Source organism: Eretmochelys imbricata, chromosome 7, assembly GCF_965152235.1.
Source record: "Eretmochelys imbricata isolate rEreImb1 chromosome 7, rEreImb1.hap1, whole genome shotgun sequence".
Taxonomy (NCBI): domain Eukaryota; kingdom Metazoa; phylum Chordata; order Testudines; family Cheloniidae; genus Eretmochelys; species Eretmochelys imbricata.
The window spans coordinates 125,812,889-126,101,246 of record NC_135578.1 but is presented as its reverse complement, the minus strand read 5'-3'; the positions used below and the strand labels follow the sequence as shown (position 1 = coordinate 126,101,246).

Below are 288,358 nucleotides of genomic sequence, written 5' to 3'. Positions count from 1 at the left end.
GCATTTTCCTGACCACAAACAGCAGAAATCTCTTATGTCCAGGGAATATTGATATGTGGAAGTACGTCCTTTAAGTCGAGGGTGGCATGCCAGTCTCCAGGGAGGGGATAGTGGAGACCAGGGAGACCATGTGGAACTTCAACTTCTTGAAATATCTGTTGAGGTCTCGCAGGTCCAGGATGGGGCGTAGGCCCCCTTTGGCCCTTGGAATGAGAAAGTTCCCTCTTCACTTCACGGGAACTTCCTCCATGGCTCCCAGGCACAGAAGGGCTTGCACCTCCTGGGCAAGTAGTTGCTCACAAGACGGGACCCTCATGAGGGACGGGGAAAGGGGGTGGGAAGGTGGGATAGAACGGGAGGTTATAACCCACTGCCACCGTATTGGGGACCTAACGGTGGGTGGTTATGGTGGTCCAAGCAACAAACAGTGGGAAAATAAGGGACAAGACATATCCTGGTCATGATTGTAGACTGGGAGATTGCCCTCGATCATCCCTTCAAAATAACTGCGTGTTTTTAGGAGGGGCACCAGTCGCGCCCAAATGTGCTCCTGCTGCTGCCATCTGACCTCAGTGGCGTCGATAGCCCTTGTGTCTCTTGGTTCTACTCTGGTCTGGCTCGGGAAGCGGCGGGCTGCAGGGACACACTGACCGCTGTTTCCCGCAGCTCCCATTGGCCAGGAATGTCAAACCGCGGCCACTGGGAGCTGTGGGGGGCCGTGCCTGCGGACAATCAACATCAGCAACATGTCTTGCGGTCCGCAATCAGCTTACCCTGATGGGCCACATGCAGTCTGCGAGCCGCAGATTGCCCACCACTGCTCTAGAGTCTTTCAGGACATGTAACTTGCTGTCCATCTGTTCAGCAAACAGGGCTAAGCCCTCAAAGATAGACTGCTGGACTTCCGCCAAGAAGCCAGATGATTGCAGCCATGATGCCCATATCATTGAGACCACCGACGTCATGACTCTGGCTGTTGAATCCACCGCCTCTGAGGCGGCCTGGAGGGAGGCCCTCACAATCGCTCTGCCCTCTCCAGCACTGTATTGAATTCCTGCTTCATGTCCTGCGGGAGCGAGTCAGCATATTTTGCTGTGTATTGCCACAAATTAAAATGGTATCTGCTGAGCAAGGCTTGGTGATTAGCTATCTGCAGCTGTAGACTTGCTGTGAAATAAACTTTCCCGACGTACAGATTGAGCCACTTGGCGTCTTTATTCTTAGGGGTCGAGTTGAAGTGATCGTGTCTGTCGTGTTTGTTGGCAGCTGTGAACACTAGTGCCCCAGGAGAGGGGTGTGTATACAAGTACTTGAACCCCTTTGGAGGAAAGTAGTACTAACGCTCTGCCCTTTTGGACAAGGTGACAAGGATGACGGGGTCTGCCACAGGGCCTTTACAATTTTGACAATCCCACCGTGGACTGGCACAGCCACCTTTGCTGGTGGTGCTACGACCAGCACGTCAAATAGGGAGTCCGCTGGTTTGGACATCTCCTCTGCTTTTAGCCCCAGGTTTGCCACGACCCATGTAAGCAGCTCCTGGTGGGCTTTTACGTCATCCTGGGGCACCGTTTGCGATGGGTCTGCAACTGCCTCATCCTGAGGAGGAGGCCAGCCCCGAGGGAGGGACAGGCTGTGCGTCCTGTGTCTGAGGCACCACCTGCCCTGAAGGGTGTTGGTCCTGGGCCCCTTGACTCGACCTGATCTGCGAGCCTGTGGGGGAGCCGCTATTGCTGGAGGTCCTTCCAATGCCCCCGAGACTGAGTGAAGAGTCTGAGGTCCTCCAGCTTGTGGACAAGGCCACGGGTTATACCCTGCCAGGGCCCTGGCCATTGACCTTGTGGCCACGCACCTGTAGGCTGGCCTGCTGGCTGCACCGGTGTTGGTAGGTCCATGCAACTTTTCACTCTCTGAGCTTGAGGAGGAATACTTTTCTTCTGATAATCATGTTGGCGCCACCATAGGGTAGGCCTCCCTCCTGTATCCAGTGGCCTCTCGCTTGCCATTTGGGGAGGGGTACCAGGAGCCCGCCGAACCATGCTGTGCTTCCGGCAATGGTTGGTGATATGTAGCGGCCCGGTAACAGTCTGAGGAGTGATGCCACCTGTGGCGGGCACGGTGCACAGTCTCTGGTGATTGGGAGAGCAGGGACCGTCCATAACACCACGGCAACTGGTATCAGGGCTTGTGAAAGCGCCGAGGGGCCTCTGGTGACTGTCTCCGGGGCTCTGTGATACGCACCTGTGGCCTGGTACCACAGGTTCAGCAACTGTGTGTTGTGACCCCGGTGATCGGTACCCGAAGTTTGGCGATCAATGCCCATAACTCGTCTGGTCTCGGATCTGTGGTCTGGGATGCAGTTCTGGAGATTGTTGGCACAGTCCCGGGGACCTTCAGGATGACTTGTGAAGGGGTGCCATTGATGGCTTTCCCCTTGAAGCGGGTGGGAGGGCAGGGTTCCTGGGTCTCTCATCCCATGGAGTTGGCAGTACCACGAGAGAGAATCTCTCTTATTGCCTGCAAGGCTTCTGGGGTGGATGGCACTGTAAGGTACCACATGCCTGCAGCACCTTCAGGAGTGGGGGCCAGCTCATGGAGCAGGTTGGGCCCTGTTGGCGAGGTTGCCACCTGGCTGGGCTCTTTGTCCTGTCCTTGATCTTACAGGTGCCTGGGGAGCTCCCCCTTTCCGCGTGCTTCCTATGTCTTTTGGCTGGTACCGGCGATGCAGAGCGATGCCGAGATGAACTCGGTGCTGGTGCGCTTCTTGTCAATGCCGACGTATTCGGTAACCGAGTCTGAATATGCCAGCTCTGAGGCCAGTGCCAGCGCGGACTCCATGAGGAGCGCATGAGGTCTGAAGTCTCTCTCCCTCTTGGTCCAGGGCTTGAATCCCGTACAAACGTAGCACTTTTCGCGGATATGAGACTCACCCAGACACTTCAAACAGCTTAGGTGCTTATTGGCATGGGCTTCTTACAGCAAACGCATGGATTAAAGCCCGGGGAACATGGCATGCCCCCTCCCTGGGCTAAGTCCCTCAGGGGACTATTTGCTAAGACCTATGAAGAACTGAAAACTTACTACTAACAACTATTTACACAAAAGTTCAAAGAAACACTGCAGAGCAACCAGAGCTGGCGGTAAGTAGTAACTGGGGTGAGGTGGGGTGGGGGGGCCAGCAGCACCCGTCAGGGTTCCTTCCCCACTCTGAATTCTAGGGTACAGATGTGGGGACCTGCATGCAAGACCCCCTAAGCTTATTCTTACCAGCTTAGGTTAAAAACTTCCCCAAGATACAAACTTTGCCTTGTCCTTGAACAGTATGCTGCCACCACCACCAAGCATTTTAAATAAAGAACAAGGAAAGAGACCACTTGGAGACGTCTTCCCCCAAAATATCCCCCCCCAGCCCTACACACACTCTTTCCTGGGGAGGCTTGAGAATAATATCCTAACCAATTGGTTCCAAAATCATCAAAGACCCAAACCCCTGGATCTTGGAACAATGGAAAAATCAGTCAGGTTCTTAAAAGAAGGATTTTGTTTAGAAAAAAAAAAAAGAAAGGTAAAAATCATCTCTGTAAAATCAGGATGGAAAATACTTTACAGGGTATTCAGATTCAAAACACAGAGGATCCCCCTCTGGGCAAAACCTTGAAGTTACAGAAAACAGGAATAAAACTCCCTCTTAACACAGGGGAAATTCACATAAAACAAAAGATAAACTAATCCGCCTTGCCTGGCTTACCTACACTAGTTGCAATATTGGAGACTTGGATTAGGATGGGTTGGAGAAGATGGATTTCTGTCTGGCCTCTCTCAGTCCCAAGAGAGAACAACCACGTAAACAAAGAGCACAAAACAAAAGCCTTCCCTCCCACCCCAAGATTTGAAAGTATCTTGTCCCCTTATTGGTCCTTTGGGTCAAGTGCCAGCCAGATTAGCTGAGCTTCTTAACCCTTTACAGGTAACAGAATGTTGCCTCTGGCCAGGAGGGATTTTATAGCACTGTATACAGAAAGGTGGTTACCCTTCCCTTTATATTTATGACAGCCCCTTATACCGGCACATATGCATGCCACTCTAGAGGACACCAGAGCCGGTCCCCTACAGATACCACTGAGGAAAAGCTTCCGGCACCGGTGCATGTGGCGACCATGTACATCTAACATCGAATGGACATGAGCAATCACTCAAAGAACTTTCTGCTATGGCAATAAAAAGTCTTGATAATGTCCTGATTGGTTTGGTAGTTTACAGGTCGAACACCAGGGCATGCTGGACATCAAAGGAGCTAAGTCTCTTATCTTTGGCAGAAGTGTGGAGTTTGGGGGGGGAAAAAAAAAAAAAAAAAGACAGGTAAGTAGATACTTTGGTTGTGGAAGAGAGGATGCAGGATTCCCACTCAGGCCATGCAGTGGTAAGAAGGAACTGGAGAGGCATCAGCCCTCACTGTCTCTTATGCCCAGGAGTGAAAGTAAATTAGAGGATTTACCGGAGTCCTGAGCAGAGGGCGTGGCCTCAACCAGAAGAGGCGTGGCCTTAAATCCCCAGGCCCTTTAAATCTTGATTTAAAGGGCCAGGCCTCCAGCTGCGGTAGTGGCGTCTGGGAGCCCAGGGCCCTTTAAATCACCCCCGAGCTACCAGCTGCAGAGGCGGCTGGGAGCCCTGGGTCTCAGGGTTGATTTAAAGGGCCCAGGGCTCCAGCTGCCGCTACCACAGCGGAGCCCCGGGCCCTTTAAATCACTCAGGAGCCCTAGGGGCTCCTGGCTGCCACTGCTACCCCGGGGTTCTGACAGAGCTTTAAAGGGCCTGCAGCTCAGCTGTGGTAGCAGCTGCCGGAGCCCCAAGCCCTTTAAATCCCCACCTGAGCCCTGCTGCCCTAGCTCTGGGGTAGCGGTGGCCAGGCTCCATTGGGGATTTAAAGGGCCCCGGGGCTCCAGCAGCTGCTACCGCCCCGGCCCTTTAAATGCTCGCCAGAGCCCCACTGCCGCTACCCCAAAGCTCGGGCAGTGGGGCTCAGGCAGGGATTTAAAGGGCCCCGGAGCGCCAGCTGCCGCTACTGCTCCGGGGCCCTTTAAATCCCCGCCAGAGCCCCGCCGCCGCTACCCCAGGGCTTCGGCAGTAGGGCTCAGGCCGGGATTTAAAGGGCTCCGGGCAGGGGTTGCAGCGGCTGGAGCTCCAGGGCCCTTTAAATCCCCGCCGCAGCCCCGCCACCGCTACCCCAGGGCTTTAAATTGCCCTCTCGGAAAGCCGATCCTGGTACGGCGCACCGGCTCTTACTAGTACGCCATACTGGGGCATACCGGCTTACTTTCACCTCTGCTTATGCCCTCAGTCGGAAGCACAAGGAAATCCATTGCACATGTGCAGGCCAACAAACGCTGTTAGCATTTCCAGACTTGGGTGCATGGCTCACATGCGTACCCACGTGTGGAATACACATAGGGACCAGCATTCAAAGAACTGGTTGTTATGGGAATTAGGGAAGGAGCTATATAGCCATTTTTACTTCTAAATCTCTCCTCTGTTTAAGAAAAAGAAATCTAACACATATATGACAGACACTATTGTATACAATCTTGAGGTGGTGGCAGCAAGTAAGCAGCATTCACAGAAAACATCAGTATTTCTTGACTGAAATTGTGGTTTGTCAGAATGGAAAGGATGATACCTCAGGCATTTGCTTGAATAATTATTATTGTACTGAGGAAGGAAGCTGCAGTAAGGACCCAGACCGCTGTCTACAGTTCACTCCAACAGGAGTAGGTCTTGAACGAGAGGGAAAGGCAGCCCATAAACTCCAATGCAGCGCAGAAAGAAGGCATGAAGATAAGGGTATAAGAGATGCTGAGAGACATACCCTGACCAGTGTTATTACAAACAAGTCCTTTCTCTTGGATACTTACAAGGCTGGGAAACAGCCGTGATGTACTGTGGTGAGAAGAGGAGGTATCGTCCAGGGGAGCAGAAGGAGGGGCTCAGAGCAGTTCGACACAACATTGTGAGATGTTTGGGAGGATCAAGGATATCTGCAAGTTAAGGAAAAAAGTCTCATCAATCTCAGTGAACTTGCCTCCCTATTCCCACTACTAAAGTACACACCAATCCTGCAAGATACCCAGCAGTACACACCCTTCTCAAAATCCTCTGTGGCATTAGGCATGTACCAGACTTCACTTCCTCCAAGAGCACTCAATTGCCAGCTGCACTCACAGCAGGCCTTCTGTGGCACGCACAGACCACCATGCATCCTGCTACGCAAAATTTTCACTCCATACACGTTTTGTGATCGTACCGGCATCTATAGTTATATTTAAAGCATTTATCTTGCCACATGTCTTGTAAAGGTGACAAGATGCCTACCAGTGAGGAAGCAACAGCTGCCTAAATCTCAACAGAATGATATTACTCCAGACTTTCTTCTGTGCCCACCTCCTGCTGGACCACCGCACTGCCAGATGCAGAGCCCCAATATGCAGAGTTTAAACAGTGTGTGATCCATGTGTCTTATATTTAAATTACATACACACAGATTGCAAAATCAAATACTCAAAAGTTAGGAAATGCCAGAACTAAGTTTGCTTGTGCAACCTTAATGCATACATACAGAGGGCTGAATTACGATATAGTTTTCACTTACATGATTACATGCTGTTTTTTCTCATGGGCCCCTATCTCGTTCAGTGGACAGAACAGACTACGCTCACTTAATGACCAGCTCTTCAATAGTTTTCTCTTTGTTGTTCAGTGTGTGGTCATATGCCTTATTCACTGCACACTACTTGAACCCAAGACCGAATTATTAATTTCCTAATGGACTTTTCTGTAATGCTGATCATTATAGTATCTGAGTAGTTCACAAACACTCTGTGATGTGAAAGGGTATTATCCCCATTTTACAGGTGGGAAACGGAGACACAAAACAATTAAAGGTCAAAAGAGTCCACTAATTTTGGATGCCCAATTTGAGATGCCTAGAACCTAATTTTTCCAGAGTACTTAGCATTATATGGCTCTTTATATGTTCAAATCGTAGCTTCCATCAACTTCAGTTACAGCTGTGAATGCTCAGCACTTCTGTGGATCAGACCCCAGGAACTCAAGTCAGGCATCCAGAAAATGAGAATACAATTAGTGATCACTTGTGAAAAGTTTGGTTTAAGAGACTTCCCCACATCACACAGAAACTGTGGCAGAGGCGAGGCAGTATGGAAAGAAGGAGGGAGAATACAAATTCAAAAGGAACAGAGGAAGCCAAGAGCAGGGGGTAGGAGGAGGAAAGACATTTGAAGGGAAAAGAATAGTCAAAAGAACTTAAATCTATATCAAGGCAAACACAAGAGACTCAGGTATCTGGGCCAGGATCACAAAAAGTTCTGTCCATCAAAGATAAAAGCTCATCTGTGAAGGGGACAGATTTTTAGGGGCTAGTTGAAGGCTGCAGAATGGACATGATTTAAGAACCAACTCAAACCTCACCATTTTCCATACCAAGTGCAAAGCACATTTCTTCATCTTCCCTTCAATAACAGATATGGTACAGCAAGCCAATTTTTTTTAAACTTCATTTATTTTTCCCCTTGAGGAGAAAGAGGAAGGAAGGAGAAAACATGTCACATATGCTAGATACGTTGCTTAATACATTTCTGGAAGACATTAATATTAAAGTTCATGAGGGTGATATAAGAACCTGCATAGACTAGATTAATTGGACTAGTAGCTACAAACTAAACTATAAAGAAATTTTCCACTAAATATTGGAAACCCCAATTTAAAAGAAGGCATGGTGAGGCAGGGGAGGGGGGGAGGAGAGAGGAGAGAAGTCACCCTTGTATTATTATTTTTCCAGATAGAATATGTTACCCAGTGTTGAGAGATCATATCTATCCATGGTTCTTTTATGGCCCACATCACCAGAGTATGTGAGCATCTCAATCTTTCAACACATTTATCCTCTCAACACCCCTAAGGTAGGGAAGTACTATTATCCCCCATTTTACAGATAGGGAACAAAAGGACTAAAAGTGACTTCCCTAACATCACACATGGAGCCTGTGGTGGAACAAGGAAATGAACCCAGGTCTCCCAATTCCTAAGCTACCACCTTTACCACTAGACCATCTATACCACAGACAATGGGACAATGAAGCAGAGTCAGTGCTTCCCTGGGGATTTAACTTGGCTTTTCCTCACGTATTGAGAGCCTTAATCTTACCGTTGCAGTCTTTTTTTGTATTTAGTTTCCTTACAGTTTAAGTTTAAAAAATAAAAACAAAAGCATTTAAATGCATATATTTTTTAAGGTTTCAGAGTAACAGCCGTGTTAGTCTGTATTCGCAAAAAGAAAAGGAGTACTTGTGGCACCTTAGAGACTAACCCATTTATTTGAGCATAAGCTTTCGTGAGCTACACGTTTCCTCAGTATGCATCCGATGAAGTGAGCTGTAGCTCACGAAAGCTTATGCTCAAATAAATGGGTTAGTCTCTAAGGTGCCACAAGTACTCCTTTATATTTTTTAAAAGCACTTGCATTTCTTTCAATGCTGAAACAGGACATTACACTAAAAGCCTCCCACCCACAAAATAATCCTTTCCTTAAGAGATTCTGTGCTAAGACAAAGATGAGAAAATTCAGCCCCAAAAACATAGTTGTATAAATACAGCTATGATTCACATCAAGTGGGGGCTCAGAATAAAGCATGGTCTTGCCCACAGCTAGTGAATAAATTCACTCGGGCTTTATAATGGTTTACAAGGGCCAGATGTGAACAACATAGAATATAAAATGTATCCCAGGATGTCAGGAATCCATTCCAGCAAGAAGTTGGACCAGAGAAATCGGCATCCAAAGGCATCAGGGATCCCTATAAGAGGAACAAAAACCTACCTTTTCTTTCAGTAAGAGAATAAATATAGTACACACTTCTATAGTGCTTTTAATCCGAGTATCTCAAATATGAAATGCAATTCTTTTGCAAAGGAAGTGACTTGCCCAGGTCACCCAGCCAATCTGCAGCAGAGTTTGGAATAGACCCTCAGAGCCCTGCTCTAAACTATCCTGCAACCTGCATAGGACAGACTTTGTTGAAGGGGTAAACTATGTTATTGGCAGGCACAATGGCCACTCAAGCATAGACAGGAAGTTAGTCCAGCTAACTCAGCACAGACTACCAGATGCAATCTATCGCTCTGCACAAATCCTATCACCTGCAAGTGTCAGTCCATGTGCAGAGCGTTCAGAACGGTTAAGAGAATTCGTTTCTGTACCTTACACGTCCTGCTGTGATGTGAGAGAATTTCTGACAGAAGCAGCAGTGAAGCCAACAGCAGCTGCAATGAAGGCAGGAGACAGACTACATTTCTGCAGTCTCAACTGAAGACAGACACAGCTCATTTGCAGCAGCCAATCCCAGAGCTTCTGGTGGTACAAGCCACATCAGCTCCACCAGAGTGTACCAAGAGCTATCCCAGAAGCTGATGTAACCTCACTCTAAACTCTTCCCTCCCACCAGCATACACCTCTCCAACCCTGTCCCAGCAGCTGATGTAACTCTACTCCACGTTGCAGCACAAAATCCAGTTTTAAAACTGCAGTGTCAACAAGTGGTTTATGGGTGGCAAGCCCCAGCATAGGCCAGACAGTGCTACTCCCACACTTAGTGTGCAGCATGCTAGCTTCCCATCCTGCACCCTCCTCTTCTTTCCAGGCCTACTAGTGTTCTGATAATGGTTGCAGACTGGCTGCAGATGCCCTCCTCCCTGCTTTCAGGGACAGACTGGCCCTCAATTCTACCTTTACTCCAATCTCCTCCTCCCATTTCCCATAACATCACAGATCCCTTCACCATGGGGGAGAGAGACAGTTTGCTCTTTACTGACTTCCTCTCCCCCATCAGTTCACAGTCCAGTTGCTACGTTAAAGGGGAAGGCACTCTAGTTTTTTTGGTAATTAATAGTTTATACTTTCTATAGTTCCTTTCAACTTCACAGACTTTACAGAATGCAAGCTGACTTCTGTGCTTGATTCAGACACATGTTACACAGCCTCAGGGCTGCACCCACTTTGACTCTAGTCCTTTTTTGCTAGTGTAATTCCAAATTAATTCCAGTGTTGCAAACTATTAGGATTAGCATAGGTCTCACAATGTTTGGTGTTTTTATTAAAGCTTCAGCTACTGAGGTTGCATTACCCAAGAATTTTAACTTTCATATTCTTTTTTTTAAATGAAGTAAATTTCTAGCCCTCATGGCTGCAGTGAACAGCTTGAAAATTTGTGGACACTACAGACTCTGACACCAGAAAGCAAGCAGAGAGCAGAGAGCGTAGTAGGAAGAGGGCCTGAAACATAAGACCATGTATCAGAGGCCTCAGGCCCAGGCTAAAGTAGTCAAAACCTTGCTGATATAAAGCAAAGTTAAGTTGTGAGCAAGAGGCAGGCCCTGCTCACAGAATTTGGCAAGCATAGGGCTGATACTGCAAAAGCACATATTCCTAAGAGATGCAAGGCACAAAGCATTCACGCAAGCACATTCCAGAAAGGTGGTACCAGAACACCCTGATAAACACATTCCCCAAAGATAACAGGAATATGCTTAGCCATCTTAAAGGATAAGGTTCAAATGACAGCATGATGAATATAGATGTTTTGATTGAACCTACCAGTATAGAATCATAGAATCATAGAATATCAGGGTTGGAAGGGACCTCAGGAGGTCATCTAGTCCAACCCCCTGCTCAAAAGCAGGACCCATACCCAATTAAATCATCCCAGCCAGGGCTTTGTCAAGCCTGACCTTAAAAACTTCTAAGGAAGAAGATTCTACCACCTCCCTAGGCAACGCATTCCAGTGTTTCACCACCCTCCTAGTGAAAAAGTTTTTCCTAATATCCAACCTAAATCTCCACCACTGCAACTTGAGCATATTTCAATTCCTACCAACTCTCCTGTGATGAATCAGGGAATCTGTCTACATAAATTATAACTTCTGGTTGATATTATGATGTTATTATGAAATTGCTGTATCACTGAACGTTTCTATGTAACTATGGAATCCATGCTGGGCTGGCAGGGCCTGTAGCACACACCTGCTGAACTAGGCACAGTACGGAGTAGTTAGGATACCCACTATGATACTATGGTCATAGTACGGCCATTAAGGAGGTTGGCTGAAGCAAGGAGAACCCTCAACAAGGGTTTTATGGAAAATAGATCCTGTCAGACTAACGCAATCTTTTTTTGAGGAGATTACAAGTTTGGTAGATAAAGGCAATAGTGTTGACGTAACATACTTAAACTTCTGTAAGGCATTTGTCTTGGTACCACACAACATTTTGATTAAACTACAATGATACAAAATTAACATTGCATTGACTGGAATAAATACTGGCTAACTGATTAGGTCCGAAAATATAACTGAACAGGTAATCAGTATTAAGTAGGGGTGTTTCCAGTGGGGTCCTGCTGGGGATCAGTTGTTGGCCCTATGCTATTTAACATCTTCATTAATTACCTGGAAGAAAACAAATCATAGATATAGGTTGCAGATGACACAAAAATTGGGGGAGTGGTAAATTAGGAAGAGGACAGGTCACTGACACTGAACGATCTGGACAGATTGATAAACTGGGTGCAAACATAAACTGAGTTTTAATATGGCTAAATCTAAAAGTATAAATCCAGGAACAGAGAATGTATGCCATAATTACATCTTGGGAGTCTCTGTCCTGGGAAGCAGTGACAGAAAAGATGTTGGGGTCATGATGGATAATAAGCTGAACATAGCTCCCAGTGTGACACTGTGACCAAAAAGGGTAATGTGATTCTAGGATACATAAACATAATCTTGAGTTGTAGAGAGGTTATTTTATTTCAGTATTTGACACTGGCACAACCACTGCTGGAATACTATGTCCAGTTTTGGTGTCCACAATTCAAAAAGGATGTTGATATATTGGAGAGGATTCAAAGAAGAATTACGAGAATGACTAAAGGATTAGAAAACATGCCTTTTTGTGATAAATAATTTGACCACCTTGAATCTATTTTAGCGAAGAGAAAGTTAAGGAGTGATTTAGTTACAGTCTATAAGGTACCTACATAGGGAAAAAATATTTGATAATGGGCTCTTCAATCAAACAAAAAGGTTAATATGATCCAGTGGCTGGAAGCTGAAACTTGACAAATTAGCACTAGAAATAAGGTGTAATATTTTTTAACAGAGCAATTAACCATTGGAATAATTTACCAAGGGTTGTAGTGGATTCTCCATCACAGACAAGTTTTACATGACGATTGAACTTTTTTCTAAAAAAGATACACTCTAGGAATTATTTTGGAAGTTCTCTGGTCTGTGTTATACACAGAGCCCGACCAAATTCACGGCCATGAAAAACGCATCACAGACCGTGAAATCTGGTCTCCCCCCAATGAAATCTGGTCTTTTGTGTGCTTTTACTCTATACTATACAGATTTCATGGGCGAGACCAGCATTTCTCAAATGGGTTTTCACCCAAAAGGTAGTTGCAGGGGAGCTGCAAGGTTATTGTAGGGCGGTTGCAGTATTGCCACCTGTTTTCCCTGTAAGCTGTGCACTTGGGCGGCTACCAGGAGAGATTCAAGTGCTGCACAGTTGATTAGCAGAGCCACACACATCCAGCCAGCAGCGTGTGTTCAGGTGCCCCTCCCCCACACTGCTTTGCAGCCACATCACTCCTGAAGCTGCTCCCGGGACCCTCCTGCTGGCTGTGCAGAGCAGGGAAGGGGGGGAGGGTGCTGTCAGGGTGTCCCCCTCCCCCAGCTCCTGTATCTTATTTCCACAGAGCAGGGTAGAAGGGACTGGGCTCATCAGGATTCGCAGCAGCTCTGATATCTGAACAAGCCTTCCTGAGTGCCTTAAAGAGACAGTGCACGGTTTCTCAGACTTCCCCAGCAGCCAGCACACAATCTCTCTCTCTCTCTCTCTCTCTCACACACACACACACACAGTCTCTCCTCCTCCCCATGTATTCCACCTCCACAGAGCGAGAAGAGCTTTCAGAGAGTGCCTTAAAAAGACAGCAGACAGGTGTGTCTCAGAAACTTCCCCAGCAGCCAGCACACAATCTCTCTCTCTCTCTCTCACACACACAGTCTCTCCTCCTCCCCATGTATTCCACCTCCACAGAGCGAGGAGAGCTTTCAGAGAGTGCCTTAAAAAGACAGCAGACAGGTGTGTCTCAGAAACTTCCCCAACAGCCAGCACACGCGCGCGCACACACACACACACACAGAGTCTGTGTGTCACACACTTTCCAACACTGTTATTGTTACTTCTTGGTACTTTCTGCAATGCAAATATATTCTCTGTAACAATTTTATTCTTTCAAAGTGTGTTATTTTAGTTTTTTGACTGGTCTATGCATTTCATAGTTTTTATTTCTCGCTTACACTTAAACTTAATTCTTTGAGTAATGAGATCTAAAATGCCTAACTTGTCCTGGCTAGAGTAATTATCTGTTAGTAACTTTTTAAAAATATATCTAGGTATTTTTTGTTTCTACTGGTGGCCCTAACAAAATTTATTCTGCACATGGGTGGAAAAAATTAGAGGGAACATTGATTGCCACCCTTACTTCTTCACTGCCTTCAGAGCTGGGTGGCCAGACAGCGGTGGCTGTTGAAGTTCTGAAGGCAGTGCTGCGCCAGCAAAACCATACCAGGCCATCCTTACTTCTGCGCTGCTGCTGGCTGATGGCGGCTCTGCCTTCAGAACTGGGTTCCCGGCCAGCAGCCACTGCTCTCTGGCCTCCCAGTTCTGAAGGCAGTGCCGCCATCAGCAGCAGCGCAGAAGAAAGGGTAGAAGTACTGCAACTCCCCCTACAATATCCTTGCAATCCCAGCCTCCCCCCATCCCCCACAGATCATTTTTGGGTCAGCACCCCTACAATTACAATACCCTGAAATTTCAGATTTAAATATCTGAAATCATGAAATTTACGGTTTTTAAAATGCTATGATTGTGAACTTGACCAAAATGGACTGCGAATTTGGTAGGGTCCCAGTTATACAGGAGATCAGACATCATCACCATGGTCCCTTCTGGCCTCAGAATCTATGAATAAGTGGAAAATTTCCAAACTGGACAAAGATGGAGGCGACAAATCAGTGATTTAAGGAAGACTCATGGTGAAGGCTTTGGAGGCAGATACAGGAAGTTTTAGGCAGGAGAGAGGAAGATATAGGCATACTTTTGTAGTGTGGGACTGTGACAGGGGGCTAGCTAAGGAAATCTCAGCCAGGCCTCTGTCAGGCCAGCTCCAATCAAGAAAGGGGAATTGGAGCTGGCTGAGTAAGCCCAGGCCTGATTGGCAAACGGGGAACAGCTGCTGGCCTCATTATCCAGGGGCTATATAAAGGCTGGCAAGAAAGAAGCCAAGGAAGAAGGAAAGGGAAGAGCCAGAGAAGTAGAGTAGGGGGTCTCAAACTGGGGGTCGGGACCCCCCCAGGGGGTCATGAGGTTATTACATGGGGGGTTGCGAGCTGTCAGCCTCCACCCCAAACCCCGCCTTGCCTCCAGCATTTATAATGGTGTTCATTAAAAAGTGTTTTTAATTTATAAGGGTGGGTTGCACTCAGAGGCTTGCTATGTGAAAGGGGTCACCAGGACAAAAGTTTGAGAACTACTGAATTAGAGTGAATGGGGGCTCTTTTTTGCTGGCTGCAGGAGCTAGCAGTCCCTGAGGCTGTAATACTGAAGCTGTTTGTAGCTAGAAGGTGGTGGGAAAGTATACTGTAAATAAAGAACACAGATGATTTCACCAACGCAGAGATCTCTGGCTGGTTTGTGGGCACAGCAGGGGCAGAACCAAGGAGGGCCCAGTGCTGCCTTGTTACAGGGACCCAGTTTAGCTGATAGACTAAGGTTAAAGCAAGCTCATTTAGCTGGGAGAGGCTCCATTGTTCAGAAATCAAGCAACGAGGTGCAGCAGAAAGATCCTGGACACCCCCAGAGGACCCTGGCCCCCGCCCAAAGAATGTTATGAAGAGTGAGAAAACTGAGGGAGGGAACTGTGTAGTAGTGTTCATTATTTTTGTATAGATCTGTTTCTCATGCTATTAAGTAAAGAGCAATAACGTTTTAGAATCCTGGGCAAAGTCTGTGTGCATGTGCATCACATGCCCCTGGAGAGTTAGCCTGTGAACTCAAAGAGTTTCCACGTGACTCTTGAGTTCTGGGAGAGGGGATATCTATGCTAAAGAGGAGTCAGCACTGGTCCCAGGGGACAGGCATCTGGACGACGAAGTCTCAGCTACCAGTAGGTTGGTGCCAGACAGAAGATGTGCGCCCCAACGGTGTACCTACAGACCCCAAGCCAAAGGCAGTGCCTGGACTCTGCTCAGACTCTGAAGGTTTAAAACACACAATATTCAGTATTTGGATATCCTCACAGCAGTCTGGTCAGTATCTGATAGGGGGAGCTCTGGATCATGGGACTGCAATGCCTGCAACAATGAAAAAGGGAATACAGGTCACCATGTGAACACGGGAAAGACAGAGACATTAAATGCTACTGTCGATCACTTTTGCTATTTGTGACCTGTCGTGGTTCAATCATCATCAACCAGAATTTGTTTCTTTTATAAACAGAACCTACAATACAGCCCTTTGGAGCTACATTACATAGGTTTAACTCCATATCAGATTGCCAAGATGATGATTTTTATAAGGAGAATTTCTGTGACTGACTTTTGAAATTTGTTTCAGTGCAGTTTTCCTTTAAGTCTGTATGTTAACTTTGAAGAGGGGGAGGAGGCTATCCCTGCAGTCTGGGAAAATAAAACAGCAAGTCATTGGTTGAATGAGTAAATAAAGACAGAAATAAAGTTCTTTGCAAACCTTGTTAACACATTATATACAGTTTGATTATCTAAAGCAAAATAAACACCTAGAGACGTGCTCATATTCCGTAGAGGAGGTAGCTGGAAAAGTACAAATGCTAGAGATGAAAGTTTTCTAAGAGGAAAACCTATCAAAAACTGAGGTCCATACTCAAGTATCAAATTTGTTAATATTCCAAGAGAAGGATCAAATGGCATGGGTTTTATAGCTAGGATCAGTGTCTTACTCTGGCCACCCTCAAACATGAGCACCAATAACTTGTCTTCCAATTATAGCAGGTCATTTTATCATCAGTAATGGGAGGTGACAATTAGTAAGGTGCTAACAAGATTTTACTGATTCAGTCCCTTTTGCACACCCTCTTCACAGGCAATCTCCAATTGAGAGTGTATTGTTATAACAACTCCAGTCCATCCTATGCCCATGCCTTCAGAGGAAGGCAAACTCTACCCCACAAACACCTAGACTGCTGTGCAAGCCTTGTCTACGCTACATAGGTTGATGCAAGGCAGCTTACATTGACCTAGCCGTGTACATGTCTACAATCAAATTGGTCTCCCATTGCTGTAAGTGCCCTGTTATGCCGACATAGTAACACTAACTCCCCGTGTGGCATACAGCCATAGTCGATGTACTTAGGTTGATGCAGTGTGAGTGCAGACACTGCATTACTTATGTCGACCATATCTGTCCTGCAGCAGCTGTCCCTCAATGCCCCACACTGACTGCTCTGATCACCATTGTGAACTCCACTGCCAGGGGTCACAGAGACCAGAAGCCACGCCCTCCCCTTTAAAGCCCTTTGAATTTTTGAAATTCCTTTTCCTGATTGCCTGGCTTGGCAGCACACCTAGCAGCTCTCCATTGTTGTGTGCAACCACCCAGCTGACCATACTGGCTACATGCTCCTGCCTGGAGCAGACAGGAGATATAGGATCTCCCGGGCCTGCGAGGAGGAGAGGCTATGCAGGCACAGCTCCGAACCAGTTGTAAAAATGTAGATCTCTATGAGCAGATTGCTCAGGGATGCAGGACAAGGGTCGCGACAGGGACCAGCAGCAGTGCTGCGTGAAAGCCAGGGAGCTATGCCAGGCACACCAGATGGTCAGGAAAGCCAATGATCAATATGGTGCCGAGCTGCAGACCCGACACTGCTACAAGGCACTGTATGCCATACTCAGCAGAGACACCCCCAGCTCCCCAACAGCACTGCGGATACCTCCGAGTCACAGGTCTCTGCTGTGAGCAGAGAGGAAGAGGTGGTGAATGAGAAAGCAAAGGAGTATGGGCAACAGGTGACTGGAGTATTCAGCTGCACTGTGAGCCTGGACCTGTTTTTGCCTCTACCACAGTCCAGCCAATCCCGCCACTCAAGCTCGATGTAGGAGAAGGAACCTCGGGTACATGTGTAGATAAATTTTCAATTACAGGGATAGCAACACCAAAGTAGCAGGATACATCTTTTGTCTTTTCATTAATTTACTTGTACCATTACCTCTTCTAGCACAACCAACAAAGGTAGAATTGCTATCTGTTTTTCGCCCCTCTCTAGAGTTCCAAGAGGGTGGAAAGCATGTGGAACAGTTTGTTTATGTACACAGGGATGTCCCTTAACCTCATGAGAGGTCTCAATGAAACTTTCACAGAGATACTCTGCAATCACCTGCCAAAGGTTTGTAGGGAAGGCTGCCTTATTTCTTCCTCTGCAGTAGGACACTTTCCCATGCCACCCAGTGGTAACTTCAGCAAGCACCACTGCAGCATACAGACTAATGGCCTATAGGCCCAGGCAGCTTTGGGACAGCACCAGCAGCTGTGCTCTCTCTGCCTCTGTTCCCCTCAGGAGCAAGACGTCAGCTAAAGTCACCACTGCCTGTGGAAAAAAGTGCCAGTGCTCAGTGCCATTGCGCTATGCTACTACAATCATTCAACCAAGCAATTCCCTCTTCATTTCCCCAACCCCAGTCAGCCATACTCACCAGGGCTGGATGTTGGACCATACTGCAGTGGTCAGGACTTTCAGTGTTGCTGCGGATTATCACAGCAGCTGGTGTATTGTTAACTACATTTGTGTTACGTTGCATATGGAAATGATCAAGGGGGCACAACTCCCTAGAGAACAGCCACTAATTATAACCTATAAGTAATGTAGTAAGCCCTCCCCCTCCCAGTGTACTAGACAACCCGGACCCAACCTTCTCGGGCCCACTATACTGGGAAGTCTGGAACACTAACTGGAATAGGTGTAGTATGCCCATACGAGAGAAGGTGCAGGGCACGTGTACTACACAAGGGGCAGTGGGACAGATGGAGCATCGACACCTTCCACCTTGATGCCTGGCCATTTCAGGAAATGTGTCGCCATATGTCCTATGCTTTCCCTGGGCAGGAGGATCCCAAAAGAAAAGAAAAAAAAAAAGAAAAAAAAGGGGTGGAGTGTTAGGATATAGATATTCAGGCCTGCCTGTAAAGGTCTATACTCTAAGAGTGTAGGTATATGTTTACCATTTAGCTAGTAATAGAGGTATACAAGAAAGAATCTCTAAGGGCCTTCTCTCACTGTGACAGTCTGAGGCCCTGTTCTTAGGCCAATGCCTTTGGCTAAGAAGCAGAGGCAGCCATAAGCTGGGAAGCGTACGGTCACATCCTCACATTCCAAACTAGTCAATATGGGGCTGTTAGCAAGGGGATCCGATCTATCACCTACAGAGAAAGGGAAGAGCCTAGAAGATGTAAAAGGAAATTTAGGTTGATAATTTTCTGTCTGGTAAGAACTCACTTATCAATAGACACAGCTGGGAAACCCTTATGTCTTTATAGATGTAATTGTGAAATCCTCACTTCTGTATTGTTTTGTCATTATAGTTCCCACTTTCCTATTGTTTATTTGCACGGTCTCTGTCTGGTTCTGTGATTGTTTCTGTCTGCTGTAGAATTAATTTTGCTCGGTGTAAACTCATTAAGGTGGTGGGATATAATTGGTTAGCTAATCATGTTACAATATGTTAGGATTGGTTAGGTAAATTTCAGTAGAATGATTGGTTAAGGTATAGCTAAGAATATTACTATATAAATTAGGGGCAAACAGGAAGTAAGTTGGGATTCGAAAATAAGGAAAAAGGAACTTGGATTTAAGCTTGCTGGAAGTTCACCCCAATAAACATCGAACTGTTTGCACCTTCAGACTTTGGGTATTGTTGCTCTCTGTTTGTATGAGAAGGACCAGTGAAGTAGGAGAGTGAAGGAATAAACTCTCTAACACAGTGTAGACTCTTTACATAGCTATAGAAAGAAAAGGAGTACTTGTGGCACCTTAGAGACTAACCAATTTATTTGAGCATAAGCTTTCGTGAGCTACAGCTCACTTCATCGGATGCATACTGTGGAAAGTTTAGAAGATCTTATTATATACACACAAAGCATGAAAAAAATACCTCCTCCCACCCCACGCTCCTGCTGGTAATAGCTTATCTAAAGTGATCACTCTCCTTACAATGTGTATGATAATCAAGGTGGGCCATTTCCAACACAAATCCAGGGTTTTACAAGAACGTGGGGGGGGGGGTGTAGGAAAAAACAAGGGGAAATAGGCTACCTTGCATAATGACTAATTCAAGCTTAAGTTAATTGTATCCAATTTGCAAATGAATTCCAATTCAGCAGTTTCTCGCTGGCTATAGAAGGGATTTTTCCATCACTGTAGTAAATTCCCCACCTTGAGAGGTGATAGCTAGGTTGACGGAAGAATTCTTCCATCGACCTAGCAGTATTTACACTGGCATTGCAGGTCATCATAACTGTTTCAGGGATGTGAATTTCTAGATTTAAAAATTATCAGCAATGGAGAAGTGTAGCTTTTTGGGCATTACATGATTCCCAATTATCACCGACATTTTTCTGATTAAGTTCTTCTCCCAGCTGATCTGGCTCTTAATTGTTTTCAGCTTTGTAAAATTGGCCCTTTTAAGCACCAAATATATATACACCACTGAGCTGGATTTTGTTTGCACCTTGTAAAAGTGATCAAGTCATGATCACTTGCACCTAAATTACCATTAATTTTTAGTTCTGTGATAAGTTCTTCTTTGTCATGAAGAGATCTGACATAAAAAAAATTGGCCTGCGACACAGGGGAATTCTGCGTTAGGAAACTCATCGATAATATTTAGACATTCCAAGGGTACTTTAGTACTAGAAGCATGAGACCTCCAGCATATATCACTCAAACTGAAGTGCCCCCTTGGTCATGCAACTTTTGTTCCCTACTCATCATATAGACATGCATAAGGAGCCGACCCTCTTCCCTAGTGCGATTTAGAGGTCTGTAGCAGACACAAGTTTATACCCCATCTTGTGCTTTATCTGTGAGGACACTGATCCATAACTTGGAAGAAAACGATTTTGAATGTAATCAGCAACTTGCAAACAGGTAATGACATTTTGACAGAGTGCCACTCCCCCTCCCCTTTTGTCCACTCAATCCTTCCTAAATAGATTATAACCATTGATTTGTAACATTGAATGACTAAACCTGAAACAAGAAAAGGAGGACTTGTGGCACCTTAGAGACTAACAAATTTATTTGAGCATAAGCTTTCGTGAGCTACAGCTCACTTCATCGGATGCATGCTGTGGAAAATACAGTGGGGAGATTTATATACACAGAGAACATGAAACAATGGGTGTTACCATACACACACTAAGAAAAGGAGTACTTGTGGCACCTTAGAGACTAACCAATTTATTTGAGCATGAGCTTTCGTGAGCCACAGCTCACTTCATCAGATGCATACCGTGGAAACTGCAGCAGACTTTATATATACACAGAGAATATGAAACAATACCTCCTCCCACCCCACTGTCCTGCTGGTAATAGCTTATCTAAAGTAATCGTCAGGTTAGGCCATTTCCAGCACAAATCCAGGTTTTCTCACCCTCCACCCCCCCCCCACAAATTCACTCTCCTGCTGGTGATAGCCCATCCAAAGTGACAACTCTTTACACAATGTGCATGATAATGAAGTTAGGCCATTTCCTGCACAAATCCAGGTTCTCTCACTCCCTCACCCCCCTCCAAAAACCACCCCTATACACACACAAACTCACTCTCCTGCTGGTAATAGCTCATCCAAACTGACCACTCTCCAAGTTTAAATCCAAGTTAAACCAGAACATCGGGGGGGGAAAGGGTTAGGAAAAAACAAGAGGAAATAGGCTACCTTGCATAATGACTTAGCCACTCCCAGTCTCTATTTAAGCCTAAATTAATAGTATCCAATTTGCAAATGAATTCCAATTCAGCAGTTTCTCGCTGGAGTCTGGATTTGAAGTTTTTTTGTTTTAAGATAGCGACCTTCATGTCTGTGATTGCGTGACCAGAGAGATTGAAGTGTTCTCTGACTGGTTTATGAATGTTATAATTCTTGACATCTGATTTGTGTCCATTTATTCTTTTACGTAGAGACTGTCCAGTTTGACCAATGTACATGGCAGAGGGGCATTGCTGGCACATGATGGCATAAATCACATTGGTGGATGTGCAGGTGAACGAGCCTCTGATAGTGTGGCTGATGTTATTAGGCCCTCTGATGGTGTCCCCTGAATAGATATGTGGGCACAATTGGCAACGGGCTTTGTTGCAAGGATAAGTTCCTGGGTTAGTGGTTCTGTTGTGTGGTATGTGGTTGTTGGTGAGTATTTGCTTCAGGTTGCAGGGCTGTCTGTAGGCAAGGACTGGCCTGTCTCCCAAGATTTGTGAGAGTGTTGGGTCATCCTTTAGGATAGGTTGTAGATCCTTAATAATGCGTTGGAGGGGTTTTAGTTCGGGGCTGAAGGTGACGGCTAGTGGCGTTCTGTTATTTTCTTTGTTAGGCCTGTCCTGTAGTAGGTAACTTCTGGGAACTCTTCTGGCTTTATCAATCTGTTTCTTTACTTCCGCAGGTGGGTATTGTAGTTGTAAGAAAGCTTGACAGAGATCTTGTAGGTGTTTGTCTCTGTCTGAGGGGTTGGAGCAAATGCGGTTGTATCGCAGAGCTTGGCTGTAGACGATGGATCGTGTGGTGTGGTCAGGGTGAAAGCTGGAGGCATGCAGGTAGGAATAGCGGTCAGTAGGTTTCCGGTATAGGGTGGTGTTTATGTGACCATTGTTTATTAGCACTGTAGTGTCCAGGAAGTGGATCTCTTGTGTGGACTGGACCAGGCTGAGGTTGGTGGTGGGATGGAAATTGTTGAAATCATGGTGGAATTCCTCAAGGGCTTCTTTTCCATGGGTCCAGATGATGAAGATGTCATCAATATAGCGCAAGTAGAGTAGGGGCTTTAGGGGACGAGAGCTGAGGAAGCGTTGTTCTAAATCAGCCATAAAAATGTTGGCATATTGTGGGGCCATGCGGGTACCCATAGCAGTGCCGCTGATCTGAAGGTATACATTGTCCCCAAATGTGAAATAGTTATGGGTAAGGACAAAGTCACAAAGTTCAGCCACCAGGTTAGCCGTGACATTATCGGGGATAGTGTTCCTGACGGCTTGTAGTCCATCTTTGTGTGGAATGTTGGTGTAGAGGGCTTCTACATCCATAGTGATCTTCCTGATAACACCATCCTGGCCACTATGGATGTAGAAGCCCTCTACACCAACATTCCACACAAAGATGGACTACAAGCCGTCAGGAACACTATCCCCGATAATGTCACGGCTAACCTGGTGGCTGAACTTTGTGACTTTGTCCTTACCCATAACTATTTCACATTTGGGGACAATGTATACCTGAATTTATAATTCATTAAAGAAATGCTACTTGAAGGGTTTATTGAAATATAGTTGTCAGGAAGAGAAACATTAAGGAGTGTGAGACAATGGGTCCTCAAACTAATTAACTTAGAACTCCTACTGAGCTAGGAGATTGGTAAACGTTAGTATGCAAATAAGATATGTATGTATATTTGTCAGTTTCTGCTTTCTTTTGTCTCTTATGTTAAATTGGCTTTGGCTTAGCTGTATAAATAAGTTATCTTGAGCCTCAGAGAGGGGATCACATCTGGGTGCATTAGCAAAGCTTTTTGCCAATAAACAGAGTGGTCTGACAAATTATGTGAGTCCTGAATCTGACTTTGACAATGTGCATCAAGTATACAGTGAGGAGTGGAGAACAGGCAGTCACAGCACTGTCTTCTTGGTGCATCTCCTAGCATGCCTGTTCTCACCTCCGCACCCAGAGGGTCAGGACTTTGCCAAATGCTGGCTCACCTGGGGTGCAGGGAGAGGGGGATCAGACTCCAGAAGGAAGAGCCCCCTCTCTCCCCCCAAGATTCAGGCTCACACTGGGGGCAAAGAGATGGGCTCAGACCCTCATCCCAAATCCCAGCACACTCATGAAGTTAGGGTGAAGGGTTCAGTCCCTCCCCGCCCCCCTCCATCTTGACACATACACAAAGGAGGGAAGGATATTGGAATGAATTTGTGGTGCACCTGTCCCTTTTCTCCCCCAGTTCCCCTACAACTCACCCCCAAGTTCCCTGACCGAGTGCCCCCACCCTCTCCTCCACCTGACCCTCCCAAACCTTCTCCCATCCCCATTACCTCTCTCTCCTCACTCCAGTCCCCCTATTTCCTGCACTGCCACCTAATCCTCCTCCTCCAGCAGGTAAGTGAATGACTACTTTTTTTTCCCTTCAACAATACTTTGATTACATTCCCCATTCTCTCCCTCCCCCACAAAAAAAAAAAAAACAAAACAAGAGAGATTGTAGCAACAAGTCTTCAGACCTTTTTCTGATTTCTGCACTAGGATCAGTTTATCTCCCCTGAACCACTCAGCTAGGGTCAAAGGTTACTTCTTAACCCCTTGAGCTATCCAGTTGCAGTGAAGCTCTCCTTGCTATAAACTCCCTGGGCTCCTTTGTCTGCACATGCTCAGTGTAATTTCTTATTTTAAGTATGTTCTAGAGCTAAAGAACTAAACTTTTTGGCAAATATTCTGATCTACCAAAGGGACCAATGGTTGTCAAACATTAGTTGAGCGTAATCCTTGAACAACTGAGACTCCTGTTGCCAGGGTTAGAGCTCTGGTTTGATCCCCATGTCTGGGCAAAAAATGTTGGTAGACTGTAAACCTTAGGAAAAGCAGTTTGGAAGGGCCTGTATCTTGGAAACCCCTTTGTCACAGGTCCCCAGATTTGGACTATCCACCACCCTCACAAGTTACACCAAATTTCAAAGTGAGCCAAGTAACTACACAGATTTTAGAGCACTGAAATATAAATACTGGTCTAAAGCTACAGCAGGTCTGGTGGTCCACTATAACAGCGTTTTCAATATTGCTTCCTCACAGGGGTAGTGGGTGTGATGGAACGCTAAATTGTATTCTATTGTTCAGCCACTGGTGGCGCTGTGTGCAACACCTTATCTAAGTTAACTTCAGCCCTACCTGGGAGAGTATTAAAGGATCTTACAGCGAACACATCTGGTGTCTCCCATGTTGAGAAGGAAGCTTTGTGGCCAGTCCATATCAGGTACAGAAGCCTGGCCTATTAGTAGAAGCCCTGCAACTTACTATGTACAAAGAATACATAACAGTGGGTCCCATGCACTAGCTGGGGTAAGACTTTAGTGACTGAGATCCTTTGTGGCCCAACCAGAACCATCAGTTGATACACTCCTCAATGTGTGTACAAAATATGAAGTTGTTAGAATCTGTCAATCTTAAAACAAGCTGCTTTTTTTTCCCAGAAGCTGTATCTCAGGAATCCCTTGGTCAAATGACTCCAAATTCGGATCACTAACTCTATTTTGCACCCTCATTAGTCACACCAAATTTCAAGCTAATCCAGATAAAGGACAACTCTTCTAAAATGGCATGGTTAAGGCTGGGAAGTCCTTTCTATTTAACTACAGAGGAGCTGGTGCTCACCTATAAAATAGTGGTCTTGGTCATCAAAAACACCATTGCTGGGTCTCTTTTAAACCTATTATAGTGCAGCAGGAAACAGAACAAACATAAAAATTCATTTTAATTTCAAAGAATAAGGTATGGAAACTACGTTGGTCTTTTTTAAAAAACATATGCAACAGAAGAGAGTTACATTACATACGAAGAGAGATAAAAATATTATTTAACTCAAAATATTTCTTTGCAGATCAGTGCAATCAAAATAAAACTAGAGAAAGGACAGAAGCTGGACTACAGTATTGTAATTTATAGCCTGAGTTTTTCTGAGGGAAGGAGAGTTCGGGCTGGGACAAGTGTTTATGGCAACACATTTTAATCCTACATCGTAACCATTTCTTATCTAAAATAAGACTACACCCCTCATTTCATAACATATTTTTAAACTTGATCTCTTACTGGGATTTTCAAAAAAAATCTGTGATTCAAGTAATTTGTAAGTACATCCATTGGGTCATCTTTATTTACTATTACATTACTGCTTTCAAACAATGAGCAGGTTAGAGGCACACAATTTATTCTTGCAGAAGCTGTACTAATTTGAGCCTATTATTTCTTTTTGTGGAGATGGGTTATGCAACTGCAACAATCTTATCACTGAGCATTACACTAAAACCTTGGAACAACTGTTAAGTGTCACAGGAATGTCACCTGGTCTAAATGCTTGAACAGTTTATCTCCTATTCAGAGGACTAAGCCCCATTGCCAGAAGCAAATACAAAACATTAATGGGACGTACCAATAAGGTTCAGGTGCATCACCTCAACTTTCAGGACGTGTACTGGAAAAATCTTTCAGGATGCTGCTTCTGGGCCTTGTTTTTTAATTATTTTAAAGTCAGCTTCAGCCTATTACGTATCATAAGTTTGAAGTTCACCCCTCAAGCTGCTGGAAGAGAAAAGGGGCCCTCCTCTTCCACGCCCCGGGGTCCCACCCCCACAGCAGCAGGGGTTAGACTCACTAATGCTCTGCCCAAACTGACTGCTGAAAATGTAAGGATGGCTGTTATTTTACCCCAAAGCCCAGACTCCTTTTTTCACACCTTCCTCTACCAAGCATAACTCCAAAAAGTTTGCCTTTGCTACTCACAGCTTTCCAAGCAACAGCAAAGTAAAACTGCTACTTGGCTGCTGCCCACAGGCTGAATAGGAACAAGGAAACAGACTAGTCATGTTAATGTCTCTCTGCTAAAGATGCTTAAGAAAGTTCTGCTGAAGTCAACAGGTTAGCCACTCCTCTCCCCACTACAGGTATAGGAGCCTTCCCTAGTACAGGTCAGGGATCTGGAACAGTTTTCTCTATAAACCATTATCTTAGGATGACATACAACAGCCACAGGGCTGTGTACAAGAGTTGCCAACCGCTCTGCTTATGGGACCAGGCAGCACGTGGCAATTCAGTGTCCCTCAGCAGCCTGCACCATGGTAGTAAGAGAGTCCCTCCTCCTCTGTCTCTATTTCCCTCCTCCATCTGTCTGACAGAGGATCACACCTCCTTGTCCCAAGAAAAACAACCCAGGAGCAGGTTCAGCTAACTAATCCCAATCCAGGGCAGGCTCCTCTTCCCTTCCCAGCACAGGAGTCTTGCTGTCGCTGCAGCAGTGCTGGCTTGTCCCAGCCCAACCAGGGGGTCCGGGAGCAGCCAGGATAGGGCAGTCAGCCTAGCCGGACTGGGAAGCGGCAAATGAGATTGTGAGATTCACCGCTGGAGGGGACCTGGGGCACGAAGTCACCCCAATACACCCCGCAGCCGGCTGAGAGATCGTCTAGCACCCGCCGCACCCCCATATCCACAGGTCCTGGCATTCTCCACACACAGCCTGGATGCCCTCCAGCAGCCCCCACCCTCTAGTCATACCGCCCCCCCCGTGCCCCCCGTCGCCCCCACCCTCTAGTCATACCGCCCCCCCGGTGCCCCCCGCCACTTCCACCCTCTAGTCATAACCCCCCGGTGCCCCCCGTCACCTCCAACCTCTAGTCATACTGCCCCCCCGGTGCCCCCCCGCCACCTACACCCACTAGTCATACCGCCCCCCCGGTGCCCCCCCCGCCGCCTCCACCCTCTAGTCATACCGCCCCCCCGGTGCCCCCCCCCGCCGCCTCCACCCTCTAGTCATACCGCCCCCCCGGTGCCCCCCCCGCCGCCTCCACCCTCTAGTCATACCGCCCCCCGGTGCCCCCCCCCGCCGCCTCCACCCTCTAGTCATACCGCCCCCCGGTGCCCCCCCCCGCCGCCTCCACCCTCTAGTCATACCGCCCCCCCGGTGCCCCCCCCGCCGCCTCCACCCTCTAGTCATACCGCCCCCCCAGTACCCCCCGCCACCTCCACCCTCTAGTCATACCGCCCCCCCCGGTACCCCCCGCCACCTCCACCCTCTAGTCATACCGCCCCCCCAGTGCCCCCCGCCACCTCCACCCTCTAGTCATACCGCCTCCCCGGTGCCCCCCCCGCCGCCTCCACCCTCTAGTCATACCGCCCCCCCCGGTGCCCCCAGCTCCTGGCCAGCCTCCTCCACCGGCCCCGCCACTCCCCCCGCTACACCCAGCTCCCGGTGCACCTCACCCCGCCCCCCCGGCACCGGGCCTCCCTCCACTGGCCGCGCCCGCCGGACCGCGACAGTCCCCATTCGCAAAGCCACTTACGTACTTTCCGTTCGCCCGGAGGCCCGGTGGCAGGGAAGGCGGCACAGCACGCCTGAGGCGAACGAGCGAGCGAGGCAAGCTCCCCCTCTGGGGAAGGGCAACTTCCGGTCCGGTCCGCCCCCCCCCCCCGAGTCCGCCCCGCCCCCCTCACGCGCACAGAGCGCCGGAACCTCCGCCACCTCCCGCCTAGACCCCCCCCCAGACCCCCACCCCCTGCTGCCTGCCATCCCCTGACCGCCTGCCTCCCGGGCCCCTGCAGTCCTGGGCTGACTTGGTGGCACACGCCTGCCCTGGGGCTCAGGGCACCCCGGGGCCTGTGGCTCCTCGGTGCGTGGCCTTGGGTCTGAGCCGCCATCTGGGTAACTGCAGGCCCAAAGTCCAGGCCTCAGGCATGTGGGTGATGCCCAGGCAGATAACAGCTGCCCGTTTGCGTTGGGGGACCCCCACAGGCCCAGGAGGAGAGAAAGTTCCCGTGGTTGAAAGCTTTATTTCCTTGTCAAATACAAATTAGAAACAAAATGGTAAGGGACCAAGTTTACTCTGGAAACAGGTTGAGCCAGGAAACAGACAAGTTGCATAGGTGATCCATGTGTGAACTGGCAACTTCCTGAGCTGTAGGGTTAATAAAGCTGTTACAGAGACAAGGGGGGGTGTGGTAATAGCCGGACCCACTTCTGTTGGTGAGAGAGACAAACTTTTGAGCTTACACGGTGCTTTTTTTCAGATCAATATCCTGGGACCAATATGGCTACGATAGCACTGCATACCATAAAGTTTGTTATTGCACTTTCTCAGCGAGGTGGAACATGCCATGTCACTGAGACCCAGATAGGTGACACGTGCCATGCAATCAAATCCCAGAGGGATAGCATGCATTCTACAACTGAGATCCAGAAGGATAGCACCCACCCTGTAACCGAGATTGGGGCATGTGCTGTGTGACTGAAAACCAGATGATTGCCATGCACCGTGTGACTAAGACCCAGACTGGCAGCCCATGCCAGTCAACCAAAACCCAGATTGGGAGGGGCAATATAGGTGACGACAGTCTAGGGTACAGGGTGCGTGTGGTACTGGGAAGGAGATGGGGAGATGGAAGAACAAATGATTGGTAAATTATAGGATGGAATGGGTAGGAAGAAAGGAGGGTTGAACTCTTACTCACAGGAGATCTTAAGATGGGGGGAAAGAGGTGTACTGTTTGGTGAGGGAAGGGAAGGGAGCAGCAACTACTGAGGCCATGTCTACACTACAAAATTACGTCCAATTTATAGAAGTCGGTTTTATAGAAAGCGTTTTTATATAGTCGATTGTGTGTGTCCCCACACAAATGCTCTAAGTGCATGTAGTCAGTGGAGTGTGTCCACAGTACCGAGGCAACCGTTGACTTTCGGAGTGTTGCATTGTGGGTAGCTATCCCACAGTTCCCGCAGTCTCCGCTGGCCATTGGAATTCTGGGTAGAAATCCCAATGTCTGATGGGGCAAAAACATTGTCGCGGGTGGTTCTGGGTACATATCATCAGGCCCCCCCTTCCTTCCCTCCCTCCCTCCCTCCGTGAAAGCAACGGCAGACAATCGTTTCGCCCCTTTTTTCCTGGGTTGTCCATGCAGATCCCATATCACGGCAAGCATGGAGCCCATTCAGCTCACCGTCACCATATGTCTCCTGGGTGCTGGCAGACGTGGTACTGCATTGCTACACAACAGCAGCTCATTGCCTTTTGGCAGCAGACAGTGCAGTATGACTGGTAGCCATCGTCATCGTACTCCAGGGTGCTCTTTTAGCTGACCTCTCTGCTGGATACGTAGGCAGAGTAGGTGTCCAGTATGGTCCTGAAGCCTTTCCACCCACCACTGGCTCATCACTAGCTGTCAGGGGAGAGCTCATTCAGATTGCTTACAAATCATTACCTTGCTTACAAATCATATAATAATCCCTGTCTGTAGTGTTCAGCCACCAAACTTCCAACCCATCAGAAGTAGAGATGTTGGGTTTCACCTTAAGATTAAATGTGCTTGCTTGGAAAGGGCTGTGTGGTAACTTGCAACTGTTGGCAGTTACAACTGCTTAGAACTTCTCAGGGAAATGCAAAGCTCAGAAGCTGGCCTGGTTAGGCAGTCTGGCTTGCTGGAAATAACATGGTGTAGGCAGGAAACTGTAAAGCCTGTGTGACAGGGTTGGGCTGGATGGCTACAGGAGAGGAATAGAAGGCAGATATATTAGCCCCAGGTTAAGTAGGTCCCTTTTCCCTGGGTAAGGTAACAGGGAAGGTTCCAGAACAATCAAGAACCTTCTGTAGACAATTAAGACAGACAGGCTGATTAGAACACTTGCAGCCAATCAAGAAGCTGCTAGAATCAATTAAGGCAGGCTAATCAGGGCACCTGGGTTTAATAAGGAGCTCACTTCAGTTGTGGTGCGCATGTAAGGAGCTGGGAGCAAGAGGTGCTAGGAGTTGAGAGTGAGAACGCAGACTGTTGGAGGACAGAAGAGTACAAGCATTATCAGACACCAGGAGGAAGGTCCTATGGTGAGGATAAAGAAGGTGTTGGGAGGAAGTAGGGGAAGTAGCCCAGGGAGATGTAACTGTCGCCCAGCTGTTCCAGGAGGCACTCTAGACAGCTGCATTCCACAGGGCCCTGGGCTGGAACCCGGAGTAGAGGGCAGGCCTGGGTTCCCCCCAAACCTCCCAACTCCTGGTCAGACACAGGAGGAGTTGACCTGGACTATGGGTTCACAAAAATGGCCAAACTGAGGGCTGCCGTGAAGCTCCAAGGCGAGCAAATCCACCAATAAGCGCAAGACCCACCAAGGTAGAGGAGGAACTTTGTCACAACTGGTGTTAGCAGTAGCATCTGGTGTCCACAGCACGGCGGAAGAAGGGGGGGGGAGAAGGGAGAGGGTTTATTTTTTTTCACCACAATGGAGGAGGTAGTGCGGGCACTGGTACAAGCCATGGCTGCCCAGCAGGAGGCTACTCGTGTCCAGGCAGCCGCTCAACAGGAGGCAGTGCGGCTGTAGCAAGAGACTAATCGCCTGCTGATGGATCAGGCTGCTCAAGATCGGGCTATGTTGCGGGAACTGGTAAACCAGGTAAAGGCCCTTACAGAGCTGATCTGCGGCCATGATGGGACGCAGATAATATGGGCCAGCAATTGGCTGCAGAAAATGACGCGGGAGGATGATGTAGAGGCATACCTCCTGGCCTTTGAGAGGACAGCCCTGCGGGAGGCTTGGCCCCAAGAACAGTGGTCTGGCATCCTCGCTCCATTCCTGTGTGAGGAGGCCCAGAAGGCCTACTATGATTTGCCTGAAGAGGCTGTGGCAGGCTACCCCCAGCTGAAAGCAGAGAGCCTGGCCAGATCTGGGGTAACAACCACAGTGCGGACCCAGTGATATCATGAGTGGAGGTACCAGGAAAACAAAACCCCGTGGTCCCAATTATATGACCTCATCCATCTCGCTCGAAAGTGGTTACAAACTGAGTCCCAGAGTCCGGAGGAGATATTAGAAGTTATCTAGACACTAAACTATTTAAACTACTACATGCCACAAGAGGCCACAGCAATGGTTCCCTTAACCCACCCAGCAATATTGTTAATCTATCCAACTATACTCTTAGCCAGCAGAAGAATCTGTCCTATCTCGGGGCCTCTCCTTCTGCCCCTCCAACCCCAAAAACATGATACAGTTCTGTGGTGACCTGGAATCCTATTTTCGACATCTCCGACTCAAGGAATATTTCCAACACACCTCTGAACAACATACTAATCCACAGAGACCTTCCTACCAACACTACAAAAAGAAGGATTCTAGGTGGACTCCTCTTGAAGGCTGAAACAACAGACTGGACTTCTACATAGGTTTCAGAGTAACAGCCGTGTTAGTCTGTATTCGCAAAAAGAAAAGGAGTACTTGTGGCACCTTAGAGACTAAAATTGGTTAATCTCTAAGGTGCCACAAGTACTCCTTTTCTTTTGACTTCTACATAGAGTGCTTCCGCCAACGTGCACATGCTGAAATTGTGGAAAAGCAATATCACTTGCCCCATAACCTCAGCCGTGCAGAACACAATGCCATTCACAGCCTCAGAAACAACTCTGACATCATAATCAAAAAGGCTGACAAAGGAGGTGCTGTCGTCATCATGAATAGGTTGGAATATGAACAAGAGGCTGCTAGGCAGCTCTCCAACACCACTTTCTACAAGCCATTACCCTCTGATCCCACTGAGGGTTACCAAAAGAAACTACACCATTTGCTCAAGAAACTTCCTGAAAAAGCCCAAGAACAAATCTGCACAGACACACCCCTGGAACACCGACCTGGGGTATTCTATCTGCTACCCAAGATCCATAAACCTGGAAATCCTGGACGCCCCATCATCTCAGGCATTGGCATCCTGACAGCAGGATTGTCTGGCTATGTAGACGCCCTCCTCAGGCCCTACGCTACTAGCACTCCCAGCTATCTTTGAAACACCACTGACTTCCTGAGGAAACTACAATCCATCGGTGATCTTCCTGAAAACACTATCCTAGCCACTATGGATGTAGAGGCCCTCTACACCAACGTTCCACACAAAGATGGACTACAAGCCGTCAGGAACACTATCCCTGATAATGTCACGGCAAACCTGGTGGTTGAACTTTGTGACTTTGTCCTCACCCATAACTATTTCACATTTGGGGACAATGTATACCTTCAAATCAGCAGCACTGCTATGGGTACCCGCATGGCCCCACAGTATGCCAACATTTTTATGGCTGACTTAGAACAACGCTTCCTCAGCTCTCGTCCCCTAATGCCCCAACTCTACTTGCACTATACTGATGACATCTTCATCATCTGGACCCATGGAAAAGAAGCCCTTGAGGAATTCCATCATGATTTCAACAATTTCCATCCCACCATCAACCTCAGCCTGGACCAATCCACACAAGAGATCCACTTCCTGAACACTACGGTACTAATAAGTGATGGTCACATAAACACCACCCTATACCGGAAACCTACTGACTGTTATTCCTACCTACATGCCTCCAGCTTTCACCCAGACCACACCACACGATCCATCGTCTACAGCCAAGCTCTACAATACAACCACATTTGCTCCAACCCCTCAGACAGAGACAAACACCTACAAGATCTCTATCAAGCATTCTTACAACTACAATACCCACCTGCTGAAGTGAAGAAACAAATTGACAGAGCCAGAAGGGTACCCAGAAGTCACCTACTACTACAAGACAGGCCCAACAAAGAAAATAACAGAATGCCACTAGCCATCACCTTCAGCCCCCAACTAAAACCTCTCCAACGCATCATCAAGGACCTACAACCTATCCTGAAGGACGACCCATCACTCTCACAGATCTTGGGAGACAGGCCAGTCCTTGCCTACAGACAGCCCCCAACCTGAAGCAAATACTCACCAGCAACCACACACCACACAACAGAACCACTAACCCAGGAACCTAACCTTTGTTGTTATCCTTGCAACAAAGCCCATTGCTAACTGTGTCCACATATCTATTCAGGGGACACCATCACAGGGCCTAATCACATCAGCCACACTATCAGAGGCTCATTCACCTGCACATCTACCAATGTGCCATCATGTGCCAGCAATGCCCCTCTGCCATGTACATTGGTCAGACTGGACAGTCTCTACTTAAAAGAATAAATGGACACAAATCAGATGTCAAGAATTATAACATTCATAAACCAGTCGGAGAACACTTCGATCTCTCTGGTCACTCGATTACAGACCTAAAAGTCGCAATATTACAACAAAAAGACTTCAAAAACAGACTTCAACAAGAGACTGCTGAATTGGAATTAATTTGCAAACTGGATACAATTAACTTAGGCTCGAATAGAGACTGGGAGTGGATGGGTCATTACACAAAGTACACTATTTCCCCATGTTAACTCCCCCCCCCCCCCCGTTCCTCAGAAGTTCTTGTTAACTGCTGGAAATGGCCCACCTTGATTATTACTACAAAAGGTTTTCTTCTCCCCCGCCCCCACTCTCCTGCTGGTAATAGCTCATCTTAAGTGATCACTCTCCTTACAGTGTGTATGATAACACCCATTTTTTCATTTTGTGTGTGTATATAAATCTCCTCACTGTATTTTCCACTGAATGCATCCGATGAAGTGAGCTGTAGCTCACGAAAGCTTATGCTCAAATAAATTGGTTAGTCTCTAAGGTGCCACAAGTACTCCTTTTATTTTTTAGAAGTTCTTGTCATCGACCGGTACATGAGAGGACTACCGCCAGACCTTCGCGCCCGGGTAAGCCAGAACGAACCCTGCACCTATGACGAGGTTGTCGCGCTGGTAGAAAGGCGAAGGACGGCGAGGGAGCTGACCCGACCAGTTAAGGAAGAAGCACCCCGGGTTAAACTAGCAGCACAAGCCCTAGAGCTCGGATGACAGGGCCACCAGGAGAGCCCAGGTGGAAAAAGAGAGGGGCTGAAGGCCACCAGAAGCCACAAAGAGTCGGAGCACTGAGGGGGAAGAGGATTGTGATGTTAGACTATCCAAACCAAGAGACCAGGGAATGCCTAGGGCTCCATACAGACGTTACGCCTGCAGGGAGCGGGGACACATAGCTGCACAGTGTCCCAATGCCAAGGAGCCTATGCAGTGTAACCTGGGGAACTGGGCAGATCCATGCTCCCTAATCCACCTTGTGGGGGTCTCACTAACCCCACATATGTACACCAGACCAATGAAGCTAAATGGGGTACAGACCACAGCACTGGTTGATTCGGGGAGTGCTATCATGCTTGTCTCGGGGAAGCTCGTGAAGCGTAGTCAGCTGCTGTGGGCTAAGCATACGGGGATAACATGCATCCATGGGACAGTTGGTTGTTACCCCACCATCCCAGTAAAAATCAAGATTCAGGGGAACACTACTGAGGTAGCAGCAGGTGTAGTCTCTAAACTCTCATACCCGGTGCTCATAGGGAGGGACTTCCCAGGGTTTGGAGACTTACTCCCGGTAGGGTAATTGGAGAAAGGCGGAAGCCCTGAAAGTAGTGAGGCATCCACAGTAGACTGTCAACCCTCAACCGTCTCTGAAATATCCCCAGATTTGTTCTCCACTCCCAGACAGCATAGAAAGATGAAAAGGGAAAGAAGGGCAGCTAAGGGAACCTTTGGGAACCCGAATATTGGCCCAAAGACAGAGGGTTGCTCTCGTAGGTAGGCGGACCCGAGCAGCTGAAAAGGAGGATGGAGAAGCACCCGAATCTGACCCACACCCTAACGCGTCTGAACCAGTAGAGGCAACAGAGACTGGCCCCCTAGATCTCAGGCAGATTAGCCCCGGGAGAGGAAATTTTGGACGGGACCAGGCTGAAAACCCAAGGTACAACAACATTAGGAAGGAGGTGACCGAAATACATGGGGTCCCCGTGGAAGGGAAAACTCGGGGACCAGGACCCTACTTCATAATGAAGAAGAATCTCTTATACTTGGTTGCACCAGTACAGGGGCAGAAGGTACAGCAGATCCTAGTACCTCAAAAACACCAGAATGCTGTTAAGTCTGGCCCATAGTCATCTTTTTGGGGGGCATTTGGGGGTAGAGAAGACCCTGGCACGGGTCCTGCGACGATTCTTCTGGCCCAGAGTACATGAAGAAGCGCGGAGGTAGTGTGCGTCCTGCCCGGAGTGTCAGCTGCACAGTCCCCATCCCCACTTGAGGACACCTTTAGTACCGCTTCCCATCATAGAGGTCCCTGTCGAGCGAATAGCCATGGACCTAGTGGGACGCCTGGAGAAGACAGCCCGCGGCCACCAATATATACTTGTCGTTCTGGATTATGCTTCTTGCTATCCAGAAGCCGTCCCCCTGTGGAAGACGGCCTCTAAAATGATAGCTAAAGAGTTGGTGGGGATCTTTGCCCGAGTGGGGCAACCAAAGGAGATATTAACAGACCAAGGTACCCCATTTATGTCGAAGCTAATGAAGGACCTCTGTACGCTGCTCCATATACATACCCTGAGAACATCAGTCTATCATCCGCAGACCAATGGGCTGGTAGAAAGGTTTAACCGAACCCTCAAGGCAATGATAAGTAAAGTGGTAAGTCGGGACGGGAAGGATTGGGACACCCTACTACCCTACCTTATGTTTGCAATCCGGGAGGTACCTCAGGCCTCAACTGGGTTTTTCCCCTTTGAATTATTATACAGATGCCACCTCCGTGGCATACTAGATATTGCAAAAGAAATCTGGGAAGAGGAACCCAATGAGGGGAGAAATATAACTGACCATATGTTGCAGATGCGAGAACGGATAGCCCGGGTCACCCCTATTGTACGGGAACATTTGGAAAAGGCGCAGGAGGCCCAGCAAACCCATTACAATCGCCAGGCAAAAGTCCGACGGTTCCAACCAGGGGATCGGGTGATGGTGTTGGTACCCAAGGCAGAATGCAAGCTTTTGGCCCAATGGCAGGGGTCCTATGAGGTCGTTGAACCCGTGGGGGAAGTAACCTACAAGGTGTGGCAGCCAGGACGCCGGAAACAAGAACAAATTTATCACATTAACCTCTTAAAGCCTTGGCACCAATGAGAGGCATGTGTAGTGGCCCAAGAGACCCCGATCCAGGGAAAAAACATGCAGGAGCAGATCAGGTTATCCACTGATCTGACACCAAACCAGAAGAAGAAGGTAACTGAGATGATCAACAGGTACCAGGACGTGTTTTCAACCAAACCAGGTCAGACCACCGAAGCCTATCACCACATTATCACAGACCCTGGGGCAAAGGTAACTTTAAGGCCCTATCGGGTCCTAGCGGCAAAAAGGGAGGAGATCAAGGCAGAGGTAAAAAGGATGTTGGAGCTGGGAGTCATCAAAGAGTCCCACAGTCAGTGGTCAAGCCCAATTGTGTTGGTGCCCAAACCCAATGGCACCACTAGGTTTTGTAATGACTTTCGCCGGCTGAATGAGATATCCACATTTGATGCATACCCCATACACCGTATCGATGAGTTAGTTGACCACGTGGGCAATGCCCAATTTTTGACCACCCTTGATTTAACGAAGTGATACTGGCAGATTCCCCTTGCCAAAGATGCGAAAGAAAAGACGGCATTCTCTACCCCAGAGGGTCTGTTTCAATATACTGTTCTTCCTTTCGGACTGCATGGGGCACCTGCCATCTTCCAGCGTCTTATGGACAAGTTCCTACAGCCCCATACCAGTTATGCAGCGGCATACCTGGATGATGTGATTATTCACACCCCTGACTGGGAAACCCACTTAGGAAAGGTGGAAGCGGTTCTAGACACGCTAAGATGGGCTGGCCTCACAGCCAATCCAGCCAAGTGTGCTATAGGGCTAGCCAAGGCTAAATACTTTGGCTACCTTGTAGAAAGGGGCATGGTCAAGCCCCAACTAAACAAACTAAAGGCTATCCAAAATTGGCCCCGGCCGAATCGGAAAAAGCAAGTCCGGGCATTCCTGTGTGTGGTGGGGTACTACCGACGATTTATTCCCCATTTTGCTACCAGAGCGAGTCCCCTGACAGACATGATAAAAGCCCGGGGTCCAGACATGGTGAAGTGGACAGATGCCGCAGAGAAAGCATTCATGTATCTACGGACTGCCCTCTGCAGTAACTCCGTGCTTTTAGCCCCAGACTTCAACAAAGAATTCATTTTTACAAACAGATGCATCTGAAGTAGGATTGGGAGCTGTCCTATTGCAGATGGTCGGAGATGAAGAACACCCAATCCTCTACCTCAGCAGGAAACTCCTCCCGAGAGAGCAGAAGTATGCCGTGGTTGAAAGAGAGTGCCTAGCTGTGAAATGGGCCATGGAAACACTACGTTATTACCTTCTGGGACGACGGTTTACCCTTGTGACTGACCATACATCCCTCCAGTGGATGGAGCGAAATAAAGAGAAGAATGTAAGGGTGACCAGATGGTTCCTGTCCCTACAACCTTTCCAATTCACCATACAACACGGGGCTGGAAGCCACCATGGCAATGCAGATGGCTTGTCACGAGTACACTGCCTAACGTCCCAAGTTGCTCAACCCCATAGTGTTGAGCAGAGGGGAGGGATATGTGACAGGGTCTAGCCGGATGGCTACAGGAGAGAAATAGAAGGCAGATATATAAGCCCCAGGTTAAGTAGGTCCCTTTTCCCTGGGTAAGGTAACAGGGAAGGTTCCAGAACAATCAGGAACCTTCTGGAGACAAGACAGACAGGCTGATTAGAACACCTGCAGCCAATCAAGAAGCTGCTAGAATCAATTAAGACAGGCTAATCAGGGCACCTGGGTTTAAAAAGGAGCTTACTTCAGTTTGTGGTGTGTGTGTGTAAGGAGCTGGGAGCAAGAGGTGCTAGGAGCTGAGAGTGAGAACGCGGACTGTTGGAGGACTGAGGAGTACAAGCATTATCAGACACCAGGAGGAAGGTCCTATGGTGAGGATAAAGAAGGTGTTGGGAGGAGGCCATGGGGAAGTAGTCCAGGGAGTTGTAGCTGTTGCACAGCTGTTCCAGGAGGCACTCTAGACAGCTGCATTCCACAGGGCCCTGGGCTGGAACGCGGAGTAGAGGGCAGGCCCGGGTTCCCCCCAAACCTCCCAACTCCTGGTCAGATACAGGAGGAGTTGACCTGGACTGTGGATTCATGAAAACGGCGAAACTGTGGGCTGCCGTGAAGCTCCAAAGCGAGCAAATCTGCCAATAAGCACAAGACCCACCAAGGTAGAGGAGGAACTTTGTCACAACTGGAAAAAACCCTGGTCAGGAAGGAGAGAAATGTGGGTCTCCACTCAAGAGAGGTGACAGCTGAGAAGCCAGGAGCCTAAATTGCGTGTGCTTGCTGGACCACAGAGAGGGAATACAGGTGCAGGAGCCCTGAACCGTGACAGGAGGCTTTTCCAGAACCTCACCCCTCTAATGGTTAGAAACCTTCCAATTTCCAGACTGAATTTGTTCATGGCCAGTTTTTATCCGTTTGTTCTTGTGACAACATTGTCCTTTAGCTTAAATAGCTCCTCACCCTCCCGAGTATTTACCCCCTCACACACTATATTTATAGAAAGCAATCATATGCTCTCTTATCCTTCTTTTTGCTAGACTAAATAAGTCAAGCTCTTCCAGTTACTTCTCACAAGACAGGCCCTCTGTTCCCCTGATCATCCTAGTAGCTCTTCTCTCCACCTCTTCCAGTTTAAATTAATCTTTCTTGAATATGGGTGACCAGAATTGTACACAGTATTCCAAATGAGGTCTTACCAGTGCTCTATACAATGGCATAAGTACTTCTCTCTCTACTGGAAATGCCTTGCCTGATGCATCCTAGGATCACATTAGCTTTTTTCACAGCTGCATCACATTGGTGGTTCATAGTCGTCCTGTGATTAACCCAGACACCCATGTCCCTCCCTTCATTTCTCAAACTCTGCCCTTTTGAAATAAAAAATGGCTTTGATGATCCTTCCATTTAATTTAAACTGAATCAACTCATGATCACTCAATACGTTATTTCCTATGACCAGCTCTTCTATGATGTTCTCACTACTTACCAAAACCAAGTCTAAAAATGTGAATCATTTCTTCTTGGTTTGGTGACAATTTGATGAAGAAATTGGTGATGAATGCAGTATAGGAACCTAGCTACACTGAAGGAATCAGAGTTGTTGGCTTTTCCTTCCTATACAATCCTCCTATCAAGGAAGTACTACAATGATTGTCAGATTACCAAAATTTTGGCTAAAATATCACATGGGCCCAGAGCATCCTTCTTCCCCCAAGGTCAGACCCTGGCCCCCAGGGACCTCAGCAGTACATGTGAACCACCATTGAGATCAGGCATCAATCTTTCCCTTTGCATGGGCCCTTAGCAAAACCTTTCAGCATCTTCCTGCAGGGGAAGGGGAAGGGGATCCCAGCAAAACTTTTCAGCATCCTCCTGCATCAGTCAGAATCCCATTTTTCCTACCTGTGGTGAAGAGCCAAGCAAAAGAGTTTCAGCTGATGTTAAAAGGAACAGGCTACAGCAGGAATAGTGGATCAACTGGGTCTTGCTTCCCAAATTTGTTCCTTTTCCTAGACTGTAGTGGAGTTCTGACCCTGCAGTATCATGTGACATGGGGCAGAGCAGCCAGGCGCAGGACACTGTATTGTTCTGATCTGTTGACTGACTACTTTCATATCATATCACAAACAACTATAAAGCTATAAATCACTCCCACTCCCATTTGGACTTTGAGACTCATTTTCCTGGGGTTGTCATTATAGATTTGACTACATCAAAGTTCATTGCCTCTTCACCTTACCTACCCCAAGATTACAGGGAGGCAGGGCAATGAGGACTAGAGGGGAAACCTGAGATGAAAATAGTACAGTGGAAGATTAATCTGTGAGTGAGAGGTTTGCAATGAGAGATGGAGGGCATATGAGGGTTTGCCAAGGAAAATGTCTGTGCCTCTCGCAGAGTACACGGAGAGAGCAGCACATTGAAGGTAAGGGACCCCCTGAAGGCTGTGGAGCAGACTGTCAAACTCTGCCACCACATTCTTCCCCTTACCTCTTCTCCTAAGCACAGCACAGACCCACGCTCAAGCACAGTGCTACTGGAGTTCAATTTAACCTTGTATTTTTTAAGCATTTATGCAGTTATCCTCCAGTTCTTATTCATGATTCACGGGTGCACCACTATAGGCCACTGAAGGGCAGCTGATTGCATAGCAACTTCTGTGTACCACTGAAGGGCGACTGTCAAGCAAATTATACCAGAATGTCAGCTCTGCTATAGCTAAGATTGAGAAGTACATTGTTTAAAATGACAATTCTTCTAAGTAGATCCAGACACTCAGATTGTCCTGAAATTTGCTCTGCCTCATGGGTATGGGCAACAGGTAGCAGAGGCATGGGAAGGCTGTGCCTCCCCAAACAGCCTGGCCTGGCCCCACCCACACTCTGCCCCCAAACCCCCTCCTGCCTGCCTGCTTCCATCCATTTCCCAATTCCTTCCCAGTGTGGCCAAGAGAGGAGGCAGGCTGGGGCTGGTACATACAAGGCCTAGGGAGGGGGGAGAGCTGGGTGTCTGGGTGCTGGAGATAGGTGACCTGCTGAGCAGTTTTTGTTAAAGTCTGAGCTTTGGGGGCATGGACCAGACCTGGGTCTGTGTTGCAGCAGGCTAGTGTGTCTGGCTCAACAAGGCAGGGTTCTTGAGTGCCAAGCTGGCAGGGAAAATGGGCTCAGAGGTAATTCCAGCACATCAGGTGACAGTCTCAATGGAGTCTCTGTGACCGAACCCGTCAGACCAGGCTACAACTTTATTAGTCAAATTACATCCTAAGTTCCCATTAGGGACAGCCCACCATAGTCACTTGCACCCCATTGATACTTTGCCAATTCTTGGAGCTCCCGCCACACGGGGAGCCAATCGTCACAAATGGAGGCTCTCTGGGCACCGAACCTTGCCTGCCTAGCATCCCTCCCCCTTTCAGAGGATGAGGTGAAAAGGGACCTTGACCCCCAGTCAGCACTGCCATCAAGCACATTGGTGAGGCGGTCCCCCTGGCATAGTGCCCCAGCCCTGGTTCACATTTGTCCTGAGGGGGTTAGACCCTATGCTCCCATCTCCTAAGGAGATGCCCTCGGGATGCCCCTTGTGATACTTTTTTGGATCTGGAGCCTAAATCAGCGAGTTCCTGCACTGACCACCTGCCAAAAGTTGCAACAACTAAAGGATTCTCATATCGGTCCAAACTGTGCCCTCTGGAAAGGGAAGAATTCCAACCCACTGGTTTCCCAAAACCCAGTCCCTAGGTTTCACTGTAAGAAGGGTGAAAAAAACCTAACCAGCCTTTGCCAATCAGGTGGTGTAGGTAAAAAATCCTTCTCAGCCCCAAAATGGCAACTAGTATAACCCACAGCTACCTAGATAAGGGAGTAAGTGAGGGCTGACTGCTGGAAACCAGCAAATAGGAAGTCCTTAACAAATGGCTCTTATCATGGCTCCAAATGTCATGCCAAATCCCACAACACCTTAAGCCTACCCTGGAAGTCCTGTAAGGGCTGGAAATCTTGTGGGATCCAACCCAACCCACCCTATCCCTTTTGCTTTCTCCCATCATGGGAGCCACTAAAATACACCCCTCACTAGATTACACTGGCTTAACCAGGAGACCTTCAATGATCTGAAACTTTAAAAAAAGAGAGACATACAAGGGGACACTAGGTTAAATTACAAAGGATGAATATAAAAAAACCCAACAAACACAAGCATGTAGGGACAAAATTAAAAAGGCCAATACATAAAATAAGATTAAACTAGTGGGAACTAAAAGGGTAACAAGAAAACATTTTACAAACACATTAGAAGCAAGAGGCTGATCAAGGACAGAGTAGGCCCATTACTCAATGAGGAGGGAAAGACCACAGCAGAAAATGCAACAATGGCCAAAGTATTAAATGCTTTTTTGTTTCAGTTTTCACCAAAAAAGGTTAGCAGAAATTGGCCAACTAACACAGTGAATGTCAGTGTCAATGGGGCAGGATCTGAGGCTAAAATAGGGAAAGAACAAGTTAAGAAATACTTAGACAAACAAGATGTCCTCAAGTCATCAGGGCTTGACAGAATACATCCTAGAATACTTAAGCAACTGGCTAAAAAGATCTCTGGGCCATTAGCAATTATCTTTGAGAACTCATGGAGTACAGGACAGATCCCAGAGGACTGGAAAAGGGGAAATATAGTACCTATCTATAAATGGGGGAATAAGGAGAACCCAGAAACTTATAGTCCAGTCTGCTTAACTTTGGTACCTGGAAAGATATGGAAACAAATTATTTAAAAATAAATTTGCAAGCACCTAAAAGATAATAGGGTTATCAGGAATCATCAACATGAATTTGTCAAGAACAGATCATGCCAAACCAACCTAATATCCTTATTTGACAGGGTAACAAGCCTTGTGGAGAGGGTGAAAGAAGTAGGTGTGATCTATCTAGACTTTAGTAAGGCTTTTGATACTTTCTCACATGACCTTCTCATAAGCAAACTAGGGAAATATAGCATAGACGAACCTACTATAAGGTGGATGCAGCACTGGTTGGAAAATCAGACACTAGCTATCAGTGGTTCACAATCAGTCTGGAAGGACATATTGAGTGGGGTTCTGCAGGGATCTGTCCTGGGTCTGGTTCTATTCAATATCTTCATAAATTATTTGGATAATAGCATAGAGAGTACACTTATACAGTCTGTGGACGATACCAAGCTGTGAGGGGCTGAAAGCGCTTTGGGGGACAGGATTAGAATTCAAAATGATCTTCACAAACTGGAGAAATGGCCTGAAATAAATAGGGTGAAATTCAATAAGGACAAATGCAAAGTACTGCACTTCAAAAGGAATAATAAATTTCACAAATACAAAATGGGAAATGACTGTCTATGAAGGCGTAGTGTAGGAAAGGATCTTGGGTTATAGTGGATCGCAAACTAAATACAAATCAACAATGTAATACTGTTGCAAAAAAAGCAAACGATATTCTGGGATGTTTTAGAAGGAGAGTTGAGAGCAAGACGTAAGAAGTAATTCTTCCACTCTACACAGCACCAATAAGGCCTCAACTGGAGTATGGTGTCCAGTTTTGGACACCACACTTTGGGAATGATGTGGACAAATTGGAAAAAGTCCAAAGAAGATCAATAAAAATGGTTAAAGATCTAGAAAACATGACCTATAAGGAACGATTGAAAAAAATGGGTTTGTTTAGTCTGGAGAAGGGAAGACTGAGGGGGGATATGATAACAGTCTTCATGTATGTAAAAGGTTGTTACAAAGACAAGGATGATAAATTGTTCTCTTTAACACTGAGACAGGACAAGAAGTAATGTAGCAAGGGAGATTTAGGTTAGACATATAGGAAAAACTTCCTAACTGTAAATGTAGTTAAGCACTGGAACAAATTACCTTAGGGAGGTTGTAGAATCTCCATCTTTGGCAGTTTTTAAGAATAGGTTAGACAAACACCTGTCATAGATGGGCTAGATCAGGGGTTCTCAAACTGGGGGTTGTGACCCCTCAGGGGGTCGCAAGGTTATTACAGGGGGGTCATGAGCTGTCAGCCTCCACCACCAAACGCCACTTTGCCTCCAGCATTTATAATAGTCTTAAATATAAAAAAATGTGTTTTTAATTTATAAGGGGGGGACGGTCACATTCAGAGGCTTGCTGTGTGAAAGGGGTCACCAGTGCAGAAGTTTGAGAACCACTGGGCTAGATAATACTGAGTCCTGCCTCAAGGCATGGGGATGGACTAGATAACCTCTTCAGGTCCCTTCCAGTCCTACATTTCTATGATTCTAAGGGGTTCTTGAGATACAGCCCCTGAAAAAAACCAGCATTTTACAAAATAAACAGGTTCTTATAACATTTTGTGCACACACCTGGGGCTCAAACTATGGCTCTGATCATTCCCCAACTGATCTCAGTCGCTTGACATTTATCTCAGCTAGTACATGGTACCCAGCGCTCCTTTGGGGAAGCAATGTTGAAAATGTTATTACAGGAAGAGTTTAGCTGTCTAGAACAATATCTGCCAAATACTCACATGCCAAAGAGACTGGATTTCACATATACAGCCAGGCTAGGTAAGAGGGTTTCTAGGCAGTCTATTATCACAGTAATTTGGTGGTTCAAAGGGACATGCTGTGGTCATTGAACCTGAGCTAAACCCAAGCACTGTAAATTCAATTAGAATGATCTCTAGGCATGTTGCTACTAGCCACCTCTGTCAGTTTTTTGGGAAGGAGAGAGGGAGGAAATGTGCCATTCTAATTTAGAAGGGGACTATAACTATTTTCTGAAAGATAACAAATTACACATACTCTGCACAGATATGTGAGAATGCCTGCTGGGCATATTGCTACTTTTGCACCTGAGGGATTATTATAGCACAATGCCAGCACTGATTACATAAATTAGCATTGACTAACTATAGAGGGGATGAAAGATAGAATAATATAATCATGTTTCCTGAACAATGGACCTGAGTGTGTTTCAGGTCAAGGCATTCCTCATACACAGCCCACAGCAAGAGATACTAATAACTTTTAAAAATTCTTATAAGCTTTTTGGTGCAGATTAGGAATATGGGGGGCAGAGCAGTGAGGGGGAGTGCATGTGCGAGGGGGAGCAGTGCCGAGAGCTGAAAAAGTGCAGGGAGGGGAGGAGAGATTAGGAGGCAGAGGAGTGGTGGGGGGGTCAATGGGAGAGGAGTTTGGGGCTGGGGCAATGGGGATAAGTGGGGTTGGGTGGTAAGGAAAGGGAAGGGGGTGGGATACTGCAAGGCAGGGGGACATGTGAATAGATGGCCAGGGGTGTACAGGGAGATTAGGGATGTGGAGCCTGTGAGCCCTACCGTCTACCCTCCTATATAGGCGCTGGAATCTGGTGGCCTTGCTCCTTTAGGGTGGTCAGAGCCCCGCTTCCTGTGCCCACAGCCCCATGTAAACTGGCTTCTGGGGAAACCTTACGCCTCTGGGTAGGAAACTGAGAACAAGTATGTTTAGCTATGCAGTGCTAAGACTGGGATGAGAAGTTGAAATTGGGTGTGCTTGGTGCATATTAGGCTCACAAGCACTGACACTGGGGAAAAAGGGGATGAAAACACCCACTGAGATGAATGGAGCAGTTCCCACCTGTCAGAGCTACTCTTTCCATCTGTATTTATTTCCAAGGAGTGTTCTCATTCAGCTGAGATCACCACGTTGAAATGAATGGGCCACTCCACACCCTTCTGAGTCTTCTATGTTGTAGCAGGATGTGTACAGTCTAGGCCCAGATCTGGGGTAAGGGCTTTGCATCTCCATTCCTCTGACCCCACCTACCACCAGCTAATACATACAGTCTCCACACCCAACCATCTTCTCATGGCTCCTCCAAGCTCAGGAGGAACATGGTGTGGCAAGGAGGAGGGGGCATCCAGTGCAGGGGTGAGGGGCTCAAAGTAGCAGATGTGTGTGAGGGTGGATTGGAGCAATGGGCTTGGTTGAAGTAATGTTGGAGGAGTTGGAGCTGTGGAGTCTGACCATTTGGGGGAAAGTGGGGCTCAGAGCAGGGAGCGGGAGGTGTTGGAACAGTGCAGTGAAGAGTCAGGTAGAAAGGAGGGAGTCAGAGCTTTGCAGTGGGGACTGTTGCGAGGGCTTCAGTTCTGTCCCCACAGTATCTCAATAGATACTTACGTAGGCTTGGCCAGATTTGATTTATATCAATATTTGTTGGTAAACATTGGTTTCCGCGGACCTGCTGAAATTGTCAAAAAACCATATTGATTGGAAACAGTTGGTGGGAGAGCAGCCTTTCCCCTTGCACCTGCAAGGATCAGGAGTCTCCAGCTCTGCTGCCATGGCCCTGCCCCCTCACTCCCATGACAGTGGAGCTACAAAGGGCTCCCTGAACTGCTACAGGACAGATGACATCTGTTCCCTGTAGGCACGAGGTGAGGGGAAGGATGTGGTCCTGGCAGGGGACAGAAGAGAACCCTGACCAGGGCCTTGAGGAGGATGGGCCTCTGGCCACAGCAGAGGCCACCCCATTGCTATATGGCTCCTGCCTGGAACAGCACCATTCAGCAGCAAGGTGGCCTGCCCCCTGGCCAGGGTCTGCTCCTCCTGCTCCTGGCCCGCCAGGGACACAGCTTCCCCCCACCTTGTGCCTGCAGGGATTGGGTGTCACCAGCCTTGCAACCATGCAGGGAGCCCTCTGCGGCCCCAGGGTCACAGCCCCATACTCTCACTCAGCAGCGAGGGGAGGTGGAGCTGACCCCAGGCAGGAACTGTTCATCCACACCACTCACCCTGCTCCTTGCACACCAGTGTCTTGGGCCCCTTGGCTGAGCCTGGAGCCCTCAGCAGCTCCCCTGTCAGCACTGCCCTAACCCTTCCTCCTTAATTTCCAGCAACCACAAAAATAAAAATAGAAAAAAAATTCTTAAAAATAAAAATTGATAGTAATAATCAAATTTAGGAAAAAATCCCAAAATTGAATTCTGCCAAGCCTACATGTGTGGCCCTGTCCCCGCAGTCTTGGAGCGCCTCCCAATCTCCAATGTATCAATTCTCAGCGCCCCTGCGAGGCAGGGTAGGGCTAGTATTCCCATTTTTATGGACAGGAACTGAGACAAGAAGAGAAAAAGGTATTTAGGCCTGTCAAGGTTCCTTCCCCACTCTGAACTCTAGGGTACAGATGTGGGGACCTGCATGAAACACCCCCTAAGCTTATTCTTACCAGCTTAGGTTAAAAATGTACCCAAGGTACAAACTTTGCCTTGTCCTTGAACTGTATGCTGCCGCCACCAAGCATGTTAACAAAGAACAGGGAAAGAGCCCACTTGGAGATGTCTTCCCCCAAAATATACCCCCAATCCCTACACCCCCTTTCCTGGGGAAGGCATGATAAAAATCCTCACCAATTGGTACAGGTGAACACAGACCCAAACCCTTGGATCTTAAGAACAATGAAAAATCAATCAGGTTCTTAAAAGAAGAATTTTAATTAAAGAAAAGGTAAAAGAATCACCTCTGTAAAATCAGGATGGTACATACCTTACAGGGTAATCAGATTCAAAACATAGAGAATCCCTCTACGCAAAACCTTAAGTTACAAAAAGACACAGAAACAGGAATATCCATTCCATTCAGCACAGCTTATTTTACCAGCCATTAAACAAAAGGAAATCTAACACATTTCTAGCTAGATTACTTACTAACTAACAGAAGTTCTGAGACTGCCTTCCTGATCTGTTCCCTGAAAAAGCATCACCCAGACAGACAGACCCTTTGTTTCCCCCGCTCCAGCTTTGAAAGTATCTTGTCTCCTCATTGGTCATTTTGGTCAGGTGCTAGAGAGGTTACCTTAGCTTCTTAACCCTTACAGGTGAAAGGGTTTTGCCTCTGGTCAGGAGGGATTTTATAGCACTGTATACAGAAAGGTGGTTACCCTTCCCTTTATTTTTATGACAAGGCCCCTAACTGGTGCCTTTGAGTTTCTGGGCCTGAAATGACATGCTCAAAGTCACACAGGAAGTCTGACAGAGAGAAGAAATTTGAGCCTAGGGGTCCCAGTTTCTAACCGCTGGCCCATCCTTCCTCTCATGCCCTCACTCCGTGTCTGCCCCTGCTTTCAAAAAGTGTCCATACTGACTCCATGCTGGTCCCTCCTCCCTCTCCCCTGTTCCTCAACCAAAAGGTCCCTTAGGCTGATGCTTGCCTCAATGTGAAGAGGACAGCTGGGGAGAGAGAACCAGGCTGTTCTGGCTAGGCAGAGGGATGTGGGATGAGGAGATGACGTAGAAGCAGTGAAAGAACTAACATGCAGCCAGTAATCACTGCCAATGAGCCAGAGCAGAGAGAACTGGGCTCTGGTAAATAGGGGTGCTGAGAATATTTTTTATGCAAGGAAATTAAATGTCCAAAAACTTTAACAGAGTTAAGGTTGCCCAGTGGTGCCTACTGGCCTTCCAGAATGTGCAGAGTGGTTAAACTTAAACCTTTGAAAAATCAGGAAATACAAAGTTAAGGTACATGCCACCTCCACAGCACAAACTTAACTCTTCCCTCTTTGAGCACTGCCCCAGCACCCCAATAACACAAATACTAGCATTCTACCCATACAGATGCTGCAGAACACTTTGAGACCAGAGTGCATGAGCACTATAGGACAAAGTCTAACACCTGCTCTTTGCTAAGGCAAAGCCCAGGTTTAGGTCAGGCATAGCAAACAGGGGTTACCTATTCCTAGAATCATAGAACCACAGGGTTAGAAGGGATGGCAAGGATCATCTAGTCCAACCCCCTGCCAAGATGCCAGATTTATTGTGTTTAAACCACCCAAGACAGATGACTATTCAGCCTCTTTTTGAAAGCCTCCACTGTAGGAGATTATATGACCTCCGTAGGCAGTTTGTTCCATTTTCCCACTGTTCTTACAGTTAGGAAGTTTTTCCGGAGAGTTAATCTAAACCTGCTATGCTTTAGTTTGAACCCATTGCCTCTTGTCTTGATCTCTGTGGCAAGAGAGAGCAATTTTTCTCCATCTTTTTATGGCAGCCTTTCAAGTATTTGAAGACCGCAATCATATTCCCCCCTTAATCTCTTTTCCAAACTAAACATACCCAGTTCCTTCAGACTTTGCTCCTATGGCTTGCATTCCATCCCTTTGATCATCTTCGTTGCTCACTTCTGGATCATTTCCAGCTTCTCTACATCATTTCTACACAGCAGTGACCAAAAAATTGGACACAGTAATATAGCTGAGGCCTAACCAGCTCTGAGTAGAGCGGTACTATCACCTCTCATGATTTGCATACTATGCCTCTGTTAATACAACCTAAAATTTTATTTGCTTTCTTTGCAACAGCATTACATTGTTGACTCATGTTGAGGTTGTGATCCACCACAACTCCCAGATCCTTTCAAGCAGGGCTGCAGCCAAGCCAGTTATCTCCCATTGTGTATTTGTGCATTTAGTTTTTCCTTTCTTAAGTGTAGCACCTTACATTTGTCCTTGTTGAATTTCATTTTATTGTCTGTAGCCCACTTCTCCAATTTATCAAGAACCCTTTGAATTTGAGTGTTATCCTCTAAAGTGTTTGCAACCCCCTCCTCCAGCTTTTTGTCATCTAAAAACTTGATCAGTATGCTCTCTATTCCTACATCCAGGTCATTAATAAAGATGTTAAATAACACTGGATCCCGAGCAAATCCCCATGGAACCCCAACTGGCACCCCCTTCCAATCTGACCATTCCATTAATAGTTACTCTTTGTTTGCAGTCATTTAACCAATTATGTATTCACTTAATGGCAGTTCTACAGAGCCCTCATTTCTCCAGCTTACTTATGAGAATGGCAGTGGGAAGCCTTAAGAGATAAAAATAGATAATACTTCGTCCTGCCTCAATGCAGGGGACTGGACTAGATGACCTTTCAAGGTCCCTTTCAGTCTTACATTTCTGTGATTCTGTGAGTGGGTCAAAAGCCTTTCTAAAGTCCAGGTATATTATATCCACTGCATTGCCCCATCCACCACATCAGTTACCTTTTCAAAGGAATGCATCCGATGAAGTGAGCTGTAGCTCATGAAAGCTTATGCTCAAATAAATTTGTTAGTCTCTAAGGTGCCACAAGTCCTCCTTTTCTTTTGAAAGAAGGAAATCAAGCTGGTTTGAATCATAGAATCATAGAATATCAGGGTTGGAAGGGACCTCAGGCGGTCATCTAGTCCAACCCCCTGCTCAAAAGCAGGACCCATACCCAATCAAATCATCCCAGCCAGGGCTTTGTCAAGCATGACCTTAAAAACTTCTAAGGAAGGAGATTCCTTAGAAGTTTGGCATGTTTTGTTCTTAGTAAATCCACCTTGGCTGCTGGTGATCAGCCGTTCATCCTCCAACTATTTGCAAATTGAATGTTTTATACATTTTTCTAGTAGCTTCCCAGGAATCAAAGTCAGGCTGACTGGTCTATAGTTCCCCAGCTCCTCCTTTTTAAAGATGACCACTACATTAGCCCTTCTCCAGTCTTCCAGGACCTTTCCTGTCATCTATGAGTTTGGAACTATTATTGTTTTGAAATCTAGGCTTGGTTGCTGACTGTCTGGGCTAGGTTGCCCTGGAGTTAAGTGAGTTAGTACCTGCTTTCTAGCAGAGCCTTTGAAGTGAGAGCAGCGCAGTTTTTGACTGGATAGGCCAGAGATCAGAAGCAGCTGAGTGAGAAGGGGTGAGTTACCCATTCCAGCTGAGTGTGGGGCCCAGGCTTTAAAAAACATACTGGCTCCCAGTGGCAAGTAAGACTCGTGGCTGGTGAGGCAAAGGCAGCAGGGAGACTAAGGGAATTAACCAGTTGAGTTCAACTTTAATTCTTCATTAATGAAGTTTTTTGCAGTGAATTTTCAGTGAGGGTATATACACATTAGCATAACTTACTAAGGTGCAGTGGCTGAGTGGTTAGGAGACTCAGCTACAATTCTGCAGGCCGTAGATTTGAATCTCGCTTGATGTCAAGCTAAAAGGCCACTTTTAGTTCACTAAGCTGCAAAATGTGTACCTGATCATAGAATCATAGAATATCAGGGTTGGAAGGGACCTCAGGAGGTCATCTAGTCCAACCCCCTGCTCAAAGCAGGAGCAATCCCCAACTAAATCTTCCCAGCCAGGGCTTTGTCAAGCCTGATCTTAAAAACTTCAAAGGAAGGAGATTCCACCACCTCCTAGGTAACGCATTCCAGTGTTTCACGACCCTCCTAGTGAAAAAGTTTTTCCTAATATCCAACCTAAACCTCCCCCACTGCAACTTGAGACCATTATTCCTCGTTCTGTCATCTGCTACTACTGAGAACTGTCTAGATCCATCCTCTTTTGACTAGGTCTCCCACAGCAAAGCTTTTGACACGGTCTCCCACAGTATTCTTGTCAGCAAGTTAAGGAAGTATGGGCTGGATGAATGCACTATAGGGTGGGTAGAAAGCTGGCTAGATTGTCGGGCTCAACGGGTAGTGATCAATGGCTCCATGTCTAGTTGGCAGCCGGTGTCAAGTGGAGTGCCCCAGGGGTCAGTCCTGGGGCCGGTTTTGTTCAATATCTTCATAAATGATCTGGAGGATGGTGTGGATTGCACTCTCAGCAAATTTGTGGACGATACTAAACTGGGAGGAGTGGTAGATACGCTGGAGGGGAGGGATAGGATACAGAAGGACCTAGACAAATTGGAGGATTGGGCCAAAAGAAATCTGATGAGGTTCAATAAGGATAAGTGCAGGGTCCTGCACTTAGGACGGAAGAATCCAATGCACTGCTACAGACTAGGGACCGAATGGCTAGGCAGCAGTTCTGCGGAAAAGGACCTGGGGTGACAGTGGACGAGAAGCTGGATATGAGTCAGCAGTGTGCCCTTGTTGCCAAGAAGGCCAATGGCATTTTGGGATGTATAAGTAGGGGCATAGCGAACAGATCGAGGGACGTGATCGTCCCCCTCTATTCGACATTGGTGAGGCTTCATCTGGAGTACTGTGTCCAGTTTTGGGCCCCACACTACAAGAAGGATGTGGATAAATTGGAGAGAGTCCAGCGAAGGGCAACAAAAATGATTAGGGGTCTAGAACACATGACTTATGAGGAGAGGCTGAGGGAACTGGGATTGTTTAGTCTGCAGAAGAGAAGAATGAGGGGGGATTTGATAGCTGCTTTCAACTACCTGAAAGGGGGTTCCAAAGAGGATGGCTCTAGACTGTTCTCAATGGTAGCAGATGACAGAACGAGGAGTAATGGTCTCAAGTTGCAGTGGGGGAGGTTTAGATTGGATATTAGGAAAACCTTTTTCACTAAGAGGGTGGTGAAACACTGGAATGCGTTGCCTAGGGAGGTGGTGGAATCTCCTTCCTTGGAAGTTTTTAAGGTCAGGCTTGACAAAGCCCTGGCTGGGATGATTTAACTGGGAATTGGTCCTGCTTCGAGCAGGGGGTTGGACTAGATGACCTTCAGGGGTCCCTTCCAACCCTGATATTCTAAGATTCTAAGATTCTATGATTCTTTGGAACCCCCATTCAGGTAGTTGAAAGCAGCTATCAAATCCCCCTCATTCTTCTCTTCTGCAGACTAAATAATCCAAGTTCCCTCAGCCTCTCCTCATAAGTCATGTGTTCCAGTCCCCTAATCATTTTTGTTGCCCTCCGCTGGACGCTTTCCAATTTTTCCACATCCTTCTTGTAGTGTGTTAGGATAAAGATATTCAGGCCTGTCTGCAAAGGCCTGTACTTTAAGAATTTAAGTGTATTCTTATCACTTGGCTAGTTCTAGAGGTATAAAAGAAAGAATCAAAATCACTGTCTGCTGGTGTAAGGGCCTTCTCTTACTGTGGCAGTCTGAGACCCTGTTCTTAGGCTAAGGCCTTTGGCTAAGCAGCAGAGGCAGCCATAAGCTAGGAAGCGAACAGTCACATCCTCACATTCCAAACTAGTCACATTGAAATAAGGTGCTATTGGGCTGTTAGGCACTATCAGGACAGAATTGTATTCCTATCACCTCCAGAGAAAGGGAAGTGCCTAGAAAATGTAAAAGGAAACTTAGTTTGATAGCATCCTGTCTGGCAAGAACTCACTTATCAATAGCTGGGATCTGAAATCTTCACTTCTGTATTGTCTTGTCATTATAGTTCCCACTTTGCTATTGTTTGTCTGTATAATCTCTGTCTGGTTCTGTGATTGTTGCTGTCTGCTGTATAATTAATTTTGCTGGGTGTAAACTAATTAAGGTGGTGGGATATAATTGGTTACATAATCATGTTACAATATGTTAGGATTGATTAGTTAAATTTCAGGAAAATGATTGGTTAAGGTATAGCTAAGCAGAACTCAAGTTTTACTAATCGCTTTCTATGATGAGATTACTGGTTCTGTGGATGAAGGGAAAGCAGTGGATGTATTGTATCTTGACTTTAGCAAAGCTTTTGACACGGTCTCCCACAGTATTCTTGTCAGCAAGTTAAGGAAGTATGGGCTGGATGAATGCACCATAAGGTGGGTAGAAAGTTGGCTAGATTGTCGGGCTCAACGGGTAGTGATCAATGGCTCCATGTCTAGTTGGCAGCCGGTGTCAAGTGGAGTGCCCCAGGGGTCGGTCCTGGGGCCGGTTTTGTTCAATATCTTCATAAATGATCTGGAGGATGGTGTGGATTGCACTCTCAGCAAATTTGCGGATGATACTAAACTGGGAGGAGTGGTAGATACGCTGGAGGGACCTAGACAAATTGGAGGATTGGGCCAAAAGAAATCTGATGAGGTTCAATAAGGATAAGTGCAGGGTCCTGCACTTAGGACGGAAGAACCCAATGCACAGCTACAGACTAGGGACCGAATGGCTAGGCAGCAGTTCTGCAGAAAAGGACCTAGGGGTGACAGTGGACGAGAAGCTGGATATGAGCCAGCAGTGTGCCCTTGTTGCCAAGAAGGCCAATGGCATTTTGGGATGTATAAGTAGGGGCATAGCGAGCAGATCAAGGGACGTGATCGTCCCCCTCTATTCGACATTGGTGAGGCCTCATCTGGAGTACTGTGTCCGGTTTTGGGCCCCACACTACGAGAAGGATGTGGATAAATTGGAGAGAGTCCAGCGAAGGGCAACAAAAATGATTAGGGGTCTGGAACACATGAGTTATGAGGAGAGGCTGAGGGAACTGGGATTGTTTAGTCTGCAGAAGAGAAGAATGAGGGGGGATTTGATAGCTGCTTTCAACTACCTGAGAGGTAGTTCCAGAGAGGATGGTTCTAGACTATTCGCAGCGGTGGAAGAGGACAGGACAAGGAGTAATGGTCTCAAGTTGCAGTGGGGGAGGTTCAGGTTGGATATTAGGAAAAACTTTTTCACTAGGAGGGTGGTGAAACACTGGAATGCGTTACCTAGGGAGGTGGTGGAATCTCCTTCCTTAGAAGTTTTTAAGGTCAGGCTTGACAAAGCCCTGGCTGGGATGATTTAATTGGGTATGGGTCCTGCTTTTGAGCAGGGGGTTGGACTAGATGACCTCCTGAGGTCCCTTCCAACCCTGATATTCTATGATTCTATGATACTATATAATCTGTAGTCAATGAGGAAGTGAGTGGGTGTGGGTGGGAGGGAGATGGGAACAGGGAATGGGGGTAAGAAAATTGGAATCATGTTTTGCTAAAGGGGGAAATGGGAAGAGGGAATGGGAGTAAGGAAGTTGGAATCATGTTTGGCTAAGGGTAGGAATGGGAACAGGGACACAGGTGTAAGGCTCTGTGATGTCAGAGCTGGGAAGGAGGATACTAAGGAAGGAAACTGGAATCATGCTTGCTGGAAGTTCACCCCAATAAACATTGAATTGTTTGCACCTTTGGACTTCGGGTATTGTTGTTCTCTGTTCATGCGAGAAGGACCAGGGAAGTAAGTGGGTGAAGGAATAAGCCCCCTAACATAGTGTGGGGCCCAAAACTGGACATAGTACTCCATATGAGGCCTCACCAATGTCAAATAGAGGGGAACGATCACGTCCCTCGATCTGCTGGCAATGCCCCTACTTATACATCCCAAAATGCCATAGGCCTTCTTGGCAACAAGGGCACACTGGTGACTCATATCCAGCTTCTTGTCCACTGTAATCCCCAGGTCCTTTTCTGCAGAACTGCTGCCTAGCCATTTGGTCCCTAGTCTGTAGCAGTGCATTGGATTCTTCCGTCCTAAGTGCAAGACTCTGCACTTGTCCTTGTTGAACCTCATCAGATTTCTTTTGGCCCAATCCTCCAATTTGTCTAGGTCCCTCTGTATCCTATCCCTACCCTCCAGCATATCTACCTCTCCTCCCAGTTTAGTGTCACCTGCAAACTTGCTGAGGGTGCAGTCCACGCCATACTCCAGATCATTAATGAAGTTATTGAACAAAACCAGCCCGAGGACCGACCCTTGGGGCACTCTGCTTGATACCGGCTGCCAACTAGACATGGAGCCATTGATCACTACCCTTTGAGCCTGACAATCTAGCCAACTTTCTACCCACCTTATAGTGCATTCATCCAGCCCATACTTCTTTAACTTGCTGACAAGAATACTGTGGGAGACCATGTCAAAAGCTTTGCTAAAGTCAAGTAATAACACGTCCACTGCTTTCCCTTCATCCACAGAACCAGTAATCTCATCATAAAAGGCGATTAGATTAGTCAGGCATGACCTTCCCTTGGTGAATCCATGCTGACTGTTCCTGATCACTTTCCTCTCATGTAAGTGCTTCAGGATTGATTCTTAAAGGACCTGCTCCATGATTTTTCCGGGGACTGAGGTGAGGCTGACTGGACGTAGTTCCCAGGATCCTCCTTCTTCCCTTTTTTAAAGATTGGCACTACATTAGCCTTTTTCCAATCATCTGGGACTTCCCCCATTCGCCACGAGTTTTCAAAGATAACGGCCAATGGCTCCGCAATCACAGCCGCCAATTCCTTTAGCACTCTCAGATGCAACTCGTCCGGCCCCATGGACTTGTGCACGTCGAGCTTTTCTAAATAGTCCCTGACCACCTCTTTCTCCACAGAGGGCTGGCTATCTACTCCCCATGTTGTGATGCCCAGCGCAGCAGTCTGGGAGCTGACCTTGTTAGTGAAGACAGAGGCAAAAAAAGCATTGAGTACGTTAGCTTTTTCCCACATCCTCTGTCACTAGGTTGCCTCCCTCGTTCAGTAAGGGGCCCACACTTTCCTTGGCTTTCTTCTTGTTGCCAACATACCTGAAGAAACCCTTCTTGTTACTCTTGACATCTCTTGCTAGCTGCAGCTCCAGGTGCGATTTGGCCCTCCTGATATCATTCCTACATGCCCGAGCAATATTTTTATACTCTTCCCTGGTCATATGTCCAACCTTCCACTTCTTGTAAGCTTCTTTTTTATGTTTAAGATCCGCTAGGATTTCACCGTTAAGCCAAGCTGGTCGCCTGCCATATTTACTATTCTTCCTCTGATAGTGTGGCTGATGTTATTAGGCCCTGTGAGGGTGTCCCCTGAATAGATATGTGGGCACAGTTGGCAACGGGCTTTGTTGCAAGGATAGGTTCCTGGGTTAGTGGTTCTGTTGTGTGGTATGTGGTTGCTGGTGAGTATTTGCTTCAGGTGGGGGGGCTGTCTGTAGGCAAGGACTGGCCTGTCTCCCAAGATTTGTGAGAGTGTTGGGTCATCCTTCAGGATAGGTTGTAGATCCTTAATAATGCGTTGGAGGGGTTTTAGTTGGGGGCTGAAGGTGACAGCTAGTGGCATTCTGTTATTTTCTTTGTTAGGCCTGTCCTGTAGTAGGTGACTTCTGGAACTCTTCTTTTTATTCGTAAAAGAATAAATGGACACAAATCAGATGTCAAGAATTATAACATTCATAAACCAGTCGGAGAACACTTCAATCTCTCTGGTCACGCGATTACAGACATGAAAGTTGCGATATTACAACAAAAAAATTTCAAATCCAGACTCCAGCGAGAGACTGTTGAATTGGAATTCATTTGCAAATTGGACACAATTAACTTAGGCCTGAATAGAGACTGGGAGTGGCTAAGTCATTATGCAAGGTAACCTATTTCCCCTTGTTTTTTCCTACCCCCCCGCCAGGCGTTCTTGTTAAACCCTGGATTTGTGCTGGAAATGGCCCACCTTGATTATCATACACATTGCAAGGAGAGTGGTCATTTTAGATAAGCTATTACCAACAGGTGAGCGGGTTTTTGTGTGTTGGGGGGGGAAGAAAACCTGGATTTGTGCTGGAAATGGCCCAACTTGATTATCCTACACACTGTAAGGAGAGTGATCACTTTAGATAAGCTATTACCAGCAGGAGAGTGGGGTGGGGGGAGGTATTTTTTCATGCTTTGTGTGTATAGAAAGATCTTCTACACTTTCCACAGTATGCATCCGATGAAGTGAGCTGTAGCTCACGAAAGCTTATGCTCAAATAAATTGGTTAGTCTCTAAGGTGCCATAAGTACTCCTTTTCTTTCAGGAAGGACAGGCAGGGCAGAAAAGGTGGGGGAGTATCACTGTATGTAAGGGAGCAGTATGACTGCTCAGAGCTCCGGTATGAAACTGCAGAAAAACCTGAGTGTCTCTGGATTAAGTTTAGAAGTGTGAGCAACAAGAGTGATGTCGTGGTGGGAGTCTGCTATAGACTACTGGACCAGCGGGGATGAGGTGGATGAGGCTTTCTTCCGGCAACTCGCAGAAGCTACTAGATCGCATGCCCTGGTTCTCATGGGCGACTTTAATCATCCTGATATCTGCTGGGAGAGCACTACAGCGGTGCACAGACAATCCAGGAAGTTTTTGGAAAATGTAGGGGACAATTTCCTGGTGCAAGTGCTGGAGGAGCCAACTAAGGGGAGAGCTTTCCTTGACCTGCTGCTCACAAACCGGGAAGAATTAGTAAGGGAAGCAAAAGTGGATGGGAATCTGGGAGGCAGTGACCATGAGTTGGTCGAGTTCAGGATCCTGACACAGGGAAGAAAGGTAAGCAGCAGAATACGGACCCTGGACTTCAGGAAAGCAGACTTCAACTCCCTCAGGGAACTGATGGGTAAGATCCCCTGGGGGAATAACATGCGGGGAAAAGGAGTCCAGGAGAGCTGGCTGTATTTCAAAGAATCCCTATTGAGGTTACAGGGACAAACCATCCCGATGTGGCGAAAGAATAGTAAATATGACAGGCGACCAGCTTGGCTTAACAGTGAAATCCTTGCAGATCTTAAACATAAAAAAGAAGCTTACAAGAAGTGGAAGATTGGACATATGACCAGGGAAGAGTATAAAAATATTGCTCGGGCATGTAGGAATGATATCAGGAGGGCCAAATCGCACCTGGAGCTGCAGCTAGCAAGAGATGTCAAGAGTAACAAGAAGGGTTTCTTCAGGTATGTTGGCAACAAGAAGAAAGCCAAGGAAAGTGTGGGCCCCTTACTGAACGAGGGAGGCAACCTAGTGACAGAGGATGTGGAAAAAGCTAACGTACTCAATGCTTTTTTTGCCTCTGTCTTCACGAACAAGGTCAGCTCCCAGACTGCTGCGCTGGGCAACACAGCATGGGGAGTAGGTGGCCAGCCCTCTGTGGAGAAAGAAGTGGTTAGGGACTATTTAGAAAAGCTGGACGTGCACAAGTCCATGGGGCCGGATGCGCTGCAGCCGAGAGTGCTAAATGAGTTGGCAGCTGTGATTGCAGAGCCATTGGCCGTTATCTTTGAAAACTCGTGGCGAACGGGGGAAGTCCCAGATGACTGGAAAAAGGCTCATGTAGTGCCAATCTTTAAAAAAGGGAAGAAGGAGGATCCTGGGAACTACAGGCCAGTCAGCCTCATCTCAGTCCCCGGAAAAATCATGGAGCAGGTCCTCAAGGAATCGATCCTGAAGCACTTACATGAGAGGAAAGTGATCAGGAACAGTCAGCATGGATTCACCAAGGGAAGGTCATGCCTGACTAATCTAATCGCCTTCTATGGGTATGTCTACACTTCGGAATAAGGTCGAATTTATAGAAGTCGGTTTTTTAGAAATCGGTTTTATATATTCGAGTGTGTGTGTCCCCACAGAAAATGCTCTAAGTGCATTAAGTGCATTAACTCGGCGGAGTGCTTCCACAGTACCGAGGCTAGAGTCGACTTCTGGAGCGTTGCACTGTGGATAGCTATCCCACAGTTCCCGCAGTCTCCGCTGCCCATTTGAATTCTGGGTTGAGATCCCAATGCCTGATGGGGTTAAAACATTGTCGTGGGTGGTTCTGGGTACATATCGTCAGGCCCCCGTTCCCTCCCTCCCTCCCTCCGTGAAAGCAAGGGCAGACAATCGTTTCGCGCCTTTTTTCCTGAGTTACCTGTGCAGATGCCATACCACGGCAAGCATGGAGCCCACTCAGGTAACCGTCACCCTATGTCTCCTGGGTGCTGGCAGACGTGGTACAGCTTTGCTACACAGTAGCAGCAACCCATTGCCTTCTGGCAGCAGACGGTGCAGTATGACTGGTAGTCGTCCTCGTCGTGTCCAAGGTGCTCCTGGCCACGTCGGCTGGGAGCGCCTGGGCAGACATGGGCGCAGGGACTAAATTTGGAGTGACTTGACCAGGTCATTCTCTTTAGTCCTGCAGTCAGTCCTATTGAACCGTCTTATGGTGAGCAGGCAGGCGATACGGATTGCTAGCAGTCGTACTGTACCATCTTCTGCCAGGCAGGCAAGAGATAAGGATTGCTAGCAGTCGTACTGTACCATCTTCTGCCGAGCAGCCATGAGATGTGGATGGCCTGCAGTCCTTCTGCACCGTCTGCTGCCAGCCAAAGATGTAAAAGATAGATGGAGTGGATCAAAACAAGAAATAGACCAGATTTGTTTTGTACTCATTTGCTTCCCCCCTCCCCTGTCTAGGGGACTCATTCCTCTAGGTCACACTGCAGTCACTCACAGAGACGGTGCAGCGAGGTAAATCTAGCCATGTATCAATCAGAGGCCAGGCTAACCTCTTTGTTCCAATAAGAACAATAACTTAGGTGCACCATTTCTTATTGGAACCCTCCGTGAAGTCCTGCCTGAAATACTCCTTGATGTAAAGACACCCCCTTTATTGATTTTAGCTCCCTGAAGCCAACCCTGTAAGCCGTGTCATCAGTCGCCCCTCCCTCCGTCAGAGCAACGGCAGATAATCGTTCCGCGCCTTTTTTCTGTGCGGACGCCATACCAAGGCAAGCATGGAGGCCGCTCAGTTCACTTTGGCAATTAGGAGCACATTAAACACCACACGCATTATCCAGCAGTATATGCAGCACCGGAACCTGGCAAAGCGATACCGGGCGAGGAGGCGACGTCAGCGCGGTCACGTGAGTGATCAGGACATTGACACAGATTTCTCTGAAAGCATGGGCCCTGCCAATGCATGCATCATGGTGCTAATGGGGCAGGTTCATGCTGTGGAACGCCGATTCTGGGCTCGGGAAACAAGCACAGACTGGTGGGACCGCATAGTGTTGCAGGTCTGGGACGATTCCCAGTGGCTGCGAAACTTTCACATGCGTAAGGGCACTTTCATGGAACTTTGTGACTTGCTTTCCCCTGCCCTGAGGCACATGAATACCAAGATGAGAGCAGCCCTCACAGTTGAGAAGTGAGTGGCGATAGCCCTGTGGAAGCTTGCAACGCCAGACAGCTACCGGTCAGTTGGGAATCAATTTGGAGTGGGCAAATCTACTGTGGGGGCTGCTGTGATGCAAGTAGCCCACGCAATCAAAGATCTGCTGATATCAAGGGTAGTGACCCTGGGAAATGTGCAGGTCATAGTGGATGGCTTTGCTGCAATGGGATTCCCTAACTGTGGTGGGGCCATAGACGGAACCCATATCCCTATCTTGGCACCGGAGCACCAAGCCGCCGAGTACATAAACCGCAAGGGGTACTTTTCGATAGTGCTGCAAGTTCTGGTGGATCACAAGGGACGTTTGACCAACATCAACGTGGGATGGCCGGGAAAGGTGCATGATGCTCGCATCTTCAGGAACTCTGGTCTGTTTCAAAAGCTGCAGGAAGGGACTTTATTCCCAGACCAGAAAATAACTGTTGGGGATGTTGAAATGCCTATATGTATCCTTGGGGACCCAGCCTACCCCTTAATGCCATGGCTCATGAAGCCGTACACAGGCAGCCTGGACAGTAGTCAGGAGCTGTTCAACTACAGGCTGAGCAAGTGCAGAATGGTGGTAGAATGTGCATTTGGACGTTTAAAGGCACACTGGCGCAGTTTACTGACTCGCTTAGACCTCAGCGAAACCAATATTCCCATTGTTATTGCTGCTTGCTGTGTGCTCCACAATATCTGTGAGAGTAAGGGGGAGACGTTTATGGCGGGGTGGGAGGTTGAGGCAAATCGTCTGGCTGCTGGTTACGCGCAGCCAGACACCAGGGCGGTTAGAAGAGCACAGGAGGGCGTGGTACGCATCAGAGAAGCTTTGAAAACCAGTTTCATGACTGGCCAGGCTACGGTGTGAAAGTTCTGTTTCTTTCTCCTTGATGAAACCCCCCGCCCCTTGGTTCACTCTACTTCCCTGTAAGCTAACCACCCGCCTCTCCTCCCTTCAATCACCGCTTGCAGAGGCAATGAAGTCATTGTTGCTTCACATTCATGCATTCTTTATTCATTCATCACACAAATAGGGGGATGACTACCAAGGTAGCCCAGGAGGGGTGGTGGAGGAGGGAAGGAAAATGCCACACAGCACTTTAAGCACAGCACTTTAAAAGTTTACAACTTTAAAATTTATTGAATGAATGAAGCCTTCTTTTTTTGGGGCAATCCTCTGTGGTAGAGTGGCTGGTTGGCCGGAGGCCCCCCCACCGCGTTCTTGGGCGTCTGGGTGTGGAGGCTATGGAACTTGGGGAGGAGGGCGGTTGGTTACAGAGGGGCTGCAGTGGCAGTCTGTGCTCCAGCTGCCTTTGCTGCAGCTCAACCATACACTGGAGCATACTGGTTTGGTCCTCCAGCAGCCTCAGCATTGAATCCTGCCTCCTCTCATCACGCTGCCGCCACATTTGAGCTTCAGCCCTCCACTTACTCTCTTCAGCCCGCCACTTACTCTCTTCAGCCCGCCACCTCTCCTCCCAGTCATTTTGTGCTTTCCTGCACTCTGACATTATTTGCCTCCACGCATTCGTCTGTGCTCTGTCAGGGTGGGAGGACAGCATGAGCTTGGAGAACATTTCATCACGAGTGCGTTTTTTTTTCTTTCTAAGCTTCACTAGCCTCTGGGAAGGAGAAGATCCTGTGATCATTGAAACACATGCAGCTGGTGGAGAAAAAAAAAGGGACAGCAGTATTTAAAAAGACACATTTTATAAAACAGTGGCTACACTCTTTCAGGGTAATCCTTGCTGTTAACATTACATACATAGCACATGTGCTTTCGTTACAAGGTCGTATTTTGCCTCCCCCTCACAGCGTGGCTACCCCCTCAACCTTCCCCCCTCCCTGTGGCTAACAGCGGGGAACATTTCTGTTTAGCCACAGGCAAACAGCCCAGCAGGAATGGGCTCCTCTGAGTGTCCCCTGAAGAAAAGCACTCTATTTCAACCAGGTGACCATGAATTATATCTCACTCTCCTGGGGATAACACAGAGAGATAAAGAACGGATGTTGTTTGAATGCCAGCAAACATACACTGCAATGCTTTGTTCTACAGTGATTCCCGAGTACGTGTTACTGGCCTGGAGTGGTAAAGTGTCCTACCATGAAGGACACAATAAGGCTGCCCTCCCCAGAAACCTTTTGCAAAGGCTTTAGGAGTACATCTAGGAGAACCGCGAATGCCAGGGCAAAGTAATCCTTTCACATGCTTGCTTTTAAACCATGTATAATATTTTAAAAGGTACACTCACCAGGAGGTCCCTTCTCCGCCTGCTGGGTCCAGGAGGCAGCCTTGGGTGGGTTCGGGGGGTACTGGCTCCAGGTCCAGGGTGAGAAACAGTTTCTGGCTGTCGGGAAAACCGGTTTCTCCGCTTGCTTGCTGTGAGCTATCTACAACCTCATCATCATCATCATCATCTTCTTCGTCCCCAAAACCTGCTTCTGTGTTGCCTCCATCTCCATTGAAGGAGTCAAACAACACGGCTGGGGTAGTGGTGGCTGAACCCCCTAAAATGGCATGCAGCTCATCATAGAAGCGGCATGTTTGGGGCTCTGACCCGGAGCGGCCGTTCACCTCTCTGGTTTTCTGGTAGGCTTGCCTCAGCTCCTTCAGTTTCACGCGGCACTGCTTCGGGTCCCTGTTATGGCCTCTGTCCTTCATGCCCTGGGAGATTCTGACAAAGGTTTTGGCATTTCGAAAACTGGAACGGAGTTCTGATAGCACGGATTCCTCTCCCCAAACAGCGATCAGATCCCGTACCTCCCGTTCGGTCCATGCTGGAGCTCTTTTGTGATTCTGGGACTCCATCATGGTCACCTGTGCTGATGAGCTCTGCATGGTCACCTGCAGCTTGCCACGCTGGCCAAACAGGAAATGAGATTCAAAAGTTCGCGGTTCTTTTCCTTTCTACCTGGCCAGTGCATCTGAGTTGACAGTGCTGTCCACAGCGGTCATAATGGAGCACTCTGGGATAGCTCCCGGAGGCCAATACCATCAAATTGTGTCCACAGTACCCCAAATTCGAGCCGGCAAGGTCGATTTAAGCGCTAATCCACTTGTCAGGGGTGGAGTACGGAAATCCATTTTAAGAGCCCTTTAAGTCGAAATAAAGGGCTTCATTGTGTGGACGGGTGCAGGTTTACATCGATTTAACGCTGCTAAATTCGACCTAATGTCCTAGTGTAGACCAGGGCTATGATGAGATTACTGGTTCTGTGGATGAAGGGAAAGCAGTGGATGTATTGTTTCTTGACTTTAGCAAAGCTTTTGACACGGTCTCCCACAGTATTCTTGTCAGCAAGTTAAAGAAGTATGGGCTGGATGAATGCACTATAAGGTGGGTAGAAAGTTGGCTAGATTATCGGGCTCAACGGGTAGTGAACAATGGCTTCATGTCTAGATGGCAGCCGGTATCAAGTGGAGTGCCCCAAGGGTCGGTCCTGGGGCCGGTTTTGTTCAATATCTTCATAAATGATCTGGAGGATGGTGTGGATTGCACTCTCAGCAAATTTGCGGATGATACTAAACTAGGAGGAGTGGTAGATACGGTGGCAGGTAGGGATAGGATACAGAGGGACCTAGACAAATTGGAGGATTGGGCCAAAAGAAATCTGATGAGGTTCAACAAGGATAAGTGCAGGGTCCTGCACTTAGGACGGAAGAATCCAATGCACCGCTACAGACTAGGGACTGAATGGCTAGGCAGCAGTTCTGCGGAAAAGGACCTAGGGGTGGCAGTGGACAAGAAGCTGGATATGAGTCAACAGTGTGCCCTTGTTGCCAAGAAGGCCAATGGCATTTTGGGATGTATAAGTAGGGGCATAGCGAGCAGATCGAGGGACGTGATCGTTCCCCTCTATTCGACATTGGTGAGGCCTCATCTGGAGTACTGTGTCCAGTTTTGGGCCCCACACTACAAGAAGGATGTGGATAAATTGGAGAGAGTCCAGCGAAGGGCAACAAAAATGATTAGGGGTCTAGAACACATGACTTATGAGGAGAGGCTGAGGGAGCTGGGATTGTTTAGCCTGCAGAAGAGAAGAATGAGGGGGGATTTGATAGCTGCTTTCAACTACCTGAAAGGGGGTTCCAAAGAGGATGGCTCTAGACTGTTCTCAATGGTAGCAGATGACAGAACGAGGAGTAATGGTCTCAAGTTGCAGTGGGGGAGGCTTAGATTGGATATTAGGAAAAACTTTTTCACTAAGAGGGTGGTGAAACACTGGAATGCGTTACCTAGGGAGATGGTAGAATCTCCTTCCTTAGAGGTTTTTAAGGTCAGGCTTGACAAAGCCCTGGCTGGGATGATTTAACTGGGAATTGGTCCTGCTTCGAGCAGGGGGTTGGACTAGATGACCTTCAGGGGTCCCTTCCAACCCTGATATTCTATGATTCTATGATTCTATGATCTCCCGGAGCATTTCACGATTATAGATTGTGATTTATGCATCATCTTTAGAACCCTGTCCTCCTGGCATTCCAGTAGTTCCATTTTACAGTAAATATTTCTGTAACCACAGTTTTGGGAATTGGACAGCTATTGTTGATCACATCAGGGTTTACAAGAAAGGCAAAGCAGGATCTCAACTTCTGCAAGTCTTCAAACCTGGCCTGAAATTCATCAAGCAATCCTTGTAATTTACCTCTGTATTCCTCGAGTTTGTGATCTACTTCCATTTCAGGAATTGCGTTTACCCTACTTTTGAGATATGGAAACTTGTTGAAGTCTCTTAGCATTATGTCTCCTTTCAGAACTTGTTCTGGAAGCTGAAGACTGTGTGAATAAGGACAGAAATAACCTTCTCCTTCCCTTGGAGTGCCAAATTGAGAGTTTGCAGATGCTGCATAATATCAGTGAAAAATATCAGATCCTGCATCCATTGCTCATCTTCCAATTGTGGATAAGACATTTCCTTTTCTTCGAGGAAAGCATTGATAGGCTCCAACAGTTCCACAAACCTATTTAAGACACTGGTGGTTGATAACCACCTCACAATACATTAGAAAGGGATGTCATTAGGTTTGTCTTCAAATTCCAGCTCTTCGATGAAATTTTTGAGTGTCACGGAGTCTTCCCATTTGAGCAGATGAAACTGACAATTTCTAGGACCACTTTTGTAGTTGAAGTATCTGCCTGTGAGATCCTCACCATGGATTATGCAATGAAGAGGGAGAAATTCCAGAAATTTGGGATCACTTTTCAAGAGTCTGATAAGGCCTACTTCCCCCCCACCACCACCATTGCAGGTGCTCCATCCATTGCAACACTGACAGGTTTATCCAGTGGAACATCAGCATTTGTCAGTGCTTTGTCCAGTGCATTCTTTACGTCAACACTGTGGGTTGTTTCTTTTAGCACCACTAAGTCCATGTAGCGGGGCGGTCACCCTGCTCCGGCTTAGAAAGGGTTAAAAGCCAGCCCTTGGAGGGGGCTGGGGCTGAGAGCCAATCAGAGAAGCCTGGGAGACAGCCAATCAGAGCTGGCTAAGCCAGTATAAAAGGGAGAAGACCAGAAGGGATAGTCAGTCTCTCTCCAGTCTTGGAGAGAGATGGACCTGGCTGCTGGATAGAGAAAAAGGGGGGGGCCGGGGCCGGGGCCGGGGCCGGGGCCTTGCTCTTGCTTTCAGGGCTGGGGGAGGTATTAGGGCTGTGGAGAGGCAGCAGGTCCGACCCCCTGGCTGATGATCAGTGGCCATTTTGGACTGCAATTTGCCCCTGAGGGAAGGGCCTAGATGAAGACTGGCAGTGGGTCATTAAGGAAAGATGGGCTTAGAGGATTGGGGTTCCCCGGGGAGGGGAGGACCCTGAGTGTGAGGGTACTGCTGCGGGCAGTACCCAGGAGAAGGGGCACTGCAGGCTGGTGAGGGACATGTAGTCAGAAATACTATAAGTGGTGGAGATTGAGCAGGAAGCAGGTACCCATAGGGAGACACCAGCCAGCAGGAGGTGCTCTGAGGCTGGGATGAGCTAATTCCCAGATGACCGGCAAGAGGTGCTGTGGCAATGAGTGCACGTTATGCTACAGTCCAACATTTCTTCTCTCGCAATTACATCAGTGAAAACATAGTGAACAAATATCACTAGTTGTGGTTTATCTTGTATATCTGTGGATTCATTGATAATTCTTTAGATCATTTTGCATCTTGCTTGCAACATCATCACTGATCTGGGAGATCTGCCTCTCTGCACTATGGCACAAAATTGGAATTTGCTTTATTAGTCATTAAGTTTTGCGTTACTTGGATCTAAAATTGCAACCACTCCTGCAACATTCTTCTTAACAAATTCTCCATCACAATATGGACATTTAGCATGAGTGATATACCATGACTAATAAAACTAGCTTTGCTCATTGTCAGCTTCCTTATTGAACACCAAGTGTAGTCTGACTGTTTAGGCATGATTTTAATGCTTGTTTACCCTTAATTCTGATTTAGGAGGGTATTTAGATGAAAAATTGTGATTCATTTTGTAGTAACATTTCAAATTGCTCGCTTTGTAGTGAGTGAGCAATGCATTGCAGTTAAGGCACAGGGGTTTGCCACCTTTAACAGTGAATGCAAAATCTTCCTCCCATTCTGGCTTAAAACTTCAGTTTTCTTCTTCATGCTTGCATTTCTTACAATTTGAAGATATCATTGTCATCCACAAAATTAACATAGAGTTAACACTTAAATCTAAAACTATTCAAATGAGATTTGTGAACAGTAAACACAGCCTGTATTCTGTGGAATGCAGGGAGATCGTGAGCACACGAGGTCAGCACAACATTCTGAAAACAGAATGATGCAATTTCCTGATATAATGCACATGTGAGAGCTTCTCTTTCTATTGGCCTCACTCTCACGGTAGATCAGGGCTTAAAATCTTTTGAAGTATTTCCTGGAGGCCCCACACATACATTCTCTGTCTACCAGCTGTGTGGGTTGGGGGGGGGTGTCTTAGGATTTTAGTCAGGGCTCGGGGCTTCAGCTCGTGAGCTCCACTTTAACTGTAAAAGAGACACATACAGCTCACGAGCTGTGGTTTGACCACACCTTGAATAGATCTGTCAAGGCTGATTCCCCACTCTGGAACTTTGAGTACAGAAGGTGGGGGCCCACAAGGATTCTAAAAAATTAATACTGGCCACTCCAGGCTAGTATTAAACTCCCAAGGTTACAGCTTTTCTCTGACCTTGGATGGGTAGATGCTGCCACCACCCAAGTGCAAAAAACCCCTTTTGAGAACCCAGGAAAAAGCACTTGGGAATTCCTTCCTGTGGGGTACCCTCAAGCCCTTTCACCCCCACTCTGGGGAAGAGCTGAGAAAGAAAACAAAGGAAATCAGCTGTTGCCACCAGCTAATTAAATAACATATGCACAAACCTCTTAGGACACAAAAAAGCCAATCCTGTTCTTTAAAAAGGTAAATTTTATTAAAAACAAAAAAGAAAAAATATATCTGCAATTTAGGCTATTGCTAGATTTAAAAAAAGCAAATATAATAATTAAGCATCAAGAATGGTTTCTTGATATCCAGCTTAAAGGTTACAAGCAAAATAAAAGCACCTGGGGTTAGCACAGAGGAGTCCACAAGCTGAGAAGAAATAACCCTAATTGCATCTTCCTAGACATTCCCTGATTTACTTACATATCTGGGGTTTCAGATAAGCAATTCCTAGGTATGATTTGATAGTTTTCCATACCTGGCTCAAACCTCTTATAGCACAGTCCCAGCTCTGTCTCTGCCCTCTCTCTGGAGAACAACAGACAGACAAAGGGAAGTTTTTTCCCCAATTTTAAAAAGTTCTAGCCCTCCCATTGGCTCTTTTGGTCAGGTGCCCGCTCCCTTTTTTTTACCTATGGGCTTTTTAACCCTTTACAGGTAAAGCAAGTAGAGAACAGCTACCAAGAGTGATTTTATAGCTAACTGGCTGGCTGGGTGTCCATAAAAGGAAGCTACCACCCCCCCCCCCGCCACCTGCCCCCTTCATTTATCCCAAGATAATAGAGGTCTTTTCCAGCCCTGAAATCTATGAAATGTCACTGAGACACAGGAGGCCAGGGTCAAACCCTAGGTGTTGCATGACACTGCAGCCTCATAATAAGTTGCAAACCTGTTCTAAAATAATTAACTTTAATCTCCAACTGCTCACAATGGCCCATCTCCTATACATCATCCAACATTCACGATGGCTGTCACTGCCAGTATAGCCTCTGCTTGGACCTGAAGCAGTAGTACTTCCCAGTTTTAGAGATTCCTAAACCACCACAGGTGGGGAGTGTGGCACTGAGCCCATACGCATGAGGGAAGAGCTGTAAGGGTGGAAAGGAGAGCTGTCAAGATACCAGGGCATAAAATTCCCAGGACAGTAATCCCAAAGGACGGAACCTCCATAATTCCTTGTGTCTTGCATATTCATCTTGCAAATAAAAACATTTTTATAAAGTAATGCATGTTCAATTGATAATTTTATTTGAAGAGATTAACACAAAAATAAGAGATAAAGATTGACACAGATGCACAAGGCCAGCTTATTTAAAATGGGCCAGAGGAGACTAGTAGATAAGTCATTATAGTACCACTCACTGAATAATAATTCAGATCCCCTAACAAAGGCATACATTCTAAAGACAGTCACAGAGGCACTGATAGTTTCTATTGAAACCATCACTGGATAAATTATATCAGATTTAAAATGTATTATTTACAATTCCACATGGAAAGATGAGGCCCTTCTGTAACAGGGAGCTGAACAAGTGAGCTCCAGACTCCCCACCAATAGGGAGGGAAACTAGAAATAAAAGCCACACTTTTCTCCATACTGCTCAGCTCAGAAGGGACTTTTCCTTCTTGTAGGGGACAGAATAAAGAGAGTTCCTTTTCATTCCCTCTCTCCTCTTTGTTCCACACAGAGACTGCTCCTTCTGCCCTCCCATCCCCCATGAGCAATGCTGGGTTGACCTTCACAAATCTGCATAAAGGGATTGCAGACATGGAAGAATCACAGGTGACAGATGTTAATCATGTCACAATGCACTACAGGAAGGAATAGGGATAGCATGATGATAGGCACAGGGTGAGAACCTGAACAGAATGGAAGAGTCTTTGGTCTGCATCATATTCTGACTGTACCATTACATTAACAGGATTCCCTGAAACACCTGCCTTTTCTAGCTGTCAGAAAAACACTTTCTTTGCTGTTCACAACAACAAAGAGGAATCATTTAGGTCACTGTATCTCTCGTATTGTCTCACCCAGGTGAGGAACTGGCACCAGATATGACACCAGGATACAGCAGGATGGAGTGAGCTCTCTGGTACTATCTGGGCATAAATGTTGCCATGAGGAGCTGAGCACCAGACTTCATTCTCTTCAGAAGCTGAGAATGCTGCAGAATGTGAGAGACATCAGGAAAGCACCAGCCAGGTCTCCTTGACAGCTTATCCCCCCATTCAGTGCAACCTTGAAGGGGAAAAAGAAGTCAAATGGGAGTTTCCAGTACGTGCTGGGCTGGCTACGTGGAGGCTCTGGCCATTCTGTCATGTCAGTGAAGGCAACGACGGTTGTCAAAGGCACCATGGTCATGCTGAGGGACTGCAGGAAAAGGAAAACACCAACAGCTTAGCATTCCCAGAGCCACAGATGCATCTTCCAACATAGGGCATGTTTCTGCAGAGGTAAAGGCTGCCCAAAATGACTGGTGAGGCTCCAAATAGCAAGCAGTCTCCACTAGCTATTACTACCATCTCCTGTAGATAGATCATATTTTCAAAGTGAAAAGAACTCTGACACTGTGGTCAGGCATACCACAGGGAAGTGTTTTGATGAGGTATAAGAGAAATGTAGTACATTCATGTGTGGGTATACCCCTTTCCCTTTCCCCTTCAGAATGAAGAACTGGGACACTTTCCAGAGCAGTGTAGAAGAAGAATAGTTACTTACCCTGCAGAAGCTGTGGTTCTCCTAGATGTTTTTGTCAGTGTGGTTCCCACTGTACGGTGTGCATGCACCTCATACATACAAAACCTATCTATTATCTATTATCTTATAAGCTATTACCAGCAGGACAGTGGGGTGGGAGGGGGTATTGTTTCATATTCTCTGTGTATATATAAAGTCTGCTGCAGTTTCCACGGTATGCATCTGATGAAGTGAGCTGTAGCTCACGAAAGCTCATGCTCAAATAAATTGGTTAGTCTCTAAGGTGCCACAAGGACTCCTTTTCTTTTTGCGAATACAGACTAACACGGCTGTTACTCTGAAACTAGTAACCAAGGACTCTGAGAGCAGGTCATGAGATCCACACTGACAACATCTAGAAGAATCACAGTTACTGTAGCAAAAAGAAAAGGAGTACTTGTGGCACCTTAGAGACTAACCAATTTGTTTGAGCATAAGCTTTCGTGAGCTACAGCTTATTTCATCGGATGCATGTAGCGTAAGTAACTATCCTTTTTTCCACTATGTATCAGTATGGAGCCCTACTTAGGTGATTGGCAAGCAATATCCCCTCAGGACAGAGGGAATGAGGAATTCTAGCTGCATCAGTCAAATAAGGATTGTAGTTCTTGTGACCCATTGTGATTCAGGCAGCCCTCACTAGAAATGCCAAGATCAGGGCAAGCTGCAAAAGGAAGAGCAGATACTCCCAAGACTGGTGGGTAATACTGAAGTTACACTCCCCAACCAGTCACAAACTGTGCTTCTGATCCCCCACACTGGTTATCAAGAAGCAAAAAAAAAGAAATCACAAAGTCCCCTTTATTGCATTCCAATTCTCTGGCTCCCAATCAGCACCTAGGCCCAGTACAGTGAGAAGTTATTTAAAAAACTCTGCCCACATATACAAAATGTTCTTCTGACCCCAAAGGGTCAGCCATGTTACCAGATCAGTATAGGTTTGGATCTTACCCAAAATACCACACTGCCAGCCAATCCCTTAGTGTCTAAAACAAAAAGTTTATTATAAAGAAAAAAGAAAGAACAAGAGAGACGTTAAACGGTAAAGCAGTCACATACATACAAAGACTTCAAAGTCCATATATCAGGTTCCTAGCAGTATTGGTGAGTTTGCTGACTTGAAAGTCCCTCTGGAATACATCCACAGCTTGGATGGATCATTCAGTCTTTATTCAGAGCTTCAGTTTGTAGCAAAGTTCCTCCAGAGGTAAGAAGCAGGATTGAAGACAAAATGGAGAAGATGCAGCTGTCTTTTATAGTATTTAGATCTAGACTGTTCTCAGTGGTAGCTGATGACAGAACAAGGAGTAATGGTCTCAAGTTGCAGTGGGGGAGGTTTAGGTTGGATATTAGGAAAAACTTTTTCACTCGGAGGGTGGTGAAGCACTGGAATGCATTACCTAGGGAGGTGGTGGAATCTCTTTCCTTACAAGTTTTTAAGGCCTGGCTTGACAAAGCCCTGGCTGGGATGATTTAGTTGGGGATTGGTCCTGCTTTGAGCAGGGGGTTGAACTAGATGACCTCCTGAGGTCCCTTCCAACCCTGATATTCTATGATTCTATTTTGCCATGCGCCCTGTGCTTCCTTTGTTTCCAACACAAGCTGCCCAGCACAAGGCTTGGAGGACCTTTTCTGTCCATAGGCATGCCCATGCATGCCTTGCTGAGTCATAAGGTGTATTCTCTGCTGTCTCTCAATGGGTCAGTTGTATAGCTGATGGTCCTTAATGGGCCATCAAGCAGGCTAGGCAGTACTGATGCCAAACTGTCTGGGGGTGTCACCCAGAAGCATAGCACAAGTTTGAAATACAGACATACATATATATCTATAACTCATAATACAAAGGTGATACAAACACATAAATGAGATTATCATATCTGGCAAATTATAACATTTTTGCAGATACCTTACATGGCATATCTGGCACAACTCATTACAATTTTACAATATTGATATTCATAATATCCACAAGTATCTCCCAGATTCCATAAAGCATCACAGTTCTACTCTCCTAAACTTGGCATCTGATCAGCTAAATCCAAGGCACAGTGCTTGACAAAGGTCAGTGGTTTACTCCACATTTCTGCCTTGCAGATGTCTGATAGTGGCACATGTCTGAAAAAGGTGGAAGAAATCACTTGAATGCTGGTGGAGTTAGCCTTGATATTTAGTGGGAGAGGTACACTAGCCAACTAATAACATGAGCATGCATCATGTGATCTGTTTCAATATTCTTTGAGATGAAAGAAGTTGACCTTTTGAATGCTCTGGTATAGGGAGAAAGAGACAGGATTGACAGGTGGAATGATTTTGTTCTGTCAATAGAGCAGAGACCTGGAAATGACAAGTGTGTGTAATTTCTTTTCTCTCAGTGATAAATGTGCTTTTCGGAAGGAGACAAGCAAGCGGATGGATAGGCTCAGATGGAATTTTGAGACCACATTGGAGAGGAAGTTCTGATGAGATCTCAGCATCACCTTATTCCAATGGAACTGCATTTGGGTTCAGCCAGGAGCGCCTGAAGCTCACTTACTCTTCTGACTGAAGTGATAGCGACTAGGAAGACTGTTTTCAGAGTTTCAGAGTAGCAGCCATGTTAGTCTGTATTCGCAAAAACAAAAGGAGTACTTGTGGCACCTTAGAGACTAACTCTAAGGTGCCACGAGTACTCCTTTTCTTTCTGTTTTCAGAGTGAGGTGGTCCCAGGAAGCATTCTGAGAGAAGCTCAACGAGAGGCTCCATCAGTCTCAAGAGGAGTACACTGAGGTCCCAGGCAGGAGTGGGTTCTCTGACCAGTGTTTGAGCATTTAGTAGCCCTTTAAGAAACTTTGATACCATGGGGTGAGAGAAGACCAAACATGACTGCACAGGCAGGTGATAAGTTGAAATCACTGTGAGGTGGACTTCAGTAGAACCGAATAAGAGACCTGTCTGCTTGAGCTACAGTAAGTCTTCAAGGATCTTTGGTACTGAGGCCTGGGCTGGGTCTAGGCCATTTTGGGCTATGCATAGTGAGAACCTATTTACCATGCAAGAATATGTCCTTCTGGTAGATGTTTTCCTGGACCTGTATGGAGCAGTTTCTCTGTGTGGTGGTCAGCCACCCACTAGCTATACCATCAGGTGCAGAGACTCTGGTCTGCATGATGTGTCTGGCCACAATGCTGCAAGATCAGATCCAGGCTGTCTGAGAGATGGATCAGAAGCTGAATGGACATCTGGAATAGGTCTGTGAGCCAGAACTGACTTGGCCCATATTTAAGGCACCAGAAAGATTGTAGCTTTGTCTCTTGATTTTGGAAATCACCCTGGGAATGAAGGGAATTGGTGTGAAGGCATACAAGCAAGCCCTTGTTACACTGTAGCAAGAAGGCATCTGTTAGCATCCTTGGACTCAGGACTCTTGTGGAGCAAAAGCTCTTGCATTTTGCATTGTCCTTAATGGCAAAAAAGTCTCTCATGGGAGTCCCCGCGGATGGAATATCAGTTCTGTGATGGATCTGTGTAATGACCATTCCTGGTTGGTCACTGACTGTCCTGCTTAGGAAGTCTTCTAAGTTGTTGCTGATTCCTGGGAGGTGAAGAGACATTGGTCTTACCACATTCTGATGGTACCAATTCCAAAAATCAGTGGCCTCTTGGCAGAGGAGCAAGGAGCAGGTGCCCTGTTGCTTGTTTATGTTGTTGCATAGCTGTCATATTGTCTGCAAAGACCTGAATTATCGAGTTTGAGGACAGGCAGGAATGCCAGACAAGCTAGTCTGATGGCTCAGAGATCTACAACATTCACATGAAGCCCCATGTCATTTGGAGATCAGATGTCTTTGATCTGCAAGTGGTCCAAGTGAGTTCCCCAACTTGTCACTGATGCATCCATGAGCAGGGTCTTTGTTTGGGAGGGGTGTCCACAGAGTCCCTGGGCAATGCTCTGGAACTGCTCCCTACGAAGCCAGTCAGGACTCTGGGGAAGTCTCCTCTCTGCGAGCAGATTGTCTTCAGGGCAAAAAGCTCACACAGCTTCCACTTTCCTGGGTCTGACCTTGGAGCATTCAGCATCCTCTGCCCCTCTGTGCATTTCCTACAGTGAGTCCACCCAGGCGGGGTCCTGGGGAAGCCAGATGGTCCTGCACCCCAACTTCTCAGTCATATGTGACTCTTAGCCAGCCAGTAAAACAGACATTTATTAGATGACAGGAATACAGTTTAAAACGGAGCTTGTAGGTACGGAGAACAGGACCCCTCAGCTGGGTCCATTTTGGGGGGCAGTGAGCCAGACAACCATGTCTGCACTTCACTCCTCATCCCCAGCCAGCTCCCAACTGACTCACCCTTCAGCCCCTCCTCCTCTGGGCTTTGTCCCTTTCCCGGGCCAGGAGGTCACCTGATTCCTTTGTTTTCCAACCCTTTAGCTATCACCTTGCAGGGGGGAAGGGCCCAGGCCATCAGTTGCCAGGAGACAGAGTGCTGGCCCTTTGCTCTGCAACAATTATACTCCCTTATCCCACCACCTAGAGACTTACGAAATGCATAGGGGAAACCGAGGCACCCCTACAGTATTCAGAGGAAACATTAAGAACAGTCCCACTTCGTCACAAGGGGATTGAAAAAGGGACCCCTTTCCATGTGATTGCAGGTTCAAGCCACAAAACCAGTTCTGCAATGACATAATGTAGTACTTTGACCTTCTTGGCTATTGGATGTTTCATCGACGAATAGAGAGCCTTGAGCCAGAACTGGAGGGTACACAAGCAAAGTCTGGCAAGTGGTGTCATATATATGCATACCAACATGTGGCCTAGCACTACGAGGCATATTTGTACTGTTGTGGTTAGTTGTGACATCAAATGAAGTAAGAGTCCTTGTAGCAACTGGAACCTGTCCTCAGGCAGTGCACTCTTTCTAACGTCAAGTCGATTAGCATTCATAGAGCTGCTATTATCTGCGACAGCATGAGTGACAACTTTTTGCAGTTCACTAGAAGTCTCATGCAATTGAATAGGGACAAAGCGCAGTCCCAGCTCGCTGAGGTCTCCCGTTGTGACCTGCCCCAGATCAGCCAGTTGTCCAAATAGGCATTGATATGAATACCTTGACTCCTCAGGTGAGCCATTACCACCACAAGGTATTTTGTGAAGATCCTTGACACCGTAAAGAGTCCAAATTGCCATACCTTGTACCAATACTGATTCAACTCTATCATAAATCTCAGGTACTTACTATAGGCCAGGTGGCTGGCAATGTGGAAGTAATCTTGCCAATCTATGTGGACAAATGGTAAGATCCCGTGAACTCCAACCCTTCAATACCAGAGCTATATGAAGGATCCCTCAGACTTCATGTAACCCATATCCCCCATGTTATGGCCTTTGGGGGTGGAGATGCATAATAATGGTACTATACCTTCAGAGACTGACACTGATACCAATAACGTGCTCCCAGCACTTGACTTTGTGGGTTGGACTGGAGGCCCACCTCAGCCCACAATACCTGGATCTTCAAGGACACAGGAACCATACAGCAGGAGGCACAATTCCCAGCCTGAGAAAAAAAAAGGGGGGATGTTTTCATAGATTTTAAGGCAAGAAAGGACCATTAAGATAATCTAGTCTGACCTCTTGCATAACAAAGGCCACAGAACTTCACCCACTAATTTTAGCATCAAGCACATAACTTCTGGTTGAGCTAGAACATATATTTTAGAAAGATATCTAGTCTTGATTAAAAATTTCAAGTAATGGAGAATCCACCATATTTCTAACTAAAGTTATTCTAATAATTAATTACCCCCACCGTTAAAGATGTGCACCTTATTTCTAGTCTGAATTTGTTCATCTTCAGTTTCCAACCATTGGATCTTGTTTTGACCATTTCTGCTAGAATAGGGCCACCTACTATAAGAAATCTCTTCCCCATGTAGTTACCTGAAGACTATGATCCAGTCACCTCTTAATCTTAGGCTAGGTCTACACTAGAAATGCTACATTAGCACAGCTGCAGTGCTGCAGCTGCATTGCTGTGCATTACAGTGTAGACACAATAGCGACAGAAGGGGTTCTTCTGTCACTGTAGTAAATCTATCTCTCCAAGAGGCAGTATCTAGGCTGACCTAGTGCTGTCCATATTAGGACTTAAGTCAGCTTAACTACGTCCCTAAAGGGTAGTGATGTTGCTAGATCGACCTAACTTTCTAGTGTAGATCAGCCCTGAGATAGACAAACACTGGATAAGGGTAAGTCTCAAAGGACAACAATTCAGCAGGATAACTCAGTGGTCAGACAGAGGCCAATATTAACACAAAGATTACAATACTAGCATTATAACAGCAACAAAGAAGTGGGTAGAGTGAGCTCTACTGCACAGTCTCAGAACTGGCCAGTAAAACGTTGGCTGCAGTATTAGACCTCTCCTACCCACTTATACATGGGTAATATGGGGCTACAAAAGTTAATCCTGCTCGTTCCCTGCTTGTCTAGTCAAAGAGGAGCCTCTAAACAGCATGAGTGTGGAACAACAACATCTATTTGTATGCATTAGGGCCCCTGAACCAGGTCAGTGGTCTGACACACAGAGTAATATGTACCCTGTTTGACTCCAGTAGCGAGCTACTAACAAAGAAGAAAGAGAAAACTCTGATTCTCTCCCACTCCCACGATCCCCAAAGCAATATAATCTTGCATGCCGAGCTCAGAAGAGAAGAACTTGGGTTCAGAGTTGGCCCTCCATTCTTATTACCTGCATGCTGCAGTTCCGGACAATGAGGCTGGTCCACTGATCTCTCTGGGTTGGCTCAGCACTGCCAATTATGGCCAGAGCCTGTGGGCTGCTCACCCCTTGGAGGGCCTGGTATAGCTTCTCCTGAAAGTAGCTACAGTTTCCATCCTCCATTGTTTGGGATATGCTGGAAATGAGACAGAACACATCTTTGGCAGTCTGAGTCCTTTGGAGCAGAGAAGCAGCCAGTTCTTAATACAGAGCATTTTTCTTCAGTAATGACCCCATTTCAAGGTATCTACTACTTTGGTAATGACTGCATGGAGGAATTTTGGAAATGTTAGTGTTCAATTCTGTATGGATTCAGCCCATGTCCTCCATGAAAGTAAAAGGGAGAAGAAGAGTGCACAAAACACTGACAATGATTTGCTGCATGTTGAGGAGACTGATGGAGTGCCTCAGATATCCTGTCACCATGGGGTTTTTTTGTTTGTTGGGGGAGGAGGGTATCTCGAGGAAGAGAATGAACCAAATTATTGACCCTGTAAATCATGGAGTAGGAATATCACTTCATAGAGTACTTCATTATAATGAAGGCTTGGCAGAATTCATTTTTTACACACACACACACACACACACACACACACACACACAAAAAAGTACATCAGAAGCAGGAAGCCTGCCACTGGATGATCTAAGTGCTAAAGGAATACTCTAAACGGACAAGGCCATTCTTTGTATCAGTCCTCACTGCAGAAGATGCGAGGGAGATTCCCACATCTGAGCCATTCTTTTTAGGTGACAAATCTGAGGAACTGAGGAACCAGATTGAGGTATCAACAGAGGAGGTTTCAGAACAAACTAACAAGTTAAACAGTAATAAGTCACTAGCACCAGATTGTACTCACCCAAGAGTTCTGAAGGAATTCAAAGATGAAATTGCAGAACTACGAAGTGTAGTATGTAACCTATCATTTAAATCAACTGTTGTACCAGATAGCTAACATGACACCAATTTTTAAAAAAGGCTCCAGAGGTGGTCCTGGCAGTTAGAGGCCAGTAAGCCAAAATTCAGTACCAGGTAAATTGATTGAAACTATAGTAAAGAACAGAGTGGAATCAGACACATAGATGAACAGGATTTGTTGGGAAAGAATCAACATAGCTTTTGTAAAGGGAAATCGTGCCTCACCAATCTATTAGAATTATCTGAGGGGGTCAACAAACATGTGGACAAGGAAAGGAGTACTTGTGGCACCTTAGAGACTAACCAATTTATTTGAGCATAAGCTTTCGTGAGCTACAGCTCACTTCATCGGATGCATACTGTGGAAACTGCAGAAGACATTATTTACACAGAGACCATGAAACAATACCTCCTCCCACCCCACTCTCCTGCTGGTAATAGCTTATCTAAAGTGATCACTCTCCTTACAATGTGTATGATAATCAAGTTGGGCCATTTCCAGCACAAATCCAGGTTTTCTCACCCTCGGCCCCCCCCCCCCCCCCCCCAAACTCACTCTCCTGCTGGTAATAGCCCATCCAAAGTGACCACTCTCTTTACAATGTGTATGATAATCAAGGTGGGCCATTTCCAGCACAAATCCAGGTTTTCTCCCCCCCCACCCCAAAACACACACACACACAAACTCACTCTCCTGCTGGTAATAGTTCATCCAAAGTGACCACTCTCCCTACAATGTGCATGATAATCAAGGTGGGCCATTTCCAGCACAAATCCAGGTTTTCTCACCCCCCCCCCCAAACTCACTCTCCTGCTAGTAATAGCTCATCCAAACTGTCCACTCTCCTTACAATGTGTATGATAATCAAGGTGGGCCATTTCCAGCACAAATCCAGGGTTTAACAAGAACGTCTGGGGGAGGCGGGGGGTAGGAAAAAACAAGGGGAAATAGGCTACCTTGCATAATGACTTAGCCACTCACAGTCTCTATTTAAGCCTAAATTAATAGTATCCAATTTGCAAATGAATTCCAATTCAGCAGTTTCTTGCTGGAGTCTGGATTTGAAGTTTTTTTGTTTTAAGATAGCGACCTTCATGTCTGTAATTGCGTGACCAGAGAGACTGAAGTGTTCTCCGACTGGTTTATGAATGTTGTAATTCTTGACATCTGATTTGTGTCCATTTATTCTTTTACGTAGAGACTGTCCAGTTTGACCAATGTACATGGCAGAGGGGCATTGCTGGCACATGATGGCATAGATCACATTGGTGGATGTGCAGGTGAACGAGCCTCTGATAGTGTGGCTGATGTTATTAGGCCCTGTGATGGTGTCCCCTGAGTAGATATGTGGGCACAGTTGGCAACGGGCTTTGTTGCAAGGATAGGTTCCTGGGTTAGTGGTTCTGTTGTGTGGTATGTGGTTGTTGGTGAGTATTTGCTTCAGGTGGGGGGGCTGTCTGTAGGCAAGGACTGGCCTGTCTCCCAAGATTTGTGAGAGTGTTGGGTCATCCTTCAGGATAGGTTGTAGATCCTTAATAATGCGTTGGAGGGGTTTTAGTTGGGGGCTGAAGGTGACAGCTAGTGGCGTTCTGTTATTTTCTTTGTTAGAAAATCTATGTTAGAAAATCTATGTGGACAAGGGTGATCCAGTGGAAACAGTCTACTTAGACTTTCAGAAAGCCTTTGACAAGGTCCCTCAGCAAAGGCTCTTAAGCAAAGTAAGCCATCATGGGATAAGAAGGAAGGTACTCTCATGGATCAGTAACTGGTTAAAACACAGGAAACAAAGGGTCGGAATAAATGGTCAGTTTTCAGAATGGAAAGAGGTAAATAGTGATGTCCCCCAGGGATCTGTACGTCGACCAGTGCTGTTCAACGTATTCATAAATTATCTGGAAAAAGGCGTAAACAGTGAGGTGACAAGTTTGCCAATGATACAAAATTACTCAAGATAATGCGAAGAGTTACAAAGGGATCTCACAAAACTGGGTGACTGGGCAACAAAATGGTAGATGAAATTTAGTGTTGATAAATGCAAAGTAATGTACACTGGGAAACGTAATCCCAACTATACATACAAAATGGTGGGGTTTAAATTAGCTGTTACCACTCAAAAAAAAAAAAAAAAAGGAGTTCTTGGAGTCATCATGGATAGTTCTCTGAAAACATCTGCTTAGTGTGCAGCAGCACTCAAAAAAGCAAACAGGATGCTAGGAATCATTAGGAATGGGATAGACAATAAGAGAGAATATATCATACTGTCACTATATAAATCCATGGTAGCACCACAATTTGAATACTTGCAGTTCTGGTCACCCCAGCTCATAAAAAGATACATTAGAAATGAAAAAGGTACAGAGAAGGGCAACAAAAATGATAAGGGGTATGGAGCAGCTTCCACACAAGAACAGATTAAAAAGCTTGGAAAAGAGATGACTAAGGGGGAGATATGACAGAGCTCTTTAAAATCATGAATGATGTGGAGAAAGTGAACAGGAAAGTGTGATTTACACCTTCACATAACACAAGAACTAGGGTCACTCAATGACATCAATAGGCAGCAGGTTTAAAACAAAACATAAGGAAGTACTTCTTCACACAATGCACAGTCAATCTGTGGAACATGTTGTCAGGTGATGTGCTAAAGGCCAGAAGTATAACTGAGTTCAAAAAAGAATTAAATAAGTTCATGGAGGATAGGTCCATCAATGGCTATTATCCAAGATTGGCAGGGATGCAACTCTATGCTCTGGGTGTCCCTAAACCTCTGACGGCCTGATGTTGAGATTGGAGACAGGACAGATCACTTGATGATTGCCTTGTTCTGTTCATTCCCTCTGAAGCATCTGGCATTGAGCAATGTCAGAAAACAGGATACTGGGGTATATGGACCATTGGTCTGACCATTCCTATGTTATTTTACATACACACACATACACACTTTACAGAAATCAATTTTTATTTTAAGCATTTTTCTCAATTTTCTCCATTTAAATTCGCACAGTTGTGGAAAATTATAGGGTTGTGGTCAGACAATGACAGCAGTGTGATGTTGCACTCCATATGTTTTATGGAAATATGCTTATGAGTGTGAATATGATGTAACTGGAATATACTTTATGCAAAAGGTCTCTTGTAAGGTATCATAACAAAGGTTATAACCTACTGAATATATTCCTCCTATTTGAATTCTTGTATCTGAAGCTAGAAATATGAAGTATAACTCTGAAGTCCTACTGTAGTTACGCAAAGCGAGGGCCATTAATAGTGGTTTAGAATCTTGATAGCTCCCATTGACTAGGACAATTGGTTGTAAATGGTTTATTTACCTGCAAACCTTCCTGTGTAGGTAGGCCACCCCAGGAAGAATGGAGACTAGGGGTCTTACAGTGACATGTGACCATGTCACATGATACTGGAATCTACCTTAATCCTAGTACTTTTCCATTGATGAGGCGGGGGTGGGGACAAGCACAGACAAAAGATTTTCGCCTTGTGCAAAAGCTTTAAAAGGGGGTGGAGCAGGACAAAGGAGGCTGCCAGTCATGAGAAAACTCCTGCTTACCACCTGAGATGTCTGCTGGATCCAACAAAGACTGTACCAGGGGAAAGGGACTGGGCCCAGACTGGGAAGGGCTCTAGTCTGTGAAAGAGGCTTATTGGAACATCTTTGAGGGTGAGATATTACCTATAATCAGTTTCTTAATGTATTAGGCTTAGACTTGCGAGTTTGTTTTATTTTGCTTTGGTGACTTACTTTGTTCTGACTGTTATTACTTGAAAACACTTAAATCCTACTTTTTATACTTAATAAAATCACTTTTGTTTATTAGTAAACCCAGAGTAAGTGATTAATACAAACAGCTGTGCATATCTCTCTATCAGTGTTATAGAGGGTGGACAATTTATGAATTTACCCTGTATAAGCTTTATACAGAGTAAAATGGACTAGTGTGTCTGGGTCAACAAGGTGGGGTTCTGGAGTCCCAAGCTGGCAGGGAAAATGGGCTCAGAGGTAATTTCAGCACATCAGGTGACAGACCCAAGGGGAGCTCTGTGACCAATCCTGTCACAAGCAGATCTTGAGATTCAAAAAGTTCAAGCTTTATAACCATTAAAACACACATTGTCAACATCACGTGTCAAAACATACAAAGTAAATAGCTTCAGATCAAACTCTTAAATAGCACTTTACTTTGCCTATCTGTAAATGTCCATTATTATCAATGGAAATATTTTTCATCAGCTTGTGTGTATATGGTGCAAAATGGATCTTTGCTGATATTGAATAATAAAAATCTAATCCTTTCAAGGATAATTATAACACTACTCCTAATTATAATACTATTATAATACTACTCCTTGAATCCAAGCCCTGCATTCCTGTATTGTGATGTGAAATACATGCCTAGAACTGGAGCCTCAGAACCTCCCCAACAGACCTCCATAATTAATAGTGTTCAAGCTGCTCTGGAGGGCTCTCTCTTGTAGAGGATCCTTGTGTCCAGTGCTGCTCAAAGCCTTCAGGCATGCGTGGGAGAGATTATCCAAGGCCAATATGGGGACTTACAAAGAAGGTACTACATGAGCTCCACAGCACAACCTGAGCCCTGCAAACCATGTGTGGCAATGACAGGAGAGGGTGCTACCCAAGCTACTTGCAAACTTGTCTGAGGATTGGGGAGGAAGGAATGGTGGAAATTGTTACCTGAGCTGGCAGCTTGTCCTCACATTCATTCCAAACTGTACCTTGTACCTGAGAGTCTGAGAGCATATTCCATCACCCTGGCTCTGTAAGATAGTCACCTGAGGGAAGGGGCTATGTGTCAAGAAGCCAAATAGAAGGGAAGTTAAACAGCATGGGTTACCCAACCAGTCCTCAACAAGATAATCCTTTAATTAGTAGAAACCTCCTACCAACAGTGCCAGTTATTGTGGCACATGTACCTAACGCCCCCTAACCAAGTTAGCCACTGTGACCAAAGAAATACCCACCCAAACATGCCAGCGACACCCTCAACCAGTTAGAGAATCCCTAAAATCCCTCTTAACTCTTATACATGATTTTAATCCAGTCATAGTCAAGACACCTTCAATATTATTATCAGTTATTTGCTTCCAGTAGTGCTTTCCAGTGCTTCCCAAACATGGTCCTTGCTATGAAGAAATATACAGAGAAATGGACACAGGGTACAGGAAAGCACCTGAAGTGGAACATGGCTACCTCTTGGCAGATACCCAAAAAACCAAACAAGCACTGTGTTAACTACATAGATATTCCTCAGTACTCACCATGTTGCTATAGTCAGCAGGTTAATTTCTTGTAGGAGTGATGGTAGAAGTGGGTGTTCAGGAGGGAGTTGAACAGGGAGAGGGTGATGACCTAATGGATGAGCTTAGGGAGGGTGTTTCATGTGTATAGGAATGCCTAGAGACCCCCATTGAAGAACCTTTCCCACTATCCCCAAGAGAAAGGTTAGACAAAGGCTGCAATGTGACACTCACGTAACACCTCCCCAGTTAATCCAAAATCTAAAGGGTACAGCTACGCTAGAATGTGACGGTGACAGGTAAAACCTGTTATCAGAAAGGATACTTGCTGCCTGGCACCATTGTTTAGAGACAAGAGTGGTGCCCCAATGATATAACCAGGGTTTCCGCTTCTTGGCAAGGTATACAAAGGAGTCCTGCTCTGCTGAGAGGCAAGCAGAAGAGAAAAGCAGGAGAGAAGGAAAGAAAATGTTACAAAGGGAAGTGACACCATCAGCACCAGGTAGCTCAGACCTTCATTCAGCACAACTGATCAAATTCAGCCATGGGATAAACAGGAAAACTCTTTTTCGGACAAGGGAGTCAAACCTACTTATGGCAAGGCTGAGTGTGACTAAAGCTTTTTTTTTAATCACCCTATTAAAAGTCTCATTAAAAACAAAACCCCAACCTCGGTCTATCTCAGAATCCTCTTCCATACTTACCAGCACCTCTGCAACCCAGGAGCTGGCAAGCCAAACTGCAGCGTGCCCTGACATTTGGATACCCATGCCCCAGAGACAGTTCCTGAAGCATCAGACTCCCACTGCCTAAGATTTTTCTGCAACTAAGGGTACTAGAGCCTGAGGAATTCTATAATCACACTTATGATCCATGTTACACTGTCTCCATAGGGAGTTAGGTGGTTCTCCAGAAATGAACTTACTTACTTGTAACCCATTTTCTTTGAGATGGATGCTACATATTCAACTCATTGGAATGCTCCGAGTGGTGCGACCTAAACTGTAAAATTCTATTGCGGTAGCCATTGGAGCAGCCACATGCCTCCCTTGCCTCCCTCCCCCTCCCAAACTCTGGACATTCCAGGGCAAGGCTTAAAAAGGAGTGTGGCATTCCACTGCCCCAGTGCCTTCCCCCGTGACTCCAAGCCCTTTGGTAAGTAAGGCTCTGAAGCAATGGGGAAAGGGAGGCATGAGTAAGACTATGCAGAGTCCATCTCAAAGAACCTTGGTCATACATAAGTAACCGTCGTTTCTTCCTTTGAGTGTCTTCTGCATATTCCCACTCATGGGATATATTAATAAGCAGTACTTTGACCCGGGATGGTAGGACGCAGAGTTCTAGTTAAACAGGGAATGCAGGACTGCCCTACCAAACTTTGCCTCCAATCTAGATTCCAAGTCTAAAGAGTAATGTGTAGTAAAAATGTGGACAGTATCCCAAGTTGTTGCTCTACTTGTTTCTAAGAAAGGAATATGTCTAGGGAAAGCCATGCAAGTTGACTTTGATCTAGTTGAATGAGTTTTGATGCCTTGAGGAAAGGATAATCCCTTCAATTGCATGCTCTGGATGTCCCTATGCCTCTGATTGCCAAAAGCTGGGACTGGATGAGAGGCGATGGATCACTCAATAATTGCCCTATTCTGTTCATTCCCTCTGAAGCATCTGACATTAGCCACTGTTATCCATTAGAAGACAGGATACTGGGCTTAGATGGACCATTCTGACCCAGTATGGACATCCTTATGTTCTTATTAATCTTATAAATTGAGGATAAGAACATAAATACCTAACCTAACCCACCTAGAATCTGTACAGAAATGGCTTTACCCTTGTTTTTTGGTCCCTAAGCTGTAAGAGCACTCGTGTAGCTGCATTATGCCGACAGGAGAGACCTCTCCCATTGACGTAATAAAACCAGTTCGATGAGCAGTGGTAGCTATGTCAGTGGGAGAGCATCTCCTGCCGACATAGAGCTGTGCACATAAGCACTTTTGCTGGCAAAACGTATGTCGCTCAGGAGTGTGTTTTTTTTCAAACCTCTGAGCAACAAACGTTTTGCCAACATAAGTGCTAGTGTAGACATGGCCTAAGTAAAAAGATAATGCTCTCCTTTTAAACTAATGTGTGTAATTTAACTTCCCCAACATGAGTATGGAGTTTGGGGGAAAAAATGGTAAAACTATAGATTGTTCTATGTCAAAATCGGAGACTATTTTTGGTAAAAACTTTGAATGAGTGCGAAGAACCATTTTATCCTTATGAAACACACTGAACGGTGGATCAGCATTCATGCATGCAATTGACTTATGCTCCTGGCAGAAGGGATTGCTAAAACAGAGTTTTTACAGATAGGTTAAATAGAGACTAGCTCCCTAGAGCAGGGGAGGTGCCGCCTGGGGGGCCACATCTGGGTATAGAAATTGTATGGCAGGCCATGAATGCTCACAAAATTGGGGGGTTGGGGTGCGGGAGTCAGTGACAGCTCCGGCTGGGAGTGTGGGCTCTGGGTGGGGCCAGAAATGAAAGTTCAAGGAGCGGGAGGGGGCTCCAAGAGATAGCAGGGGTGCTGGGGGGGAGGGTGAGGGCTCCGGCTGGGGGGTAGAGTCTCTGGGGTGGGACTGGGGATGAGGGGATGGGGTGAAGTAGGGTGCTCTGGGCTGGGACCAAGGGGTTTGGAGGGCAGAAGGGGGATCAGAGCGGGATCAGGGGTTTGGAGGGCAGAAGGGGGATCAGAGCGGGATCAGGGGTGCAGGCTCCACGCGGCACTTTCCTCAAGCAGCTCCTGGATGCAGTGGCATGTCCACCTTCTGGATCCTACACAGAGGCGCAGCCAGGCAGCTCGGTGTGCTGCCCCATCCACAGATGTCGCCCCTGCAGCTCCCATAGTTCCCAGCCAATGGGAGCTGCGGGCGCGGTGTTTGGGGCAGGGGCAGCGTCAGCATTCAGAGCCCCCTGGCTGCCCGTACGCATAGGAGCCAGAGGGGAGACATGCTGCTGCTTCTGGGAGGCGCACGGAGCCACAGCATGTGCGGAGTGGGGCAAGCCCTGGATCCCGCTCCCCAGCAGGAGGTTCAGGGCCGGATTTAAACGTCTGAAGGGCCGGATGCGGGCCCTGGCTGTAGTTTGCCCACCCCGACCTAGAGGTTCAAAGGGAGAATCATAGAATCATAGAATATCAGGGTTGGAAGGGACCTCAGAAGGTCATCTAGTCCAACCCCTCGCTCAAAGCAGGACCAATCCCCAATTAAATCATCCCAGCCAGGGCTTTGTCAAGCCTGACCTTAAAAACTTCTAAGGAAGGAGATTCTACCACCTCCCTACGTAACGCATTCCAGTGTTTCACCACCCTCCTAGTGAAAAAGTTTTTCCTAATATCCAACCTAAACCTCCCCCACTGCAACCTGAGACCATTACTCCTTGTCCTGTCCTCTTCTACCACTGAGAATAGTCTAGAACCATCCTCTCTGGAACCACCTCTCAGGTAGTTGAAAGCAGCTATCAAATCCCCCCTCATTCTTCTCTTCTGCAAACTAAACAATCCCAGTTCCCTCAGCCTCTCCTCATAAGTCATGTGTTCCAGACCCCTAATCATTTTTGTTGCCCTTCTCTGGACTCTCTCCAATTTATCCACATCCTTCTTGTAGTGTGGGGCCCAAAACTGGACACAGTACTCCAGATGAGGCCTCACCAATGTCGAATAGAGGGGGACGATCACGTCCCTCGATCTGCTCGCTATGCCCCTACTTATACATCCCAAAATGCCCTTTTCTGAGAATGGGAGCTGCTGGAAGCAGCGGCCAGTACGTCCCTTGGTCTCATTATTTATGCTAGTAATACATTCAGATCCTAGAAGGGCATAGGAATTCTTATTGGAGGATACAAATTATTAAGGCCTTTCAAAAACCTCTACATTTCATCATTAGTAAAAACTGATTTTCCCTCTACAGATACATGATATGGCTGAGAGATTAACCTTAATTGAAGATAATGAAAGAGGTGTCTTCTTAAGATAATTATATATTAGCATTAATTGTAATTGGTGCCATATAAGGATCCACATTATACATGGAAATCCACAATAGAAACCTATTCCATTTGAGACTGTAGCACATCCATGTGAATTCCTTTCTAGAAAAATAACAGTACATTGTGTACTTCTAATGAAAGGCTTTCTTCTAGCACCTCTGAAAGTCTATTCCTCATGCAGTCAAGAGAAGGGACTGAAAGTTCAGATGATAGACCTTCCCTGTTTATTGCATTAACAAGTCTAGTATCAGTGATAAAGATTCCACTATGACAGATGTACCAAAGCCGGCTACCACTGCTGTCTGGGTCACGCTGGTGCTATTCAAATCACCCTGGTTTTGTCCTGTCTTCTCATTTATCACTCTCTGAATGAGGGGAAATGAGGAAAAAGCATTCCTTAGGCATGACCCCCCTGTATTAGAAAAGCGTTCAATACTGATTCCTTGTTTCTGCCTGCCCTAGAACAATAGCTCTGATATTTCCTGTTGCTGCGGAATGCAAACAAGTCTATTATTGGGCTCCCCCCATAAACAGAAGGCGTGATTCACTACTTCTTCCTTCAAGAACCATTTGTGGATCTGACCTGATGATCTACTCAGATGATTTGCAAGAGTGTTCTGTTCTCCTGCCATGTGAATTGCTACTGGATTCATATCATGTTCTAGAGAGTCCTTACAAATACTCTTGGCCTCCCTTCATAATTCCACAGAGTGAATCGCTTGTTTAGATAATATAATGCTGTCCTAGTGTAGGTTACTACCTCAACTGCTTTGTTTTTTATTTGAAGTAGAAAAGACCTGAGAGCTAATCTGATTGCTCTCAGTTCTAAAATATTCATTGTTCAGATGGGATCCCCATCCTGAGGTAGGTGCATCGGTGATCAGTGTAACTGATGTTATGGGGGACAGAAAAGTGTACACTTCACTGCATTTTGATTGTCTGTTCATCCCATTAATGACATTAGCACGTGTTGTGGAATTAATATTTTTCAATGCACATCATCTACACTGGTTCACAGTTCTTTGATAACCAGTGCTGAAGATCTCTCATCTGAAGATGAACATAAAGAGTCACTGCTGTGGTTAACGCCAATAGACCCAGCAACCGAAGGGTTGTCTTGGTAACTGGAAGAGGAGATATGTTTATTTTGATATATCTCACCTCTGGGAGAAAATCTCCCTCCCCCCCCCCCAGATAAAAGCAAGATTGCTCCTATAAAGAGTCCTTTGAGTAGGGTTTCGACATGACTTTTCCCAATTTATCTGTAATCCCAGATTGACAAACAGTGAACATATCTGATATACATGTAGTAAGATCCCTTCCTTGGATGATACTTTTATTAACCAGTTGTCTAGGTATGGATATACATACATCCACTGCCTTCTTAAGTATGCTCCTACACTAGACAGGCATTTTGTAAACACCCGAAGTGCTGTGGACAACCTGGAAGGGAAGACCTTGTACTGAAAATGGTCCTCTTCAACAACAAACCACTGACATGGTCTTATAGAATGAAATGTGGAAGTATGCGTCTTTTAAATCCACAGCTGCAAACCAACCCTGGAGTGAAAGAGTATTACATAAATTAGAGGCAGCATGTAGAAACATAATTTCTTTATATAAGTGTTTAATCTACTTAAAACCAAAATAGGATGAAGGCCCTCCACCTTTTTTTGGGATTAGAAAATAACGTGAGTAAAACCCCTTCCCTCTATGATCTCATGGAATTACCTGTATTGTACTTAACTGGAGCAGAGACTGAACCTTCATTTTTGAACAAATTGAGATGACTTTGATCTCAGCCCAGATATGAAGCAGGTGGATTGTTGTGAGAAAAGGTTTTGAATTGAATTATGCACATGCATGAAATAACTTCTAAAATCCATCTGTTTGATGTTATTAACTCCCATTGGTAATTAAAAATGGACTGCTGGACCCCAAACTATGCATAAACCATGTCCAGGTGGACTGGCTTGAAGCTCTGTGTCCTTATGTCAAATCTGATGTCTTAGATGAACTGCAGAGAACAAAGATGAAACATTCCCTTTGTTATTGTGAGGCTTAAATTTCTTTCTCTGTTGTAGTTGGTGATGTGGGGAATAATATTGAGGTTGGAAAGGATATGCCCTTTTCTGAGAATTGTAACGAAGTGAAGGAGATGAAGGTGGCGTATTACCTTAGATACGTGTGTAATGGGAACTGAATGTGGCCTCTTCCCTGTATTAAAGAAACTTAAAGATCTAGCACAATGGTTCCCAAACTTGTTCTGCTGCTTGTGCAGGGAAAACCCCTGGCAGGCTGGGCCAGTTTGTTTACCTGCCGTGTCTGCAGGTTCAGCCGATCGCGGCTCCCAGTGGCCGCGGTTCGCTGCTCCAGGCCAATGGGAGCTGCTGGAAGCAGCGGCCAGTAGGTCTCTTGGCCGTGCCGCTTCCAGCAGCTCCCATTGGCCTGGAGCAGTGAACCGTGGCCACTGGGAGCCGCGATCGGCTGAACCTGCGGATGCGGCCAGTAAACAAACCGGCCCAGCCGGCCAGGGGCTTTCCCTGCACAAACGGCAGAACAAGTTTGGGAACCACTGATCTAGCAAAAAATCTTATATTTTTTATCTTCTCTAATACCTCATCAGTCTGAATAATAAACAGGCCTTCTCCTTCAAATGGATGGTCCTCAATCCTCATTTTTGTCTCATGAGGGAATCCCATTGGTCTTAATAGTGTGTGTCTCCTTAGTGAGACAGCCAAAGCTATTGACCTTGCTGAAGTATCTGAGGGGTCAAAAGCTGCTTTCAATTGTTGCTTGACAACACTCAGTTCTTCAGTCAAAACAGCATTTGACAATGCACTTCCAGAGGAACACAAACTTAAGAAAAGAGGACATTTTGCTCAAGAGATGGTATTGGCACCCAGCCACAACAGCTTCATAGCTGGACATGAACATGTTTAATGCAGCGGAAGAATATATATTTTTCTTCCTAACATAGGCAGCCTCTTCCCTTCCTCATCTGGTGAAATAAAGTGAACTTGGGCACCTTTTGATCTGTGAAGTACCACTTCAGAGGCTGAATGGTCTGAATATTCCAGACGCCTTTGCTTGCTGAAGCAGCTATCCCTCTAACAAGAGAAGTGTGACTCATTGACTAGCCGCTGCCCCAAAGACACTGAAGATAGGATTCAATGATTCCACCACAAAAACAGAAAGAATATCTAACATCTTTGACATTCTCGATATTAACTCATAAAAGGCTACAGCATCTTCAGATGGTGATGATACTGAGATGTCCCCACATTTTCATCCAGAGAAGATACATCCCTTAATTCTGAATCAGACTCTCCCAGCTCCAGTTCCTCCTCACTGAATATTTCACCTATTTCCATAGGTGACTTGTTCTGAGTAAGCTGCACTGGTTGGTCCTATCCTTTGGATATAATAACTGAATGTCCTCCTGATACTGTCTTGCTGAAGGTCGGAACTCATCCCTTCCTAGTCCAACCCCCTGCTCAAAGCAGGACCAATCCGATGCCACTCGGGCCAAAACCTTACTGATGGATCTGGTTTGAAATCTCTCTGGGCCTGCAGATCCAGAAGGCCAGCACTGAACTGATTATAAGAAGTTTTCCCTTATTCTGATCTGATCTGTGATCCACCTCCTCTACTGGCCCCAATCCATTTGCAACTCAGATGGGACATAACAATCTCCTGGAAAAGGAGAGTGGAGAGAAGTTCTTCTCCATGAATGCCAAAAGGGCTTTGTAGGATGCAGCAGCAGAGAGCTCCTGACCCTTTCCAGTTCTTGGCTGACTCTCAGAGAAGCAGTCAGCCTGACTGGTTGTAGTAAAACACCTGATGTGTTCTGAGATACAGTAACTGGCTCAATTGTCAGTATAGCCATAGACAGATCTGCCTGATGAAGTGAGCTGTAGCTCACAAAAGCTTATGCTCAAATAAATTTGTTAGTCTCTAAGGTGCCACAAGTACTCCTTTTCTTTTTGCTCTAACACTGTTGTATACAGGCTGTTGTAGCCATGTCAGTCCCAGGATATTAGAGAGACAATGTGAATGAAGCAATATCCTTTATTGGACCAACTTCTCTTGGTGAGAGAGACACGCTTTTGAGCTACGCAGAGCTCTTCCTGAGGTCTGGGAAAGGCACTCAGAGTGTCACAGCTAAATACAAGGTCAAACAGATAGAATCAGAGAATCATAGAATATCAGGGACCTCAGGAGGTCATCTAGTCCAACCCCCTGCTCAAAGCAGGACCAATCCCCAATTAAATCATCCCAGCCAGGGCTTTGTCAAGCCTGACCTTAAAAACTTCTAAGGAAGGAGATTCCACCCCCTCCCTAGGTAACGCATTCCAGTGTTTCACCACCCTCCTAGTGAAAAAGTTTTTCCTAATATCCAACCTAAATCTCCCCCACTGCAACTTGAGACCATTACTCCTTGTTCTGTCATCTGCTACCACTGAGAACAGTCTAGAGCCATCCTCTTTGGAACCCCCTTTCAGCTAGTTGAAAGCAGCCATCAAATCCCCCCTCATTCTTCTCTTCCGTAGACTAAACATCCCCAGTTCCCTCAGCCTCTCCTCATAACTCATGTGTTCCAGTCCCCTAATCATTTTTGTTGCCCTCCGCTGGACTCTTTCCAATTTTTCCACATCCTTCTTGTAGTGTGGGGCCCAAAACTGGATGTAGTACTCCAGATGAGGCCTCACCAGTGTCGAATAGAGGAGAACAATCACGTCCCTTGATCTGCTGGCAATGCCCCTACATATACATCCCAAAATGCCATTGGCCTTCTTGGCTACAAGGGCACACTGTTGACTCATATCCAGCTTCTCATCCACTATAACCCCTAGGTCCTTTTCCGCAGAACTGCTGCCTAGCCATTCGGTCCCTAGTCTGTAGCGGTGCATTGGATTCTTCCGTCCTAAGTGCAGGACTCTGCACTTGTCCTTGTTGAACCTCATCAGATTTCTTTTGGCCCAATCCTCCAATTTGTTTAGGTCCCTCTGTATCCTATCCCTACCCCCCAGTATATCTATCTCTCCTCTCAGTTTAGTGTCATCTGCAAACTTGCTGAGGGTGCAATCCACACCATCCTCCAGATCATTTATGAGGATATTGAACAAAACCGGCCCCAGGACCGACCCTTGGGGCACTCCACTTGATACCGGCTGCCAACTAGACATGGAGCCATTGATCACTACCCGTTGAGCCCGACAATCTAGCCAGCTTTCTATCCACCTTCTAGTCCATTCATCCAGGCCATACTTCTTTAACTTGCTGGCAAGAATACCGTGGGAGACAGTGTCAAAAGCTTTGCTAAAGTCAAGGAACAACACGTCCACTTCTTTCCCTTTATCCACAGAACCAGTTATCTCATCATAGAAGGCAATTAGACTAGCCAGGCATGAGTTGCCCTTGGTGAATCCATGCTGAAAGTTCCTGATCACTTTCTTCTCTTTCAATTGATTCCTTGAGGACCTGCTCCATGATTTTTCCAGGGACTGAGGTGAGGCTGACTGGCCTGTAGTTCCCAGGATCTTCCTTCTTCCCTTTTTTAAAGATGGGCACTACATGAGCCTTTTTCCAGTTGTCCGGGACTTCCCCCGATCGCCATGAGTTTTCAAAGATAACGGCCAATGGCTCTGCAATCACAACCCGCCAATTCCTTTAGCACTCTCAAATGCAACGCATCCGGCCCCATGGACTTGTGCTCGTCCAGCTTTTCTAAATAGTCCCGAACCACTTCTTTCTCCACGGAGGGCTGGTCACCTCCTCCCCATGCTGTGCTGCCCAGTGCAGTAGTCTGGGAGCTGACCTTGTTCGTGAAGACAGAGGCAAAAAAAGCATTGAGTACATTAGCTTTTTCCACATCCTCTGTCACTAGGTTGCCTCCCTCATTCAGTAAGGGGCCCACACTTTCCTTGACTTTCTTCTTGTTGCTAACGTACCTGAAGAAACCCTTCTTGTTACTCTTAACATCTTTTGCTAGCTGCAACTCCAGGTGTGATTTGGCCTTCCTGATTTCATTCCTGCATGCCTGAGCAATATTTTTATACTCATCCCTGGTCATTTGTCCAATCTTCCACTTCTTGTAAGCTTCTTTTTTGTATTTAAGATCAGCAAGGATTTCACTGTTAAGCCAAGCTGGTCGCCTGCCATATTTACTATTCTTTCTACACATCGGGATGGTTTGTCCCTGTAACCTCAATAAGGATTCTTTAAAATACAGCCAGCTCTCCTGGACTCCTTTCTCCCTCATGTTATTCTCCCAGGGGATCTTGCCCATCAGTTCCCTGAGGGAGTCAAAGTCTGCTTTTCTGAAGGCCAGGGTCCGTATTCTGCTGCTTTCCTTTCTTTCTTGTGTCAGGATCCTGAACTTGACCATCTCATGGTCACTGCCTCCCAGGTTCCCATCCACTTTTGCTTCCCCTACTAATTCTTCCCGGTTTGTGAGCAGAAGGTCAAGAAGAGCTCTGCCCCTCGTTGGTTCCTCCAGCACTTGCACCAGGAAATTGTCCCCTAAATTTTCCAAAAACTTCCTGGATTGTCTGTTCATCGCTGTATTGCTCTCCCAGCAGATATCAGGATGACTGACGTCTCCCATGAGAACCAGGGCGTGCGATCTAGTAACTTCTGCGAATTGCCGGAAGAAAGCCTCATCCACCTCATTCCCCTGGTCCGCTGGTCTATAGTAGACTCCTACCACGACATCACCCTTGTTGCTCACACTTCTAAACTTAATCCAGAGACTCTCAGGTTTTTCTGCAGTTTCATACTTGAGCTCTGAGCAGTCATACTACTCTCTTACATACAATGCAACTTCCCCACCTTTTCTGCCCTTCCTGTCCTTCCTGAACACCTTATATCCATCCATGACAGTACTCCAGTCATGTGAGTTATCCCACCAAGTCTCTGTTATTCCAATCACATCATAATTCCTTGACTTTGCCAGGACTTCCAGTACTCCCTGCTTGTTTCCCAGGCTTTGTGCATTTGTGTATAGGCACTTGAGATAACCCACTGACTGCCCCTCTTTCTCAGTATGAGGCAGGATCCCTCCCCTCTCACGTGCTCCTGCTTGTGCTTCCTCCTGGTATCCCACTTCCCCACTTACCTTAGGGCTTTGGTCTCCTTCCCCCGGTGAACATAGTTTAAAGCCCTCCTCACTAGGTTAGCCAGCCTGCTTGCGAAGATGCTCTTCTCTCTCTTCGTTAGGTAGAGCCCGTCTCTGCCTAGCACTCCTCCTTCTTGGAACACCATCCCATGGTCAAAGAATCCAAAGCCTTCTCTCCGACACCACCTGCGTAGCCATTCGTTGACTTCCACGATTCGACGGTCCCTACCCAGGCCTTTTCCTTCCATGGGGAGGATGGACGAGAACACCACTTGCGCCTCAAACTTCTTTATCCATCTTCCCAGAGCCACGTAGTCTGCAGTGATCCGCTCAAGGTCATTCATAGTTTAACATAAGTAGTTAGCACATATTCTGTGGGACCATTCAAGGTGAAGTGACTAAATAACATCCCTGTTGTCACATGACTACAAGAGGGGTTGTTTGTAATTAGTCATAAATCCAGTGTCTGTATTTAAGATCATGACTTTTAGTGTCTAGCAAAGTTATGAATTTAAGCTCCCAGGCTTGTCTTTTGAAAGTGTTGTGCAGGTTTTCTGTGAGGATCAAGACTGATAGGTCAGATATAGAGTGATCACTTTGTTGAATGTGTTCAGCCATAGGTGATGTGGTATCGTTGTCTATTATTTTCCTGTGTGAGTTCATTCAAGAGCGTAGTGATTGTCTGCTTTCACCCACATAGTTACTGGGTCATTTAGTGCACTGGATGAGGTACCCCCCAAGTTGTGATAGGCATGTGTAAGACCCACAGATCTTGAAAGCTGTGTTGTGGGGGGTGTTGATCATTGTAGCAATGGAGCTATGTCAGAAGGTTTTGCATCTGTTGTTCTGGCAGCGTCTGGTGCTGCTTTGAGTTAATGTGTCCTGATCTGTGGGGAGCTTGCTTCTGTTGAGCTAGGAGAGGTTGCGGGGAGGTTGTCTGTAGGCCAGAAAAGGGGGTTCCAGAAAGATTTCTTTCAGGGTGGAGTCCCCATCGAGTATGGCTTTTAGTTTGATGATAGTTCATATGGGATCCAGTGTGAGGTGATAGGTGACAACGAGGGTGTGTGGTCAGAGCGGGTTTTATTTCTGTATTTAAAAAGGTTCTCTTGGGGTATTTGGGTGGCCCATTCTATGATGCGATCTACTTCTCTGGGAGTGTCCTTGTTTGGTGAAGGCAGTTTTGAGTGTTTTAAGGTGTATATCTTGGACTTGTTCCTCAGACAATATTATATGGTATCTGAGTGGCTGGCTGTAGATAACAGATTTCTTGGTGTGTTGGTTGGTTACTGGATCTATGAAGATAGGTGTGGTGATCTGTGGGTTCCTTGTATATAGTGATCTGTAGGGTGAAGCTGATTATGGTGTAAAGGAAGTTGATGCTAGTGTGGGAATGTTCCAGAGAGAGTTTGATGGATGGGTGGTGGTGGTTGAAGTTGTGGTGGAAATCTATGAGGGAGTTTAAGCCATCTGTTCAGAGGATAAAAATATCATTGATGTATCTCAGGTATAGCATTGGTTCTGTGATGCATTTGTCCAGTGCTGCAGTCCTAGGACTACAAGGGTGAAAACGGGCCACTTCACCTTTAATGGTCCCTTAGAAAATGGGCTAACTACTTATGTTAAACTATCTGTTTGACCTTGTATTTAGCTGTGACACTCTGAGTACCTTTCCTAGACCTCAAGAAGAGCTCTGTGTAGCTCAAAAGCTTGTCTCTCTCACCAACAGAAGTTGGTCCAGAAAAAAAGATATTACTTCGCACTGCTTGTGTCTTTACTGCTTAACGGTAATACTATGCAGAGCAGTGCTAGTTAACAAATCCTCCTCAGTTCTCTGAATTGGCTCCATAGATCTCACCCTTCTGACAGGCTCCTCTGGATCCAATCTTATTGGATCCATAGAGGAATGGCTCCTAGCTCTACACTGAAAGCTTAAATCAGAGCCTGGCTCCATAATGAGATTCTGTCCTGGTATGTCCTCCTCTCTCAGATTGGCAATTTGTAATAAAGCCGACACTGAGGAGGGCTGCAAATTTTTCCTCAGTACTGCAGCTGAGTCTCTCTGAAATGGGACAGCTCTGGAAACAGTTTGTCACTGATCCAGACCTTTTTTCAGATCCTGATGGCTCTCTTGGATATCGTGCCTGACATAGAAGCTGAATCTCACTTCTTCCCTGCAGAGCTGGCTGGAGGCAGAGGTGGGGCTGAAGCCGGTCTCTGAAAACAAGCTGCCACTGTCAGTACTTCCTGCAATAAAATTACCTGGAGCAGGTTTTGTCTCTCTTTGCCCTTGTGATAAATGATGAGAAGTTTGGACATTTAGAGGGAGAATGCCCTTCCCCCAAACATGCCAAACATCTGGGATATGTGCCCAATGCTAGGAATATACCTGGGCAGCACCAGATGCATCTTTTGAATCCAGGCTTTCTTAGCCTTCTGATCTGTCATGTTATCCTTTATGTAACCCTGTGAACGTATATACCAACTAACCTATACAAACTGCCTATTCACTTATAGGATCTGAAAGGATCCTATAGCAACAATGTAACCATCCAGCTGGCCACAGCTGAAGGCAATGAGGCAACAGAGCACCATGCTCCTTTTAAACCCTTGCCCTAGAACGTTTGGAATTCGTGGGGGAGGGAAAGAAGGGGAACGAGCAAGGGAGGCGCATGGATGCTCCAATGGCTACTTCTAGTAGAAGTTTACCCTTCAGGCTACTCTGGTCAGAGCATTCCCATGAGTGGAAATATGCAGAGGATACTCAAAGGAAGAACTCACCCTTGCCCTTCCACAGCCCTGAAGTTTTGGGTCACTGATATTCTCCCCCTCAAAACACACACTTATTACATTGTCCTTACTGGAGAGGGGTTTTGGGGATTACCTCAACAAGCTTCTGTTGTTCTGAGTCAACCAAACAACCTCACCACACCTCTCACGTTACACTATAGCCACTTGGTGTGAGAGTGGGCCTCTCCAGCACTAACTCACAGACAGATTTAATATTTCCTAGCTTTGTCCTCCAGCCTTAGAACCTAAGGAGTTGGAAAAGGTCACTGACCCTTCAGGGCAATTCCCATCCCCAACTGCCAGGGCACAGGTCAAGTAGCACCTGGAAAGGACACCAGCAGCTTTGCTCAGAACAAGTGAAATACAGCACTGCCTCCTATCCTCTCTTTACATAACATGCATGGGACAAAAATATTGACCCTGATCTCTTCCCTCCCCTCCCCCAGAGACCATGCAAGAGCAGGACACCAACCCCCTCCAACCTTGCACAAGACCAGGGCACCTCTCCCTACCTTGAGGACCTACCCGAGACCAAACCATGGACCCCAATACTCCACAGGACCCATATAAGACTGGGACATTGACCCCTGATCCCTCAGGATCCACGTGCTCTCGTGGTACTAACCAGATCTCCTCACCCAAGGACTCAAATGAAGTCAGGGCACTAACCCCAGCCTTTGCAAGAATCCATGTGAGACTAGGGCACTGACCCAGAACTGCAGTGTGAACCACTGCTGCAGAGAGTTTCCAGAGACACTGGTCACTTTCAGCTGGACAGAGACATTCTGGATTCCATGGGTCCCATTGAACTCTATTTCATAGATCACCTGCAAGTCCAACACAGAGGACAGTCAGAGAAAGGACGAGGACCTGGGGTCTTAACTCCAGCCCTGCACTGCATCAATGATGGTGGAAGGGTAGTTCAGGTACCTCAGAAACAACATTGTGACAGGTGTTGCCATCCATCTGGGGAGCTCCAGGCTGTGTGACAGGAGTGATTCTCACCTGGAGGCAGCAAAAATAAAAAATCAGTTAATCCAGTAAAGAGTGGAGTGTGCCCATCCATCCCTGATGTGGAGGTTACTTACCGTAACTGGAGGTTCTTCGAGACATGTGGTCCCTATCTGTATTACCATGGGCCAGAGTCCGGAAATTCTTCAAAAGGAGTATTCATTAACATGCGCAGTAGCTCCCCTTTTACTCCTGACTGAGGGTATAAGAGTCAATGCAAGTCAACACTTCTCCAGTTCCGCTTCTTATTGCAAATCCAACAGGATCTGAAGCAGATGGGGAGGGAGGGCAAGTAGTGAAATACGGCTAGGGCCCACACATCTCAGAGAACCTCCAGTAACAGTAAGTAACCTCCACTTCTTTTTCAAGTGATGGTACCTATGTGTATTCCATACCTGGGTGATTGGCAAGCAGTGTTCAGGCTGCAGGAGAGTGCGAGGAAGCTGGCAGCAAAGATATTTGCAATACTGCCATTCCTACCACTGCATCCACAGCTGATGCCTGACCTCGAGCGTAGTGTGTTGCAAACACGTGGACAGAACTCCAAGTTGCTGCCCTCTCCTGCAGTGGGACATCAGATAGGAATGCTATACAGGCAGGAATTCTTGCTATTTTGTAGCACTCTAAAGATTCATCCCAAAACCCACTTAGAAATTCTCTGGGAGCATACGGCTTGCCTACACAAACTTTCTGCTATGGCAGTAAAAAATCTCTGAGATTTTTAATGGATTTGCTTCTTTGAAGATAGAACACCAGGGTGCACTGGCTGTCAAGGGAATGAATCTCTTCTCTTCGGAGGAAGCATGGGGTTTTGGGAAAAATACAAGTAAGTGTATTGCTTGACTGATGTGAAACTCAGAATCAATCTTGGGGAGAAATCTGGAGCGTACCAAAGGGAAAATTTCTCTTGTGAAACACTGTACAGGGAGGGTCTGCAATGATGGCTCCTAGCTCACTGACCCTCCTGGCTGAAGTGATGGTCACGAAGAACGCCACCTTCATGGACAGGTGGGTCATGGCACATGTTGCCACAGATTTGAAGGGTGGTCCTGTGAGTGTCGATAGGACAAGGTTAAGGTCCCATTGAGGCACAGGTTTAAGGATTGGTGGGAAGGTCCTCATCAAGACCTTCATAAATCGTAACATCCTTTCACTGGTGCTAGGTGTACCTGCAGCAAACTAAGAGCTAGGCCTGAATTCTTCAAGAACAGGAGAGAGTCCAGGACAGCCACAATGCCCATAGTATCTAGCGAATGTTGGTGGAGTCATGCCCATGCCAAAAAGTGCCTCCATTTGGGTTAGGTAGCAGGTTCTAGCAGAATCCTTTCTACTTTGGTTAAGGATTTTCTGAATGGGGGCAGAGCATAAGCATTCTATTTCCGAAGCCCATCCAAACACCAGGCCGTGAAGTGGAATGAGCCCAGGTTGGGATGGTTGATTTTCCCCCTACGCTGGATTAGGAGATCCAGAAATGGATGGTCCTGATAAATGGGTGGGTGAACATGGTTAGAAGTTCCATGAACCATGAGAATGATACTCATGTACTATGAGAAATGCAGTGACAAAGTCAATATCAATTTTCTCTGTAACTTGTGGGAGTGGGGGGTGGATAGGAGGACCTGAGGCCATCCATCCAAGACAGCAGGGGAGCAGCACCCTGGGAGTTGCAACTTATGGCTCCCCTAAAACAACATAGGGGAGGCTTTCTGTTCATCTATGATGCAAAGAGGTCCCATAGTGAGCACCTCATTGTGTAAATATTATGGTTAGGACGGAGTTATGAATCTTCCATTCACGATCTGCAGAGAATCTTCTGCTTAGCTTGTCTGCAAGGGCATTGTGAATACCCAGAAGGTATACAGCCTGCATTGTGATGTGGTGCCTAACACACCAATTCCAAAATCTGACAGCTTCCGGACAGAGGGGACGAGATCTTGCTCCTCCCTGTTTATTTAAATAAACTACCGCAGTGATATTGTCCAGCATGAGGGGAAGGAAGGCCTTGCACACAAGGCAGACCACACTCAGTTCCAGTAAGTTTATATGTAGCCTGGCCTCTTGTGGGGTCCAGGTACCCTGAGCAGTGTAGATGTCCAGATGTGTGGCCCTCATCCCAGAAGGGAGCGATCTGTAACAAGGGTGGTCCTAGGCGCAGGAAGGCTGAAAGAAGTCCCCACTGTGACCTTTTCCAGATTCGACCACGAAACAAGAGAGGAGATAACTCTGGTGGGAACAGTAACCTGGAGTCGATGTGGTCCCTGCTCAGTTGGTAAATCAAGCGGAGCCAAGTTTGCAGACACCGTAAGTGGAGCCTGGCAAATGGCACCATGTAGATGCAAGCTACCATGTGGCCTAACACAGAGAGACCTGTGCACCATCATTTCCAACTACTCATAACAAGGTTTTATCAATAAGTTAAAGAGGTAATAGGTGAGAAAATTATTCTTGTATATAAAAGAAGAAAATGGGCAAATGCCTTTTGTAAATTAAAAAATTGATTTAAAAAATGTGTAGTACAGATAAGACTTTGTACTTGTGATTGTTGTTTGTAGTCATTATTCTTGGACTTCATGTGTTCCTAGAGCCTCCAAATCTGAGAAAAGCTCCAAAGGTGATTTCACTCTCTTGATCTAGAAACTGTAGCATAAGAACGGCCACACTGGTCAGACCAAAGGTCCATCTAGCCCAGTATCCTGTCTTCCAACAGTGGCCACTGCCAGGTGCCCCAGAGGGAATGAACAGAACAGGTAATCAAGTGATCCATCCCCTGTCACCCATTCCCAGCTTCTGGCAAACAGACGCTAGGGACACCATCCCTGCCCATCTCGTCTAATAGCCATTGATGGCCCTATCCTCCATTAATTTAGTAGTTCTTTTTTGAACCCTGTTTTAGTCTTGGCCCTTTTCCACTTTCCACACACCAGAAAGAGAGTCAAGCAACTTCTGAATTAGAAACACACAGGGATTGAAAATATTACTAGAGATTAGCTGAAGTTGAGAGAACAAGTTTTCCCCAACTCCTCAATATGGGGCTGATGTCTGGAGTTCAGATAATATTCAAATGCAGAACAAAGACCCCAAGGTATTGATGCTAGCCTTCGGGGAAAAAACAAACAAACAAACACTGGGTGGGTTTTCATAGATTCCAAGATTAGAAGGGACCAACCACTGTGACCATCTAGTATGATCTCTGTTATAACACAGGCCCCAGAATTTACCTGAAATAATTCCTGTTTATACTAGAGAATCTTTTAGAAAAAGGTCCAATCTTGATTTTAAAAATGACAAGAGATGGAGAATACAGCACAACCTTTGGTAAGTTGCTCCTACTGTTGATTACTTTTACTTAAAATTTAGGGCTGTCAAGAGATTAAAAATGTAATCATGATTAATCGCACGATTAATCGCGTTGTTAAACAATAATAAAATACCATTTGTTTAAATATTTGTGGATGTTTTCTACATTTTCAAATATATTGATTTCAATTACAACACAGAATACAAAGTGTACACTGCTCACTTTATATATATATATATTTATTACAAATATTTGCACTGTAAAAACAAAATAGTATTTTTCAATTTACCTAATACAAATACTGTAGTGCAATCTCTTCATCATGAAAGTTGAACTTACAAGCGTAGAATTATGTACAAAAACTGCATTCAAAAATAAAAGAATGTAAAACTTTCGAGCCTACAAGTTCACTCAGTCCTACTTCTTGTTCAGCCAATTGCTCAGACAAACAAGTTTGGTTACAATTTGCAGGAGATAATGCTGCCCGCTTCTTTTTTACAGTGTCACCTGAAAGTGAGAACAGGAGTTTGCATGGTACTTTTGTAGCCGATGTTGCAAGGTATTTGCGTGCCAGATATGCTCAACGTTCATATGCACCTTCATGCTTCGGCCACCATTCCAGAGAACGTTTCCATGCTGATGATGGATTCTGCTTGATAACAATCCAAAGCAGAGCGGACCGATGCATGTTCATTTTCATCAGTTGAGTCAGATGCCACCAGCAGAAGGTTGATTTTCTTTTTTGGTGGTTCGGGTTCTGTAGTTTCCGCATCGGAGTGTTCCTCTTTTAAGACTTCTGAAAGTATGCTCCACACCTTGTCCCTCTCAGATTTTGGATGGCACTTCAGATTCTTTAACCTTGGATTGAGTGCTGTAGCTATTTTTAGAAATCTCACATTGGTATTTCTTTGCATTTTGTCACATCTGCTGTGAAAATATTCTTAAAATGAACATGTGCTCGGTCATCATCCGAGACTGCTATCATATGAAAATATATGGCAGAATGCGGGTAAAACAGAACAGGAGACAAACAATTCTCCCACAAGGAGTTCAGTCACAAATTTAACTAATGCATTATTTTTTTAACGAGCATCATCAGCATGGAAGCATGTCCTCTGGAATGGTGGCCGAAGCATGAAGGGGCATATGAACGTTTTGCATATCTGGCAGGCAAATACCTTGTAACGCTGGCTACAAAAGTGCCATGCGAACACTTGTTCTCCCTTTCAGGTGACATTATAAATAAGAAGCAGGCAGCAGTATCTCCCATAAATGTAAACACACTTGTTTGTCTGAGCAACTAAATGAACAAGAAGTAGAACTGAGAGGATTTGTAGGCTCTAAAGTTTTACATTATTTTGTTTTTGAGTGCCGTTATGTAACAAAAAAACAAAAAATCTACATTTGCAAGTTACACTGTCATGATAAAGAGATTGCACTACAGTACTTGTATTAGGTGAACTGAAAAATACTATTACTTTTGTTTATCATTTCTATAGTGCAAATATTTGTAATAAAAAATAATAATATAAAGTGAGCACTGTACACTTTGTATTGCATTCCAACAGAAATCAATATATTTGAAAATGTAGAAAAACATCCAAAATATTTTATTAAATTTCAATTGGTATTCTATTGTTTAACAGTGTGATTAATCACGATTAATTTTTTGAGTTAATCACATGAGTTAACTGCGATTAATCAACAGCCCTATTAATTTTGTATGCCTATTTCCAGTTTGAATTTCTCAAGCTTCAACTTGTATACCTTTGTCTGCTAGATTGGAGAGCTCATTATTAAATATCTGTCCCCTCCTACGTATTTACAGACTGATCAAGTCACCCCTTTTACCTTCTCTTTGTTAATCTAAATAGATTGAGCTCCTTGAGTTTCACTATAGAAACCAGTGACGAACCCATGGTGATGTCATACATTTCACTTTAAATAAATAAAAGGCTACAGGAAGTTTATCTCTGAAGTCTGTGAGTCTGGAGTAGTTATTAAAGTCATATTTCACTAACAAAGGTTGGTAGTTAAATGACATAAAATTGCAGACCTGTGGAGGAGAAGACCTTCCTTACCAGGAGGTCTAGTCTCTTAGAGCCCTTATCTGCCAGGGTGAATTTCTGATAGTGCAACCAAACTCTGTCTGCAGTCACCTGTGTCACCACCAAATTGAATATACCCTCCAGTGTTACATAAGTAACAGCCTAGGGTCCAAGGAGTTCCAGCAGTTACACCTGAAGGACTCAGCTAATCTGTTGCAGTTGAATGGTCTTTAAATGAACAAGGCAGTGCCGACAATTGGTGAGGACCAGGACTCATAGAACCAGTAAGCATTTGTGCTTTATGCTTCGGTACCACTTTCAGAACCGGCAGATCTCTCTTTTTGCCCACATTGCCTTCCAGCTTGGGGGTCTTTGACAGAGCTGGTTCCATTGGTTCTGAATGAGACATGACATCTCACCCAACCTGGACCGTCTCAGGGAGGAAACACGTTTCTTATTGATTGTCCTCTGCATGGTTCTGTCCTTGTGCACATCAGAGTGCTCTCTACTTTCACGGGGAGCCCTGGAGGAAGAGCCCTTGGGCTTCAGTGTTAGAGGCTCTGCTTCAAGGCACATGCTCGGAGGGCACTGCTGGTTGGTTGAGGCCAACATACAAGGGTTTTTCCTGGGCCTGGATCAGAGCGGGGCCTCATAGCCTCCTCCATCAGGTACTTTCTTAGGCAAAGCCCCCGTGCCTCTCAAGTTCTGAGTGGTAGGATCGACAGATACTGAACTTTGCAGAGATACGTGCTGCACTCAGACAGGACAAGCACTGTTGATGTTCATCATTGATGGAGAGGAAGCAAGGACAGGAGACGCAGTTCTTGAATCCCGGGACTCTGGGCATAGTCCCGGAACCAGGGATGGTTTCCCTCAACTGGGGAGGAAAAAACTACTCTAAATTTATTAGAAAATTAAACTACTAAGCTATGATATAAACTACTTAAAAATATTTTCTACTTTACAGGTTTTAGTGAAGGAGGACATGACTCCAACTCAGGCTATGCGGAGGTAAGAAGGAACTGGAGAGGCATCGACCCGCCCTGCCTCAGATATCCTTGGTTGGGAGCACAAGGGGAGCTACTGCACGTGCAGATCAACGGACACTGCTTTTGAAGAATTTCCAGACTCACACACGCTTGTGTATCCATGTGTGAAAAACACATAGGGATCATCACTTGAAGAAGAACTGGGGCCTTCCCCTGCCTCCTCTTTCCAAACCACTTCCAAGTCTAAGTCCCTTCCCTTCTCAACTACATCTCTCTCTGTGACCTGCCCCTCCACTCCCAATCTATCCCAGAACCAGGGCCTGCTCTCTACCCCTTCTCTGCCCATCCCAGGCCAAAGATCTTCTACTCACTCACACACGCACACCACCTTAGAGTATACCCCATCTCATATCTGAAACCTTCCCCATATTCCTTTTCCAGAGACAGTGTGGCTTTCTCCTCCAAAACCTTGTCTCAGACGCAGAACTTTTCCATTCCCCCAAAGTGCTTGACTCAAGCAGCTCACTCTGTATGCCTCAGACTCAGGATTCCCTTCATCTCAGATGCAGGAATTATTTTCACTGGCAGAGTCTCACCTGCATGAGCTGGACAACGGTCATATTAACTGGGACCTGGAAAAGAAAAATCAACAGGTGTGTTTTGACTGTAGGTGCCCGGAGTCACAAGGAAATCACACACCAGTTTCTAGATACTGTGGTGATAAGCAGAGCCCTGCCTATTCCAAGGCTGTAGAACTTGCCACCAACTTTGTGCTCTAGAATCTAGAAGTATGGTCTAGTGGATACAGCACTGGTCTGAGACCTATGTTGTTTTCCTGGTTCTGCTAGTGACCTGCTGTGTGCAAAGCCAAATTAAGGTACTACAGGCCTGTGCCCAGGGCTCCTGTGACTGGCGTCAGATGATTACAGAAGAATCTCAGCTTTCATTTACGAAAATGTAATTTTCTAGGTCCCATGGTTGTGAAGTAAACCTTGAAAATACAAACCAGGTGTAACTGATGCAGTGACAACTGTTCTACTCTGCAGACATCCTGAAAAAATAATTCAGAGAGGAGCAAACTGTCCCATCCATTTCAATAGCATATTAATATTTACACCAATATTAATTTTTAATAAATCTTGGAATACCAGGGAAACTCCCAAAGACTAGAACAGCAATAATGGTGTGCCAATATTCAGAAAGGGAAAACAGGGGGATCCTAGTAAAATAGGCCAGCTAGCCCATCATCAACCTCAAGAAAAATAACTGAAAAGCTGATATGAGAGTCAAATCAATAAAATGCTGGGAATATAATTAATGCAGTCAACATGGTTTTATAGAAAACAGCTCTTGACAAACAAACCTGATTTAATTATTTGATGAAATTGCAAGTTTGGTTGATAAAGGTAACTGCACAGATGTAATAGATTTAGACTTTTGTAAAGCACTTGACTGGATATCACACAACATTCTGATTAAAAAATTAGCACTATACAATATCAGTACAGCACATATTAAATGGATTAAGAGCTGGCTAGCTGACAGATGTCAAAGCAGTTATCAATAGGAGATGTGTTTCTAGTAGGGTTCTTCAGAATCGGTTGAAACCTGATGCTATTCAATCTTTTCATCAATAACCCAGAAGTAAATATAAAATCACTGCTAATAAAATTTGTAGCTGACACAAAGATTGGTGGAGTGGTAATAATGAGTTGGACAGGGCTGTCATACACAGCGATCTGGATCACTTGGTAAACTGGGCCCTGTCAAACAAAATGTGTTTTAATACAGCTACTTGCAAGGTCATACATCTAGGAACAAAGAATGTAGGTCACTGTTACAGGGTGAGTTGACCTTTTTTGTGGGTTAGACCTCAGCTGCACCTGTGCCACGCTTAGCTTGCCTCCCTCGATGAAGGGAGAGAGTGCTGAAGTCATGTTACAAAGCTGATGCGACTAAACTGGGCCTTCATGGAAGCTAGTGACCTGTGATCAGAGCAAGATCAGATCAGAGAGACTCCAGAGAGAGTGGCACTGGGAATGGATGCTTCAGCAGCAGTGGGTGGGAGGATTCCAGAAAAAAACAGACCCGGGAGGATTCCAGAAAAAAACAGACCCGGGAGTCAGTGCTCTATAAGAAGAAGGAGGACAGGCTGGGAGAACACAGGAGGAAGACAGGGAAGTTTGGGATGACTGGGCAGACAGCCTGGTTGTGCAGGTTACCCAAGGCTGGGAACCCATAACTGACGATTGATGTGAGTTACCCCTATGCAGCCACCCTGTGAGTTTCCCCTTAATCTCCCCTAATATTAAGGAGAGGATGGACAGACTGTTCATACTGCCATCAAGCAAGGTAATGCAGTGACTCCTCTGAACAAGGGGAGGATGAAGGAACTAAGAGCTCAGGAGGGCCAGAGCTGAGTCCAAGAGAAGTGCAGTGTTGAAAGAGTGTGGTGTAGAAAAGAAAACAGACCCTAGGGGAGAAAGGGCTGTGCCTCATGAGACTTTGATGGAAGGTGTGTGTTTGTTTGGTTTGATTTAAAGGGATGACCTTTTTGTGACTTGGCCAGAGAGTTATGTCACCTGCTGAAGACGAAAAACCCATGGGAGATTAAGGGAAAATGAGGCACCAGAGCAAAATTGGGTAGATCCCTGTTACAATCACACTTCTACAATAGCAGACGATACTTTGGAAAACTGTGACACAGAAAAGGACTTTGGGAGATGAGGTATAGCTTGACTTTAGTAAGGCTTTTCATAGAATCATAGAATATCAGGGTTGGAAGGGACCCCTGAAGGTCATCTAGTCCAACCCCCTGCTCGAAGCAGGACCAATTCCCAGTTAAATCATCAGTTACCTTTTGATACTGTCTCGTATGATCTTCTCATAAACAAACTAGGGAAGTACAACCTAGATGGAGCCACCAAGTCGGGGGGAGCGGTCAGTGCTAACGAGGCCAATTAAATTAAGGTGAAAGTGGCCTATTCTCTTGTCAACTGTTCAGAATAGGCCACTTCCATCTTAAGTGAATTGGCCTCATTAGCACTGACCCGCCACTTGGTAAGGGAACTCCCATCTTTTCATGTGCTGTATATATATACTGCTTACTGTATTTTTCACTTTCAAGTGGGTTTTAGCCCACGAAAGCTTACAGATTCATAGATATTAAGGTCAGAAGGGACCATTATGATCATCTAGTCTGACCTCCTGCATAATGCAGGCCACCGAATCTCACCCACCCACTCCTGCAATAAACCTCTCTCCTATGTCTGAGCTACTGAAATCCTCAAATCATGGTTTAAAGCCTTCAAGGTGCAGAGAATCCTCCAGCAAGTGACCCGTGCCCCATGCTGCAGAGGAAGGCAAAAAAACCCCAGGGCCTCTTCCAATCTGCCCTGGAGGAAAATTTCTTCCCAACCCCAAATATGGCTATCAGCTGAACCCTGAACATATGGGCAAGATTCACCAGCCAGATACCCAGGAAAGAATTCTCTGTAGTAACTCAGATCCCACCCAATCTAACACCCCATCACAGGCCATTGGGCCTATTTACCATGAATAGTTAAAGATTAATTAATTGCCAAAATTATGTTATCCCAAATAAATTTGTTACTCGCTAAGGTGCCACAAGGACTCCTCATTGTTTTTGCTGATACAGACTAACACGGCTACCACTCTAAATCTAGGTGTTTTGTTTTTTAAAACAATTTTAGTTAAAAACAGTGCAATTATTTGTATGTAGACAAGGCCTAAAAAAATAACAATGGGTGACTTCTACAATTTGCATATAAACTGGTCAAGTATTGCAATAGGACAAGGTTTAGAGAAACAGTCTCGACACCTTAAATGACTGCTTTCTAGAGCACCAGGAGAGGCTATGTTTGATCTGGGACTAACAATCACACAAGTAGTCCAAGGACTAATGTTGAGCCATTAAGTAACACTGGTTTCAATGTAATTAAGCTCAACATTCCAGGAATGGGGGGAGAGGGAAATCACAAGTGCTGTCACTGGATACTATACTTTAGATAATTTTTGTTGTTTTTGACTAGCTTCCTCATTTTAAATTAAGTCAAAAGAAATTAAAATAGTCAGAGTTGGCATGGAGTCTACTTGAGCAAGTCATAATAATAATCTCAAAAACGGCATGCATTCCCCTAAACAAAACAAAACACAAAAGGCAAGGAAAAAACCCTGTATAGTTAATGATAAAATACAAGAGGTTATTTGAGTCAAAGAGATATCCTTCAGAAAATGGAAACCCAAACCTAGGGAAGTCAAAATAAAGGAGCAAATGCTGTGGCAGATAAAGCGTCAGATGGAAATTAGGAGGGCGAAAGGAGCAATTTTTGAAGTGCAAATAGTCAAAAACAGAACAGAAACATTTAGCCAAAGACTCAAAAAGTAACAGAAATTTTTTTTTTTAAAGTACATCAGAAGCAAGAAGCCTGCTAAACAACCAGTGGGGCCACTGAACGATCCAGGTGCTAAAGGAGCACTCAAGGACGATAACGCCATTGTGGAGAAACTAAATTAATTCTTTGCATCTGTCTTCACGGCTGATGATGTGAGGGAGATTCCCAAACCTGAGCCATTCTTTTGAGGTGACAAATCTGAGGAATTGTCCCAGATTGAGATATCATTAGAGGAGGTTTTGGAACAAATTGATAAATTAAACAGTAATAAGTCACCAGGACCAGCTGATATTCACCCAGGAGTTCTCAAGGAACTCATATGTGAAATCTGGAATTTCATATGTGAAATTGCAGAACTATTAACTGTAGTCTGTAACCTATCATTTAAATCCGCTTCTGTACCAGATGACAGGAGGATAGTTAATGTGACGCCAATTTTTTGAGAAAGGCTCCAGAGGTGATCCCGGCATTTACAGGCCTGTAAGTCTGACTTCAGTACCGCGCAAACTGGTTGAAACTATAATAAAGAACAATATTGTCATAAATATAGATGAACATAATTTGTTGAGGAAGAGTCAAATGGTTTTAGTAAAGGGAAATCATGCCTCACCAATCAACTGGAATTCGTTGAGGGGGTCAACAAGCATGTGGCCCAATGGGATCCAGTGGATACAGTGTACTTAGATTTTCAGAAAGCCTTTTACAAGGTCCCTCACCAAAAGCTTTTACACAAAGTAAGCTGCTACGGGATAAGAGGGAAGGTGCTCTCATGGACTGGTAACTGGTTAAAAGATAGGAAAAAAAGGGTAGGTATAAATGGTCAGTTTTCAGAATGTAGAGAGGTAAATTGTGGTATTCCCCAGGGGTCTGTTCTGGGACCAGTCCTATTCAACCAATTCATAAATGATCTGGGAAAAGGGGCAAACAGTGAGGTGGCAAAATTTGCGGATGACACAAAATTACTCAAGATAGTTAAGACCCAGGCAGAGCTACAAAAGGATCTCTCAAAACTGGGTGACTGAGCAACAAAATGGCAGATGAAATTTAATGTTTATAAATGCAAAGTAATGCACATCGGATTATGCTTTCCAAAGTATACATATAAAATGATGGGGTCTAAATTAGCTGTTACCACTCAAGAAAGAGATCTTGGAGTCATTGTGGATAGTTCTCTGAAAACATCCACTCAATGTACAGCGGCAGTCAAAAAGCGAACAGAATGCTGGGAATAATTAAGAGAGGGATAAGATAATAGGACAGAAAATATCATGTTGCCTCTATATAAATCCATGGTATGCCCACAGCTTGAATACTGTGTGCAGATGTGGTCACCCCACCACAAAAAAGATATATTGGAATTGGAAAAGGTTCAGAAAAGGGCAACAAAAATGATTAGGGGTATGGAATGGCTTCCGTATGAGGAGAGATTAATTAGACTGTGACTTTTCAGCTCGGAAAAAAGACGGCTAAGGAGAGATATGATTGAGGTCTATAAAATCATGACTGGTGTAGAGAAAGCAGATAAGGACGTGTTATTTACTCCTTCTCATAACACAAAAACAAGGGATCACCAAATGAAATTAATTGGCAGCAGGTTTACAACAAACAAAAGGAAGTATTTCTTCACACAATGCACAGTCAACCTGTGAAACTCCTTGCCAGAGGATGTTGTGAAGGCCAAGACCATAACAGGGTTCAAAAAAGAACTAGATAAATTCATGGAGGATAGGTCCATTAATGACTATTAGCCAGGATTAGCAGGAATGGTGTCTCTAGCCTTTGTTTGCCAGAAGCTGGGAATGAGCGACAGGAGATAGATCACTTGATGATTACCTGTTCTGTTCATTCTCTCTGGGGCACCTGGCACAGGCCACTGTCGGAAGACAGGATACTGGCCTAGATGGACTTTTGGTGTGACCCAGTAAGGCTATTCTTATGTTACGTTAAACCACAAGAAATTCTTTAAATATCATTTGTTTCTTCAACACAAAAGATGTGAAAAGATATCTCATTTACCTGAAGAGAGCAGGTGTAAAGAGATGGTGAAGAAACAAATGATTCATTAAATAGCAGCAAGTCACGAAGACAGGATGCTCTTGATTCAAGAGTTCTGTAGGAACGTAGAATGGAATGGATGGACTGCTCACAGTAAAGAACAATCTTTCATTAAAATCAGCTTCTGTACTGAAAGAAAAGGAGTACTTGTGGCACCTTAGAGACTAACCAGTTTATTTGAGCATGAGCTTTCGTGAGCTACAGCTCACTTCATCAGATACATATGTATCTGATGAAGTGAGCTGTAGCTCACGAAAGCTCATGCTCAAATAAACTGGTTAGTCTCTAAGGTGCCACAAGTACTCCTTTTCTTTTTGCGAATACAGACTAACACGGCTGTTACTCTGAAACCTGTACTGAAAGGGAGGCCAAAGTGATTGGGAGACCCTGGGAATTGCACACAAGTGAGCTCTACTTTAGTAATAGCTAAATTAGCTGAAGAGGCAGTGGCAAAATAGTGCTGAAGTCAGGAGAACAGGATGTCAAGTCACAGTACAGGAAGCTGCTGAGGGTGGGGAAAACGATATACACCTTTAGTATAGTGAAGTCACGGTAATATGAGGCTGCGTCCAGGGCAGGATCAGTGGTGCAGCTGCTGCTCAGGTTGGTGAAGGTCCGAGTACAGCTTGTGCTTTTACTCTCCAGAAAACCTGAAAAAAGGGAACAAGAGACACAAAAAATATCAGTAGGAAATGTCATCCTCAATAAAGCTGGAACTGCTACCACCACCGCACTCACCAGCATGATTCCCATCAATACAAAGTCCATTGGCACCCATTCCCACTGGCTGTCTTAGTGTGCTCAGTACAGACGATGCAGCAAAATAGGTCTGGATTGGATCACCAGCCTGAAAAGGAAATGTGGAGAATTTACAAAGTGTTCATGGAACACCAGTATCAAGTGCAAGGGTCTGAATACCATCAATGCAGAAAGGAATTATAGCAAACCATCAGGTCTGCTAGAGTTAAGGTTTAAACCAGCTTCTGTTTAAAGCTTGATTCTTTGAAGTGCTCTAAAACCTGCATGGCTACTTGGATTGCCCTGAAATTTGGTGTGCCTCATTTTGGGGGTACAGGGGTAGAGTTAGTGACTCAAACTAATTGATGATCATTTAACCAAGGGGTTCCCAGAATACCCAGCCCAGCCTCACAGGAACAAAGGACGCTGGCCTAGGCAGCAACAAAGGATCTGTTGGACTCTCAAGTAAGTCATCTCCCTTCCCTTGGTCAGTCAGGGACTATGATGAGGTAATGATCACCTGACCCTGAAGGGGGGTTGCAAAGCCAAGAGGGAAAAAAGAACATAATAAAAGGGAGAGACGTTTGCCATGCTCTTCCTCTCTCTTCCACCTCCATCTACAGACATCACCACCAAGAGACTGAAGCGCTGATCAAAGGGGAGAGCTTGGCTGAAGGGCAACCAGCCAGCCTGTGGTGAGAAGCATCTAAGTTTGTAAGAAGAAAAGGAGTACTTGTGGCACCTTGAGAGACTAACAAATTTATTTGAGCATAAACTTTTCTGAGCTACAGCTCACTTCATCGGATGCATCCGATGAAGTGAGCTATAGCTCACGAAAGCTTATGCTCAAATAAATTTGTTAGTCTCTAAAGTACCACAAGTACTCCTTTTCTTTTTGCGAATACAGACTAACATCGCTGCTACTCTGAAACCTAAGTTTGTAAGGGCATTGAAACTGTTAAGATCAGCTTAGAATGTGTTTTGCTTTTATTTCGTTTGACCAAATCTGACTTGTTGTGCTTTGACTTATAATCACTTAAAATCTACCTTTTGTCGTGAATAAATTTGTTTGTTTATTCTACCTGAAGCAGTGCATTTGGTTTGAAGCATGTCAGAGACTTGGGATAACAAGCCTGGAACATATCAATTTCTTTGTTAAATTGATGAACTCATATAAGCTTGCAGCATCCAGTGAGCCATAACTGGACACTGCAAGACGGAGGTTCCTAGGGCTGTGTCTGGGACCGGAGATATTGGCTAGTGTCACTCTATTGCACAATCCAAGCTGGCCAAAAGTGCCCACTCATATAGCTGGGAGCAGTTTACATGCCAGAGGCTGTGTGTGAATATCCCAGGAGTGGGGGTTCTCACAGCAAAGCAAGGCAAGGCTGGCTCCCAGAGTCGAGTATTGGAGTGGCCTAGCAGATCACCAGTCCAGATAACACCAGGGGAACGCCACAAGGAGAAAGAAAAAGACAGAAAGCATGAACTGGCCTTAATGGAATGGAGGAAACAGAACCCCACACTGTGGGGCTCCACTTCTCCAAAAATCCACAAGTGGGAGCAGTTGTGTCCTGCATACAGCAAGTCTGGGGACATTATTGAATATTTCATCACCTTTGAGAGGCTGGGTGTGCTCCATGAGATTCCTGAGGATCAGCAGATGACCACTTTGGTTGCAAAGTTCTCTGTGAGAGCTCTGGATATATTTAATAAAATGTCAACTGATGATTCTTCAAATTATGGTAAATTTAAGGAATTGGTTTTAAAACAGTTTCAGATTACACCTGAAATTTATAGAGTGAAATTTAGAAGCCTTAAGAGAGGGGCTGGATTGAGTAATGTGGCATATGTAAACCAAATGAAAGATTTACTGGATAAGTGGGTAAGGGGAAAAGGTATTCCAACCTTTAAAGAAATGTCTGATTTGGTGGCTCAGGAACAGTTCCTGAATATGTCTAATGATGATGTAAAACAGTGTTTATGGGATAAAAAGGTAAAAACGGTCGAAGAACTTGCAACTTTTGCTGATGAATTTGAACAATCCCAAGCATCTATTAGGTATAGATCACAGGCAGAGGGGTTTAAGTTTGGTGGGAAGCACACTTCCCGTTTTACCACTGGGAAGGAGGAGGGTGGATGGGAGGCTGGACGCTATAAAATCATGAATGGTGTGGAGAAAGTGAATAGGGAAGTGTTATTTACCCCTTCACATAGCACAAGAACCAGGGGTCATCCAATGAAATTAATAGGCAGCAAGTTTAAAACAAACATAAGGAAGTATTTCCTTAACACACACTCAACCTGTGGAACTTGTTGCTATCAGAAGTTGAGAAGGCCAAAAGTATAACTGTATTGAAAAAGGATTACCTAAATTCATGAAGGCTAGGTCCATCAATGGCTATTAGCCAAATGGTCAGGGACGCAATCCCATACTCTGAGTGTCCCTAAACCTCTGACTGCCAGAAGCTGGGACTGGACAACAAAGAATGGATCACTCCAAATTGCTCAGTTCTGTTCATCTGGCACCAGCCACTGTAGTGGGTTAGAGGGAGCAGTGATCTAACTCTGTATGACATTCTTATATCCTCCTTGCTGCCACCAAGAACCCCAGAGAAAAACAATTAGATTTTTGTGAATGCTCTTCCAACTCACCCGGTAAAAGGCAGAGGAAGATGGCTGGTCTTGTGATGGTGGAATGAATGATGGTCCGCCATACTGTGCCAAGTACACAGAAAAATCTGATTTTTTAACTTTCCGCGGCTGCTGGAAATAGTTCAACTTTGCTAAAGATGGGGAGGGAAAAAACAAACAAATCCTCCATCAAATCACTAGACAATGATTGTGGAAAGGCTAATGTTGTGCAACTATTCTAAAAGGGATGACTTGGGTAAATATAGGCTCGTTAGCCTGACATCAATGCCAGGTAAAATCAAGGAAAAGCTGATATGCAATTAGTAAAGGACGGTAGTATATTTAATACCAGTCAACATGATTTCAGGGAAAATATGTTGTGTCAAACAAATTTTATCTTTTTTTTTTTATTACAATATGAGTATGGTTGATAAAGGCAACCTTGACATAATAGGCTTAGACTTCTGTAAAGCATTTGACTTAATCCCACGTGATATTCTGATTTTAGTAAAAATTAGCACTATACAAACCAATGTAGCCCATATTAAGTTAATTTAAAACTGATTAAATGATAAATCTCTAAGTAATTGTAAGTGAGGATGTGATGGGGCAGTCTGCTCCTCAAAGGCAGTAGCACAGTATTAGTCGTTAGCTCACCTCACGATGTGGTTTGGCCCTTCAGTGGTTCGAAAGGTCCAATATAAGGACCAAATGGGGTGTGGGGAGGAAACAGTCCTGGGAATGAGCAGTTCTTGGGAGGAAATCCTGCCACTGTATCCTTTAAAGGTCATGATCCTTGCAGAGAGGGAAGGGCAAGGCTCCATTCTCCTCCCAACCAACTGGGAATGAGCTGGGAGAAGGGAACCAGCATAAGTAACACTCCCTCCGTCCTCACAGCAGGGCAACAGATGCCTGGGTACACTGTAGGGCAGTGGTGGGCAACCTGCGGTCCATCAGAGTAATTTGCTGGCGGGCCGTGAGATAGTTTGTTTACATTGACCGTCCACAGGCACAGTTGCCCATAACTCCCAGTGGCTGAGGTTTGTCATTCCCAGCCAATGGGAGCTGCGGGAAGCAGCATGGACTGCAAGGACGTGCTGGCTGTCGCTTCCCGCAGCTCCCATTGGCCGGGAATGGCGAACTGTAGCCACTGGGAGCTGCAGGCAAGAATTTTTAATGAATCTGTAAACTCAGGGGTTGTACCGTATGACTGGAGAATTGCTAACATAGTTCCTATTTTTAAGAAAGGGAAAAAAATGTGATCCAGGTAACTACAGGCCTGTTAGTTTGACATCTGTAGTATGCAAGGTCTTGGAAAAAATTTTGAAGGAGAAAGTAGTTAAGGACATTGAGGTCAATGGTAATTGGGACAATATACAACATGGTTTTACAAAAGGTAGATCGTGCCAAATCAACCTGATCTCCTTCTTTGAGAAGGTAACAGATTTTTTAGACAAAGGAAATGCAGTGGATCTAATTTACCTTGATTTCAGTAAGGCATTTGATATGGTTCCACATGGCGAATTATTAGCTAAATTGGAAGAGATGGGGATCAATATGAAAATTGAAAGGTGGATAAGGAACTGGTTAAAGGGGAGACTACAACGGGTCACACTGCAAGGTGAACTGTCAGGCTGGAAGGAGGTTACTAGTGGAGTTCCTCAGGGATTGGTTTTGGGACCAATCTTATTTAATCTTTCTATTACTGACCTTGGCACAAAAAGTGGGAATATGCTAATAAAGTTTGCGGATGACACAAAGCTGGGAGGTATTGCCAATACAGAGAAAGACTGGGATATCATACAGGAAGATCTGGATGACCTTGTAAACTGGAGTAAAAGTAATAGGATGAAATTTAACAGTGAAAAGTGCAAGGTCATGCATTTAGGGATTAATAACAAGAAGTTCTGTTGTAAGCTCGGGGCGCATCACTTGGAAGAAACAGAGGAGGAGAAGGACCTCGGAGTATTGTTTGATCACAGGATGACTATGAGCTGCCAATGTGATATGGCCGTGAAAAAAGCTAATGCGGTCTTGGGATGTATCAGGCGAGGTATTTCCACTAGAGATAAGGAGGTGTTAGTACTGTTATACAAGGCACTGGTGAGACCTCATCTAGAATATTGTGTGCAGTTCTGGCCTCCCTTGTTTAAAAAGGGTGAATTCAAACTGGAACAGGTACAGAGAAGGGCTACTAGGATGATCCGAGGAATGGAAAACTTGTCTTATGAAAGGAGACTCAGAGAGCTTGGCTTGCTTAGTCTAACAAAAAGAAGGCTGAGAGGAGATATGATTGCTCTCTATAAATATATCAGAGGGATAAATACCATGGAGGGAGAGGAATTATTTAAGCTCAGTACCAATGTGGACACAAGAACAAATGGAAATAAACTGGCCATCAGGAAGTTTAGATTTGAAATTAGACGAAGGTTTCTAACCATCAGAGGAGTGAAGTTCTGGAACAGCCTTCCAAGGGGAGCAGTGGGGGCAAAAGACATATCTGGCTTCAAGACTAAGCTTGATAAGTTTATGGAGGGGATGGTATGATGGGATAGCCTCATTTTGGCAATTAATTGATCTTTGACTATTAGCAGTAAATATGCCCATTGGCCTGTGATGGGATGTTATATGGTGTGGGATCTGAGTTACTACAGAGAATTCTTTCCTGGGTGTCTGGCTGGTGAGCTTTGCCCACATTCTCAGGGTTTAGCAGATAGCCATATTTGGGGTTGGGAAGGAATTTTCCTCCAGGGCAGATTGGCAGAGGCCCTGGGGTTTTTTTGCCTTCCTCTGCAGCGTGGGGCACGGGTCACTTGCTGGAGGATTCTCTGCACCTTGAAGTCTTTAAGCCATGATTTGAGGACTTCGGTAGCTCAGACATAGGTTAGGGATTTGTTACAGGAGTGAGTGGGTGAGATTCTGTGGCCTGCATTGTGCAGGAAGTCAGACTAGACGATCATAATGGTACTTTCTGACCTTAAAGTCTATGATTCGTAAACAAACTGTCTTGTGGCCCGCCAGCGGATTACCCTGATGGGCCGCGTGTGACCCAGTATGGTCGTTCTTATGTTCTTATCCAAGAGAAGGTTAAGAAGCAGTTTTATCATGGCTTACCAGTACCTACATTGGGAGAGATTTCTGAGAGACGACTCTTTAATCTAGCAGAATACATAACAAGATCCAATGGCTCGAAGCTGAAACTATACAAATTCAGACCAGAAATAAGGTGCAAATTTTAAACTGTGAGTTATTAGCCATTGGAATAATTTAATGAGGGATGTGGTGGAATCTACATCACTTTAAAGGTTTTGTGTCTTTAAATCAAGACTGATTGTCTTTCTAAAAATATAGGCTGTACCCCAACAGAAATTAGGGGCTTGATGCAGGAATTACTGGGTAAAGTTCTTTAGCCTGTTATGCCAGAGGTCAAATTACAAGATTATACTTCTGGCCTTAAAATCTATGAATATTTGAGGGGTTTTTTAAATCACTGAATTCCCTTCTAAAAGCAGGATCTTTTCAGAAAGGACTGTACTGTACAGGTGTCAGGACAGAACATATGAGTTCTAGGTCAAAATTTCCAAAAGTGGCCAGTACCAGATGCTTCAAAGGCAGGGGAAAGAAACATCAAAGTGAACAATTACACAGGGCATTGGAGCGGAGCCCAGAGCTGGAGCGCGGAGCAGCTCCGGAGCAGTGGAGCTACAGGTTTTTGCCTGGAGCTGGAGCAGAGCACAGCTCCAAAGCCCTGCAATTACAGAGTAACATACCCCAAGGGTAACCTACCCCCCCTCGGCCTTAGCAATTGTCTTTTGCACTGAAAAGAGGAGGGTTTATATCCCTTACATTTTTTCTTATATGATACAATTCTGGATATTCTCCGCTATGTAAACATCTAATACTTTTTAAAATCCTTCTAGGCCCTTGGGCTCAGCAATATCTTGTAGGAGTGAATGAATGAACCCCGAAGCAAGGGAGGCAACTCAAACCCAGGCTCCCTTGAAAGTGTTGTCTGCCTGCCCTACAGCAAAGTGGGGAGTAGAAGATGTGGAGCGGTATCACTCAACTTTACCAATTCTTGTTTCTTTGTCTCTTTTCAATTCACCAACTTTGTCCGAGTGGGCTGAAAGCATGACTGTTTCTTACACATCTGTTTGACCTTTCAAAAATACAGCCCTCTCCCATCCCCAAGATATAAATAAAAACAGTAGTGATAAAATCTTGGAAAACGATCCGGGGTCAAGAAGAGTGAGGTTGGTGTATGTTATGCTAGAGATCAGACTAGATGATCACAGTGATCCTTTCTGGCCTTAGAATTTGAAAGGAGAGGCTCTAAGATTAGAGCAGAAAGAAGTCTTTAGAGAGGACAATGGTGGTATCTGTACTCCTGGGGGAATACTGCACCACTGCACAAACTGTAGCCAATGATTTTAGTTATTATTCATTTATTGTGTAATGTTAAGATGAATCAATATGTTATACATATTCACTGTATGTTAACTAGAATGAATTTGTAGGATTATAAAAGTGTAAGATTGATCAGTATTTAGAGGAACCAAATATTAGATATGAGTAAGAAAAGTTGAAACGCAAGAACCTGTAGGCTGAGGCTTGCAAGAATTTAGCTTAGCTATTTTAGGCCTTGGAGACAAGAAATGATGACATAAGTGACCGGAAAATAACCCGATGCCCTAAAATTATGGGAAAAGCGGTACCAAGTGGTAATATTGCACAAAATTACCCAGAAGATTAATATTAGATCATAAAAATATTGTAAAGGCACATCTGTCTGACATGTATCTTAACCACAGGATACATGTTGTGCATCAGTGCTAATGAGAATAAAGGGAACGTACATAGCCTATAGAAAATTGGGGTCTCTTAAGTTTCCAGGGGACACAGACCAATAAGAGAAAAGAGGGTTGACACTTTTATGGACATGCGCAGAATGTAGGTATAGACAGAATCACATCATAAAAAGGGGATGCCCAGAATGGGAAAATTGAGCTTCCTATGGGAGATTTCAGCAGGAACCATCCCTCTACTGATGATCAAGCCATTAGCGACCCATCAGACCCTAACACTATTGTTAAGGATGGGAGTATAACTATATTTGTAACTTGTGCATAGGTCTGTATAGAATTTCTATACGTTTGGGTAATCATAACTTTAATTGTAACTTTAATAAAACTTGTAAAACAGACTAGACCTTGTACTTGTGAATGTATGTGTGATCACTACCCGTGGTCTTTATGTGTTCCCAGGGACTCTAAATCTGAAGCAAGTAGCAGAGCTGACATTCACTCTGTTAAGCTTGAAACTGTAGCCATCAGAGCCAAACCTATGGTCGTGGAATACCAGATTACAAAATTCACTTAAAATAAAATAAAAGGCTACAAAATGCAGAATTTATGTCCCCCGCAGATTCCCCCTCCCACCCACAGAATAATTGATTCAGATGGGGAGACAAAGTGAAGCTGCGAAAGGGGTCATGCTGCAGTTACATGTTTCATTCACCAAGAGCTGATTTGGCACCAGAAGAGAGGGCAGCTCGCTCACTGGCCAGAGAAGCCAGCTGTGGAGAGAGAGGGGGCAGAGGCTGCCTTCCTCACAACGCCCTGCCTGCTTGCATAGCCAGGTGAGAAGGCACAGGATATGGGCAGGCTGGATGGAGCGGGGCACACGGTGCTGCTGGGGGGTCACACAGACTGGGGTTCAGAAGAGCTAGTGGGGGGGACAGACTGAGGTGGGGGAACAGAAGCTAGTGGTGTGACAACATTCAGACAGGCTGAATGGGAGTGCAGGGACACAAGAGGACAGAGGCAGCTATGCCTAGCTGAATGGGGAGTGGGGATGCAGGGACACACTGGGCCAGGGGAAGCCATACCTGGCTTGGTGAGGATGCAGAACACAGGGGAACAGGGGGAAATGAGGGTGCAGGGCCACATGGGGACAGGGGAAAATGTGCCTGACTGAACAGGAGAGGCTCGGGGTCTGTCAGGGTTTGCACGGGGGAGGCTCCCCAAGTCCCTAACAATTCCTCCCAGCACAAAAAAAACTGTTCCACAATTCTCCCACCCACACCCCTCCAGGTTCACTCCCAGGTTCCTTCCCAGCAATTACTTCCCTTTCCCTTAGCTCCTCCATTACCTCTGACTCCCCTGAGCCTTTGCACTGCTTCTGAGGGGTGCGGGAAATATGCTCCTGTATTGTAGTTTAAATGAATTATTATTCAAAGTTCTCTATTAATGTGCCTAGTAAGAAATTTATTTGTCAAAAAACATTTCCTGAATCTTTTTTGTTGTCTGTATTGTTACAGACATACTTGCTGACAGGTATTTTGAAATAAATCACCAAAATAACTGAAACTAGTGTGATTATATTGCGTTATTTTGAAAAAATATGCAGAATTTTAAAATACTGTGCACAGAATTTTTAATTTTTTGGCACAGAATTTCCCCAGGAGTATATCTGAGACACTAACCATTATGTGCTATTCTATGTATAGTGAAATAACTGAGGTATCTCAAATATGATTGGTAAACACTTATTTTTGGCCAAGCAAAGCAAGGTCCAATGCTCAACCCAATGGCATTCTCTCTGTGGGTCATTGCACCCTTGCTTGGTGGAACTATTCCTGTTTCAGCCATCATCACTGCAGCCCAGGTTCAGCAACAGGCTGTATGACATGCAAGGATTTCGGAAATCTGTTTCCTTTTGATGATAAAAAGCCACAAAACACCATTTTCTCAAGAAGGAGAAGTAGAGACTATTCCAAGGGGAAGGAAGATGGTCTTCAAGTTAAGGCACAAAACAGAGAATAAGGAAATCTGAGCTCTGTTCTTGCCTCTGCCACAGACTTTGTCTGATCTTGAGCAAGTGCCTCCGGACAAAATTTTCCAAATCACTCTGATCATGGGTACCCCTGTTTCTCAGTACCCAACTTAAGACCTCGATGGTCTGGTTTTAAGAAGTGCTGAGTACCTACACCTCCATTAAATTGGAGATGCATATTTTGTTTTGTTTTTTTAAATCAGGCCCCATGCATCATAAGATCATAGAATCATAGAAGATTGGGTTTGGAAGAGACCTCAGGAGGTATCTAGTCCAACCCCCTGCTCAAAGCAGGACCAACCCCAACTAAATCATCCCAGCCAGGGCTTTGTCAAGCCAGGCCTTAAAAACCTCTAAGGAAGGAGATTCCACCACCTCCGTCGGTACCCATTCCAGTGCTTCACCACCCTCCTAGTGAAATAATGTTTCTTAATATCCAACCTAGACCTCCCCCACTCCAACTTGGGACCATTGCTTCTTGTTCTATCATCTGCCACCACTGAGAACAGCCTAGCTCCATCCTCTTTGAAACCCCTGTTCAGGTAGTTGAAGCTGCTATCAAATCCCCCCCCTCACTCTTCTCTTCTGCAGACTAAACAAGCCCCTTTCCCTCAGCCTCTCCTCATAAGTCAAGTACCCCAGCCCCCTGATAATTTTTGTTGCCCTCCGCTGGACTCTCTCCAATTTGTTCACATCCTTTCTGTAGTGGGGGCCCCAAAACTGGACACAATACTCCAGATGTGGCCTCACCCGTGCTGAATAGAGGGGCATAATCACTTCCCTCAATCTGCTGGCAATGCTCCTACCAATACAGCCCAATATGCCATTAGCCTTCTTGGCAACAAGGGCACACTGTTGACTCATATCCAGCTTCTCGTCCACTGTAATCCCCAGGTCCTTTTCTGCAGAACTGCTGCTTAGCCAGTCAGCCCCCAGCCTGTAGCGGTGCATGGGATCCTTCCGTCCTAAATGCAGGACTGTGCACTTGTCCTTGTTGAACCTCATCAGATTTCTTTTGGTCCAATCCTCCAATTTCTCTCGGTCACTCTGGACCCTATCCCTACCCTCCAGTGTATCTACCTCTCCCCACATCTTAGTGTCATCCACGAACTTGCTGAGGGTGCAATCCATCCCATCATCCAGATCATTAATTAAGATGTTGAACAAAATCAGCCCCAGGACTGACCCCTGGGGCACTCCGCTTGATACCGGCTGCCAACTAGCCATCGAGCCATTGATCACTACCTGTTGAGCCCAACAGTCCAGCCAACTTTCTATCTACCTTATTGTCCATTCAGTCAATCCATATTTTTTTAGCTTGCTGGCAAGAATACTGTGGGAAACCGTAACAAAAGTTTTGCTAAAGTCAAGATATATCACGTCCACTGCTTTCCCCATATCCACAGAGCCAGTTATCCCATCACAAGATGGGCACCTAAATATTAAGGTGCACAATATTAAAAGACACCCTTGAAAATTTTGGCCTTAACTTTTGGTGAGCTGAAATATGAATTGAAGAAGCAGGGGGCTGCTTTAGCTAGTATATCACCTAGTACGCCAAGTCCTCGCTCCCTGCCCCTCCCTTCCAGAGCCTCCTGAATGCCCCCAAACAGATGATTGCTGCAGGCGGGAGGTGCAGGGAGGGAGGGGGAAGTTGTTGATCCATGGGGCTGCTGATGGGCGGGAGGGGCTGGGGGGTGGAGGAGAGCTGATATGGGGGCTGCCGGCCCAACCTTGTTCCAAGCCCCCAGGGCCAAACAACATTATAAGCAAACATTGCGCAAATTTAAATAAGTATGTTCTCTAATAGATCAGCGATGTAACAATGAAACAATGTTAACTGGGACAACTTTAAGCGAGGAGTTACTTTACAGGAGAAGCATGTTTTAGAATCCATGAGGTGGAAAAAAAACAAACTAGACCTGTAGATGGGTTTATTCCCTGTTTTATATAAATTTTTAATATCATCACCATGATCCAGAAAAAGAAATACCACATGGCTGATAAACCTCCGCAGGCTCTTTGAAAGAGAAATTGTTACATTGGTATATATATTATATAATGTGATATACTGACTTCAAAGCACTTTGGCTCAGGCCCATAGCAAGTAAGTAAAATATTTTTGTTTTCCTAGCCAGCTGAGTGTAGGCCATATGAATCTGCATATTTGAACAGATCCTTGAAAGAGCAATAGGTGAATGACAAACATATTATACAATAAGGAAATGTGAACTTAAAAATACAAACTAGTAGGGAGACTCAGGGGCAGGCACAGTAACATAATACAGAAATTGTCAGATTAGATCAGACTATTGGCTCATCTAGTCTGGTCTCCAGTCTCTGACAATGGTCACTGCCAAATGCTTCAGAGGAAGATGCAAGAAAACACAAAACAGCCCATTATGGAGTAACATGCCCCTGGGGCAGCTGCTTTCTAACTCAAGATTCATGCCATGAAGCCAGAGGGTTTATACCCCTTATAGCATTCTCATCTTCTTTACTATCCTTGTGAATGTTATAATTATTCTCATAAATGTCTTAACTTTTTAAATCTCATTGAGCTCTTGGCCTCAATAATACCTTGTCACAATCTTGTAGATTTCTTGGCCAGCTTCAGCTCAAAGGTAACTCCTCCTCCCACCCTGGGCCTGTAGTGATGCTGGCAAGTGCTGTGGAACAGCTAACTGTTCACCCCTCATATTCACAAGATGTTACAGATCAGATTCCCTGATCAGGGAGAACTTGGGAATTCAGTGTGCTGAGGGTAAGACTACTTACAATCACTCAGCTGCACACAGAACAGAGACTCATATCCGCTGGGGTCAGTGACGATTTCAGTGTGATAAGGGGTGTTATTTCTGAAAATAAGAGACTTCTCCACGCATACTTGGTTCACAATTCTGCACAAAAAACAGAAGAGAGAGAGAGCTAACGCTAAGGATATATTTACATTCCATGTCCCTCCGCCCCCCAACCAACTGGATACCGAATTCTTCTTAATTTCCTAACACAAACTGTATTGCATTATTAAACATTAAAAATAATGTTTTGCATTATTAAACAATTAGACAGTTAGTGTCTCACCCTAGAAGGAGCTGTGGGTGAGAAGTGAACTGTATATTTGCGAGGCACTTTAGGATTCTTTACAATGCAATATAATCGCAGGAGTACGAGCCTTCTACCACATCTCCCCCTTTCTAGAACAGCCCATCCCATCCCAACCTCCTCCCCCTTCTCTCCAATCTGTCTCCCTATCCCCTGCCTCTCAGTTGCCATCCCTAATAATTTCATTATAAAGTCATCATGTCCAAGCTTGCAAAACTGTCATGACAATGTATGAGCCCTGCCCAAACATCTCCAGTTCCTCCCTCAGAATCATTTAACTGACCTCAGGCATTTGAACATGATCACACGAACACCAAGTGATATTAAAATAACTGTGTCTGGATTTTAGTTTCTGTTGGGAGTGTTCAGACAGTGAGAAAGCAAAGAAAAAGCTGGACATGCATAAGTCCATGGGACCAGATGCAATGCATCCAAGGGTGCTGAGGGAGATGGCTGATGTGAGCCATTGGCCATTATCTTTGAAAACTTGTGGCGATTGGGGGAGGTCCCAGACGACTGGAAAAGGGAAAATATAGTGCCCATCTTTAAAAAAGGAAGAAGGAGAATCCGGAGAACTACAGACCGGTCAGCCTCACCTCAGTCCCCGGAAAAATCATGGAGCAGGTCCTCAAGGAATCCATTTTGAAGCATTTGGAGAAGAGGAAGGTGATCAGGAACAGTCAACATGGATTCACCAAGGGCGAGTCATGCCTGACCAACCTGATTGCTTTCTATGATGAGATAACTGAGTTTGTGGATATGGGGAAAGCGGTGGACGTGATATACCTTGACTTTAGCAAAGCTTTTGATATGGTCTCCCACAATATTCTTGCCAGCAAGCTAAAAAAATATGAATTGGATGAATGGACTATAAGGTGGATAGAAAGCTGGCTAGATTGTTGGGCTCAACGGGTAGTGATGTTTAGTTGGCAGCCGGTATCAAGCGGAGTGCCCCAGGGGTCAGTTCTGGGGCCGATTTTTTTCAACATCTTAATTAATGATCTGGATGATGGGATGAATGGCACCCTCAGCAAGTTTGTGGATGACACTAAGATGGGGGGAGTGGTAGATACACAGGAGGGTAGGGATACGGTCTAGAGTGACCGAGAAAAATTGGAGGATTGGGCCAAAAGAAATCTGATGAGGTTCAACAAGGACAAGTGCACAGTCCTGCATTTAGAACGGAAGAATCCCATGCACTGCTACAGGCTGGGGACTGACTGGCTAAGTGGCAGTACTGCAGAAAAGGACATGGGGATTACAGTGGACGAGAAGCTGGATATGAGTCAGCAGTGTGCCCTTGTTGCCAAGAAGGCTAACGGCATATTGGGCTACATTAGTAGAAGCACTGCCAGCAGATCGAGGGAAGTGATTATTCTCCTCTATTCGGCACTGGTGAGGCCACATTTTGAGTACTGCGTCCAATTTTGGGCCCCACACTACAGAAAAGATGTGGATAAATTGGAGAGAGTCCACCAAGGACAATGAAAATGATTAGGGGGCTAGGGCACATGACTTATGAGGAGAGGCTGAGGGAACTGGTCTTATTTAGTCTGCAAAAGAGAAGAGTGAGGGGGGGATTTGACAGCAGACTTCAACTACCCGAAGGGGGGTTCCAAAGAGGATGGAGCTAGGCTGTTCTCAGTGGTGGCAGATGATAGAACAAGAAGCAATGGTCTCAAGTTGGAGTGGGGGAGGTCTAGGTTGGATATTAGGAAACACTATTTCACTAGGAGGGTGGTGAAGCACTGGAATGGGTTACCGAGGGAGGTGGTGGAATCTCCATCCTTAGAGGTTTTTAAGGCCTGGCTTGACAAAGCCCTGGCTGGGATGATTTACTTGGGGTTGGTCCTGCTTTGAGCAGGGGGTTGGACCAGATGACCTTCTGAGGTCTCTTCCAACCCTAATCGTCTATGATTCGATGACTCAAAGTGTGACCCCAATCTCCTTGCACATGTGTATGTTAGTTACTTCAATCAGGCAACAGCATTATCATGGTCCCTTAGCCATTGCTTAGCCAAGATGTCTGCATGCAACACGGAACGGCATCAAGTAGCCAGTCCCTCACAACTCAACTACTGCTGCCTGGGAGATAGAAAGAGAAGGGTTGTTATGAGCAGAGTTAAAAAACCCCATTGAGATTGGTAGGTGTGAACTCACCCTTCAATTAACATAACTATAAGCATAAGCCCCACCCAAGACAAAAGATGTATGTGAACCTACCCAAGAGCTTTTGGCTGAGTATTGTTTTGGGTAGGGGTGTATGTATGGGAAGAGAGACCACGTAGAAACTGAGACCAGACTTGACTGAGGCTATGTCTACACTACTGACCTTACAGTAGCACAGCTGTACCACTGCAGTTGAGCCACTGTAAGGTCGTCTGTGTAGCTGCTCTATGCCGGTGAGAGAGAGCTCTTCCACCAGCGTAATTAAACCACCCCACAACGAGCGCTGGTAGCTATGTAAGCAGAAGCTCTCCCACTGACATAGTGCTGTCAATACCAGCACTTTTGTCAGTGAAACTTATATCGGTCAGGGGTGTGGTTTTTTCACACCCCTGACCAACAAAAGTTTTGCCGACAAAAGTGCTAGTGTAAACAAAGCCTGAGACAGACACACAGCCTCAAGAAGCAGTTGAAAGCATGGTGGCTGACCCAGTAGGAAACCTAGACGAGAATGCTCTTAGTGCTGTAGGGAAAAAAAGCCATTTCCTGCTCTTTGATTCCCTCTGCATTCAGAGACACAGAACTTTGTACTTTCTTTTTGTAACACCGACAGACCCCGGTCTTCAGCGGTGAGATCGAACCTGGGAGCTAAATGCATGAGCCTCTACTGCAGGGGTGGCCAACCTGTGGCTCCGGAGCCACATGCGGCTCTTCAGAAGTTAATATGCAGCTGTGACGGTTCCCCCCATAAGGCTTTATGGAAATACACTTATGAATATATATGACATAACTGGAATATGTTCTATGCTAAATATGCCATGTAACATATCTATGTAAAGGTTAGGATCTACTGAATCTATTAATCCTATTTGTATGCATGTATCATTTTTGTATTCGAAGTTATGAATATTGGCTGTGTACTGGCTTGATTTCTAAATTACCTTAGTAGGGGATTTGGTCAGTTCCTGGAGAAAGGAATTTGCAAAGTTAAATGCCCAATCAAGAAGCACTTAAGGAACAATTCATCTTGGAATGCTCCAATCCACATAAGAAGTCTTCCTAGAGACATTCAAGATACCATGTGGGCAATGGCTTCTGCCTGCAAAAACTGTGAGTCATGCATGGACATAAAAAGAAAAGGAGTACTTGTGGCACCTTAGAGACTAACCAATTTATTTGAGCATAAGCTTTCGTGAGCTACAGCTCACTTCATCGGATGCATTCAGTGGAAAATACTGTGTCCAGTTTATATTACCAGGGAAAGACCAGAAGAGTCACTTAACAGGCAGCCACCCCATTCCCCCTCCTACAGATTTCAGAGTAACAGCCGTGTTAGTCTGTATTCGCAAAAAGAAAAGGAGTACTTGTGGCACTATGTCTACACTACTATGTAGAGTATGTAGGCACAAGTACTCCTTTTCTTTTTGCGAATACAGACTAACACGGCTGTTACTCTGAAATCTGTAGGAGGGGGAATGGGGTGGCTGCCTGTTAAGTGACTCTTCTGGTCTTTCCCTGGTAATATAAACTGGACACAGTATTTTCCACTGAATGCATCCGATGAAGTGAGCTGTAGCTCACGAAAGCTTATGCTCAAATAAATTGGTTAGTCTCTAAGGTGCCACAAATATTCCTTTTCTTTTTGCGAATACAGACTAACACGGCTGTTACTCTGAAACATGCATGGACATGTGACTTGCCCAGGTGACTCCAGAACTCCATCTTGGAGCTGGACTTCGCATAGGAGAGAGGAGGGGGTCTCCACCCACAAGAGAAAGTCTATTTAAGCCCATGGGAGATCCCTCCATTTTTGTCTTCAGCTGGCTAAAGAGAAAGCCTCTCCACCCCCAAGAAAGAAACCGGAACAAAGGACAGTAACTACAGGGGGTGAGAGTAATTGCTGGACCCGGACTAGAAGGAGATTAGTCTGTAAAAGGAAGCTTACTGGAACTGGTGAGGTTTTTATCTGTATTCAGTTTGATTAGACATAGATTTGTGTGTTTTATTTTATTTTGCTTGGTAATTCACTTTGTTCTGTCTGTTACTACTTAGAACCACTTAAATCCTACTTTCTGTATTTAATAAAATCACTTTTTACTTATTAATTAACCCAGAGTATGCATTAATACTTGAGGGGGCAAACAGCTGTGCATATCTCTCTGTCAGTGTTACAGAGGGCGAACAATTTATGAGTTTACCCTGTATAAGCTTTATACAGGGTAAAAAGAAAAGGAGTACTTGTGGCACCTTAGAGACTAACCAATTTATTTGAGCATAACCTTTCGTGAGCTACAGCTCACTTCATCGGATGCATAAAGTGGAAAATGCAGTGAGGATTTTTTATACACACAGACCATGAAAAAATGGGTGTTTATCACTTTGAAAGGTTCTCTCCCCCACCCCCCAGCCACTCTCCTGCTGGTAATATCTTGTCTAAAGTGATCACTCTCCTTACAATGTGTATGATAATCAAGGTGGGCCATTTCCAGCACAAATCCAGGGTTTAACAAGAACGTCTGAGGAACAGTGTGGAGGGGGGAAGGAGAAAACAAGGGGAAATAGGTTTCCCAGTCTCTATTCAAGCCTAAGTCATTATGCAAGATAACCTATTTCCCCTTGTTTTTTTCCTACCCCCACCCCCACAGGTATTCCTCAGACATTCTTGTTAAACCCTGGATTTGTGCTGGAAATGGCCCACCTTGATTATCATACACATTGTAAGGAGAGTGATCACTTTAGACAAGATATTACTAGCAGGAGAGTGGCGGGGGGGTGGGGGAGAGAACCTTTCGAAGTGATAAACACCCATTTTTTCATGGTCTGTGTGTATAAAAAATCCTCACTGCATTTTCCACTTTATGCATCCGATGAAGTGAGCTGTAGCTCACGAAAGGTTATGCTCAAATAAATTGGTTAGTCTCTAAGGTGCCACAAGTATGCCTTTTTCTTTTTGCGAATACAGACTAACGCAGCTGCTATTCTGAAACAGGGTAAAACAGATTTATTTAGGGTTTGGACCCCAATGGGAGTAGGGCATTGAGTGTTAAAGACAGGAACGCTTCTGTAAGCTGCTTTCAGTTAACGCTACAGCTTTGGGGCACGTGGTTCAGACCTGGGTCTGGGGTTTGCAGCAGGCTAGCAGGTCTGGCTCAAACCAGGCAGGGCACTGAAGTCCTAAGCTGACTAGGCACATCAGGTGGCAACTCCCAGGGGGTTTCTGTGATCCAACCCATCACAGCAGCTTCTTGTATAGGCACCGTCTCCAGGGCTGGAGCTACAGGTGCCAACTTCCCAGTGGGTCAGGGGGTGCTCACTGCTCAACCCCTGGCTCTGACACAGGCCCTGCCCCCATCCCACCCCTTCCCCAGAGCCTGCCATGGCTTTGTTCCTCCCCCTTTCCCCCCAGAGCTTCCTGCATGCCACAAAACAGCTGATCGGGAGGTGTGGGGAGGGATGGGGAAGGCACTGATCAGCAGGGCTGCCAGGGGACAGGAGGTGCTGGAAGCGGGGACGGAGTTGATTGGGGGGCTGCTGATGTATTACTGTGGCTCTTTGGCAATGTACATTGGTACATTCTGGCTTCTTCTCAGGTTGGCCACCCCTGCTCTACTGCATGAGCTAAAAGCCCCATGGCCCTTGGCTAAGGCTGTAGATCAGACTCATTAATCTCTCTCTAAGTGGTCTCAGTGCCACCAGATAGGACAGAACACCTCACCCAGGAGGTGTGTGGATTACATTTGTAATAAACAAAACTGCATCAAAGGTATACCTGCCTCTCACCAATTTCTACTCCCAGGCCCCAGACTTTGACTAGCCACTTGGGTTGAAAAGGGGGAAAAAATACATTACAACAGTCAGGCACCAGCACTGCCCATGGCCTTTGACCATTGCTTTGCAATGGTATCTGTATGCAGCACTGAGGAGCATCAGGAAGCCGGTCCCTCACACCTTACCTGGTGCTGCCTGGAAGACAGAAGGAGAAGGTAGCCCTTGAGTCCCCCAGATCACAGCCAAGGTAACAGTCAGTATCACAGCAGCAGTTTATGTCACAGGATCCAGAATGCAGGTTGCAGATACAGGTGGGCAAACAAGCTAAGAAGAGAGAAAGAGACACCAGATCAGGGGGAGAGGGGATCCCAGACTCCGTCCTCTAGGTGATATGGGTGGAAAGCTGGTTCAGGGGGAGAGGGGACCTTGGGGTAGGTGAGGGAGACCAGCCAGAGGGAAATTCAGGAAAGACAGGCTGATATGGGAAAGGACCCTGGGTATTGCCCTGAAGGGGATGAGGAGGAGTGACAAGCCAGGTCAGATGGAGAGGGGAACCCAAGCAGTAGGGTGCAGGGAATGGGGCAAGGGGAGGCTGGGTCAGCAGAAAGGCAACCCCAGGCACTGTACTGCAGGGGAATAGTCAGGAGACAGCCCAGGTCAGGGTGAGAGGGGACCCCGAGCACTGTACTGCTGGGAATGGGTGGAGAGACAGGCTGGGTCCAGATCAGGGACAGGGGACCTTGGGCATTTCCTTGCAGGGCATGGGGCAGGGAGGAAACAGGCTGGGCCGGAGGAGAGCGCACCCTGGGCCTGGGCAACGTCCTGCTGGGGATGAGCGAGAAGGGACTGTGGGCCCCTCCTCACCTTCGGGAGCGGATGGGTCTCCCTGGACTCCCGGAGTCGCGCTGGGCTCCGGCTCCGCGGAGCTGCCTCCCTCTGGGCTGGGGGGTCCGGGTCCTGAACTTCCCCCCGGAGTCATGCCACCAGGTTCGGTGGCCGGGCCGGGGCCGTCCCCCGCGGTCGGGCTGGCGGGGCCGGGGCCGGGGCCGGGGCCGTCCCCCGCGGTCGGGCTGGCGGGGCCGGGGCCGGGGCCGATCCCCGCGGTCGGGCTGGCGCGGCCGGGGCCGATCCCCGCGGTCTGGCTGGCGGGGCCGGGGCCGTCCCCCGCGGTCGGGCTGGCGGGGCCGGAGCCGGGGCCGATCCCCGCAGTCGGGCTGGCGGGGCCGGGGCCGTCCCCCGCGGTCTGGCTGGCGGGGCCGGAGCCGGGGCCGATCCCCGCGGTCTGGCTGGCGGGGCCGGAGCCGGGGCCGATCCCCGCGGTCTGGCTGGCGGGGCCGGAGCCGGGGCCGATCCCCGCGGTCTGGCTGGCGGGGCCGGAGCCGGGGCCGATCCCCGCGGTCTGGCTGGCGGGGCCGGAGCCGGGGCCAATCCCCGCAGTCGGGCTGGCGGGGCCGGGGCCGATCCCCGCGGTCGGGCTGGCGGGGCCGGGGCCGATCCCCGCGGTCGGGCTAGGGGTCCCAGCCCCCCACCGCGGCTCCAGCACTAGCAGGAGCTGGAGCAACAGCCGCTTCGGGCCCATAACATCAACTTGTTGCCAGGGAACCGATACACTGACGTCTAACGTCATGTCGTAAGCGATCTGGTCTCGCGATAAACCTTAGCGCAGGCGCGTGTCGAAGGCCCCCCCACCCAATGCGCAAGCGTACATCAATCTCCTCCTCGGCCCGCCCCTGCGTGGCAGGCAGACGCCTCGTCGGGGCCGGGCCTGAGCGCGAGCGTGGGGATGGAGGCGGCCCCTGGGCGGTAGGGGGGTTAGCCCCGCCCCCACAGAGCCCGCCCCTCGTGGGCTGGCCTGGCCTGGCCCGGCCCGGCCCGGCTCGGGGTGTGCGCAGAGCGGGGAGCCGGCTGGGCAGTCTCCGTGCGGCTTCGCCCCCAGCAGATGTGGTCCGGTCTCCCCAGGGCCTCGCCTGCTGCCGCCGCGGTGGCGCGGTCTCCCGCTCCGGGAAGCGTGTGCCTGTCGGGACGATCCCGGTGGGGCGATGCCCCAGCGCCCAGGTCACAGGGCAGTCCTCGAGTGAGCTCCAGTCCCCACGTCTGGCAGTGAGGGGCTTGGCGACTGCGGGAGCGTGGCGTTGTGTCCCTGCCCGCTGATGCCCGCTCTCTGTCGTCCATGAGCGTCTCTCCCTCTTTTCATTAATCCAGTTATAGGGTCAGCCTGCACAGCATCCCCTGGCCACGAGATCCCCAGGTTGGTTGACTCTCTTGTGTGAAGAAGAACTTCCTTGTGCTTGTGCTAAGCTTGTTGGCTATTCATTGTATTGGGTGATGCTCGTTTGTGTGGGAGGTGAAGGGGTAAATAACACTTCCTTATTTATTTTCTCCGCACCAGTCCTGATTTTGTAGACCTCAGTCATAAGAGCGGCCATATTAAGTCATACCAAAGGTCCGTCTAGCCCAGTATCCTGTCTTCCAACCGTGGCCAATGGTAGGTGCTCTAGAGGGAATGAACAGAACAGGGACTCATCAAGCTGGCTGTATTTTAAAGAATCCTTATTCAGGTTACAGGGACAAACCATCCTGATGTGTAGAAAGAATAGTAAATATAGTAGGCGACCAGCTTGGCTTAACAGTGGAATCCTTGCTGATCTTAAATACAAAAAAGAAGTTTACAAGAAGTGGAAGATTGGACAAATGACCAGGGATGAGTATATAAATATTGCTGGGGCATGTAGGAATGGAATCAGGAAGGCTAAATCACACCTGGAGTTGCAGCTAGCGAGGGATGTTAAGAGTAACAAGAAGGGTTTCTTCAGGTATGTTGGCAATAAGAAGAAAGCCAAGGAAAGTGTAGGCCCCTTACTAAATGAGGGAGGCAACCTAGTGACAGAGGATGTGGAAAAAGCTAACGTACTCAATGCTTTTTTTGCCTCTGTCTTCACGAACAAGGTCAGCTCCCAGACTACTGCACTGGGCAGCATAGCATGGGGAGGAGGTGGCCAGCCCTCTGTGAAGGAAGAAGTGGTTCGGGACTATTTAGAAAAACTGGATGTGCACAAGTCCATGGGGCCAGATGCGTTGCATCTGAGAGTGCTAAAGGAATTGGCGGATGTGATTGCAGAGCCATTGGCCATTATCTTTGAAAACTCATGGCGATTGGGGGATGTCCCGGAAGATTGGAAAAAGGCTAATGTAGTGCCCATCTTTAAAAAACGGAAGAAGGAGGATCCTGGGAACTACAGGCTGGTCAGCCTCACCTCAGTTCCCCGAAAAATCATGGAGCATGTCCTCAAGGAATCAATTCTGAAGCACTTAGACGAGAGGAAAGTGATCAGGAACAGTCAGCATGGATTCACCAAGGGAAAGTCATGTCTGACTAACCTAATTGCCTTCTATGATGAGATAACTGGTTCCGTGGATGAAGGGAAAGCAGTGGACGTGTTATTCCTCGACTTTAGCAAAGCTTTTGACACAGTCTCCCACAGTATTCTTGTCAGCAAGTTAAAGTATGGGCTGGATGGATGCACTACAAGGTGGGTAGAAAGTTGGCTAGATTGTCAGGCTCAACGGGTAGTGATCAATGGCTCCATGTCTAGTTGGCAGCCGGTATCAAGTGGAGTGCCCCAAGGGTCGGTCCTGGGGCCGGTTTTGTTCAATATCTTCATTAATGATCTGGAGGATGGTGTGGATTGCACCCTCAGCAAGTTTGCGGATGACACTAAACTGGGAGGAGTGGTAGATACGCTGGGGGGTAGGGAGAGGATACAGAGGGACCTAGACAAATTGGAGGATTGGGCCAAAAGAAATCTGATGAGGTTCAACAAGGACAAGTGCAGAGTCTTGCACTTAGGACAGAAGAATCCAATGCACCGCTACGGACTAGGGACCGAATGGCTAGGCAGCAGTTCTGCAGAGAAGGACCTAGGGGAGACAGTGGACGGGAAGCTGGATATGAGTCAACAGTGTGCCCTTGTTGCCAAGAAGGCCAATAGCATTTTGGGGTGTATAAGTAGGGGCATTGCCAGCAGATCGAGGGACGTGATCATTCCCCTCTATTCGACATTGGTGAGGCCTCATCTGGAGTACTGTGTCCAGTTTTGGGCCCCACACTACAAGAAGGATGTGGAGAAATCGGAGAGAGTCCAGCGGAGGGCAACAAAAATGATTAAGGGACTGGAACACATGAGTTATGAGGAGAGGCTGAGGGAACTGGGATTGTTTAGTCTACGGAAGAGAAGAATGAGGGGGGATTTGATAGCTGCTTTCAACTACCTGAAAAGTGGATCCAAAGAGGATGGATCTAGACTATTCTCAGTGATAGCAGATGACAGAACAAGGAGTAATGGTCTCAAGTTGCAGTGGGGGAGGTCTAGGTTGGATATTAGGAAAAACTTTTTCACTAGGAGGGTGGTGAAACACTGGAATGCGTTACCTAGGGAGGTGGTGGAATCCCCTTCCTTAGAAGTTTTTAAGGTCAGGTTTGACAAAGCCCTGGCTGGGATGATTTAGTTGGGATTGGTCCTGCTCTGGGCAGGGGGTTGGATTAGATGGCCTCCAGAGGTCCCTTCCAACTCTGTTATTCTATGATTCTATGAAGTGATCCATCTACTGTTGCCCATTTCCAGCTTCTGGCAAACAGAAGTTAGAGACACCATCCCTGCCCATCCTGGCTAATAGGTCTATCAATGGCTATCTTCCATGAATTTCTTATTCTTTTTTTAACCCTGTTGTAGTCTTGGCCTTCACAACATCCTCTGGCAAAGAGTTCCACAGGCTGATTGTGCATTGTGTGAAGAAATACTTCCTTTTGTTGGTTTTAAAACTGCTGCCTATTAATTTCATTTGGTGGTCCCTATTTCTTGTGCTATGAGGAGTAAATAACACTTTCTTATTTATTTTCTCCACATCAGGTGTGATTTTATAGACCTCTATCATATCCCTCCTTAGTCGTCTCTTTTCCAAGCTGAAAAGTCCCAGTTTTATTAATCTCTCCTCAAATGGCAGACATTCTATACCCCTAATCGTTTTGTTGCCCTTTTCTGAACCTTTTCCAAGTTCAGTATGTCTTTTTGGAGATGGAGCGACCACATCTGCATGCAGTATTCAAGATGTGAGTGACCATTGATTTATATAGAGGCAATATGATATTTTCTGCCTTATTTATGCCTTTCCTAATGATTCCCAACATTCTGTTTGCTTTTTTGACTGCAGTTGCACATTGAGTGGATGTTTTCAGAGAACTATCCATAATGGGCTGGATGAATGGGCTATTAAGGTGGATAGAAAGTTTGCTAGATTGTCGGGATCAACGGGTTGTGATCAATGGCTCCATGTCTAGTTGGCAGTCGGTATCAAGTGGAGTGCCCCAAGGGTCGGTCCTGGGGCCGGTTTTGTTCAATATCTTCATAAATGATCTGGAGGATGGTGTGGATTGCACCCTTAGCAAGTTTGCAGATGACACTAAACTGGGAGGAGAGGTAGATAAGATACAGAAGGCCCTAGACAAATTAGAGGATTGGGCCAAAAGAAGTCTGATGAGGTTCAACAAGGACAAGTGCAGAGTCCTGCACTTAGGACGGAAGAATCCAATGCACCGCTACAGACTAGGGACTGAATGGCTTGGCAGCAGTTCTGCAGAAAAGGACCTAGGGGTTACAGTGGACGAGAAGCTGGATATGAGTCAACAGTGTGCCCTTGTTGCCAAGAAGGCCAATGGCATTTTGGGATGTATAAGTAGGGGCATTGCCAGCAGATCGAGGGACGTGATCGTTCCCCTCTATTCGACATTGGTGAGGCCTCATCTGGAGTACTGTGTCCAGTTTTGGGCCCCACAGTACAAGAAGGATGTGGAAAAATTGGAGAGAGTCCAGCGAAAGGCAACAAAAATGATTAGGGGTCTAGAACACATGACTTATGAGGAGAGGCTGAGGGAACTGGGTTTGTTTAGTCTGCGGAAGAGAAGAATGAGGGGGATTTGATGGCTGCTGTCAACTAGCTGAAAGGGGGTTCCAAAGAGGATGGCTCTAGACTGTTTTCAGTGGTAGCAGATGACAGAACAAGAAGTAATGGTCTCAAGTTGCAGTGGGGGAGATTTAGGTTGGATATTAGGAAAAACTTTTTCACTAGGAGGTGAAACACTGGAATGCGTTACCTAGGGAGGGGGTGGAATCTCCTTCCTTAGATGTTTTTAAGGTCAGGCTTGACAAAGCCCTGGCTAGGATGATTTAGTTGGGGATTGGTCCTGCTTTGAGCAGGAGATTGGACTGGATGACTTCCTGAGGTCCCTTCCAACCCTGATATTCTATGATTCTGTGAATGACTCCAAGATCTTATATGTATAGTTGGGATTATGTTTTCCAGTATGCATTACTTTGCAGTTGTCAACATTGAATTTCATATGCCATTTTGTTGCTCAGTCACCCAGTTGTGAGAGATCCTGTTGTAGCTCTTCGCAGTCTGCCTGGGACTTAACTGTCTTGAGTAGTTTTGTATCATCTGTATCATCATTTGTATCATCCCCCTTAGTCATCGCTTTTCTAAAGTGAGCAATCCCAATCTTTTTAATCTCTCACATGGAAATTGTTCTATACCCCTAATCAATTGTGTTGCCTATCTTTGTACTTTTTCCAATTCTAAGATAGCTTTTTTGCAGGAAACCAGAAAAGCATGTAGTATTCAAGGTGTGGGCATACCATGCATGTACATAGTGGCATTATAATAGTTTCTGTCTTATCATCAAAAAGAAAAGTAGTACTTGTGGCACCTTAGAGACTAACCAATTTATTTGAGCATAAGCTTTCGTGAGCTACAGCTCACTTCATCGGATGCATACTGTGAAAACTGCAGAAGATGTTATATACACAGAGACCATGAAACAATACCTCCTCCCACCCCACTCTCCTGCTGGTAATAGCTTATCTAAAGTGATCACTCTCCTTACAACGTGTATGATAATCAAGTTGGGCCATTTCCAGCACAAATCCAGGTTCTCTCACCCTCTGCCCCCTCACACACAAACTCACTCTCCTGCTGGTAATAGTTCATCCAAAGTGACCACTCTCTTTACAATGTGTATGATAATCAAGGTGGGCCATTTCCAGCACAAATCCAGGTTTTCTCAACCCCCCCCCCCTTTTTTTTTTTGGTCCAAAAACCACACACACAAACTCACTATTTGTTCCTACCCCCCCCAGACATTCTGGTTAAACTTGGATTTATGCTGGAAATGGCCCACCTTAATTATCATACACATTGTAGGGAGAGTGGTCACTTTGGATGAACTATTACCAGCAGGAGAGTGAGTTTGTGTGTGTATGGGGGTGGGGGGTGAGAAAACCTGGATTTGTGCTGGAAATGGCCCACCTTGATTATCATACACATTGTAAGGAGAGTGATCACTTTAGATAAGCTATTACCAGCAGGAGAGTGGGGTGGGAGAAGGTATTGTTTCATGGTCTCTGTGTATATAATGTCTTCTGCAGTTTCCACAGTATGCATCCGATGAAGTGAGCTGTAGCTCACGAAAGCTTATGCTCAAATAAATTGGTTAGTCTCTAAGGTGCCACAAGTACTCCTTTTCTTTTTGCGAATACAGACTAACACGGCTGTTACTCTAAAACCTGTCTTATCATCAATTCCTTTCCTAATGGTTCCTAACATTGTTAACTTTTGACTGCTGTTGCACACTGAGCGGATATTCTCAGAGAACTATCCTCAGTAACTCCAAGATCTGTTTCTTGAGTGGTAACAGCTAATTTAGATCCCATCTTTTTGTATGTAAACTTTGGATTATGTTTTCCAGTGTGCATTACTTTGCACTTGTCAACACTGAATTTCATCAACTTTTCGGTGCACAGTCATCCAGTTTTGTGAGATCCTTTTGTAACTCTTCATAGTCAGCTTTACACTCAACTATCTTGAGTAATTTTGTATCATCTGCAAATTTTGCCACCTCTCTGTTTACCTCTTTTTTCCATATCATTTATGTATATGTTGAACAGCACTGGTCCCAGTATAGATCCTTGGGGGATGCCACTATTTACCTCTTTCTATTGTGAAAACTGACCATTCATTCCTAACCTTTGTTTTCTGTCTTTTAACCACTTACTGATCTATGAGAGGACCTTCCCCCCTCAATCTATGACTGCATAATTTGCTTTAAGAGCCTTTGGTGAGGGACCAGTCAAAGGCTTTCTGAAAGTCCAAGTACGTCCACTAGATCACCCACCTTATTGTCCTTGATTCTGCTGATCATAGGTTCCTCCTTGTGTGCCATAGCTTCCCTTATCAGTTTTCTACAATTCCTATCAGCTATATATATAAAAAAATAAATAGTTACCTTCACTTTCCCTACATCACAGCATTTTTTTTTTTTTAACTAGTACAGCTTTCTTCTTCACTTGTGGCTTTTGGGGCACCTCGTATGGTGTTCTTAAATGATTCCCAATTATCATTCACTTTTTTCTGATTAAGTTCTTCCTCCCGGTATATGATTTGTCTTTTATAATGGTTTTCAGTTTTGTGAACTAGGCCCTGGTAAAGCACCAAGTATATATATATTACCGGTCTAGATTTTATTCTGCTTGCGCATTATAAATGTGATCAACTCATTATCACTTGTACCTAAGCTACCATTAATGTTTAGGTCCGTGATTGGATCCTCTTTATCTGTTAAGACAAGATCTAATAAACAATTATCTCATGTTGGCTGCAACATTTCTTGAGTTAGTAAATTGTCATTTATAATGTTTAGAAATTCCAAGGATATTTTAGTACTGGCAACATGATTGTTGTTAGTACTCAAATTGAAGTCCCCTATCATCACAGTTTTTTTTTCCTCCTACACATTATAGATAGGGATGTAAGGAGGCATAGTACAAGATAGTATGCAGTTTCCTAGTGTAGTGTTGATAAATTTTCACCACCAGTTAGTAGAATTAGTAGAATTTCAACAACTTCCACCCAGTCAGCTCCTTATAGATCTGGGCCATGATGGTTTGATATACTTGAAGTGCCAAGGAAATCCCAAACTGAAATCACTTAGGCACAGTGTGCCTATGTCAAAATTGGAGTTAAAGGTGCAGAGTTATGACCTTTCTCTAGTTAGACAGACCTGCCAAAACTCTTGGTTTGCAACCAAAACTGAAAATACTCTTGAATTTTGAAACCTACTCAATTGTTCTCATGGGAGAACATTTAAGAACATAAGAATGGCCACACTGGGTCAGACCAAAGATCCATCTAGCCCGGTATCCTGTCTTCCAACAGCGACCAATGTCAGGTGCCCCAGAGGGAATGAACAGAACAGGTAATCATCAGTGATCCGCTCATTCCCAGCTTCTGGCAATCAGAGGCTAGTGACACTTGCATTTGATAAGTTGCAACAGACTGTCACTCAGACACGATGATGATGGGTGCATTAGAAATACCCATTTAAGCAGAATGCATGAAGGTCATTCACTCATCCTGAATCATCAGCAGTGTTGGGGACGTGACCAGGGGAAGGCCACACATTTCTGCCCTAGATGTTTTGGTAGAGTGGTGCGTTATTTTCATCTAGCTAATAGGGTCAGACTCCCTTTTTCCTAAAATTAAACAAAGTTATTCTCCTACATGTTGTTCCATCACTTCCCCTGCAAAGTCAGGCAAACATTTAAATATTAATACAACACACTGTGATTGACTTATGTACTAATTGCATTCACAAGCTGACATATGTAACTACATAAAGCTCCTTCTTGGAAGGATGTATTTGCCAGGTAAGGAGTCAGTATGTATATTAAAAACCAAATATAAAGTGTCATGATATTATTCCTCTACAGATTCAATTATTATTAAAACAGTTGAGTGGAGTGAGGCAGTACCTGCAATGAGGCTGCCATGTGCTCAGGACAGAATAGAAAATTTGAACACACAGTGGAATATCCTATGATGAATGAAGATGACTTCAGCTTTTTTTATCATCACTAATGGCTCAACCAGATCTTTGTGCTATGTTTCCTGGGATAAAAGAAGTAGGAATTCATCTCTTTCTAGTCCCAGTTACAATAGCTACAGTTGAGCGTTCTTTTTCATCCTTGAATACAATTTTATGTTCTGAAAGAAGTTGCCTTCTGCCTGATCACGTGAATGAACTAATGAGCATATCTGTTGAAGGAATGGAAGTACTGGACACATGAGAAGCCACTGAAGATGAACGCACTGCATTCAAGAAGTTCATTAACATAGTTGTGCAAATTTATAACAAGAAACCAGGAAGGATGAGAAATAGGGCTTCATAGAAAGCTAACTTTAATATGTGTGACTTTTAAAACATGAGTTAAATCTAATAAAATGGTCATGAAATACTTTTTTTTTCAGTTTTTACTATGGTGCCATAGAGCCCATCTTCACCCTCAGTGTCTCACCCCTCATTGGCCTTGACCCCCCCACCCTGTAAATTTGAACACCTCTCCCCGCAATTTCAATTCCTGGGGAAAACACTATCTGTATCTTGGTTCTCAATGTTAGTTTTCTGTTATGCCAAACACATTTGGTCAGTTGGCAAAATGTGGTAGCTGTCTTTCTGATATGAGAATTAAACTTCTCATCTAGAAAGAGATTGATACAGATGATCCTAGACAGCAGAACTTGTGCACAACTTCTACCAGGATGTTAGCTATTGAAGCTTCTGGTGCAGTCAACACACCTTGTGCCATAAGCATTTTATATACACTGATGTTTAGTCCAAATTGGCACAGCTTTGCCTTAGCAGCTTGATGAAAGTTGCTGGAGCTCCTCTTTACTGTGTGCAATGAGCACTGCATCATCTGCAAACAGAAGTTCTGTTATCAACAGGCATTTAACTTTGCCTCTTTTTTGCTCTTAGATGTGCAATGTTGAAGAATTTCCCATCTGATCTTGTATGCAGATGTATACCTTCAGTACTAGACGAGAGAGCATGACAAAGTAGCAGAGAGAAGAATATATCAGAGTGCTAGTGCCAAAATACATCCCTGTTGGAAACCACTGTGGCTGTCAGATTGATCACCCTCAGATTTGACTGTAGTTTTATGCCATCATGGAAGGCTCAGATAAGACTGGGGGGACAACCAATTCCCTCCAACACTAGGAAAAGGCCCTTTGTGCTGAGCAGGTCAAAAGCCTTTGTGAACTTCTACCATAATAAACGTGTATTAATAGAATAAGCCAGGAGGGAAGTTTGTTACCCATTGTCAGAGGGAGGAAGATGAACAAAAAGGCAAAGCATGAGCAGATAACATGTCCTCTCTCTAGAGACAACTGTGTTGTAGACTGGATGGTCAATAACCATGTGAAGGTGTAGATGCTCAGTACCACCACATGAGATCTTGGAGAGGAAGGTTCACTCTGCAGTGAAAATACGTCCATTGGGAATTGGTGCATTTGGTAAGAATAGCCACTAGGTGCCACCAAACTTGTATGTGTGTACATACACGTTTGTGTGTGTGGTTGCTGTTACTGGGCTATGGCTGTGCCAACAGTGTTTACTTCTTCAGGGGCCCCTGAATTTTTCCAAAGATTCGAGGGGTAACTATGATCTTATTCATGGACTGAGAGTGAGCTTTGAATGCAGCAAAAAAATAAAAATAAAGATAAAGCATGAGAAATTTCAGCCCAATGAGAGTTTTTTTTATTTTTTTTTTATTTTTTTTTTTTTGAGACAGTCACAATGGAGTGAAAATAGGGTTTAGAGCCTTAACTGCTGTGATAATAATCTCAAATTTGACACCACTTCAGGGGATGCTCCTCCCAGATAACCTGACACTGAATATCAAGAAAGGAGAAAATTATGGAGTTATTTAGAAACAGCCTGAAGGGAGAAATTAAGGAATTTAAAATCTATAGCATCACTGTGGAGTCTGTTAAAATCTAGTTAGAGTCCTACAAAGGATAAATGCCCTGGGGAAAAAAACAGGAAGCAAATGCAAGAAAAATAGTATTTAGGAGCGATTAGAGTAACTTAAACCAGGTTTAAATGTCGGCCTTATTTTTAGTTCTCCAGTAACTTTGGTTAACAAAATTTGTTTGACTTGAAGAATGCAGAAGATCTCTCCTTAGCCAGGGATAGTCAATTATTTTTTCCTCAAGGTCCAAATTTCTTGGTCAAGGAATTGTCAAGGTCCAGACTCCAGAGAAAATAATAATAAAAAATCCCTAACAATGATAGTAAGTAAATAAAAAGATTTTGGGGTCCATTCAAAAGTGTCTGGTGGTCCAGATTTGACCCACAGTCTGCCAGTTCACTAGAGTAAAGGAGGCAATGTGTGAAAACTGTTTTTGAGGTATAGGCAAGAAGTTACCCTAATTTGAAATGAGGACTTGAACATTTCTTTGAGTCACTGCAACTCAAAAGCGGCTTGTTACAGCCCCTTCAATCTTTCAGTAAAGCTTATTCACAGGCTAGACTTAATGAACAGAGATTGTAATTAAGCAAAGGGTTTTATTATCATTGTTGATGGTAATTGTATATACACATAAATTCTGCTACCAGCTTACATCCTAGAGAGTGACCAAAGTGTCTTTCTGTACTTCACCATTATAACAGATTTATTTATGTTTAGTTGGGTCTAGGGGCTAGATCAGATTGCTAGATCTGGGTTTGCAGTTTTGTTCAATTTCTCATGTATCTGTGTTATTTATAGTGGTGGATATTCTACAGAATGGCAACTAATTTTTGTTTTCTTCTTTTCTGCTAAGTATGAAGAAAATTGGTCAATCTGTTGTTGTATTCACAAAAAGAAAAGGAGTACTTGTGGCACCTTAGAGACTAACCAATTTATTTGAGCATAAGCTTTTGTGAGCTACAGCTCACTTCAGCGAATGCATAAAGTGGAAAATGCAGTGAGGATTTTTTATACACAGTTGGCAACGGGCTTTGTTGCAAGGATAGGTTCCTGGGTTAGTGGTTCTGTTGTGTGGTATGTGGTTGCTGGTGAGTATTCGCTTCAGGTTGGGGGGCTGTCTGTAGGCAAGGACTGGCCTGTCTCCCAAGATTTGTGAGAGTGTTGGGTCATCCTTCAGGATAGGTTGTAGATCCTTGATAATGCATTGGAGAGGTTTTAGTTGGGGCTGAAGGTGACGACTAGTGGCGTTCTGCTATTTTCTGTGTTAGGCCTGTCCTGTAGTAGGTAACTTCTGGGTACTCTTCTGGCTCTGTCAATCTGTTTCTTCACTTCAGCAGGTAGGTATTGTACTTCTAAGAATGCTTGACAGAGATCTTGTAGGTGTTTGTCTCTGTCTGAGGGGTTGGAGCAAATGTGGTTGTATTGTAGAGCTTGGCTGTAGACAATGGACCATGTGGTGTAGTCTGGGTGAAAGCTGGAGGCATGTAGGTAGGAATAGCTGTCAGTAGGTTTCCGGTATAGGGTGGTGTTTATGTGACCATCGCTTATTAGCACCGTAGTGTCCAGGAAGTGGATCTCTTGTGTGGACTGGACCAGGCTGAGGTTGACGGTGGGATGGAAACTGTTGAAATCATGGTGGAATTCCTCAAGTGCTTCTTTTCCATGGGTCCAGATGATGAAGATGTCATCAGTATAGCGCAAGTAGAGTAGGGGCATTAGGGGACGAGAGCTGAGGAAGCGTTGTTCTAAGTCAGCCATAAAAATGTTGGCATACTGTGGGGCCATGCGGGTACCCATAGCAGTGCCGCTGATTTGAAGGTATACATTGTCCCGAATGTGAAATAGTTATGGGTGAGGACAAAGTCACAAAATTCAGCCACCAGGTTTGCCGTGACATTATCGGGGATACTGTTCCTGACAGCTTGTAGTCCATCTTTGTGTGGAATGTTGGTGTAGAGGGCTTCTACATCCATAGTGGCCAGGATGGTATTTTCAGGAAGATCACCGATGGATTGTAGTTTCCTTAGGAAGTCAGTGGTGTCTCGAAGATAGCTGGGAGTGCTGGTAGCGTAGCACCTGATGCAGGAGTCTACATAGCCAGACAATCCTGCTGTCAGGGTGCCAATGCCTGAGATGATGGGGCGCCCAGGATTTCCAGGTTTATGGATCTTGGGTAGTAGATAGAATATCCCAGGTCGCGGTTCCAGGGGTGTGTCTGTGCGGATTTGATCTTGTGCTTTTTCAGGGAGTTTCTTGAGCAAATGGTGTAGTTTCTTTTGGTAACCCTCAGTGGGATCAGATGGTAATGGCTTGTAGAAAGTGGTGTTGGAGAGCTGCCAAGCAGCCTCTTGTTCATATTCCGACCTATCCGTGATGACAACAGCACCTCCTTTGTCAAATCAGCAGCACTGCTATGGGTACCCGTGTGGCCCCACAGCATGGCAACATGTTTTATGGCTGACTTAGAACAACGCTTCCTCAGCTCTCGTCCCCTAATGCCCCTACTCTACTTGCACTATACTGATGACATCTTCATCATCTGGACTCATGGAAAAGAAGCTCTTGAGGAATTCCACCATGATTTCAACAATTTCCATCCCACTGTCAACCTCAGCCTGGACCAGTCCACACAAGACATCCACTTCCTGGACACTATGGTGCTAATAAGCAATGGTCACATAAACACCACCCTATACCGGAAACCTACTGACTGTTATTCCTACCTACATGCCTCCAGCTTTCACCCACACCACACGGTCCATTGTCTACAGCCAAGCTCTACAATACAACCGCATTTGCTCCAACCCCTCAGACAAACACCTACAAGATCTCTATCAAGCATTCTTAGAAGTACAATACCTATCTGCTGAAGTGAAGAAACAGATTGACAGAGCCAGAAGAGTACCCAGAAGTCACCTACTACAGGACAGGCCTAACACAGAAAATAGCAGAACGCCACTAGCCGTCACCTTCAGCCCCCAACTAAAACCTCTCCAACGCATTATCAAGGATCTATAACCTATTCTGAAGGACGACCCATCACTCTCACAGATCTTGGGAGCCAGGCCAGCCTTTGCCTACAGACAGCCCCCCAACCTGAAGCAAATACTCACCAGCAACTACATACCACACAACAGAACCACTAACCCAGGAACCTATCCTTGCAACAAAGCCCATTGCCAACTGTGCCCACATATCTATTCAGGGGACACCATCACAGGGCCTAATAACATCAGCCACACTATCAGAGGCTCATTCACCTGCACATCTGCCAACGTGATAGATGCCATCATGTGCCAGCAATGCCCCTCTGCCATGTACATTGATCAAACTGGACAGTCTCTACGTAAAAGAATAAATGGACACAAATCAGATGTCAAGAATTATAACATTCATAAACCAGTCGGAGAACACTTCAATCTCTCTGGTCACGCAATTACAGACATGGAAGTTGCGCTATTACAACAGAAAAACTTCAAAACCAGACTCCAGCGAGAGACTGCTGAATTGGAATTCATTTGCAAAATGGATAGAATTAACTTAAGCTTGAATAGAGACTGGGAGTGGCTAAATCATTATGCAAGGTAACCTATTTCCCCTTGTTTTCTCCTACCCCCCTCCTCCCCACTGTTCCTCAGACGTTCTTGTTAAACCCTGGATTTGTGCTGGAAATAGCCCACCTTGATTATCATACACATTGTAAGGAGAGTGATCACTTTAGATAAGCTATTACCAGCAGGAGAGTGGGGTGGGGGGAGAGAAAACCTTTTGAAGTGATAAACACCCATTTTTTTCATAGTCTGTGTGTATAAAAAATCCTCACTGCATTTTCCACTTTATGCATCCGATGAAGTGAGCTGTAGCTCACGAAAGCTTATGCTCAAATAAATTGGTTAGTCTCTAAGGTGGCACAAGTACTCCTTTTCTTTTTGTGAATACAGACTAACACAGCTGCTACTCTGAAACTTGTTGTATTAAGTGTCTTAAAGATCGCCCTGAATATAAAACCAGTCTATAGAAGCTCCATAATTAAGGTTGCAAGCAGGGTTCCATTATGAGCCCTATATTCACTCCCTTCTTCCTGTCTCAGAAAATTATCAGCTTAAGTTTGGCATGTCAGCAGTTAACATGCTAAACTTATTTTCATTCTACTGTAGTTTGAAGGCAAATCGTCAAACCAACTTTGAATTAGTGATCCTTAAATCTGAGACTTTTTTTTAGCATTCTGCTCCCCAGAATTGATTATCCTTCACTTACACTAGGTTCAGTCATGATCACCTCTGCTGAGGGCAGTTGAGTGACACTGGGGTAACACTTGAGAGAAGAATGAGGCCTAAAGTATTTAATTTGTTTGGGTTCCTTATGCTAGAAAACATTTGATCATAAAAATTACACATTAAAAACAGATGAAAACCATTTAGTCTATGATCTAGAGCAGACATTTCAAACTCTGGGGCCTGGCCCCATCTGAGGGAAAGGAGCTGAATTAGGACTCGCTTCTGTTTACAGTCCTAAAATTAAGAATATGCCAGTGGCTGGGAACCTCCCTGTTAAAGTCCTTCCTGCACCCAGCTGGGTTGCAGGGACTCAGTGTAGATTTTCCTGCACTGACTCCTCCAGCCCCCATGGAATCTGCTGTTGAGTTGACATTTAGTGCAGGCAGAGGTGCTGCCTCCTCTACTCAATGCTTCCCCTGCTGGTGCACAGGCAGATGGAAAAGACAGAGTTAAGCGGAGGAAGGAGTTTGTCATCTCAGGGCCTTGCTGGCAAGGTGTGGCCTGGGCTTTTCAGATCGTAACAGGAAGTAGGGCCACAATGGGTGAGTCTGCACTGGGATTCCCTCAAAAATTCTTCATTGCCCCCAATAATTCCTTTCCAAGCTGCCAGACTCTCCTGTCACCACCCATGTTTCCCTGACTCCCTTCAAAGCTTTTGATACGGTCTCCCACAGTATACTTGCCAGCAAGTTAAAGAAGTATAGATCGTTGGGCTCAACAGGTAGTAATCAATGGCTCGATGTCTAGTTGGCAGCCGGTATCAAGTGGAGTGCCCCAGGGGTCGGTCCTGAGGCCAGTTTTATTCAACATCTTCATTAATATTCTGGATGATGGAATGGATTGCACCTCAGCAAGTTTGCGGATGACACTAAGATGGGGGGAGAGGTAGATACCTTGGAGGATAGGATACCTCAGAGTGACCTAGACAAATTGGAGGATTGGGCAAAAAGAAATCTGAGGTTTATCAAGGACAAGTACAGAGTCCTGGACTTAGGAAGGAAGAATCCCATGCCCTGCTACAGGCTGGGGACTGACTGGCTAAGCAGCAGTTCTGCAGAAAAGGATATGGGGATTACAGTGGATGAGAAACTGGATATGATTCAGCAGTGTGCCCGTGTTGCTAAGAAGGCATATTGGGCTTTATTATTAGAAGCATTGCCAGCAGATTGAGGGAAGTGACTATTCCCCTATATTCAGGACTGGTGAGGCCACAGCTGGAGTATTGTGTCCAGTTTGGGCCCCCCTCCCCACCAACTACAGAAAGGATGTGGACAAATTGGAGAGAGTCCAGCGGAGGGCAACGAAAATGATTCGGGGGCTGTGGCACGTAACTTATGAGGAGAGGCTGAGGGATCTGGGGTTTAGTCTGCAGAAGAGAACAGTGAGGGGGGGATTCGATAATAGCCTTCAACTACTTGAAGGGGGATTCCAAAGAGGATGGAGCTCGGCTGTTCTCAGTGGTGGCAGAAGACAGAACAAGGAACAATGGTCTCTGGTTGCAGTGGGGGAGGTCTAAGTTGGATATTAGGAAACACTGTTTCCCTAGGAGGGTGGTGGAATCTCCATCCTTAGAGGTTTTTAAGATCCAGCTTGATAAAGCCCTGGCTGGGATGATTTAATTGGGGTTGGTCCTGCTTTGAGCAGGGGATTGGACTAGATGACCTCCTGAGGTCTCTTCCAACCCTTATCTTCTAGGATTTTATGAATATCCTGCTCCCCACTAGCTTCCACTTTCAGCTCCTGACAGATTAAATGTGGCAGTGACCACATGAACATACAGCAGTGAACTGAAAAGGACCACAGGTCTGGATTGTCAGATTATTGTGGAAAAGAGATTTTTAAAGTTGTTTAGAAGTATTTTTAAAAAAGTAAAAATGCTGCTCCCTAAATACATTCCTGCAGTTCCTAAAATAGTACAATTAATTCTGCCCTGGATATGTTAATACTACTCCTAAGATTAGCACTATATAGTATAAAAAAGGACATGCTAAATGCATTGATGATGGGCGATCATTCATTACCGAGTATGATCATCTTCCATGGGAGTTATAGGTCCTCAGGTGGCTAATAAGGCTAATCCTTGACCCACAAGTTCTATTACAATGAGGGCAGATGTTTTCAGGCTCAGGAGGAAGCTCTTGACCATGACTGGAGATCAGTCTCTCCTTCCTCCTGTGCCTCTGTCCTCTTCAGCTTGTCAGCGAGCAAGTTCAAAATGCAGGGGACCATCACGTAGGACTTCACTCTATTTTAAGTGATCCTGGGCAAGTGTTTCCCAAGTATCGATGTCAATATTATTTTTTTTTTTTAAGGTTGTCCTTCAGCAAGTCCTTATAATGCTTCTGTTGTCCACCCACATTATGGTACCATTCTTTCAGCTGAGAGAGCAGGACCTGTTTTGGGAGGCGATGGTCTGGCATCCGGACAACGTGACCAGTCCAGTGGACTTGCTGACGGATGATCATTGCCTTGATCTTGCTCTTTGCCTCTTCCAGAACACTGATATTGGTGCGCCTGTCTTCAACTTTGATCTTCAGAATCTTACGAAGGCAGCGTTACAGCTGGCATTGAAATCACTTACAGAATGGATGGAAAGCTTTTCAGGCTTAGCAGGCTGAAAGCCAAGACTAAGATTTTTCACATCATCTATTGTGGATCTTCAGTATGCTGATGACAACGCAATCTTTGCCCACTCTGAGAAAAATCTTCAAACTATCTTGAATGTGTTTGCCGATGCTTACGCATGTCTTAGAGCACTTTAGTCTTCTTGATATTAAGACTGACACTATCAGCCCTCTCCAAATGAGGTATTACATGCCCCATCTATCAAAATCAATGGAGTGGCACTGGAGAAAGTCGATCACTTCTACCTTGGAAGTCCTCTTTCATCCAAGGCAGATGTTGATGCAGAAATTCAACACTGCCTGAGCTGTGCCAGTGTAGCTTTTTCTCGTTTACAGCACAGGGTCTTTGAAGATCACGACATTCGAACAGATACCAAGCTTCTTGTTTATCAAGGCATTATCCTTCCAACACTGTTTGTTTGGGTCCAAAACTTGGACAACCTATAGACACCACTTGAAAGTCCTTGAGAGGCTAAATGCATTAAAAATTAGCTAACTGACGGATCTCAAAAAGTAGTTGTCGTTGAGAAATCATCACTGAACAGATGTTTCTAATTTTTTTGGACTCAACACTATTCATTATTTTTAATCAATGATCTGGAAGGTAATATAAAATTGACAAATGATTTTGTAGAATGACAAATGATGAGGACAGGGTGATCATACAGAGCAATCTGGATCACTTCGTAAACTGCTGGACACATTAAATATGCATTTTTAATATAGCCAAATGCAAAGTGGATATATAAACAGGAGTAGTACTAGTGATTGAAGTAGGGAGGTGATTTTTACCTCTGCAAATGGCATTGGTGCACATATTTTCAAAAGGATATTGAAAATTGGAGAAGGCACAGAGGAGAGCCATAAATTATTAAAGGGCTGGAAAAAATGTCTTTAACTCTCTGTGTAAGAGCTCAATCTGTGTAGTTTGTCAGGCAGAAGATTGAGAGGTGACTTGATCAGTGTCTAAGCCTAGATCTCAAAGGTATGTAGGCTGCTGATTTCCACTGAAATAGGTTGAAGTTATGAGCCTTCACAGGCAAACAGTTGCGGGTACTAAAGAGCTGTTTAATTTGGAGAAAGATGTAAGAAGAACCACTGGCTGGAATTTAAAGCTGGACAAATTAAAATTAGAAGTAAGGCACAAGTGTTTAGCAGTGGGGGGGATTAATCATTGGAACAAACTACTAAGGGAAGTGGTGGATTTATCTCTGGGCTGTGGCAGGAGGGTATGGGCTCTGGGCTGGGGGGTGCGGGTTCCAGGAGGGGGCCAGAAATGAGGGGTTCAGGGCATTGGAGGAGGCTCTGGGCTGGGGTGAGGGGTTGCAGTGTGGGGGGTGAGGGCTCCAGCTGGGGCTCTGGTATGGGGCTGGAGATGAGGGATTTGGAGTGCAGGAGGGGGGTTCGGACTAGGGCTGAGGGGTTTGGAGGGCGGGAGAGGGCTCTGGGCAGGGGATTGAGGTGCGGTGGGGGAGTGTATGAATGCTGGGCGTGCAGACTCTAGGATGAGGTGGGGATGAGGGGTTTGGGGTGTAGGTGGCTGCACCAGCCTGGGACCAAGGGGTTGGGAGGGGGATCAGGGCTGGGGAAGGGGGTTGGGGTGCAGGAGTAGGTCAGGGGTGCAGGTTATGGGCGGTGTTTACCTCAAGCAGCTCCTGGAAGCAGCAGCATGTCCCCACGCCGGTTCCTACATGAAGGCGTGGCCAGGCGACTCTGCATGCTGCCCTATCTGCAGGTGCAGCTCCCATTGGCCGTGGTTCCCAGCCAATGGGAGTTGCAGAACCGACACTTGGGGCGGGGGCAGCATGTGGAGCCCCCGGGCTTCCCCTACACGTAGGAGCTGGAGTGGGGACATACCACTGCTTCAGAGAGCCGCGCGGAGCCACGGTAGGCAGGGATCCTTCCCTAGCCCCCCTGTGCTGCCAACCGGACTTTTAACGGCCTGGTCAGTGGTGCTGACTGGAGCCACAAGGGTCCTTTTCAACTGGGTGTTCCAGTCAAAAACTGGACACCTGGCAATCCTACACAGAACAGGGTATGCGGGGTGATGGGAGCCCTGAAGTTTGAAAACCTACAGACTAGGTAATCAAATAGTCCCTTCAGGCCTTAAAATTTATGAAAGCAATAATTAATTCTCCCCCCAGTACACTAGTGCTTCCTGTAGCAGGGTCAACCACCTCCAAATATCCCCTTGTGGCCTCAAATGGGATTGCAGCACCCTCCTCAGTTTCCCCTTCTGTTCAGGTTCCCAGAAATAATTATAAAGGGTTTCTGTCCAATAACATCCCTTCTCAAGGCCCAGGTTTATTAACAAGTAATTTAAATACCAGATTTCAGAATAGCAGCCGTGTTAGTCTGTATTCGCAAAAAGAAAAGGAGTACTCGTGGCACCTTAGAGACTAACCAATTTATTTGAGCATAAGCTTTCATGAGCTGTAGCTTATGCTCAAATAAATTTGTTAGTCTCTAAGGTGCCACAAGTACTCCTTTAAATATCAGAGGGGTAGCCGTGTTGGTCTGTATCCACAAAAACAACGAGGAGTCCAGTGGCACCTTAAAGACGAACAGATTTATTTGGGCATAAGCTTTTGTGGATAAAAAACCCACTTCTTCAGATGCATGGAGTGAAAATTACAGATCAGGCATAAATATATTGGCACATGAAGAGAAGGGAGCTACCTCACAAGTGGAGAACCAGTGCTGACAAGGCCAATTCAGTCAGGGTGGATGTGATCAACACTGGTTCTCCACTTGTAAGGTAATTCCCTTCTCTTCATGTGCCAATATATTTATGCCTGTATCTGTAATTTTCACTCCATGCATCTGAAGAAGTGGGTTTTTTACCCACAAAAGCTTATGCCCAAATAAATCTTAGTCTTTAAGGTGCCACTGGACTCCTCGTTGTTTAAGTAATTCAAAATTGTCTTCAAAATAAAGGGCCAAAATAAGCAACTCCCAGCCCTTTCTATCTGGAGTTCTTTCACAGGCCTTTGCCAGCTTGGTCAAATCTCAGGCTCTAAGAGGTCAGCAGCCCAACCTCTTCCACTGCTCTTCCCAGCACCCCCTTGGATCCTCAGGGTCCCTGCAGTCTTCTGTCCCCCCCTGCCACTCCTACCCCTTCCTAACTGGAGTGTTTTGTGAGGCCCAAAGCTCTAAGCACAAGTCTCAGACAGGAGCCTCCTGCTTATTACAGCTCTCACCTATGTCTGCTTTCTTCTACCAGCTATAGTTCCCCAGGCTCTCCTGGCTGGCACCCTTTTAGCTGGAATGTTATCTCCCCCAGGTCTGGCCTGAGTTAATCACATGACCTTCTTTCATCACTAGATACCTTGGGAGGTGAGCTGATATCCTCACAGGTGAGGCTGAGGCCTCAGTTCCCCTTAAAGGGGCAAGCAACCACATGACACTTCCCCAAAAATAATACAATGAATGCCGTTTCTTCCTGTTTTCCTCTCCCCTTTTCCACTTGGGATGGACACATTTGCTGCTGTTGCTCCCATGGCTCTCTTTGCACTTGAAAGATATGCAGCCTCCCAGTTGCTCCTCTTCCTCTCTTCATCTTTCTCCTTCTTCCCTTGCCTTGAAGGAGTGGAGAGGCTCCTCTAAGAGAAGGAGCTGAGCAGCCCCAGTGAGACTAGTTGTTCCAGAGGAGGGAGTGGAGCCACTGCATTTTTTTTCCAAAGGAAGGAAGGAGGGAGCAGAGTGATTCCTGATCCTCTCCTCCTGCTCAGTCTGTTGAGCATTGGTGCTCGGCCTTGTCTGCTTCCTGCTCTTTCATCCTGTCCTGTGAAACATGGAGCTTCTCCAGTAACTGTTTCCTCTTCAAAACCAGCAGGTGGCTTCTGGGCTGCTTAGCTACTTGCTTGGAGGTCTCTGTTCCTTCAAGGGGAAGAGAGGAAAGCGGAGCAGATGGCCTAATACAAAGTGTTACAAATACATCTCAGACCCAGGATGATGGAGCAGCTGAAACAATGGACCAGGAACCCTAAACGTGTTCTGTCCCCCGGCTTGCTAGCTTCTGTCCTATGAGTTGCTATTGACTATTGCTTCATCTGTCTTTACAGAAATGAATATTCTGTGCACACAAAACAAGTTCATCCGTCTCACTGAAGCTTGCCTCAGTACTGGTAAGACTGTTTTATATATCTCAGTGATAATTGTTTAATATTCACTTGATGAATATTGCATCTAGCACATATGAAGATGGGCTTTTGCTAAGTAACATCCTGTTAAAGCAAATGTCGTCCTAGGTTAATTATACACAACACAAAGAGATTTTCTTTATTCATTCCAAATTTCTTGCTTTTTAATTTCATTGAGCGCTCCCTTGTTTTTACGTTATAGGCTTGGGGAACATGATTTCTAACAAACTTTCCTAGGCCATGCATTATTCTGTATCCTATCATGTTTCCTCTTGGTCTTCTCCTTCCCAAAAGTAAATTAGTCCTAGTCTCTTTAATCTCCCCTTATACGGAAGTCTCCTCCTCCCAGCCTCTAAGCATGTTCTTTGTCTTTCTCAGAATTTACCATTTCTAATCTCTGTTTTTAGTGATACCATTGTGACGGGCTGGATCACAGAAACCCTTTTGGGACTGCCACCTGATGTGCTGGGACTACCTTTGAGCCCGTTTTCCCTGCCAAGCTGGGACTTCAGTAGCTTGCCTTGTTTGAGCCAGACACGCTTGCCTGCTGCAAACACAGATCCAAGTCTGAACCACATCCCCCACAAGCTGCAGGCTTACCTGAAAACAGCTTAAGAAGTGCTCCTGTCTCCAGCACTCAGATACCCAGCTCCAATGGGATCCAAACCCCAAATAAATCCGTTTTACCCTGTATAAAGCTTATACAGTGTAAACTCATAAATTGTTCACCCTCTATAACACTGATAGAGATATCCACAGCTGTTTGCCTCCCCCCCCCGGTATTAATACATATTCTGGGTTAATTAATATGTAAAAAGTGATTTTATTAAATACAAAAAGTAGGATTTAAGTGGTTCCAAGTAATAACAGACAGAACAAAGTGAATTACCAAGCAAAATAAAATAAAACACCACAAGTCTAAGTCTAATACAGTAGAAAATTAAATGCGGGTAAATCTCACCCTCGGAGATGTTCCAATAAGCTTCTTTGACAGACTAGCCTCCTTCTAGTCTGGGCCAAATCCTTTCCCCTGGTACAATCCTTGTTCCAGCTCAGGTAGCAGCTAGGGGATTTCTCATGACTGCAGCCCCCTTTGTTCTGTTCCACCCCCTTATATATCTTTTGCACAAGGAGGGAATCCTTTGTCCCTCTCTGGGTTCCCACCCCTCCTTCTAAATGGAAAAGCACCAGGTTTAAGATGGATTCCAGTACCAAGTGACATTCTTCCCAGCCTAACTCACAGGAAGGCTTGCAAGTAAACAGAGCCATCCATAGTCAATTGTCCTAGTTGATGGGAGCCATCAAGATTCCAAACCACCATTAATGACCTGCACTTTGCATAATTACAATAGGACCTCAGAGTTGTATTTCATATTTCTAGTTTCAGATACAAAAGTGATTCCTTTATACAAAAAGGATGACCACACTCAGATTATAAATTTTGTAATGATACCTCACAAGTGACCTTTTGCATGAAGCATATTCCAGTTACATTGTATTCACACTTATTAGCATATTTTCATAAAATCGTATGGAGTGCAACGTCACAACCATATGAGAATGTGTCCCTGTTGCCCTTCTTCCTTGGGTGGTTCTGACTGCTGATCTTTGGTGGTGAAACAAGGAAGCGGTTCTTGACTTTACATGCAGGAACGTGTGAAGTGTTCCTCTGTCAAGGCCAGCGTTGACCTGTAGACAGATTCTTGAATCTGCCACCTGGCTTTGCTTCTCAAATATGTAGAAAGTGCTTACCACAGCTGCATGCATAACTTCCCTCTTCCCCTCCTTCTCTGCAACCTGCTGCAAGCAAAGACAATGTGGATCTATTTAATATTGCATTAGGGACTGGAAAAGGCACCTTCTGTTCTCTACTTCATGATTAATTGTTTCAGAAACCTTCATACCCATTTAATCGCCAGAGATCATCTCACTGGGTTTTAATTCCTGCAGATTTGTTCCAAGCTCCCATCCACCACACTTTTCTGTGGCTGTTTCCTTCCCTGCTCTCCTTCGGGAAGGATTCTCTCTGGCTTCCAGTGTAACCTTCTCCATTCCTCCCTCCTCTCCTGTTCCCTGGACATCAAGCTAGCATGTCCTAAATTTCAATCTGTGCTTGGATTTTAAGGCAGCCTGTCCTATCTCCTGGCAAATTTTAAACTAAAAAAAATTGTTTATATGTCATACAATTAATCTGTGGAATCTACTGGAGCAGGATATTGAGGCAAATAGCTTAGTAAGGCTAGAAAGAAGGGACTGGACACTTGTGTGAATAAATAGTTCATCTGCAATTATGCTAATTGTGATAAAATAATAAAGGCTTGTGATAAACAGACTTCAGCATTTAAGTTATCACCAGCTGGGTGTAGGAAAAATTTCTCCTGCTATTTCAGATGCAGTCAACTCTGGTTTTCAGCACCCCCAGTAGTAGGAGATTGGCAGCCATTTGTCAGCTTTGTTCTGATTTCCGGCTGAATTCTCCCTCCAGACCCTGAGCTGTGTGGAAATTACATCTGGTTTCCTCTTTTTTTTATTTTTGTATTTTAAAACTTCCTCCCCAGATTGTCGGGAACCTGATCAGAGTACAAATGCTTTTCTGCCTTTGGGAGTTTGTTTTCTTTATAGAAGCCTCAGTAACATAGGAGCTACGGTTGCCTTTCCATAGTTTGTAACAAACACTTAAAATTCTATCCATAAACAGAGGAAGAAAACAAGTCAAATAGCAAAAGCTGGATCCCGCTTCCCCTTCCAGACTGAGTCTAAATTAGCACGTTATGTGAGGCTACAGAGTCTGCCCTCCCCCCCCTCTGGGCCATGGGGAAGTTCCATAGACCCCCCGTTTCTCAAATGCAGCCACCAGGAGAGGTTCCCTGTGGCCATGGCAGTTTACTGGGGAGGGGGAGCATCAGCCCCTCCCCTTCCTCACTGTCGCTCCTGCATGCGCGGCCTCTCTAGAGACACAGGTGGGACACACAGGTGAGGAGGCGAGGTGAGCAGCGGGCAGGGCGGTGAGGAGGCGAGCGGCAAGGCAAGTGGTGGTGGGGGGCCTGGCAGGGGACTAAGGAGGCAAGCAGCGAGACAGCAGCAGGGTGAGGAGGCAGGAGGTGAGCCACCAGTGAGCGGGGGTTCTCATGGCTGGCAGGGGAGAGTCTGTGGCAGGGGAGTCAGGAGGCGAGCGGCAGGTGGGGGACTGAGGAGGGATGCAGGAGGCAAGCGGCGGGTGGGTGGGTAAAAGGAGGCGAGCAGCAGGTAGGGGACTGAGGAGGGAGGTGAGTGGCAGGTGGAGAGGTGAGGATGCAAGTGGTGGGTACATGGGCAGTGGATGGAGCCCCCCTTTGTGCACAATAACCCCCTCTGTACAGGAACCCTCCAGTGCCTGTACTGATGGATGTTAATTATGTAAGTATTCCAAAGAGAGAGAACTAGGAGCAATAGGATATAATTAAGACAAGGATAATTTAGGAGGAACCTCCAGAAACATTTCTGGACAACAAGATATTTCATACTGTGGAATAGTCTCCCAGAGGAAGTAGTGGAAGCCTCAGTGCTTAGAATGTTTAACCCCAGACTGAACAAAGCAATCATGGATATACTGAAGCTTTGCACTGGCCCTGGGGTGAATGGACTAGATGCTCTCTATGGTATGTTTGTTAGTGACAGAATGGATTCTGAGTATGGATTACTGCCCAGTTACCAACATTGGTGGTGGTATAGCCCACCTATTTAATGTGTGGTTTCTTTCTGAAAAGTGTCTAAAAATTACCCCTTCTTCCTGGACAGATCTGCTACCTCTCTTTATTCAGGGATGTATGTGCAGACTTTACTGACAACAGTTAATATAATGAGGTTGCACAGGTATAAAGGGCAGAATGTGGCCTGCAGAATCTTTGTTACTGCTCCTGGGATTACAAAGAGATGATAAACAGGTAGGCTGCAAAGTATTTTTATAGTCATTTTTCAGGGTTTAGCCATTCTTTGAAGCAGGGTGAATGTGTCACAAGCCAAATAGTAAACCAACCCTTCCTCTCTGCAGGAGCTCTAAGTGTGTGAAGGTGAGGGGCCAGGGCACAGAAGATGAATGTCTGTGGGATGGGGAGCCCAGATTTGTACGGTTGTGATTGGAATTGGTGGATGCAGCAAAGTTTGCAAAAATTAATTATAAATCAACTTCCCCCCTCCCCCCTACTTTCCCAGCTGTACTTTCCATTTTTCTTGTGTGTTTGGATCTGGGTGGTGAAATGTAGCAGATGGAAGTGAGGAAGGGCAAAGTTATCTCCTTTTAAGAGTAGCTCTTCCTCTCATATACAGTCTGGCCAGAGCGGAGGGAGTCTGCGTGTTAGATGACTTCAAAGACTGATGAATAATTGCTTTCTGTTTATGTCCAGGACACTATTTTTCTTTGAAAAGTGCCAGCACAGCCAGAGATATATCTGCCTCTACTTCCGTCCCAAAAGGGGAAGGAACAAGGTATTCTCTTTGGCAGCTTTTGCATACTATTACCAAACACTTTGTGGCACTCTTAGTGGAAGCCTGGGACTGAAGCAGGTTGCATTCATGAGTTAATTTCTGCCTTAGAAGCAGGTCACCCTGTGGTTTTTCATTAAGTTCCTTCTGAGTCATGCAGAGTTAAACTAACCCCTCCCACAGCCATGGACCGTTAAATAGCTCTGTTTCATGTGCACCTATCACTAAGCAGCTCAGAGCCCGCAGAGGCTGAGAAAGGAGGGGAGAGAACACTGGCACTGATGGACGAGCCAAAGGGTAAGAACAAAAATGAGTTGCTCTGAACTTAAAAAGCAAAATCCGCCTCTAGGAAGGAGGTGGGGGAGAGGAACTTTGGGGAGCTGTTCAAATGGCTCTGATGTCAGGCTCACCACAAACAAAAGTTTGACAAGTTAATGAATATTCATAAGATGTTTATACTCATTAAGATTTGTCATTCTGGAGTGAACTAATTTTGAGACCCTCCTGCAGCCAGATGCATCTCAGAGCAGCACAGACTACACAGTCACATTCATTTCTCATTACAGAACTCAATGCATATGTTCTGAGACGATAAATTCATTGTCAGATAGATTTATTTTGGTCTCTGCTGCATGCAGTTGTCTACGTTCCTTTCCTATTGTGAAATTAGCACACAATTTTCATCTTGGAGTTCAGTTTCTCAGACAGTGTAGAGGGGCACTGACAAGTGATCCTGAGCCACTGTGTGTGTGTGTGTGTGTGTGTGTGTGTTGATGGGGGAGGGGAAGAACGACTTGCTGTGTCTGTAAAGAAAAGAGAGGAGGCAAGATGTTTATGACCTTTGGCCCTGGGGCTGTGTTATGTGAATGTCAGCCCAGAGGGTTCCCAGTTGTTGTTTCCCTGCAGTTTGAAGAAAGCAGGTATGTGTGAAATTAGCCCCCGGGGGATCATGTCACCCTCAAGGTTCTTCTCATTTTTCGGTGACACGGGGGGGGGGAGGGAGGGGGGAGGTGTTTCTTGCAGAGGGTGCTTCTGGTGGTATAAGTCTTGCCATGAGACCTCTCAACACAGGGCAGGGAATGGGCAAAAAAGGGCAAGTGTGTGGAGGGGCATAAAGGTGTGAGGGTGCCCTGCTGGGGGGTAAGGACATGAGGGGATATGAAGGTGCTGCTGCAGCAGGACACAAGGAGTTCTCAAAGCCTGGGGACTCTTGGTACACAGCTGGGAGGAATCTCACAGCAATAAGTTTAGAGCAGAGAGTCTCTTATGGAGGCAGGTGAGGAGAGACTGATTCTTAGCCCATGTTTGGTGGTGGCGTAGTTGTTTGACAGCAGGGTGGTTCCTGCTAGAGCTAACAGTTGCTCTCCATTCTGGTGCTGGCACCTCTGATTTATCATCCTGGTGACCTGAGTAGATACCAGGTGACACCTGTAGCACGTTGGCATGAGGTTTCACATCATCAATGTACACACCCTGGAGCTGAGCTTCAGCCAAACATTGACATCAGCATGGCAACCTTTTTCACAGAGCAGCCTGCAGCAAAATTTAAGTCTTCACCTTTTCTCAGGTTTCAGAGTAACAGCCGTGTTAGTCTGTATTCGCAAAAAGAAAAGTAGTACTTGTGGCACCTTAGAGACTAACCAATTTATCTGAGCATAAGCTTTCGTGAGCTACAGCTCACATCCGATGAAGTGAGCTGTAGCTCACGAAAGCTTATGCTCAAATAAATTGGTTAGTCTCTAAGGTGCCACAAGTACTCCTTTTCTTTTCACCTTTTCTCAATACATGATGAGGCTTCTAGATGGCATTGTCATGTAGCCTTCCTTTTATAATCAGCTGGAATATTACACATAGCAGAAAACATATCTATCATCTGTTATGTTCAACATCTGGCAGAAACATTTCCTACTTTAGAATCTGCTTTTTCTGTCTGGCCATTTTACACTCTGTACCATAACTTGTACTTTACAGTCTGTTGTGATCTATAATTCAGGCTGATGTGAGGATATGTAGCAAGAATCCAGGCAAGCAGGAGTCTGGGCAAAGTTCTAGGCAGAAACTTTGCAGTGAAACGGAGAGAAACTTTAGGGATAATATTGTTTCTTCTTCTATTAAAGTTCTTTGTTCAGTGTTAGAAGAAAGTGACTCTTTCTGTAATTCTTTATCATTGTCACAATGACAGGGTGTCAGCAGGTGATTCATTTTGAACCAGAATAAATAAAATGCCAAATTTCAGCTCTCCTCAAGATTTTTGAGGAGCCCACTGGATGGTCTAAGTGAAAGAGTTAGGTTTATTAAGAACAAAAATTATAGCAGTGGTACAGGCTTGTTACTAGATGGAGATAGTAAAATTGTTGGCAATTATGCAGCAACGTTTAATATTTCTGTTTTGTCTTTTGAAAGAAGGAAGATGATTTAGTCATATCAGATGAGGCGGCTGAACCATTTTCCAGTCCATTAGTAACAAAGGATGCTAAACAACATTTACCAGGTATAGGCATTTTTTAAATGCACAAGCCCAAATAACTTGCACTCAAGAATCCTAAAAGAGGTGGCTGAGGAGATCTCTGGCTGATATTCATTTTTTAGTAAATCTTGGAATACTGGGGAAATTCCAGAAGACTGGAAGAGATCTAATGTGGTGGTGTTCAAAAAGACCAAGTGGAACAATCTGGGTAATGATAGCCTGACATCAGTCCCAGGTAAAAAGATACAAAATACACAGGATTTCATTCATAACTAGTTAAAAGACAGGAATATAATTAATGCCAATCAACGTGGTTTTATAGAAAATAGTCTTGACAGACAAACTTGATTCAACTTTTATGAGATTAGAAGTTTGATAGACAAAGGTAATTGCATAGACTTTTGTAAGGTGTTTGACTTAGCACTTCACAGCAATTTACAATATCAATAACCAGGATGCTATTTTTTAATGTACATGCAAAAAAAAAGGAGTACTTGTGGCACCTTAGAGACTAACCAATTTATTTGAGCATAATCAAGAACTAGCTAATTGGCAGATCTCAATAAGTAATTCACAATTATTACTGAATGGAGGTGTTTCTAGTGGTGGATTGGACATTACCGTTTTGAGTTGTATTCATTTGTATTTGAGTTGTATTTGACTTTAGCAAAGCTTTTGACACGGTCTCCCACAGTATTCTTGTCAGCAAGTTAAAGAAGTATGGGCTGGATGAATGCACTATAAGGTGGGTAGAAAGTTGGCTAGATTGTCGGGCTCAACGGGTACTGGTCAATGGCTCCATGTCTAGTTGGCAGCCGGTGTCAAGTGGAGTGCCCCAGGGGTCGGTCCTGGGGCCGGTTTTGTTCAATATCTTCATAAATGATCTGGAGGATGGTGTGGATTGCACTCTCAGCAAATTTGCGGATGATATTAAACTGGGAGGAGTGGTAGATACGCTGGAGGGCAGGGATAGGATACAGAGGGACCTAAACAAATTGGAGGATTGGGCCAAAAGAAATCTGATGAGGTTCAATAAGGATAAGTGCAGGGTCCTGCACTTAGGACGGAAGAACCCAATGCACCGCTACAGACTAGGGACCGAATGGCTAGGCAGCAGTTCTGCAGAAAAGGACCTAGGGGTGACAGTGGACGAGAAGCTGGATATGAGTCAGCAGTGTGCCCTTGTTGCCAAGAAGGCCAATGGCATTTTGGGATGTATAAGTAGGGGCATAGCGAGCAGATCGAGGGACGTGATCGTCCCCCTCTATTCAACATTGGTGAGGCCTCATCTGGAGTACTGTGTCCAGTTTTGGGCCCCACACTACAAGAAGGATGTGGATAAATTGGAGAGAGTCCAGCGAAGGGCAACAAAAGTGATTATGGGTCTGGAACACATGACTTATGAGGAGAGGCTGAGGGAACTGGGATTGTTTAGTCTGCAGAAGAGAAGAATGAGGGGGGATTTGATAGCTGCTTTCAACTACCTGAAAGAGGGTTCCAAAGAGGATGGTTCTAGACTGTTCTCAGTGGTAGAAGAGGACAGGACAAGGAGTAATGGTCTCAAGTTGCAGTGGGGGAGGTTTAGGTTGGATATTAGGAAAATCTTTTTCACTAGGAGGGTGGTGAAACACTGGAATGCGTTACCTAGGGAGGTGGTAGAATCTCCTTCCTTAGAAGTTTTTAAGGTCAGGCTTGACAAAGCCCTGGCTGAGATGATTTAATTGGGGATTGGTCCTGCTTTGAGCAGGGGGTTGGACTAGATGACCTCCTGAGGTCCCTTCCAACCCTGATATTCTATGATTCTATGATTCATAAGAGCATCGCATGGTACAAAAAGGGGATAGTCCTCTGTACAGCTCAGCTGTGACCATTGCAACCTGTGTTTAGTTCTGGGCATGTAACTACCTGAAAGATATAGAAAAACTGATAGTAGCTTAGAGAAGAGCAAGAAATATAATCAAGAAGCTTGAGTGACTGACAGAGAAAAAGATTACAAGAACTAAATAGGTAATAGCCCCTGAGGGCTCCCCTGCCTTGCATCTCTGCTTCTAAGGCCCCTGCATAGCTTTGTAGGGGTGCAGAATCACTGGTGCAAAGGTCTACTCTGGCCTCTATGACCCAGGAACCTCTTTGGGCTAACTGGCAGAGGGCATGGGGGGCATCGAATTTTTTGTCGGGATCCCCTGGGTCAAATATATGCACAGTAGTTCTCCAAAGGGTGGCTTGTGATGTCTCTGCTGAGAGTCAGTAGCCCACTGTTCATCATACTCATTTTTAAATGTATGTATGGGTAATGTTTAAGGAATCATATCTCTATTGAAAGTTATATTCTTAAGGCAGGTCACCAGAAGGTGATCAACATGCCCCCATCAGGCAGGAGGGAAGGGACACTTACCTCTTTCTGGCTGGTCATGTGTGTATTGTGTATTATCTGCTTTACAATGGAGGCCAAATGCTTATCAAGAGATTGTAAAATCAACAAAGGAGCACACAGGAGAAGACAACTAGCAGGGAGGGATCATGTTTATGAATGAAGACAATAGATAGTTGGGGTGCAAAGAGATGCCCTTCATTTCTCACGGAGGACACAAACTGTCAGTGTGTTCTGTCTTGTGAAAGGAAGGTCACAGACAACCTGACTGGAAAACTCTGCAAAGACTTTGGGTGAACTATAATTCATTAGACAGGTAAGTATCTTTGTAATTAAATATAGGCTCTAGACTGTGTGTTATGACTTTGTTTTTACAAGTAACCATTTGTGTCCAGTACTTCAGCTTGCTGCTTCTCAAATCTCTATACTTTGTTAAATAAACTTTTACTTGTTTTCACTATAAACATGTCTAAGCGCTGTGTATTAAACAGAGCGGTGATCTGAGGTGGAACTGGTAAGCTGGGTGCACTGCTTCTTTCGGGACAGCGAATCTGTGAATACTGTGAGTATCCAGTGAACCAGGGTCTGGACACTCCAGAGGGATGCTCTGAGAGTTCGGGGGTTGGAGTGTGCCTATCACTAATCTGTACAGAGAGGGGAGTGTTTGTGTTGCCCGTGGCTATGGTTTTGGGGAGCTCACCCATGGCAGGCACAGACAAGGCTTGGCAGCAAGGTGCCTCACATCCTGGGGACTTCTTGGAAGCATGACAGCCACCCCCTTGCACTTTCCTGGAATGTTGATTGGACCACAGGACTCCAGCTGACGTGGTGTGCAACTAGCAGAACCTGCTCCCTACTAGATGTATTCCCCAGGGGCCATTACACCAACCTAATTCTCCTCTCACCAGCCAGTCACTAACTTCCATGAGTTGACACCTAGTTTGCACCAGAGTCAGTGGAGAATCAGGCCCTAAGGATGGAGATGATTTGTTTAGTGTGGTGCAAGGAGTTATAATTAAGAGCATTGGAAGGAGTTTAAGGAGATTTTTAGGCTGAATATTGGGACAGATTATCTGATAAAGTGAGATTTCTTGGGTTATGGGATCATCTCCAAGGGGACAGGGTGAGCCCTATTGCTTGGCTGGAAAATGTATAACAGAACGTACCTGCTTTGACTTCTGGGAGATGAGCTAGATGGGATCTCTTCCATTTCTTACACTACAATTCCTTGCCCATCTATCCTAGGTGTACGTGAAAGCTGACTTCTTCTCTCAGCTCTGGAGAAGGTCCCCTCTTAGAGCAGGGATGAGGTTCTCGGGCAGGAAGTGTCCTGCCAAGGTTTTACTTTCCAGACAGTTGTCACTGATAGTCTGAGAAGGGGAGGAGATGAGTTTAATTGAACAGGAGTGACATCCAAAGCAACATCGTGATCTGCAAGAGCTAGGTATTGCAAGTAGCAACACAGTAAAGAGCCAATGGGAGGAGTGAGAGTGGCTGAAAGGAATAGAATGGAATCAGCCAAACCCATGTCAAGCAGATTCTTTCTGCATAACATTTCTAAGATAAAAGGAAAAGGAGTACTTGTGGCACCTTAGAGACTAACCAATTTATCTGAGCATAAGCTTTCGTGAACTACAGCTCACTTCATCGGATGCATACTTCGAGACACCACTGACTTCCTGAGGAAACTACAATCCATCGGTGATCTTAGTGGCCAGGATGGTGTTATCAGGAAGATCACCGATGGATTGTAGTTTCCTCAGGAAGTCAGTGGTGTCTCGAAGTATGCATCCGATGAAGTGAGCTGTAGTTCACGAAAGCTTATGCTCAAATAAATTGGTTAGTCTCTAAGGTGCCACAAGTACTCCTTTTCTTTTTGCGAATACAGACTAACACGGCTGTTACTCTGATTTCTAAGATAAAGGCTCTCTTATCCATCTGTACAGCTGCTTTCATCATATCACCTCTCCATTACTACAACATCCTTTTCTCAGGGTCTTGACAAATGCAGTTTTGCCCTACACATATCCATTCAGAATGCTAGTGCAAGGAGCAATCTCCTAGTTACCTGCTCTGACAATCTCACTCCTCCCTTTGCATTCCTCCTTTTCTCTGTTGCATGAAACATAAACTGCTTGTCTTCACTTCAAGGCCCTTCTCAGCCTAGTCTACCCCACCTACCAGCTCTTGTACATTAGCAAAAATGTGAACTCTTGCCACCATTCCTCACTTGTTACATTTTCAAACAAGCACCTTTGTGCATTCTCCCATGCTGCCCCTCACACTTGGAAAGAGCTTCCTAAAAACATACACAAAGCTACTTCCATTGTCCTCCTTCAAAACCCTCTACAATCTTTGCTGTGATGCCTCCAAAATCTTGACAATGGTCAGGCTACTGGCATTCTGAAACCACTACCTGTCCTAGAGTGCTGACCAATGTTTTCTCATTGTCTTCTTATACCCCCACATCTGTTTGTCTGTATCCAGCTGTTGTCTCTTGTCTCAGATTGTGAGCTCTTTGGGACTGGGACCATCTTTTTGTTCTGTGTTCGTGCAGAGCCTAACACAGTGAGGTCCTGGTCCTTGATTGGTCCCTAGGCCAGCGCTATGGTAATACAAATAATAATAAGAGAGATGAATGTTCCCAGCTGTGTTTATTCTCAGCAGCTGTGAGACTGGTCCTGTTTCTGATTATACACAAGTCCTATTTTCCTAACCAGGGGTGAATACACTTGCATAAGGTAGTTCTGATTTGGACAAAGGCATTTTAATTTAATTGAGGTGCAAATTAAGTTAAAGGATCTTGGTTTAGAATTTGTATTTCCTCCCATGTTTTTGCTGCTCTTGAGAATGTTTGGTCTGAGTATTTCGGGTCAGCAGTAGGTCCTTCCTAAGGAATAGAGTTGAGAATAAAAAATTACCCAACTTTCACCCTAGAATGAGACATAATATTTTTTGGTTTTTGTGCGTAGACTTCTATCTTCTCAATCAAAGCTCAGGCCGTTAGCTGGCCTTTGAGCTTTGCATGGGGCCAGGAAAATGTGAATCACCAACCCCAGATGGGGACTTCTGTACTGTCCTCTCACAATGGTCTATCATTTCATTCTTCCCACGGGCCTCTGAAGAAAGCAAAGCTGTGGTAACTTTGCCGTTGCTGCTGCTGTGGTTTCTGAGGGCTTGTCTACACATACAGTGCTGCAGCAGAATCGCGGCACTGATGCAGCTGTGCCGCTGTAGCATGTCTGGTGAAGTTCTGGAACAGCCTTCCAAGGGAAGCAGTGGGGGCAAAAGACCTATCTGGCTTTAAGATTAAACTCGATAAGTTTATGGAGGAGATGGTATGATGGGATAACATGATTTTGGTAATTAATTGATCTTTAACTATTCATGGTAAATAGGCCCAATGGCCTGTGATGGGGTGTTAGATGAGGAGGGATCTGAGTTACTACAGAGAATTCTTTCCTGGGTATCTGGCTGGTGAATCTTGCCCATATGTTCAGGGTTCAGCTGATCGCCATATTTGGGGTTGGGAAGAAATTTTCCTCCAGGGCAGATTGGCAGAGGCTCTGGGGGTTTTTCGCCTTCCTCTGCAGCATGGGGCATGGGTCACTTGCTGGAGGATTCTCTGCTCCTTGAAGTCTTTAAGCCACGATTTGAGGACTTCAGTAGCTCAGACATAGGAGAAAGGTTTTTTGCAGGAGTGGGTGGGTGAGATTCTGCGGCCTGCATTGTGCAGGAGGTCAGACTAGATGATCATAATGGTCCCTTCTGACCTTAGTGTCTATGAATCTCTGCCAACCAGAGAGTGCTCTGTGGTCAGCATAATAAAGCCACCTCTGCAAGAGGTGGTAGCTATGTGACCAGGAGACGCTCTCCCATTGACACCGCGCCGTCTACATGGGAAGGTAGGTCAGTATAACTACATCGCTCGGGGGTGTGGATTTTTCACAGCCCTGAGAGATTTAGTTCTATGGATTATAGGTCTGTAATGTAGATCAGTTCTAAGAGTGACGTTGTGGAAAGGAGTGCAGTGTAAACTCCCCTCTGAGAGCTTCAGCAACAGCTCAGTCACACACCAATAAAGGGGGTGGGGTGGGGAGGACAAGGTGAGGAGGAGCAGGATGAGAATTCAGAGCCTCTGTAGACAGATGATGAAAAGGAAGCATCCTAGGATATCCGGGAAGGCTGCAGGGAGCAGACACAAGAAGGGAGGAAAGTCTGAGGAGGCTGCTTGGACGAGGCTGGAAATGACAGCACAGCCACTGCAACCCAAGATTTTATATTTGGGGAAAGCAGAGCTTGTCGTTGAGCTTGACATTCCACATGGAAGGAATGGGGAAGGAGCACTAGCTGTGTCAGAGTTCCTGGCTACTCTAGTGCCAGCCTGTCCCAGCTTGGGCTCTGTAGGGAACAGGGCAGGAGTACTGGCTGTGAGAAACTCAGGGAGGCAGTGTGCTGTGATGGATAGTGCACTGGACTGGGAGTTCTATTCCTCACTATGATGCTGGTTTGCTGGGTGACCTTAAGCAAGGTCCTTCACCTCTTTGGGCCTCCAGTTCCATAAGTGTACAATGGAGATAATGATACTGACCTTTGTAAAGGGCTTTGATCTATGGATGAAAAGTGCTCTACAGGAGCTCGGTATTATTCCTGGAGAAAGACTAAGGTTTAGTAGCTGCAACAGGGCTCTGAACACTAGGTGTAATGACCAGTTCCAGCATTACCTGCCCGTTAGCCATTGCCCTGCTTTTCGGGGAAATTATGGTTCTGGAGAGTGGTGGTGTCAAATTTACAAGCCAGATGACAGGAGAGGGCACTCTGGGAATATCAGGGGATTGTGGGAGGGGTGACAGAGACCCTCCCCTGGGCCACATGTGGTCAGGAGAAGGCTCATAAGGCTGCCTATGGGAATGAGAAGATTCTGGAAGGGGATGTGATTAGCTGAGGGCAGCAAGAAACAAGCCTACAAGTGTGGCATTGAGATGCAGAGAGGCTGAGTAGGAAAGAGAGAAACATGGGGCCCCAGCACTCCTGGCTCTGGCAGATCTTTCCTGGAACTGATGAGGTGTACAGTGGGGAGAAAGGCCCTCACCACTCCTTGCCGCAGCACCCAGCAGCTCCCATTGTTCTGAACGATGGGGTGGGAGAGTCTCCATCGTCCAACGGGAATGGCAGGGTGCTGAACACTTGTAATTCTGACCCCGACAGAGCATGACTGGGATAGAGCTGCTGCCCTTGCACGGGTCTCCCTAAGTTCAGGCTCTTGCCCCGGGCACTGACTTTGGATAGGTTAGCTGGAAACTAATGTAAGAGGAAAGCTGTTAGGAACAGGACAAGAGCGTGAGTGTCAGAACAAGGCAGGGATTACAATGGGGTGGGTGAGAAGCCCGATGAGGCTGGTCAGTGCAGGTGAGGTGCCAGTGGGTCAGAGCATGGCTGTCTGGCTGACAGAGAGAGAGGTGAGCTAGGTAGGGCAGGGAGCTGGGGGAAGGAGAATGCCTTGTGGGGTGAGGAACATGGCTGGGAGTGTGGGGCAAGGCACCTGATGGGATGGATAATTGGTGGAATTGGCAGAGCCAGGCGCTGCTTGGGGCAGGGTGTCTGGGCTGGGGAGAAATTGCTGCAATGTAAAGTAAGGGGAGCCTCCTGCCTGCCACCCCAGGCCACAGTTCTGGGTCACTACAGGCAAAGCAGCAGCCAGCTCTGCATGGGGGCAGTTCATGTTCGTCCCATTGTCACTACTGGACAATTCTTAATGTACTGAATTGACACTGGTTGCCATCTGGATTTGGAAAAAGAAAAGGAGGACTTGTGGCACCTTAAGAGACTAAAATTTATTTGAGGATAAGCTTTCGTGAGCTACAGCTCACTTCATTGGATGCATGCCACAAGTACTCCTTTTCTTTTTGTGGATACAGACTAACACGGTTGGGGGAGAAGAGAGACAAGCTGATGCAGGGCTAGTGGCAGCAGGAAGACTGGCTTCTCCAGGGTGAGAGGCTGCTCTCCTCCCTCCAGGGGGAAACCCCCAAAGCGGAGTGCCCATTTAGGGGAAGGACTGACACCCCAGGGCTGACAGCAGGGCAGCAGCACCCCAGCAAAGGGGTGGGGAAAGGTATCCCCTTTTGTTTTGTAAGGTGGTTTATTTTTTTGTTTGCTGGAGGAACCCTCCTTGGGCCTGCCCTGAGGCCTACTTGAAAGCACTGATAAGAGTATACTCTCTAAAGTGGGACTGTTTTAACTAGGCCCCTGCCGTTGCCAGAGGGGGAAGTGCAAAGTCCCAGGAGACAGAGGAGGCGCCTTGTCACAGGAGGCATAGAATGGAATGGGGAGGGATAGCCACCAGAAGCCTGAGGAAAAGGAGAGGTGAGAGGGAAAAGAAGCCCTGTGAGCTAGAGAGGGTTTCAGGCACAAGCCCTAGATTGTGAATTTCTTGTCACAGGGATCTTGCCATATTAGAAAAAATAACAGTAGTAAATGAGGAGACAGCAGACTTCACAGTCTGCTTTTTCATGACTTGTCAGGACAGACACACTCTTGCTGGTATCAGGATAAATGTTTGGACAGTAAACTGTTCTAATCACTTATCCTGAACCAAACTAGGGACTTTAATGAGACACCAACCCCCATGCGTCCTGCTGCCTGCTCAGTCAGCTAGGCACACAGGACTCAAACCTGCAAGGAACTCGGCATCCTTGTGAGAAGCTGAGCAATCTCAACTTGTGGTGATATCAGTAGGAGCTGAGGGCATTCAGCACGTTGCAGGATTGAGCTCTTGGTCATTGGGGAAGCCTGGGGCAAAGAGATGCTCCATGCAGCTTTTTCTTAATTTGGTCAGGTTCGTGCTTAAGTGGTTCATACCCTTCCATTCCCCCACCTACAGCACCCTCAGGCTTCACCCTGGAGGTGCCTCTTTCTAGTATTCCAGATGCACACAGGTGGTCACAGTGCCCCAAGTGTCCACCCACTTGCTTTCCCCAGCCAAGAGGTGCATGGCCACAACCTGTGGCTCCCCCGCAGTCTGGGCAGCTGCACCAACCAATAATCAGCCCTTTAATTTAGTCCCTGTATTTCTAAAGTACCTTTTCACTGTGTTGTTTGGGCTCTTCCCCGCTCTGGCTTGCAGATTATCCATTGATACAAATGGTGCCAGGAAACTAGCCTAACCAGGATCTCGTGAAGCTTCGTTGTCTTCTGTATGTCTGTAACGCCAGTCACTGTAGCAGCTATGGGCTGACAACACTCTGAGGGACTTGGATTAAAAAGTGCTATAGACAGGCTAAGTAATATTATTGCTTCAGTCCTAGCTGCTCCCTTTGTCTCCAGCTACAGTGCAGGAATTCTGGAGTGTGATGGGTTGGACCCCCTCCCCCTGTCTGGGATGCCACCTGATGTGCTGGGGTCCCATTCATCCCTCTGGCCCTGCCAGCCTGGGTTTCCCTTGCACTGGGTTGGTGTGCCAGGCTCTCAAGCCCCTTTCCAGCACACACCCAGGCAAGACTACACCCAGCTGCAGACACAGACTGCAGTCAGATCTGTGTGAGATCATTCAGCCAGCACTCGTGTGCACACCCACTGTGGAGAGGTAAACCCCAGATAATATTGTCTTGTGCTGTATAGAAAGATCTGCACGGCACAAGCTCATAAAAATTTGCCTTCTCCTTCAATGTGAAGAGAGAGATGCACAACTTCTTGCCCCCCCCAGTTAGAAATTGCACAACCTGGGTTTAATAATAAACACAACAAATTTATTAACTATAAAAGGCAGATTTGAAGTGATTATAAGGGATAGCAAATACAATAAAGCAGATTACTGAGCAAATAAAACAAAATAGCGCTTACAAAGCTTAAGATCTTAAAGAGACTGGTTTCAAGAAGTAATTTCTCACCCTAAACGTTATTTTAGGCAAGTTGCAGAGTTTCTGTAACTTAGAGTTCCAGTGATTTCTTCTTACAGACTAGATCCCTGTCTCAATGTGGACTCACCCCTACCTTTTCCCTCAGGTTTGTTCCCTTGTCCCCCCAAATACTTTCAGCAGTCTTTCTTGGGTAGGCAATGGAGGAGAGTCCTGTTTGCCTTACTCCCCAGCCTTAAATATGATTAACATAAGGCGGGAATCTTTTGTTTCTCAGTCTTGACTTCCCCCTCCTTTTAGTGGAAAATTACTAGACGTCCAAGATAGTTTTTAGTACGAGGTGACAGGACCACCTGACCTAGTAGTGTCACAGCTCCATTCCAGGACACCTCTCAGGAAGCAGAGAGATTAGTATCTTTAAAGTCTTATTGTTTCTTCCTAGTGGCCCATCAAAGCTGATGGCCTGTTATCTGGTGGGTGTCTCCCAAATACACACACAGTTGTAATTGTTACATAGTCAATATTGCTAACTTTAGATACAGAAATGATATATGCATATAAATTGGATAATCATACATTCAGTAAATCATAACCTTTCCAATGATACCTTACAAGACCCATCTTGCATTAAATATATCTTAGGCCGTACTCCTATCATAACCATATTTCTATGAATAATATAGGGTATAACATCTTAGATTGCTCCTGGACATCCAAGTCCCAAACCCTGTTAGCAGGACTGGCGGTGAAGGGTGCTTATGGTGGGACGCTCACAGATGCTCCAGCCTCAGTAAAAGTTTGTGTGGAAAATATTGTTGCCATGTGTCATATTCTCTGTGTATATATAAAGTCTGCTGCAGTTTCCACGGTATGCATCTGATGAAGTGAGCTGTAGCTCACGAAAGCTCATGCTCAAATAAATTGGTTAGTCTCTAAGGTGCCACAAGTACTCCTTTTCTTTTTGCGAATACAGACTAACACGGCTGTTACTCTGAAAAATGTTGCCATGTGCTGGCTTTGCTGTGAGGATGGCTGCAGGAACAGCCCTAGATTCCAAGGCCAGAAAGGACCATTGTGATCATCCACTCTGACCTCCTGTAGAGCGCAGGCCAGAGAATGGCCCCAGAATAGTTCCTATAGTTTAGAAAAGCATCCAATTTTAATTTAAAAATTATTAGTGATTGAGAAACCATCACAGCCCCTGGAAAATTGTTCCAACGGTTATTACTCACTCACCATTAAAAATTTACTCCTTATTTCCAATCCTAACTTGTCTAGCTTTAACTTCCAGCCATTGGGTCATGTTAGATCTTTCTCTACTTGATTAAAGAGCCCTTTATTAAATATTTGTTCCCCGTTAGGTACGGATAGACTGTAATCAAGTAACCCCTTAGCCTTCTCTTTGTTAAGCTTAATAGATTGAGCTCTTTGAGTCTGTCTCCATAAGACATGTTTTCAAAACTGGTAATCATTCCTGTTGCTCTGGAACAGGTCTGGATTGCTTTTTAGTGGCTCTGGTCTCTCGCTACCATCCCAGGGATCTGCTCACCATGTGACAGACTGGCAGCAGCTCCGGATTTCGTATTGTTAATCTGAGATCATGGGGAGAAGTTGTTTCACATCCCTGGTTTGGAGGCTGGTAGTAACACCCCGGGACAGGCTGCATTGTTCTCTTGTCAGATTTCATTATGGTCTCCGTCTGGACCAGAGAAATCAATGGTGTTGTTGTTTGAGGAGGAAGTAGTTAATCCAGAGTCTCACTCTGATGTGGTGTCTGTCCATGTTCTGCCATGGAACAAGTCCTGACCGTGTTCTGGCAGGAGGGCATTTTCTAGATCAGAACCCACAACCATTGCTCTAAAGCCTGACTTCCATTTTGGACTGAGCACACACACACTGGACACTTCTGTTGTAGTTTGTGGTGGGTGCACCCTCCCTCTGGTGTCAAGGTGTGGTGCTGCCACTTTCTTCAGCTCCCAGTGCCCACTGCAGGCTCTCAGCCTACCTCTGAAGGTCGTCCATGGCTCAGCCCTCCGGCCAGGGCACACAGTTCAAACCCCTCCTGGGATACAGAAAACCAGAAGATGTTCCTTGCCCTTTGGGGCCAATTTTAAATAAAATGGTTTCTTATCCTTCTGCGGTTTAACTTCCTCTATGGAGTTAAATCAGCAGGTTCCTCCTGAACTCCTGCCACTGACTCTGGCCAGCAATAAGTCCTGTCCCGACCTGTTTCCTTTGGCTGTGGCCTAGGGAGCGCCTCTCCTCACTCCCTGGGCCCCAGCCAAGAACAGCCTTGCTAGCAGCAGGTAGCTCCAATTATTTCAGCCTGCTGGGCCTTGATTGGCTGTTGCTGATCCCCTGTCCTTCTAGTTGGTGGAAGACCAGCTCTCAATGGTTCCCAAAATGGCTGCTCCCCAGGAGGCTTCTCTAGGCAAGCCCAGAGGTCTAATACACACTGCTCCATTCCTTTCAGAAAGCTACAAGAAAAGGAGTACTTGTGGAACCTTAGAGACTAACAAATTTATTAGAGCATAAGCTGTAGCTCACGAAAGCTTATGCTCAAATAAATTGATTAGTGTCTAAGGTGCTCCATGTATTCCTTTTCTTTTTGCAAATACAGACTAACACAGCTGCTACTCTGAAACCTCTCAGAAAGCTGTTTCCTGGGCAGGTGTAGCAGAGCAGCCGGGCCTCCAGCTGGGGGCCGCGCAGGCCTGGTACACCCTGTCATGTACCTCCCTCTGCAGGGAGGAATTGGGGTGTTGGTCTTGTCAGAGAGTAATGTCCCCTCCTAGTTGAGGAAGGAAAGTCTGTGTTCCCCTGTTGGGATCCCGAATGGTGTCATTGTAAAAGCATGGGGCTGTAATGCCAGCTACCACTATGTACTGCAGGGTTGGTATCTTTTTCCTTGTCCACATCCCTTTTAAGATGTGGTCTGTGACTAGCTTGAACGAAACTCCTAGATGGTAATATCACAGAGCCACTACCGCCCATTATATGGCCAAGCATTCGCTCTATGGTAGAGAACTTGGTTTCCTGTTGCTGGAGTTTCCTGCTTACATAAAGAACTGAATGTTCTACTCTTGGAACTTTTGCAGACTTATGACTCCTAAGCCCACTTCAGATTGTCCAAGTGCAAGATAAATGGTAATGAAAAGTCTGGACATCAGAGTACAGTTCGTTGCCCCAAGATTTCCTTTATTCTTTTAAAAGGTTTTTGACACTCCTGAATCCCCTGGACTGTTTTCATCATTTGTGTCTTTGTAACGTCTGTTAACGGAGCTGCCAACATTGTGAAATGAGGTATAAAGTGACAGTAGTAACCCACTAGGCCTAGAAAAGCCCAAACTTGCTTTTTGCTCTTTGGAACTAGCAGAATGTTAGGAATCACTAGGAAAAGGTTAAATACTAAGACAGAAAATATCAGAGTGCCAGTATACAAATCCATGGTACACCCTCACCTTGAATACAGCGTTCAGTTCTGGTCCTCTCATCTCGGGTTCGGTCACAGAATCCCCCTTGCGACTGTCACCTGATGTGCTGAGACGACCTCTAAGCCTGATTTCTCTGCCAGTTTGGGCCTCCAGGACCCTGCCTTGTCAAGCCAGACACACCAGTCTGCTTTAACACACACCCAGGGTCTGAACCACGCACCCCAAAACTGCAGACTTAACTGAAAACGGCATAGCAGGTGCTCCTACCTCTAGCACCCAGACACCCAACTCCCAATGGGATCCAAACCCCAAATAAATCTGTTTTTTTCTGTATAAAGTTTATACAGGGTAAACTCATAAATTGTCTGCCCTTTGTGCCCTTATAACATCAATAGAGAGAGATGCACAGCTGTTTGCTCCCCCAGGTATTAATTACTTACTCTGGGTTAATTAATAAGCAAAAAGTGATTTTATTAAGCATAAAAAGTAGGATTTAAGTGGTTCCAAGTAATAACAGACAAAACAAAGTAAGTTACCACACAAAATAAAACAAAACATGCAAATCTAAGCCTAATACATTAAGAAACTGATTACAGATGAACTCTCACCCACAGTGATGTTCCAATAAGCTTCTTTCACAGACTGGACTCCTTCCTCGTTTGGGTCCAGCAATCACTCACACCCCCAGCTGAAGACAAAATGGAGAGGCTTCCAGGGCCTTTTATATTCTCTCTTGTGGGCGAAAACCCCTTTGTTCTTCTGTGCAAAGTCACAGCAACAAGATGGAGTTTGTAGCCACCTGGGCAAGTCACATGTCCACAAATGATTTAGCTTTTTGCAGGCCGACGCCATTGTTTACATATTAATTTGAACATTCCCAGGAAAGCTCAGATGTAGATTGGCATCTCCCAAAGTCCACTGTCAGTTAAGTGTTTCCTGATTGTGCACTTACTGAGAATAGTCCTTTCTCAAGAAGCTGACCAAATGAATCACTGAGGCTACTTAGAATCAAATACAGAGATACGAGTACATAGCCAATATTCATAACTTCAAATACAAAAATGATACGTACATACAGACAGCTTAATCATAACCAGCAAACTACCACCTTTCCATAGACGCCCTACTTGCCCTCCTCTGTACAAGACCTAGTGCAACCATAGGACCCTGGTTGCAACAATGATCTGTTTGGTCACAGTTCATGTCAATGACGTCAAGCAGAGTGCCCTCTGCGAACCCTCAACAAGTTTGCAGATGACATTAAGCTGGGGGGAGAGGTAGATGCGCTGGAGGGTAGGGATAAGGTCCAGAGTGATCTAGACAAATTGGATGATTGGGCCAAAAGAAATCTGATGAGAGTCAACAAGAACAAGTGCAGAGTCCTGCACTTAGGACAGAAGAATCCCATGCACCGCTACAGGCTGGGGACTGACTGGCTAAGCAGCAGTGCTGCAGAAAAAGACCTGGGGATTACAGTGCACGAGAAGCTGGATATGAGTAAGCAGTTTTCAAGAAGGCTAATGGCATATTGGGCTGCATTAGTAGGAGCATTGCCAGCAGATCGAGGGAAGTGATTATTCCCCTTTATTTGGCACTGGTGAGGTCACACCTAGAGTACTGCATCCAGTTTTGGGGCCCCCACTACAGAAATGATGTGGACAAATTAGAGTCCAGCAGAACACAACAAAAATGATCAGGGGGCTGGGCCACATGATTTTTGAGGAGAGGCTGAGGGAACTGGGCTTGTTTAGTCTGCAGAAGAGAAGAGTGAGGGGAGATTTGATAGCAGCCTTCAACCACCCGAAGAGGGGTTCCAAAGAGGATGGAGCTGGGCTGTTCTCAGTGGTGGCAGATGACAGAACAAGGAGCAGTGGTCTCAAGTTGCAGTGGAGGAGGTCTAGGTTGGATATTAGGAAACGCTATTTCACAAGGAGGGAAGTGAAGCACTGGAATGGGTTGCCTAGGAGGGTGGTGGAATCTCCATCCTTAGAGGTTTTAAGGCCCGGCTTGACAAAGCCCTGGCTGGGATGATTTAGTTGGTGTTGGTCCTGCTTTGAGCAGGGGGTTGGACTAGATGACCTCCTGAGGTCTCTTCTAACCCTAATCTTCTATGATTCTATATTTTCCGGGTTCCACAGCCCTACAATGGGCTTTTGTCCCTGGCTCTTCCCACTGGTTCTTATTAAAAATAGCAGAACATAACTTGTTTCCTGTTGTTTGTAGTGGAAACGGAACCAGCACAAGGAACAGAGCGTGGTATTCATGCTGAGTGCTGTGAGCTGAACTCTTTTTCACAATTCTAGGCACTCCTGACTGTGAAGCTGAGCTTTGAGAGGTCAGATTTAGGCTTTAAAGAGTAGTGAACACAGATGCAACCCTCAGAGGGAGGCAGAAGGCAGCTATATTCTGTGATAGGGAAGTAAAATCATAGAACCATAAAGTTAGAAGGGACTTCAAGGGTCATCTGGTTTAACCCCCTTGCCATGATGCAGGATTTGTTGTGTCTAAACCAGTGGTGGCTCTTCAAGTGCTTGCTCATGTTGATTCCATTATCGGTGTGTGCGCACCCACGTGCACAGTTGTCAGAGATTTTTGCCTTAGCGGTATCCGTAGGGTCGGCTGTGGCACCCTCTGAAGTGCCACACTCATGTGTTGGGTATATCCGGTGCTGCCGGCCCTGTGCCCTTTCAGTTCCTTCTTACCACCCATGGTGGTTGGTCCGAGCGCCTCTCTCCCTTGCCTAGCAAGTGGTCAGCGGCTTCCTTCTTCACTTCGTGTATTAGAGCTGTAAATAGTTTTGTTTACAGTAGTTAGCTAGTGAAGTAGTAGTTAAGCACCGTAGTTAGTAAGTTAGGGGCAGGGACTTTGCCCCAGGTGGGGCATGCCCCAGTTTCTGGGTTTTAAGCCCTGGGCTGACTGTAACTGACCCCCATGGCAGCTGTCTGAAGTGCTTGGGGGAATCGCATGTAAAAGAGACGTATCACATCTGTAAGAACTTTCGTCCCAAGTGACAAAAAGAATGCAACATCCATTTGAGGGTGCTCCTCAGGGAGGCTGCTCTCCACCGGGCCTTGGAGTAATCCCAGCTGGACTCGACTTCCAGTACTTTGGCCTCGGTACATAGTGCACCCCTGGCACTGGGCTGTATCCAGCACCAATCCCCTTCGCTGGTGCCCAAGAAGAAGTCGAAAAAGCGTGATGTGGCACCAAGCAAGAAGGGCCAAGGGGCATCGGGTAAAGGACCCTGTTCGGGCTGCCCGCCCACCCTGGAGCAAAATAGGGACACATCCCCCTAGGAGACCTCCTACCCCTGCCCCCCACTCCTCCCCAGGGATCCACCACTGATTTCAGGGAGTGGTAAGGGACCCAGACTCATGGTGGACCCAACGCCTTCCCAGCCCCTCCCGGTGCCCAGAAAGCAAAGGACTCTCCCAGTGCAACCTGCACCACGTGCTGTGATGAACCCAGCATAGGCTCCCTATGAGGGCGAGCCAGCTGTGAAAGCCTCCCGGAAGGCGAGTGAACACTGCCAGTCTCCAGAGCTGAGGAAGAGCTCTTTGTCACCCCGCCCCAGGTCTCCGCATTAACCCAGGTCACCAGTTCGCCACTTCAGCTATCCGCCCTCTTGACAAGACTCGCCCAGAGGGAGGTGCTGGTCACAGTACGGTTGGCACTGGTCATCCTCCTGCTGACCCTCTCCATGATGTTGATCGCCGTCGCCTAGACGACAGAAATGTTCCCCAGCACCGTGCCGCTCCCCCTACTCCCGGCACCAACAATCTGCCTATTCAAGGCACCGTTCACCCATAGCGTTGGTTAGCCACCAGACTCAGGTGTTGATGGCCCTGCTGTGGTCACCGGAGGAGGATTCCTCTGGCACGGAGAAGGAGTTTAGCCCCTCGCCGAGACAGTACTGTTGCGACTGGGCTCCTGAGGCTGCATCTGCCTCCACAATGCCATCCTGGTAGCAGGGCCAGTGGTCAGCCCAATGGCCCTATTGGAGTGCTTGGGGCATGCTCGTTATGCCGATGCCCCCTTCACACCAATCGTTGGTCGCCACTTCAGACAAGCATCAGATGGCACCGGCGGCAGCACCGGTCTCAGCACACAAAGTGCAGTCAGACACTGGGGTGGAAAAGCAGGTACCCACCCCGAGTCCCCTTTGCCCCATGGGGGATGATGCCCCTGGCCCTCCCCCAGTGGTCCAGTCCTCATCCTCTCCAGATGAGGCTGTGGTGGGTCTTCTCGCACTAGCCCACCAACGATTTTAAGGAGCACCAAGCCCTGCTCTGAGAGGTGACCACGAACTTAGGCCTAGAGGTGGAGGAGATGGTGGAGCAATCGGACACCTTGTTTAATGTGCTCTCTGCATCAACCCCTGCATGTGTCACGCTTCCGGTGCACGAAGGGGTCCTAAATATTGCCAAAGCCCTCTGACAAACCCCGTCCTCAATCCTGCCCACCTCCAAGAGGGCAAAAAAGAAGTATTTCATCCCTGCAAAGGGGTTCAAATACTTGTACACCCATCTGCCTCCAGGGTCGTTGGTCATTTCTGTGGCCAATGAGAAAGACAGACAAGGGCAATCCAGTTCCACCCCCAAAAATAAGGAGGCCAAGAGACCAGACCTTTTTGAAGGAAAATTTATTCTATGGCCAGTTCAGGGTCATGAACCACCAGGCTCTTTTGGGGGGATATAACTTCAGTTTATGGGACTCCCTCCGTAAGTTTAAGGATTCCATGCCCCAGGACATGGCCCAAGAATTTAGGGCCCTTGTTGAGGAGGGTACTACAACAGCTCAGTGTTCCGTCCAAATGGCGTGGGATGCAGCCTATTTGGTGGCCAGGGTGGTCACCTCAGCGATGGTCATGAGGTGCAGTTCCTGGCTTCAGACTGCAGGTCTGTCCCAGGAGATGCAGTGCTCAATCCAGGATCTCCCATTTGATAGGGTTGTACTCTTTGCAGAGCAGACTGATGCGAGGCTGCATGGACTAAAGGACCCTCGGGCCACCCTCCACTCACTGGGGTTGCATACACCTCAGGTGGCGAGGAAGCAGTTCCAGTCGCACCCGCTGCCAAGGCCTGGGCAGCCTCAACAGGAATCTGCAAGGAGAAGGGATAGGGACACCAGTTTTAGTCATTGCTGCCCTTCCTCCTCCCATTCACCCACACAACCCGGCCCAGCGTAACATCATGGGGGCCAGAAGCGGTTTTTTTGAGGGTGAGGTCAAGAGTGATCCCCCAGTCAACTCCCCGGATCCACCTTATCCTTTCCTCAACCGTCTTCATCCCTACCGTTCAGCCTGGTCGCAGGTCACCTCAGACCAGTGGGTGCTAGAAATTGTATCTCTGGGCTACATCCTGCAATTCTCTCCCCCCACCCCCCTTCCCCATCCCTCTTCAGGGACCCTTCTCAAGAGCAACGCCTCGTTCAGGAGGTCGACAACCTCCTGCAGCTGGAGGCAGTGGAGAAGATCCCTTGGGAAATGAGGGGGAAAGGATTCTATCCCTCTATTTCCTAATCCCAAAGGCAAAAGGGGGCCTAAAACCCATTCTGGACCTGTGGTGACTCAACAAATATCTCAAGAGTTGAAGTTCCGCATGGTTTCTCTGGCATCCATCATCCCCTCACTGGATCCGGAAGACTGGTACACTGTTCTCGACTGGAAAGACTCCATGTGGGCCAGAGCTTTCCTTCGGGAGGCTCGTTTCTGAGCCATGTCGGATGTGATCTCCCATGTAAGGGGCGACCCACTCACCACCGCCTGCACTTGCCTGAGATTGTCAGGCCACATGGCAGGCTGTACTTCAGCTCCATCTCTGGCCACTGTAGGTGTGGCTGGCATTGGTCTTCATCCCCAACAGGCACAACCTAGACCTGGTAGTCAAGGTGCTGGACCACATCCGGTCATCACTGGCATGATGGTTGGACCCCAGATCGGTGTTGGAGGGAGTTCCCTTCGCAGCCCCATCCCCATCGCTACCCCTGGTTTCTGACACCTCAGACCTAGGCTGGGGAGCCCACCTGGGTGAGTTCAGCACACAAGACTGCTGGTGATGGGTCGACCACTCCCTTCACATAAATGTCAGGGAGCTCAGAGTGGTACGCTTGACCTGTCAGGCTTTTCGGTCCCACTTGAAAGGCAGGGTGATTCAAGTCCTGATGGACAATACCGCCACGGTGTTTTATATCAACAAGTAGGGTGGAGCCAGGTCATCAGAACATTTGCCAGGAAGCTCTCCAGCTCTGGGACTTTGTGTGTACAGCATGCTATTCATCTCATGGCTGCGCACCTCCTGGGGACCCCGAGGTGGTCAGCGTGGTCTTCTGAAAGTGGGGATCTCCCCAAGTGGACTTGTTCGCGACTCGCCAGAACAGGAAATGCCACATGTTCTGCTCAGTTCGGGGGACTGACAGGAGCTCCTTGTCAGACGCCTTCTTACTCCCGTGGTCAGGAGCTCTGATGTACGCTTTCCTGCTGGTGCCATTGATCCACAGAGTCCTCATGAAGAACAGGACAGAGGCAAAGTGATCCTATAGCTCCAGCTTGGCCTCACCAACATTGGTTCAGCATGCTGCTGACCCCCACTGCAGCTGCTTTTCTGGCCGGATATCCTATCCCAGAACCACGTCAGGCTCCTGCACCCAAACCTGGCAGCGCTGCACCTGACAGCTTGGTTGTTGCATGGTTGTATGCCAAAGAGCAGGAGTGCTCGGCCGACTCTGTGGGTGCTCTGGGGCTGGAGCACCCACAGGGAAAAATTAGTGGGTGCTCTGCACCCACCAGCAGGCAAGCTCCCCTCCCCGTCCCCCCACCCCACCTCACCTCCATCTCCTCTCCTGAGCGCACCGTGTCCCCACTTCGCCGCCTTCTCCCAGCACTTGCCACCGCAAAACAGCTGTTTCACGGTGTACAAGCTGCAGGAGGGAAGGGGGAGGAGCAGGAACATGGTGCGCTCAGGGGAGGAGGTGGGGAAAAAGCGGTGCCGGGGCGGGGATTTGGGGAAGGGGTTAGAATAGGGGCAGGGACTTTGGGGAAGGAATTGGAATGGGGGTTGGGCAGGGGCGGAAGGGGGCAGGGCAGGGGTGGAGTCGGGGCAGCGGCAGAGGGGGGGGTCGAGCACCCACCAGCGCCAGCAGAAGTCGGCGCCTATGATGCTTGGCCTGTATCCAGCAGGTCCTACTGGGGAGTAGAAAGCCCTCCACCAGAGCTACCTACCTGGCCAAATAGAAACTGTTCACGTGCTGGGCCTCGAACCAAGGTAGGCCTGAGCAGGCCTCGCTGTAGTCGATCCTTGACTACCTTCTGCATCTCAAGCTCCAGGGAATGTCCCTTTCATCAGTTAAGGTCCACTTGTCCACTGTATCAGTCTTTCACCCCCCATTCCAGGGCAGGTTGGTCTTTGCCCATATGGAAATGAGGTTGAAAGGTCTGGAGCAACTCTCTATCCCCATGTCCGAGACCCCATCCCTCAGTGGAACCTGAATCTAGAGCTGACGCAGCTCATGAGAGCTCCCTTTGAGCCCTTGGCTTCCTGTTCCCTTCTTCTGCTCTCCGGAAGGTGTCATTCCTGGTGGTGATAACTTCTGCCTGAAGGGTCTCTGAGATTAGGGCACTTATTCGGAGCAGTCCTATAGGGTATTTTTCAAGGACAAGGTCCAGCACCCTCCAGCAGTTTGAAAAGTCGGTGCCTATGTTCCGTTGTCCTACTGTTCTTACAGTTAGGAAGATTTTTTCTGATAATAGATCCATCAGTGGCTATTAGCCAGGATGGGCAGGGATGGTGTCCCTAGCCTCTGTTTGCCAGAAGCTGGGAATGGGTGACGGGGGATGGATCACTTGACGATTACCTGTTCTGTTCGTTCCCTCTGGGGCACCTGACGTTGGCCACTGTCGGAAGACAGGATACTGGGCTAGATGGACTTTTGGTCTGACCCAGTATGGCCCTTCTTATGTTTCTGAGATTTAATCTAAATCTGCTTTGCTGTAGTTTGAACCTATTGCCTCTAGACCTGCTCTCTTCTATGGAAGCCTTTCTTGCCACAAAGATGGAGAAAATTTGTTCTCTCAAGTATTTGAAGACCGCAATCATGTCCCCCCTCTTAATCTACTCTTTCTGCAAACTAAACATACCCAGTTTCTTCAGCCTTTGCTCATATCGTTTGCAGTCCATCCCTTTGATCGTCTTTGTCGCTCACCTCCAGATCCTTGATTCCTTTCCAGTTTCTCTACATCCTTTCTATACATTGGTGACCAAAATTGGACACAGGGCTCCAGCTGAGGCCTAACCCACGCCAAGTAGAGCAATACTGTCACCTCCTGTGACTTGCATGCTATGCCTCTGTTAATGTAACCCAAAATTGCTCCCTCTGCTCCTTCTTTTACATCCTTAACTTTTTGTCCCGGAACATACAGAAATGGAGATCATAGGGAAACGAGGTTCCTATTCTATACCAACTACAAGTGGCTATTTGCTTTATTTGCTAGAATTAGTGGCAGCTTGGATGTTTCTAGAGTTTTCTCCAAAATGAGTCCCTGCCATCCATGTTGAGGGAGAGCAACTCACATGGCTTTCTAAGGGCCTGACACGCAAACCATGAAAACAAAGAAAAGCAGAAATGTAACTGGAAACCACAGGCATAGGAAGTGCTTTATGATGCCTTCCCCCTGCACAGATTAACCCAATGGCTGTGCCCAGGGTATGTATCCTCCTCTTCACATGCACAGAGTCAGAGATAGTTATGCCCAGAGAATATGCGTCCGTTCCTGTCCTCTCCCCCCCGACACACAAAAACACACTCTGGGCAGAACAGAAAGTGACTTTGTCCATAGAACATGTTCTCCCCAGACTGGGCCAGCCTCCCATCTGTTTGTAGTTTTGCAGCCAGTTTGCTACAGTTTCCTGTTCTGATGGGAAGTGAAACTTAAGAGAGGAAAACTGTTTGTGCACGAAGAAATCTCTCTAGGGCTCTCCTCATGGAACTCCTTCTCTGTGCTCGTGGGCACAGGCTTCTGCTCTTTGTATTTTGTTGCCTGAGGCATTTTGGGTTGCTGAGAATTTCTTAATAAGCAAAGACTCATGGGAAGAGGGAGAGTGGGGAGCCCCATTATTATTTAGCACGTTTGCTTGGCACGTACTGGGATGCCTGGCCCTGGGGAGAGTCTGCATTGCTGAGGTTTGGCAGGTGGCTCGTGGCACCAGGATCTTTTTAAGGCAGGAGAGGATGTTTCATGGTGGGATGGTTGGTGAAGGAAGTGGGGTGTCTAATCACCACACAGCGGTTGCATATTGCCAGGGCCAGGGAACGCTGCAGTTGGATGCGTTGCTCGGATTGGAGTAGTGTTTGGATTGCGCTGGTCTGTGGCAGTTCCTTGTGCCAGCGCTTCCTGATGGGACCATCATCTTCGGTAGAGTCTAAGATTTAATTAAAAAATGAAATGTCTGGCCTTTTTGGCTGGGAATAAGATTTTGGGTCAGCCCAAAGGTCCATCTAACCCAGTATCCTGTCTTCCGACAGTGGCCAATGCCAGATGCCCCAGAGGAAGTTAACAGAACAGGTAATCATCAAGTGATCCATCCCCTGTCACCCATTCCCAGCTTCTGGCAAACAGAGGTTAGGGACACCATCCCTGCCCATCCTGGCTACTCGCCATTGATGGACCTATCCTCCAGGAACTTATCTGTACCTATCCTCCAGGAACTTATAACCCTGTTATAGTCTTGGCCTTCACAACATCCTCTGGCAAGGAGTTTCACAGGTTGACTGTGCATTGTGTGAAGAAATACTTCCTTTTGTTTGTTTTAAAACTGCTGCCTATTAATTTAATTTGGTGATCCCTAGTTCTTCTGTTATGAGGAGGAGTAAATAACACTTCCTTATTTACTTTCTCCACACCAATCATGATTTTATAGACCTCTATCATATCCCCTCTTAGTTATCTCTTTTCCAAGCTGAAAAGTCCCAGTCTTATTAATCTCTCCCATATGGAAGCTGTTTCATACCCCTAATCATTTTTGTTGCCCTTTTATGAACCTTTTCCAATTCCAATATATCTTTTTTGAGATGGGGGTGACCACATCTGCACACAGTATTCAAGATGTACGTGTACCATGGATTTATATAGAGACAATATGATATTCTCTGCCTTATCTATCCCTTTCCTAATGATTCCCAACATTCTGTTAACCCTTTTGACTGCCATTGCACATTGAGTGGATGTTTTCAGAGAACTATACACAATGACTCTAAGATCATAGAATCATAGAATCATAGAATATCAGGGTTGGAAGGGACCCCTGAAGGTCATCTAGTCCAACCCCCTGCTCGAAGCAGGACCAATTCCCAGTTAAATCATCCCAGCCAGGGCTTTGTCAAGCCTGACCTTAAAAACTTCCAAGGAAGGAGATTCCACCACCTCCCTAGGCAACGCATTCCAGTGTTTCACCACCCTCTTAATGAAAAAGTTTTTCCTAATATCCAATCTAAACCTCCCCCACTGCAACTTGAGGCCATTACTCCTCGTTCTGTCATCTGCTACCATTGAGAACAGTCTAGAGCCATCCTCTTTGGAACCCCCTTTCAGGTAGTTGAAAGCAGCTATCAAATCCCCCCTCATTCTTCTCTTCTGCAGGCTAAACAATCCCAGCTCCCTCAGCCTCTCCTCATAAGTCATGTGTTCTAGACCCCTAATCATTTTTGTTGCCCTTCGCTGGACTCTCTCCAATTTATCCACATCCTTCTTGTAGTGTGGGGCCCAAAACTGGACACAGTACTCCAGATGAGGCCTCACCAATGTCGAATAGAGGGGGACGATCACGTCCCTCGATCTGCTCGCTATGCCCCTACTTATACATCCCAAAATGCCATTGGCCTTCTTGGCAACAAGGGCACACTGCTGACTCATATCCAGCTTCTCGTCCACTGTCACCCCTAGGTCCTTTTCCGCAGAACTGCTGCCTAGCCATTCGGTCCCTAGTCTGTAGCGGTGCATTGGATTCTTCCGTCCTAAGTGCAGGACCCTGCACTTATCCTTATTGAACCTCATCAGATTTCTTTTGGCCCAATCCTCCAATTTGTCTAGGTCCTTCTGTATCCTATCCCTCCCCTCCAGCGTATCTACCACTCCTCCCAGTTTAGTATCGTCCGCAAATTTGCTGAGAGTGCAATCCACACCATCCTCCAGATCATTTATGAAGATATTGAACAAAACCGGCCCCAGGACCGACCCCTGGGGCACTCCACTTGACACCGGCTGCCAACTAGACATGGAGCCATTGATCACTACCCGTTGAGCCCGACAATCTAGCCAGCTTTCTACCCACCCTATAGTGCATTCATCCAGCCCATACTTCCTTAACTTGCTGACAAGAATACTGTGGGAGACCGTGTCAAAAGCTTTGCTAAAGTCAAGAAACAATACATCCACTGCTTTCCCTTCATCCACAGAACCAGTAATCTCATGATAAAAGGCGATTAGATTAGTCAGGCATGACCTTCCCTTGGTGAATCCATGCTGGCTGTTCCTGATCACTTTCCTCTCATGTAAGTACTTCAAGATTGATTCTTTGAGGACCTGCTCCATGATTTTTCCAGGGACTGAGGTGAGGCTGACTGGCCTGTAGTTCCCAGGATCCTCCTTCTTCCTTTTTTTAAAGATTGGCACTACATTAGCCTTTTTCCAGTCATCCGGGACTTCCCCGGTTCGCCACGAGTTTTCAAAGATAATGGCCAATGGCTCTGCAATCACAGCCGCCAATTCCTTCAGCACTCTCGGATGCAACTCGTCCGGCCCCATGGACTTGTGCACGTCCAGCTTTTCTAAATAGTCTCTAACCACCTCTATCTCCACAGAGGGCTGGCCATCTCTTCCCCATTTTGTGATGCCCAGCGTAGCAGTCTGGGAGCTGACCTTGTTAGTGAAAACAGAGGCAAAAAAAGCATTGAGTACATTAGCTTTTTCCACATCCTCTGTCACTAGGTTGCCTCCCTCATTCAGTAAGGGGCCCACACTTTCCTTGGCTTTCTTCTTGTTGCCAACATACCTGAAGAAACCCTTCTTGTTACTCTTGACATCTCTCGCTAGCTGCAGCTCCAGGTGCGATTTGGCCCTCCTGATTTCATTCCTACATGCCCGAGCAATATTTTTATACTCTTCCCTGGTCATATGTCCAACCTTCCACTTCTTGTAAGCTTCTTTTTTATGTTTAAGATCCGCTAGGATTTCACCGTTAAGCCAAGCTGGTCGCCTGCCATATTTACTATTCTTTCGACTCATTGGGATGGTTTGTCCCTGTAACATCAACAGGGATTCCTTGAAATACAGCCAGCTCTCCTGGACTCCTTTCCCCTTCAGGTTAGTCCCCCAGGGGATCCTGGCCATCCGTTCCCTGAGGGAGTCGAGGTCTGCTTTCCTGAAGTCCAGGGTCCGTATCCTGCTGCTTACCTTTCTTCCCTGCGTCAGGATCCTGAACTCAACCAACTCATGGTCACTGCCTCCCAGATTCCCATCCACTTTTGCTTCCCCCACTAATTCTACCCGGTTTGTGAGCAGCAGGTCAAGAAAAGCGCCCCCCCTAGTTGGCTCCTCTAGCACTTGCACCAGGAAATTGTCCCCTACGCTTTCCAAAAACTTCCTGTTTTTGTTATCTCTCTCTTGAGTGGTAACAGCTAATTTAAACCCCATCATTTTATATGCATAGTTGGGGTTATGTTTTCCAATGTGCATTACTTTGCATTTATCAACATTGGGCAACAAAATGGCAGATGAAATTCAGGTTTCAGCGTAGCAGCTGTTTTAGTCTGTATCCGCAAAAAGAAAAGGAGGACTTGTGGCACCTTAGAGACTAAATAAATAAATTTGTTAGCCTTTAAGGTGCCACAAGTCCTCCTTTTCCTTTTTTAGATGAAATTCAGTCACCCAGTTTTGTGAGATCCCTTTATAACTCTTCGCAGTCTGCTTTGGAATATCTCGTGATCCAATGTGAACGGGTGGAGGTTGAGTCAGAATGAAACAGCTGCTTTAAGGGCAAATGCTCCCCTCCTTTCTCAGGTGTGGTAGCTCTAACCAGCAGGATCATTTTGCTTTCTCTGTAGGGCAGGGGTCATGGAGGGGAGGCCACACAGGGGAACTCCACAAAGGAAAATTTAGTGACTGGTGAGGGGGTGCAGAGCACTGGCCAGAGCCACAGCCCTTAACTCTCCATGTAGAATGACACTGGAAAGGAAGATGGTCTCTAAGCTGCTGCAAGTACTCCTTTTCTCCATGTAGGTGATGCGAAAGGGCTTCATGGCCTGTAGTAGCAGAACAGGTGTGCAGCTGCTCAGCGCTGAATGGTGGAGATAGTTCCTTTTCCCTTGGCACCTCTCAGATTTCTTGTGCAAAGTCCAATTACTCATGCTTTGCATGGGGCTGGGAAGAAGGTCAGTGTATCTGAGGTCCCCTTCACTCCATGTAAACAAGCTGGGAAGTGCAGCTGGGGCTGCTATCTAATGGTCTGAGCTGTCTGTGCTGCTGGAGCAGAGACCGATTTAGTGGGAATGTCTCCAGATGGAAGGAATGTGCTTGGTGCTAATGCAGTGAATGGGGAGATTGTCAGAATGTCCTGGCTGGGTCACAGGGAAGTCCTGTCTGTAACCCCCATGACATCACTTCATTGGAAACAAACTGTCTCCTCGCTGCCAGCACACACACAAAACCTGGAATTTTACGCTGAGCACAAAGCCCCACTATGCCCACTTCCAGGCTGTGCAATCCGCTACAGGAGTGGGGGAGGGAGAGGGATAGCCTGATTGTTCCTTCATGTCAGGAACTAGCTTTTGCAGTTACAAGCATCCTTGGGCTTGCAGGATCACCACAGGCTCTCTGCCCAGGATCTCCGATGATGTGCACAGATACCATGGCCTTACACCCGAATATCCACAGTAGTTAATAACAATCAGAGAGCCAGCATCTGGCTAGGCAAGCAGCAGGAGCTCACTGTTCATGGAGGATCAGACAGTGCTGTTAATTCTGCCTTGGGACATGTAGGATCCTGCCGCACTTAAAAAGAGAGAAGAGAAAAAAGCAGCCTAAAATAAATCTTTCTCCATCCCAGGCCCAGGCCCCACTCACAGCTCTGAATGTAACAGAAGGGTCCATGGAACAGTGGCCGCTCTGGTGTCCAACGCAGTGCTGTGTGTGTGTGCTCAGTAAAGTGGCTGCACCAGTCGCAGGACAGCAAGAGCAGAGGTATGGAACCCTGAATGAACGTGAGCATATGGTGAATTGCTGCACCCCATCTGCCTGACTTAGAGCCATTGTGGGTCTGCAGCCTCCTGAGCCACAAGTGTCATGCTATCAGGGTCTCACTGAGAAACAGGCTTGTTTCTTGCTGATGATGGATTAAAATAAACTGTTTAAAAAAATCTAATCTCATTTTAAAGACTCCAAGTGATGGTGAATCCTCCTCACCTCCCCGGTGAGCTGTTCCAACGTGTACTCACTCTGACTGCTAGGAAATTGCATCTTATTTCAAGGCTGAATTAGCCTAACTTCAACTTCTGGCAATTGGATCTTGTTATGCCTTTGACAGCAAGGTTGAAAAACCCCTTGCTATCAGATCTCTCTTCCATGTGGAAGTATTGTGATACTGTGGTCAAGTCACCTTTCAACCATCTCTTCAATAAACTTAGTAAGTTTAGTTCTTTTAGCTTCCCATTGTGAGGCTTATTTTTCAGCTCCTGGATCACTTTTGTGGGCCTCCTTTAAACTTTCTCTAGTATTTCCACATTCTTCCTGAAGTGCAGATCCCAGAACTGGACACGGTATTTTCATGGTGGTCTTACAAATGCTGTGTACAGAGGTAAGATCACTTCCTACTTCTACTTGATAGTCACCTTTTTATACATCTAAGAATAACTTTAGCTTTCTGCCACTGCACTGCAATGAGAGCTCGTGTGGAGGTGATTGTCTGCGGTGGCCTTCTCCACGGCCGGCTCTACAGTTTTTGCCGCCCCAAGCTATGAAAAAACTGCCGCCGCGGATGGCAAAAAGGAACAAGCTACCGCCGATTTGCCGCCGCCACGGGCGAATACAGAGAAGCTGCCGCCGCCGAATTGCCACCGCAGCCCCCACGGACTGCCGCCCCAAGCGCCTGCTTGGAAGGCTGGGGCCTGGAGCCGGCCCTGGCCTTCTCTGAGTCACTGCTTTCCAAGACTCAAGCTCCCATCCTGTAGGACAATGATTCTCAAACTTTTTTCTGTGTGGACCCCTTGAAAATTGCTGAGGGTCTCAGCGGACCACTTAATGATCTTTCCAAATGTTGTTTGTACCGTTCGCTAACTGTTGTAAAGCGCTTTGGATAAATAATAATTAACGTTTTTTTGTTCTACAAATAAAAGTACACAACTCATATTTTAATATTTGTAGTCTTACCTTTCTAATGCGGTGGATGTGCCCTCTCTCCCCCACCATGGCAGCCCCCGAGCTGGGACTGGGAAGGAGGGCCATCTCTCCCCAGCAGCTGCAGCCCTGGAGCTGGGGAAAGTCACCTCTTTCTCTGGCCGCCACAGCCCCCCAAATGCCTCCCACCCCTGCTTCTCACCCCAGTGCCCCTCCCACCTACCCCCTATTCCCCCCAAGGCCACCACCTCACCTTACATGTGCATCTTCTCCATGGTCCAGGCACCTAATTAGCAGAGCCATGCCTGCGCAGCTCCACTAATTAGGTGGGTGGCCCTTCATTCTCTTGTGTGCAGCTGCCCAGGCGTGCACCTCCAGAGGAAACTATCCGCGGACTACCTGAATGGAGCTTGCAGACCACTGGTGGTCCACGGACTATAGTTTGAGAACCTCCGCTGTAGGAATAACCTGCACTCTTAGTTCCTAGATGTACTGTATTTGGCTGTGTTAAAACACATTTGGGACACATTTACAAGCACAGTCCCTGCTCCAGTGAGATTAAATCTAAGGACAGATCCCCATGTGTACTGTTCTGTTTCACAGCCATAAAACCTGTTGCAGAATCATGCTCCAGAATTTGAACTTACAAAATATTTTTAAATGAATAGATGTGAATAAAATCTCCCAAACATTGTAAGAAAGCTTGAGTATAAAGCAATCTTAGTTAAGCTACTGCTTAGCTGATTACCTGTTCCATGTTTCTTAGGGTTTGTTGGATTAATAATATTTGAAATTATTAATATTGATATGAGAAATTACCAAACATCAATGTAACCAGAAATTCCTTTATTAAATCAAAAAGGCCAAATGGTATTCATACAATTGCTCTAAACATGCCTAAAAAGCCTAACTAATAAGCAATATACAACCTCCAAACAGTAAGAAAACATTTATAAGCATTTGATCTAAGATACTTACAAACAGGCTAAACCCAGGGGTACTTAGACCATCCTGGTCGGTTCCAGTGTGGGCAGGCGGGTGTTAACAATGGACCCTTTAAGAGTTTACTTTTTATTCCCTTTAACAAACAAGTGATGTCATGGCCGAGTACTGACTTCAGCTGAAAACCAGTTGGAGACAGTTCAAACTTATTTCCAGTCTTAATCCAGATAACATTTACAACCATTTTTCTCCCCAAGGCCTTTCCTCCCTCCTTGCTGCCCCACAGATTCTCTGGGCTCACACAGGCTTTAACACTAATGTGTGGGGTTGGGAAGGGTGTTGCTGGATCCTTTTAAGAAAGATTATTTTTCTCTTATATAAAATAATCTACAGTCACCCCCATCAGTCAGAAGCTGCTTTTTAGAAACTTCCCCTTATCTCATTAGTTATTCTTGGAACAAGACGTCCTCCCTACTTCATTCCTTCTGGCCTGGTGGTAACTCATTATTTTCAAGGCCTTCCTTCTACTTGCTACTCAGCGCCTTTCTTCACAACACAGATCTATTTCCATAACCAAATTTAAGATCACTTTAATTTTATAAAAAGAAAAGGAGTACTTGTGGCACCTTAGAGACTAACAAATTTATTTGAGCATAAGCTTTCGTGAGCTACAGCTCACTTCATCGGATCCTGTAGCTCACGAAAGCTTATGCTCAAATAAATTTGTTAGTCTCTAAGGTGCCACAAGTACTCCTTTTCTTTTTGCGAATACAGACTAACACGGCTGCTACTCTGAAACCTTTAATTTTATACTTATCCTAGAGTGTTCTTTTAATTTTGATTGCTTAATTAAAGAAAAAGACTTGAGAGCTGAATTTAGTTGCATTAAGTTTTATTGATTATCCTTAACCACAGTAACTAATAGTATAGAAGAAAATAAGACAAAAATGGTAATGGACTATGATTTGGTGCAAACAGACTAGAAAGTTGGTCGATTTATAATAATTCAAGTTTTTTCAGAATGAAATCACACAATCACAATAGAAAATAACATTTATACTCAATTACTAGCTTGGGAAGGTGACTTTGTTTAGATTTTTGACTAGAATAGGGCCTCACTTGTGCCAATTTATTATTAATTCCAGCTGAGGAAAAACAATCCAAAACTAGATTACAAGACAATTTGGTCAGTTACTTACATGCCAGTTCACCAAGGTCTCCTTCTCTTATCTGTAATAGTCAGTCCTTTTTAACGTATTTCTCACAGAATGATATTAGCCCAATGTCTGACTAACACTCCTAACTACCTAAAATAAACTCCTACATTTCTTACAGACTCTCTAGACTGAGTGTTGGTGAAGCCATATTGGCCCCATGATATTAGAGAGATCAGGAGGTGAGGTAATATCTTTGATTGGACCAACGTCTGTTGATGAGAGAGACAAGCTTTCGAGCTTGCACAGAGCTCTTGTCTGTCTCACCAACAGAAGTTGGTCCAGTCAGATAGTACCTCACCCACCTTGTCTTGGTATAGACAGGATCCAGTACAAAAAGCTTGCACACTCTGTCTCATTTTATGTCAAATACACTGAGAACTTAAAGACAGTATGAAACCATTAACTGTAGTAGACAGTCTATAGTGTAGTGTTTATAATCCTAGTTAGCAACAGGAACTTGTTAAGTTTTAAAGCTACTTTACAACAGTCTTGATAAGGTTGCCAACTTTCTAGTCGCACAAAACCGAACACCCTAGCCCTGCCCCTTCCCTGAGGTCCTGCTCACTACACTCCCCCTCCCTTGGTGGCTCACTCTCCCCCACCCTCACTCACTTTCCCTTGGCTGGGGCAGGGGGTTGGGGTGCAGGAGGGGGTGAGGGCTCTAACTGGGGGTGCAGGCTCTAGGATGGGGCTGGGGATGAGGGGTTTGGGATGCAGAAAGGGGCTCCAGTCTGGGGGGTGGGGCCAAGCGATTCAGAGTGTGGGAGATGGTTGAGGGTTGAGGCATGGGGTTGGGGTATGGGAGGGGGTGAGAGTTCTGGGCTGGGCATGCTGGCTTTGGGTTGGGGCCGGGGATGAGGGGTTTGGGGTACAGGAGGGGGCTTCAAGCTGGGGAGATGGGTCTGAGGGATTTGGAATGCAGGAGTGGGCTGTGGGTTGAGGCAGGGTGTTGGTGTACAGGAGGAGGTGAGGGATCTGGGGTGGGGCTGAGGATGAGGGGTTCAGGGTGTGGGAGGGGGCGCTGGGCTGGGGCAGGGGATTGGGGGGCAGGGGTGGTGAGAGCTCTGGGCTGGGGGTGCAGACTCTGTGGTGGGGCCGGAGATGAGGGGTTTGGGGTGCAGGAGGGTGCTCCGGGTTTGTGGGGGGCTCAGGCTAGGGCAGGGGGTTGGGGCTTGGGCTTATCTCGGGCGGCTCTCAGTCAGCAGCTCCGGGGGGCTAAGGCAGGCTGCCTGCCTGTCCTGGCTGGCGCTGCGCACCCCCCGGAAGCAACCAGCAGGTCCAGGTTCTAGGCGGGGGGCCAGGAGGCTCCATGCACCGCTCTCACCAGCAGGCACTGCCCTCCCATCCCCAGCTCCCATTGGCCGGTTACCCTGGCCAATGGGAATGCAGAACCAGTGCTCGGGGCGGGGGCAGGGCGTGGAGCCCCGTGGACCCACCCCCCTGCCTAGGAGCCGGACCTACTGGCCACTTCCGGGGCACAGCAGAGTGCCAGCCAGGACAGGTAGGGACTAGCCTGTCTTACCACCGCAGCACCACTAACCGGACTTTTAATGGCCCGGTCAGCGGTGCTGACTGGAGCTGCCAGGGTACCTTTTTGACCTGGTGTCCCGGTCAAAAACCGGACACCTAGTCACCCTAAGACTTGACTGGAGCCTGTCACAAAACAAGGATGCACACTGTAACTCTGTGGCAATCTCTAAAAAACATACCAAAGCATGTACACTTCCTCACTAATTTGGCACTCTGTTTCAGGAAGTGGTCAGCTGACTGATTTAGGCCAAGAGACAGTCTGTGTGTTACTTAGCACCAGCTCTTTGCTCAGCAGTCAGCTTTCATCTCAGTTATTGTTCACAGCAGAAGTTGACACTTCAAACACGGGGGAACAAAGCAAAGACATGACTATAGTCTTTTGCCAGCAAGCTGATGGACAACCTGAACTGCTGGAAAATAGAAAGAGACCAGTTTACAGGTGCCTATCTGAGATTGGTACTTGATGTCACCAGGAGGACTCCCAGGTAGCCAGCTCAGAACCTCAGTCTACTCTCTTCCAGGTTTTTTGAGCTTTCAGAAAGTGATGTGCTGAAGGAGACAGGCTATTTTATCCTATATCTGCTGGGTGGTCCAAGTTGGTTCCTTTTCTTGGAGGTGCTGGCATGGACCAATCAGATGGTGACCCATACTTCTTCCAAAGATTCCACATGTCCAACCAGAAGGAGAGTAGTCCTCTCATCATCCAATCAGGGAAGAGACATCAGCTTTTGAATTCTTGCAACTGGGACCAGAAATTTCCAGTCTCTTTTGTGCAACACACCTTGTCACACAAGCTTGTGTAAGAAAAGTTAGGCCATAGCTGTTTGTAGAACCATCTCGGGAATACCTTGGGCTGGCTTGCCCCAGACACCAATTTATCGCTGCAAGTTGCTTTCCATGAGCTCCTTGGTGGTGCATCCCTTGGCCAATTTTGCAGTTATGCTTGCTCAAGTTGCAGTTTCTCCATCAACATTCTGCAAGCTGCTGAAATGTCCAGTTTAAAGTTCCTCATTCTACTACTGTATCTGGCACATATAACATTGATGTTTGATATTAAATGAATAGGATTTTTAATTCTTTCATTCACAGACAGGGAAAAGGGGAAAGTCAAGTTTCTTTAGCTTCACTGTCTTGCGAAAGGCTGTAGCAACACTGAATTTCTTGTTTCAGAGTAACAGCCATGTTAGTCTGTATTCACAAAAAGAACAGGAGTACTTGTGGCACCTTAGAGACTAACCAATTTATTTGAGCATAAGCTTTCGTGAGCTACAGCTCACTTCATCGGATGCATACTGTGGAAAGTACAGAAGACGTTTTTATACACACAGACCATGAAAAAATGGGTGATTATCACTACGAAAGGTTTTCTCTCCCCCCACCCCACCCTCCTGCTGGTAATAGCTTATCCACAGCGACCACTCTCCTTACAGTGTAAAACCTAGCTACCGCCTCTCATGGAGGTGGATTAACTACACCGATGGGAGAAGCTCCCCCGTCAGTGTAGTGGTATCTTCACTGAAGCGCTATGCTGCTGTAGTGTTTAAACGTAGACCTGCCCCTAGTTACACCTGCTCTTCACCCTCCAGGGTTTCCCGCACACTAGAGACTCGTCATTTGACTGGTTACACCAGTTTTACAGACACTTTTCATCACCACAGCAGCACACAGGGCCCATAGCATGAGCCACTATCTGGCCGCTTGTGCCTTGGCTACTGGTGTTCAGGTCTAAGAGCAAAAATCAGCTCCTAAATGTGGACTCATGAAGGAAAGCATTACATGTTAATCAGAGTTTTGTGTTTGTTGTATTCTGCACAAAGGGCCTGTAATTCATGGTGAATGGAGAGAGGTTCGTGCTATACCACCCCCCAGTCCCCTATCGGGTTATTGGGTGGTTGAGCTGAATTGTAGAAGCAGAGGTTGATTCCAGGTACCTGCCACCCATTCAGGTGAAGTCTCTTTCAGTACTGGCAGTGCTCCTCTTCTAAATAGTAGCTGAGTTTGGGACTTAGAACAGTCTCTCGGGTCATTGCCTGGGAAATGCTGGCAGCTGTACAAGCGAAGTTCCTCCTCCCTCTGCACCTTTGTGTTAGCCCAAAGCCTGAGACTGCTCTTAAATGCAAGTCCTGGTGCAGACTAAGCCCGGTTGGCCCATAGCAGGACATTTCTTTCCAGGGGTGTAGTCCTGACTTTTTGAAGTTCAAGTACTCAGCTCCCACTGGCGTGATCTCATCCTGAGAGCGATACACACCCCTGCAGCGCATTTCTGTATAAAATGCTCTGTATGCATGCTCTGTGCGACATGACCTTGCATGTACAGCACCTGTGAGGACAATATTCAGAGTGGTAGCCGTGTTAGTCTGTATCAGCAAAAACAACAAGGAGTCCTTGTGGCACCTTAGAGACTAACACATTTATTTGGGCATAAGCTTTCGTGGGATATAACCCTCTTCATCAGATGTATGGAGTGGAAAATACAGTGAGCAGGTATAAATATACAGCACATGAAAAGATGGGAGTTGCCTTACCAAGGGGGGGGGAGGCTGTCAGTGCTGATGAGGCCAATTCAATTAGGGTGGATGTGTCCTATTCCCAACAGTTGACAAGAAGGGGTGAATATCAACAGAGGGAAAATTATTTTTTGTAGTGACCCATCCACTCCCAGTCTTTATTCAGGCCTAATTTGATGGTGTCCAGTTTGCAAATTAATTCCAGTTCTGCAGTTTCTCGTTGAAGTGTGTTTTTGAAGTTTTTTTGTTGAAGAATTGCCACTTTTAACCTATAGGTGTTTGTGTTTATACCTTCAAGTCAGCGACACTGCTATGGGTACCCGCATGGCCCCACAGTATGCCAACATTTTTATGGCTGACTTAGAACAACGCTTCCTCAGCTCTCGTCCCCTAACGCCCCTACTCTACTTGCGCTATATTGATGACATCTTCATCATCTGGACCCATGGAAAAGAAGCTCTTGAGGAATTCCACCATGATTTCAACAATTTCCATCCCACCATCAACCTCAGCCTGGTCCAGTCCACACAAGAGATCCACTTCCTGGACACTACAGTGCTAATAAACAATGGTCACATAAACACCACCCTATACCGGAAACCTACTGACCGCTATTCCTACCTACATGCCTCCAGCTTTCATCCAGATCACACCACACAATCGATTGTCTACAGCCAAGCTCTAAGATACAACCGCATTTGCTCCAATCGCTCAGACAGAGTCAAACACCTACAGGATGTCTATCAAGTGTTCTTAAAACTACAATACCCACCTGGTGAAGTGAAGAAACAGATTGGCAGAGCCAGAAGGGTACCCAGAAGTCACCTACTACAAGACAGGCCCAACAAAGAAAATAACAGAATGCCACTAGCCATCACCTACAGCCCCCAACTAAAATCTCTCCAGTACATCATTAAGGATCTACAACCTATCCTGAAGGACAATCCCTCGCTCTCACAGACCTTGGGAGACAGGCCAGTCCTCACTTACAGACAGCCCCCCAACCTGAAGCAAATACTCTCCAGCAACTACACACCACGCAACAAAAACACTAACCCAGGAACCAATCCCTGCAACAAACCCCATTGCCAACTCTGTCTGCATATCTATTCAAGGGACACCATCATAGGACCTAACCACATCAGCCACACCATCAGGGGCTCGTTCAGCTGCACATCTACCAATGTGATATATGCCATTATGTGCCAGCAATGCCCCTCTGCCATGTACATTGGCCAAACCGGACAGTCTCTACGCAAAAGAAGAAATGGACACAAATCAGACATCAGGAATTGTAACATTCAAAAACCAGTAAGAGCACTTCAGTCTCCCCGGACACTCAATAACAGACTTAAAAGGGGCAATTCTTCAACAAAAAAACTTCAAAAACAGACTTCAACGAGAAACTGCAGAAATGGAATTAATTTGCAAACTGGACACCATCGAATTAGGCCTGAATAAAGACTGGGAGTGGATGAATCACTACAAAAAGTAATTTTCCCTCTCTTGATATTCACTCCTTCTTGTCAACTGTTGGAAATGGGCGACGTCCACCTTGCATTGGCCTCATTAGCACTGACCCCCTACTTGGTAAAGCAACTCCCATCTTTTCATGTTCTATGATGTATATACTGCTTACTGTATTTTTCACTCCATGCATCTGATGAAGTGGGTTTTTGCCCATGAAAGCTTATGCCCAAATAAATTGGTTAGTCTCTAAGCCACAAGGACTCCTCGTTTTTGTGAGGACAATAGCGCTCAAAAGTGCGGGAACACTGTTCCCGAGCCACTAGCATACTGTTTCTGTATCACATGCAAGATGCCTTTGTTCACAGCTGGTTTTCTGGTTTGCTTCAAACATGACCTGTTTGTCTTTCCATCAGTATTTAATGGGAAAGTAGCTGTGAGTGCTCTCCTGATTTCCCTGACCAGTTCCCGTGTCAGTGACATCTCTGCCCTGGCTCATGACTTCTCTGAGTGCAGGGAGGTCCTTGTGGAGAATCACTCATCAGCCTTGTCAGCATCATTCTCGCGGATAACTAACTTGGAACCAGAACAGCCATTTTATCCTGTTTTGTTCTGGAACCTGACCCAACGGCTGAACGGGGCCAGCAGGAGCCACTGCAAAAACAGAGACCAAAATTAGAAGCAAAGGCAGGGATGCCTGCAAAGCTTTTGACACGGTCTCCCACAGTATTCTTGTCAGCAAGTTAAAGAAATATGGTCTGGATGAATGGACTATAAGGGGGATAGAAAGCTGGCTAGATAGTCGGGTTCAACGGGTAGTGATCAATGGCTCCATGTCTAGTTGGCAGCTGGTGTCAAGTGGAGTGCCCCAAGGGTCGGTCCTGTGGCCAGTTTTGTTCAATATTTTCATTAATGATCTGGAGGATGGTGTGGATTGCACCCTCAGCAAGTTTGCAGATGACACTAAACTAGGAGGAGAGGTAGATACGCTGGAGGGTAGGGATAGGATACAGAGGGACCTAGACAAATTGGAGGATTGGGCCAAAAGAAATCTGATGAGGTTCAATAAGAACAAGTGCAGAGTCCTGCACTTAGGACGGAAGAATCCCATGCACTCCTACAGACTAGGGTTCGAATGGCTCAGCAGCAGTTCTGCAGAAAAGGACCTAGGGGTTACAGTGGACGAGAAGCTGGATATGAGTCAACAGTGTGCCGTTGTTGCCAAGAAGGCCAATGGCATTTTGGGATGCATAAGTAGGGGCATTGCCTGCAGATCGAGGGACGTGATCATTCCCCTCTATTAGACATTGGTGAGGTTTATCTGGAGTACTGTGTCCAGTTTTGGGCCCCACACTACAAGAAGGATGCGAAAAAATTGGAAAACGTCCAGCAGAGGGCAACAAAAATGATTAGGGGACTGGAACACATGAGTTATGAGGAGAGGCTGAGGGAACTGGGATTGTTTAGTCTGCAGAAGAGAAGAATGAGGGGGGATTTGATAGCTGCTTTCAACTACCTGAAAGGGGGTTCCAAAGAGGATGGATCTAGACTATTCTCAGTGGTAGCTGGTGACAGAACAAGGAGTAGTGGTCTCAAGTTGCAGTGGGGGAGGTTTAGGTTGGATATTAGGAAAAACTTTTTCACTAGGAGGGTGGTGAAACACTGGAATGCGTTACCTAGGGAGGTGGTGGAATCTCCTTCCTTAGAAGTTTTTAAGCCCTAGCTGGGATGATTTAGTTGGGGATTGGTCCTGCTTTGAGCAGGGGGCTGGACTAGATGACCTCCTGAGGTCCCTTCCAACCCAGATATTCTAAGATTCTATGATTCACATCTGGGCTTGGCTCCAATCTCTGGGGTGGAGTGCTTGATGCCTGCCCAGATGGGGTGGATTCCAGCGTTGGGTCGGAGAGGGAACAATGATGTACAGGCTGTGACCAAGTATGACGAAGTTTCACTTACGCTGGCAGTGCAGGGTGAAAGAGCAGATCTCCGGCAGTGTGGGGTTGCTGAGTGGACATGGGTCATGAGTTTACACCGACCTGTATCCTTAGGGTTCCCAAATCTGCTGTATGCTCTGGGGAAAGCCCAAGTGCCCCAGTTACGTGGGCAGCAGTGGGTGCAGCACTGCCCCATACCACTACAGGACTGAGTGGTGTTTGCAGGGCGCCACACGGTATTCAAGAATTTAAGTGAATAGGGTGCCCAGGGCAGCTCAGACTGGGTCAGCAGAGCACTTGCTGCTCACATGAGCATCCTGGCTTCTCCTGTGCAGCTGTTCCTAGCTGTGGCAGTGAGGTGTTTCCCTACAATGGAGAAGCAGCTACTGAGGGGAAGCCCAGCAGCCTCTACCTCCACAGGGGCTGCTGCACCCAAAAGAGGAGGGCTGCTCGGAACCTATAGCCGCGTCTGGGAGAGCGTCACAAGCCACCAGCAGGACCAACTCGACTGGGGTCTGGTGGCAGAGCCAGGATGCTCCTCAGTGAGGTACTCCAAGGGGGAGAAAGGGCTGGGAGAGGAGAAAGGGCTGGTGGGGGCAGGAAGAGACAGGGCCAGGTGAAGCTGCAGAAAGGAGCTCACTTTGATTTAGTATTGTTTAATGTCCGCCTACAAAGGAGACAAGGTGGGATGGAATGGGATATGGGAAGATGACTGGATACAGCCATGGGAATGGGATGGAGGGAAGGGGAGGGGAGGAAGATGACTGGAAGCAGGATGGAGTTGGGGAAGGGAATGACTGGATCCAGCCTGGGGGAGGGGGATGGTGACTGGAGATGGGGTGGGGTGGATGGGAGAGTGACTGAAGCCAGGAGGGTGGGAGGGAAGGTGATGATGGAAGGTGACTGGAGCTTGGATGAGGTGAGGAGGGAAGGTGACAATGGGGGATTGGAGCTGGGATGGGGGGGCCGGAAGGTGACTGGATCTGGGATGGGGGGTGGAGCAGGGGGAAGGTGATGATGCGGGGAAGGTGAGTGGAGCTGGGATGGGTGGGGGAAAGGTGATGATGGGGGGGAAGGTGAGTTGAGCCGGGATGGGGGGTGGGGAAGGGGGAAGGTGATGATGGGGGATGGCGCAGGGGGAAGGTGAGTGGAGCTGGGATGGGGGACGGCGCAGGGGGAAGGTGAGTGGAGCCGGGATGGGGGATGGAGCAGGGGTAAGGTGAGTTGAGCTGGGATGGGGCGGGGGGGCAGGTGACTGGAGCCGGGGTGGGGCGGGGATGAGGGGAAGGTGATGATGGGGGTGGGAAGTGACTGGAGCTGGCATGGGTTGGGGTGAGGGGTAATGTGACAGGGGTAATGCACCAGTCACCTTCCCTCCCTCGCACCATCCCAGTTCTAGTCACCTTCCTCCACAAATGATTTCATCCTTCAGAAGAGGCTGCACTGGAGGGTAGGGGGGTGTTGAGACCCTCACTCTGTACAGTGACAGGAAGGCTGCATATACAGCTCACAGTGAGCCCAAGTAGTGGTTGCCATGCGAACCACAACTTTCTGTATTGCCCATCTTGGTGCATAGTGTTACATTAACACAAACGTGCACGTAATTTATGTTGTGAAGAACAGGTTTGAAGGTGCTGCCCCTGCATTTTGTTATAATCCACTTTTGGGTGATGTGGCCTTGCAGTCACATTCTCGACTGTACACGCTAGACCCTGCCATGGCCTCTCCCTGGGCAGGCCAGTCAGACATCTTGTGCTGTGGCCGTGAGAAGGAACAGTGCTGACTGTCCCATCACTTGCAATAGCTGCGGCTGCTGCTCTGAGTGCTTGGCATGGTTCCTAACATCCGCTCTTCTTTGCCAGTCACAGGTACCAAACCGAGGACATCCTGGCCTAGAAAGGCCCTGCTCATCCTGGGGTTCCTCTTTGCTTTGGCTGTGATTGCCTTAGTCGCGATGGCAGTGAGTCAGAACAAGCCACTCCCAAAGAATATTAAGGTATTATGAAGGGGTCATTACAAGAGAAACAGTATAACTGGGTGGGGCAAGGGTAACTCCGAGACACCCCTGAATTTTCATGTGTTTCACCCACCACATCTTTTGGGTCTTGCTAATTCCCTTTGTCCTCTCCCTGAACCTCAAGCTTTTTCTCTTCCCAATTTCCCTGTAAAAATAAGCCCATTTCTGGTGGTCTTCATAGGTGAATCTGCACTAACCCACCGGTCAGTTCCATTTGTGGCACAGTAGCTTCCAAGTTCATACTCCCTTTCACAGGTTCTGGCTTCTTCTGGGCCCCCAGGGTGCTCAACCTCCCGTCCCACCTCTTCCCACCCAGTTCTGCCCCCTCCCCCCAGCACCTCCTGCACGCAGCGGAACAGCCGATCGGAGGAGGCAGGAGGCGCTGGGAGGGCGGGGGAGGAGTTGATTGGTGGGGCCGCAGGTGGACGGGAGGCTCCGGTTGGGAGTTGGCTGCTAATTTTTTTCCATGGGTGCTCCAGCCTTGGAGCACCCCTGGAGTTGGCGCCTATGCTCCCTTTGGTGGAAACTTTACAGGCCAGGACTTCCAGGAAGGCCAGTGATCTGCCCTGATCCTGGGGACACCCAATACCAGCAGTGTCTCTACGGATGCTCTGGGCATGCAGCTCAGAGCTGGCTGTCATAGAAAAGGCCTGGGGCAAGATCTGAGTCCTGAACCAGAGGCTGTGAACCAAAGCCAGGCCATGGATTAAAGCAGATGCTCACAAGTTCACTGCCCAGTACACGCCCTTGGCAAAGTTGTCGCTAGTGTACAAGGCACTAGATAGTTACATAAATCTAGAGCCAGCCCCATCTAGTACAAGATAAGATGATTTGACAGAATAATGAGTAGGGAGGTTTTGTCCAAGATATCAGGAACAAGCAGAGGTAACAAACAAATGTCATGAAACACATATAAGGTGGTATATTCTTGTTTGTCATAGCCTATAAGTGTTGGGGTACTTTGCCTTCATTCTTTGTTTGGCCAAGGGGACAGCAGAAATTCCTGTTGCTGACTGAACTGTTCCTTGCCATAGGGCACTCATGTTAGTGTACTGGTAACCACCGAGACAGGGCGCTACAACTGTCTTTGCAATAAACCTGGCCAAGTGCCTATGTCACTGAACCGTGCCTGTGGTCTTTCTTTATGAGTAACATGAAAGTCTGCTGAATGAGTGGGCTGTACTCGAGGTCTGCTAACCAGCTGTCTGTGCGGAGCTGGACAGCACGCTGAAAAAGCACACACGCAAGCTGACTGACAACCCTGCTGCTAAGCATAAGCAGACAAAGCAATTGCTTAGGGCTCTGAGCAGTTCAAGGGAGGGTCCCCTGTTCACTTTTTATTATAAGAACTTGCCTGTTTTAGTATGAGGAGTGGGGAATATTCCTGCTTAGGGCCCCCAATAGGCTAGCACCGCCTCTGCTGTAGCTACACTTACTAGTGGTCCCAGTAAGTGAAGAGTGCTCTTATCCCACTGTCTGGCCCCACTGACTACTATTCACAGTGTCCCGTGCATTGATCCAGAGATAACTGCTTTGTTTTATCCACAGTATGGGATTGTGCTGGATGCTGGTTCGTCTCACACTAACTTGTATGTGTATGAGTGGCCAGCGGAGAAGGAGAATGACACTGGGGTGGTGCACCAGGTGGAAGTGTGTAAAGTAGAAGGTAAGCCACCAGGGAGGAGGAAGGGGGGAACAGGAGGGGCAATGGGGTGATGAACAGATAGTCCAGGAGGAGGAGGGGATGGTGAAAATAATGTAATGCTCAACTGGTACAGCTTCCAACCTGCCCTAAATCACTTCTCGCCTGTGTAGAGGCCAACCTGCCTCTCCTGTTTGGTTTTGTTAATACAGAAATCAACAGTAAAATAACACAAAGCTAAGCTCTTACCATCTCCTCAGTGTGGGCTGCTCCTAGATTCTGCCCTCAGGACTGCTCCATCCCCACTCTAGATCCTGTCTACCAGAGATCCATTTCCATTTCCCTCATAGCCTGGTGGGGTAAAATGCCATCAGCTGCAGTGAGTGAGCAGAATTCAACTAACTTTTGCAGCAGAGTCAGCACCTGCTAACGGGGAGGTGCAAACACCACCATCCTGTTAGACACCTACTTGCCAGAGCTTTCTATGACCTTGCAAAACAGATAAAATATCCTTAATCGAATCACAATGCCGTAGAAAAAAATCTCTGCTGCAGAAGTGACCTCTGGGGATTCCACAAGAAATCCCAGCAGGCTGCTGAGAAGTCACCCAGTTTTACTGACCAGAACTACTGTGTCAAGTACATCCAGGACTGATCAATACACAGTGCATCTCTGATCACATCTACCCTATTCCCCATATAGTTGAAGAGTCTGATATGCTCTATAAGAGAAGTACCACATTATCTGCATATAAACATAACTCCTGTTCATCAGGGCAGCTGGTGTATCTGTAGTCTGTATTCCTGGACTAGTTCTTAAACATAAGAATGGCCAAACGAGCTATTAAATAACCACATAGACCCAGGCACCCAAATCATATTCAGGTTGGCAATACTTTCTTAAAATCATCATGTAAATGGGTCTTTGTGTGATCCAGGAAGCTCTTGGCAGGGCTGGCCCTAGACCAAATGCACTCCAGGCGAGGAGTGTCTTCTCCCCCCTCTGCACCCCCACATTTGTTAAACTTTTGAATACCTTATTTTTTACAGTTAACAATAAAACAAGGTTCACAGTGTCACTGCTGGGTTCTCACTTCACTTCAGTTCGTTCTTATATCTCTCTGACTGGCGATGCCCCACCCCTTAGATATCCACAAGGGCATGGCTGACAACATTCTAGGAGGTTCGAAGAAAATGTAGTTCTCAGAAAGTCTAGAATGTCCATGAGTTTCTACAAAGGTCCAGGACATTCTAGGAGGTTAGTGAAAAATTTATCCACGTATAGAATACCTGAAACATTTTACTTCAAACATTCTATTTTCCCTTTTGTCGCTAACAACAAAAACAGCCCCCCAAGTCTGGCGTCCCTCACACCTGACATCCCAGGCGCTCTCCTGGGTCACCTGCCCCTAAATCCAGCCCTTGTTCTTGGTGCCAGCTGGCATAAGGCACAGGGGGTGCATAGGGTTTTACAGGAATCCCCTGGGCAGATGCATATTAAGGTCACAAAAGGGTGGCATGTAAGGTCTCTGTCAAGAACCAGAATCCCTGGTTGTCATAATCTCTTTGAAATGCATATGCAGATAATAATTAAAGAGTTATGTATCTATACTGGAAATTATGTTCTCGTACCCTTGGAGTTAAGACAGGTAACCATGAGATGACAGGCCTTAAACAGATTCCTTTGAAGCAGGAGATAGCAGACATTTACCTCCTGTCTGGTCATTGTGTCTCACAACATAACGCATATGGAGCCAGATGCTGATTAGAAGATTGCACAGTCGACAAGAAAGGACAGTCACAGGAAAAACAATCAGCAGAGGGTGACCTGTTTATGAAAAAGAACAAAGGATGGTTCTGATTTAAGTAAAGGTAGCAAGAGACACCCTGCATCCTTCTCCTAGGCAATAAGCTGACAGGTGACTTATCTCATAAAAAGGGATCAGAGCCTGCCTGGCTGGAAAACACTGGTGAGCAATACTTTATTAGACATGAGAGTATCAGTAGTAGGTGAGATCAGTTGAAGCAGCCAAGCTAGAAGTGCATTCAAGAGCAGGTATCAGGGTATGTGGAATGGTGGGCCCTTTATTCTTGAATATTCTTTTCTGACAGTGCAAGGAACCTGAGTTTGCACAGGGCAAGTCCAGGCATTTCCCTGATGGGAGCAGAGGATGTTACATCTGCTAGAATCTAGGATGCAGTGTTTTTTGTTGGGTTTTTTAAATTGCTATTTCAAATTTATTGGTTTTAAGAAATTGTAAATGTCATTAATGGGGTGTATAAATACCAACGTGGCAGCTGGTGAAAGATGGTGTCTGTGCTGGATCAGACAAGAGGTGAGGTGTTGGTATTTCACTGTGACTAGTTATGCCAGAGGAGCCTACAGGCTGTTATAAGGTGTGTCAGGTGTTCTTGGACCTGCCTGTACAAGGGGAGGGGAGCATTTGTGGTCACTCCTGGGAATATAGTGTTACCCTTTTGACCTGAGCAGTTAGCCAATATTGAGGGTCTTGCAGGCTGTTTCCACTAAGAGATTTAAAGAATGTCATCAGTTTCAGGTGTACATAAAGATCTGTCCTTCTTCGAGTGATTGCTCGATTCCAACCAGGTGTGCACACACCGCAAGCACGGTCGTCGGAAAGTTTTCCCTTAGCAGCTCCCGTTGGGTTGGCTGTGGAGCCCCCTGGAGTGGCGCCTTCATGGCGCTCAGTATATGACCCTGCTGACCCGACCCCCCTTCAGTTCCTTCTTACTGTCCGTGACGGCCATTGGAACTGCATTCGCTTGCCTTGCAAGTGCTTCCCTTAGTTTTCTTCTTTAGCCTGTAGTTTCTAGTCTAGATTTCAGTTAATAGTTAGTTTAGTTTAGTGTATATAGTAGTTTGGGTTAGGGTGCGGAGGCAACCCCTATCCCTTACCTCCACTCGGCTCCAGGGCATGCCTCAGGGCCAAGGGTTTAAACCTTGCGGGTCCTACGGTAAGCCCATGCCAACGGGTGACCCCCCGCCCCCCAACGACGCGTGCCTGAAGTGTCTGGGGGAAGAGCACCAAACAGACAGGTGCAAAATCTGCAAGTCTTTCCGCCCTTGAATGAAGAAAGAGGGATTTCCATCTGAAACAACTTCTGATGGAATCCGCTCTCCGTCCACAGCCTGCCACAGAGTGCCGGGATCCGGCCCCAAGGACATCAGTGTGGAGTGCCCCGGCCTCAGTGCGCGACACGGTACCGAGGAAAGACTCTGATTCAAGAGACCCGCAGCACCTGCTCCCTGGCACCACAAGCGGCGCACTCACCAGTGCCGCACAAGCATCACAAGAAGACGGACAGGGGTTGTTCCCCGGTGCCAGACGCCGTGCCAGGCGCAACAGCAGTGCATCCCACAAAGGAGCACTCAGCACCCAAGGACCAGGAGTTGGCGCCGTAGACTCCACGGACAGAGAGTGCCAGGTGGAGGAGTTGCAGTCCCCCTCCATCCCAGACACTTTCAAAGCCACCAGGGACCTGATAGAAATGACGGCCCCTCAACCTCTGGTTATCAGGGACAAAGCCCCTGGTATTGCCGTGCCTGGCACCATCTAGGAGCAAGCCGGCCATGATGCGGCGATCACCTTCCTCGGCTCTGCACTGTTCACCCCGGCACCGTTGGGTTCACCATTCCCGAGGCACCGTTCCCCAGCTTGGGACCCCGTGCATGGTTCCGAAGCTCGGTCCCTATCAGCGGCCTCTCAGCACCAGTCCCCATCAGTGGACTCTCGGCACCAGCGGAGCAGCATTGGTCCCCGTCAGCAGCCTCTCAGCACCAATCCCTGGCACAGGAACATCGGCACCGGTCCCCAACTCAATACCACTTGGGGCCACCATGGTCACCACAATCTGGATCAGTGTCATCTGACTTGTGCAGGGACTCATTGGTGCAGAAGTGAGGCAGCAGCAGCATGGCCTCCACATTGGCAGCTACAGCCTCAGTGGCCTCTTTGGAATCCCTGGGCTTATCCCTAGGCCCAGGGCTCATTCTCCAGGGGCACTCAGTCAGTAGCCTCCGAGGCCCGAGCACCTCAGTATAAAGATTGGAATTGACACCAGCACAGGGCCTGCAGCCTGTCCAGGACACCGTCGACGCAACCACAACTACAGCCCTGATAGCCAGCCAGACTACCATTGAATCATAGAATCATAGAATCATAGAATATCAGGGTTGGAAGGGACCCCTGAAGGTCATCTAGTCCAACCCCCTGCTCGAAGCAGGACCAATTCCCAGTTAAATCATCCCAGCCAGGGCTTTGTCAAGCCTGACCTTAAAAACCTCTAAGGAAGGAGATTCCACCACCTCCCTAGGTAACGCATTCCAGTGTTTCACCACCCTCTTAGTGAAAAAGTTTTTCCTAATATCCAATCTAAGCCTCCCCCACTGCAACTTGAGACCATTACTCCTCGTTCTGTCATCTGCTACCATTGAGAACAGTCTAGAGCCATCCTCTTTGGAACCCCCTTTCAGGTAGTTGAAAGCAGCTATCAAATCCCCCCTCATTCTTCTCTTCTGCAGGCTAAACAATCCCAGTTCCCTCAGCCTCTCCTCATAAGTCATGTGTTCTAGACCCCTAATCATTTTTGTTGCCTTTCGCTGGACTCTCTCCAATTTATCCACATCCTTCTTGTAGTGTGGGGCCCAAAACTGGACACAGTACTCCAGATGAGGCCTCACCAATGTCGAATAGAGGGGAACGATCACGTCCCTCGATCTGCTCGCTATGCCCCTACTTATACATCCCAAAATGCCATTGGCCTTCTTGGCAACAAGGGCACACTGCTGACTCATATCCAGCTTCTCATCCACTGTCACCCCTAGGTCCTTTTCCGCAGAACTGCTGCCTAGCCATTCGGTCCCTAGTCTGTAGCGGTGCATTGGATTCTTCCATCCTAAGTGCAGGACCCTGCACTTATCCTTATTGAACCTCATCAGATTTCTTTTGGCCCAATCCTCCAATTTGTCTAGGTCCTTCTGTATCCTATCCCTCCCCTCCAGCGTATCTACCACTCCTCCCAGTTTAGTATCGTCCGCAAATTTGCTGAGAGTGCAATGCACACCATCCTCCAGATCATTTATGAAGATATTGAACAAAACCGGCCCCAGGACCGACCCTTGGGGCACTCCACTTGACACCGGCTGCCAACTAGACATGGAGCCATTGCCATTGCCGCGACAACAGTCAGTGCAGAACCCACAGGCACTGACGAGGAGGACGCTAGAGAGCTGGATGGTCAGGAGCACCCGGTACTGCTTCTAGCTTCCTCATCCTCGTCCCCAGACAAGGCGGTTGCAGGGACTTCGACCTCATAACCTCCCCCGATAGACCACCATGCGCACCAGGACTTCTTGCGCAGAATCGCCCGCAACATGGGATTGCAGGTGGAGGAGGTTATCGAACCAGAGGACCCCATGGTCGATATCCTGACGCCGGAGGGTACCTCCTAATTAAAACTATACAGAACAATACAAAATGCTGTGGCAGACCCTGGCATCGATTTTCCCCTACGGTGAGGTGCGTGGAGCACAAGTACTTTGTCCCATCCAAGGGATATGAGTACTTGTTCTCGCACCCACAGCCCTGCTCCCTAGTAGTGACCGTGGAGAGGGAGGGCCGGCAAAGACCGATCCCAAATCCAAGGAGTCTAAAAGATTAGACCTTTTTTGGTGGACCTTCTACTCAACGGGGGGCCTGCAGCTGAAGATAGCTAAACAACAAGCTATCCTCAGCAGATACAACTTCAACTCGTGGACCTCCATATTGAAGTTCAAGGAACTAATTCCATCAGACTCCAGGGCTGAATTTGAGGCCATTATTGATGAGGGGAAGGTGGTGGCACGAACCTCTCTTCAAGCCTCCCTTGTTGCACCGGACTATGCTGCCTGCACCCTCTCATTGGGGTTAGCTATGAGAAGGGGTTCATGCCTGCAGGCATCTGGACTTACCCCCAAAGTGCAGCAGACTCTTCAGGATCTGCTCTTCGAGGGCACAGGTTTAATCTTCTTCGAGTCATTGCTCATGTGCACTCCAATAGGTGTATATAAGTCCCTGCCAACCCACCAACTGCTCAGTTCCTTCTTACCACCAGTGACGGTTAGTGGAGCAGCTCAGTCTCTTGCATTTGCAAATGCCTACCAAGTGATTCCCTTTTCTTAGTTGTAAATAGTTATTAGTTAGTTATATAGTAGTTTGTAGTACCTGGGCTTACTTCGTGGGGCTACTCACCCACCCTAGTTTACCCAGGCACCAGGGCATGCCTCAGTTGAAGGGGTTTAAGGCATGCAAGAGGTGTGTGAAACTTATGCCCACAGGCGATCCACACGCTGCCTGTCTCAGGTGCTTAGGAGAGGGCCATCAGACAGATAAGTGCCCAATTTGCAGGAATCATAGAATCATAGAATATCAGGGTTGGAAGGGACCCCTGAAGGTCATCTAGTCCAACCCCCTGCTCGAAGCAGGACCAATTCCCAGTTAAATCATCCCAGCCAGGGCTTTGTCAAGCCTGACCTTAAAAACCTCTAAGGAAGGAGATTCTACCACCTCCCTAGGTAACGCATTCCAGTGTTTCACCACCCTCATAGTGAAAAAGTTTTTCCTAATATCCAATCTAAACCTCCCCCACTGCAACTTGAGACCATTACTCCTCGTTCTGTCATCTGCTACCATTGAGAACAGTCTAGAGCCATCCTCTTTGGAACCCCCTTTCAGGTAGTTGAAAGCAGCTATCAAATCCCCCCTCATTCTTCTCTTCTGCAGACTAAACAATCCCAGCTCCCTCAGCCTCTCCTCATAAGTCATGTGTTCTAGACCCCTAATCATTTTTGTTGCCCTTCGCTGGACTCTCTCCAATTTATCCACATCCTTCTTGTAGTGTGGGGCCCAAAACTGGACACAGCACTCCAGATGAGGCCTCACCAATGTCGAATAGAGGGGAACGATCACGTCCCTTGATCTGCTTGCTATGCCCCTACTTATACATCCCAAAATGACATTGGCCTTCTTGGCAACAAGGGCACACTGCTGACTCATATCCAGCTTCTCATCCACTGTCACCCCTAGGTTCTTTTCCGCAGAACTGCTGCCTAGCCATTCGGCCCCTAGTCTGTAGCGGTGCATTGGATTCTTCCGTCCTAAGTGCAGGACCCTGCACTTATCCTTATTGAACCTCATCAGATTTCTTTTGGCCCAATCCTCCAATTTGTTTAGGTCCTTCTGTATCCTATCCCTCCCCTCCAGCGTATCTACCACTCCTCCCAGTTTAGTATCATCCGCAAATTTGCTGAGAGTGCAATCTACACCATCCTCCAGATCATTTATGAAGGTATTGAACAAAACCGGCCCCAGGACCGACCCCTGGGGCACTCCACTTGACACCGGCTGCCAACTAGACATGGAGCCATTGATCACTACCCGTTGAGCCCGACAATCTAGCCAGCTTTCTACCCACCTTATAGTGCATTCATCCAGCCCATACGTCCTTAACTTGCTGACAAGAATACTGTGGGAGACCGTGTCAAAAGCTTTGCTAAAGTCAAGAAACAATACATCCACTGCTTTCCCTTCATCCACAGAACCAGTAATCTCATCATAAAAGGCGATTAGATTAGTCAGGCATGACCTTCCCTTGGTGAATCCTTGCTGGCTGTTCCTGATCACTTTCCTCTCATGCAAGTGCTTCAGGATTGATTCTTTGAGGACCTGCTCCATGATTTTTCCAGGGACTGAAGTGAGGCTGACTGGCCTGTAGTTCCCAGGATCCTCCTTCTTCCCTTTTTTAAAGATTGGCACTACATTAGCCTTTTTCCAGTCATCCGGGACTTCCCCGGTTCGCCACGAGTTTTCAAAGATAATGGCCAATGGCTCTGCAATCACAGCCGCCAATTCCTTCAGCACTCTCGAATGCAACTCGTCCGGCCCCATGGACTTGTGCACGTCCAGCTTTTCTAAATAGTCCCTAACCACCTCTATCTCCACAGAGGGCTGGCCATCTCTTCCCCATTTTGTGATGCCCAGCGCAGCAGTCTGGGAGCTGACCTTGTTAGTGAAGACAGAGGCAAAAAAAGCATTGAGTACATTAGCTTTTTCCACATCCTCTGTCACTAGGTTGCCTCCCTCATTCAGTAAGGGGCCCACACTTTCCTTGGCTTTCTTCTTGTTGCCAACATACCTGAAGAAACCCTTCTTGTTACTCTTGACATCTCTTGCTAGCTGCAGCTCCAGGTGCGATTTGGCCCTCCTGATATCATTCCTACATGCCCGAGCAATATTTTTATACTCTTCCCTTGTCATATGTCCAACCTTCCACTTCTTGTAAGCTTCTTTTTTATGTTTAAGATCCGCTAGGATTTCACTATTAAGCCAAGCTGGTCGCCTGCCATATTTACTATTCTTTCGACTCATCGGGATGGTTTGTCCCTGTAACCTCAACAGGGATTCCTTGAAATACAGCCAGCCACCTTTTCTGCCCTGCCTGTCCTTCCTGAACAGTTTATAACCATCCATGACAGTACTCCAGTCATATGAGTTATCCCACCAAGTCTCTGTTATTCCAATCACGTCATAGTTCCTTGACATCACCAGGACCTCCAGTTCTCCCTGCTTGTTTCCAAGGCTTTGTGCATTCGTATATAAGCACTTGAGATAACCTGTTGATCGCCCCTCATTCCCAGTATGAGGCAGGAGCCCTCCCGTCACAGACATTCCTGCCTGTGCTTCCTCCCGGTACCCCGCTTTCCCACTTACCTCAGGGCTTTGGTCTCCTTCCCCCGGTGAACCTAGTTTAAAGCCCTCCTCACTAGGTTAGCCAGCCTGCTGGCAAAGATGCTCTTCCCTCTCTTCGTAAGATGAAGCCCGTCTCTGCCCAGCACTCCTCCTTCATGGAACACCATCCCATGGTCAAAGAATCCAAAGCCTTCTCTCCGACACCACCTGCATAGCCATTCGTTGACTTCGATGATTCGACGGTCCCTACCCAGGCCTTTTCCTTCCACAGGAAGGATGGACGAGAACACCACTTGCGCCTCCAACTCCTTTATCCTTCTTCCCAGAGCCACGTAGTCCGCAGTGATCCGCTCAAGGTCATTCTTGGCAGTATCATTGGTGCCCACGTGGAGAAGCAGGAAGGGGTAGCGATCCGAGGGCTTGATGAGTCTCGGCAGTCTCTCCGTCACATCGCGAATCTTAGCCCCTGGTAAGCAGCAGACTTCTCGGTTTTCCCGGTCAGGGCGGCAGATAGATGACTCAGTCCCCCGGAGGAGAGAGTCCCCGACCACCACCACCCGCCTTCTCCTCTTGGGAGTGGTGGTCGTGGAACCCCCAACCTCAGGACATCGCATCTCATGCCTTCCAACCAGCGGAGTCTCCTTCTGCTTTCTCGCCCCAGACATATCATCTGGTCCACTCTCCGCAACGGTACCTGTGGAGAGAACATGAAAGCGGTTAGTTACCTGTGTCTGTGTTACTGGAACCCGGACATTCCGCTTACCTCTTCTGGAGGTCACATGTTGCCAAGCTTCTTCACTGGCCTCTTGGCTCCTCTGTGCAACCTGCTCTATATCCTTAGAGCTTTGTGCCCCTAGAAGCATATCCTGAGTTTTGTCCAGAAAATCCTCAGTTCCTCGTATGCAACGCAGGGTTGTTATCTGTTGCTCCAGACCTTCAATCTTCTCTTCCAGTATGGAGACCAGCTTGCACTTTGTACAGACAAAGGAGCTTTAGACCCAGGACTAAGAGAGAGCAGGACTATCATTTAAAGCTCCTCCTGATGGTGTCGGCCCTCCAACCCCAGACGGCAATGAAAACGGCACTCGCATCATCAGTGCGCAGCACCTCGGCCTCAGTGCGGGATGTCCTGGCACCGTGCAAGGACTCCTCCAAGGAGCACCGGCGCCGCTCCCCAGCTCGTAAGGCCAGTGCTACCAGGCAGCACCGCTTACAGTCTTAGAATCATAGAATATCAGGGTTGGAAGGGACCTCAGGAGGTCATCTAGTCCAACCCCCTGCTCAAAGCAGGACCGATCTCCAGGTAAATCATCCCAGCCAGGGCTTTGTCAAGCCTGACCTTAAAAACTTCTAAGGAAGGAGATTCCACCACCTCCCTAGGTAACGCATTCCAGTGTTTCACCACCCTCCTGATGAAAAAGTTTTTCCTAATATGCAACCTAAACCTCCCCCACTGCAACTTGAGACCATTACTCCTTGTTCTGTCATCTGCTACCACTGAGCACAGTCTAGATCCATCCTCTTTGGAACCCCCTTTCAGGTAGTTGAAAGCAGCTATCAAATCTCCCCTCATTCTTCTCTTCTGCAGACTAAACAATCCCAGTTCCCTCAGCCTTTCCTTATAAGTCATGTGTTCCAGTCCCCTAATCATTTTTGTTGCCCTCCGCTGGACTCTTTCCAATTTTTCCTCATCCTTCTTGTAGTGTGGGGCCCAAAACTGGACACAGTACTCCAGATGAGTCCTCACCAATGTCGAATAGAGGGGAATGATCACGTCCCTCGATCTGCAGGCAGTGCCCCTACTTATGCATCCCAAAAAGCCATTGGCCTTCTTGGCAACAACGGCACACTGTTGACTCATATCCAGCTTCTCGTCCACTGTAACCCCTAGGTCCTTTTCTGCAGAACTGCTGCCGAGCCATTTGGTCCCTAGTCTGTAGGAGTGCATGGGATTCTTCCGTCCTAAGTGCAGGACTCTGCACTTGTCCTTGTTGAACCTCATCAGATTTCTTTTGGCCCAATCCTCTTAATTTGTCTAGGTCCCTCTGTATCCTATCCCTACCCTCCAGCATATCTACCTCTCCTCCCAGTTTAGTGTCATCTGCAAACTTGCTGAGGGTGCAATCCACACCATCCTCCAGATCATTAATGAAGATATTGAACAAAACCGGCCCCAGGACCGACCCTTGGGGCACTCCACTTGATACCGGCTGCCAACTAGACATGGAGCCATTGATCACTACCCGTTGAGCCCGACAATCTAGCCAGCTTTCTATCCACCTTATCATAGAATCATAGAATATCAGGGTTGGAAGGGACCTCAGGAGGTCATCTAGTCCAACCCCCTGCTCAAAGCAGGACCAATCCCCAATTAAATCGTCCACCTTCAGTGCCACATAAGAAAAAGAAGGTGGACAGGGGTCATTCCCCCATCAAGAAGCCACGAGGGGATTCTAGCAGGGTGCATCCTCCAGCGGGCAACCCACAGTCTGGACCTTAAGGCCTGGCACTGTTGACTCCAGTCCCAACTGGAGGCCTGTCGAGTCCAGTGCTGGTGGACTCCCCGATTTGGGAGGATTTGGAGGAAGAGCTCGACCTCTCCTCCATGCTGGATAACTACGAGGCAGCACGGGACCTCATTGCCATGACGGCGCAGTCCCTGGCCCAGCAGGTGCGGGCTCCAGCACCACAAGCTTAGCCACTGTCAGTGGCACAAACAATGGCACCAGCTGCAGTGTCTATCCCGGTGCTGCACATGGCTCCAGCCCATGATTTTACAGCGCTGCTCACCATCACCCCGGTACCATTCCCCGGCATCATCCAGCTCCGCTCCCCCGTGGTTGGGCACAGACTACTCGTCCGAGTCAGGCACTGAGTCTTCTGTCTCTAGACGCAGCCAGTACCGCTCCTGGCACTGGTCTCAGCACCGCAGACCGGTGGACTCATTGGCACCGGTGGTCACCTGGCCGCCCCAGTGGCAGGGCCCAGTACAATGGCCCTTTTGGACTCCTTGGGCCTACCACCAGGCTCAGGGTCAGGGCTCCAGGCCAGCATCGGTGACATCTGCTCCCTGTTCCCCCACCCCCCAACAAAGTTGCTGGCTCGCCACACCCCCCCAGGTCTCCTTAGGACCCCACACGAGACAGGGACTCTGGGCTGTCTCATTCAGTGCAGTGCTTGAACCAGCATCCATCAGTTATATTGGAGACACCTCCAGTCAGAGGTGCTCTGAGGTACCTGACCCAGCCACCAAAGAGCCAGAAGGGCAGGAAGACCCTGTCCCATGAGCCTCCTCCTCGCCGGATGAGATGGGCACCACCACCACCCTTCCGGCGATGGACACCAGGGGACACCAGGACCTTCTTAGAAGGGTGGCCCTAAACCTGAATCTCCAGGCAGAGGAGGTCACGGAGGAGTCGGACCCAATGGTTGACATCCTTGCTCTGGAGGGTCCATCTAGGGTGGCCTTGCCCCTAATAAGAACGAACCAGAACACCACTAAGGTGCTCTGGCAGACTCCGGCCTCTATACCACCCACCACTAAAGGGGTGGAGAGACACTATTTTGTGCTGCAGAATGGGTACGAACACCTTTTCACCGACCCCCAACCAGGGACTCTGGTGGTCAATGTGGCAAATCATAAGGAGTGGCAAGGGCATCCAGGTCCTTCGCCTAAGTCATGAGACTCTAAGAAGCTGGACCTTTTCGGCTAAACGGTCTATTCAACTTGGGGGCTTCAGCTTCGAGTGGCCAACCAGCAAGCGGTACTCAGCTGCTGGGCTTTCAACTCTTGGAGCTCATTGGCAAAGTTTCAGGAGTTGCTCCTGGCTGACTCACGCAAGGAGTTTAATGCGCTCCTCAAGGAGGGCAAGGTGGTCTCGAGAACCTCCCTCCAGGCTGCGTTAGATGTGGCGGACTCAGCAGCACGGACTATGGCCACCGCCATTACAATGAGGCGCAGTGCGTGGCTGCAGGTGTCGGGCATACCACCTGAGGTCCAGAACACGATTCAGGACCTCCCCTTTGACTGTGCAGGCCTGTTCACCCAAAATATGGACTCTCGCCTGCACAGTCTTAAGGACTCGTGGTCGACTTCGAAGTCTTTGGGGATGCACACCCCTGCACCTCAAAGAGCCTTTTAAGCCTCAGCCCCCGTCCCGCTTCTACTCTGGGCCTCCTAGGTGAGACTCGTCCAGGAGATGGGGCAGAAATAACAGGAGGCGCTCGCCACAGTCCTTCTCAGGCCAAGGCCAGGGTTCGGCCAAACATCTCCCGGGCCCGAAGCCAAACCTTTGAAGATGCACCCGAGGATGGAGCATCAGTATTGAACTTGGATCGTTACCCCCACCTTTGTGAATCGACCCTCCTGCTTCCACCGTGCTTGGTTCCAGATCACGTCATATCACTGGGTCCTCAGCACGGTAGGGGTGGGATATTCTATCCAATTCTGTTCCCTCCCACCCTCCTTCCCTGTCCCTCTTCAGGGATCCTTCTCACAAACAGTTCCTTTTTCAGGAGGTGCAATCACTCCTTGCTTTAGAGGCAATAGAGAGGTTCCTCAGGAATTCAGGGGCAAGGGGTTCTACTCCTCTATTTCCTCATCCCCAAGGCCAAGGGTGGGCTCCGGCCTATCCTAGATCTGCGAGACCTCAACACATTCGTAAGGAAAGTGAAGTTTCACATGATCTCTCTGACCGGCGTCATTCCTTCCCTGGATCCAGGGGACTGGTACGCCGCCCTCCATATGTCCATTATCCCGGCCCACAGACATTTTCTTCGCTTCATGGTCAGCGGCCAGCACTACCAGTTCAGGGTGCTCCCGTTTCGGCTCTCAGCGGCCCCCCGGGTATTCACCAAGTGTATGGCGGTCGTGGCAGCCTTCCTCCGTAAACATGAGGTGCAAGTGTTCCCGTACCCGGACGACTGGCTCATCAAGGCCAAGTCGCAAGCACAGGCTGCAGATCATGTGTCTCTGGCCTGGGCCACATTCCGCAGTCTGGGCCTCGTACTGAATGTGCCCAAATCCACACTAGCCCTGATGCAGAGAATAGAATTCATAGGGGCTCTCTTGGACTCCACGCAAGCCAGGGCTTCCAAGCACTCATGATCATTATCAAAAACCTTCTCCGATTCCCCACAACCACGGCCAGAAATTGCATGAAACTGTTGGGACATATGGCAGCCTGCACATATGTGGTCCAGCACACCAGGTTATGCCTTCGGCCCCTCCAGGCATGGTTGTCGCGGGTGCACAGCCCAGGCAGGGACCCACTGGACACGATAGTGACCCTCCCCCCTCGCATTCTCGAGTCTCTCCACTGGTGTCTGCAGCCACGAGCGGTCTGTGTGGGAGTACCCTTTGCCAAACCCCAGCCGACGCTATCCCTAGTCACGGACGCCTCGGCACTCGGTTGGGGAGTGCACCTGGGCAACACCAGAACCCAAGGCCTATGGTCCCACGCAGAACTATCGCTGCATATCAATGTAAGGGAGTTGAGGGTGGTTCGTCTGGCATGCCAAGCGTTCCAGGCCTGCCTGCAGGGCACATGTATGTCAGTGCTGATAGACAACACTGCAGCGATGTTCTAGATAAACAAACAGGATGGTGCTCGCTCCTCTCCCCTGTGTCAGGAAGCCCTCAAGCTGTGGGATTTTTGCATCGCCCACTCAATACACCTACAGGCGTTGCACCTTCCAGGAGTGCAAAACGAGCTAGCCGATTGCCTCAGCCGCTCGTTCCATGGTCATGAATGGTCCCTCCAGCTGGACATTGCGCACTTGATTTTCCAGAGGTGGGGCTCTCCCCACATAGACCTGTTCGCGACGCAGAGCAACAGGAAGTGCCAGCCGTTCTGCTCTTTCCTGAACCACCTGAGCCCAGGTTCCATCGCAGATGCCTTTCACCTTTCATGGACAAGTCACCTGCTGTACGCGTTCCCGCCCTTCCCTCTCATACACAGAGTCCGCCTCAAGACTTGCCAGGACGAGGCTTCCTTGATCCTCGTAGCGCCAGCGTGGCCCCACCCGCACTGGTTCACCATGCTGTTGAACCTCTCCTCTCAGTGGACAGACCAGTAGCGCTTCCTGTGTGCCCAACCCTCATCACAAAGGACCACGGCCATCTGCAACACCCCAACCTGGAGTCCCTCCACCTTATGGCATGGAAACTCCATGGCAGAACCCGCTTGAGCGTCACTGTTTGGACCCAGTGAGGGAGGTCCTGCTGGCAAGTAGGAAATCCTCCACTCATGCCACATACTTGGCAAAGTGGAAGCGTTTTTCCATCTGGCCTCTGCAGAGGGGCACCAAACTGCAACGAGTGCCAATTCCCCTTGTTTTGGACTACCTGTTATACTTCAAGCAGCAGGGGTTGGCAATATCATCTCTCAGGGTATACCTTGCTGCCATTTCGGCCTTCCACCCAGGGGCAGCTGGTAGGTCAGTCTTTGGCAATCCCATGGTGGGCCGGTTTCTCAAGAGCTTGGACAGACTTTATCCCCAGATACGACAGCCCGTTCCCCAGTGGGACCTCAACGTGGTCCTGTTCATGCTCATGGGGCCCCTCAAACCCATGGTGACCTGCCTTCTGTCCTACCTTTTCTGGAAGGTGGCCTTTCTGGTAGCCATAACCTCAGCCAGAAGGGTATCTGAGCTCAGAGCGCTGACTTCCGAGTCCCCCTATTTGGTCTTTTATAAAGACAAAATGCAGCTACGCCCTCACCCTGCATTTCTGCCAAAGGTAGTCTCCCAGTTTCATGTGAACCAGGACATATTTCTACCTGTGTTCTTCCCTGAGCCTCATGCCAGTATCAGAGAGCACATGTTCCGTTCCCTGGACATCAGGCGTGCTCTAGCATTCTACAGTTAGTGCACAAAGCCATTTTGTAAGTCACCACAGCTCTTTACTGCAGTCGCAGAAAGGATGAGGGGGCTCCCGATCTCGTCCCAGCACACTTCATCATGGATCACATCCTGTATCAGGACGTGCTACGACCTGGCTAAAATTCCAGCCCCTCCACTTACGGCACACTCCACGAGAGCGCAGGCGTCGTCTGCAGAATTCCTGGCACAGGTCCCTATCCAGGACATATGCAAGGCAGCAACATGGTCGTCCATCCACACCTTCATGTCACACTACTCAAGAGGCAAGGAACAATGCAGCCTTTGGCAGGCAATCCTGCCTTCAGCAACTAGATGAACTCTGACCCCTCCCGCAAGGAAACTGCTTGGAAGTCACCTATTGGAATGCACATGAGTAATCACTCAAAGAAGAAAAAACGGTTACCTACCTCTCGTAACTGTTGTTCTTCGAGATGTGTCGCTCATGTCCATTCAAAATCCCACCCGCCTCCCCCCTGTCGAAGTATGCCGGCAAAAAGGAACTGAGCAGGCGGCGGGTCGGCAGGGGACTATATACACCTCCATAAAGGCGCCACGCCAGGGGTCTCCACAGCTGACCTGACAGGTACCACTAGGGGAAAAACCTTCCGGCAATCGTGCATACGGCACACGCACACACCTATTGGAATGCACATGAGCAACACATCTCGAAAAACAACAGTTACGAGAGGTAAGTAACCATTTTTTCTCGGAGCGGACGGACTCCAAGCTGCACAGCCTGGAGGACTCCCGGGCGACCATGAAGTTGCTGGGTATGCACGTCCCTACTACCCAGCATAAACACTTCAAACCACAGCCTCAACAGCAATGCTCCTACCCTCCTCGACCCAGACAAGACTTCTATAGATGGAGGGGTAGGAATGGTAGGTGCAGACTGTCACACCCCACATCGGGTCAGGGCCAGGGCCTGACCAAACCTTCCTTGGGCTCTAAGCAGGCCTCTTGAAGGGACGCCCAAGGACGCCACACCTGCTCTTGTTTTATGAATCATCTATCCCATTTCTACCGTACTTGGTCCCAAATAACATCGGACCGCTGGGTCCTTCGCACAGTAGAGATGAGATATTCTCTCCAATTCTGCTCCTCCCCCCCCGCCACCCACCTTCCCCATCCCTCTTCAGGGACCCCTCTCACAAGCAACTCCTTATCCAGGAGGTACAATTGGGGCAGTGGAGGAGGTTTCTCGGGAGCTAAGGGGGAGGGGATTCTACTCCTGTTATTTCCTAATCCCCAAGGCAAAGGGCGGTCTCAGACCTATTTTAGACCTTCAAGGACTCAACCAGTGCATGGTGAAGTTGAAGTTCTGCATGGTCTCCCTGAGCACGATCATCCTGTCCCTGGATCTGAGAGACTGGTATGCTACCCTTGACATGAAAGACGCGTACTTTCATATAGCTATTCGTCCTGTGCCCAGATGGTGCCTATGGTTTGTGGTCAACCACAAACATTATCAGTTCATGGTCCTCCCATTCGGTCTATCAACGGCTCCCCGAGTGTTCACCAAGTGTATGTCAGTCTTAGCAACCTTCCTCCTCAGGAGGCAGGTGGAGATATATCCATACCTCGATGACTGGTTAATACGGGGCACTCCAGGGAGCAGGTAGAGCCTCAAGTCCAATTAGTCAGATTCACTTTCAAGAGACTGGGACTCCTCCCTAATGTGAGCAAGTCGAGCTTATCACCGACCCAAAGAATAGAATTCGTTGGGGCCATGCTGGACTCGGTACAGGCAAGGGCCCTGCTGCCAGAGACCCGGATCCAAGCCATAACAGACATTATTCAGAACCTCAGGCAGTACCAGACTACTACAGCAAGGGGATGCCTGAGTCTCCTCGGCCACTTGGCAGCCTGCACTTACGTGGTGCGACATGCCAGACTGAGGCTCAGACCCCTACAAGCATGGCTCGCATTCGTCTACCACCCAGGGCACAACAGCCTGGATTCAGCGGTCACTGTGCCAGTGCAAACACTTGAGTCCCTCCAGTGGTGGCTCGACCCTCGGTCAGCATGCGAGGGAGTCCGCACGTGCTACGAGCTGGCTAAAGTCCCAGCCCCAGCTGTTACGGCATACTCCACAAGGGCACAAGCCTCGTCAGCGACTTTCCTGGCCCAGAGCCCCATTCAGAACATCTGCAGAGCGGCAACCTGGTCATCAGTGCATACTTTTACCACTCACCAGCATTCCAGAGATGATGTGGCATTTGGCAGAGCGGTGCTCCAGTCAGCAATTCCTGAACTCCGACCCCACCTCCGGCGGAGAGCTTGGGAGTCACGTGATCGGAATGGACATGAACAAGCACTCGAAGAATTAAAAATGGTTACTCACCTTCTCGGAACTGTTGTTCTTTGAGATGTGTTGATCACGTCCATTCCAATACTCACCCTTCTTCCGGAGTAGCTGGCAAGAAGGAACTGAAGGGGGGTCGGGTTGGCAGGGTCATATATTGAGCTCCCTGAAGGTGCCACTCCCGGGGGCTCCACAGCCGACCCAATGGGAGCTGCTAAGGGAAAACTTTCCTACGACCGTGTACACGGCGCGTGCACACCTGACCAGAATGGACGTGAACAACACGTCTCGAAGGACAACAGTTACGAGAAGGTGAGTAACTGTTTTTTTTCCATGTGCCCAGGAAGAATCCAACAACAGAAAATTGGTTTGTTGCTCATAGTTCCCAGCTTCTTTCCAACCAACACTCTACCCAAAAGTGCGCGCTCCTGCTATCTCTCACTCAGCTTTTTCTCAGGGTCACACTATAAGTGCTTCTTTGGCTGTCTCTGGGACTTCCTTGGGGCCTACTCTGTGGTGTTTCTCCTGCCTCTCTCTCTCACCCCCCACCCTCTCTCCAGCAGTACCCAGCCCTCTGTGTTTGCATTCAGTCCCCAGTCAAACCCCTCAGCCCATATAGCTCAGATTCCTAACCAGCCTTTGCAAACAGCCTGTGTTTTGGGTGTTGGCTCCTGCTGTTTCAGATGTGTCTATTCCATAAAGGAGTTTAGGTGCTTTTTACATTTGTTCTGAGTGACAGGCAGCTGCTTCAGCCACCAGCTTCCATGAAGTTTCACCCACACTTGATAGAGGAGAAATTCTTAGCAGTCTATTAGACAAGCTTTAAGGCTGGGTTTAATAAGAGGGTTGCTATTGATGTCTCTGCAGTAGAGGTTAGGAGTAATATGCAGGGTTCGCTATGGGCTGTAGGGCTCAGTTAAGAGAGCATGAAATGGAATGTCTTATTCTTCCCCTTCTCCCCAGGTCTGGGGATCTCGGGTTACTCCCAGGACACAGAGAAAGCTGGCCTCTCCCTCCAGCAATGCATGAAAAGAGCTCAGGAAGTGGTTCCAGAACAGCAGCACGGAGAGACCCCTGTCTACCTTGGGGCTACAGCTGGAATGCGACTGCTCAGGTACTGCAGACATGTAACCTTCACCTTCTCTCAGGCCTGGTCTACACTACACAGCTAGATGTAATGTCAGTGTGTACACACTACAGCCTTGCTCCTGCCAATGATAGTGCCCTACTACACCAACATAATGACTCCACCTCCATGAGAGGCATATGGCTTACCTCAGTGTAGTTAGGGTGACATAGTGTCTGTGTAAACACTCTGACTGTTGGCTGTCTTGTCAATTTCACAGCAGGTACCCTCAGGGACAGGAAATACCAAGGGCTGATTTCATAACTGGTGCCCCTCAATAGACTGGCATGGGACCGCGCTCGCCCCACACTACACAGCTTGTGTCCTGTTCAGTCCCTCTTCTTCCCATCCACGGCAATGGCTCAGCCACATGTGAGCCCATCCTGCGTGTAGAACAGAACCTTCTGACCAGGGGACCATTGGGAATGAGTGTTCCTGTGTCTGAGTCACCAAGGGATATCCAGGATTCCTCAACCAGCCCTTGCTATCTCTGCCTCACACAATGTGCCTCTCTCTTCTCCTCACCTCAGATTCCCCCTGCTCTCCCCACCCAGGCTTCTCCCTCTATTTAGCTCTCTTCTGGCTTCCTCCCTTCACCACTCTGCTCTGACCCCTTTCCCTGCCCTGACTTTCTTTCCCCATACAGTGCCCATGCACTGTACTGGCCCCATTACAGGGACGCTCAGACGGTGGTAGTATCATCCCAAACTGGCCCATATGAGTGGATGTCTGGACATCTCTTGTATCCTAGTGAAACAGAGGCATATCCCCATCCCTACTTCCAGCTCCTTGGCTGGTCAGGTTACTCCCAGATGAGTATTGCCTACAGAGACTCCATGAAGATGGACTGTGGCATGCTGTTTCTTTTCTAGCAGCAATACAAGGGCTTATGAGGGGAATCCCGGGGTGTGATATCTAAGACTGCGATTCTTTCATGGAGGTCGTGGAAGTCACGGATTCCGTGACTTTCCGCGACCTCTGTGACTTCCGCAGCGGCTGGTGTGGCTGACTCCAGGGCCTCATTGGCCTCTGCTGGAGCAACCCGGGGCCAGCTGCTCTGGCGGTACCTGGGGCCAGCCGCACCGGACACTGCTCGGGAGGCCCCGGGCAGCTGGCTCGGGAACCACGCAAGCAGTAGCTGGTCCCGGGGGCTGCACTGGGGCCAGCCACACCGGACACTGCTCGGGAGGCCCCGGGCAGCTGGCTCGGGTACCGCGCAAACAGTAGCTGGTCCCGGGGACTGCACTGGGGCCAGCCGCACCGCACACTGCTCGGGAGGCCCCAGGCAGCTGGCTCGGGAACCGCGCAAGCAGCAGCTGGTCCCGGGGGCTGCACTGGGGCCAGCCGTACCGCACACTGCTCGGGAGGCCCCGGGCAGCTGGCTCGGGTACCGCGCAAGCAGTAGCTGGTCCTGGGGGCTGCAGTGGGGCCAGCCGCACCGCACACTGCTCGGGAGGCCCCGGGCAGCTGGCTCGGGTACCGCGCAAACAGTAGCTGGTCCCGGGAGCTGCACTGGGGCCAGCCGCACCGCACACTGCTCGGGAGGCCCCGGGCAGCTGGCTCGGGAACCGCGCAAGCAGCAGCTGGTACCGGGGGCTGCAGTGGGGCCAGCCGCACCGCACACTGCTCGGGAGGCCCCGGGCAGCTGGCTCGGGAACCGCGCAAGCAGCAGCTGGTCCTGGGGACCACCCAAGCAGCGCTCCCACGGACTGCACCAGGGCCAGCCGCACCGGACACTGCTCAGGAGGCTCCGAGTAGCTGGCTCTGAGGACCGCCGGAACAGCAGCTCGTGTGGCTGGCTCTGGGGACTGTCCGAGCAGCGGTCCTGGGGGTACCCTGGGGACCACCCAAATAGCAGTGGTCCCAGATCAGCTGGAGCAGTGGCTTGGGGTGCCTGGAAGCTGCCCAGAGAGCAGTGCCCGGGAGCAGCGACTGGGGAGCAGTCAACCCCCAGCACTGGAGCAGCCTCCCCACCCCCCAGCAGGGGTCCCCGAGAGCAGTGGGGCCCAGAAGTAGAGATTTAGTCACGGGTATTTTTGGTAAAAGTCATGGGCAGGTCACAGGCTGTGAATTTTTATTTATTGCCCATGACCTGTCCAGAAATACCCGTGACTAAAATACATGTGCCTAAATGTTAGCCTTAGTGATGTCCTCTAATGGGTGTGCTCAGTGGTGCGTGCCTGTGGGGATTCCTGCTCTGCTTCAGGAAGTGACTGCTGTTGTCGGTGGCAACTGAGAGAGCATCAGAAACAGCAGTGGACAAGCTGGGATGGTGAGACAGTAAGGAATGATGTCACTGAGAACATCTAGTGTGTTAGATCCAGATTGCACTCCTGTCTTACCAAAAGTATCACAAGTGTGTCCTGGGGGGTACAGTAAAACCAATAGGCTGCTGAGAACTTCTAGACCGGAATCACTCAGTCCTTTCCTCTATACATCCAGCTTGCAGAACAGAAGTATAGCTGACAGAGTCCTCTCTGCAGTGGAGAAGACGCTGCACTCATCCCCCTTCAACTTCCAGGGTGCCAGAGTCATCAGTGGTCAGGAAGAAGGAGCTTATGGCTGGATCACCATTAATTACCTGTTGGGCAACTTCAGGCAGGTAACGTGTCCAATAGCTGGGGCAGGTGTAGTAGTCCAGAAATGTGGGGGGTGGGACGTTGTAAACCATACTTGGCAAGAGGGCTTCCACCAGCACTGGCTTCTTTTACAACCCCTTTTACCAGGGGTCAGAAAGTGACCACACACAGTTCTTCAGCAATCCAGCTTCCAAGGGCTTGTTAGGAAACTAAATGCATCAGCTCTCACATGTGAGGTGGTGTCATGATGTGCTCCACACCATTGGTACAAGCACAATTTGTCAGTGCATTGGAACAGAAAGCTTCTAGAATTCCTCCTGCAGTTTCAGCTAGACAAGGTATCCTCCTTAATTTCCAGTCCTAAATCACTGCTGTGTTCTTTTAAACAGTTACTGTGTTCCACCCCAGAGTGGGAGCATTTCAGTGGCTGGCAGAATGATTCCTCTGTATTGTTGGTAAAGTGTTTGGGGTTCCGTGGCATACACGGCACTAGAGAGAGGTGTAATTTTTTTTTTACTATCTCTCATAGGGATCGTTCAGTTGCAGATTGCGTGTTCTAACCCTCCCATGGACACTTGCTGTACATCATCTCCTCTCTCTGTTGACCCCTCATTTTGCCCCTCTACCCTGTTCTCCACACACCCTGTGCCCTGCTCCAGGTCCCCATGCCTCCCTTCTGCCTTGTGCTACCTCCTCTCTCTCTCTCTCCTCCCAACCTTTCCCCTTATTCCTGTTTCCCTCACCCCAAGGCCAGGAGCCTTGTCTCATTGTCCCTGTTTTCTTTTAAGCCTGGCTGGCTGAACTTTCTGCCTCACCTGAGATCCAGCAGGGGGACATCAGGGGCCCTGGACCTTGGCGGAGCCTCCACCCAGATCACCTTTGTACCAGACCAAGAGCCAATTGAATCTCAAGAGAACTCACTGCACTTTCGTCTCTATGGCAAGAACTACAACGTGTATACACACAGCTTCCTGTGCTATGGGAAGGACCAGGCTCTGCGCCTGAAGCTGGCCAGTGACCTACAGGCAAGTGTGAGAGCTCCAGGGCCAGTACCTGTGGGGCTGAGAGTTTCTGGACCCTTCTCACCTTTGGCATGTTGCTTTTTGCACACACCACTGTGGTTCAGCCCGGTGTGGCTGGAACCTGAGCCTCACAACAGTGGATTTCAGTGGGGAAGTCTCATTATTCCTGACTTACAGCCAGGAACAAAGGCCAGAGGTTTCAAACGTGGCCACCAATTTGGGGTGCCTCAGTTCTTGGGTACCCAGCTTGGAGATATCAGGGGTCTGGTTTTGGGGGTGCTGAGCACCCACAGCTCTGACTGAAGGCAGCAGGAGCTGTGGGTGCTCAGCACCTCTGGAAGTCAGGCCTAAAGTATCTCAAATTCCCACTCATTTTGAGTGCCTGACTTTGGAAATATGGCTGCAAATGACTTGCCTGCAGCCACACAGGAGGCCTGTGATGGAGCACGACACAGAAAGCAGGACTCCTGAGCACAGAGGATGAGTTTGTGATTGGCATGAGAATCCTGGCGTGTTATATCTGTCCCCAGTCCCAGGGAAGCTTTCTTAGGTCAGTACATCCTGTTGCTGTTTTCATGGTCCTGTTCTCTGGAACTGAGTGCCAATGGCCTGATTTTTTTACCTGCAGAGCACGCGGAATGGCAGCCTCCTGGATCCCTGCTTTCACCCAGGATATTTGAGGATTATGAATATAAGTGACCTCTACACGAACCCCTGTATAGCTAATGGTGAGCAGCAGCTTCCATTCACACAGCTTCACCTTCAGGGGAATGGGGATTACCAAAGGTGCCGAATGACCATCCAGAAGATCTTCAACACTAGCCATTGCCCTTACTCCAGCTGCTCCTTCAATGGGATTTTTCTGCCTCCATTACAAGGGGAGTTTGGGGTGAGTCTGGACGCCCAGCGGCGTGCTCTAACCCAGAGCAGACATGAAGAGACTGCTTAGGGTATGTTTCTGGGGGGCTGGAGGGAAGACTGTGAGGCACTTTGGGGGGGGGGGCGGCGGCAGCGCGGGCTCTTTATAGTGTGGACTGAGCCTGTAAATGCCACCAGAGAACTCATCCGACCTAGTTATAACAAATTTGGTTTGAGTTGTGTCCACACAGCAGACTTTTGTACATCACAGCCATATGTCCAAAAGTTTGTGTCCCCCGACCTCCCACACGGCCTGTGTTTGTGTCCGTGCATTCTGGAGAGAGAAAGTGCCCGGAGGTCAGATACCCAGAGTGGCACTGGTAGCTTGTGGGGCAGTGAACTCTGAGATGATCTACACAGCAAAATAACGCCACAAGATCTGGTGACAGGAGGCCAGCCTAGACCTCTGCCAGGGCCAATGCACTCTTAGCTGCCATGATCACTAACCAGTCTGAGCTGTGTTGTGCGTGGGACATAGACCCCTTCTGCCATGTCCCTTCTAACCTGACTCAGTTCTCTTTCTCTCCCACCCCCAGCTCTTCATCCCATTCCTATTCTCCTTAACTACTCAGTCCAGTCTCCACTTCTCAGACGTCTCATCCCCATCCCACTCTTCTTGCCCTCCAGAGTCCCAGTCTCCCCCCTCCACCATCAGTCCCTGTCTCTTTGCCCAGCCAATCCCAGTCCCCACGCCCCAGCTTCTCGTCCGATCTGTCTTTCCCACCACCCCACACAGTCTCCCAGTCTCAGTTGTCTTGCCCAACAATCCCGGCCTCCACACCCTCCCAGACAGTTCTCACTACCAGTTTCCTTGCCCAGGCAGTCGCATTCTCCACTCCCCTGCTCTCTACTAGTCTCCCTCCCTCCCCTGGTTCCCAGTCCTGGTCTCTCCCCAGCTCCCATTCCCAGTTTCTCTCTCTTTCCCCTCTCCAGTCCCAGTTCCCCAGGCTCCCTGTCACAATCTATGCCTTTCACCTCCCACAAGTCTGGCTCTTGTCTTCTCTGCTTTTAAATCGTGGTTTCCTCCTCCATGCTGCCTGGGCACCATTAGGAGAGTAATTGAGAGCAGAGAAGAGACAGGCTTCTTGCTCTCAGTGCCCACCTTGGGCTGGCCCGCAGCAGCCAGGAGCTGTAATTGCAGGAAAAGTCTGGCTTCACCCCTGTAGCCCTGATTTGAACATACTCAGTTGTTCTGTGGGGATGGTGCATGCACAGTCTGATACATGGAGGAACTGTGAGGGGAGGAAACATGCTCAGTGTGCACAGAATCTTTGGAAATTTTAGCTGCTAATTGCTATTGCTTCTCAAGGAAACAGTTACCAGAGTTTTTTAACATCAGAAAACACTCTATTTTTCCCGAAATTAATTCTTAGAAACAGCTGAAACATTTTGCCTGAAACTTCAAAAAAGAAAACAAACACCATCCCCCGCAACACAGTAGCTTGAGGTAGAAACTCAGTGTGGGAACTCTCAAGTTTGACAAAGTTATAAGCAACTGAAAAGAGGCTCTTATAATGGGAAATGTCATGCAAACATAACAATAGGCAGTGCTACCAACCTCACCTATAATAGGAGGCAGTGATCGAGTCGCTATCCTTTGCTCCACCCCCATGAGAGTGTGAATACTTGGCACCTATAATCCTGACCCAGCCAGCTGCAAAACCCTCTCCCCAGACACCCAGATGTGCAGCCCATGGGCATGTTCATGGAGCCCTATGCAAGCTGGAATGCGCCCGTGTGCTGGGATTTCTGTTTACACAAACACTTTGGATTCAAAGAGGGAGCCCCATGCTCTGGAGTTTCATTGCTTGGATTTGGACTCTGCTTTCCATACTAAGGCTAAGCAGTTTTAAAATTTTCTCCCCTTCCAGGCATTTTCTGCTTTCTACTTTGTGATGAACTTTTTAAACCTGACGACAGAGAAGAACCCAGTCCCCCTGGACAAAGTGACAAGCACCGTGGAAAGATTCTGCTCCAGACCTTGGCACGAGGTAAGAGAGTGACCGGCTGCAGCAGCATGAGGCTCTTGCTCTGCGATAGCACCCAGGAGTCAGGGATGAGCCCTGGTGGTGATGGCTGTGTGTGGGAGCCAGGCAGCAGGTGTACTTCCCCCTCACAAACCGTTTCTAGGGAACGTCTAGACTTGCCATTGTGCGGAATCCTCCCTATGCCAATTTACAGCACACGTACCTTCTCCTGCACTCTGGCGCTGCTTGCTGTGGTGTCTGGAGGAGTCCTTTGCTGCTCCGCTTTTGGCTAAGTGACATCTCTACTGGTGAGAAGCTGTTAGGAGAGGCCCACACATACATAAATATTTCCCACCATTCATCCAGTGCTAGGGGAGAACTTCTGAAACATCTGGCGCTGCTAGAATCTAGATTAATGCTAACGATGGAGTGGGCAGATGCTACCAGCACCTGGAGAGAGGTCTGTGGTGCAAGCCAGGCCTGTGGTAACCATGTGGAGCAGTAAGCAAGTGACGTCTTTGTCTTGCTCCAGGTAAAGGCAGAATTTCCCAAGATAAAAGAGAAGTACCTGAGTGAATATTGTTTCTCCGGGACCTACATCCTCTCCCTCCTGGAGAATGGCTATGGATTCACTACAGAGAAATGGCAAAGCATCCAGTTCCTTGGAAAGGTAACTTCACATGTGCGGAGAGTTTCTAGATAGGGAGGGCTATGCATGTGACACCCACACCCTATATACCACCCCCTCTCTGTTGGGCTACAACACTTGTGACACCACCTCCACCCTGCCCCCTCCCACACACATAGACACCTTGCCCCATACCACCACCCCTAGAAGAGACCTGACCCTCTGAGTCTCTCTTGTCCATACCAACCCACTCCCTGTACATTCCTTAGTCCTGATAGGTAATTCAGGTCTTGTCCTCTTTTCCAGATTGGCAGCAGTGACGCAGGCTGGACTCTGGGCTACATGCTGAACCTGACAAACATGATCCCTGCAGAGAAGCCCCCGACACGCCCTCTCTCCCATGCCAGTTATGTGGGGCTCATGGTGTTCTGCTCTCTTGTGTTGGTGGCTGTGCTCCTGCTTGGCTGGCTTACCTTCCACAAACCGAAGTGCCTGCAGAAGGGACTCATTTAGGGAGGGGCAAATCCCGCAGTGGAGGCTGTAATGGGCCTCTGCCACACCAGCTGTCATACAGAGTTCTGAGGTCACCTGCAGAGCCAGCCTTATCCAGCAGAGTCCCTCCTGCCTTTCACTGAAGCTACTGCCTGTACAAGGGCATTCAATCTTCTCCTCTGGCTCACACCTGCACTGATGGATGCTGGGATACCACAGGCTCCTCTTCTCTGTGGAGGTATATCTTGCTGGGGTTCCTTCTTGAATGGATCACATGAAGCCGCAGCTTTTCGGCTCCCTTTGCTGCTTGTTCTTTTTGGTCTTGCTTAGACAGAGACAGCAGTAATCCCTGAGGGAACTGCTGTGACTTGGAAGCACCAAGCTGGCTGTGGGGCTAATCTCAGGGTTACGCAGGAAGCTATTGCACTGTGCAGAGATCTATTTCCTTTCCTTGGGAGACGGTCCCCACAGCTGCTCAGAGCCTGTCTGAGCAGGGCATCTGCACCAGCACAAACCAAGCTTGCTGCCCTTGGCCGCCTTCAGCTCCTCAGGAGCATGCTGTGTCCTAGCTCTGCCTATCATGCAAAACCTTCTGGATCCCAGCTGCCCACTGCTTAGCTGGCCACACAGCTGGACACCAATATGGGACAAGCAGATGTGAGGGAGAAGGAACAGAAGATGTTGTGTCTGGAGGAGGCCAGCAGCCTTGGCTGAGCCCTGGCAACAGACCTGAAATACTAGGAGGCAAAATGTTCCTTCCACAGAAGATTGCTGTATATATGAAAGGAAACCTCTTCTCTCACCACCTTCCAGAACTTATCACTGGCCCATAGCAGGCCCCTGTCCAGATTGAGTCTGATGTAAGGGACCTGTCTATCTGGCCACACACATTCTTAGCCAGACACTACTGATCTCTCCAGGAATAACTCACATTGGGCAAGGATCATTTGCAAACAGCTGAGATTTATATTGTACCTGCAGGCAGGGTTCCCTGGACACTGGACCCTACAGCACACCTACAAGATTCCAGCTGGACCATCTCTCTGGCAATGCTAATCACACAGAAATCTAGGCCTCAGGGAAGGGTGTTTAGTAGATCATGTTCCTTTAAAAGACACATGGCAGCAGTGTAAACTGAAACATGCAAATACTGATTAATTGATTCATGCTTTGTGTTTGCGACGTGCATGAAAATTAGTCATAATCTGAAAATTCTTTCCTTTCCCCCTGCTTAGACTTACCATCTCAACCTCAAGCCCCCACACCTTCCAGCCCCTCCCAAATGTACACACCAGCCCATTTTCTAGCCTTTAGTATGGGATAGCAACTGATCAGATTTCAGCCTCCTGTGAGGTCATTCTTCCCACTTTTTGCTAAAGAACTGGAGTGGAAGCTGGGACTCAACTTCTATAACAAGCAGAAAACACTGTGAGGCGTCTTCATACATCAAAAGGAGCCAGTTGCAAATCTCCTCCCATGATAGTGATCCCACAGCTTTGCAGGCAAAAAGAAAAGGAGATTCCCCAAAGCCAGTGCTGTGGGGTAAAGGGTTGGCTAATAAAGGTCTCTACTTAGTCCCCAAGCAGAGCTGTGGAGGGGAATCAGATGGAGAGAGCTTTATCCTGATCGGCACAACCTCCTTTCAGCAGACAGAGATGTATAGAGTTTAAGGCCGGAATGGTCCACTCAGATCATCTAGTCTGGCCTCCTGCATAACACAGACCTGAGAATCTCACCCAGTAATTTCAGCATCAAACCCATAACTTCTGTTTGAGCTAGAGCATATTTTTTTTAGAAAGGTATCCAGTCTTGCATCAACATTAAGTGATAGAGAACCCACCACAACCATAGGTACATTGTACTAATGGTCAGTTACTCTCACTGTGCAAAATCTGCACCTTATTTCTAGTCTGAATTTGTCTAGCTTCAGCTTCCATCCACTGATCTCATTATGCCTCATTTACTGTCAGAAATCTCTTCCCCCTTGTAGGTACTTGTAGACCATCATAAAGTCACCTCTGAACCTTCTCTTGGATAAACTAAATAGAGCTACTCTAGACTCACTCTAAGGAAGCTTTTCTAGACCTCAAGGCGTTTTTGTCGCTCTTTATTGAATACTTTCCAATATCTGAACATCCTTTTTTTGAAGCATTGACATCCTGTATACAGAGGTAAGACCTCACCCCTACTCCTGCTTGATATTACCCTCTTTATAAATCCAAGGATTACATTCACCCTCTTAGCTACAGCATCATGTTGGGTGCCCACATTCGGTTTATCTACCATGACCACTAAGGGTATGTTTACACAGCAAAAAAAAACCCTCTGTGGCAGTGAGTCTCAGAGCCCAGGTCAACTGTCTTGGGCTCGTGGGCCTTGTGCTGTGGCTCTAAAAATAGCCATGTAGCCACTCTGACTCAGGCTGGAGACCAGGTTCTGCAACCTTCTCCCCTTGCCCTTTACATCCAGATATAACTTTGCATCTGGCCGTATCAAAAGGCCCAGCTTACCAGCCGACCCAGTTGGTCTGTATAACTGACATGGCACCTTCATTATTTACCACACTATGTATTTTTCTGTCATCTACAAATACACTGAGACCCTGGAATGGTCCCAGGGCCAGAGTCTTCATTCTGAACTCAGCGCTGGAATGGGAGAATACAATGGAAAGTTTGCCCTGTAAATGAAGTACATGATCAGGGCTGCTCCAGCTGAGAATAGTGACTCTGACACATCCCATTTCCTTCCACCAACTCTGCATTGTCTAGGGAACCTCCTTCTGCACGGAGCCATTTCCACTGGGCTAACAGCCCCTTCTTGCTGTCAGAATGGGATGGAGAGTCTGCCCCAGCCTGCAGTCTAGTCCTCTTCCTCTTCTCAGGTCAGCAGTAACACTTCACCTCTGAGTGGGCAGCCCTCAGTTCTGGTAAGTGACGGCTGTAAGTGAGTTTTGCCCGATGGCTAGGGAGTTGGAATTGCCAAATGTCAGGAAATTCTGAGTTGATGAGCTAGATTAATTGAAGCTGGTGTGGGGAGAGGGGTAATTGAATGCCCCATCCCAGACTGGCCCCTTCTGTCCTAGTAGGGAATCATGCCAAGGGAGATCGGACAGATGTCTTGGGGTCTCTGTTGGAGAACCAGTGTTGCCAGTTCTCATGATTTAATTGCGAGTCTCTCTTTTTTAAAACCCAGCTCTTGGAATTGTGATTAGGTGAGAAGCTCAGATTTCTTTTCTTTTCTTTCAAAAAAGCAAGTTTCTAGCCCTGATGGTTGTGGAGAAACGTTGCCTGAATGAACCCTAAAGGCTCAGAAGGCAAAGAAAAAGAACCCTAAATGTGTGGGTTTTTTTTTTTTTTAATTTTATTATTTGTTAAGCTCATCTCATGATTCCTGGGAGCCAGATCTAGGATATTTGAGGACTTGAGATGGTCACTACTGAGAGAGGCAATTTTCATCTGGCATCCCCATAGGAGCCAAGGCTGTATAGAGAATGCACTGAATCTGTATATTTCCCACCAGCCTACTTCTTTCCAGGCCATCACTTTCTATGCCGTGGGCTGGAGGTGGCCTGCAGTGCTCTCTGTACTGGCCATTTCCCCCTGCTCTGACCTTCAAGGACTTTCTGCTTAGGGAAATCTGCCCCAAACCACAGAGTCATAGGCTTTCAGGCCAAACTTCCTATATAGCACAGGTCAAAGAGGTTCACTGGTTAACCCTGCATCCAGCTCAGGAACTGGAGCCTGACTAAATCTTACAGAAAGGCCTCCGGTCTGGATCTGAAGACTCCAAGAGATGAAGAACCCACCCCTTCCTGTATAGTTTGTTCCAATGGTTAATCACCCTTTTAAAAACTGGTGCCTCATTTCTAACTGACGGGCTTCAGCATCCAGCTGTTAGTTCTTATTCTGCCTCTCTCCTTGAGGTGAAAGAGCTTGTTAGTCCCCAGTATTTTCTCCTTATGAATTTACTTCTACACTGTAATCGTGTCACCTCTTGGCTCTTGCTCTTCTTTTGGGAAAATGAAACAGACTGAGCTCCTCAAGTCTCTCCCTGTAGGGTGTTTCCCCAGCTCTTGCGTGGGAGTCAGCAGAGAACCTGGGCTGAATTTAGCCCAGTGTATGCAAGGCCTCCCTAGCTTTGTGACTCCTGGCTCCAATTCTGAGCAACCTCTTTCCAGGCAGGCTTCCTGAGTTGGACTTTATAACTTTCCAGGCTGCAGCAGGGACCTGCAACACAATCAGACTCTGCTGCCTTCAGGCCGGATAAATTCCACCAGCTGATCACCTTCTACCCTTCACACAAAGGTCAGGCTTGAAACTTCACAGCAGTAGAAACTTCACAGCAGTAGAACAGAATGAGACTCATGCAGGGCTAAAGGCTGGGTAGGTGCCCAGCCTTCCAGCACCATCCTGTCCCCTAGCTACTGACTTAAAACAACCCCACTTACTCCCCACTCCCAAGTCCAACAACCTCCCAATGCAGCCACTGGCTGCAAATGCTTCCCTTGGCCTATCGTTAAAACCTAGTAGAACAGGCTGAGTTACTAGAGTCTCTTGTCTGGGGCAGATGACATGGCAGTGGGAACAGTACAGGATGGCAGATTCTGACTGCTTGGGCCTTCACTCCCATTCTGAAAACACTGATTTGTAATGCTGACACTACCCAGTGTTTCTTATGCCTTGCTCTCTGCACTGAGCACCAGATCGCACCCCAGACCCAGAATTCTGCTGGGGCAGCTGGCATGTGCGAGTGCTGCGGGGCAGGTGCCGGAGCCTTGAGGGGCTGCTGGGTGTGTGCCCCACAGGGCTTTGGGGCATGTGCTGAGGCCAGAAGGTCTGCGCCCTCCTCACGGGGGTCACACACTTTCCTTGACACCAGTCTGAATCCCTAGCTTTCCTGCCCAGCCCTGCTGCACCAGATTTTTCATTTTACACACATATAAATTTTAGTATCCTTCTTAAAATCAAGACTTGTTGATCGACACCCGTGGAGTTTCCTCACTCTTTTCCAGAGGGTGGGAAAATGGCCATAATGAGGAAGAGGGGAGTCATTTTATTTTTGGAATGAGATGGAAAAGTGCTAGGAAGGATTTTTCTGCATTGCATGTTTTCTAGGGTCTTTCCTAGTCCAGTTTTAAACATCCCAGTGGTGGGGTTCCCACCGCATCTCCTGGCAGACAGTTCTCCAGCTGGATCCATCTGCCTCCCAGTGAGTGGTGGGGCTCCTGTCCCATCCCCTCAACAACCCAGCTTGAGGTGTCTCACCATCAGGAAGATTCTCCTGAGCTTCAAATTAAATTTTTTGTTGTTCAGTTTGATCCAATTCTTCATAATCATGTCCCCTTCGATTGTATCCTAAATCAGCCCTCTCCACCTGTAATGTTTATGCATGGCCACTATTTATAGATATGTCAGCGTCCCCCTGCCCCACCACCTCAAAAAATTGTCACTTAGCCAAGTCAAATATATTTAGCTCTTTTAATCTTTCTGTACTGAATCTTTCCCTCCAGCCCCAGCTCATTTTTGTGGTTCTTCCCTGAAAATTCCTCCAGTTTTGCCAATATCTCTCTGGTAACAAGATGCTCAGAATTGCAAATAATCTTCCAGCTGGAGTCTTCCAGGCTGTGTATAGAGAGACCATCCTCTTCCTGTCCTGTGACCTGTAGCCTTTGCTTGTGAAACCTGGATCATGTTGGCTTTTTTGTTTCTCTTGCTGCACTCTCATATTGCAGATTCCTACCCTCACTCGTCACTATCATTGCCTCCCAGTTTTTCCCTCTCTGAATTTCTAGGGTTTGGATAAATGTTGCCAGCTGTAGTAGCTGCATTGTTTCCAAAGTAAGTCTCATTTTCTTTCCTGTCCCTGTTTCTAACACCTAGAGCTCTTTGTGTTGTTTCACTGTCCTCACTGGTGTTTGCAACTCATTTGGTATCTGCTGTAAACTTAATTAACTTGTTTGCCCTATTTGCAGGTGTTAACAAAGACCAGTACCACCTGCTACTCACCTTCCCCCAATTTACTGCTTCTGGTTCGTTTCCCCTGTAAACTTACTGTGAGTTCTTTCTGTGTCCCATTATTTCCTTAGGGCCAGAAGGGAGATTTACCAAACCACCAGTGCCCAGAGCAATCTTGGCATGTTTTCCACCATTAGGGCCCCAGGCTCCTTCCTGTTACAGCATCAGTCACAGGCCACCTGTGAATAGCAGAGCTGTGAGGGTATGGTGGAGGGAGGGGCTCATGCCCAGGTGTTACAGTATCTCATTAAGCCCACGATACAGTGCTCCAATGGCTGAGTAACACCATCCTACACAAGAAATCTGCCACCCCCTCTGAGTGCACCTTCCCTGCCAAAAGCCAGTGCAGCTCACTAGTGCTCAGAGTTTACACCAGTTTCCTCCTTTCACTCTCTTCAGCCCTGGGGCACCTACCATCTGTACCTACAGAATTCCTCAAAGCCCTTTCCAAGTGTTATACCTTTTGCTTTTTTCCTGCAAGCATTAACAGAGGCTGGTGCCTGCTGCACCATTTCTTATCTGATGTATTTAGCACCTGTACAAAACACAACTGGAGAGAGTTCCTGCTCCTGAGAGCGTATCACCTCCAGAGACAGAAGATGAGACTCGGGGGCAAGGAGTTAAATTGGGGGTGGAAGAAGGGGGTTAATATATTGTTAAATGTATATTTATTCCTTTTCCTTGTATATCTGTGCCTCCCTAAAATGAGTCATTGTGAGTTTTAAGGATTTGCTCTTTCCATAGAATGGGGCCTTAAATGAGGCGTGGGGTGGGGGCCTGGTGCCTTGGACTGGGAACCTGGGGGTGGGGGCTGGCATGGGAGAAAGCACCAAGACAGGGGCAGACAAAGGATACACTGGCCTGGTGCAGTGAAGTGGGTGAGGGTAGGGTGTGATGTGGAACAAGATCTAGAGGCTGGTGCAGAACAGTGCTCAGCAGGGTCAGGAAGTTTATTTTGAGTGGAGGGATTCAGTGAGCAGGGGATGTGGCAGGACTGACCCAGCCAAACGAATTTCTAATGGCGGCTGTGGGTAGGAGGATACTCTCGCCTCTCGATGCTACAGGCTGCACATAGATCTGTCTGTCCCTGATTTGCCTATTAGCCTCCAATACTTGCTTTAGTAGTAATAAACAGCCTTTCCTCAGAATCGTGCTGCCCTTACCTGGAAAATCCTTGCAGAATGATGGAGGAAATGGAGCCCAGAAGGGTGCCGCATGGACCCCCTTCTGTGCAGCACCCATTCCCCAAGGGGTGGGGGGACAGGTGGTTTATGGAGTGGAGGGGCATGGGGAATAGGTTACGTGAGGGATCCTTTCTTAAGGAGTGCCCCGATGGTGCTCAAGTTTCCTTGTGTTGTCTGCTCCTGACCAATACAGGCATTTTGCTCTGGGACATGGGGAGCAGGGAGGGTCAGCAGCTCCTCAGGGGCAGAAGTTATAAACCTGGGACTGAAACAGCGCTTAGCTCTGAACTGCCCCACTCTGCACCGTGAGCAGGGGCTGGGGGAGCAGGCGTCTCCACTGGGAGTGATGGGCACAGCATCTCACGTCACGATGGGGAGGGCGGGGCATGGAGCCCCGCTCCTGGCTGGCAGATTCTTCTTGGCCTCCAATACTCTGGCTTTGGTGGGTTGGTTTGTCTGAGCCAGTGTTTTGGCTGCTCTGGTTACTAAGGAGGTGGCACAGGCGGTGGCTGGAGTTTGGGGAATGCTGGCTCTGGGCTCAGCTCTAGCCCCCATTTGCTGGCCGGTGTTTCCTCCCCATGAAATAGGGTACAGTGATGCCAACCTGTCCTTGGTAAAGTGCGTTGGGACCCAGAGCTGAGAAGAGCTGAGTATCCTTGCTGGCAAGTGCTGTGAAGGCCAAGTCGCTGCTCCCCCCCGATGTCCCATTCCTCTGGTTTCTGAAGGGCTCCTCTTGCATTTGGTGTCCCTCTTCTGTTCTCTTTCTTGCTTTGCAAGCCAACAGATATGGCAGCTGTGGAGCCTCTGTGGCTCCCGAACCCCACAGCAGCCAGCTGTCCAGCCCTGCGCTTCTCCTGCGGTGACAGTCCGTGGCTTCAGGGCCCTGTTTACCATCCAGTTAATAAATGAACAGGAATCAGTGAAACTTTCCAAACACAGAGCTGGCTCTGTAGTGATTCTGGGGCGGGTGGGAGCCCTGATGCTAAAGCTCAGAGCTGGAAAGCATTCCAAGCTGTGCGGGGGCATTCGCAGCCCAGTTCCAGAGACTCTTTCCCCAACTCCAGCCCCCACCACCCTGCAGGTGCAGTGGGCTGGCACTTGGCTGTGAAACTGGAGAGAGCTGGTTTGAGTTTGCACTTTAGTTCCTGTCAGGAAGGGAGATCTGAGTTAATCCCAGCGCTAAGGATGTCTCAGTTGCTCTGGCCTTTTGTGAGATTCCTGCTTCTGATTGAAGTGGCAGCCTCTGTGAACTTTTTCCACCACCGCTATGAGCAGCTGGTGGAGGCCCTGTTCAATGTGCACAACGAGTGTCCCGATATCACCAGGATTTACACTATTGGCCGCAGTGTCCAGGGGAGACATCTCTACGTCGTGGAATTCAGTGACAACCCTGGAATCCATGAACCCTGTAAGTACTGAATGAGAGGAGGTTCCTGGGGGGGCCCTGTACCTGTACAGGCTGCTGTCTGTGCCATGCCAAACCACATCCCACAAATCGTCCTACATGGTACAGGTTATGGGGCCAGACTGCTTCCTCCAGGGAAGTCACTGTCAGACGGGGATCTGAAGCTTTCCTGACGGCCCTAGACTCTGCTATGCTCAGTAGCCTCCATGTTCAGTGGTCAAGATGGCCCATACCGTAATTGTAGGCACACAATGCCCACTTCAGCAAGTGAGTGAGTAGGCCCCATAACCAGGGAGACAGGGTGCAGCAGCCATGGGGGTTGACAGGGACCCAAAACCCTATGGCCACGGATAAAGCTAGAGGTTACCTCTGCACATGGCCCAGTGCACATGGGCAGGAGCCTTAGCCCAGTCAGGCACATTAAATGGGACTCTGAGTTTTAAATCCAAGTAAATTTAATGATGAAGGCACCAGCTAGAATTCCCATCGGGCCCCTCCATTTCACTGCCCTAGTTAGTAATTGGCAGTTTTTCACACCACCCTGACCCACCCAGGGCTCTGTGCTAGGCAGAGGTGATCTGTGATGGGAGGGAGGAAAGACAAGGTCGCCCCCCACCACCATGCTGGCTGGCAGAGACTGTGATGGGATGGACTGGCCGAGCCCCTCCACAGGGCACTGGGCTAGGCTTGCGTTGCCTATGATGGGAGGGCGGGGACAGGCCATGGTGAGGGGCTGAAGTCCTGCACTGAGTCTGATCAGCCTTGACATACAGAGGGCTGTGAATCGGTGCAGAGCTCTCTCCCATCTCCTTCACTGTGGCCCACCGGTGCTGAGCAGAGGGACTGTTGTGGGGAGAAGCCAGGGAAGCCAAACCAGCTACAACATTTCATGCTCAGGTCCTTATAACATCACAGCACTGAGATATATGTATAGTGAAAACAATCATCAGATTACCACCAAAAAGTTAAGAAATGGTGAGTAAGGCTAACAAGAAGAATAGGTTACATAAAAAACAACAAGTATTACCTGCTTCTTAGAGTTTAAACTTGGCTTTAAAATCTTTGTCTAAAGCAGTTTCTCACCTAAAGCAATCTCCCGCCATTACTAACCAACATGGCTAGGGTCCAACTTTTGTGAATGCAGAAGCATTGTCCTTTTTTGCTTTCTCAGTGAAGGATGAAAAATATGTCTCTTTGCCTTTCTCTTCTATCCCAAAGTCCACTGTTTTTGTCCCCTGAGTCAGGATGACCCCCAATAACTCTTTCCTGGGCTGCTGATTCCAAGTTGTCTTTGTGTTCTCCTGTTGACTCCATATGCAAAAATGGGCTTCCATTGTATTGGCTTACAATACTTAATTTACATAGCTGACCATGAGACAGGTGAATCAGCTTCCTTTGTCTCAAAACCTGTTTGTCATCCTGCCTTGATTTGGAGTTTAAAACGTGTGTTTAGTAAATATACCGAACTTCTTAAATAGCATCCATCTGCACATCCTGGCATGGTTCTGAGGATCAGCATGACAAAAGCTTTTATTAGATACCTCACACGACCCGTTTTGGATCAATACTGTGAAAGCAGCGTGTCGGGTGTAATATCTTTGTCAGGCTTGATAGGAATTGCTGTAACAGAACAGTGAGCCCTTTGCCACTGTTTGGCACTGAGGCGTTATTAGGGTCACAGGTGCTTTCTCTGCTTTGCAGACAAAACCCGTCCAATTTAGATTGGATTGGCTGCCCCAAGTGAGCAGAACCTGCTGGAGTGGGGGGAAGGCAACCTCTCCTCTGGGTGAGAGGCTGTCCGTCTTCTGACTCAAGGAAGTCCGAGGTGTCGGGGAGAGGGCAATCACAGCCTGTGCTTCATGCCTACTTCTTCGCAGCTGGTGAAATCAAGCAGGGGATGCTGCATCCACCCTCAGGAGCCCAGCAGCACCTTCTCTGGGGCGTGGGCAGTGACGGTGAGGTACTCGCACTCTCAAGCAAACAACAGCTTGGCCCTTACCAGGAAACAGTCTTCTAACACTGATGGCCTCATAACTACTTACTACCCTGCTCTAACCTTTTAGACTGCTAGGGGTGAACTCTGCATATGCCCTAGTGCACACGCAGGGGAACCAGGCCTAAGCCTGAATGTCTACACCACAGTTAAACAGCCCCTTAGCCTGAGCCCTACAAGCCTGAGTCAGCTGGCACAGGCCAGCTGTGGGTTTTTAACTGAAGTGCAGAGATACCCGGGGGAGGGTGGGGGAACTATTGAGAAGTTTATGGTGACTCAGCTCTGCAATCACTAGAGCTCCGATTGCCCTGACAATCCAGCCTCAGCCTGGGAGTGGCAGGGAGATGGCCCTGGTCCTGAGAGTCAGTGAATTAAGCCTCCATGTCCACAGTGAGTCTTGTATTTCTAATGGCTGCACATTGGAAGACAGGATTAGAATTCAAAATGACTTTGACAAATTAGAGAATTGGTCTGAAATCAGCAGGCTGAAATTCAGTCAAGACAAGTGCAAAGTACTTCACTTAGGAAGGAAAAATCAAATGCACAACTACAAAATGTGGAATAATTGGCTGGGTGGCAGTGCTGGTGACAAGGATCTGGGGTCACAGTGGATCACAAATTGAATATGAGCCAACAATGTGAAGAAGTTATGAAAATGGCTAATAGGAGTGTCATATACAACACATGGGAGGTAATTGTCCCTCTCTACTTGGCACTGGTGAGGCTTCAGCTGGAGTTCTATGGCCAGTATTGGGCAGCACACTTCAGGAAAGATGTGGACAAACTGGTGAGAGTCCAGAGGGGAGCAACAAAAATTATCAGAGGTTTAGAAAACCTGATCTAGGGGGAAAGGTTAAAAAACCTGGACATGTTGAGTCTTGCAAAAAGCAGACTGAGGGGGACATGAGAACATCCTTCATGTATGTCAGGGGCTGTAATAAAGGAGACGGGGATTGAGTGTTCTTCAGGCCCACTGAAGGTAGGACAAGGAGTAATGGATTTAATCTGCAGCCAGGGAGATTTAGGTTAGATACACTAGAACCTCAGAGTTATGAACACCAGTTACGAACTGACCAGTCAACCTCTCGTTGCATTTGGAACCAGAAGCACCCAATCAGACAGCAGCAAAGACATGCCCTCCCCCCACACTCCCCCCAAAAACCATATACGGTACAGTACTATGTTAAAGGTAAACTACTAAAAAAATAAAGGGAAAGTTTAAAAAAAAGATTTGACAAGGAAAGAAACTGTTTGTGTGCTTGTTTCATTTAAATTAAGATGGTTAAAAGCGGTATTTTTCTGCACAGTAAAGTTTCAAAGCTTTATTAAGTCAATGTTCAGTTGTAAACTTTTAAAAGAACAACCAGTACATTTTGTTCAGAGCTATGAATGTTTCAGAGTTACGAACAACCTCCATTCCCGAGGCATTTGTAACACTGAGGTTCTACTGTATTAGGAATATCCTTATAAGGCTTCCCTGTCGCTGGACGTTTTTAAGAACAGGTTGGACTAACACCTCTCTGGGATGGTCCAGCTATACTTGGTCCTTCCTTAGTGCAGGGGGCTGGGCTTGTGCTCCCAAGGTCCTGTCCAGCCCTACATTTCTATGCACAGGCACCGGCTTTCAGGTTTCCCTGGGGTACTCAACCCCCGCTCAGCTCCAGGCCCTGCCCTCACTCCACCCCTTCCCCCAAATCCCCACCCCGCCCAGCCTCTTCCTGCCCCCACTATGCCCCCACCCTGTCTCTTCTCACCCAGTTCTGCCCCCTCCCCCAAACACGCCCTATCCCTCGCTCCTCTCCCTCCCTCCCTCCCTCCCAGAGCCTCCTGCAAGCCGGAACAGCTGATCCACAGAGGGTGGAAGGTGCTGAGAAGGAGGGGGAGGAGTTGATTGGCAGGGCGCCAGTGGGTGGGAAGTGATGAGTGGGGGGAGAGCTGGCTGCCAGTGGGTACTAAGCACCCTCTAACTTGTTTCTGTGGGTCCTCCAGCCCTGGAGCACCCACAGAGTCAGGGCCTGTGTTTCTATGATTCTATGATCATAGAATCATAGAATATCAGGGTTGGAAGGGACCTCAGGAGGTCATCTAGTCCAACCCCCTGCTCAAAGCAGAACCAATACCCAACTAAATCATCCCAGCCAGGGCTTTGTCAAGCCTGACCTTAAAAACTTCTAAGGAAAGAGATTCCACCACCTCCCTAGGTAACGCATTCCAGTGTTTCACCACCCTCCTAGTGAAAAAGTTTTTCCTAATATCCAACCTAAACCTCCCCCACTGCATCTTGAGACCATTACTCCTTGTTCTGTCATCTGCCACCACTGAGAACAGTCTAGATCCATCCTCTTTGGAACCCTCTTTCAGGTAGTTGAAAGCAGCTATCAAATCCCCCCTCCTTCTTCTCTTCCGCAGACTAAACACTCCCAGTTCCCTCAACCTCTCCTCATAAGTCATGTGTTCCAGTCCCCTAATCATTTTTGTTGCCCTCCTTCTTGTAGTGTGGGGCCCAAAACTGGACACAGTACTCCAGATGAGGCCTCACTAGTGTCAAATAGAGGGGAACAATCACGTCCCTCGATCTGCTGGCAGTGCCCCTACATATACATCCCAAAATGCTATTGGCCTTCTTGGCAACAAGGGCACACTGTTGACTCATATCCAGCTTCTCGTCCACTGTAACCCCTAGGTCCTTTTCTGCAGAACTGCTGCCTAGCCATTCGGTCCCTAGTCTGTAGCGGTGCATTGGATTCTTCCGTCCTAAGTGCAGGACTCTGCACTTGTCCGTGTTGAACCTCATCAGATTTCTTTTGGCCCAATCCTCCAATTTGTCTAGGGCCCTATCCCTGCCCTCCAGCGTATCTACCTCTCCTCCCAGTTTAATGTCATCTGCAAACTTGCTGAGGGTGCAATCCATGCCATCCTCCAGATCATTTATGAAGATATTGAACAAAACTGGCCCCAGGGCTGACCCTTGGGGCACTCCTCTTGATACCGGCTGCCAACTAGACATGGAACCATTGATCACTGCCCACTGAGCCTGACAATCTAGCCAACCCTCTATCCACCTTATATGATATATTTAGCCATTAGATCCTAGGGCGTGGCTGCAGAGCCAGGCACAACTTGCTAGCGATTTGCTTGACCGCCAATGGAGAAGGGCTCGAGGTGGGTGCAGGGCACTTTGCTCTCTGGTGAGGGATGCTGCCCTGCCCCCTCCCCCCTACTCTGTGTTCTCTGCCTCTAGAGGAGATGAAGAAGGGGCGCTCGGGCCTAGACTCTTGGCCTGGTTCTCATCAGACCCTTTGCCTTCCCTGTCTGGCTGAGTTTAGGGTCTGGGTGGGAGCTGGCCCTGATGACTACTAGGAAATTCCAAAGAGTGTAGAGTTCAGTGTCCCATTTACTCATGTGGATGTATGGCACCGGTGCTCTGGTATCTCTCCAGCTATCTGGTGCAATTCAGGCCCTGTCCTTGGCTAATAAATCCACGTTCCCCCATGTGCTGTTCCCTCCCCCCACCCCCCCCCGGTGGAGCTCAGCTCCGACACTGTGTCACTCCCTAGAGCTGGACACTGGAGAGCTGAGGGCAGGCTGCTCTCAACAGGGGACTCATGCAATAAGCTTACTGTCATTACGCCGACAGAACGGCCTGTGGAGAGCTCCAGGGACGGAGTCCCACCCTCCTCAGGCCCACACCAGCCTGCCAGAGGGAGCTTAGAAGGTTTAACAGGGCAGCTCTTGCTTTCAATGCGTCTTTATAGGAAAGAATCTGGGGGTAGGCCAAGGCTGAGAGAGTGAGTTTATCCTGCAGTTTAATTTAAAGCATCTTGAGGCTTGTGAAGTCAGGAATGTGACATGCCAGCAAGCAGCACTGAGAACAAACAGTGAAGGGGAGTTCTGGGCCAAGGGAGAGACCAGTGCAAATAGCTTGCCCTTCACGGAGTTTGAGCCAGTGACTCCCCTTCCCCCTCTGTAACAAAGTCGTGATGCCCCTGCACCCCCTCCAGCTTCAGAGCACCCCATGGTTGTGCCCCCCAGTTCTGGAGCCGTAACTCTCCTGCACCTGCCCTCCCCACCCCAGTGTCTGAACAGTGACAACCCCACCCACCTCCCCTCCTGTACTAGAGCAGTGACCCTCTGTTCAATGTGTTATGCTGCATTTCTTGTCCTAGTCTGATGCTGAGCAGCTGTTAAACAACCACTGTGTTCTACTGTGGCAGTGGCCGTGTCTCGGTGGTGGGCCACGCTTTCGGGTAGGTCCTAGGGAGGCCACTTCTGCTGCGCTTTGGCAGTGGAGGGGTTGGGCAGTGTAAGAATGCAGATACTATTCTGAAACCTGTTGTTATTGATTAGTGAGTTTATTTATTAAATGAGAGAGAACATTATTACTTATCTGAGTGCCTAGGAGCCCCCGTCCTGGCCCAGGACCCCATTTGCTAGACGCGGTACAAACACAAATCATTTGGGTCATTCATTGGGTCTGCTCAGTGGTGTCACTGGGTTGCTCCATTGAATGTTGGCACCCTGTTCATGGGGAATATCTGGCTCCGCACCATATCTCAGCCCCCACCCTCCCTGTTTATGGTGTCACTGGGTCTCTTGTTTTTCCCAGTGGAGCCAGAGTTCAAGTATGTTGGGAACATGCATGGGAACGAGGTTCTGGGCAGGGAGCTGCTGCTCCAGCTCTCTGAGTTCCTGTGTGAGGAGTATCGCCGGCGGAACGAACGGATCACACGGCTCATCTGGGACACACGCATCCACATCCTGCCCTCCATGAACCCAGACGGATATGAAGTGGCTGCCAACCAGGTACCAGGCAAGCATTCTCCTCATCTTACCTGGCAGGGGCATGACATGCCCTTGTGCTGTAGGACCCCAGTGCCTCTTCCACCAGTAATTGCTAAGGATGAATAGAAAAGAATAGCACAGGCATGAAGGGACAAAATCAGAAAGGTACAACATGAGTTACACCTAGCAAGGGACACAAAAGACAATAAGAAGAGGTTTTGTAAATCCATTCAGAGCAAGAGAAAGATTAAAGAACATGTAGATCCACTACTTAGTGGGTTGGAGAGCTAACAACAGACATCAAAAAGGCGGAGCTGTTTAATGCCTATTTTGCTTCCATCTTCACCAAGCTGGAGGGGTTGCAAGCACTTTGGAGGAAAGGATTAGAACTCAAAATGACCTTGACAATTAGGAGAATTGGTCTGAATTCAGCAAGCTGAAATTCAATAAAGACAAGTGCAAAGTACTTCATTTAGGAGGGAAAAATCAAATGCACAGCTACAAAATGGGGAATAACTAGCTAGGCCAGGGGAGGGCAAACTTTTTGGCCTGAGGGCCACATCAGGTTTCCAAAATTGTATGGAGGGCCAGTTAGGGGAGGCTGTGCCTCCCCAAACGGCCAGGTGTGGCCTGGCCCCTGACCCCTATCTGACCCCCCTGCTTCTTGCCCCCTGACGGCCCTCCCAGGACTTCTATCACATCCAACCCCCCCCCCCGTTCCCATCCCCTGACGGCCCCCACGTGACTCCTGCCCCATCCACCACCCCCTGTCCCCTGACCACCCCCAGAGTCCCCGCCCTTGACTGCCCCTCACCGTCCCATTCAACCCCTCCTGTTATTCCTGATGGTCCTTTTGATGAGATTACTGGTTCTGTGGATGAAGGGAAAGCAGTGGATGTATTGTTTCTTGACTTTAGCAAAGCTTTTGACACGGTCTCCCACAGTATTCTTGTCAGCAAGTTAAAGAAGTATGGGCTGGAGGAATGCACTATAAGGTGGGTAGAAAGTTGGCTAGATTGTCGGGCTCAGCGGGTAGTGATCAATGGCTCCATGTCTAGTTGGCAGCCGGTGTCAAGTGGAGTGCCCCAGGGGTCGGTCCTGGGGCCAGTTTTGTTCAATATCTTCATAAATGATCTGGAGGATGGTGTGGATTGCACTTTCAGCAAATTTGTGGATGATACTAAACTGGGAGGAGTGGTAGATACGCTGGAGGGCAGGGATAGGATACAGAGGGATCTAGACAAATTGGAGGATTGGGCCAAAAGAAATCTGATGAGGTTCAATAAGGATAAGTGCAGGGTCCTGCACTTAGGACAGAAGAACCCAATGCACCGCTACAGACTAGGGACCGAATGGCTAGGCAGCAGTTCTGCGGAAAAGGACCTAGGGGTGACAGTGGACGAGAAGCTGGATATGAGTCAGCAGTGTGCCCTTGTTGCCAAGAAGGCCAATGGCATTTTGGGATGTATAAGTAGGAATCGTCCCCCTCTATTCGACATTGGTGAGGCCTCATCTGGAGTACTGTGTCCAGTTTTGGGCCCCACACTACAAGAAGGATGTGGATAAATTGGAGAGAGTCCAGCGAAGGGCAACAAAAATGATTAGGGGTCTGGAACACATGACTTATGAGGAGAGGTTGAGGGAACTGGGATTGTTTAGTCTGCAGAAGAGAAGAATGAGGGGGGATTTGATAGCTGCTTTCAACTACCTGAGAGGTGGTTCCAGAGAGGATGGTTCTAGACTATTCTCAGTGGTGGAAGAGGACAGGACAAGGAGTAATGGTCTCAAGTTGCAGTGGGGGAGGTTTAGGTTGGATATTAGGAAAATCTTTTTCACTAGGAGGGTGGTGAAACACTGGAATGCGTTACCTAGGGAGGTGGTAGAATCTCCTTCCTTAGAAGTTTTTAAGGTCAGGCTTGACAAAGCCCTGGCTGGGATGATTTAATTGGGGATTGGTCCTGCTTTGAGCAGGGAGTTGGACTAGATGACCTCCTGAGGTCCCTTCCAACCCTTATATTCTATGATTCTATGATTCCTCCCGGGACCCCTGCCCCATCCAATCACCCCTTCTCTCTGTCCCCTGACTGCCCCCAGAACCCTTGCCCCTGACTGCCCTCAGCCGCCCATTCAACCTCCCTCTCCTTCCTGACTGCCCCCCGGAACCCCTGCCCCCATTCATCCCCCCTGTTCCCCATCCTCTGACCGCCCTGACCCCTGTCCACACCCCCGCCCCCTGAGCACCCTCGTGAACTCTCCTGTCCTCTATCCAACCCCCCCTGCCCCCTTACCGTGCTGCCTGGAGCACCGGTGGCTGGCCGGGCTACAGCCACGCCGTTGTGCAGCACAGAGCACCGGGTCAGGTCGGGCTCTGCAGCCCCCCCAGAGCGTCCAGAGCGTTGTGCTGGCAGCGCAGTGAGCTGAGGCTGCAGGGGAAGGGGAACAGCGGGGGAGGGGCTGGGGGCTAGCCTCACGGGCCAGGAGCTCAGGGGCCAGGCAGGACGGTCCCACGGGCCGTAGTTTGCCCACCTCTGAGCTAGGAGGTAGCATTGCTGAAAAGGATTTGTGGGGGGTACAATAGGTCACAAATTGAATGAGTCAACAATGTGATGCAGTTGCAAAAAAGGCTAATATTTTCAGCAGTATAGTAACAGGAAGATTGTATGTAAGATATGAGAGGTAGTTGTCCCACTATACTCAGCACTGGAGAGGCCTCAGCTGGAGTTCTGTGTCCAATTCTAGGCCCCACACTTTAGGAAAGATGTGGACAAATTTGGAGAGAGTCCAGAGGAAAGCAACAAAAATGATAAAAAGTTTAGAAAACCTGACCTATGAGGAAGGATTTTTTAAAAAGTGAATCTTTAGTCTTGAGAAAAGCAGACTGAGGGAAGAGGATTCAAAATTGTTACAGGCTGTTATAAAGAGGACTGTGATCAATTGTTCTCCATGTCCACTGAAGGTAGGACAAGAAGTAAGGGGCTTAATCCACAGTAGGGGAGATTCAAGTTAGATAACAAGAAAATCTTTATAATGCTCAGGGGAGTTAAGCTCTGGAACAGGCTTCCAATGGAAGTTGTGGAATCCCTGTCATTGGAAATTTTTAAGAACAGCCTGGACAAACACCGTTGTGCTCGGGCAGAACAAAGTAAACCTGGATCATCCCCAAGAGACTGAACTAGATGACCCTTCCTGCTCTACGTGTCTATGATTGTGGGGAGAAACCGTCATTCTGCTGTCTCTTCCACCTCCACCCTCCAAATCCCTGATCTCTCAGCTTGTGTTTCATCCCATCCCCCTGCCCTTGCTCCCTCAATGTGTGTTTCACCCAACTTGGACCCCATCCTGGGAACATGGGTCCTTCAACACATCTCATCCCAGCCTGGACCTCCAAAATGCCCAGGTCCTCAGCCTCTGATTTAGCTCACTTGGGCCCCTCACCATTGTCTCTGTGGCTCTGTTGGTTTCATTATTGCTACAGATTGTGGACTTTACAAGTCCTCAGGGAGCTGACTCTGTTTTGTTTGTATTTCAGTCTCCCAGAGTTCAGCTAGCTCTGACCTGCATCTGCCCTCTCTGAGTGACAGTCTGGGAGCTGACCAGGAAACCTGCTGTCCTCCTTTATTCTTGCTCTGCATTGACTGGGGTGGGGGTCAGATAGTAAAGATGCCAAGAGCCATGGCACTGTCAATGGACTGTAGAGAATGGACTGTATCTGGACATCTGACTCTAACCCTGCAGAAGTTACAGGCACTGGGCCGATCTGCCCTTGCTAAATCCCACAGCAGTTGCAGGGTGGGAGGATAGAACATGGCCCCCAGGCTAAGTTGGTAAGTAATTCATTTAAGGGGACACCTCTCTGCTGCCCAAGAAGGCAAGTTGCTGAATCCGCACAGTGATGGGGACATGTTCCCTACACAGCAGGGAAAACAGGCAGCTGAGAAATGTTGCCAAGAGCAGGATGGGAGGAAGACTGGTCCTGTGACTAAGGAGGCCTGTGGCCATCAGATTCTCTGATCCAGCCAAGCAGTGCTCAGTGCTGAATCAAGAGTGTTGTGTGCGAGGGTAAAGTAGCTTTCCACCACCTTATGGGCCCCCCAGTGAAGCTGGTTCAGCCACCAACATGAATTGGAGTAGTCCTAATCTGATGGAAAATGGAATGCCGAGGAACATAGGAATTGCCAGACCGGATCACTGGCAAGGTCCATTGTCGCAGGGTCATGGGTCCCTTGAAGGCAGGATGGGACCAGCCCCTCGTGAAGTAGCTGCTTCCCGCTCTGAGGGAGGTGGGGCAAAGGGGTCAGCCAATACGTTATTGGTCACCTGGTCCTTATAAAAGGGCTCCACGTGCACAGTCTGGGAGCGGCACCACAGGGGCTGGTGGCCGGCAGGCGGGCGGGCAGGCTCTTCTGGAAGGCCCTGAGCCAGCGTCTGTAGGAGGCTGAGGACTCCAGCCAGGACCGGATTTACCATGGCGCCAACGCCTCCATTGTGCCGGGCCCAAGCTCAGGCGGGGGGGTCCATGACACTCGCTTCCTCCCCCTCGCAGCGCTGCACGAGCGGAGGCTCTGAGAGCGAGCAGCGGGCATCCAGCCCGCCGAGAACCCACGGGGCCCTGGGAGCCGTGGTTCCTTGGCCAGCTCCCTGCCTAGAGAGCCGGCCCTGGAGCAGGGAAGGAACTACATTTCCCAGCATTCCCTTGGCCACTCTTCACAGGAAAGGGAGGGGGAAGGAGTGGGGAAGCTGAGACCCCATGCGCTGCAGCTTGCTGTGAATGGGGAGCTGGCTGCTTGGGGGTGGGGCGCTGTGAATGGGGAACAAGTCTGCCCAAGGAGTAGACAGCTTTGGCCCAGCTATCACCCTCAAAGACTTCCCCAGGCTGGATGAGGGATGCTGGTGTGACCTCGCCTGGCAGCCCCCAAAGAAGGAACTGGGTGGACTGAACGGACAGTGCGCCTCTCTGTCTGAAGCCTAGCAACGGAGGTCTGTGGACCCCACCAGGAGAAGTTAAAATGAAAAGTAAGGGAGGGGAGGCTCTACTAGAGGACCTGGGCAGCTTTAGGTACAGTAACAGGCACGTAGGAGGATTTCCACGGCCAAGCCATAGAAACAGAAATTGGCTTTTCTTTTCCAGATTTATCTAATATTCAGAAAGGGAATCTAGCACCTGCCTTCCAGATTTGAACACCCTCAAAATTCAGGGGTGCTCAAGCTCAATTTAGGCTGCTATTTACTTCATTTTAGTTTACTTCATTTCTCCCAAATCAAATATGCTGATCCACTGTAACTTGCTGTAGAAAAAGTAGGATAAAATTGAGCAACAAACGCTGGGGTCTTCCCAGTGCTAATTCGGACTGGAATTGCTATTTTCAACAGCCATGACCCTTTTTTTTTTTTAGTTTTTGTTTAAAAGGAAGACAGTAATATTGCACTTGGAAATTCCCCACAGAAACAAAGAGTGGAAAAACGAATAACAAAGGCACCTCAACTTTTCCTCATTTATGTGGGACAGTCTTATCATATGGATCCAGATATCCTCCAATCACACAAGCTGAAAATTGTTCCACTTTACTGCAGTTCTGTAACTGTGCAGGGACCAGTCCTTTCTGTGTTCTGTGCACATCCAAAATTCCTCCTGAATTCAGAAGGGCCTTGCTTTTGTGACCACACTACCAGATATTTTCAGCCCTGGTAAGCGAAGCAGGTTTACAGTTCGTAAGTGGGCAGGAGGCCTCTCAGAAAAAGTTAGGTGCTGTGGGAAGTGTTGCTTATTCACTAGGTAACGTGAGACCTTCCTGTTACCATAGTAAACCAGTGCAGCACAGAATGTGCTTTGCTCCCAGAGTCGAGAATGGGGTTTTTTGCTTCTGTACGCAGCCCTTTAAAGACAATGAAAAGATTCCCACTCACTTCAACAGGCTTTGGACAGAACTGGTTATACACAGGATAACTCCACTGTCTTCACAGGGTCCTGGTCCCACAGCGGCGGGGGGCCAGGTGAGCTTGTTGCAGAGCTGCTGCTCAGGGATGGGAACCTCCTGCACCCCAGCCTCCAAAATCATTCAGGCTGCACTTTCTGCATGACTACGTACTAGCTGAGGGGTGTATGGGAATTAGTGCCCCTGCTGCAGGTGATGGGCATCTCAGGTACTTAAAGCCATGGCCTAGAGGAGGGAAGTGCATAACTGCAGAGTCTGCAGCTGCCTAGGGCTGGCACTGAGGATTTAGAGTCCCTAGTGCTGCTGTTGCAAGGTTCAAGCATGCTCAGTCTTGGAATTGCCACCCCTCCCTTGCTAGCAGCTGCAGCTATCTGAGGCTGGCCTCTGGCAATTGGCCCCATGGCTGTAGCCAGAGAAGCTGCAGGTGGCTCTGTGACTACTGGGGGCCATTAAGCTAGAGCAGATAAAGAAACTGGAATTAACCTCAAGGAACAGAGGTCACCAGTAGGAAAGGAACGTCAAGGGGAGCCGGGAAAGAGGAAGCAGGTCAGGTTTGCATGGGGAGAATAGCCCCAGCTGGTTGGGGAGCACATCCAAAGTAGAAAGGAAACAAGCATGGGGAGAGGTGGTGGTGATCAGGTAGTAGACTAGCCTGTAGATGGGAGCAGAGGGAGAAAGGCTGGTGTCTTCAGATTCCCAAGGGCTAAGTCTCACTTTGGGGAAATGGTGTGTGCAAGGGGCTTGCTCAAATGGCAGGATGGGTGCTGAGGGAGGGATTTGTCAGAATTGATCAGGTATCTGCGGGCTGTGGAACTTTATTGAGCTAAGACCAGAACCACACACACTGACTGGTGACATGGGGTGGCACTGGAGATGTGGCTATAGAAGGTCTGAATGAGGAAGGAGATAAATCTGTGGGGAGCTTCTCTGATCACGTGTGAAAGTTCTGCTCACTGTGGACACTGGTAAACCCACATGGGTGTACAGCTCAATGAGAAGAACTGGGGGCTGAGGGAGCTGCGTATGGCAATGCAGCTAGTCATGTAGAGGTGTGGGATCAAAATGAAAAATGTCTCTGAGATTCAGGACCGGGGACACTAGGGCACCAATGGCCCTCCCACACCAGGCCCATGCTCGGAGCCCACAATGACGACATAGGGGCCCACAAATGTGTTTGGTGCCAGTTCCCACAAAAGGTTAATCCGGCCCTGACTCCAAGGGACTGAACCTGGGGGGTTAGTGCTCTGTATTGGAGCAGGGAAAGACTCAAAGGTAGCCCAGAAAAGGGTGTAAACAGGGCCCAAAGGGTGGAAAGCCCAATGCAATATTACTGTATGATTGCATTGGCAAAGGGTTGGCTGACGAGAAGCCCACAAAGGCCAGAAGAACTTGGTGTTGCTTGGGACTTTTTTTTTTTGCCCTCCTGGAAGCCTGGAAGGGGTTCAGTTTGTGGCTTGGCTGGAGGGCCAAGTCACAGCTCCAGCCCTGACCCATGTGCATGGAGTTTATTAAATGAGCCCTGAGGAAGAGGGAAACCTGAGGTAGCATGCTGCAGTGCCACCCCAGGCCATGGCGGGAGAAGCGGATGTGCTGTTAGCATCCAGCTAGTCGAGTCTCCTGTCTGACACTGGCAGCACCACATCCACCAGAAGCGGGACAAACTGCCCTGCAGTTGGCAGACATGGGATATGCTGGGCCCTGGAAGGGCTCATCTGGATCAGGCGGATTTGATCTCTGGGCCATGATTTTCATTGGCAGTAACCACACTAATGCTGGATGCAGAATGCAAACAATGATCCCATAAAATAAATGTAAATAGCGTTAGTGAAGGTGCGATGCCCAGTACTCAGGTGCATGCCTGGGTCTGTGTATGATTTCCCTGTTCCTACTGGAATTCATCCCACTCTTCTGGTGCTGTTAAACATGGTCCATGGGCATGGAAATCAGGCTGATCTAGTCATGGCTCTGTGACTGACTGCTGCGTGACCTTGGACAAGTTGCTTACTCAGGCTGTGCCTCAGTTTCTCCTTCTGGGAAATGGAGATAATGATACTGACCCTCCACTGTACCATGCTCAGAGAGTGCTGTTTCTTCCTCTGGCCTGCAGTGACTCATATCTGGTGGTCTCAGACACTACCGAAGCCCAGTTACCTTTTGTAGCTTTTGGGACGTATCCAGGCTCTTCCCACATGGTGTTTGGATTGAGCCTGTGCTCTCCCTGCTCTTACAGGAGTTATGTGCCTTCTCCCTCCAGGACCCGGATGCCATTGGGTACCTGACGGGCAGGAACAATGCCAACGGAGTTGACTTGAACCGTAACTTCCCCGATCTCAACACTTTCATGTACTACAATGAAAAAAATGGTGGCCCCAATCACCACATCCCTCTTCCAGCCAACTGGAAAAGCCAGGTATGGACCAGGAATTTCCAGCAGTATTACAGGATTGCACCAGCACTGCCCGCATGGAGAAACATCTACACCTGCTCTGTACTTCCCAGCCCCCCTTTTCAAAGAAACAGCATCTCCTCTATGGGCCCCAGGTACAGAAGTGAAAGTAAGCCGGCCCGGTCCGGTATGGCGTACCAGCAAGAGCCAGTATGCCATGCCAGACCGGACCGGCTTCCCTAGTCTGGCACTTTAAAGGATTAGGGCTAGGGCCCGGCCACGCCTCTTCCGGTCAAGGCCACGCCCCCCTGCTCAGGACTCCCGGAGTACCAGTAAGTCCTTTAAGTTACTTCCACCCCTGCCCAGGTATTGGTTTTTGTCTGAAGAAATGACACAGTTTGCGTCACAGGGCTTTCAAGAGGAGCCTGACCCAGCAGTTGCCCATTTTAGTGCACACCCGGAGTTCCATCCCGTATAAGTCTGCATTGGAAAAGTGTTTTTGTCTGAAAAATCCTATGAATACTTTTACTTTGGGGGGGATTTGAAAGCAATTAGTCAAATGGGGTGTCTAAAATGAGATTTACCAAAAATCTCGACTTTCTAATAGTTTGCGTCGCTCTGCCTAAAAACACTGTGTGTAGCGTTTACAACCAGCCTAAGTATGTCAGGTACTTCAAACATGAAAATGACTTCTTACCGCTCCCCAAACTCCATTAACTCTGGAGGCACGTCTGGCATAACAGCCCCAGCTTTAGAAATGTCTGAAATCTTTGAGCACAAGTGAAAATGTGACACCCCGCCCCGCTACACCATGCTCTCCTCAGTGGCGAGTAAGGTACTAGTCTGGCTTGGTGAGTGATTGCTGCCCTCTGGGTAGTGATGGATGCATGGATTCTGTAGACGACATGGCAGAAGTGAATTTTGACAAGAAGATTTGAATGAAGAAGGAAATGAGGCACATGGGCCAGGCACACAGGGCAGCATGGAAGGATGCCCAAAAAGGGGAGGCACAGAAGGAAATTAACAGGTTGTCAAAGTTGGTGTAGTTTGCCTAGTGGAAGGTTTCTGGGAATATGGTAGGCAATAAGGTCAGACATGCAGGTGGGAGTGGGCTAGGGAGGGCCTTGAGTCTGAGTTATGCAGAGCAATGGGGAGGCATCATGGCCTTCGGCGAGGGGCCAGGAGAGCAATTCTGGCAGTAGTGTTTGGACAGACTGTAGGGGCAAGGCAGGTACCTTGGCAGCTGTGGAGGAGGCGGGTGCCATGGTCAGGGAAGCAAATGTTCAGGCCTGCATGAGCAATTCAGCCATCTGAAGAGAAGTGGAAGGCTTCCAGATGTGCGCTGGAAGAAGAGAGAGCAGGATGGAGTCACATCAGGATGTGAAAGGCTGGGAGAGAGGGGCTGGTAACGGCAGGTAGTGGAGGACAGCAGAGAAGGGAAGGGGAGGCATACGGAGCACAGGCTAGGAGGTAGCACCCTATCATCCTCCTCGACCCCCCAGAGCACTGTCCACAAGCCAGGCTGTGCTGAGACTCCTCCCTGAGCTCAGTGCTGCAATGGTTCTGCTGCCTCCCATGCTGGCGTCTCCTTTGCTTGCAGGTGGAGCCAGAAACACTGGCTGTGATTCACTGGATGAGCCGCTACAACTTTGTCCTCTCAGCCAATCTCCATGGTGGAGCTCTCGTGGCGAATTACCCCTACGACAAAGCCCAGGAGCAGCGGAGCCGGGGCTATCAGCGGAAAAGCAACACCCCATCCCCCACGCCTGATGACAAGCTGTTCCGGAAGGTGCACATGGGGCATCATGAGAGCTCCTAATGGGGCTTGGGCCCCACATGTCAGAGATCTCACAAGATCAGCTCTTCTTCATTCAGTATCTGAACCAGACTGTAGGGGTCAAGGGTTTGGGTCTGGGATTTGAATCCAGACTACCTCCCCTTGATCGCCCAGCCCCCAAACAAACGTGATGGGGTTTGGATCGGAAGTTCCAGTTTTAGCCCAGGCTTTGTTTTTAATCATCTGCAACAATCTCTTTGAAACTGGCAATAATGGGATGTTGGGCTAAATACGTCTGTGGTATAAACACCACTGATGTCCAGGGTGTTTGCACCAGGAATGAATCTGGCCCATTTCCCATGCACAGGGAAGTCTAGGCACAAGCCCCTCCTTATCAGTGCAGCCATCCTTTCTATAGGTCTGAGAGCCGCCAGAGCTGGCCTGAGCACCCTCAATTCCCAGGGGCTTCAATAGGAGCAGGATTGGGCCCTATGTGACACTAACAAGCTCCCAACTAATTAGTTTTACTCTTCCTCCTCCTTGCCCAACCCACCGCTCTGGAGAGGGTCTAACAGGCCTGCACTGTGGTAACCTGCAGTTTGGTGTGTGCTCTGAAGTCATGTCTGACTTTCCACCGTGTTTCCCAAGTCAGCCTGTGCAGATGGAGGGTTAGTTTTACTGCTGGGCAGTGATTGCTGAGCTGAGAGAATCCAGGCTTGACAGCTGGGATAAAAACGTATCCGGACGATAAATCTGCTGCTTCTGGGGTCAGATCCAACCTCTGCCTCCTGTGGCCTTGGAAGAAGCTGCACGAGGGGCTGGCTATTCCATAACTGTCCATTATGGGCTTTCTTGCACCTTCCTCCGGGTCTGTCTGTTGGCAGAGGCAGGAGACTAGGCTCCGAGCTAGCCTGTTCCTCTCTGCTCCTATGGGCTCTTGTGTCTGGGTAGGGAGCAGCAGGGACTGTAAGGGGTAAACGGAGAGCTCGGGCTGACCTGCCTCATTCAAAAAGACCTGCATGACCTCGGCCTCCAAGGGTTACTTTCTGAAGAGGCGGGATCTTGTTGCTATGGCAATGAAAGCCAAAGCCAGGGCTCCAATCAGAAAGTGCCGTGGGCAGGTTTTGTCCTGGATTTCCCATTACAAGTTGGACTGAATTTATATTGCAACAGAGCCCTTCCCCCCACCCCTCCTATCAGGGCTCCCACTGGGCAGCAAACCCCAGGAGGGGGACGGGCGACCCCACCCGACTGTGCAATGGCATCCCCCAACTCGAATTCTCTGTGGGCTTTGTGGGAAGGTTCCTGAGCCCGTGGGGTCAGAGCTGGGGTCAGGTTCCCTTGCTGGGGGTGTGGCAGGGGGCAGGTTCCCCTCCGCGGGAGGGGCTGGGGGGGGCAGGTTCCTGAACTCAAGAGGGCAGGGCAGGGGCAGGTTCCCACACTCATGTGAGCAGGGCTGGGGTATAGGTTCCTATGATGGCGGGCTGGGGGAGTATCTGTGTGAAGAACAGTGGTGGGGCTGTGCTGGGCCTGCTCTCTCTCACTTGGGTTTAGCTCTTAGTGTCCATGGGAGCAGACTCAAGCTGAGAGACATGGGCCGGAGGGGCAAAGCCAGTGCTGTGACCAGCCTCATGCTCTCTCTGCAGCTGGCCAAAGCCTATTCCTACGCCCATCACTCGATGCACCAGAGCCCAACCTGCGGAGACCAGTTTGCAGACGGCATCACCAATGGGGCCTCCTGGTATTCTCTCAGCAAGGGTAAGGGCTGGGGGAGGGGGTACCGGGAGCTGGAGAACAGTCCAGAGGGAACAGGAGAGGTGAGGATACGGGAGATCTGGGCTGCAGAGGGGGTAGTGTGACAGATAAGGGCTGAGGAAGGGATGAGCAGGGTCGGGGGGGGGGGAATGTGGAGGTGTAATGGCTATGGGGAGGGTACAGGGTTAAGGGCTGGTGAGACAGTATGTGGAGATAATGGCTAAGGAAGGGGTACTGGGATATGGGGGTGCACCCTCGGTGAGTGATGAGTACCCAGATTCTGGGGGATTGGTCAGGAGTACTCATTTCTGTCAAACCTTGAGTATGAAGCTGGGAGGGGCCACAATGTGGAAGTGACAAGACATAAAAGCAGCAATAAAATTTAAAAAATAATAATGGAAAAAGTTTATATCACTGGCTGTACACTGCCAGTCATGAGTGCTGACAACTGATAAGGGAGGTTAGATTTTCCACAGATATCTTTATGTCCAGTAGGGTTAAAGACATCAAGAAAGATTTAAAAAGACTATATTAGGAGCAGGAGAAATCCTAGCAATGGTATAGGTCCATTACTAACTAGGGATGATAAAATTTCTATTCTGTGTTTGGGAAGAAGCTGGATGGCACAGTCACAGCTTGCGCTGATAATGAAAGAGTTTATTCTGACAGTAACGTGGGAGGATGTTAAACAGCAACCGCTAAAATTAAACATTTTCTGATTGTAGAATACAAAAACTTGCGCTAAAGAATTGTCCGAGAATCTCTCTAAGCCAGTGATGTTGATATTTAACAATCTGGGAACACTGGGAAAGACCCAGAGAACTAGAAAAAAGCTAACGTGCCAGTATTTAAAAAGGGTGAACAGGATGACCTGGGTAACTACTGTAAGCCAGTTTGCTTGACATTGATCCCAGGCAGAATCCTGGAAAGGCTGATACGGGGTGCAGTCAGTGACGAATTAAGGATGGCAGCATAATTAACGCTAATTTGTGTGGTTTTATGGAAAATAGATATTGTCAGACAAACCTGATACCACTATTTGATCAGATTACCGGTTGAGTTGGCAAAGCTAACTGCGCTGGTACAATATATATTTGTAGGGCATTTGGCTTAGTACTGCCTGACATGCTGATAAAAAATGGCACTACACAAAAATCAATCCCGTTTATATTAAATGGATTAAAACTGACTAAATGATTAATCTCAAAAATTAATTGTAAATGGTAAATTGTCATGCTATGCAGTGTTTATTTCAGCAGATTTTTCAGGAATCTCTTCTTGGCTCAATGCCATTTAATATCTTTATCAACAATTTGGAAGAATATATAAAATCATGGCTGGTAAAGTTTGCAGATGAAACCAAAATTAGTGCAGTGTTAAATAATGATAAGGAAAGGCTACTGATACAGTGTGATCTAGGTCACTTGGCAGTCTGGGCTCACTTGAATCACATGTTTTAATACAACTAAATGCAAGGTCATACATATATTAACTGAGACTACAGGTCACACTCACAGGATAGGGACTGTGTTTTAGAAAGCGGTGAATCATAAAAGGACTTTGGGGTCATGGTAGATGCAAACTGAACTCCCAGTGCAATGTGGTGACTAAGAGAGCAAATGCAATTTTTGAATGTCTATATAGGCCAGAGGTGGGCAAACTATGGCCTGCGGGCCACATCCGACCCACAGGACCATCTTGCCTGGCCCCTGAGCTCCTGGCCTGGGAGGCTAGCCCCTGGCCCCACCCCCACTGTCCCCTCTCCCCCACAGCCACACCGCTGCATGGGCAGCACTCTGGGCGGCAGGGCTGCCTGCTCATGCAGGGCAGAACATCAGCGTGTCTGGCTCCAGCCTGGCAGCACTGCGGCCAGACATGCCGCTCTGAGCGGCATGGTAAGAGGGCCGGGGCCGGGGGCTTGGATAAGGGGCAGGGGATCCCAGGGGGCAGTCAGGTAACAGGGAGCAGGGGGCGGTTGGATGGGGCAGAGGTTCTAGGGGGATTGCAGTCAGGGGATGGGGAGCGGCGGGGAGCGGCGGGGGCTAGATAGGGGGTGGATTCCCAGGGGGCGGTTGGGATGGGGGTCCCAGGAGGGAGTGATCAGGGGACAAGAAGCGGGGGGGGTTGATGGGGGGATTCTGAGGGGGACAGTTGTGGGGGGGGCAGGCTGTTTTGGGCAGGCAGCCTTCCCGGCCCTCCATGCAGTTTCTCACCCCGATGTGGCCCCCAGGCCAAAAAGTTTGGCCACACCTGAAATAGGCAGTACAATGCTGAGCAGAAGCAGGCAGGTAGTGTTACCACAGTACATGGCATTCGTGAGACCATGGCAGGGTCCTATATCCAAGTCTAGTGTCCGCAATTCAAAGGGTCTGTGGAAAATTGGAAAGGGTTCAGTAAAGGGCTCCATTGATGCTCTGAGGTTTGGCAAACCTGCCTTACATTGCGTGTATCTAATCTTTCACTACATTTAGTTTATTAAAGAGACGGTTCAGAGGTTATTTGATCATGGTCTACAAGTCCCTCCATGGGGAAGAGATTTCTAACAGTAGACAGCTCTTTAATCTAGCAGAAAAAGCCTGAACAAGGTCCACTGGTTGGACGCTGAAGCGAGACAAATTCAGGCTAGACATAAGGTGCCAATGCTGTACAGTGAGAGTAATTATCCATTGGAACAACTTACTGAGGGACGCAGTGGCTTCTCCATCTCCTGTAGGCTTTAAATCCGGGCTGAATGTCTTGCTAAAAGACACGCTCTAGCTCAGCCAGCAGTTATGGGCTTGAGGCAGGAACCATTTGGTGTAATTCTCTGGCCTGTGCCCTGCAGGAGGTCAGATGAGACGATCATAATGTCTCCGTCTGGTCTGTGACTCCTGCACTTGGAGAGGCACATGCAGCTCCTAAGCACAGAGCTCTGGAGAGCCGCACCTGGCAGGTGTTGTGGGAGAGGAGGGGACAATTGGGTTGCAAAGAGGATAGAGAGAGGCAGCACTGAGAGGGGCTGTGAGAAAGATTTGGGGTGAATGCTGGAGATATGAGGGGGTGTTTGGGGGACCGGATATGGGAAGGGCTGCTGGGGAGGACTGGAGAGGTGGGCCGTACATTTGGAGGGAAGACAGGGAGTGTCTTTGGGAAGGAGGCAGAGGGGAGCGCCGTACTGGAAGAGGGGGCATGGTGTGTCTCTGGGCCTGGCCACAACCTCTCCTTGTCTCCTCTCAGGTATGCAGGACTTTAATTATCTTTACACCAACTGCTTTGAGATCACTCTGGAGCTGAGCTGCGATAAATTTCCACCTCAAAAGGACCTGGAGAAGGAGTGGCTGGCCAATCGTGAGGCGCTCATCACCTACTTAGAGGAGGTAAAGGGGCCACACGTAGACCCTGATACCAACCTCATGTAGGGGTGAGATCCCTGGCCCCCCCCTGCTTTGCATCGCAGGGGGAAGAGATGCAATGGGAGTGGGGCACCAGCAGAGCCTGGGAACATGGAGGGAGGCCCTGGGGCTCCCTCGTTTGGTGCTTTGGAGACAGCACTGAGAAGCTCCAGCAAAGGTGATGCCTCCCGCCCTGGCTCGGCCAGAGAAAGGCCAGCCCAGCTATGGGTCTTTGGCGGGGGAGAGAATGGAGTATCACCAGGGCTCTGTTCTCCTGCTCCAGTAGGGTCTGGCAGGACCTTGACATGGAGAGAGACTCCAGCCCTCAGGAGTGAGTGACTCTGTCTGTCTATCTGCAGGTTCATCAGGGTATCAAAGGACTGGTGTCCGATGAGAACAACAATGGGATTGCAGGTGCTGTGATTTCTGTCCATGGGATCGGCCACTATGTCACTTCCGGTGGGTTGCCCATCCCTCAGCTTGCTGACTCTTTTGGTAACAGCCCGTTTAGCCTGATTTGGGAGGAACACGGTGTGATAGGCCCCCCCAGGGTGCAACCTGGAACTGGGGTACCACTGAGCCCTCTGTCTCACCAGCCTGGGCTCCCTCTCACACTGTGCTGCGGTGACAAGTTGCAGACTGCTCTCAGTCCTGCACTCGCACAAACCTTTACACAGGCAGAGACACACCCAGCTGTAGTTACATGAAGGCTTCTCCCCAGCACGACAGCCTAGGACCCCAGAGCTGTACCATCTTGTCCTGGTCAAAAGCCTGCCCAGTATAAATTTACTACTCAGTCTGTACCTCCCTCAATGTGGAGAGGACATGTGCCAGCTCCTGTTCCCAAGCAGATTCCCCAAGCACTTCTGACAAAACACACTGTTTCAGGTTAAAAAAAAAAAAAAAAAAGGACAACAATTGTATTAACTACAGAAAGATAGATTTTAAGTGATTCTAAGTAGTGAGTGTACAGATCATAGAATCATAGAATATCAGGGTTGGAAGGGACCTCAGGAGGTCATCTAGTCCAACCCCCTGCTCAGAACCAGGACCCATCCCCAATTAAATCATCCCAGCCAGGGCTTTGTCAAGCCTGACCTTAAAAACTTCTAAGGAAGGAGATTCCACCACCTCCCTAGGCAACGCATTCCAGTGTTTCACCATCCTCCTAGTGAAAAAGTTTTTCCTAATATCCAACCTAAACCTCCCCCACTGCAACTTGAGACCATTACTCCTTGTCCTGTCCTCTTCCACCACTGAGAATAGTCTAGAACCATCCTCTCTGGAACCACCTCTCAGGTAGTTGAAAGCAGCTATCAAATCCCCCCTCATTCTTCTCTTCTGCAGACTAAACAATCCCAGTTCCCTCAGCCTCTCCTCATAAGTCATGTGTTCCAGACCCCTAATAATTTTTGTTGCCCTTCGCTGGACTCTTTCCAATTTTTCCACATCCTTCTTGTAGTGTGGGGCCCAAAACTGGACACAGTACTCCAGATGAGGCCTCACCAATGTCGAATAGAGGGGGACGATCACGTCCCTCGATCTGCTCGCTACGCCCCTACTTATACATCCCAAAATGCCATTGGCCTTCTTGGCAACAAGGGCACACTGCTGACTCATATCCAGCTTCTCGTCCACTGTCACCCCTAGGTCCTTTTCCGCAGAACTGCTGCCTAGCCATTCGGTCCCTAGTCTGTAGCGGTGCATTGGGTTCTTCTGTCCTAAGTGCAGGACCCTGCACTTATCCTTATTGAACCTCATCAGATTTCTTTTGGCCCAATCCTCCAATTTGTCTAGATCCCTCTGTATCCTATCCCTGCCCTCCAGCGTATCTACCACTCCTCCCAGTTTAGTATCATCCGCAAATTTGCTGAGAGTGCAATCCACACCATCCTCCAGATCATTTATGAAGATATTGAACAAAACCGGCCCCAGGACCGACCCCTGGGGCACTCCACTTGACACCGGCTGCCAACTAGACATGGAGCCATTGATCACTACCCATTGAGCCCGACAATCTAGCCAACTTTCTACCCACTTTATAGTGCATTCATCCAGCCCATACTTCTTTAACTTGCTGACAAGAATACTGTGGGAGACCGTGTCAAAAGCTTTGCTAAAGTCAAGATACAATACATCCACTGCTTTCCCTTCATCCACAGAACCAGTAATCTCATCATAAAAGGCGATTAGATTAGTCAGGCATGACCTTCCCTTCGTGAATCCATGCTGACTGTTCCTGATCACTTTCCTCTCATGTAAGTGCTTCAGGATTGATTCTTTGAGGACCTGCTCCATGATTTTTCCGGGGACTGAAGTGAGGCTGACTGGCCTGTAGTTCCCAGGATCCTCCTTCTTCCCTTTTTTAAAGATGGGCACTACATTAGCCTTTTTCCAGTCATCCGGGACTTCTCCCGTTCGCCACGAGTTTTCAAAGATAATGGCCAATGGCTCTGCAATCACAGCCGCCAGTTCCTTTAGCACTCTCGGATGCAACTCGTCCGGCCCCATGGACTTGTGCACGTCCAGCTTTTCTAAATAGTCCCTAACCACCTCTTTCTCCACAGAGGGCTGGCCATCTCTTCCCCATTTTGTGATGCCCAGCGCAGCAGTCTGGGAGCTGACCTTGTTCGTGAAGACAGAGGCAAAAAAAGCATTGAGTACATTAGCTTTTTCCACATCCTCTGTCACTAGGTTGCCTCCCTCATTCAGTAAGGGGCCCACACTTTCCTTGGCTTTCTTCTTGTTCCCAACATACCTGAAGAAACCCTTCTTGTTACTCTTAACATCTCTCGCTAGCTGCAGCTCCAGGTGCGATTTGGCCCTCCTAATTTCATTCCTACATGCCCGAGCAATATTTTTATACTCTTCCCTTGTCATATGTCCAACCTTCCACTTCTTGTAAGCTTCTTTTTTATGCTTAAGATCCGCTAGGATTTCACAGTTAAGCCAAGCTGGTCGCCTGCCATATTTACTATTCTTTCTACACATCGGGATGGTTTGTCCCTGTAACCTCAACAGGGATTCCTTGAAATACAGCCAGCTCTCCTGGACTCCTTTCCCCTTCATGTTAGTCCCCCAGGGGATCCTGGCCATCCGTTCCCTGAGGGAGTCGAAGTCTGCTTTCCTGAAGTCCAGGGTCCGTATCCTGCTGCTTACCTTTCTTCCCTGTGTCAGGATCCTGACCTCAACCAACTCATGGTCACTGCCTACCAGATTCCCATCCACTTTTGCTTCCCCTACTAATTCTTCCTGGTTTGTGAGCAGCAGGTCAAGAAAAGCTCCCCGCCAGTTGGCTCCTCTAGCACTTGCACCAGGAAATTGTCCCCTATGCTTTCCAAAAACTTCCTGGATTGTCTATGCACCGCTGTATTGCTCTCCCAGCAGATATCAGGAAAATTAAAGGTCAAAGCAGATTACCTAGGAAATAAACAAAAATGCAATCTAAATCCTGTACACTAGGCCAGATTTGAATCAAGCAGTGTCTCATCCTGTAGATAGTACAAACAGTTAACCAAGCCTTCCATTCACAGGCAGGCTTCCTTCTTTCCCCACCTGGGACCTCCTTCTCCAGTTCAGTCTTTGTTCCTTAGATGTTTTCAGGTGCTGTGTTGTAGGGGAAGTAAGGCCGCTTGGTGATGCCACTTCCTCCTTTTATAGCTTCTTCCATCTTGCTGGAAAGATATTTCGCTGTGACCTGAGTTAAACAGTCCCTATTGTGTAGTGTTATCTCTGAGAGATTTCTATTGTACCCAGTTCCTGGGGTAATCCTTGTGAGTATGTGTATTTTCCTCAATGGGCCATTAACGCTGTTTGGCCTTTGCATTGTTGTACCTGAACAGCTGGTTAGGGGTGTTTTTAACTTCACAACATACTTCAGTAACAGACACGTGGCAAAACTTCATAACTCTAGATACAAAGATAGCACATACAATTTAACAGGATATTAATACTCAGCAGATTAAGACTTTTAAACTGATACCTCACAAGGCATACTTTGTGAAAAACACATCATAATCCTGTCACCATGGTAAATACGGGGTGCAGAGCGTCACACATGGTGAGCCAGGCAACGATGTATGTCGCCTGTCTCCTGCAAGCACTGCCTGCTATGGGAAATTAGCGACCCTCACAGTGGTGGAAGGTGAGAACCCTTTGGCAGGAAGGGCAAAACGAGCAAACCCCTCCAGCCACTCCTCCCCGTCTGACACACAGCAACCTCGAGCGCCGCAGATTTTTAAAATGCTCCTTATGTGTATGTGTGTTGGATTGAACGGGTGGACACAGGTTAACTGGTGTAATGAGTGAAATGGCATGTGGGCTCTGTGGATGCAGCTTCACATTTGGGATGGATCAAAAAGTGAAATGGATTTATTGGTTCTGATTCTTCTCTGGAGAATTTTTGTTCAAATCACAAACAGACCTTCCAAACCTCATGTGTTGCATGACTTAGGGTCACAGTGGTTAATCAGCTAATCGTGAGCTCCCAGTGGGATACTGTAGCTAAGAGGATGAACACCGTCCTTGGACGTATAAGCAGGAGAGTATCAAGTAGGAGTAGGTAGGTGGCATTCCCTCTGTATATAGCATTTGTGAGAACATTGCTGGATCCCGTGTCCTGTTCTGGTGTCCAAAATATGATCTGAAGGCTGGAAACAGGCCATATAGGAAAAGACTTACGAAGATCAGTCTATTTAGTTTACGCAAGAGAAGGTTAAGAGGTTTCTTGACTCTGGTCTACAAGCACCTACATGGGAAACAGATTTATATGTTATTTCATATTTTTATCAGTAACGTGGAAGAAACCATAAAATCATCACTGGTAAAATTTGCAGAGGGCACAGAGAGTGGGGGAGTGATAAATAACGCAGAGGACAGGTCACTAATACACAGAGATCTGGATTGGTTGGTAAGCTGGACACAAGCAAACAATGTCTGTTTCAATACAGCTAAATGTAAGGTCATACCCTGAAGAACAAAGGCTGCCAGCCATATTTACAGGCTGGGGGGCTCTTTCCTGGGAAGCAGTGACTCTGACAAAGACTTGGGGGTCATGATGGATATTATTAGCTGCGATGCTGTGGCCAAAAGGGCTAATGCAGTAGTTCTCAACCAGGGGTCTGAGGCTCCCTAGAGGGCCTCGAGCAGGTTTCAAGGGGGCCTTCCAGCAGGGCCAGCCTTAGACTTGCTGGGGCCCAGGGCTGAAAGCCGAAGCCCCACCACAAGGGGCTGAAGCCCAGGTCCTTGTGCCCCGCAACCTGGGGCTGAAGCTGAAGCCTGAGCAATGTAGTTCGTGGGGGCCCCTGTGGCATGGGGCCCCAAGCAATTGCCCTGCTTGCTACCCCCTAACGCCAGCCCTGGCTTTTATATGCAGAAACCCAGTTGTTGTGGCACAGGGGGGCCATGGAGTTTTTATAGCATGTTGTTGGGGGGGCCTCAGAAAGAAAATGGTTGAGAACCCCTGGCCTAGTGCAATTTGTGGCTCTATAAACAGAGGAATAGCCAGCAGATATCGGTGTGCGGAGGTTCTATTACCCCTCCATTTGGAACTGGTGTGGCTGCCACTGTAATGTTGTGTCCAGCTCTGGTCTCCACACTTAAGGACAGATGGTGAGAAACTGGTGAGGGTTCAGAAAAGAGCCACAAGATGACTAAAGGGTTGGAAAACCTGCTAACAGTGAGGCACAAGGAGCTCAGTCTATTTACCTTACCAAAGAAAAGGCTAAGGGATGACTGGATCCCAGGCGATAGCTACCTACAGTGGGAACAGAAAGTTGTTAATAGAGGCTCTGCGATCTAGCAGGCAAAGGTATGACTAGATCCAGTAGTGGGAAGCTGAAGCTAGATAAATTCAGCCTCAAAATAAGGCGCAACTTTTTAACAGTGAGGGTTATTAACCATTGGAACAACTGACTTAGGGCTGGGGTGGATTCTCCATCACCAGAAACTTTTTAAAATCGAGATGGTCTTCTAAACTATCTGTTCTGGTTCATCCAGGCTCGTAGACCTGAAACAGGAATTAATTCAGGGACATCCCATGTCCTGTGTTGTACAGGAGGTCAGACTACATGGCCCTAGTAGTCCCTTCCGGCAGAGGCACCATAGTGATGAGTCGCACCCCATCACACATGGTGGAGAGTGTAGGCACAGGGTCACCCCGATATAAGGGGAGGATAGAGGACTGTGGGAATGATTGCCTGTCTCAGAGATTTGAGAGAGTGAGGGACACAGAAGGTGGAGAAAATGAAACCAGGGTATGCAGAGGCCTTGTTTGCAGAGGGTTCTTGTGCCGTCCAGGACTGGACTCCAGAGTCAGTGCCCCAGCAGAAAGGGGCTGACCAGCAGCATGGGTGGCTTCAGGCCCTGCTGTTAAAGGTACTTGAAACCCAAGAGAGTGGGAGGCACAAGGGTACCAGAGGGACTGTATGACCCGGATAGCAGAGCAGCCGTTGTGCCTGTTCAAGTCGCTGGGGGGGGGGAGTCCACAGAAACCACAGAGAGCAAGAGGGGAAGCAAGGCATCAGGACCAGGAGGATGTTACACCTGTGGGCGACAAGGACACTGGAAGGCAGTGTCCCTACTGGGATGGGTGACAGAAACCTCACCCAGAGAAGGGGAAGATAAGAGAGCCCCACCTGTGAAGAGAACAGGGAGGGGATGGGTGTACTGGGCCTGTGGGCAACAGGGGCACCTGCAGAAGGAGTGCCTGGACCTGAGTGGTGGGGTTGAGACTGGCCCTGGGGAAGGGGCTAAGCAAGCGAAGGATCATGGAAGGCCCTTAGCCAAAGGGAGGCAAAGAGTTGGCTGTCAGTGCCATGAGGAGGGCCATATAAGAAGATACTACCCCCCTGGGAGAAGGCAGGGTAGCAAAGGGGTGCCCGGGAATGAGGCTAGGTCAGAGACTGTCAAGAGGGATGTGGCAGTGATGACTGAGGACCTGGCAGAGAGCCGTCTCCCACATCCAGCAGGGGGAGGTAGGGAGGTGATGGATAAGATGACTGGGATGGAGAGGACCCAGATGGACAAGGGAATTCACACTGGAGCAGGACAGGCTGCTGTAGGGACCCAGACCCTGGAGGAGGAAGGCAGATTACTCCTCCTGGTAGAGAACCTGAGGCAGGAGAGGGATGTCCTGTTGGCACAGCTGCGTGGGAAGCAGGGGTGGTTATACACCCCCTGGGGCAGTCAGTCTTAAGGGAGAGGGTGTGTGATGGGGCATCTGCCCCACACTGGCCCATAGGGGGTTAAAAGCTGCCCAGGGGAGGTTGCACTGGAGGCAGCCAATTAGAAAGGGGCTGAGAGGAGCAGCCAATCATGGTGGCAGGCTCATATAAGAAGGGCTTCAGGGAAGAGCAGAGTTCAGTAGCTGACTGGAGCTTGAGGGGAGAAAACCAGGCTCCTAGCAGAAGGAAGGCACACCAGCTCCTGGGACAAAGCAGAGCTGCAAGCAGGGACCAGGGGAGCTAGAGAGAGCTCCTGGCTGGCTGTTAGGGCCTGCAGGCTGAGGCCCTGAGGTAAGGGCAGAAGAGGGTGCTGGAGCTGCATGCTGTAACGATGCTGCCCGTGGGAGCCAGCTGAGGTCACTCAATCAGGGTGAACTGCAAACAAACGGGGCAGACAGACCCCATACGCTGGTGGATATTAGATTTAGCCAGTGGTGGACTTAGATTTACCCAGCCAGCCCAAAACAGCTTCTATAGCCCCTCCCTGGGTACTTAGACGTCCAAATAATGCAGTTCCCTTAAAGTGCCAGCCTCAGGCCTCTGTCCAGACACACATGTCAGATATGATGATGGTTACTGAAAATCTTATCATATAACAGAAAGGTTCTTCCAACCCCAAAGGATCAGCCACATGCCCAGGTCCAATTATAATTTAGATCTTGGCCAAAATACACGCTATAGTCAGTTCTTGTTAACTAAAATTTATTAAAAAAAGAAAAGAGAGAGCGTGCTGGTTAAAAGATCAATATACAAACAGACTTGAGTTCAATTCTTGAGGTTCAGATACACAGCAGAGATGAGCTTGTTGTTGCCAAAAGTCCTTTTAGAAATAATCCATAGGTTATAGTCCAATGTCCGTATTCAGGGTGATTCCAGTCAGTGACTGGGGATCTCAATCCTTATGGCTTAAGGTTTCCCCCTCTTGAAACCCAAAGCAGATCTGAGATGAGGAAGGATCGTGTCCCAGGGTTTTTATACATTTCCTGGAGCCTTTTGGCCTGAGAAAACAATAGGCTTAACTTCCCTTCTCCCAGACACCATGGCAATTAGTACAGGGTAATTTATCCATTAAACCAGTCAGATACAGGTTACCACAACCTTCAAAGAGACATATAGACAGCAGTACGATTTCACTCAAGTGTCGTCCTAAATGTTAATATTCCTCTTTTGATCTTTGAATCAAAGTTACAGCCATAGACAAGACTTCTTTGCTGACATCACAAGACCTGAACAAACATCTACCTTTCTATCTCTAATAATGCAGGCTTGCATTTCAAAGCTCTATTCATTTACATCTCTTCCTAACCAGTCTTTAAAGTTCGGCCATGGGTCAGGTCAGTCTGTGAGTTAATTAACTCTGGCCTTGTCACCTTTCAATGAGATAGTATATTACACTCTTAACGTCACACATGGGAAGCAGCCCTGGGACAATAGACTGCAGTTGCCACTGAGGGAAGTGACTGGACAGAGATTGCAGGTCCCCCAGAAGGGGGGAACGCAGAGTGTGGCAGAGCTGGAGGGCAGTGTCACTGAAGAGGACCCCGCGGTCCTGGGAGTGGCACAAGTCTTGGAATGAAAGTGATGGCGCTGAGGCACCACCAGAGAAGGGTGCAATGGCGAAGAGAGCTAATGCCCAAGGAGGTGCTACAGTGGTGAGTGAACCCTATCACAATGAGGTTTTCTAAACTTTTTATCATTTTTGTCACTCTCCTCTGGACTCTCTTCAATTTGACCAAAACTTTCCTCAAGTGTGGTGCCCAGAATTGGATACAGTACTTCAACTGAGGCCTCACCAGTGCCAATTAGAGTGGGACAGTTACCTCCCATGACACTCCTGTTAATACACCCCAGAATGGTATTAGCCTTTTGTTTTCCAGCTGCATTACATTGTTGGCTCATATTCAATCTGTGATCCATTATAACCCCCAGATCCTTGTCAACAGTATTGCCACCTAGCTAGTTATTTCCCATTTTTTGTTGTTGTACATTTGATGTTTCCTTCCTAGGTGAAGTACTTTGCACTTGTCTTTATTGAATTTCAGCCTGCTGAATTCAGACCAATTCTTCAACTTGTCAAGATCATTTTGAATTTTAATCCTGTCCTCCAAAGTGCTTGCAACCCCTTCCAGCTTGATGTCATCTGAAAATTTTAAAAGTATACTCTCCAAGTCATTAATTAAAATATTGAATAGTACCAGACCCAGGACTGACCCCTGCTGGTCCCCACTAGATACATCCTCCCAGCATGACTGTGAGCGATTGATAACTACTCCTTGAGTATGGTCTTTAAATCAGTTGTACACCCACTTTACAGTAATTTAATCTAGATCACATTTCCTTAGTTTTCTTGTCAGAATGTCATGTGGGACTGTGCCAAGAGCCTGACTAAAATCAGATCTATCACGTCTACTGCTTCCCTCCTATCCACTAGCCCAGTAACCCTGCCAAAGAAGGATATTAGATTGCTGTGGCATGATTTGTTCTCGACAAAGCCATGCTGATTATTCCTTACAACTCTCATATCCTCCAGGTGCTTACATATTGATTATTTAATAATTTGTTCCAGTATCTTTCCATCCAAGTTAGGCTGACTGGTCAATAATATCCTGGGTCCTCTTTGTACCCCTTTTTAAAGATAGGTACTATGTTTGCCCTTCTCCAGTCTTCTGGGACCTCACCGATCCTCCAGGAATTCCCAAAGATAATTGCTAATGGTTCCAAGATTTCATCTGCTAGTTCCTTAAGTACCTTAGGATGAATTTCATCAAGATCTGCTGACTTGAAGATGTCTAAATTATCTAAATATTCTTTAACCTGATCATTCCTCACTTTGGCTTGCTTTCCTTTCCCCTTGTTGTTAATATTAGTTGTGTTGAATATCTGGTCACCATTAACCTTTTTAGTGAAGACTGAAGCAAAATAAGCGTTAAACACCTCAGCTTCCTTGATGACATCAGTTATTAGCTCTCCTTCCCCGTTAAACAGCAGACCTACACTTTCCTTGATCTTTCTCTTGCTCCTAATATATTTAAGGAACATCGTCATATTGCCTTTTATGTCCCTTAGGTGTATCTCATTGTGTGCCTTAGCCTTTCTGATTTTGTTTCTACATGCTTGTGCAGTTCTTTTCTATTCGTCCTTAGTAATTTGTCTATGTTTCCACTTTTTGTAGGATTCCTTTTCAATTTTCAGGTCTTTAAAGAGCTCCTGATGGAGCCATATTGGCCTCTTACTATTCTTCCTCTCTTTCCTTTGCATCAGAATAGTTTTCAAATGTGCCTGTAATATTGTCTCCTTGAGAAACCACCAGCTCTCCTGAACTCCTTTTTCCCATTAGATTTTCTTCCCATGAAACCTTAGCTACCAGTTCTCTGAGTTTGTTAAAGGCTGCTTTTTTGAAGTCCAGTGTCCTAATTCTGCTGCTCTCATTCCTTCCTTTCTTTAGAATAATAAAATCTGTCATTTCATGATCACTTTCACCCAAATTTTTTTCTACCTTCAGATTTGCTACCAATTCCTCTGGGTTGGCCTGAGTCAGGTCTAAAATAGGTGTCCCCCGGGTTATGTCCTTCACTTTGCTGGGGACAACATTTTGTTCCAGATAGGTGCCAACTCCGTGGATGCTCCAGCCCTGAAGCACCCATGGAAAAAAATTATAGGGTGCTCAGCACCCACCGGCAGCCAGCTCTCCCCTTCCCCCCGCGCTTCCCGTCTGCCGGTGGCCATGACGATCAATTCCTCCCCTTCCCTCCCAGAGCCTCCCGCCCACCGCAGATCAGTTGGCATGCAGGCTGGGGGAGGGCGAGGAGTGGCAACAGGGCACTGTCAGGGGAGAGGGCAGAACTGGTGGGAAGGGGCAGGGGTGGGAGTGGGGTGTGGGATGGAGCGAAGGCAGGAAGAGGCGGGGTGGACTCGGGGCTTGGGGGAAGGGGTTTAGTGGGGCCTGGGGCAGAGCTGGGGGTTGAGCACCCCTGGGGCTTGGAGGAAACCGGTGCCTGTGGTCTCCAGTATGTTCCAGGAACTTACTGGAAATTTTGTGTTGCACCATATTACTCTTCCTACATGCAAAATGCTGTGCTGCATGTATCCCCTGCCTTAACCACAAGACCACTCTTTTCTCACAGTCAGAACGCAACCCAAGCATCCTGATACCCTGTGTCTGGGAAATAGCTGTATAAAGCCAGTGGTAAAGCATGTGTCCTGTCCCCTCTAGGGACTGTCATGTTTGATTTTTCAGCTTGGGGGCCAGATGTATTATTTCAAACAGAACAAGGGGCCACAGTCAATACTTAGGGATGGAGTCTCTGCCTGGTCCACTCCCTTGGTGCTGGCCAGCTGCAGCAAAGGGAGTAGAAACCACCCATAAGTGCCCAACTAGGGAGTCTCCAGTGAACACAGAGCCAGCATAGCTGGCCTTACATCAAATTCCCTGCAACCCCTGGTGCGGAAGGTGTAGAAGGGGAATGGCTGGAATGTGCTGTGACCATTGCCAGCTGGTGCACATTAGAGTTGTTTAAGTCTGTGCCAGGCCCGGCCCCAGGTTGTTCAGGTCTGTGCCAGGTCCGGAGCAGAGAATCAGAGCCATAACAGGGTGTCTCTTCTCAGCATCTCCCCTTTCCTCCTCTGCTGGGCTGCCCTGGTGCCTATGCGTAGGGCTAGGAGCTCGCTGAGATTCAGGCAGAGCCAGTAAAGCGCCTATCCTGTTCTTCCTGGGGTTCCCACAGGCCACCAGGGAAGCAGGCGATGGAGCAGCTAGAGCTACTCCCTGCCATATACTCTGATAGCTCCAGTGGAAGAGGTCAGTGCCGAAGGCCCTGGGTTTGTTTAACCAGAACAATTTGGCAACTTCAACATAAATTTCTGAAATGTTTTGGTGAACCTGAATTGGTATTTTTGTTGAACAAAAGTTCATCCAAAAATTGTACCCAGCCCTAATCAGGACTGAGCAGCACCAGCAGAGGGGTTTGTGTGGGCTGTGGAGGGGAAAGGGAGTGAGTCTTTCTCAAACCATGCCCATATTGTTCAGCTCTTACAGATGTAAACCAAAGCCCCCTATATTCGGGCTAGGTGAGTGCACTTACCCACAGCGCTTTTTTCAGATCCACTCTCACTGGAAAGTCCCTGCACACTGTGGGGTCGTTCTGGGGGGATGGGAAGTCTGTCTGGATGCACGGGAGCAGAGTGCGGGGAAGGGGTGGGAGTGCTGTCATGTGACACATTTTAAACTGGCCAGGACAGAGCTCTAGGTGAGATATAACAGGGGCAAGTCTGGTGAGTGAGATTGGCCCAAATGGAACCTCTGTGCCTCTGACTCAGAGCACTCTGGCTGCTGCTCTTTCTCATTCCAGGTGATCAGGGGGATTATTTCCGGTTGCTGCTGCCTGGCACTTACACCATCACTGCCTCAGCGGATGGGTATCGACCACAAACGGTGACCATAACAGTTGGCCCAGCCAGGCCTTCGCTGGTGAGTTGTGCTGAATAATCAGCAAGGGCTGTGTCAGGACATCTCAGAGTGAGTGAGAGATGTGCCCCTGATGGGGCAGTGGGCGAATGACACACTCTGCTGGTTCGGGTCACGTGGTGCAGTGATGGGCAGAGGTGGGAGAGAGATGTGTGGTGCAGATAGTGTCTCTGGCCATCCGGCCTCGGCTGTGGTTCCCTGCTGCCAGCAGATGGAAACAGGGAGCAAAGAAACCACCCGTGACCAAAGGTGCTGAGTGGGGCTGTTCTACTCACATGTATTTTTCTGGCTCTCGGCAGTGGAGAGAACTGGCTGGGCGAGACTCCTGCCAGGTGCCTTTCCCCACAGCCTTCCCCTTCTTGTCAGGGTGAATTAAGTCTAGAAGGGGAGGGTGTGCTCCCTGGTGCATGACCAGAGCCTTGGCTTGGGACAGACAGAGGCAGTCCTGCCCCACGGGGCAGGCAAGACCCATGGTTTCACTGGCCTGGCATAGCTCATTTCCTGCTTTGTGACCGAAGATATTTTCAGCCCCACAGCAGGGGCCTCAGTCCTCTCTGAGACAAACTCTGTCAGGGTGAGGCAGGGACATGTGCTCACAGCCACTTGCCACACTGCTCTGGGCAGTGGTGTAACCAGGGAGTGTGGAGATCTGCTGCTGGAATAGTGCACCTACAATTCAGGCTGGATGTTTATAAATTGGAGAGGGTTCAGAGAAGAACCATGAGAATGATTAAAGGATAGATAGACTCAAAGAGCTCAATCTGTTTAGCTTCACAAAGAGAAGGCTAAAGGGTGACCTGATTAAAGTGTGTGTGTGTGTGTGTGTATATATATACACACACACACACACACACACACACCCCTAGGGAGGTGGTGGACTCTCCTTCCTTAGAAGTTTTTAAGGTCAGGCTTGACAAAGCCCTGGCTGGGATGATTTAGTTGGGGATTGGTCCTGCTTTGAGCAGGGGGTTGGACTAGATGACCTCCTGAGGTTCCTTCCAACCCTGATACTCTATGATTCTATGATAACATATATACTTACATGAGGAGCAAGAGAAAAGTATAACATGATCCAGTCGCTGGAAGTTGAAGCTAGACAAAGTTAGATGGGAAATAAGGCATACATTTTGTGAATAAATTAGCCATTGGAGCAGTTTACCAAGAGTCATGGTGGATTCTCCATCACTGATAATTTTGAAATCAAGATTGAATTTTTTTACAAAGCTCTGCTCTAGGTATTATTCAGAGGCCATTCTCTGGCCTGTGCTGCACAGGAGGTCAGGCTGGACGATCACCATGGTCCCTTCTGGCCTAGGAACCTGTGTCTATAAAAGCAGAAATGTTTTGAAATCACCGGTGGCTTTGGGGATAGGTGATTTTTGTGGAATTTCCACAGTCTCAGCAGGTGTTTTGTCTCCTGGTGTCATAGGAGCTGTCATGGGGCTGTTCTGCTGCACCACAGGTTATAAGTGTTAGTCCCCACAGCACTCAGTGAAATCACTACCTTTCCCCCACCGTTAATACTGGTCACTGTTATATATTCTTCCTATCTCTCTGTCAACCGGCCAGCACCCTGCTCAGCTCGTCCGCCTCCTGGGGGAAGGAATTATAGCTACTGTTTTTCTAAAAGTTGGGCTTGTGCCTTTTTTGTGCCTTTGTTATGAAGAAGCCTGGAAATTATTAAAAAATCCTGCTTATTTTGTGTGCTAGGAATAGCAGGTCTGGTCACATCTAGTTTCCCTGGAAGAGTTCTTGGGGTCTCATCAATGTGTATTTCAAAATCTCTTTCACCTGGACTAAAGGGGGGATATACTGAGTCTTTAACAAAGGTTTCCTTGCTCCAAAATCTTCATTACTCTTGGAAGTTAAATGTGTGTTTAAACTCTGCACACGTGCGCACACACAAACACACACACACACACACACAGAATTTTAAAGAGCTCAGCTGAAATCCTCTCCTCTCTCAGCTGTTCACATTTTACTTTCTCAACTCTAGTAGAGTCCTTATTTCACTAGGTCACCTGTTACCATAGAGTCTACTAGACTAGAGGGGACCTAAACTTCTAATGTGAAAAACAAGCTGGGGGGGGGGGGGGAGCGCTTTAAAATATATCTGTCTGGCCTTGTGTGTCCATCACAGAGAGGCAGAAAAAGGCACACATGAGTCGTTTCCCCTTTGCAGGTCTCCTTTCAAAAAAGCATGGGCCTTTGGTGCCCTGGGAGCATTCTACATTCGCAATGTAGGTGTTTGACAGCATAGGTGTGTCAATGGAAAATCAGGTTCTAGCTGGTTTGACCACTTTTGTTCCCGTCATGTCACAACATGCCCCTTATCAGCTTTGCTTGTCTCAGCCTTGAAAGCTAGAACTCTGTCCTGGCAACCAGGACTGACCTCTCTCCAGGCCTGAGCTTGCAAGGGATGAGCAGAAAGAGACATGCTTTTCTTCCTTTTCATGCCAGGTCCATTTCCAGCTCAAACAAGACACACTAAAAGGGCCCACGGAGAAAAAGGCCCCAGCCACCAGCCTGAGCAGCAAAGCCCTTCAGAAGAAGGTAGTGCCAAGAGCAGCCCATAAGAAGACACAGAGATGAAGATGGTCCAATCAGCCAAGAACTGGAGGAGTCCTATGAAGTAGCTGAGATCGAGAACTCCAACAAGTGAATGTCCTAACACGCAGCATAACAAGCCCAAATTGCCTAGTTTATTAAATGCAGAAATATTTAACTCCTGAGCAAATAGTGAACTCATTCAGAAAGAACTTCAGCAGTCTGCGTCTGAGAGCCCTTGGGCCAGTCAGGTTTCAGAGTAACAGCCGTGTTAGTCTGTATTCGCAAAAAGAAAAGGAGTACTTGTGGCACCTTAGAGACTAACCAATTTATTTGAGCATGAGCTTTCGTGAGCTACAGCTCGCTTCATCGGATGCATGCCGTGGAAACTGCAGAAGACATTATGTACACACAGAGACCATGAAACAATACTTCCTCCCACCCCACTGTCCTGCTGGTAATAGCTTATCTAAAGTGATCATCAAGTTGGGCCATTTCCAGCACAAGTCCAGGTTTTCTCACCCTCCGCCCCCCCCCCCCCCCCCACAAACTCACTCTCCTGCTGGTAATAGCCCATCCAAAGTGACCACTGTCTTCACAATGTGTATGATAATCAAGGTGGGCCATTTCCTGCACAAATCCAGGTTCTCTCACTCCCTCACCCCCCTCCAAAAACCACACATACAAACTCACTCTCCTGCTGGTAATAGCTTATCCAAAGTGACCACTCTCCCTACAATGTGCATGATAATCAAGGTGGGCCATTTCCAGCACAAATCCAGGTTTTCTCACCCCCCCACTCCCATACACACACAAACTCACTCTCCAGCTGGTAATAGCTTATCTAAAGTGATCATCAAGTTGGGCCAGTCAGTCTCTCTGTCTCCTACATCTCTAGGTCTGTGTGTTGTCCGGGCACGTACCTGGGCCCTTTACCATTGGACTGGCCTCAACAGGCCATACTAGAGGTTCAAACAGTAATGATTAGATCCGATTCTGTTCGGAAGCAGGGGTGCTGAAACCATGTATTTGGGTTGTTATTACTACTTCCAGCCAGGAGGTGCAGCAGCGCCCCAGCACTCCTCGTTTCAGCACCTAGGTTCAGACGCTGGGTTTGTGACACTGGTGGATGAACACTATTGCATTTGCAGGTTGTGGGAATGAATCCTGGCTCTAGTGCTGTGGGTGTGACTATTAGTCTGCGCCCCAAGGAGGCGGGTGTGAGGTGTGGACCCTGAAGCTGAGGGAAGGTCAGGCTGGTGGCGCCGTGTGAAAGCAGTCAGTGATATGGCCAATGCTGAACATGGTTTGTGCCCATGAACAGTCTGGCTAACGCTGGTTAGTGACTCCAACAGCTAAGAGTTCATTGCCCCTGTAGCCAGATCTCATGTCATTGTTCTTTTGTTGTATGGATGGGACACTCTGTGTACCTGGCTTGGCTGGTTCCCTCCTTCCCAGCTCTCTACGTAGTAGGGCATCCCAGAGTGCACTACCCCATGAGGATTACTGAGCCACCAATGGGATGTAGCCATCAAAAAGGCTAGTATGATCCTAGGATGTATCAGGCGAGGTGTTTCCAGTAGAAATAGGGAAGTATTCATGTCATTGTACAAAGCAGTGGGGAGATCTCATCTGGAATATTGGGCAATTCTGGTCACTCTTGTTAAGAGAGAGTAATTCAGACCGGAACAGGTGCAGAGAAGGGCTGCTAGGATGACCCAGGGAATGGAGAGTGTATCTTGTGAGAGGAGATTAAAAGAGCTGGGCCCGTTTAATCTAGTTACGTAAAATGAAGGCTGAGAGGGGAAAGGATAGCTTTCGATAAATACAGCAAGGGGGCAAACACCAGGTAGGGTGAGGAACTGTTTCAGCTAAAGGACGACGTTGGCACAAGAACCAAGGGCCATGAGTAAATTTATTCTGGAATATAAAAGAAGTTTATTAACTAATAGATGAGCGAGGTTCAAGGAACAGCCTTCCAATAGGAGGCGTGGTGGCAAACAACTTAATGAGTTTTAGGGCAGAGCTTGGTCTAGCTATGAATAGCATTATATAATGGGGTTGTCCGTGATAGCAGGGCCTGGACTCGATGTCCCAGGATGCCCCTTCCAATCTCATGTTCCATGAGCTGCTGATGCCACCCTGAGACTCAGTGTTGCAGGTTTATTGTTCTTTTGGTTTTTGCAGTGTAGATGTACCCTCAGATGCTATGGACAGGCAGCCTGGGAGGCTTGGATTTACAATGTGCTCAACACATAGCTGTGGTGTGAAAAATAATGTTTGTCGTAACTGGGTCCAATAAGTCATGGCCCAGTCACAAAAACATGGTACTATTGGTACTGCAGGCAGGGTTGTTACACCCTAGGGCACTGAGACACTGCTCCAGAATCCAAGGGGGTTCAGTTGGGATGCAAAAGCAGCAAAGACAAGACTTGATGTTTCTAGAGTAGAACACAAACAGGTAAAACATTTTTGGCATTCTTTAAATTAGGAAAAAAGGCACATACACAGCTTTCTCTTCCTTTTGTAGCTCAGTTTTATGGTCCTAGTACAGGAGATCATACCTAAATCCAGTTCTGGTATCCCCTCGGAACTTGCCTTCTGTAGCATGCTGTGGAGCTGTGAGCCACTGTGTTACCTCTCTGCTTCAGCAACAGTGTTTTGCTGACGATTAGACTGTCAGCTCCCCGTCACATCAGCCTGTCTTCCCCACCAGCAAACTCCTCAAGACTCTCCCGCCCCAGACCTCACCCAGCAAGTAACAGTCAGTGCGCTCCAGCCCTCAAGCTCCTCAGATGTTTCCCTGTAATGCACAGCCCCTACCATGGTACATTCACAGAAGATACTAAGTTCACTGCTCTATTGGCGTCTCTACATCACAGCTTATTAATTTAACTGGGTAAATACCCTTCAAACCCAGCACTGAATTGGGATATAGGAAAATTAGAGAGTTTATTAATAAAAGAGCATGGCTTAAGTGATACAGTTAAAGAGATAAACGTAGAGATGGTTACAAGAAAATAAAGTGAAAAAACACATTTAAAACTTAATCTAGCAAGATACAGTCTGTTCAAGACGGCTTCTCTCAGCACAGTCTCCTTTTCCAGCTTATTGCTGGCCAGCCTGGCCAGGACTCATCACAGAGATAAAATCACTTGTTTTTCTCGTCTCCTAAAGTGAAAGATAAAGATGGATTCTCGCTCTGCCCCTTATGTTCCCACAGGGATGTCTTTGTCTCATAAGTCAGGAAGGCTTCCTGAGCACTCAGTCTCTTGTGTCTCTCTGGAGTGCAGGAGGCATGTTTCTCTGTCTTTGAGTATGGGCTCAGGATAATCCCTGCTGGTTTAGCTTGATGGCTTTTGTGTACTGCTAATGTAACTGGAAGTAAACCCTTTGTCTAGGACAGACCTCCTTACCACCTTTATCTAGGCTAGGCTGTCTGGTCTTAAACCATGTTCTAATAACCTTATGCAGAGGGAATTGATAACTTCCCATATAACATTAACACAGGCACTTTACAATATTAATAACCAGCGTGTTACTAGCTTTCATACCATACCTCACAGGGTGTATTTTGTACAAAAATGCTTGCAGTAAGGTGTAGGGTGTGAATACAGGGGTGCCTAGCGTCACACGTCCCATCTTCATCCTTTCCATTTCTCTCCTTACCTCAGACCTATCCAGAGACATTCCCAAACTGTCTTGCAAACTCCTCCTCTTTCCCAGGTGTCTCTTGGTCTCATCTCCATCACTCCTGAGCCACCCAACAGCCCATCACATGAGCCCTATTCAGCATCAGTACTCTCAGGGACAAATCCCTCCTTGGCTCTGTCTTCTCCCACACAAACCACTGACTCTCTGTCTTACTGGGCTGCAGTGAGCAACTCTACCTCAAACCTCTATTTGCTTCCAGATGCTGCTTCCCTACAATGTCTCCTCCTGAGAAAGGACCGTGGCTCAGGCCTAGAAAGAGGTGGTCACTTTTATATTGTCTCTGTTGCCGGGAGGACACTGGGTAGGAGCACATAACTACATCCATTTGTGAAAGTGATTTCACGCTGACTGTCCACACTGGGATGTGGGAGGCATACAGGTTAGTTTCCCACTTGTAGCCAAGGCTGGATTCAGATTCTCTATGCTCTCCTCCTTGAGGCTGAGAGAAAGCAAGGAAGAGGCTGAGCCATTCAACCGCTCTGTGATTTAACACCACCTTCCCCAGCCAAGTCTGGCTGCCTCTCCCCATGTTCTTGTCTCTTCTTATTTTCAGCCAGATTTTTTCATAAGAACCTGTCAGCCATTGATTGTAAACAAACATTCATGTATGAAAAGTGTTTAAACTGAGTGCGCAGGGCGAGGTCCAGCTCTTGGCCTATCAGGCAGCCTGTGGCCCCTGTTGCATGTAGCATGACTGGGGTATATTTGTCTGTCTGTTGGTGTAATTCAGAATGCAGGCTATTTGGGGCAGGGCCTATGGCTTCCTCTGGTTGTCCAGAGCTGACACCACTCAGGGAGTAATAACCAGGCATCACACTGTTAGCTGGACATGTTACGGGTCCCCATTAGCTGCAGGACAAGAGCACACTCATCACCCTCTTGTGCCGCTGGAGAGTGTGACAGGAAAAAGTATGTGTCTGTTTTGCTTTTCAATTTCAGCAAGATCCAGGGACTCGGGATTCCTTTGCAGCTCTGCCTTTGGAACAGGGCTGCACGTCCCAGAGGACTTGCTGGTTTCACCTGCCTATGGCCTGCCTTCACTCTAGGTAGAGATGCATGAAGTCCTATAGTCCTGGGTACAGAGGCCCTTTCATTATAAAACTGTTCCCATGAGCGTGTAACTTTCTGATGGAATCTGCCTCAGACCTGGAATTCGTCCTGTTTATTCTCAGCCCAGTGAGGAATACTTTGTGTGTGAACAGTTTGGCAGAGATCCATTTGGCTCTTTTTGAGTTATCCATATGTAGGGAAAAAATGGTTACAAAATGTTTCCACTGTGTTTAGCCATTGCTCACTTAAACCTGCTCTCACATAGCCTCAATGTGCTGGAAGACGTGTGGGCTAGAAATGACATTGCTAAATGTATACAGCTAATGTGACCAGCTGTCCCGATTTTATAGGGACCGTCCTGATATTCGGGGCTTTGTTTTATATAGGCACCTATTGCCCCTCCACCCCCGTCGCAATTTTTCCACACTTGCTATCTGGCCACCCTATATACAGCACAAGGTTTTCCACTAATTTTGGGAGGCAGTTCCAGTTAAAAGAGTTGATAGTGTTGGATCGAACTGGGTCAGGGTCTTTTAATAATTAGTAATTAATTAATAAATAAATAATAGTAATAGCCCTGGTAGCACTTCACATCTTCCAAGTGCTGTAGCTAATTCACCCCACAACCCTTCTGAAAGGAGGATCAATATTTTAGGTTGGGAGCTTTTCAAGGCCGGGAGTCTGTCGTCCTCCCTGCATGAGAAATTGGGAGCTATATGAGAGAGGGGGAGAATTATTTCAGCTGAGACTGTGGATTTGCAGCTCTGTACATGTGACACATGCTTCTTTTCTGTGGACTTGGTGGGCCATAGTGGAGGGAGTTTCAAGTACCTGAGGTAAAAGGAAATGAAGGCTGCCTGGCTGGGGATTGCAGCAGAGATGGCCTCAGGGCAGTGGCCGAATCACAGAGATGGCCATGGAGGATGTGAAAGACATCAGGACAGTGGCATTCATGGGCAACACAGCGGGATAAGAAAAGTCAAATATAGAGTGTCATGGAGTCCCCGGGCGATGCTCTGGAACTGCTCCCCATGAAGCCAGGCAGGACTCTGGGGCAGTCTCCTTTCTGTGAGCAGCCTGTCTTCAGGACACAAAGCTCACATAGCTTCCACCTTCCTGGGTCTGACCTCGGAGCATTCAGCATCCTCTACCCCTCCGTGCGCTTCCCACAGCGAGTCCGCTCAGGCGGGGCTCCTGGGGAAGACAGAGGGTCCTGCCCCCCAACTCCGCAGTCAGACGTGACTCTCAGCCAGCCAGTAAAACAGAGGTTTATTAGACGACAGGAACATGGTCTAAAACAGAGCTTGTAGGTGCAGAGAACAGGACCCCTCAACTGGGTCCATTTTGCGGGGCAGTGAGCCAGACAACCATGTCTGCCCTTCACTCCATGTCCCAGCCAGCCTCAAACTGAAACTCCCTCCAGCCCCTCCTCCTCTGGGCTTTGTTCCTTTCCCCGGGCCAGGAGGTCACTGGATTCCTTTGTTCTCCAACCCTTTAGCTCTCACCTTGCAGGGGGGAAAGGCCCAGGCCATCAGTTGCCAGGAAACAGGGTGTCGGCCATCCTCTGTGTCCAGACTCCTGCACACACATGTCCTCTAGGGCTCTGCAGTGATTATACACCCTTACCCCACCACTTAGATACTTAAGAACTGACTAGGGGAAACTGAGGCACCCCCACAATATTCAGAGGAAACATTAAGAACAGTCCCAGTTCGTCACATCTCTCCCCCCTTCGAGATCGAACTGAGCAGGGTCACTTTAGCCAGTGACCTGGGGAAGTTCGAAGCCACCAACGTTCCCATGGATGCCCCAGCATCTCTCCCGTTCCTTGGTAGGAGTTACACCAGTCCCTTCCAGTTTCACGCCCTCCCTTAGGTCGGGGGTGGTCGATAGCACTCGCAGGCCGCATGTGGGAAGGTTTATGCGGCCTGTGCCCTTTGGCCATCCCAAAACCCCAGGGGGTCAAACTGGGATTGGGTCTTCTCCCCAACAAGCTGGCCAAACACAGCCACTTGGTTATCGGACTGTTTAACTTTCTTAACAACTTTCACTTCATCTGAGACCTTCTCAAAGCTCTCCACACTGGATCTTTCAACAGGAAAGTCAGTGGATCTATTCACAGCAGAAAATTTCTGGTTGCTAGGAACTGAAACTTTCTTGATTAAATCACTTTCACACCCTTCAGTTGCAGTAAACTGCTTGCAAAGACTCCGTGAGGATTCCTTTCCCTAGGGCTTTTCTATGCAACAATTCACCACTCACAGAAATTCTGCTCTTACCCTCTTCACCTAGGGCTTGCTGTAGAGGAACACTTTCCTGAGCAACAACAGACACTTTCTGGGTCTCCCTTACATCCAGAATTACCTCTGGCCCATCCAGCGGATTCCTACACAATCCCCTTTCAGGCAAACTGACAGACTTCCTAGATAAAAGGCTAGAAGCATTCTCCTTCCCTTTGCCACACACAAGTTCAGGAATCTTTTCCTTCTTGCTACAGGTTTCCACACCCTCAGTAGGTAACACAATCACATCACCTTCATGCTCTCCTTGTGCCCTGGCTAGGATCTCACCCTGATTAGACAGAGTTGCTCCACCATTTCCCAACAACACACTAGCAACAGGCAAAATACAAGCACCAGAATTGTCTGGTCTCTGGGATTTTACATAGACACTAACTGGATGCGACCTAGTTACACGGCCATTCTCCCGAGCAGACCCAAACTTAGGACCATTCCCTTCCTGGGCTTTAGCTGAATCCAGAACCAACTCTGAGACAACTGCACGACCCTCAACCATCACAGGCTGAAAGGCCCCTTCTGTCTGCTCCACAGACAAAGACAAGCCGGACACACTTTCTCCTTTCCCAGACACACAGCTTGGGATCTCATTCCCCTTGTCCCAGCACACAAGGCTGGTCACAGACAACTGCTTGGCGATCAGGGTAGCTCCCTCCATAGGCAAGTCAATACCCCTGACAGACACAGACATGTTTCCTTCACTGTCACACTTCTCCACCCAGCTAACACGTAAGGTCCAGGGACACTCATCTTCCACTCTCCTCGCCTTCCCACCCTGCTGACTAGACACAGCCATCAGCTCACAAGGCTGCCTAGGCTCATCCAGACTTTTCTTACCAAGCACCTTGCCACTCCCAAGAGATCCCCTGCCCTGCCTGTGTCTCCCCCCACTCAGCTGGGGTCTCAGCTCCCACTGTGCTCAGCCCTGCCCTTGCTGTCCCAGTGCGGGTAGGCAGCGAGCTCGCTGCTTTCCTAACTGCATCAGAGCCTGAGCCCCCTAAGCCCCCCTCTCCGGTGTGCAGGGGGGTGGGGAGCATCTCTCTGTCCCACCCAGCCCCAGGGGTCTGGTTACAGGCAGGCAGGTATCCTGAGCCTAGCCTCTCCTCCCCCTGCCAGCCAGGTCATCTGCATTTTCACTGACCATTTCCCTCTCCACCGATTGGTTCCCTGGATTCAAATTCAAACCCTCGGCAGTTACCGGAGCATGGCCTGGATCCTGTCCCAAAGAGACACAGTCACCCCACAACAGGGTCTCACAGCCGATATCCCAGAGAACCCCAACAACCAGCCAGCCCGACCCCTCCTGGGTCTGCACAGGAATCTGGGCCATAGGCAGGGCGAGGGGCTTCGTCCCTGGGACCCTCACCCAGCTCACACAGCCCCTCAGTATCTGAGGCTGCACCACCCAGGGCCTGACAACAGTTCTCTCTGTCCCAGGATCTCGCCACCCCAGGAATGTCTCCCCATTGACCATCACCTTCTGCTCCCACTGGAGGTCCGAGGGGTCTGACCCCAGGAAACTCCACACAGACATACAGGTTGGGGTCAGGAGTGGGAGCCTGTCCACCTCCCCACCCATCTGGCTGACGGAGTCTATGGCCTGGGGACCCAGCAAGGGAGCTAGACACCGGGGCTTTTCCGCAGGGTCCCCCTGGTTCAAATCGCCAGCCTGCTCAAAGGCAGTGAGGTGGCATCCACATCCCCACCCCTTAACCAGGGGCAGCAATTTAGTCTCAAGGTTCCCTGCGGAACTGGCCCCCTGGGGTCTATTCCCACTCACCCCTGGGAGGTCCCCTAGGCCTCTCCGCTCCCCCACCGCCAGTTCATGCTGGTGCTGCTTCTGCAGCTCTTTCTTGGGCTCTCGCTGTCTCCCACAGTCCTCTTGCTCTCTCGGACTCAGCTCCAATCCCATCCGTCTCCGATCCCCCGATGGGGAACCCGATCATGAAGACCCTCGTCTCGTCAGGGATAGGAGTCTTGGGGATGCCTGGCTCCCACTCCAGCTGCTCCCAGATCCTGCTATAGCCCCAGTTGGGGTCAGGAATCTGTTCCTTAGAGCGGTCATCCTCCTCCAGCTGCACGATGAACTGTGCTTTGGTGAACTTTCCAATGCTCAACCCTCTCTTTCTGCACAGGGTTACAATGTCCTTCTTAAGGAGACGGTGACAGGCCATCAATCCGCTCTTCCCAAGTTGTTGTGGACTCACAGGACTGTGTGCTCTCAGCTCCCCACGGTTTCCAGGGAGAACCCCTCGTGTGCCAGCCCTTCTCGAGGTCACCACCTCTTTGCCAGGGTCGAGCTGCAGACTCCTCTGCCCCGGGACTGCTCACTGCAATCCCCCGGGGAACCCTGTTACTGCAAAAGTCCTTCTCTCTGGTCACACACTTCCAGGGGTTAACCGCCCCCTGAAACCATCTCTCTCTGAATCTTCAGCACGCCTGGTCCCCGTCAATCCCCCTTCATTTTACTGCTCCCCAGTCACTTACTGCAGGAAGTGCCGTCCACGGGATGCAGTAGATCCCACAGCTACCACCAGTTGTCACGGAGTCCCCGGGAGATGCTCTGGAACTGCTCCCCATGAAGCCAGGCAGGACTCTGGGGCAGTCTCCTTTCTGTGAGCAGCCTGTCTTCAGGACACACAGCTCACACAGCTTCCACCTTCCTGGGACTGACCTTGGAGCATTCAGCATCCTCTACCCCTCCGTGCACTTCCCACAGCGAGTCCGCTCAGGCGGGGCTCCTGGGGAAGACAGAGGGTCCTGCGCCCCAACTTCGCAGTCAGACGTGACTCTCAGCCAGCCAGTAAAACAGAGGTTTATTAGACGACAGGAACATGGTCTAAAACAGAGCTTGTAGGTGCAGAGAACGGGACCCCTCAGCTGGGTCCATTTTGGGGGGCAGTGAGCCAGACAACCATGTCTGCCCTTCACTCCATGTCCCAGCCAGCCTCAAACTGAAACTTCCTCCAGCCCCTCCTCCTCTGGGCTTTGTTCCTTTCCCCGGGCCAGGAGGTCACCGGATTCCTTTGTTCTCCAACCCTTTAGCTCTCACCTTGCAGGGGGGAAAGGCCCAGGCCATCAGTTGCCAGGAAACAGGGTGTCGGCCATCCTCTGTGTCCAGACTCCTGCACACACATGCCCTCTAGGGCTCTGCAGTGATTATACACCCTTACCCCACCACCTAGATACTTAAGACCTGACTAGGGGAAACTGAGGCACCCCCACACTATTCAGAGGAAACATTAAGAACAGGCCCACTTCATCACATCGAGACAAAAGGAACAGGAGGACTTGTGGCACCTTAGAGACTAACCAATTTATTTGAGCATAAGCTTTTGTGAGCTACAGCTCACTTCATCGGATACATGGTAGATTTCCACTCCATACGGCTAAATGCAGTGCCTTGCATAATGAAATATAGAGATGTGCATGAAAAGGAGAGAGTGAAGTCTGCCTGGTGAGGGAGAAAGGAAGCAGCTGAGGATTTTTTAGGGCTAAAAATATAAAAGTATTCTTTAAACCTGCAACTCTTCTTCGAACACTGGAGGGGCTGGGACCAAAGTTAGGTAAGGAGTGAATTGGGAATAGACATGGCAAAGAGAAGAGGAGAGAAGCCAGAGCTATCGTGGTGAATAATATCGAATCGCAGTACGAGAAGCAGGATGTCTGCCTGTGTGACTGCACCCTTTCCTCACGCAGGGGCCAGGAGAGCGATTACAGAATGAGCAATGAGCAGAGAAGCTGGAAGACGCTTCTCCATTGTGCATTGCTTGCTGATATAATTAGCTATAGGTAAGGCTAAGATTTTGTTATGGATATCTTTAGTAAAAGTCATGGACGGGTCATGGGCAATAAAGAAAAATTCACAGAAACCCATGACTTTTACTGAAAATATCCCTGACAAAATGGGTCTCCACACCATCTGCAGAGGTTGGGCAGCTGCGGGTGCTGCTCCGAGCTCTGGGGGCCCCCATTGCCCATGGGGGCTTGGAGCTCCAGGTCCCCTGCTGCCCCGAGCTCTGGGGGGTCCCCGCAGCAGATGGGAGCTCTGTGTGTGTGTGTGGGGGGGGGGGGGGGCTGCTGCCCATGGCGGCCAGGAGCTGTGGCGGTGGGGTGACCTTGCAGCTCCTGGCCAGCATGGCTGAATTCATGGAGGTTGCTGGAAGTCACAGATTCCATGACTTCGGCGATTTCCATGAAGAAATCATAGCCTTAGCTATAGGCTGCAATCCAATAGGAGCCACGGCAGGATGGAAGGAAGCACTTGGAGCTGAGGAAATGTTATGAAGGTTAGTTCCCAGAAAGGACCCGTTTTTCCATGAGTGGATCAGAGTTTGGTGTTTGTGGATATGTTTATCCATTGGTACTGTTTGCTATGATGTGCTGTCTGTACATACAGCCCATCTTTATCTCCCTTATTCTTTGTATTTTTCGTATTGTTGTTATATAATGTAACAAACTTGTGGCCACCTGCCACATAGCTGAACATTCCTGACTGTGGGTCAGATAATGTCTTTATTGGGCCAACTTCTATGGGTGAGAGCCCAGGCTCTGGCATCCTCCCTCCTCATGGCCTGTCAGAGGTGGGGCTCCAGCCGGAGCCTGAAAATCTACCTGGAATTGTACAGCCCTGCAAGCTTGTGTCAAATGACCCAGGCCAGCCCCGGGTGTTTAATGGTAGCATAGGTTTCAGAGTAACAGCCGTGTTAGTCTGTATCCGCAAAAAGAAAAGGAGTACTTGTGGCACCTTAGAGACTAACCAATTTATTTGAGCATGAGCTTTCGTGAGCTACAGCTCACTTCATCAGATGCATACCGTGGAAACTGCAGCAGACTTTATATATACACAGAGAATATGAAACAATACCTCCTCCCACCCCACTGTCCTGCTGGTAATAGCTTATAGCTTATGGTAGCATAGAAACTCCCAGGGGAAGGGAATATGTGGAGCGCTGGGTTCTGGGAGCTGTCTCAGCTACGCAGGGGCAGCACTCAGCCAGAGGGTGGGGATGTTACTGAACTGAAATAAAACAGCAGGGCTGGACAGCTGCTGCTCCTGAAGCCAAAGGTTCAATTTAAAAGGAGCCAAGATTGATCGCAGGAGTGAGAGACCTGGCAGGTCAACTCTGGGGAAGTGACTGAGTCTCACACTGGTCTGTGCCAGGCCATGACCTGTTGCTGCAATGGGTCACCTGTGCTAGGTCTGGGACCAGTTCCACTGTCCATGTAGATGGGACAAAGCCGAGTGCAGCCCACAACAAAGCATGTGAGTGAGATACATTCCCCCACAAGCTTGCAACACTGCGGGAGCTAGGGTGCACCCACCTTTCCCCTAAGAATCACCATGGATCAGCTCCCCCGTTTCAGGTGCATGGTAGGTGTTTGTGTCCATGTGCCTGTCTGGCATGGTGTCAGCTGTATGGTGACAGGGGCTCTGTGTCCCCCTATGTGGCGTGTGTCCCTGTGCTGTTGGGGGAGGGGGGATGTAAGTTTGTGCCCCATGCCATCCCCATGCAGGGGGCTGCATGTCATGCGCCTCTGTCCTGTGTAGGGCGTCACTGTGTCCCATGGCTATGTAATGGGCTGTGCATCCATGTCTGTGAGTGGTGTGACTCTGTGAGGTGTCCCTATGTCTGGGTCCATGTCCCTGTATCTGTGCAGAATGTCCTGTGTCCAGGCAGGCTGTCCTGTGTCCATGTCCGTGAGGGGTGTCCCTGTATCCATGGGGGAGGGGAGAAGAAGGGGTTGTGTCCACTTCTTTGTGTCCGTGCAGGGTGTCCCCTTGTCAGCATCCCCGTGTCCATGTGGGGTGTCCCATGTCCATGTCCCCATGCTGGATGTCCTATGCCACGTGTCCCCATGTCCACGTGGGGTGTCCCATGCTGCATGTGGAGTGTCCCGTGTCTGTGTCTCCATGCCCATGGGGGGTACCCATGTCCCCATGACTATGCAGGGTGTCCCTGTGTAGGGGTGTTCCCATATCCGTGTCCCCGGGTCCATGTGGAATGTCCCTGTGTCCGTACAGGGCAGCCTATGTCCATGCACCGGGGGTTAGTCAGTGTCTGTGTCCCTGCAGGGTGTCCAGTGTCTCTGTGTCCTCATGTCGATGTGGGATGTCCTGTATCCATATCCCTGTGCCCATTCAGGGTTTCCTGTGCCCATGCAGGGGGGCTGTGTCAATGTCCCTGTTTCCCCAGGGCGTGTCCTAGGTCCCCATGGGGTATCCTGTGTCCTTGCGGCTAAGCGGGCTGACCTGTATCCATGTCCCCATGTCTGTGTGTGATGCCCTGTGTCCCATGGGGTGTCACCATATCTGTGCAGGGGGTCTGTGTCTGTGTGGAATGTCCTGTGTCCACGTCCGCTGTGCTGTGCAGGGTGTCCTGTGCCCACAGATGGGATTGTCAGTGTCCCCACAGGGTGTCCCATGTCCCTCTGAGGGGTGTCCCCATATCCATGTGAGGTGTCCCATGTCTCTGTGTCTGTGCAGGTTGTCCTGTGTCCAAGCCTGGGGGATTTGTCAGTGTCCCTGTAGCGTGTCCCCATGTCCATGAGGGATGTCACCAGGTCTGTGCCATCTCCACAGAGGGGTTTGCGTCAGGGTCCCTTTGTCTCTGTGA

General features: G+C 47.7%; 4 protein-coding genes across 9 annotated transcripts in view; 2 read left to right on the top strand and 2 right to left on the bottom strand.

Annotated features, from left to right (window-relative positions):
• Nucleotides 1-27,570, bottom strand: part of ALDH18A1 (aldehyde dehydrogenase 18 family member A1) — a 124,384-nt gene extending 96,814 nt beyond the window's left edge. For 2 of the 4 annotated variants that reach the window (XM_077823399.1, XM_077823402.1), the window contains exons 1-2: nucleotides 27,475-27,570; nucleotides 5,910-6,032 (exon numbers count right to left, since the gene is read on the bottom strand). In XM_077823399.1, the coding sequence (XP_077679525.1) occupies nucleotides 5,910-6,003 (94 nt within the window). In that variant the 5' untranslated portion in view covers nucleotides 6,004-6,032; nucleotides 27,475-27,570. Of the gene's footprint in view, nucleotides 1-5,909; nucleotides 6,033-17,546; nucleotides 17,757-27,470 lie in introns of those variants that run through there. The other 2 variants (XM_077823400.1, XM_077823401.1) reach the window with 2 other exon arrangements.
• Nucleotides 27,571-61,235: 33,665 nt separating this feature from the next.
• Nucleotides 61,236-131,035, bottom strand: TCTN3 (tectonic family member 3). 2 transcript variants are annotated; one of them, XM_077823397.1, is made up of 14 exons: nucleotides 130,912-131,035; nucleotides 130,233-130,371; nucleotides 123,787-123,908; nucleotides 114,196-114,326; nucleotides 111,541-111,649; nucleotides 111,334-111,452; nucleotides 104,929-104,964; nucleotides 97,917-97,991; nucleotides 97,697-97,813; nucleotides 83,376-83,471; nucleotides 82,488-82,585; nucleotides 76,833-76,998; nucleotides 75,501-75,638; nucleotides 61,236-61,816 (listed from the first exon to the last, which is right to left on the bottom strand). In XM_077823397.1, the coding sequence occupies exons 1-14, from the start codon at nucleotides 131,024-131,026 to the stop codon at nucleotides 61,799-61,801; spliced, it is 1,479 nt and encodes a 492-aa protein (XP_077679523.1). In that variant the 5' UTR covers nucleotides 131,027-131,035; the 3' UTR covers nucleotides 61,236-61,798. The 2 variants fall into 2 exon arrangements, with proteins under 2 accessions (XP_077679523.1, XP_077679522.1); XM_077823396.1 differs by lacking the exon at nucleotides 61,236-61,816 and adding an exon at nucleotides 68,157-69,734.
• Nucleotides 131,036-131,896: 861 nt separating this feature from the next.
• Nucleotides 131,897-230,008, top strand: ENTPD1 (ectonucleoside triphosphate diphosphohydrolase 1). 2 transcript variants are annotated; one of them, XM_077823395.1, is made up of 10 exons: nucleotides 131,897-132,295; nucleotides 200,385-200,518; nucleotides 202,088-202,205; nucleotides 221,078-221,228; nucleotides 223,683-223,842; nucleotides 224,608-224,838; nucleotides 225,464-225,730; nucleotides 227,631-227,750; nucleotides 228,259-228,396; nucleotides 228,661-230,008. In XM_077823395.1, the coding sequence occupies exons 2-10, from the start codon at nucleotides 200,477-200,479 to the stop codon at nucleotides 228,865-228,867; spliced, it is 1,434 nt and encodes a 477-aa protein (XP_077679521.1). In that variant the 5' UTR covers nucleotides 131,897-132,295; nucleotides 200,385-200,476; the 3' UTR covers nucleotides 228,868-230,008. The 2 variants fall into 2 exon arrangements, 1 of the variants encoding a protein (XP_077679521.1); XR_013346748.1 differs by lacking the exons at nucleotides 200,385-200,518; nucleotides 202,088-202,205; nucleotides 221,078-221,228; ... (4 more) ...; nucleotides 228,259-228,396; nucleotides 228,661-230,008 and adding exons at nucleotides 152,874-152,936; nucleotides 153,359-155,299.
• Nucleotides 230,009-237,229: 7,221 nt separating this feature from the next.
• On the top strand, nucleotides 237,230-274,725 carry CPN1 (carboxypeptidase N subunit 1). The gene is made up of 9 exons (XM_077822608.1): nucleotides 237,230-237,452; nucleotides 244,049-244,245; nucleotides 252,412-252,567; nucleotides 254,144-254,332; nucleotides 255,967-256,078; nucleotides 259,292-259,431; nucleotides 259,806-259,905; nucleotides 272,018-272,136; nucleotides 274,594-274,725. Exons 1-9 carry the CDS (start codon nucleotides 237,230-237,232, stop codon nucleotides 274,723-274,725), a joined length of 1,368 nt encoding a protein of 455 aa, XP_077678734.1.
• The last annotated feature ends 13,633 nt before the right edge of the window (nucleotides 274,726-288,358 follow it).

Excerpts from the sequence above, each read along its gene's own strand:
- CPN1 (XM_077822608.1), top strand. The coding sequence starts at position 237,230 with ATGTCTCAGTTGCTCTGGCCTTTTGTGAGATTCCTGCTTCTGATTGAA. Across the intron at positions 259,432-259,805 it reads TCATCACCTACTTAGAGGAG|GTTCATCAGGGTATCAAAGG; the intron begins GTAAAGGGGCCA and ends GTCTATCTGCAG. Across the intron at positions 259,906-272,017 it reads CGGCCACTATGTCACTTCCG|GTGATCAGGGGGATTATTTC; the intron begins GTGGGTTGCCCA and ends TTCTCATTCCAG.
- TCTN3 (XM_077823396.1), bottom strand. The coding sequence starts at position 131,026 with ATGACTCCGGGGGGAAGTTCAGGACCCGGACCCCCCAGCCCAGAGGGA. Across the intron at positions 130,372-130,911 it reads AGACCCATCCGCTCCCGAAG|CTTGTTTGCCCACCTGTATC; the intron begins GTGAGGAGGGGC and ends CTCTCTTCTTAG. Across the intron at positions 97,992-104,928 it reads CCGTTGTCCAGCTCATGCAG|GTGAGAATCACTCCTGTCAC; the intron begins GTGAGACTCTGC and ends TGCTGCCTCCAG.
- ENTPD1 (XM_077823395.1), top strand. The coding sequence starts at position 200,477 with ATGGCAGTGAGTCAGAACAAGCCACTCCCAAAGAATATTAAG. Across the intron at positions 202,206-221,077 it reads GGAAGTGTGTAAAGTAGAAG|GTCTGGGGATCTCGGGTTAC; the intron begins GTAAGCCACCAG and ends CCTTCTCCCCAG. Across the intron at positions 221,229-223,682 it reads GCTGGAATGCGACTGCTCAG|CTTGCAGAACAGAAGTATAG; the intron begins GTACTGCAGACA and ends CTATACATCCAG.